Here is a 288358-nt window from a genome sequence, read left to right on the forward strand (position 1 = left end):
TAACAATATTTTTCTTCCAGTCAATGTGCATGGAATGTTTTTCCATTTCTTTGGAAAACTTCTTTTCATCTTCAATTTCTTTCATAAGTGTCCTATAGTTTTCAGAGTATAGGTCTTTTATCTGTTTGGTTAGGCTTATTCCTAGGCATCTTATTATTTTTGGCGCGGTTGTAAATGGGATTGTTGTCTTAATTTCTCCTGCTTCTTCCTTACTAATGTATAGAAATGCAACAGCCCTATCAAAATAACACCAGCATTCTTCACAGAGCTAGAACAAATAATCCTAAAATTTATATGGAACCAGAAAAGACCCCGAATAGCCAAAGCAATCTTGAAAAAGAAAACCAAAGCTGGAGGCATCACAATCCCAGACTTTAAGCTATACTACAAGGCTGTAATCATCAAGACGGTATGGTACTGGCACAAGAACAGACACTCAGATCAATGGAACAGAATAGAGAACCCAGAAATGGACCCACAAACCTATGGCCAACTAATCTTTGACAAAGCAGGAAAGAATATCCAATGGAATAAAGACAGTCTCTTCAGCAAGTGGTGCTGGGAAAACTGGACAACGACATGCAGAAGAATGAACCTGGACCACTTTCTTACACCATACACAAAAATAAACTCAAAATGGATGAAAGATCTCAATGTAAGACAGGAAGCCATCAAAATCCTTGAGGAAAAAACAGGCAAAAACCTCTTTGCTCTGGGCTGCAGCAACTTCTCTGGAGGCAAAGGAAACAAAAGCAAAAATGAACTATTGGGACCTCATCAAAATAAAAAGCTTCTGCACAGCAAAGGAAACAATCAGCAAAACTAAAAGGCAACCAAAAGAATGGGAGAAGATATTTGAAAATGACATATCAGATAAAGGGTTAGTATTCAAAATCTATGAAGAACTTATCAAACTCAACACCCAAAAAACAAATAATCCAGTGAAGAAATCGGCAAAAGACACGAATAGACACTTCTCCAAAGAAGACATCCAGATGGCCGACCGACACATGCAAAAATGCTCAACTTCACTCATCATCAGGGAAATACAAATCAAAACCACAATGAGATACCACCTTACACCTGTCAGAATGGCTAACATTAACAACTCAGGCAACAACAGATGTTGGCGAGGATGTGGAGAAAGACGATCTCTTTTGCACTGCTGGTGGGAATGCAAACTGGTGCAGCCACTCTGGAAAACAGTATGGAGGTTCCTCAAAAAGTTAAAAATAAAGCTACCCTATGACCCAGAAATTTTACTACTAGGTATTTATCCATGGGTTACAGTTGTGCTGTTTTGAAAGGACACATGCACCCCCATGTTTATAGCAGCACTATCAACAATAGCCAAAGTATGGAAAGAGCTCAAATGTCCATTGATGGATGAATGAATAAATAAGATGTGGTATATATATATATATATATATATATACAGAATGGAGTATTACTTGGCAATCAAAAAGAATGAAATCTTGCCATTTGCAACTACGTGGATGGAACTGGAGGGTATTATGCTAAGTAAAATTAGTCAGTCGGAGAAAGACAAATATCATATGACTTCACTTATATGAGGATTTTAAGAGACAAACAGATGAACATAAAGGAAGGGAAACAAAAATATTCTAAAAACAGGGAGGGGGACAAAACGGAAGAGACTCATAAATATGGAGAACAAACTGAGGGTTACTGGAGGGGTTGTGGGAGGGGGGATAGGCTAAATGGGTAAGGGGCACTAAGGAATCTACTCCTGAAATCATTGTTGCACTATATGCTGACCAATTTGGATTAAATTATTTAAAAAAATTTTTTTAAGTATAAAAGGATAAAAAGGTTTAAAAAGATAAACATTTTAAAAAAAGAAATGCAACAGATTTCTGCACATTGATTTTGTATCCTGCAATTTTACTGAATTCATTTACCAGTTCTAGTAGTTTTTTAGTGGAGTCTTTAGGGGTTTCTACACAGAGTATCATGTCATCTGCAAATAATGAAAATTTTACTTCTTCCTTGCCGATTTGAATGCCTTTCATTTCTTTTTGTTGTCTGATTGCTGTGGTGAAGACTTCCAGCACTATGTTAAATAATAAGTGGTGAGAATAGATGTCTTTGTCTTGTTCCTGACTTTAGGGAGAAAGCTCTCAGTTTTTTTCCCATTGAGTATGACGTTCACTGTGGGTTTTTCATATATGGCCTTTATTATGTTGAGGTATGTTCCCTCTAAACCTACTTTGTTGAAGGCTTTTATCATGAATGGATGTTTTGCTTTGTCAAATGCTTTATCTGCATCTACTAAAATTATCATATGATTTTTTTTATCCTTTTCCTCTTTTTTTTTAAAGTTTTTGTTTTTTTTTTTTAATGTTTATTTATTTTTGGGACAGAGAGAGACAAAGCATGAATGGGGGAGGGGCAGAGAGAGAGGGAGACACAGAATGGGAAGCAGGCTCCACGCTCTGAGCCATCAGCCCAGAGCCCGACGTGGGGCTCGAACTGACAGACTGCGAGACCGTGACCTGAGCTGAAGTCAGACGCCCAACCAACTGAGCCACCCAGGCGCCCCTATCCTTTTCCTCTTTTTTAAAAAAGGCTATTTATTCATTTTGAGAAAGATAGAGTGTGGAGGGGGAGGGGCAGAGAGAGAGGGAAAGAGAGAATCCCAAGCAGGCTCTGTGTGCTCAGAGCCTGACGAGGGGGCTTAATCTCATGAACTATGAGATCATGACCTGAGCCAAAATCAAGAGCCAGATGCTTAACTGACTGAACCACCCAGGTGCCCCTATCCTTTCTCTTATTGATGCAATGTATCACATTGATTAATTTATGAATACTGAACCACCCTTGCATGCAGGAAGTAAATCCTGCTTGATCATGGTGAGTGATTTGTTTAATCTACTCTTGGATTCTGTTTGCCAGTATTTTGTTGAGAATTTTTGCATCTATGTTTATCAAAAATACTAACCTGTAGTTCTCTTTTTTGGTGGTGTCTTTTTGGGTTTTGGTATCAGGGTAATATTGACCTCATAGAATGAATTTGGAAGTTTTCCTTCCTCTTCTATTTTTTGGAATAGTTTGAGAAGAATAGGTATTAACTGTTCTTTAAATGGTTGGTAGAATTTGCCTGTGAAGCCATCTGGTCCTGGAGTTTTGTTTGTTGGGAGTTTTTTGATTACTGATTCAGTCTCCTTTCTGGAAGACTCATCTTGAGTTGTTGGTAACTCTAGGGGCATGGCAACTCCATAAAAATAGAGTAGGGGGTTCTCCCTGGCCAGATAATCCTGTCTACATAAGATAAGATAGCCATGGGCTCCAGACTCTGTTTTCAACAGATTTTCAGATGTTTTAAGAAATGAAAGTAAGTAGGGGCACTTGGGTGGCTCAGTTGGTTAAGCGTCCGACTTCAGCTCAGGTCACGATCTCACAGTTCATGAGTTTGAGCCCCACATCGGGCTCTGTGCTGACAGCTCAGAGCCTGGAGCCTTCTTTGGATTCTGTGTCTCCCTCTCTCTCTGTCCCTCCCCTGCTCATACTCTGCCTCTCTCTCTCAAAAGTAAATAAAACATTTTTTAAAATTTTTTTCAAAAAAAGTGAAAGTGAGCACTTCTATCCCTCATCCCATGAATTTGCTCTGGTAGCTTGTCCAAGGCAACACTTTTAGTTTGTGGGAGAATGAAGATTAAAATCCAAGTTCGAACTCCCAATATCTGTGCACATAACCATGACTAAGTGAGACCTTTCAAAGTGTGTGCCCAGTAACTTCACACATGAGAAAATCCTGTGAAGAGCTTGTAGTCAGAAAAAAATAATGAGACTGACCCCCACTCTGACCTGCCACCAGTCCCCACCTTTCACTTCCACCTAAAATTTGGCAAAGCCTTTCACTCTCAGTATAGAGAACTGGTTCCTCACCATATATGCACGGTTTCATGCTTCACACCAAGCATAGCACAAATAGGTATATGGGTCCTATCTCAAGCTCAGGAATCTCTCAGATTCCTCCCATTAGTGGAAGGGGATCCAGCAGGATGGAGAAACCCATGAACCACTAAACTTTGGTTGAAGAGGCAATCTCCATTACTATAATGGAGATGGTTTTCCAGAACTGAGCACGTGGGCAAAGCTGCCGGGGGCAGTGAAAAGGCTGGGCTATCATCAAGCTATTGGAAGTAGCAAGGAAAGTTGTCCTATCATCATCACCTCTCTGGGACATTTGTTTAAGAGCTAAGAGTGGACTGTGTTTTGTATTCTCTTCCTTGGCTTGATGTGTTCATTCATTAGCAGAGAGCTCTGTGCCAGGCTTTCCAGCTCCTTTTAGAGGAATGAAAGAATGATAGTTACAGAAACTTGTTTATATATATAATAATAACATATAAAATAATAATTATCATATAAGTTTATAATCTCAAAAATGCTTATAATTTGACCCCTTTTTTTGTAAGAAAGAATGGAAATCATGCTGATAGTCCTGGAGAAGCCATATTTGGACAGGTACTAAAAACGACTCTTGGTGATACAGTGGACGAAGTGGTAATGAAATTTAAATAAATGAACTTGGATAGGCACGACAAGAGCTGTGGCGATGGAGCTAAAGTACAGAGAAAAAGAGAAAGACAGAACCCAGCTTGCACTGAGTGCCAGTTGCCTTTACGCTGAAAGCAGAGACAAAGATAGTGTTTCTTGTGGATTAGATGTGGGCTCAGCAGAAGACAGCCAACCTGGAGCCATTTCAAATTTCACTCAAGAGTCCTACTCAAAAAGATGAAGTGACCCCAACAAAGGGCTGGTTCACCTGATTCCCACTGCTGTGGGAGGAAATAGAAGTGACCAGCGGGAGGTAAATGTTTCACCCACAGTACAGGCAGTTCAATGTGGGAGCCTCCAAAGTACCCATGAAACCACCCACAAGAAGAATAGTCAGCTTTGAACATCCACCAGAAAAAGACAGCTTTAAACATTTGCCACAGCCAGAGGAAACCAATGCCAAAGTACCTTGGTGCCAGTCAGGTAAGACATTTCCTACCCTTCAGTTCTTATTCCTCTCTCTGTTTTAATATTGGAGGATCCAGAGGCAGCCTGGGGGCAAGTGGGGACGGAGGAGGGGAAGCATCAAGTAGGGGAACAGAGATGACGCTAAGACCTCTCTTTCACTGCAAGCACTTTGTCAAGGGGAGAAACTTTAACTTTAAATGGAATTTGAACTTCAAACTATTACATTTAAATTACGGAACATTTTGATTAACAAAATAGGACTATTCAGATGACTAGATATAATTGGGAGACTTTTTTTTTTAAGGTTTTTTTTTTTAAGTAACCTCTACACACAACATGGGGCTCGAACTTACAACCCCGAGATCAAGAGTCGCATGCTCTACAGATTGAGCCAGCCAGGTGCCCCCACGGAAGACTTTTATTATCTAGAAGAGTCCTGGTCTGGCCTTCTCTCAAGAGAAGGACTAGCTCCTCAGGATGGGCAGTGTGAAGAAAAGGGAAACTTGTTTTTGACTGTGTTGATTCAAAGTACCTGCCATAGTGTTTTGCCATACTTATTTTTCTGTTATATGAAACTGAAAATGTTCTAATACCATAGTGAGTATTTCATGCATAAATTAAATACCAAATATACACAAAAATGAATTTTCTTTTTTTTTTTTTTCAACGTTTATTTATTTTTGGGGCAGAGAGAGACAGAGCATGAACGGGCAAGGGGCAGAGAGAGAGGGAGACACAGAATCGGAAACAGGCTCCAGGCTCTGAGCCATCAGCCCAGAGCCCGACGCGGGGCTCGAACTCACGGACAGTGAGATCGTGACCTGGCTGAAGTCGGATGCTTAACCAACTGCGCCACCCAGGTGCCCCAAAAATGAATTTTCTAAAGTAATGTCTTGCTTCAAATTTTGTTTCTCTCCGCTTATTGGAAAGGACATTTAATAGTCAGAAGAGGGGCGCCTGGGTGGCTTGGTCAGTTAAGCGTCCGACTTCGGCTCAGGTCATGATCTCACGGTCCGTGGGTTCGAGCCCCGCATCAGGCTCTGTGCCGACGGCTCAGAGCCTGGAGCCTGTTTCAGATTCTATGTCTCCCTCTCTCTTTGCCCCTCCCCTGTTCATGCTCTGTCTCTCTCTGTCTCAAAAATAAATAAACAGGGCGCCTGGGTGGCGCAGTCGGTTAAGCGTCCGACTTCAGCCAGGTCACGATCTCGCGGTCCGGGAGTTCGAGCCCCGCGTCGGGCTCTGGGCTGATGGCTCAGAGCCTGGAGCCTGTTTCCAATTCTGTGTCTCCCTCTCTCTCTGCCCCTCCCCCGTTCATGCTCTGTCTCTCTCTGTCCCAAAAATAAATAAACGTTGAAAAAAAAAATTTTTTTTATAAATAAATAAATAAATAAATAAACGTTAAAAAAATTAATAAAAAAATAATCAGAAGAAATGTATTTTAGTGCTAGAAAGGGCTTGCAAAGGGTGCTCTTTTCGGGGGATTTTGCAGGGAATAAAACATGACATAGTATGCTGACTTTCTCAAGAGAAAGTTAAGCATCAGCCTCTTTCCTCCCCCTCATAGAGGAATCAAGCCACGAGCTGTATGTATCAGTCTTCACAAAGCTATGGAACTAAGCTTCTTTTTGCCTTTGGATTCCTGGGGCATTTTTGATGCTGTTTTCCAATTCATAATTTTATGGATCTATTTTTTCTGTTGCTACATCTATGCATTTTGAGCATATTTGTTTCTTGCACTTGTAACTAAATAGTCGACCAGCCTAAGTCCAATAGAAATGTAACTGAGGCCACATATTTGCTGCTTTTAGCATCCCTAATAATTTCCATCTTTCATTACTCAGCCATAAGTATTAGCATTTTTATTTTTCTGCCTTCCACTCACTTTTGTAAACTAGGTTCAAACAAAATATTCAAATCATTGCATACACCAACAATGCTTTACAGATAATAATACAGCCCAGACAAAATAGGATCAATTGCTAAAGATACCATTATGAAAACTTTACTAATCAGCAAATGTTTGAGAATCCCAATTTATGCATATAAAAAGTGGGTTATACGATGTCCAAAGACAGTGTCAGGGTCTCATTCATCTGAGGGTCACTAGTATCTAGAAACATGATGCTCAATAGATGTTTGCTCAGGGAATGAATTCCCTTCCTAGAAGGTGTGGAGTAGATTTGCAAGTTTGATAAATTCTACCTGATTTTTGTGATGTGTACTTAATCATGTTAATTCTACTTCTTTGACTATTATGTTCAGGCCATTTCAAATATCTAGATTCAAGCCTTTCCAGGTCCCCAACACAAAGATGGAAATATTGGGACAAACACAATTTTGGGCCACTCCTTGTCATGTCCTAGAGGTACACATGAGAGACTAAGATAGTTAGAAGTTGTTTTCCTTTAAATCACCTCTTTTGAAGTGTTTGTCAAGACATTTGGTGACAGATTTCAAATGTGACCATTTAAAAGTTTAAAAGAAATCCAAGATAAATAAATGCAAGACTACAGAACCAAACTTTATGAACACTACTAACGTATTCACCAGCTGGATGTTTCTAATTTGTGTGTGTCAAAAGCTTTCCTTATGAAAATAGAATTATAATAAGAAATGACTATATAAAAAGCATGGAAGCACTCAGTTTCTTCTTGAATTCTAATTCCACCACTTGTTGGGACACCTGGGTGGCTCAGTCCGTTGGGCATCCGACTTCAGCTCAGGTCATGATCTCACAGTCGGTGAGTTCAAGCCCTGTGTCAGGCTCTGTGCTGACAGCTCAGAGCCTGGAGCCTGCTTCAGATTCTGTGTCTCCCTCTCTCTCTGCCCCTCTCCTGTTCATGCTCTGTCTCAAAAATAAATAAAAACATTAAAAAGAAAAAAAAATTAATTCCACCACTTGTTAACTGTATGATCTTGGGAGAGTTGCTTGGCTTACCATATTTCAGTTTCTTCTTAGGTAAAAAGAGAATAATAGAACTTTTCCCCCCATGAGAGTTTAGGACTAATTGTGAGACAGAAAAGGAGAAAATAGATGGTGATCAAAGTATCACCTGCTCAACTGGTAAAGATTCAAATTGAAGATGTGGCCTAGATGTATGGTACCAATAGGCATCCTGATGTAGAAACACGGTCATACACTGAGTAGCACTAAAACTGCTCATCTCTCCAAGCAAGAGCCTGCCTCTGTAAAATGTACGGAGTGGAGAAGCAGGATAGAATGAATGCTCTTTGTGGATCCTGGGGTAAGATAAGATAAGATAAGATGAGCTGAGATAAGCATTTTAAAATGCTTCTTTGTAAATTTTTAAAAAATATTTATTTATTTTTGAGAGAAAGACAGAGCATGAGTGGGGGAGGACCAGAGAGAAAGGGAGACACAGAATCCAAACCAGGCTCCAGGCTCTGAGCTGTCAGCACAGAGCCCAACATGGGGCTCGAACCCATGAACCGTGAGATCATGACCTGAGCCAAAGTCGGATGCTTAACCGACCAAGCCACCCAGGCACCCGTTAAAATTCTTTTTTCTAACTCATTAAGATGAGAAGTCACTCCTCTTTCCCTGTGGGAGTATTGAGAGGGGTTGTCAGAGAGTTGACAGGAGTATTACATTAGTGAAGCTCCTTCTATAAACATTGGCATGGGGGAAAATTTCCTAGACTTTTGTTCTCTTAATCCATAGGGCTAGACCAGTTAGCCTGTATTCAACCAGGCTGTGTCTATCTCCTCATGGGGAAGAGATCAGCAGACTATCAGGATCATCCTGTTCTCACTTTCATAAGGCTGTTCCTCCAACACTAATCATGCTCCTGATATAGTGCAGGTGAATAATGTTGCTTCTGCATTCAGAATGCTCTGAAATAGGCCAGATGAGTACACTAACTAAATTAACTCAGAGGCAACATTGTGCCCAAGGCTGAAAATAAATTTCCTATTTTATTTCCCAGCCTATGTCCAGCCAAGTTGTCCAATTACGGTTGACCCTTGAACAATGCAGAGGTTCAGGATGCTGACCCCCTCCAACACACAATCAAAAATCCATGTATAACTTTCGACTCTTGAGAAACCCAGCTACTAATAGGCTACTGTTGACCTTGCAGATAACATAAACAGTCGGTTAACAGGTTTGTATATTATCTGTATTACTTACTGTATTCTTTTTTTTTTTAATTTTTTTTTCAACGTTTTTTATTTATTTTTGGGACAGAGAGAGACAGAGCATGAACGGGGGAGGGGTAGAGAGAGAGGGAGACACAGAATCTGAAACAGGCTCCAGGCTCCGAGCCATCAGCCCAGAGCCCGACGCGGGGCTCGAACTCAGGGACCACGAGATCGTGACCTGGCTGAAGTCGGACGCTTAACCGACTGCGCCACCCAGGCGCCCCTACTTACTGTATTCTTACAATAAAGTAAGGTAGAGAAAAGAAAAGATTAGGAAAATCATAAGGAAAAGAAAATACATTCACAGCACTGTTCTGTATTTATCAAAAAAAATATGACTTTAAGTGGACGCTCACAGTTCAAACCTGTGTTGTTCAAGGGTCAACTGCACACATTGGATTACATTGGTCCACTAAGAAGCAGAGTCCAAGAAAGGACCAAACATGTAAGAGATTTACTGGGAGAGGGGGTAGAAGGTGAGAAAAGCTCTCAAACCACAGTGCTGGTCTGACCCCTGTGCAAGAAGAGAAGGAAAGGATTTTTTCCTACACCTGGATAGGAAGACTCGTAGACTATAGTGTAGTTCCTAGAAAAGTTAAACCTGGTTTATGGGGAATCCTTGAGCCAAAGTTTCTTGTTGGGGGAGTTCTACCTCACTGAAATGGCTACGCCTCACTGAAATGGGCCTGCTTTGTTACCCCAGCCATCCTCAGTCATTGGCTAGGACCAGTGAGCAGACAGGCCTTCGTATGAACATGATGATGGATCAAAAGCCATTATGCTCCTGCAGCAGGGGATCTGAGTAGTGTGGGTTTTACTTAATGTGCTGGTCCTTCCCTTCCTAATGCACATAAAATCTCTTCATTTCACTTTTCCCACTGAGTCTCATGTTTCCAACATGCCATGCTGAAGAGTGGGACTTTGTCTACTTACATGGCCTCCATGAAGTCTGATGAACAGCATTTGAATCCTGAGCCACAGGGATTACTGCTTTTACTTCTTGCCACAGCTAAGACACCTACCTCCTGTGGATGACTCCCCTCTGCCACCCAAAGTTATCTCAACAGGATAATCCCTTTCAGTAGAGACCTGAATTAATGCTGCTTTTGAAATGTGTGCCCCTGTGGGCCTGGTGAGGTTCTATTCCATGTGCTACATACTACTTAAGACCTTGTCTTTCACTTTGAACGTCACAAGCTTTGAGTAGCATTTCTTTCAGCTACATCTTTTTCTACAGCAAGAGATTAGGCCTCTGGTGTTATATTTCCTTGCCCTGTTCCACTGCTATTTTTCAGCAAGAGTCATCTGAGTTTATAACATTTCAACTTGTTTTTTTAGCTTGATCCCCTTCTTTTTCTACTTATAGGAAAGCTAGTACCATTTGCTAGATTTGAACAGTCTTCCTTCTTTTGCTTTGTTACACAAACATTTTTTTTTGTCTCTCATTTTGTTTCCTGGCCCAGACATGCATTTTTCTTACACATACCCCTAGGTTTTTGCTTTGTGGGGTCTTCCTTCTTCTTCTTCTTCTTCTTCTTTTTAAATTTTTTTAAATGGCTATTTATTTTTGAGAGAGAGAGGGAGAGACACTGAGCATGAGTGGGGGAGGGGCAGAGAGAGAGAGGGAGACACAGAATCCGAAGCAGGCTCCAGGCTCCAAGCTGTCAGCAAAGAGCTGGACGCAGGGCTCGAACTCACGAACCATGAGATCACGACCTAGGCCGAAGTTGGATGCTTAACTGACTGAGTCACCCAGGCGCCCCTTTTTTGGGGTCTTTCATAGAGAGATATATGAAATCTATACATTTTGTATTTCCCAAAGGCAAAGAAATTCTCTTTTCCAAGCTGCATACTATGCCCAGGAGATAGTCTTTTAATAAGTCAATATCCAATCCAGGCCTGGACTTGACTTACCATGGTCTTTTCTCAGCCATGCAGAGGAAGGACCTTTACCACTCTGCTCCTGGCTCTTTCCAGAGCAGACAAGAACACGTGCTTTTTGCAGGCTGAACTCTCTGAAAGAGAATGGTGAAAGGGAAGTGAAAACTGGTTATATTTGATCTTTGTCATGTGCCCTCATCCCAAACTCATCAAAGTTTCTTCTCCTCTCCTGGGAAGTAGTAAGTGCCTAGACCAGGAAGATTACAGTAGTTCTTCCTCATCCATGGTTTTGCTGTCTGTGGTTTCAGTTACCTGAGACCAACTGCAATCTGGAAGCAGATGACCCTCCTTCTGACGTCTTGTCAGAAGGTCAGTGGTCATTGCACTTATGTCATTCACCTCAGTTCATCTTATCACGGAGGCATTTTAGCATCAGACATTACCACAAGAAGAAGGGGGAATACAGGAGAATAAGAGATTTTGAAAGAGAGAACACATTCATATAACTTTTATTACAGTATATTGCTATAATTGTTCTAGTTCACTGTGCCTAATTAATAAGTTAAACTTTTTCATGGATGTGTATGTACAGGAAAAAACACAGTTACATATAAGGCTCAGTACTTTCCACGGTTTCAGGTATCTGCTGGGGGTCTTGGAACATATCCTCTGCAGATCGCGGGGACTACCATATGCTCATGGAAAGAAATGTAGTCTGTATGGAAGGAAATATCAGGAGTGGGGTGTAAGTGTTTCCCCATAAAGTTATGTGAAATACTTAGCACAGTGACTGAAAAGAGATTAGTACTCAAATGTTGGCTATTATAAATCGAAAAGGAGTTGAAAAACTAAGATGAAAATTATTTCCAGTTTGTTATTTACAGGAGTAGGGCAATCAAGCAAATTCTATAATGTTGGATTTTTTTTTTTCTCAGATTTTTTTTAAGGGTAAAAGTCTATATTTGGAAGTGTCCTTTTAATGATCGTCTATGAATACAACCTACTTCAGACATGGAAACAGCCTCCAGACAAACAAACATGATGAGGTCAGTGGTGAATTTCTTTTCCTTGGATCTCAAGACCATAGAATTGGATTAATACTAATCTTTGGTTATGATACACTCTCCTCATTGGTTCTTCCCTCTCTCCCTCCTTCCCTTTCCTTCCTCCCACCCTCTTCTCTCCCTCCCTCCCCTTCCTCCCTGCCTTGTTGCCCCTTCTTCTTACTAACTTGTGCCCCCTCCTAGGGAATCTTACCACATCAACGCCTCTTTCTGAATGGAATAGGACTTTTGGACTCTTTTGCCCTTCTCCTCCTTTCCCTCCCAGGCAACTGTCTTTATTTGTTGGGCTGGGTTTCAAATTTGAATAAACACTGAAAGTGACAGACTTGTCACATCTGGAGGAAGCTGCTGTTTCTTTTGGTTTTTCACAGAATTCTAAGTGCATCCCTAAAGCTCAAAGAAAGGGTATGATTTTGACTCAAACTTTGCCCTGTTTGCCAACCTCAGGGAGTCTAGGTTGAGTTAGGGAGAATGTAACAAAACCTGACAGTAGACAAGTCTAATGTGGTTTGGAGTTTTATTATGAAACTTCTGCATAGTTCTGCTTTTCACCCAGTTGTGTCATAAGAAAACAGCCAAAACAGTCATCTCAGTTTTTGCTAACCATCTTTTAGAATAACACACACATTCAGTATTTAAATTTTCTGTATTGTAATTAACAAATTAATATAAGATGTTGAAATTGTATTATGTACTGATTCAAACAGACTTGAAGCTATTTTCTTGCTTTCTTTCAGTCATGACTATGTATATACATATATGTACAATATCAAGATCTATATAAAAATATTCACATTAAAAACAAACAAAATATTGGACTTTAAATTTTTTTAACAAGTAAGAACTTGGTATATTGTTCCCATGAGTCCTATTTATTTATTTATTTGTCTATTTACTTAGGAGCAGAGAGAGAATCCAAGCAGGCTGTCAGCAGGGAGCTCAATGTTGGACTTGATCCTGTGAACTGTGAGAACACGACCTGAGCCGAAATCAAGAGTTGGATGCCCAGCCAACTGAGCCAGCCTGGCACCCCTGGACTTTATTTTTATTATATACACAATTTTTTAAGATTTTTTAAAATGTTCATTTATTTTTGAGAGAGAGAGAGAGAGACAGAGTGTGAGTGGGGGAGGCGCAGAGAGAGAGGGAGACACAGAATCCAAAGGAGGCTCCAGGCTCCAAGCTCTCAGAACATAGCCCGACACTGGGCTTGAACTCACGAGCCATGAGATCATGACCTGAGCCGAAGTCAGACGCTCAACTGACTGAGCCACCCAGGTGCCCCTATGTACACAATTTTTATTCATTAAAGGAAACTTGGATAATACAAAAAATTAGAAAGAAGGAGAAATTATATATGGGACAATTTCTTAATTCACTCTACTGGCAACTGATAACTGTGTTATGTGCTGAGAAAAATACATCGATGACAAGGACATGGACTGTACCCTTTAGGAGAGAGACATAAATAAAATACATGTATTTTTAAGACAGTGAAAGGTTAAGTTTGTCAAGCATCTGCAGTATTTCAGAATTTTCCTGTTACCTTTAACTCACTCATCTGGAGGTAGGCTCTGTTTACCGAGAGATCACATGATCTCTGGGAGCCTGGGCTGTATCATGACTGAACTTGAGGTCCAGTCTTCTTTAGATTGCATGTATCTGCACTTCATTCTTTATTTTATTTTTTTTTTTAATTTTTTTTTCAACTTTTATTTATTTTTGGGACAGAGAGAGACAGAGCATGAACGGGGGAGGGGCAGAGAGAGAGGGAGACACAGAATCAGAAACAGGCTCCAGGCTCTGAGCCATCAGCCCAGAGCCCGACGCGGGGCTCGAACCCACGGACCGCAAGATCGTGACCTGGCTGAAGTCGGACGCTTAACCGACTGCGCCACCCAGGCGCCCCTGCACTTCATTCTTTAGAGGAGCAGCAGTTGGAAAGAAATCTTTCTCCTTGTTACATGGGATGGGAGGAAGAGTGATAAAAGGTACCCACTGAAGACAAAGAAACTACTTTAAGATAGAGGTAGAAAGGGGACATGGTTACCCAGTATATTAATGACTCATTTCACATTTCACAAGAAGGTCAACCACCAAAGCAGAATGTTTTTTTCTAAAGCTATTTTGAATAAAATTGTGAAAAAGAGCGTTTTAACAAAATAAAGTCTAGTCAAGAGTTTTACAATTTTCAATAGGTGTAGTAAGACACCTACTGATCCTGTATAAATGTGCAGTCTAAATCAATTGACTTTTTGTGCTATTAATGGCAGACTTCCATTGATTTCAGATAATTAGAACTGTGTCTAATATTTGTAAGTAATTATGCTGAGAACGATACAAAAGAAGTAAAGCTGTGAGATCCTGTATTTATGATCATTTAACATAGCCAAAAAAAAAATGGAAGAAAAGTATTTCGGTTCTTAAGATATTTGAGGCAACTGGGCATAAGGAAGAAACTGGAAGTTGTCTAATTCTGGCTTTCTTCCACTGATGCAGCAAAACCAGGCAGTTTCTAATTCTCCCTTGATCATATTTTTTATATACTTATATATGTATATCAAACTCCTAACAAAATCACCACTACTTTAATCTGTTGTTTTCATTTATCCATCTGTCTACCATCCATTCATCCAGTAAATATTTATTATGTACCTACTACCAGGGATAGCACTTTTTTGGACAGGGTATTACCAAATACCTCAGTTGAAGAATATTCGCATGTCACTGAGATATGAGTTTAAATAATAAAATGAAGCTGCTACGGGAAACTTGGAGTTTATTTACAAAATAAATGAGCTTCAATTTAAGGAGCAAGTAGCACTCAGTTTTTTCAAAACTTAGGGTGCTTGGTTGTTTGTTTTTAAAGAACACTCCTGGGGCATCTGGGTGGGTCAGTCGGTTAAGCATCTGACTTCGGCCCAGGTCATGATCTCATGGCTCCTGAGTTCGAGCCCTGCGTCAGGCTCTGTGCTGACGGCTGAGAGCCTGGAGCCTGCTTCGGATTCTGTGTCTCCCTCTCTCTCTACCCCTCCTTAGCTCATGCTCACTCTCTCTCTCTCTGTCAAAAATAAATAAACTTAAAAAAAAATTTAAGAACACTCCTAAACGACCATGCAGTTCTGAGTTACAAGTTTCTTTTACTAATGAACAAATGAAAAACCCTCCTCATGGCAAGGAGCATCAGCAATGGATTATTTGACTCTCATTGTGGTTTATTTCATTATACAATGAGTCACATTTTTTCCTTTGTTAGTTACAGAGGTTGAACAAAATCTGGTGGGTATATCTGACATAGGCTACAAAATATAAAATTGTTCCTTAAAGTGTATCTCTGGCTTCTAGTCTCTCTCCAGAGTCCTGGCCATCTATTATCCTTTGCCAACCAGACATTTCCCCATTAGTGCTCTACAGGCACTGTGGACTCAGTATATATAAAGCTGAACTCTATGTTGTCCAGTTTTCTTGAATTCTCTCTCATACTTAGTAGTACCACCATCTACCTGGTTTTTCAAACTAGAAATCTAGAGCCTGGGGTGGCTGGGTGGCTCAGTCAGTTAAGCGCCTAACTTCGGCTCAGGTGATGACCTCACAGTTCATGAGTTCAAGCCCCACGATGGACTCTGTGCAGACATCTGGGAGCCTGGATCCCGCTTCAGATTCTGTCTCCCTCTCTCTCTCTCTCTGCCCCTTCCCTGCTTATGCTCTCTGTCTCTCTCTCTCTCTCTTTCTGTCTCAAAAATAAAATAAACATTAAAAAAAATCTAGAGCCTGTCTTTGCTGGCACCCATCATAGTTCTCAGGTCATCAAGTTCTGTTCATTTTATCTTCAGAATAGGTCTAGAATTTTCACTTCATCATCAGTGCCACTGCTTTAGAGCCACTCACCTTTATCTTGCCTGGACTGTTAGAAAGACGACCAAAGGATCTTTCTGCTTCTGGTCTCTCCATACTCTAGTCTATCCTCTCTACTGCCATTAAAGTTATCTTTTTCTTTTTTTTTTTTTTAATTTTTTTTTTCAACGTTTATTTATTTTTGGGACAGAGAGAGACAGAGCATGAACGGGCAAGGGGCAGAGAGAGAGGGAGACACAGAATCGGAAACAGGCTCCAGGCTCTGAGCCATCAGCCCAGAGCCCGACGCGGGGCTCGAACTCACAAACTGTGAGATCGTGACCTGGCTGAAGTCGGACGCTTAACCGACTGCGCCACCCAGGCGCCCCTAAAGTTATCTTTTTCTAACTTAAATATGTTCATGACACTCTCTTTGAAAGTGTTCAGTGGATTCTCCTTGACTATAGGAATGAGTCGAATCATCTTAACACAGAATTAAGAACTTTTCTAGTCTGGTCCTAGATTTTCTTTTCAGGCCCATTTCTCCACAAGTATTGCGTACTTCTGCCAAATGGGACCACTTGGCTAAATATTCCATGCATGCTCTTTTTATACCTATGAGCTATTGAATATGCCCTTTGCCCAGAACGTCATTACTCATGTCTCCACTAGGTAAACCCCTACTTACCATTCAGAAGATAGCTCAAATATTACCTCTTTAAAAGGTCATCTTTGGGGCGCCTGGGTGGCGCAGTCGGTTAAGTGGCCGACTTCAGCCAGGTCACGATCTCGCGGTCCGTGAGTTCAAGCCCCCCGTCGGGCTCTGGGCTGACGGCTCGGAGCCTGGAGCCTGTTTCCGATTCTGTGTCTCCCTCTCTCTCTGCCCCTCCCCCGTTCATGCTCTGTCTCTCTCTGTCCCAAAAATAAATAAACGTTGAAAAAAAAATTTTTTTTAAATAAAAGGTCATCTTTGAAATCCCCTGGAAATATCAATACCTCTACTCTCCGTGCTGGGCTATTCTTTGTTTGCCCCTCTAGATTCCCTGTCCACCATTGTTTACCTGCCCTGTGCCATTGGAGGCTCACCTCTTTGGACAACATAACCTGATTTTCTTGCCCTCTGACTTTTTGGTGGATTTGAATAATGGGAGGCCCTGGAAGAAGTTCAGAGGGCAGAAGAGAGTGAGATTATAGTAATATTTCCCTAATTCCCTTCTTCTGGGCCTTGGACTGGCAGGAGCTACTGGAAGAGTTCCTGTTGGGTAGATCTTCTTGCAGCTCAAGCTTTCTTTCTGGGTTTTGGTAATAGCTCCATTCCTTGGCCTCTTCAGGCCTAGGTGTGGGGGCCTTTTCTCAATGCTAATACTTAATTGTCCCTAACTCAGTAAATAAAGTCCTTCATTAAACTTCCTTTATTCACTCCTTTTAGGTATGCCATCTGTTGCCTGTTCTGATTTGTGCACTCCTGTGGTACCATTTAGATAGCTCTATCACTGTTCCTAACACATTGCATTCTAATATTTTTGCCTATCTGTCCATTTCTCCCATTAAACTCCTTAGAAAAGGTCTGAATTCAGGGAAAGAGTCCGTGTGACTTGGTAGAAAGGAACCTTCATTTCTTACGAGGGCTTTGCAAAGACCAGGGTAGAACATGCAGAGGCCAGAGAAAGGAGGAATCCCCAGAATGTGCAGAAAACCTGGGGGACATGGGAGTTATCTTTGAGAATCAGGTAAGGAACTGCCTGCCTGCCTGAACCCAAGGAGTCAATCTCGTTGAAAAGGGAGATAATAATTAAAAGGAAAATCAGAAAGCAAGGACTAAACACTCTGGACCAACTGATTAGCTGTGTCAACCTCAATACCAACTTGAGCTAAAATCAGAGATCCTTGGTCTGACATTTGGGATTCACTTGTAGAGTCTTCTAGACCTCATCTAGTAAGAAGACCAAAAAGTATAAACAAAAGGGCAATGACTCTAAGAACTTTCATAGCTGTTAGAAGTGAGAGTTGGAGAACCCCTATATAGCATTTCTCCTTTCTGCCTAAGTTTTCAACAAATTGAGAAATAAAGATTAGGACAGATAGAGTAAAAAAATAATAATGATAATAGTAATGATAGCTCAAACTTCCAGAGCACTGATTTTGTCATAGGCACTGTTTTAAGTGCTTTGTATGTATGACCTCAGTCTTCAGGCCAAGTCTGTGAGTATGGTGGCTCCAACTCTATGAGGAGGGGCAGAGGGCTCTTAGTCCCAATTTGTGGGTGGAGAAATGGAAGCACAGGGAAGTTGAATAACTTTGCCCAAAGTCACATGGCTGTATTAAGTGGCTAATCTGGGGTATTAACCAGTTTGGCTCCAGTGTCTAACCACTATGCAATATTGCCTCTTAAGATAAACGTTTATTTTGGATAAAACTAATGTTGGAGAATGTGATTTGCATCCACGAACAGAAGGATTTCTAATAACGAGCGCCTGGTTGCAGACAGTGCCGGTCTTCTGCAGGCTTCCCCGCATGGGGCCTGTCTCTGGAAAACTCAGACAAGGAAGAGCAGGCTTCTTTGCAGGCAGCTTGCCTGTGAGGAGAAAGAGAGAGAAAGACAATAAATGGGGGACTTGCCTATGCAAGCCCACTTTTTTTTCATGCTCATCGATCCGGTAAATTCTTTCCTGGGAGAAAAGAGTTGAGGGGTGGAGGAAGGTTTGTGGTGTTATATTAGTGGATCCCCCTCCACCAGGAAGGAAACATCAGGAATTGGGAAGAGGTATTTTCCCTCAATGCAATGTCCCTATATTTATTACTTTTTATTACCTTTTTAGTTCTTAATATCCATGCACATTGTACCGTAATCATTTACGTGTCTGTCTCTACCAGCCACTTCCTTCCTTGCCTATGCACTTTTGTTTTAATGTTTATTTTTGAGAGGGAGAGAGGGAGAGGACGAGGGGCAGAGAGAGAGGGAGACAGAGAATCCAAAGTGGTCTCTGCACTGTCAGCACAGAGCCTGATGAGGGGTTCGGACCCATGAGCCATGAGACTGTGACCTGAGCTGAACTCAGAAACTTAACTGACTGAGCCACCCAAGTGTCCCTCACCTATGCACTGCTTAATGGCAGAAATCTTTTCTATTAATATCTGGATCTCCAGTGCTTAGCACATGGTACACCCTCATTAATAGCTCATTAAACAGAAGAATGAATAAAGAGATACTTTTCTCTAACCCCCAGAAAATACAGAAGTAAGAATTTAATACACCCTAGGATTAGTTGTTAGCTCAGAAATGGGATTAGCTTCTTTAGACTTCAGTGCCTTAGTTTGAGTTCACTCTCAACTTCTTTAATTCCTGGCTTTTTTTTTTTTAATGTTTATTTATTTTTAAGACAGAGAGAGACAGAGCATGAGCAGGGGAAGGCAGAGAGAGAGAGGAAGACAGAATCTGAAGCAGGCTCCAGGCTCTGAGCCCTCAACACAGAGCCCGACGTGGGGCTCGAACCCACAAACCATGAGATCATGATCTGAGCTAAAGTTGGACACTTAAACGACTGAGCACCCAGGCACCCCTCCCCCTTTTTTTAAATATAAAGTCTTAACAGGTGAGCCAGACAAGTTGAAAACTTCCTACTTACCAGTGCTGCTATTCATGACTTTTCTGAACCTGGAATCAGAAAAGATGGTAAGGAACAACAGAGTCGTGTCTTGACACATATCTTGGTTATCCCTGTCTAGCAGAAAGAAGATAAGGCCTTCGGTGTCATTCAACCTGGTTTTGAAAACCCACTTTACAACTTACCTGTGTGACCTTGGGCAGATTATTCTTGTAGCATAGGAGCTATGTTCTACATGTTTTTAGGCAATTCCCTTCTGTGAGGACATTATCTGCTTTTCAGAAAGATTCTCATTTGACCGCTTTTATGGAATTATGCCCTGGCCCATGGTCTCATTTTCCATTTTTAAAATCTGCCTGCTTTATCTTCCAGACATCAGATTCTGCTGTCTGATAGCATGTGACTATCGAGAAATGTGATTATTCCTCTTACTTCTTTAATTTATCCTGTTTTTCTGGTTTGTGATCGTATCTCAATTAACTATTTCCTTGGTTACTGATTGACTTAATGGAATCCAGCTTCATTGACACAATTGTGAACTTTGGCTACCACTAACATCTACTTGAACCATAGTAGCTTGTCAAATTGCCTTGATATTTTTATTGCATCTTCAAGAACCACTGAAGCTTACTACCAATGGTCACTTCAAAATGCGTCAGTTATTTTAGCATCTCAACAGAGTTATCCAAATGTAACATTTTCCTTGACCAATCAAGCCTGTGTATTTTGTACCTGGTAACACATATTTCTGGGAATGCTATGTGGAATTATCCAAGTCCTAAGCATGTAAAGAAATGGTCATTTATAAACCAAGTCACAGAAATGAATAATCGAGAAAGACTTCAACAAGACCCAGTTTTCCAAAAATGGACTCCCACTGCATTATGAGACAACTTCTTGTCAACTTGCTTCATTTACTAACCCCTCCATGGTCCTCCTATTCCAATGAGTGAAACTCATTGTTGTTTTCACAGACTGTTGATTCACAAATTCAGAAACTATTCCCTGAGGGCTGCTGAGTAATAAGTAACAGTGATATTTACACACATTCATGTAGGATTTCACAGTTTACAAAGGGTTTCACATCCATTCTCTTAAGTGGATTTGAGTTCTTGAACAGAGGGTCTTGCATGGTCCATGTTTATTTTTAAAAAAAAATTTTTTTTAACGTTTTTATTTATTTTTGAGACAGAGACAGAGCATGAACGGGGGAGGGGCAGAGAGAGAGGGAGACACAGAATCGGAAGCAGGCTCCAGGCTCTGAGCCATCAGCCCAGAGCCCGACGCGGGGCTCGAACTCACGGACCGTGAGATCGTGACCTAAGCCGAAGTCGGACGCTTAACCGACTGAGCCACCAGGCGCCCCAACATGGTCCATGTTTAAACTACCAGAATAATGATCCTCTGTTTTGGATTTTTGACATTCTGGGTGTTTTTCTGCGTCAAGGCCACTGATCATTCATTCATTAATTCATTCAACTAACATCCATTGAATCTTCTTCCTCTGTATTAAGTACTGTGCTAGAAATTCTGGAAAAAAGTGAAAATGACATGGTCCTTGCATTTAAGCCTGGAAGAGAGATTTAAAATTAATCAACAAAGGGACACCTGGGGGGGCTCAGTTGGTTGAGTGTCCACCTTTGGCTCAGGTCATGATCTCGAAGTTAGTGAGTTCAAGCCCCTCATCAGGCTCACTGCTGCCAGCGTGGAGCCTGCTGTGCATCCTCGGTCTGCCTCTCTCTCTGCCCCTCCTCCGTTCATGCTCTCTCTTTCTCAAAAACAAACATTAAAAAAATAATCAACAAAAATATGATGTTCAAATACTGTAGTATACATCTATATAAACAGCTAAAAGAATACAGCAAGAGAAGAGCTTCATTCCAGCCCAAGCTTTAGGGACTCTCAGTCTTCAAAGAGGAAATTATACATTAAGAAATCAACACCAGGGGTGCTTGGGTGGCTCATTTGGATAAGCATCTGACTCTTGATTTCAGCTCAGGTCATGATCTCACACGTTCATGAGTTCGTGCCCTGTGTCAGGCTCTGCACTGACTGCAGGGAGCCTGCTTGGAATTCTCCCTCTCTCTCTACCCCTAGCCTGCTCACACTTTCTCTGTCTCTCTCAAAAATAAATAAATAAACTATTAAAAAAAAGAAATAAACAACAAAATAAAACCCTGAAACAAAGTAAGATTAATTTAAATGTATCTAAGTGTTTTTTTAAAAAAATTCCATATAATAGATTCATATTTTTTTTCTTGAGGGTGTGGGAAACAGCAGAACAGGAAGGATAGTTGTGAAATCTCTCAAACAAGATAAGTTGTCACAACTTCAAAGAGGTTAGAAATCATTGTACTGGTACACAAGAAGTTTAAATGCTAGATTACTCAAATCTTGTTACATGTAATTTCTAGTATTTGAGCAATGAGCACTGGGAGCAAAATTTGTGCCAAATAAGCAGAACTAAAGGGTTTTAATAGGAATCACTTACTTATCTTTATCTTAATAATTATGATAAGGTTACTACAAGGCATCAGAACCCAGATGAGTATTTCCCTTTCATAAATAAGGACATTTTAAGTTTTATAAGTGAAGAATATTGGGAAAATACTTTTAATTCTCATGTACCTAATAGTAAAAACGACAATGATATCCTATTTGTTTACAAACATTCTTGGTTAGGGTGTGTGTGTGTGTGTGTGTGTGTGTGTGTTTTAAATGGTGTTTTTAGCATTATAACACAGCAAAAAGCTCTACTTGAGTTCTTTGATAAATGTAACTGTAACAGAAGAAAGAATAAAACCAGTAGGATTTCCTCTATAACTAATATTGACCCACGTCTGAACTCCTCTGTTTATTCATGAAACAGATCCAAGCTATTGGTCCATCAGGATTTACTTCCAACCTTCACCGTTCAGACTGTACAGCCAGTGTAACTCCTGGCCTCTCAGGTGACTCGACTTACAAGGGTAATAGAAAAGGCCACAGCAGTGCTGGGAGGTTGCGAAAGAAACCCATGTCCTGGCCCCTAGCCCAGTAGACTAGAGTCCCTCAGCAAAAGAGACTTTCCACTGGTTACACTTGGGAGTTACCCTTAGTCTAGCCTTTGTCTCAAACCATCTGGAGGCCAAAAGTGCTAACAAGCCACTGACTCACTGGCAGAATACATTCGGTCTGGTGATTCTGTTCTGGAAGGCTGTGTAACAACAGAGATACTGGCAATCAAAAAACAAAACAACTTCCTAAGTTTCAAGGTCATCCGAGCCTGGTTGTGGGATGGTATATTGATAACTGAGAGCAGGTACTGGAGACTTGTCATAGTGGCCAAGCTTTCTTTGTAGGAGAAAGAAGTCCTGTTCAGGTTTTGTCTGGTACCCTTTTCCTAGCTTTCTTAGAAGTAGCAAGTGTGGATCTCTTCTTAGAGAACCTGGAATTATGTCACAGCTCTCACTGTGACAATTGTTGGGAAAGTGTAATGAGACTTGGCAGTTTCCTGATAATCATTAAAATCATTTTAAATTTGACTTCTAAGCTAATGCCAGAGGGTAATAGTTTTAAGTTGTCTCAATCACAGTAATATGCAAGAAAAGTATTTCTCCTAATGAAGACTAGGTGTGTGCGTGTGTGTGTATGTGTGTGTGCGTGTGTGTGTTCTGGTATACTTTGACATTTTCTTGTACTGGCTCTTACACTAACCTATCAAAAAAAAAAAAATAGAGGCACCTTAGTGGCTCAGTTGGTTAAGCATCCAACTCTTGGTTTCGGCTCAGGTTCATGAGTTCTGAGGTCAAGCCATTTGTTGGGCTCTGTGGCTGCTGGTGTGGAGCCTGCTTGGGATTATCTCTCTCTCCCTCTCTCTCTCTCTGCCCCTCCCCTGCTCATGCATTTTTTCTCTCTCTGAAAATAAGTAAACTTAAAAAAATTTAAATAGACTCTACACCCAACGTGGGCCTTGAACGTGGGCTGAGATCAAGAGTCACATACTCTACTGCCTGAGCCAGGAGTTAGCCTAATGTCACATCTCTATCATCTGATAGTTCTCTATGATGTGTAAAATAAAATTAATAAGATATACTGGCTACTTTTTAGGTGCTAGGCACTGTCGTCAATGCCTTACATTTGGTGGGGAACCATTTAGTCCTCATGATAACCCTATGAATTAAGGTCAGTTTATCTAAGTCAATTTAAGTAGCCATATTCTTGAATTTCATCCCCAATGTATTAATTCATTTATAAATTACTTATAGAATGTCTGTTCTAGGTACTGTCCTAGTTGCTCTAGATAGAAACAAACGAACAAAAAAGGTTGGGTACCCACTCTGCCTTTTAGGAGTTCAGGGTCAAGCAATTAATAGCCCTAATTGCATCTGACTTGCTGGGCATTGTGTAATTGATAGAGCATATTAATAAGGCTTCAGGCTCATGGTATGTGCATCTATATGGCAAACACATTCTTTTCTATTCCAGTTATAAGAAAGATTCAGAGACTGTTCGTAATGCTGTAGGATAGGCGACAATATTCATTTAAGCTTTTGCCTTCGGGCTACATTAATTCTCCTACCCTCTGAAGAGATACTCTGAAGAAATCTGGACTTATGAAAAAAAAAAAAAAGAAATCTGGACTGCCTGGATATCCCACAGAATATCCCACTGAGGCATTACATTGATGGCATCATGTTAATTGTTTAGGATGAGCAAGAAGTGACTAGTATGCTAAAGGGATCGGTAAGACACAGTGTTCCAGAAGGTTGGAGATAATTTTATGGATATTCAGGGATCTGACACTTCAGTGAAGTTTTTAGGGTTCTGGTAGTCAGAAGCATGACAAGATACCATCTTCAAGTAAAAGAGAATTGTTGTATCTTGCATTTGCTACCAAAAAGAAGAAAAAATCATTCCTGGTAGGGCTTTTTGGGTTCTAGACACAACACATTCCAAATTTACAAATGATGCATATACCTAGTGACACGGAAAGCTGCAGGTCTGTGTGGGGAGGTCCATTCTACAGTACGAATAGCCCCATTACTTGGGCCATAAAATCCAGCAGATCTTAAGGTGTTAGAAGTGTCTGTGGTGGGAAAAGATACAGTGTCTTATGGCAAGCCTTTTGGGACCATAATAATGCAGGCTTCTGGGATTCCATTTGTAACATAAAATTATATGCCTTTTGGGAAATAGTGCTTGGTGAGTTATTGGGACTAGGAGAGGCAGAATGCTTCATGGGGCACCAAGTGACCATGGGTCCAGAGCTGCCCATTATGAACTAGGTTTTGTTAAATATGTCAAGTTATAAAGTCAGATAGATCCAGCAGCAGTCCGTGGTAATATGGAAATGATACTTGTGGGATTGAGCCCAAGCAGAACAGAGGACACAGGAAACTACTCAAGTGGTAAGTAGCTCAGACCTGCATGTGGCTCACAACAGCTGCAGCTCTACCCTTCCTCAGCTTGCTCCTATGGCCATATAAGGTTCCTGTAAGACCAACTGAAGGAGAAGGAAAAGCCAAAGCCTGATTTATACATAGGTGTGTTCAACATGTGAGCACAAGCTGAAAATGGGCCACGGCTGCATTATAGCTACATTGGTAGAAACAGCAGGGAGGGAAAATATTCCCAAAGGGTGGAGCTGTGAACATCTATGTTTTGTGTGGTGAAAACTGGCCCAGTATATACAGATGTGGGAAGTGGCCTGGAGAGAAAAAAATTAAAAAATTGGAGACAAGAAGATAGAGGCATGTCGATGAACATGAAGAGTTTGTATCACACATTATAGCCTAATAGAAAGCATCTACCTTGGAACAGTTACTGTAAATAGCCAAGTAAATATAATAACTAGATCAGTAGACCAGGCTTTGTCATTGGCCACCATGGAACAGCTATGATGGCACATGGACAAAGTTGCCAAGGTGGCAGAGACCTGCTATGCATGAATTCAATAGTGTGGACATCCCATTCCCAAAGCTGATCTAGCTTCTGCTGCTGCTGAATGTCCAGCCTATGAGCAACAGAGACCAATATAATTATTTCTTGATGAGACCAACTGGTTAACTGGTAGAAAGCCAACTACAAGAACTAGTAGTTTGTCTTTACGGGGATGGATACAAATGCTGGGTCCAGTCTTGTCTTTCCTAATTGCAGTGCATCAGTCAGCACCACAATCCCAGGGACTTGCAGAATGCCTGATCCACGGGTGTAGAATCCCACACAATAAAACATCTGAACAGGTGATCCACTTTGTTGTGAAGGAGATGTAGGATTGGATTCATGGGGATGCACTATCATATCATATCATATCATATCATATTATATCATCATATATTATATCATGTCATGCCATATCATATCCCGCATCATTTTGAAGCATCTATCAGGATGCTTCTAAAGGCACAGCTGCAACGCCAGCTCAGAAGCAGCACCCTGGAAGGATGAAGTGCCATCTTTCCTCAGGCTTTTCCTCCTTCCTCACTGGTTATATGAGAACCCTCTCCTCCTTGCCCATATAACTATCGGTATGAGCTAGAGGAGGGGTGTTGTTGCAACTGCAGTGGCTGAAATGGGATCTGGGCTACATCAGAGACCTCTGTGTGGTCCCCAGTAGGAAGAACACAATGGACACCAAGGGGGTAGAATCCATAATGGCACCACTTACCATCATTCCCAAAATTCACTGGGAGATTTTGTGCTTCCTGTACCTGCAATTCTGTCAGTTCTTGTGCCCAAAAGGGATGTGCTATTGTCAGGGGATAGAGTAAATATCTCATTGGACCATATGCTATGGATACACCCTGGGTACTTTGGACTCCTTGCGTCCAAGACCAACAGGTGAGAAGAGGACCTTCTTATCTTGGCAGGGGTAATCAACTCTGATCATCAGGAGAAGATAGTGCTGCTTTTACACAACGGGGATAAGAAAATGTTTGGAACGCAGGTGACCTACTTAGAAGCCTCCTGGTACTCCCTTGATCCACTGTAGCTATGAATGGACATGGGCAGCAACACTGACTTGAACAGGGTACAATTGCCTAGAGCTGAGTTTCATCAGAAATGAAGGTTTGGAGGCATCTGAGTGGCTTAGTCGGTTGAGCATCTGACTTTAGCTCAGGTCACCATCTCGTGGTTCGTGAGTTTGAGCCCCACGTCAGGCTCGCTGCTGCCAGCCTGTCAATGCAGAGCCCACTTACAATCCTTTGTTCCCTCTCTCTGCCCCTGCCCTGCTTGCACTCTCCCAAAAATAAATAAATATTTAAAAAAAAAAGCAATAGGGATGCCTGGGTGGCTCAGCTGGTTGAGCATCTGACTCTTAATTTTGGCTCGGGTCATGATCTCATGGTTCATGAGCTCAAGCCCCACATTGGGCTCTGCACTGACACTGCAGAGCTTGCTTGAGATTCTCTCTCTCCCTCTCTGTTCCTCCTCTGCTCACTGTCTCTCTCAAAAAAATAAACTTAAAAATAAATTAATTAATTAAAAAAAGAGAAATGAAGGCGTGGGTCACCCCGTGAAGTAAGCTACCTAGGCTTGCCTAAGTGGTAGCTGAGGGTGATGGAATTGAGAATCCCGTGGAGGTGGAGGATGAGTACCAGTTGTAGCCCCAAGAACAACTGCAGCAACGGGGGCTCCGATTCCTTTCACCAACTTCCTTTTTCTAAGTTTTCTCTCAGGAAGAAAGACTCATGGGAATCATGGAGTATCTGTTCCCTAACTCTGCATAGAGAAGTGGATTTGTCCATAGCTTGGGGTGGACTGTAGCAACCACAAAAATGTGCCACTCAAAGTGTCGTGGGAAGCAAACTGGACTGTTGAACCTAATCCCGCCCTCTGGATCCACCCTTGTTTTTGCACTGAGCTAACACTTCCCTCGGGCTTCTTTTAGCCAATGATAGTGTGGCAGGGGTGCTCATGGAAGCCCATCTCTGGGAGAAATGGGCTCCTCTAACAGGTGACTTTGGCTCAAGGCCTCCATATTGGCCTGGTTGAAACTCAGAACTGTGCCGTAGTGTAAAGGTCTTTCTACCTAATCCTCTTTCCTTCCTGCTCTCTTTCACTGATGTCAGACTTGCGTCATGCTCTGAAGGCTCTCTGGCTTTTTCTCCTGTATCCTTCACAGGCATGTTCTCCTCAAAATCCCTTGCATGTCTAATTCCATTTTGGCATCTGCTTCTCAGAGGATACAAACTAACATAGCGCAGCTGGGGAACCGAGACCTTATCTAACAGGCAAATGTAGGGCATGAAGAAGACAGACTTAGAATCTACCTTCCTATACTGGATCTCTAGAAGTTGCTCATACAGTGTTGATATTGTTGTCTGCAAATACCAATCTGCAATTTCTTTATTATTTTGCTAACTGAAAAAAAGGAAGTGCTAGCAAAAGGAAAGAAAATGAAAGTAAAGGAATCACTTCCTCTATCTTTAACTGCTCTTTCATACCACCGCCCCCCCCCCCTCCTTTACAGTTTCCCTTATTACTCAAGCTATAGCCCATTGTATAGTCTAGCATTCTGCAGACTTAGTCACTTGGGATCTGGAGCAAAACTATTCCTAAAGGACCAAAGGCATAATCTTAGTTCATATAAATGGGAGAACTACTCCCATTGACTATGGCCTAGTCAATTGTTTAAGAAGAGAACTAGTCAGGGGCACCTGGGTAGCTCAGTCAGTTAAGCCCCTGACTTTGGCTCAGGTCATGATCTCACGATTTGTGGGTTCCAACCCCACATTGGGCTCTAACCCCACATTGGGCTCTGCACTGACAGCTCAGACCCTGGAGCCTGCTTTAGATTCTGTGTCTCCCTCTCTCTCTGCCCCTTCCCAGCTTGCACTCTGTCTCTCTCTCTCTCAAAAATAAATAAACATTAAAAAAATTAAAAAATAAAAGAAGAGAACTAGTCACGGGGCGCCTGGATGGCTCAGTCAGTTAAGTGTCTGATTTCATTCAGCTCATGTTTCAGGTCATGATCTCAGGGTTTGAATTCGAGCCCTGTACTGGGGCTCTGTGCTAACAGTGCAGAACCTGCTTCGAATTCTCTGTCTTCCTCTGTCTCTGCTCTCCCCAGCTCATGCTCTCTTTCTCTCTCAAAACAAATAAATAAACCTAAAAAAAAGAAGAGAACTAGTCACTAGGAATCTGTACAGTATTTTGAGCTCATCTTTGCTACTAATGTTTGCTACTAATGTTCTCTTGAATTCTTGAAACCATAGCTTACTTAACTAGAAAATAAGGGTAAAGCTACTTACTTCCTAGAGCTAAGGAAAGATATTTGTGCACGTGGGTCTTTTACATAATAACCATACTTTATGATGCACACGTGTGTGTGTGTGTGTGTGTGTGTGTGTGTGCATGTGTGTGTGTGTGTGGTATAGCAAAAACAGCTTAAGATTTGGGTTTTGAGACCTGAACTCAGCCTTACATCTCATAAGAAACCCCAGGTAAGTGCTGTTTGCCTTATTGAGTCTTGCCTACCTCAGAGCTCGTTGCAAAGTTCAAGTGTAACAGAGCATGTGAAAAGGCTTTGTAAATCATAAAATGCCATATAGAAGTGAGCTTTTATGAGAGTGATGATAATTAAAGATCTTCTTTGGCACAGTGTCTGATATGTGACAGATACACGTAGTTTAAGAGAAACAGGAAGTTAATTTAACTCATTGTACTGGTCTACTAGGGCTACAGTAACAAAATACTACACACCCGGTGGCTTAAACAACAGAAATTTATGCTTTCACAGTTCTGGAGACTGGAAGTCCAAGATCAAGGTACTGGCAGGGTTTGTTTCTCTTGAGGCCCCTTTCCTTGGGTTGCAAATGGCTATCTTCTTGCTGTGTCCCTACATGGCCTTTTCTCTATGCAGGCACACCCCAGGTGTCTCTTCCTTCTTACTAGGACACTAGTCCGGAAGGATCAGGGCCCCACCCTTATGACCTTGCTTAACCTTAACTTTTTAAAGGCCCCATCTCCAAATACAGTTGCATTGGGAGTTAGGGCCTCATCATGTGAATTTTTTTGGCAGGGGGAGGGCACGGTTCAGTCCATAACACTAATCATTTAAATATGTTCAAGGCCATTCTAGGTCCTGCTCAATACTGCTGTGGTATACCTCAGGATAGTGTGGCTCCTGGACCTCTGCCCCAGGATCATTTGAGGTGTTTGGTAGAAATGCAGATTCCTCAGTTCCATCTTGGATTTACTAAATCAGAACTGTTGAGGTTCAACAATCTGCATTTTTACCAACTGGGTAAAAGTTGTTTAGGTGATTTTTGGGTACCAAAGTGTAATAATTACCCATACAATGGGAAGCACATAGAAGTTTGGAGTCACACTGCCTGGATTTGAATCCTTGTTCTATCAATTACTAGATGTGGAATCTTTGTCAAAATACTTCATTTCCCCATGCCTCAATTTACCTATATGTAAAATGAATATTATTACTACCTTCATATTGTTGTGAGGAATAGAGATAGAGGATTAGAGGATGCTTCATAATTTAGACATTTTTACCATTCTTCAACTTTATGTTCTGATACATAGTGGTCCATGGAAACTTTTTTCACTTTTTTCTTCCTTGCAATGCCTCTTTTTTCTTTTACCTTTCCTTTCATCTTTTATTGTCTCCTCTCTCATCTCTAATCCTACACAACCTTTAAGGTGGACTTTTCTTTTTTAAGTTTATTTATTTATTTATTTATTTTGAGAGGCGGGGAAGAGACAGAGAGAAAATTCCAATCAGTCTCCACATTGTCTGGGCTGAGCCTGACATGGGGCTCAAACTCACAAACTGTGAGATTACGGCCTGAGCCAAAGTCAATAGTTGGATGTTTAACTGACTGGGACACCCAGGCCCCTTAAGGCGGGCTTTAAATCCCACCTATCTCATGTCATGTTTCTTGATCCCCATTACAATCTGGCTATCTCTTTGGGTATTCCATTTTGCATTATAATTATTTGCATATGTTGTGTTCCCCACTGGCTGTTGACAACCATGAGAAACAAGCCCACCGACCCAATCAAAGGAGGGATGTGGAGACTCAGAGCACAAGTGAGGCTTTAACCAATGTTCTTGCAAGAGCAGGTGTCTGATGGACAGGCACACTCAGGGCAGTTACAGCAGACAATTTATTTCCTAGCATGCAAGTCCCTCCCCTTGTTCCTCATTGGCTGAGTACTACAGAGGTCACAGCCTTACCCGGACATCGCCTATGCCCATGTAAGGCAAAAAGTAGTCTGATTGGAACAAATGTACATTCCCTCAGGAGGAACTTTCAGTTCCTCCTCCCTTTGTTCTTGGCGCATGCTTGTTGCAAAAAATAAGCCCTCAAAACGGAGAGGGGAAGAACAACCAGTAGGTTAAGTGTGTAAAGGTTTGGGACTCCGTTGTTGAGGAGGGGGGTTCGTACATATTTCCTATAGGTTGTAAACCTACTGTTAACTAGACAATACAGCTTTTATTTGGTATTTCTGAAAATGAATCATCTCCTTTACTTCTCACACAACTGATTCCATCCCAAACACATACACATGTGCAACATACATACACGCATACAACGTGTATTCCTTTGAGGGAATTGAAATAGGGTTTAAATTAATAAATATTTGGAATCAGTGGTGATCTACTTTTTTCAGCAGATCTGGTTTAATTGTTTGCAAAATTCACTGTATGCCCGCCATATACTGGAAGAAGTAGCTCATGATTTAGGGTCTGGTAGTGTATAGAAAAACTGGAAACAGAATTTTGACAAATGCAAATGTATTCAAGGAACAAAGCTCACATTTTTCTCAATTCTTATATCCCAGTAATCGAATAGAAGTGAATCCTAAATGGGAGTAGTTTTTGCCATCCCAAAATACTCTTTGGCATAGGGTTGTTTGGAGCTAAAGACAATCAAAACCCAGGAGATTTCAGGAAAAACTCTTTACCTTTGCCTCAACTGCCAAAATTTACATTGGAAAAGGAAGAGAGGTACTACCAGAGACACCTTTTTACCTGATACATTTATCTGCATAACAAGGCAACCTTTGTTTTCTAAACATCTCCTCTGCCTTCCTGTGAACTGCCTTCTTCTCCTTTGGTTTCCTTAGTTTAAGATGTTGTATAAGCTTCAGTTACCTGGCAGTCTTTTGCATCTCATATTTTTATGGGGCTGTTTTATGTACAAGATTTAGTTTTCTCTTGTTAATCTGTCTTATATCAACTTACTTATTGGGCAGCCAAAGAACCTAGAAGGGAAGAAGGGAAGTTTTTCCTGCCTCTACCACCGCTTGGTTCTTATGAATATGTGGCCAGAGTAAAGAGCTTGAGAACGAGGTTGATGAAGGATGAAGGAATTTTGATTGTTAGAGAAACTTGGAGCCTACAGTTTATTTTGAAACTATTTTTAGTAATGATTTAGTCAGGTTCATTCCTATGAAGGCTTGGAAATGTCTGGTCTATTTTATAGCACAATAAAACCTCATGGTTTCCTGGTTGGTTGGTATTTGTTTAAAGAGAGTGGGTTGCTGGTCCAGACAACATTTGAAAGGTCATAATGAGAGGAAATCTGATGTAAACCTTTTCACCTGTAAAAAGGAGAGGCTACCAAGGAATAATATCAGCCATACCCATGGGGCTTATTGGTTAAAAAAAAACCCATCGTTTTGGTTTATTTAAAGTCTTGTCCATATTAGAGTGGACGAGTGTTAGTCATCCTCCCAAATATGATTACACACCCCATCCCCATAGACAGCATTAAAATCTTGAATTTATACGAGGGTTCTTGTTAGTTTTCACAGTTTGCACTTACATTTAATATAGTTACTAAAGCACCAAACCATGCTTGAGAGTTGTCACTGGGAACAGTCCAAACAAAATTGGAGTGAAGACTGATGGTAGGTCAACTGGAACACTGCACTGAGTCCTGGTTGTTTAGCAGGAAATGGATGTTAAATATGCTTGCTTTTGTCTGAATTATCTGACCACATGTTTTTTAAAAAAATTTCTAACTGTACAAACCTACCTTTTGTTTTTCATTAGATCTAGTGGCTTGTTTATTTGCAGAGCTGCTGAAAATATTGTGATTTTAAGTTAAGAATGTTGAACAAGGGCATTTAAATGATCTTACCAAATGTGTCTTCTAAAAAAAATGATTTCTCACCAACTTCAAAGAGATGCAAAGAAAAAAAGAATCAGACTAATATTGCAGTATTCATCTAAGCTAAATAATAACTACTTAGTTAAAAAAAACTCTCATAGGTATGTTAAACATTTATTAGCTTCTGTATTACATAAAATCCATGATCTCACTTATTTTTTATTCATTTATTTGTAGGGCACCACTATGACCACAAAATAAATGCTAGTTTATAATACCTATTTATAAAGATATAGGGAAGGGGGCACTTGGCTGGCTCAGTCAGTAGAATGTGAGACTCTTGATCACAGGGTTGTAAGTTCAAGCCTCATGTTGGGTGTAAAGATTACTTTAAAAAAAAAAAGATGTAGGGAAGACTGTAGATACACCATTAAGGGAAGTGCTATTATTTTTATACAGTAGAGAAGTGTGTGTGTGTGTGTGTGTGTGTGTGTGTGGTCTTTATATTGTATCAGGTAAGCTATTTAAATTATGCTTTTTGGGGGGCACCTGGGTGGCTCAGCCAGTTAAGTGTCCAACTTTGGCTCAGGTCATGATCTTATGGTACATGAGTTCAAGCCCTGCGTCAAGCTCTGCACTGACAGCTCAGAGCCTGGAGCCTGTTTCAGATTTTGTGTCTCCCTCTCTCTCTGCCCCTCTCCTCCTTGCACTCTGTCTCTCTCTCTCTCTCTCTCTCTCTCTCTCTCTCTCTCAAAAATAAATAAACATTAAACAAATGACAAAAAATTAAATTATGATTTTTAGCTCAAACTAACAAAAATAATGATGAAACTAAAGGCAAAGCTTTTTCCTGGTTAAACTTTCTAGAATGAAACTTTTCCTAATGTTAACATAAATATTAATTCATTTTTCAATCCACTGCAATCTGCCTTCTGCCCCTACCTTGGCAACTATTCCACATAAGGTTGGCAATGACTTCCTATGGATATTTTCCTGTCTTTGTCTTTTTCAAATGTGGCATTCAACATCTTTTGTCCTTCTTCTTCAAAAAATTGTTTTAATGTTTATATATTTTTTAAAGAGAGAGAGATAGAGCATAAGCAGGGGAAGAGCAGAGAGAGAGGGAGACACAGAAATCCAAGCAGGCTCCAGGCTCTGAGCTGTCAGTACAGAGCCCGACGTGGAGCTCAAACTCATGTACTACGAGATCACGACCTGAGCAGAAGTCAGACGCTCAACTGACTGAGCTACCCTGGCTCCCCAGTCCCTCTGCTTTAAATGTCCTATCCTTATTTTAATTAATTAATTAATGAAAATAAGAGAGAGGGAGAGAGGGAGAGAGTGAGCATGGGAGGGGGCAGAGGGTGAGAGGGAGAGAGAGAATCTCAAGCAGGTTCCATGCTCAGCACGGAGGCTGATGTAGGGCTCCATCCCACGACCCTGGGATTATGACCTGAGCCAAAATCAAGAGTCAGGCACTCAACTGACTGAGCCACCCAGGTGCTCCCCATCCTTATTTTAGTAAGTAACACCATTCTGCTTGATTATCTTTCTAACTTTGCCAGTTCCTTTTTAGTCATCCTTTTGAGAAATTCTTTTGCTCTCATGTCCCTTATAAGTTGGTATTCCTCACAGTTCAGACACAGAATCTCTTCTCTTCTCACACTGTATACTTCACACTGTGTATTCTCCTGGGGGATAGCCCATTTTCCTCCGGGGCTTCTGCTTCTGCCTATATACCACAGGCTTCCAAACTATTTCTTTTGTCCAGACTGCTCTCTGAGCTTCAGACTCATACATCTAACTGCCAAGGAGGGTCTCCACTTGGATTCAACCTCTTCAGAATGAAATCCATCATCTTTATTTTAATTATTCCTCTAGGACTTCTTATCCTGGTTAATGGCTTCAAGATACTGTAGTCACCTAGCTTAGACCTAGGGAAACCTCTCTGCATTCCCCTTTTCTGCCTGTGGAATTGATCAGAAAGTTCTGTGGTTGCTATTTATTCATTCAGTCCTTCCTTTCCAAATTTACTGCCATTGCCTTCCAGAACTTTAATTTAGCCTGTTATAATGGTTTCCTAAATTATTTTCTAGATTTGGTCTCACATTCTTCCAAACTATTCTTCATGAGGTTCCAGCACTGAGATTTGAAATGCACAATTAAAATAGGTCTGCAAAAGAAAAAAAAATAATATGTCTGTTCCTTGCTTTAAAACCTTTAATGTTTGCTTCTCACTCACAGAATAAATCCCAGCTCTTTAGGATGGCCTATAGGGCTTCCCAGGATTTGGGAGCCCTTCTACCCATCTATCTGGTATCATTTCTCTATGGCCATCCTCCAACCAACCCAAATCGTACCAACCTGGTTATCGAAATGTTCATGCTGCTTCGTGCTTTCGTGTCTTTGGACATACTGCTCTCTGTCTGGCATGCTCAGTTTTCTCCTTGTCTATGGAGGGACCCCTATTCAATACAGGAGCTAGCATGTCTTTATCTATGAATTCCTCTCTGTCCCACCACTGTAATTGGTAAGAGCTATATTAGGACATTTCATACTGTGCTGCACTTGTTTACATATTTTCTCCTCTACCAAACTGAGGCCAAGCACTATATCTTATTCATATTTGTATTTTTAGTATCTAGGGCAAGGCCCGGCACATGCTGAATGAATGAATAAACTTTTACAAACATAAATATTTTCTTGTCTTCACTAAGTTTAGTGCTATTGCGGATGGAATCGGTTGTTGGTGTTTGATTTTTTTTTTTTCTGTTTCTCCCTGTTTACCACATATGGGCCTTGAATCAAAATCTTTCAGCAGAATGAAATCTAAGATAAAAGGCCCACAAAATTATGATGATAATATGCAGTCATTGCTTTAAACATTAATGTATTAAAATTTTTTTTCAAAATTTTTAATGTTTATTTTTTAAAAGAGAGAGAGAGAGAGAGCAAGCAGGGGAGGAGCAGAAAGAGAGGGAGACAGAAAACTCGAAGCAGGCTCCAGGTTCTGAGCTGTCAGCACAGAGCCCGATGTGGGGCTCAAACTCACGGACCATGAGATCATGACCTGAGCCGAAGTTGGTTGCTCAATCAACTGAGCCACCCAAGCGCCCCAACGTTTTATGTTTTTTACATTTATAGTACATAATTAGAATGGAACATTAAACCCGGTGTAGCATCTCTTCTGATGAAAGAGAGTTGCTAATTTATCTATTTGATTGCATAGTTAGAAAGACAAAGACTTTAGACTTTAGTTGAACAAGATAGCCCCGAGAGAAAGCCTTGAAAATGAGTTGAACAGATGATATATGCAATCTGTGGATATCCTTGGAACAACCCAGAACCGATGGAATCTCGAAAAGACCTGAGAGGATGGCTAAAAGGTAAAGAACACGGTAGGATGTAAGAAACATAAATTTACTGAGCATCTAGTAATTGTTAGTTATTTTACATATTAATTTAATTTAGTCCATAACAGCGACCCGATGGCAGAGACCCTGTTATCCCCATTTTGTAGGTGAAGTTGGCAATGTGAGACGTTAAGTAACCTCCAATGTCATGCAGCTACAAAGTGGTAACTAGATCTGACGGGCCAGTTTCCTTCCCTCACAGCATGTTGCCCGGACTGTCAAATAAAGTTTCCAGAGCGGCCTGCTGCTGCGTGCAGCTTAGTAACACACACAAAGACACATTATTTGCTCTTAATTGCAATGATCATATGTAGGCGGCTCACTTAGTAGTTAAGAGTAATAGGATTACAGTTTTATTTCCCATCTCGATGCCCATTTAAGAAAATTTACTAATGAATAGTCTCACATTTATTGGTGATGCTAATGATTTGGATGAATGGTTTTGAGCTGCAAAACAACAAAAGGACACTTTCAGTAGGTTTAGTGCAGAAAGCATACTTCTGCATTTTTCTTCGGTGTGCCCACTGCCGGCTCCATTTGGAGTCCAGAAACGACTGCTGTCTGGGGTAAAAGGCGGTTTGCTCCTGCTGCTCCTGTATATTGCTTGGCCTGGCAGTTTGTCACAGTCCTGGGCAAAAATCCAGCTTGTGGTAGTGAGGTGGTTTTGTGGCAGAACTCCACAATTAACCACAAGTTCAGTGTCAACGGTAGGCTGCCACCGTAGTGGCTGTGATCCTTCAGATCTGCTGGGATAGCCGGAGCTGAAGAAACTACCGCTTGTCTAAGGAGGGAACAGGAAAACTTGGAAGGGGTTTGCATTGCTGTTTATTGTTCAAGGTTCAGGTTTTAGGCTTAACACACAAAATCCAGGAAATTTCAGATTAATACCTATATAATTAATACCTTTATCAGTTTTTTTTTTTTTTTTTGTAGAAGTATGGTGGGTTTGTGTCAGAGATACAACTGTTGCTCTGAAAACTAGAAATAGAGAAAGGGAAGTTCTTGAAGTAGTAGAATGTATTCTTTCATAGCAAAAGGCATCCAGGTATCATCACTTGAATTAAAAACAAAAATTCACCCGCGCCATCTTAAACACTTATTTTATTGGAAATTAAACCAAATATAAACATATGTATAATGCTTTCTATAAACCTAGGATAGAAAATGTTCTTTTACTGAGTTGGTAAAAAATGGAGGTTAAGAAAAACATTTTTCAATAACAATATGGAACATTTTTTGTATTAAATCATATATTAAGAGTTTCGATTTAAATTCATCGACCAATAAAAAACATTCAAGGGCATACAACTAAAAAATCTGATTTATTAATTTTTTAAAAATACAAACATACTTCAAAACATTTTGAGTATTGGGACACCTGGCTGGTCAGTCAGTGGAGCAAGCGACTCTTGGTCTCCAGGACGTGAGTTCAAGCCTGTACAGGTTACTTAAGAAAAATTGTTTTTGAGTTTTAACGAAGAACTCTGCTACTCATGGCATGGAGATTGAGATAAGATTGAAAAGGACAGAATTCTTGTGTTTGAAGAGTGTATTGAAGAGGTAGCCACGTAAATAAACACATATGATAACAGACATTGAAACTTTTATATAACAAATAGAAACAAGCAAGTCCAACTCCCTATGAGAAACACACCATCTCTCTGGCCTCCTCATTTTTGTTCTTTGTCCCTGCATACCTTACACTCCAGCCACAGGATACTTGAGATTTCCCAAATGCACTACGGTTGTGTTCCTCCAGTTTTGCACTTTCTTGCTTCCTTTGCCCAGATTATATTTCTTCCTACTTTATGTAGGTTACTGCTACTCAACTTTCGATACCAAGCCTAGAAATGTCTTTCTCTGACTGCCCAACAGCATTATTCCCTACCCAATATTCCCACTCCAGTCTGGGTTAGGCGTCTCTCTGAACTCCCATAGTACACTGAGCTTACTTACTTCTACATCACAGTGCCTATTACGCTGAACTCTAGTAGTTTTTTACTTTTCTTAGCTTGCACTCTGAACCCTTAAAGGGAGGAACTATACCTGTCATCACTGGGTCCTTGTCAGCTAGCACAATGCCCAGCACAATGCCAGGCACTTAATAAATGTTGCATGAACGAATGCATTCAATAAGGGAGAGGGATTAAATGTACATGGGAGAACCGAGGAAGTAAAAGTAGTGAGGGAATTAAATATAAAGATGAAAGAGACAAGGCAGGGGGAAGGGAGTGAGATAGGAAGATAGCTAGGCAGATAGAGTCTGGGGAGACCACTGGAACTGGTAGAGGAGAAACAGGTCGTGAAAAGAAGAGGAGACAACCATACAGTGGGGAGACTCTGGAAAAGAACGATTCTCTTCTTCTTTAATAGTTCTGAATCACTGTTCTCGACCGTTTCTATCACATATTCTCTTGTGCTCCTTCACAGTATGTGCATAGACATAAAGCTACAGCTTGAGGAAACTTCTAAAGAATCTTATAGTTTTTATCTAGCAGAGTGCTCTGCATAGAGTGGTCTTGTCAAGATGAACTAAAACTAAAGAGTGAGTCAAAGGGAGGTCCAGACCTGGGAATGAGTGAGAGCTGGAAGGAAAATGGGTTTTGGGAACACACGTAGACAATAGAGTCGCCATTGCACATTGAACACAGGGATCCTTTCTATACCAGAGAAAAGCCAGTCTGTTTGATTTTCAAATGTATATTTGTAAATGCTAATTCTTTCATTCTTTCAAAATCTTTTAAGGTTTTCAGGTATCTTAAGGAATGGCTCTAGCTTTAGGAATTTGAAATCTCAAACTGGTTAATTTGCTGGCTATTCTTGCAAGTTTCTTTGATATTTAAAATTAGTCAGACTGCTTTATATCATGATCTCTGAGAAAGTTGTGCTGTTTTTATTACTGATTTCAGAAAAAATGCATTTTAGAAAGAGCACTCAGTTCTAAGCATTTTCCCAAATCAAATTCAAATCCATTTTTCTAAAGTTGATCCATTTATTTTGAGAGAGAGAGAAAGGGAAGGAGAGAATCTGGTGCAGGCTCCACACTGTTAACATTGGAGCCTGAACTGTAGGATCATGACCTGAGCCAAAATCAAGAGTCAGACACCCAACTGACTAAACCACTTAAGCGTCCCCAAATCCGTTTTTTATGGTCTATTTTTTAGAGGTTGGAAATCTTTCTGGGGTGCCTGGGTGGCTCAGTCAGTTGAGTGCCCAACTCCTGATTTTGGCTCTGGTCATGATCTTGCAGTTCTCAAGTTTGAGCCCTGCGTTGGGCTCCCTGCAATATCAGTGTGAGCCTGCTTAGGATTCTCTCTCCCTCCCTCTCTGCCCCTCCCACATGCTCTGTCTCTCTCAAAATAAATATACTTTAAAAAAAAAAAAAAGAAAATTTCTCCCTTCCTCCTTTTCCTTCCTTTCTCCCGCCCTCCCGTCTTTACTTTCTCACTTCCTTCCTTCCCTTCCTCCCTTCCTTTTTTTGCCCAAGGGTTCTAAAGAGGGGTTTCAGGTCAGAAAATAGGTGTCAGAACTGCTTGGTTGGTGTTGACAGGTTCCAGGGATACCTCCACTACAGTAAGAGCATTCTGCTTTTATTTGCATACTATTTCTTTTTTTTTAAGTTTTGTTTAAATTCCAGTTAATTAACATACAGTGTAATATTACTTTCAGGTGTACAATGTAGTGATTCATTACTTCCATACAACAGCCGGTGCTCATCACAATAAGTGCATTCCTTCATACCCATCATCTATTTAGCCCATCTCCCCCTGCCAACTCCCCCCCAACCCCGCCACAGCTCCCCGCTGGTAACCGTCAGTTTGTTTGCACAATATTTTTCTTTTTAATGTATTTTTTAATGTTTATATTTATTTTTTTGAGAGACAGAGGGAGAGAGGGAGCAGGGAAGGGGCAGAGAGAGAAAGGGAGAGAGAATCCCACTCAGGATCCACGTTGTCAGTATAGAGCCCAATGCGGGGCTCAATCTCACCAACTGTGAAATCATGATCTGAGCTGAAACCAAGAGTTGGACGCTTAACCGACTGAGCCACCTAGACACCCCATAATATTTCTTTTGAAAACATTTTAAAACCCCTGGTTGAGAGGCAACAATGCAGAATGGGAACAGTACTAAAAAGCTCTTAAAGAACTGGCAACCTATCATTTCCTGCCTTTCAACTGCTATTAGCAAATCTTTAAAGGCTGCTCCATAATCATTGTGAGGAGTCACTGACAATGGGACAGTGATAATGACTGGACCCAGTCTTATTCCTCATCCGTCCTCTTTACTACCCCTTCCTACTTACATTCCGTGAGAATTATTATAAGAGTCACTAATAGATGTATCTACTAAGATCCATTAAAAAATATTTAATTTTAGAAGGGAATTTCTGGAAATACTGCCCTAGAAATGGATTTTCTTTACATCTGGATTTTAGAGTTAGAAAATAATCCTACCTTCTTAAAAAAGGTTGAAAGCACAAGTTATAAGGCCAGGTAGTTGCACTTTATCAGAAGATAGGACAGATGGGGAGGAGGAGCTGAGACCTAACAGGAGGCTCAATTGTTATTTTGCTTCTCTGAAGATGAAGGTTAAGGAGAGAACAAGGTAATTCATAGAGAAGGCAATTTCCAGTGCAGCAATGGTGAGCACCAGGGGTCCCAGATGAAGAGGTAGGTGTTCTAATCGCTGGGCTGAGCCCAGTGATGGGACATACATTCAATATGGGAGAGAGATTAAATGGTATACGGGAGAATTGAGGAAGTAAAAGTCGTGCTGCCTATAAGGTTAGACAAGTGGGTAAGCAGCAGCATCTAGAAGGTCTGTCAAGGGGGATACTTAGCTACTAGAATAGTGGACTAGTGTTTAGGAACCGAGTTTTTGGCTCTGAGATTGGAAAGACCTAAACAGGGTTTTAGCTTTCCCATAGTTAATTGGAGGCACTATCAACTTACTGGTGTCGGTACCTAAAATGGAGAATGAAATTCTCATCCTACAAACTGGGGAACCTGGGAAAACTGGGTGTCTGGAACTTGAGAGCAAGGACCCCATTTAGAATAGAGGAATACATATGGGGTTGCATTGCACCAGGACAGCTGGGGAGCTGGGTGGTAAGCACTAGGATCCCATGTCATAGGATCATCAAACTGGGAGAATGATTCTGGTGGAGATCATGGGGTCTAGATGTGAGCACAGGCAAAGTTAGGTAAAATAAGGGTGGGGTAGAGTACTGAGAAAAGTCAAAGGTATGTTGTGACTTTGACTTTAGGTCTTTTTTTTTTTTTTTTTTTTTCACAACAGATAACGGTCATACATTCCTGAACCTAAAGACAAGAGCTAAGTAATTCTATTGGTTGTTTATATCTGGCAAAAGAATAATTAAATAATCTGAACTCTAAGAAATGTGCCTTACTAATAATCTTTGACATGGACTGTAAACAGAGAAGGGAGTTGCTATAAACATAGCAAGCTCATTCTTTTTGTGCATAATTTTAGTTAAGTAAACTGATGGTCTTTGGTTACGTCCTTACATTTTATTTTAGAATCCTGTCAGGTGCTGGGTTGGTGTTTAGAGGTATGCAGGCCAAATATGGGTTATTGAAAGACTTGGGCTGTCAGCCTTATAAAGACTTGGGTAGACAGCTGAAAAAAGGTGAAAGAACTGGAAAGTATGAAGAGTATTTTGAATTTTATTTGCCAGATAATAGTTCTTTGATACAAAGCCTTTTATTTTGATTTGTCAACACTGAGAGTTTGCTTTAGTTTGATGGTACAAATAATTTAAAGGTTGCTCTTGGCAATCTGAAACATGGATCCTAAGGATGCCTATATATTTTTGTCATACGGATATTAAACTTTTTGAGACTGGAAGGGACTTTTTTGTTTGTTTGTTTATTTTAAAGAGTGGGGGAGGGGCAGAAAGAGGGAGACACAGAATCTGAAGCAGGCTCCAGGCTCCGAGCTGTCAGCCCAGAGACCAACGACGCAGGGCTAGAATCCACAAACCGTGAGATCATGACCTGAGCTGAAGTCTGGGGCTCAACTGACTGAGCCACCCAGGCGCCCCAAGACCGGAAGGAACTTGAAAGGTCTTCAAAATGAACTTTTGGCAATTTTACAATTGAGAAGAATGAGGACTGGACTGAAAATGTTATGTGACTTGCTTACCGCCAGGGCATGAATGGCTGGGCCAGGATTACAAACTATGAAAAGGATTTCTAGGCCATTAATATTTCCACGCCTATCCCACCTCAGATTACTACCCAAGGCTTTAAAACAACAACTTTAATCTGAATTTGTTCTAATTTTCAAATCGGTTTATTATTTCTTACGAGAATTTATAATGGGCATTTCAGGGATGCCATTGGTAGCTTTGCCATGCTCTTCTGTAAAAGCTCAAATGCATCCCACTCAGTTTCCTACTTTGGTAGTGATGAGCTCTGTGCATATCATTTAAAAAAGGTATTTGTTGAGCTGTGTTGTGAGGATACTTAAAAACAAAAATTTCCATTGTGATGGTGGAAAAAAGAGACACCATGGATTTTGGTCTTTTAAGGAAAGCATTTGAGTCATCGATTTGAAAACTCTATTAAATATTTCTTCTTTTGTTCAAGAGACAGAAACGGAAAGGGAAATTCTGGTCTTTTTTTCCTCTGGGTCAAATGCTTGTGCTAATTTCTCAGGATTTTTGCTATGTATGTGAACTATGGCCATATACGAAAATGGTGTGTTTTAGGTCATGGCTGTGGGCAGAGATTAATTGGTGAAAAATGGGCCTGTTTGTGGGATTTACCACACAGTAAGGTTTCTCATCTCCCTGGAAAAATGTGGAATTAGCTCTTTGAGAAATGCAGGCCTGTCATGAGGTTGAAGGGAGAGTTTCGTTGGAGGGAAACACAGTTCACTCTCTAAGGCAGTTATGATTGGTTAGATTCCAGAGCAGTCCCTTTGGTACAGCAACGTTCTTGTCACTTTCAAGTCAGTGTTTCCATGTTGCTAGTTTCACCAGTAATTCACAGATAGCATCTTATTTGGCTTCTTTTGTGGCCAACCGATCCAAACTGGGCACTGGTCTTGGAGAGGACTCCGAATCCTCCCATCCCTCCTCTCTAGAACACGCCGTTACAGTGAAAAAGGCTCTAATGTGGAAAAAGCTGTGTGACAGCAGATTTTCTACGCTTGTTTAGGGAGATTCAGATATGAACTAATGAGTATGTATGGCAAGGGTAGGAAGCGGAGGATGGGACGTTAGTTCCTTGCCCGTGAAGACCGTTCTTGAGGAAGACAAGCTCAATAGTATCTACTCAGATGGATGCTCTGGGGGAGCACTCCAAGTGCACGCTCCTTCCTAAGACCACCGTGAATATTCCGGGCCTACTGAGTGGTTCAAGATTCCACGTTGCTGTTGAGGGCAGACCCAGCCACACAGTCAGGGATCCTTCACCACGCCCCTGGCGGTGGCTGGACCTTACCAGGTTGCACAGTTCGGGCAGTCCAAGGGGCCCACCCTGAACCTGGATGAGGTGAGAGGCGGGTCCGGCTCCCCCCACCCCCCACAACTCGGTTTCCCAAGTAGGCACTGCCCTTGGGGACCGCAAACGCCCTCTTTCCCCCAAACCCCAGTGGTGACCTGTCGGAGCCTGGGTGCGTGTCTGTGACTTAGCCCCAAAGGGAACCCGCGCGCCTGGGGTCCCAAGATAGCGGGCTTGCCCCCTCCCACCCGGAGAAGACCCTGCCCGCCTCTGCCAGCCCGGGTCGGTCTCCGGGTGGCCCCGGCCGCGCTCTCCCGGGTCCCGGCGCGCTCAGTCCGCGAGATCCCCGGCTCGCGTCCGCGACAGCGACTGGACGGGGCGCGGGCGCGCGCGAGCGGCGGGCGGGGCGCGCGCCGGCCCGGGGCAGGCACGGGGGAGGAGCGCCAGCCCGCCCGCCGCCGCTCGCGCGCCCAACGGACCAGGCTGGGGCCGGGAGGTAACTGTTGCAGCCCGCGGGAGCTGGGAGGCGACGCCGAGTCTCCAGTCCCGAGCGGTGCCCGAGGGACGCGGAGGGGGCGGCCGCAGCGGTCCCGGGAGCAGCCCCTTCCGCCCCTCTCCTCCGCCAGCATGTCGCGGACCCCGCCGCTCCAACGCCCGCGCGGCGAGGACCCCGGGCCGCGGCGGCGGGCGCAACCCTGACGCGCTGCCGAGCCGGGGCGGGGGGCGCCCGGAGCGCGGGGCCGGGGGTGCTGAGGGAGCGCGAGCGGCCGCCGCGGTCCGAGAGGGGCGTGCCGAGCCCCGCGGCCAGCCCGGGTCCCGGCCATGAGGAGGGACGAGCGAGACGCCAAAGCCATGCGGTGCCCGCAGGCGCCGGACGGGGCCGGCCAGCCCCCCGAGAGTCTGAGGAACGGCTACGTGAAGAGCTGCGTGAGCCCCCTGCGGCAGGACCCTCCGCGTGGCTTCTTCTTCCACCTCTGCCGCTTCTGCAACGTGGAGCTGCTGCTGCCGCCGCCGGCCTCCCCCCAGCAGCCGCGCCGCGGCTCCCCCTCCGCCCGGGCGCGCCTCTCGCTGGGCGCCCTGGCCGCCTTTGTCCTCGCCCTGCTGCTCGGCTCGGGGCCCGGGAGCTGGGCTGCCGGGGCCGCCCGGCTGCGGACCGTGCTGAGCGTATGCTCGCACAGCCTCAGCCCCCTGTTCAGCATCGCCTGTGCCTTCTTCTTCCTCACCTGCTTCCTGACCCGGAGCAAGCGGGGTCCCGGGCCGGGCCGGAGCGGCGGCGGCGGCGGCGCCTGGTGGCTGCTGGCGCTGCCAGCCTGCTGTTACCTGGGGGACTTCTTGGCGTGGCAGGCGTGGACTTGGGCTTGGGGGCCCCCCGCCGCGGCCCAGCACACGCCCCCCGCGGTGGCGGGCAGGTTGTTCTCGGCGCTGAGCTGTGTGGGCTTGCTGACGCTCGCGCACCCGGCCAGGCTCCGGCACGGCATCCTGGTGCTGCTCTTCTCCAGCTTCGTCTGGTGGGTCTCCTTCACCGGGCTCGGGTCGCTGCCCGCCGCCCTCAGGCCGCTGCTCGCCTGCCTGGTCGGGGACGCCGGCTGCCTGCTGGCCCTGGGCTTGGATCACTTCTTCCAGATCAGGGAAGCCCCTCATCACCCTCGCTTGGCCAGTACCGCCGAGGACAAAGTGCCTGTGATCAGACCCCGCAGGAGGTCCAGCTGCGTGTCGTTCGGAGAAACTTCGGCCGGTTACTCCGGCAGTTCCAAGATGTTCAGGAGACCTTCGTTGCCTTGCATTTCCCGCGAACAGGTATGGTACCAGAAAGCACGGCTTGGGAAGGAAGCGAGTGCGGTTTTATCGCTTCGATTCCCTACTTGAATTAGCGTTCTCGAAAGCACGTTAGTTAGCTTCCAGGGTTTGCGGGGTGGGGGGGGGGGGGCAGGTTTGTTCTGGAAAGAAATGCTAAATTACAGGAAGCTTTGTAAACGTGCAGAAGTACCTTTTATCTTGGAATAGAAATGAAATCGCAGACTGATCGTATTGCAACTTTTAAAGACTTTGTTCTCAGAGGAATGAGGTGAGTTATTTGCGGTTTAATAGATCGACGACTCGCCACTTGGGCACACACTGAGTTATGTCTTTTTGGTGCTGTTTGTCTGTTGCTGGTATAATGATGGTATCTCTCCAATGATCACATATAGCAATTAGATTGAATACACGTGTGTGTGTGGGGGTGTGTGTGTATATATTTTAATCAGTGCGGTTTCATTCTTGATAATCGAGAGGACGAATTCGAGATCCTATAATGAACAGGGATGAGCTGTGGAACTGAGGCTTGTTAGTGTAGATGAAAAGATTGTTGGGAATACTTTTTAAGGGATTCTTCCCCCACCTCTCCCAGTTTCAATAGTATAGGCCATCATAATCTTTTACAGGCTAACTCCTGTCCATGGGTATTTGTTGCATAATTAGGAGAGTGTTGTAACAATTTAACCTTTAAACTTAGCAATGTCTGGAAAGATGCCAGAAGTATTTCCATTTCCCCCCCCTCTAGGTTTACATGGGTTTTGTTTGTTTGTTTGTTTTGTTTTTTTAAAGGAATTGAAATCACCCTCAGGGAAAAGTTGCCCTTTATGTAGTTTGGAGAAATCTTGTCCTATGTCACCAAGAAATCAGCAAATATAGTTGCTATTCATTGAACATTTGCTAGATGCAAAATATTACATATATTTTCTCAAACCCTCACAAAAGCTCTGTATGGTGGATGACAACCTCAATTTAGAGATGAGTAAATTGAGGCTTATAGAAGTTACCCAACTACTTCCCACATCCAGTAAGTGGCGGTGCTGGGACTTGAACCTACACGTTTCAGTTTTCAATGCTGTTTTCTAAGCAGCTAGAAAGAGGAGTGTAGAGGTTTTAAGTAGGAGAGTAGGAGTCTACACCATTGGTTTTCAGGCTTTTTGACCAGTGCTATGTTTTACACTGGGACCCAGTGTATTTGAAACAGAAGTTTCTTGTTCTTACTACGTCCGATGCTCTCTTTTTAATAGTCTTCAAGCTACCACATTGATTTTATGTTTAACACTGATCTGAAAGGTTCCAATGAGACCACACTTTGCTTTCTTGAAAAGCGTTCTCTCAGAGGCCGCTTTTGTGGTCTGTACTTACTGGGCCACATGCTAGAAAGAATTGTTCAAAAAGTGTTATGCCTTTTGTTTTCTAAGTTTACAGCCAGCGATGCTGTCTAGACAATGCTTAGAAAGATGTGTGTCAGGAGAAACACTGTTGGGAGAAAAGCTGCAGAGCAAAGTCATTTCGGCTCTTTTCACAGGCTGGAATGGCAGTTGGCTTGACTATATGTGAATAGGTTGCATTTTTTCATACCAGAAAAGTGTTTTAGCAGTCTCATCACGTTTGTAAACAATTTTCCTGTACTTAACAGTATTGCACTGTAATGTATTTTAATTGTAATCTGTTGGTGTAGCCAGTTATGGCTGTTTTCTTGTAAATTGAAGACCTCTGGTCGTCTTAATCCTAGTCTGGTCCTCTTTTACCAACAGTAACCTTTTTCAGCCTTCAGCTAGGTGCAGTGGTGTTGTTATTGCTAGGTTGCTTCCTTTACTATTTGTATTAGAGGAAAACACAATTTCACTTTTAAAAAGGGCATATTTTCTTATTTCAGAAAACCCGTATTCACATGAGTAGAAACCATTTTTGGGGTCTTCAATATATGATGTTAGCTCAAGGGTTTATACGTGGCTATTTAACATTCAGTGTCATAAAGTAGTACTATTTTGGCATTACTACAAATTACTAGATATTTTTAACTTTGCAAAGATTATAATTAACATTCATTTTTACTTATGCTAAATTCCTGAAGTCTAACAGTGGGTCTGTGGCTTTTGTTTGCATGTTTATTAGGTTAAAGAAGTTAAGGAGAAATTAGGACTTTCACAGAAGTACAAGACCAAGAGATTTTTCTGATTTTCAAAGTGGTGAACTTTGTATGTGACAATTGTGAAGTCGCCTTTTTGTTTCAGAAAGTGAAGGAAGGCAAAGATTTTGGGTAGAACTTGATACAGGGGGAAATGTCCTGAATTCATAGGCAGAGAGTCAAGGGTTAAGTCGTGGCTCTACTGTGTGATCTTGGACAAGTAAGTGAGTGAGTCTCACTATCCTGTCAAGTTAGGGGATCCCAGTAGATTAATTCTATAGTACCGTTCAGTTCTAGAATCCATTTCTTTTAGTAAGGTATAAAATAAAAGTATAACTAAAACGTCACAAATTAGTAGTTCTTGAAGTTTTACTTAAGTGTTGAATGTTGATACTAATAAGCTATGTTTTCTAATTGGAAAAGATGAACAGATATTCTACTTTTTGAATAGAGCACTTTAAAAAAGTGTATGTGGATTCATTTTTGGATTGATAACAAAATTATACTTTGATTTCTTCAAGAACTTAAATGTTTTTATGAACATCTTTGAAAAACAATTGAAAACTCATATAAATGCTTTTAATTGTGTCAGAGTGTATTTAAAATAATCTTTAACTTTTGGGATATTAGGTACGATGTTGAAAATTAATGGCATATGTTTGCAAGACACTTGATTTTCGTAATTAGACTGGTAGTACTTGATGTAAATGCTGTGTATGTGTCATTTCTTAGCTAAGGGTTTTTGTTGTTTTTAGCAAAGCATTTAGAGATTTAAAGTTTAAATCTAGTTACTGCTGACTGTGTCCTCTCTTGGGTTAATGGAAAGAAACACTCGGTTTGTGGCGCATTTGCCAGCAGTCAGCTGAAACTAATAGAAAGCTAAAAGAAAAAAAAAATCAGTTGTCTACATAGAGGCATTGACCAGAGTATAACAAACTACATATCTATGCCATTTTAATTGTTTATTCTACAATGTAGTTTTCAGCTTCTCAACCAGATGATTTGGTGTGTGATAGACTAGCTAAATAGGAGGTTTTGAAAGGTGTAAGTTACTGTGTGAGATATTTTTCTATACCTAAAATGCTAAGTGCTTTCTAAATGGTTAGGTAAATATTTAAAAATTCTGTGGCCTTAAAGCCCATAAATATTATTTAAAGTGTTAATTTTATATGAAAGAGATATACACATGTAGTAGGTAGGCCTTTAAAAAAGACTTTAAAGTTTAAGTGATTATTTACCCCCTTAAGGAATTTGCAAGGCAAACCCCACTATGAATTTCTTTACTCATACTGTAGTATTTGTGAAATTTACTTTATGGTTTTAATGAGTGAGCGTTTTATTCTCATTTCATGTTAATATTTTTGTAGTAAAATATCAACCTATGTAATGATTTTATGCTCTATTTTGTAAATATGTCCTCTGCCATCTGAATTATCTTTCAGAAATCACAGATTTAATCAAATCACTCACTCTTAAAAATCTCTTAGACTTTTTTATTGTTCACAGGATAGAGTTCATGCTCTTGACTCTTGCCTACAAAGTCCTTTACAATCTGCCTTTAGCCTTTTGTTTGTTTTGTTTTTTAAAAAGCCACGTGGGACTTACTGAACGAACACCCCTTCCTCACATCCATCCTTGGCTCTAGCTGTTTGAGGACTGCTTATTGTTATTGACTTGTGGACTTTTTTCTTCTGCTTCTATCATTCACACTGGTTAAAATTTCCTTTAAGGAACAGATAGGATTAAGAATCTTTAGAAAGTACAGTGATACTCAAATTAATGTATAAGCAGAGGACAGAGCTCCATTATAGCAGAGATGGCCATGTATAAAAATAAATCATGCGAAGCAGTCATGACCTGAGATAGAATATTTTCATTATATCGTATGAAATAATAACATCTCCATAGTTTATGTTTTTCCACACTGAGTGAAAGGTAAATAGGGTCAACCATGAGTAAACCCGTATGAAGTTTGTTTTCATTGTCCTCTGACTTTTTATCCTCCTCAGGCAGGCCCTTCTTATTCTCCTTCCTTATTCCCAATTACTGTGTCAGCCCATTTCCCTAGCACATTTTACTTCTTTCCTATACCCCTAGCCAAAACAAGAACAGACTATACTTGCTGAACAAGTTTATTTGAACATGAGTATATTTGTATAGCTATAGAAGATAGAAGAGATTTAGAATTTATCTAATTGAAATATCATTTTTTTCAAGTTTATTTTGAGAGTATGAGCCGGCACAAGAGTGGGGGAGGGGCAGAGAGAGAGGGAGAGTGAGAATCCCAAGCAGGCTTCGTGCTGTCAGTGCTGAGCCTGATTCCAGGCAAAATCTCACCAACCGTGAGCCCAAATCAAGAGTCAGACACTTAACTGACTGAGCCACCCACGTAACCCTGAAATATCATTTTATAGAAAGGAAAGAAATTCAACTCCAGGGAGATAATATCGTCTCCAGGTTATGCTGTGAAATATTGGGACACAAGGACTTGAGTCTAGGTCTGGACTGCTAGTCCCTCTATATTTTCCATAAAGAGTGCCTGAATGCATAGTTTTGCCAGCTGTCTCCAATTATGTGATAAAAGACGTCCTTGGTTAAAAGAGGTGGGTGGGGTGGGGAGTGGCGGGAGAGAGATAGGAGTGAGAGATAGCAAAGCCTCTGTGTTGACCTTGAAGACACACTTGATACCTGATGTGGTTGTTTCAGGGTGACTTGTAGGATGCAGCTGGTCTCAAACTCAGGTGCCTTCAGAGGCCAGCCACATAATGCATTTATGTTACATGTTGAGAAAGGAGGGGTGGGTGAGAAGAATGGAAGTGAACTGACTATTGCCTACTTTGCCTGAGGGCTCTCAGTTTAAACAAAACAAACTGAACTCCTATGTTAGCCAAGCAAAACTTTAAGAGAGCTGAGTTCTGTCTGAGTCTTTCTGACAGTTTGTAACATTGTTCACCTTATTATATACAAGTTGATCTGTGTTTGTTTAAGTGATTGTTGGAAGCTTGTTCCTAAAACTTGGGCACAGGAGTGTATTTCCTGCTGTCTTTTTCTTTTGCAACCTAGAATTTTCCCTCCAATATTGATACCTAGCAGGTATCTTTATCTTTATAAGATAAAGATCTTTATCCCTCCTCCATCCCTTAGAGGACATTGACTACTTGTTCCCTAGATTTCAGACAACTTGCATCCAGGGTTTCTTACATTTATTTACTTAGCACTTAAAATTGTAAATGAGAAATGCCATACGTGAAAGACTATATATATGATATTTTGGTATGGTTTAAAGAAGAAAATAAAACAAACAAAAGTCAGGTACTCACCACTTATTTTCTTCGAAGTTCCCCGTGTAACCTATTTTGTATCTCCTTTTCCCTGCCTCAGAGGCAACACATCTATTCTCATATATGAGAATGTACACACACACACACACACACACACACACACACACACAGTATTAATTCCCTTACTTAGCTTTACTATTATAATCCCCATGAATGTATTCCTAAGTAAATAATATGTTGTATTGCCTACATCTGAACTTTAAGTAAATAGAATCATGCTGTATGAATTCTTCTATAACTTTTTTTTCTGATGATTTCTGAGATGCATCCATGTTGATTTGGATAGTTGTAGTTAATTTTTGAGTGCTTTATAGTATTTTAATATCATATGGGCATAGTAAAATTTACTTATCCATTCCACTGTTTGTGGACCCTTGGGTAGTTTTCAGTTTTTGCTATTATATACAATGCTGCTATGAAAATTCTTATAAACGTCTTCTGGTGCATATGTGCATCTAGAGGAAGAACTGCTAAGTTGCAAGATAGGCTCCTATTCAATTTTACTAGGCAGAATAATGGCACCCTGAACATGTGCCTGTTCTAACTCCTGGAATTTGTGAATTTGTTACTTTATGTGGCAAAGGGGACTTTGCAGGTGAGATTAAGTTAAGGGCCTTGAAATGGGAAGATCAACCAGGATTGTCTGAGCGGTTCCAGGGAATTGCAAGGGTCCTTAAAAAAGTGGAAGAGGGAGGCAGAAGAGATCACAGTGACCGAAGAGATGTGACAGTGGCTGTACGGTTGGAGTAATACAGGGTGAGGAAGACTCACTTAATCCACCTTTGACTTTGAAATAGGAGAAGGTCAGCAGTCAAGGAGAGCAGGCAGCCTCTCAAAGCTGGAAAAGACAAGGAAATGGACTTTTCCTTAGAGTTCCCTGAATGAAACGAAGCCCTGCCAACACCTTGATTTTAGCTCAGTCAGACCAGCCTGACCCATAGAGCTGTGAGATAATAAATTTGTGTTGTTTTATACCATTGAGGTTTTAGTTGTTACAGGAATGTATTACTTTGCAACAGTTTGTATAGGTTGCTGAAACAAAGTACTGCAAACTGGGTGGCTTGAGCCACAAATCCATTGTTTCATTTCTGGAGCCTAGAAATCCAAGATCAAGGTTGGTTCCTTTGCAAGAGCTCAGAGGGAGAGCCTGCCTCGCAGCTTCTGGTGGCTTGCTGGCATTGTTAGGCAGTTTTGGGATTGTAGATGCATCCCCCCTATCTTGACCTTCATCTTTCACATGGCACTTTCTCTGTGTTGCTTCATTTTCTCTCTGTGCCTGTCTTTGTGTCCCAATTTCCCCTTTTTGTAAGGAACCCAGTCATACATGATTAGGGCCCAACCCTAAGGACCTCTGTGCAGACCTTATTTCCAAATAAAGTCACCTTATGAGATACTGAGGGTTAGGATGTCAACTTTTTTGGGAGAACACAGTTCAACCCATACAGGTGGCAGTAGAAAACTAAGACTATGGCAAGTTGAATTGTTTTTCAAAATGGCTATACCCTTTATACTTTTGCTAGAATTCCCTGAAACCAATGACTCCTATTTATTGACTTTATTTTTGTTAGTTTAGAGGGTGTGAAGTGGTATTTCTGTGTGATTTTAATTTGTATTTTCCTAATTACTAATAAGGCCGGGTACTTTTTATATTTATGGACTACATTTTTAAAAATTATTTTTGTTTTTTGTTTTTTAATGTTTATTTATTTTTGAGAAAGAGAGAGAGACAGAGCACGAGTGGGGGAAGGGGCAGAGAGAGAGGGAGACACAGAACCTGAAGTAGGCTCCAGGCTCTGAACTGCCAGCACAGAGCCCAACATAGGGCTCGAACCCATGAACTGTGAGATCATGACCTCAGCCGAAGTCAGATGCTTAATTAACCCAGAGCCACCCAGGCACCCGTGGACTACATTTCTTATTCGGGGCTTACCTGTTTATATCTTTTGCTCTTTTATTTTGCTGGTTTATTTTTTCTCAATAAATCATGAGTTCTTTATGTATTCTGGACATAGGACATTAATCCTTTATTAATTGTTTGACTTGCAAATATCTTCTTTCAGTTTTTATGGTGTCTTTTGATAACTGGAGTTCTTTTTTTTTAATTAATTTCTTTATTTTTATTTTATTTTATTTTATTTTAATTTCTTTATTTTGAGAGAGAGAGAGAGAGCAGGGGAGGGGCAGAGAGAGAGGGAGAGAGAGAATCCCAAGCAAGCTCTGTGCTGTCAGTGCAGAGCCTGATTTGTGGCTCAAACTCACAAACTGTGAGATCATGACCGAGCCAAAATCAAGAATTGGATGCTTAAATGACTGAGCCACCCAGGCGCCTGATAATGCTCTAATGCTAAGACTCTTTGTGTCTTGTTTATGAAACCCTTCCCTATTGGAAGTTATAATATAGATTTCTATATTTCTTTTTAACATTTTAAAGTTTTGCCTTTCAAAACTTTTTACCCATAAAGAATTGCTTCATATGATCCAATCTCATTTTTTATCCAGTGGATATTATCTCAACACAATTTATTGAACAATTTATTCTCCATTTATCAACATTGCTACCTCTGCCATATATCAAGATATATGTCTGAAGATTCAGTATCTGTATGAATCTGTATGTGGGCTCTTTATTTTTTTATTTTTATTTATTTTAAATTTATTTTTAATGTTTATTTTTGAGAGAGAGACAGAGCATGAATGGGGGAGGGGCAGAGAGAGAGGGAGACACAGAATCTGAAGCAGGCTCCAGGCTCTGAGCTGTCAGCACAGAGTCCGATGCAGGGCTGGAACTCACGGACAGCGAGATCATGAGCTGAGCCAAATTTGGACACATAACCAATTGAACCACCCAGGCTCTTTATTAAGTTTCATTGGTTAGTTTATGCACTCTGTGTTTATACCACACTGTCTTAATTGTAATAGCTTTATAATAAGATAATATGTGGTAAATCTCTTTAAAAAGTTTTTAAAGAGTATGTTGGGGTTTTTTGGACTTTGCTTTTGAATATAAATTTCAGAATAAGTTTGTCAGTTTCACAAAAATCCTGTTGGGATCAGCATTGCAATAAATCTTTTGAACAGTTTAGAGAAGAATTTGCTTTTGATTGAAATTTTTAAGTGATGTTTTTCTATGAATTTATTTAATGTTACTTTTCAAATTTATTTTCTTGGTTCCTAATATATTTTTATTATCTGGTTAGTCTGTTCAGCATCTGCATTAATGTCCTCTTTTTCTTTTCTTTTTTTTTTTTTTTTTTTCAACGTTTATTTATTTTTGGGACAGAGAGAGACAGAGCATGAACGGGGGAGGGGCAGAGAGAGAGGGAGACACAGAATCGGAAACAGGCTCCAGGCTCTGAGCCATCAGCCCAGAGCCCGACGCGGGGCTCGAACTCACGGACCGCGAGATCGTGACCTGGCTGAAGTCGGACGCTCAACCGACTGCGCCACCCAGGCGCCCCTTTTTCTTTTTTTTTTTAATGTTTATTTATTTTTGAGAGAGAAAGAGTGCATGCATGCATATAAGCAGGGGAGGGCCAGTGAGAGGCCGGATAGAAGATCTGAAGCGGGCCCTGTGCTGACAGCAGAAAGCTCACTATGGGGCTTGAACCCACAAACCAGGAGATCATGACTTGAGCCAAATGAGACTTAAACGACTGAGCCACCCAGGCTCCCTCTCTTTCATTTCTAAGATCATTTGTATCTCTTTTCTTTGTTTCTTAATTGGCCTTGCTAGAAGTTCATTTGCTTTTTTTTTTTTAAGTTTATTTTTTTTGAGAGAGAGAGCGCACTCATGCACATGTGCACAAGTGGATGAGAAGCAGAGTGGGAGGGAGAGAGAGAATCCCAAGCAAGCTGTGCTTTGTCAGTGCAGAGCCCAATGTGGGGCTTGAACCTACCATCTGTGAGATCATGACCTGAGCCAAAATCAACAGGGGAACCCTTAACCAACTGAGTCACACAGGTGCCTCTATTTCCTTTTTTTTTATTAAAAGATTTTTTCTTTAATGTTCATTTATTTTTGAAGGAGAGAGTGAGAGACAGAGTGTGAGCCATGAGAGGGGCAGAGAGAGAGGGAGACACAGAATCTGAAGCAGACTCCAGGCTCTGAGCTGTCAGAACAGAGCCTGACGTGGGACTTGAACTCACAAACCGTGAGATCATGACCTGAGCTGAAGTTGGATGCATAACGAGCTGAGCCACCAGATAACCTGCCTCTATTTGCTTTTTAATCTTTTTAAAAAGCCAACTCTTTGGATTAGTACTTATTTTCTATTTTATTTATACCAGCTCTTTTATTGTTATTTTTTTCTTTCTTTGAGTTTCTTTTCTTAAAATTTTTTTTTAATGTTTATTTTTGAGAGAGAGAGAGAGAGAGAGACAGAGACAGAGAGACAGAGCGCAGGCAGGGGAGGGGCAGAGAGAGAGGGGAAGACACAGAATCCGAAGGAAGACAGCTCAGAGCCTGACTCAGGGCTGGAACCCATAGACTGCAAGATCATGACCTGAGCTAAAGTCAGATGCTTAACTGACTGAGTCACCTAGGCACCCCTCTTTGAGCTTATTTTCTTGTTCTTTTTCTAACTTTGTAATTGAGATGTTAAGCCCATTAATTTTGAGACTTTTTAGTGTATTCATTTCAGATTATACATTTCTCTAAATATTGCTTTAGTTGACTCTCACAAGGTTTGGTGTGTAGCAGTGTTATTGTTCAGCCCTAAGCATTTTCTCATTTTCATTTTGATTTCCCTTTTGACTAACAAGTTGCTTTGAAATAATAAAAATTTCTAATCATGCAGGTTTTCTAGTTATTTTATGGTTGTTTTCTGATTTAATTGCCTTGTGGGCAAAAGATGTGGCCTAACATATGATCAGTTTTCATTACTGTTCCGTGTGCTTGAAAATAATATATATATTTCAATTTTTAGGTACAATGTTGGCTGTCTGGTAGGTAAATGTTGTAAAATGTTCTTGTCATGTTTTCTGTGTCCTTATTGACTTTTTAAAACAATCTTCTTGACCCATTAGTAACTGGAGAGAATATGAAAAATCTCACTTTACTGGGACATCTGGGTGCTTCAGTCGGCTGAGCTTCCTACTGTTGATTTCGCCTCAGTTCCTGATCTCACAGTTCATGAGATCCAACCCCGGTGCCACCCCTCCCCCAGACCCTCACCTCTGTGGGCTCTGTGCTGACAGCACGGAGCCTTCTTAGGATTCTCTCTCCTCTCTATTCCTTCTCTGTGCTCTGTCTCTTTCAAAAAAAAAAAAATAAATAAATAAATGCATAAACTTAAGAAACAAAAGCTTGAGGTGCCTAGATGGCTCAGTCAGTTGAGCCTCCGACTTTGGCTCAGGTCATGATATCCCCATCAATGAGTTCCAGCCCTGCGTCGGGCTCTGTGCTGACAGCTCAGAGCCTGGAGCCTGCTTCAAATTCTGTGTCTCCCTCTCTCTCTGCCCCTCCCCCACTCATGCTCTGTCTGTGTCTCTGTCTCTCTCTGTCAAAAACAAACATTAAAAAATAATAGTAAAAAAGTAAAATAAAACATTAAAAAATAAAAAAATCTCACTTTGCTGGTAGATTTGTCAGTTTCCGCCTCATAGTTTGCAGTTTGCGTTTTGCATTTCATATTCATGAGAACATAGGTGGAGAATAGAACTTTTCAAATTAGATAGAATTACTTACCAAAGGAATAACAAAAGGTATACATGAGAGAAAGGATATTTCAAATGTCTAAAGAGTTAATGTAGGAAAGTAGTGGAAAACTAATTTGATCAGAGTTAGTATATATTTGCAAATTGCCTTTTATATATGCTAGGCTCCAGAGATACTAAGCACAGGGTCTGTATTCCAAGGAGCTCAAACTCTAATGCAGAGAGAAAATGTGAGTAAATAATTACAATTCAGTGTGGAAAGTGACATAGCAGAGGTATAAACAAGGTACTATGGGAACAGTATGGAAGGAACAACTAACTCTCTCCTAGTATTGGAAAGCCTTCAAGAAGTAATTAACAATTGACCTTTAATTTTCAAAGAACGTTTCTTCTTGATATAAAATAAGTCAAAAATGAATTTAAAAAAATTTCACTCCTATGAAAAAATTTCCCTCCTATGACTTTAACTAATTTTTTAAAATTTATTTTATTTTAGTTTTTTTTTTTTTTCAACGTTTATTCATTTTTGGGACAGAGAGAGACAGAGCATGAACGGGCAAGGGGCAGAGAGAGAGGGAGACACAGAATCGGAAACAGGCTCCAGGCTCTGAGCCATCAGCCCAGAGCCCGACGCGGGGCTCGAACTCACGGACCGCGAGATCGTGACCTGGCTGAAGTCGGACGCTTAACCGACTGCGCCACCCAGGCACCCCTATTTTAGTTTTTTAATATAATTTGTTGTCAAGTTGGCTAACATACAGTGTATACAGTGAGCTCTTGGTTTTGGGGGTAGATTCCCGTGATTCATCGCTTACGTACAACACCCAGTGCTCATTCCAACAAGTGCCCTTCTCAATGCCCATCACCCACTTTCCCCTCTCCCCCTGCCATCAACCTTCAGTTTGTTCTCTGTGTTAAAGTTACTCCGTGTAGGGGCACCTGGGTGAATCCGTTGGTTAAGCAGCCAACCCTTGGTTTCAGCTCAGGTCATGATCTCATGGTTTGTGGGTTCAAACTCCATGTCAGGCTCTGCACTGGCTGTAGGGAGCCTGCTTGGGATTCTCTCTGTCCCTCTCTGTCTCTCATGTACTCTGTCTCTCTCATGTGCTCTGTCTCTCTCTCTCAAAATGAATAAACTTAAAAAAAGTTATTCTGGTGTGATTTCTACCTTACTCTAAGTGTGTATGGAGATAAATAACTTCTTTTCAACTAAGAGATTGAAAAGTCACACAAAACATAGTCAAATCAGGCAAACTGTTCACTTTGAGTGACCAATCAATGCTAATAACTAAAAAAGAGGTTTAAGTCCTTTATCAGAAATGTCAATATCAGTGGTAAAAAATAATATAGGCAATAAAGTAATGTAACCCAGGATCAGAAAAGAGGGATTATCATAAGATGTAGTAATTACCAAGTATTTACTATGTGTTAGTCTTAACAACCCTGTGAAATAATTATTGAGATCCTGTTTTGCAGCTAGACACTAAAGCAGAAAGGCAAATTAACTAGCTCTAAATCACTTAGCTAGTACAGAGAAAATACCATAATATGCTGAGTGCCATTTACCAGTGTAAACAAACCCCTAAGAACTCTCCCAGCTGAAACAACTAAACTACAGGTTTAAACATTTTATGGAATACTTTTTGAAAGGAATCACTGAGTAAGAAAATCTCAGATCCCAAAAAAGAACTGAAGGTAGTGTAGGGTAGAAAACATTTCCCTTCTAGGTTCTTTGCCTGGTCTAATAATTAAATTGACATAAAACAGATTACCGGTAGAAAAACAAATTTGACTGCATATGCGGGAGTCTCATACAAATATGAAACTCAAAGAAGTGACCAAAGAAGGAATCTTTTATACCTTTTAGACAAAGAAACAATACATGTGTGAGGAATTGACAAGACAAAGAGGTTTGGGCTTGGGGTAGTAAATTGGTGAAGAAGTAACAAGTTTTTGTTTATACAGCCTTCTTGGCTCTAATTTCCCATCTCTGGTGATAAGGATGCTTTCTACTCTCCTGGCACTGGGAGAGGTACCTTTCTCACTGGAGATTTATCTCCTGCTTTGAGGGTGGGGGAGACAAAGGAGGGTTAGACTGTCCATCTTGCACTAGCTGTTTCTCAAGTACCTTTATTTTTATTTATTTTTAAATTTCTATTTTTTATTGAGTGTAGTTGACATACAGTATTAGTTTCAGGTAAACAGCATAGTGGTTTGACAGTAATATACCTGATGAAATACTATGATGAGTGTGGTTATCTGTCACCACACAAAGTTATTACAGTATTGTTGACTGTATTTTCTATGCTAATTCAAAGTACTCAGTATGCCGAAGTGGCATATTTGGGGATGGCATATTCTGCTGTCCTTCAGTAGGAATTCTGAGAGGGAAGCAGACAGTAAAACCAGCTTTCACTGGAAGAGTTTCTCACCATCCTTGGAGACTTTGAACATTTGCTTCTGTTAGATATGGCCAGGCTCAAGAGATAAAATCTATAGTCTGTCCAAACTCAGGAATCTAGGTGAGACCCAAAGTGTTACTCCCCCAGTGAAAGGGTAAATGAGAAATAAATATGGCTGAAGATATGGGATGCCTATGTTGACTTTGGCTCAAGGGAATTGAGGAGGAATAAAATATAGTAACATATAACAAGAGGGCCCTTGTACTTTTTTTTTTTTTTTTTTTTTTTAATGTAAGCTCTATGCCCAGTGTGGGGCTTGAACTCACGGCCATGAGATCAAGAGTTGCATGATCAGGGGCGCCTGGGTGGCGCAGTCGGTTAAGCGTCTGACTTCAGCCAGGTCACGATCTCGTGGTCCGTGAGTTCGAGCCCCGCGTCGGGCTCTGGGCTGATGGCTCGGAGCCTGGAGCCTGTTTCCGATTCTGTGTCTCCCTCTCTCTCTGCCCCTCCCCCGTTCATGCTCTGTCTCTCTCTGTCCCCAAAATAAAAACGTTGAAAAAAAAATTAAAAAAAGAGTTGCATGATCTATCAACTGAACCTGACAGGTACCCTCCCTCCCCTCCCCCCTCCCCCAGTTTTTTTTTTTTTTTTCAATTGAAGAATAGTTGACATGCAGTGTTACATTAGTTTCAGGTGTACAAACAACGTAGTGATTGGGTAACTGTATGTTATGCAGTGCTCACCAGAAGCACAGGCACCATCTGTCACTGTATAACACTGTTACAATACCATTGACTATATTTCCTATCCTGTACCTTTCATCCCTATGATTTATTCATTCCGTAACTGGAAGCATGTACCTTCCATTCCTCTTTACCTATTTTACCTATCCTGTTTCCCCCTCCCCTCTGGCAGCTAGCAGTTCTCTGTATTTATGGGTCTGTTTCTTCCCTTTTTATTTGTTCATTTGTTTTGTTCTTTAGATTACACATGTAAGTGAAATTATATATGTCTTTTTCCAACTTATTTCGCTTAGCATAATACCTTCTAGGCCAACCATGTTGTCATCCTTTTTTATGTCTGAGTCATATTCCATTGTATACATGTACCACATTTTCATTATCCCTTCATCTATTCATGGACACCTAGGTTGCTTCCATATCTTGGCTATTGTAAATAATGCTGCACTAAACATAGGGGTGCATAAATCTTTAAAAAAAATATATCTTTTTGAATTAGTGTTTTCATTTTCTTTGGGTAAATACCCAGTAGTGGAATTACTGAATCTTAAGGTATTTCTATTTTCAATTTTTTGAGGAGCCTCCATACTGTTTTCCACAGTGGCTGTACCAGCTTATATTTCTAGCAGCAGTGTGTAAGGGTTCCTTTTTCTCCACATTTTCCCAACAGTTGTTATTTCTTGTCTTTTTGATACTAGCCATTCCAGTAGGTATAAGGTGGTTTCTCCTTATGGTTTTGATTTTCATTTACGTGATGATTAGAGATGCTGAGCATCTTTTCGTGTGTTTGTTAGCCATCTGTATGTCTTCCTTGGAATGTCTATTCAGGTCCTCTGCCCATTTTTAAATCAGATTATGTGTGTTTTTGATGTTGAGTTTTAAAAATTCTTTATATATTTTGGATATTAACCCCTTATCAGATATATCATTTGCAGATATCTTCTCCCATTTGTAGGTTGCCTTTTTGTTTCCTTTTAAAAATTTTTTTCTTTTTTTTAATGTTTATTTTTTGAGAGACAGAGACAGAGCGTGAGCAGGGGAGGGGCAAAGAGAGAGGGAGTCACAGAATCCGAAGCAGGCTCCAGGCTCTGAGCTGCTAGCACAGAGCTCAACGTGGGGCTTGAACTCACAAACCTCGAGATCATGACCTGAGCTGAAGTCGAATGCTTAACCGACTGAGCTACCCAGGTGCCCACCTTTCTGTTTTCTTGATTGCTTCCTTTGCTCTGCAAAAGCTTTTTATTTTGGTGTAGTCTCAATTGTTTATTTTTACTTTTGTTTCCCTTGCCTGAGGGGACATGTGTAGAAAAATGTTGCTAAGGCTGATGTCAAAGAGATGACTGGCTATATTTTCTTATAGGAGTTTTATATTTCAGGTCTCACATTTAGGTCTTTAATCCATTTTGAGTTTAGTTTTGTATGTGGTGTAAGAAAGTGGTCCAGTTTCATTCTTCTGCATGTAGCTGTCTAGTTTTCCCAGCACCATTTAGTGAAGGGACTGTCTGGCCTCCTCTGTTATGGATTAGGTGACATGTGGATTTATTTCTGGGTTCTCTGTACTGTTCTATTGATCTAGGTGTCTCTTTTTGTGCCAGTACCGTACTGTTTTGATCATTGTATCTTTGTAGGATATCTTGAAATTTGGGATTGTGACACCTACAACTTTGTTTTTCTTTCTCAAGATTGCTTTGGCTATTTGGGGTCTTTTGTGGTTCCATATAAATTCTAGAATTGTTTGTTCTAGTTCTGTGAAACATGCTATTGATATTTTGATAGGAATTGCATTGGTTCTATAGATTGCTTTGGGCAGTATGGACATTTTAGCAGTATTCAGTCTTCCAGTCCATGAACATGGAATATCTTTCCATTTGTTTGGTCTTTACTTTCTCTCATCAGTGTTTTATAGTTTTCAGAGTACTGATCTTTCAGTTTTTTGATTAAGTTTATTCCTAGGTATTGTATTCTTTTTGGTGCTATTGTAAGTGGAATTGTTTTGTTAGTATCTTTTTCTGCTACTTCATTATTGTATGGAAACATTACAGATTTCTGTAGGTTATTTTGTATACTACAACTTTATTGAAGTCATTTATTCTGATAGTTTTCTGGTGGAGTCTTTAGGGTTTTCTGTGTCTACTATTATGTCTTCTGCAAATAGTGAGTTTTACTTTTTCCTTATACATTTGGATGCCTTTTAGTTATTTCTTGTCTGACTGTGTGGCTAGGCCTTCCCATACTATGTTGAATAAAAAGTGATGAGAATGGGCATTCTTGTCTTAAAGGAAAAGCTGTTTTTCACCATTGAGTATAATATTAGCTGTGGGTTTTTCATATATGTATGACTTTTTTTTTAATGTGTGTATTCCTTCTGAACCGACTTTATTGAGCATTTTATCATGAATGGATGTTGAATTTTGTGAAGTGTTTTTTTGTATCTATTGAGATGGTCATGTGATTTTTATCCTTCATTTTGTTAATGTGTATCATGTTCATTTGTGGGTATTGAGCCATCTTTGTTTTGCTGGAATAAATCCCGCTTGATCATGGCGAATGATCCTTTTAATGTATTGTTGAATGCAGTTTGCTGTATTTTGCTGAGGATTTTAGTATCTATGTTCATCTGAGATACTGGCCTGTGGTTTTTGTTGTTGTTATTTTGTTTTGTTGTTATTGTTTTCTTTTGTTTTTGTTTTTGTAGTGTCTGGTTTTGGTGTCAGGGTAATGCTGGCCTTGCACAATGTATTTGGAAGCTTCCCTTTTCCTTCTATTTTTCAGAATAGTTTGCGGAAAATAAGTATTAACTGTCCTTTCAATATTTGGTGGAATTCACCTGTGAATCCATCTGGTCCTGGATTTTGTTTCTTGGGAGTCTTTTGATTACTGATTCAGTTTCGTTACTAATAATCAACCTGTTCAGATTTTCTGTTTCTTCCTGATTCAGTGTTGGAGGATTGTATGTTTCTTTTCTTTTTTTCTTTCTTTTTCTTTTCTTTTCTTTTTTCTTTTTTTGTGGTGAAATACACATAACATAAAAATTATCATTGTAACCATTTTTAAGTGTACATTTTAGTGGCATTAAGTACATTCTCACTGTTGTGCAACCATAGCTGCCATCCATCTCTAAAACGTTTCTTACCTACCTAAACAAAATATATAACCATTAAATAACTCTGTATTCTGCCTCCTCCTGGCCCCTGATAACTGCCATTCTACTTTCTGTCTCTATGAGTTTGACTACTTTAGATACCTCATAGAGGTGGAATCCTACAGTATTTACCCTCTTGTGACTAATTTATTTCACTTAGCATAATCATTGTTGGAATTTTCATAGGCTTTGCTTTGAATTCACAGATTGCTTTGAATAGTGTTATGTTAACCATATTACATCTTACCATCCATTAACATGGGATATCTTTGTATTTATTAGTTTTTCTATTTATTTGTGTTTTAATTTCTTTGAGCAGCGTTTTATAGTTTTCAGTGTATGAGACTTTTTCCTCTTTGGTTAAGTTTTTTCCTAAGTATCTATTTTGCTGCTATTGTAAGTGGACTTGTTTCTTAATTTTATTTTTGAATTGTTCATTGTCAGTGTGTAGAGTATAGCTGATTTATATGTGTTGATTTTGTGTTCTGCAGCTTTCCTGAATTTGTTTATTCTAACAGTTTGTGTTTGTGTGTGTGTAATCTTTATGGTTCTCATTTAATTAAAAAATTTTAAAACTAAGGCTTAATTAAGTTGTCATTATTATTTTTAAGACCTGAGGTTTTTTTTTTAGAGGAGTTTAAAGTTCACTGGAAAATTGAGGGGAACGTACAGAAATTTCCCATATACACTTTGCCCTCAACCTGGTATAGTCTGTTCCATTATTAACATCTCCCACAAGATTTGGTACAACTGAGGGCCTACCTACATTGACACATCGTAATCACTCCAAGTCCATACTTTCCACTAGGTTTCACTCTTGGTGTTGTACATACAATCTATGGGTTTAGACAAATGTATAATGACAAGTACGCATCATTACAGAAAATAAAAAGTACTTTCACTGCCCTAAATATCCTCTGCCCACGTATTTATTCCTTCCCCACTCCCCACCCCTGGCAGTCACTAATCTTTTTACTGTGTTCCATACTTTTGCCCTTTCCAGAATTATAATTGGAAAAATAAAGTACTTACTTAGTTTTTTTATTGAAATTAATGCTATATATGCAGACTGAGAAAACACAAGTGAAAAATGTAAAGTGGTCCCAGGTGATTGTTAGGAGTAAATTCAAATTCCTCAAATTAATTCCCACAGATAAAAATTGAGCACTGCATTCATCAAAGATCCATAGGGGCGCCTGCGTGGGTCAGTCAGTTAAGTGTCCGACTTCAGCTTAGGTCATGATGTCACGGTTCATGAGTTCGAGCCCCGTGTCGGGTTCTGTGCTGAAGGCTCAGAGCCTGGAGCCTGCTTTCGAATCTGTGTCTCCCTCTCTCTCTGCCCCTCCCCTACCTGTGCTCTGTCTCTCTTTGTCTTAAAAATAAACGTTAAAAAAAAGTTAAAAAAAATATCCATAAAACATGCAAGGAAACAAGGCACAATGAGTACGAACATGCAGAAAAAAGTATACAGCAAAAAAAAAAAAAAAAAAAAAAATCACATCCCGAAAGTCTTCAGAGGTCAGAAATGTCATCTACTAGGTATAGGAAATGTTAATATGTTTAAAGAAATAAAATAGGAAGTTGGGAAAATGATGGGTTAACAGAGGGTCGACAGACTTGAAAAATAGAACTTCTAAAGATGAAAGAAATAACCACAAATTGAAAACCTGATGTATATATTAATTAGCAGTTGAGGGCAGAATTTGTGAACCCGAAGGTAGATCTGTAGAAACTATCCATAACATTCTGCAGAGAAAAAAAGAGATGGAAGTTAAGAGAAATAGAGCAACTTGGAGAATGAGGACAAAAAATTTAACATGGATTTAATTGAAGTTCTGAAAGGCTATAAGAAAATGGAAAACAGGCAATATTTGAGGAGATAATGGGTGTAAAGTTGAATTCTATAGCTCTGATGAAAAATACGACTGATAGCCAGAAAGCCCTCTGAATCTTAAGCAAAATAAAAAGAAATCCACCCCAGATGTATCATTGCAACATTCAGAACACACAAAAAAGAGAAGTACTAAAAGGAGTCAGAGAGAAAAGAGACATTAACTACAAAAAGAGATGAGTGACAATTATACTGAAAGGTGACTTATTAGTAGCCGCAGTGGTTCCAGAAAGCAGTAGAGTGTCATCCTTCGTGTGCTGAGGGAAAACATCTGTCAAACTAGAAATCAATGTCCAGCAAAACTTTCTGGGAAGAGAACAAATTAAAATCGTTTGAGACCAGCAAAAATTGGGAATTTGTCTCACCAAAAATACATATGGTTCAGGCACAAAGAACTGAAATCAAGAAGAAATGCTAATAACAGATACATAGGTAAAACTAAGCAACCGTGATGTTATAAAACGTTACCAGCAGTGCCTAATTTGCGACGGGAGAATGAATGAGCTAGGACTGAATCAGTAGAAAATAATAGCATTTACCCTGGAAGGAAAAATTCGGAAAGTGAGACTCTCAGTATGAAGGCATTTCAGGTCTGGGTGTGTGAAAGGTTAGTAGTATCATTAGTATCAGTAGCTACCATAGAGAATGGAAAGTTGCTGACTTGGGAGAAGTGATGAAAAGCTTGGCTTTCTCGGGTAACAGCTTGTTGTTTTCTTATGTATGCGCGTGCTCCCTAGGATGTAAGCTCCCTGAGAACAAGGCTCCAACATTTCTATTTTGTGTTTCTCATTAGTACATTTGTGAGTTCACAGTGGTTATCTATGACTGTATTTACTCTTACATCTATCTATGACTGTATTTACTGTCATTTTTCATCATAGTTCCATGTTACCCTTGAGTAAAGGAAGAACTGTAGGTGGAGATGATTTCCAATCTTTGGTATTCTCATTAATAGGAAGTTGTGTTGCACAATGTCAAAGCCAGACTGCTTGAGTTTAAATGGCATTTCTGCCACTTAAGGATGTTGGACATGTTATTTAATAAACTTTGTAAAACTAGGGGTAATAATAACATCTGTCTCACTGATGTGAGGTGTTGTTAGAGAATTAAATGAATTAATAGCCTGGAAAATTCCTGGAGCAGTGTCTGGTACCTGGCAAACTCTCAATAGGTTAATTGTTGGTGTTGTTTTGTTACTAATAGTTAAAATTTTCATCTTCAAATTGCTTCGCAGTTTATGCCAAATTACTCTAAAATCAATGGTAAGGCTAATAAATTTAGATCTTTCAAACAATACCTTTTTATTACACCCGCAGTTCTCTTGCAACCTGTATTAAGTAGAAAAGTCTTGTATAAGGGACTATATGGGGGAAATTCTGTTAGCAATTGCCAGTATTAGGACAACAAAGAAAAGATACTAACAATGATTTAAAAATGGATTGAAAGGGTTTATTGGGGGTTTCTTATGTTTTGAAGTTTCGGACGTCAAGGTTAAGAACCCTTGGTCTGCAAGGTAAAGAATTTGTCCGTTATTGCAACCCTAACTTCCTATCCCCTATAATTTTTTGTTCCAGTTTGTCATTTTGGAGTTTGAGGTATATTGGAACTTCACCCATAACTGTTGCTTCATAGTTCACTACTAACCATGTTGACAGCTATGCAGCCCCACCCCAGGGATGGTAAGAGGGAGACAAGATAAGAGAACAGAAGGAAGAGAAATGGTGTATGTAGAGCAGCTCCCCTAACCCCGTTTCTCACTCCAGTCAGCCTTAGGCACTGTGCTGTACTGCGTTTAGATGAAGTTCTGTGAAGATCTTCCACTGTGTAAATGGTAATGGTTTAAAGTGGACAAAAATATGTATGGGTGTGAATTTTTACAAGTATACAGGGAAATAATTTTCTTAAGAGCAGAAGTGCCTACATACACATTAGTAAATGCCAATATGTATCATTATATGTCATTTATTGTTTTCTTCTCTTGTAAAAATAAGCACCATATAGAATTAGCTTTAATATCTGAAAATTCGTTCCTTCAGCAGACACTGCTAAGGCATTCTGCCAGGAGCTATGAGGGCTATGAAGAAGAATCATGTAAGGATACAACACCCAGAAGTTTACCGTAAGATAAAAGTGAAGATTTTATTAAAAAAATTTTTTTTTCAACGTTTATTTATTTTTGGGACAGAGAGAGACAGAGCATGAACGGGGGAGGGGCAGAGAGACAGGGAGACACAGAATCGGAAACAGGCTCCAGTCTCTGAGGCATCAGCCCAGAGCCTGACGCGGGGCTCGAACTCACGGACCGCGAGATCGTGACCTGGCTGAAGTCGGACGCTTAACCGACTGCGCCACCCAGGCGCCCCTGAAGATTTTATTTTAAATTAGACAGAAGGACGTTGTAATATTATAATGTCTGAGGGGGGCTCAATAAATAGCACCCATATTCCCTGCCCAAATTCTGAACAAATTAAGAAAAGAATGACAGATAAGTTATCAGAATACCACCTTTATTTCTGATAAAGCTTATACTGGAGGACTTGCCTTACTTTTCAGGCAAGTTTTTTTTTTTTTTTTTTTTAATACTGAACCCTAGAGTTAAATAGATGTACCTGGTCACAGGCAGGACGGGGCCAGGAATGTCCTTCCTATTTGTAGAGAAGCCTAACCATGGAGGAGCACTGGAGTACTCTTTCCAGGTAGCAGGTAGGCTCCCAACAGTACATACATGGATATAGTTATGCTTACATAACTCTTTAGTCTAAATTTCCCAATCATGTAAGTCCCTATTCCCCTTCTAGGAAAAAAAAAAAAAAAAACAAAAAAAAACAAAAAACGGTGAGGGAATAGAGAGAGGCCAGAGTTATTAGGGAAGATTGCTCCTCATAGAAACCTAGGATTGAGGAAAAGACATTGCCTTTCATCATGAAAATAGAAAAAGTCATTTCTAATCTCAACTTCTTTTACATAACAATATTTTAAGTCTTACATTCCCTTGTTTTTGCAACTGTAATTTTTACAGAGTTGCATGGAGGGTACATTATTTTAAAACTGCGGCTACATTAGACCTTCTTCATTGCTTTCTGTCTTGACAAAATTGAGTCACTTCCCTCTTACTGTGCATCTGTTATTGCTCTTAACACTCAATTTTATTTGTGCTTACAGGTCTTTCTTACCTGTTTATTTTGTGTTACTTTATTTTTTTTAAAGTTTGTTTATTTATTTTGAGAGAGAGCACGAGCAGGAGAGAGGCAGAGAGAGGTAGAGAGAGAATCCCAAGCAGGCTCTGCACTGTCAGCACAGAGCCTGATGTGGGGCTTGATCCCACACATTGTGATGATCATGACCTGAGCTGAAATCAAGAGTCAGATGCTTAACTAACTGAGCCACCCAGGCACCCCAGTACTTTTTTTATATTCTAAGAAACTTTTGTCTGTCTACTTGAATATCTCAAAGATAACTCTTTTATGTTTTCTTCTGAGAGCTTTATGGCCTGTGTTCTAACTTGCATTAATTTTTTTGTGTATGGATTGAAGGTCAAGATTTCTTTTTTCCATGTAGATAACTAGTTGTTCCAGCACTGTTACAAAGACTTTTCCTTCGCCCATTGAATTGTCTCTGCACCCTTGTCTAAAACCCATTGGTAATATATTTGTGGGTTTACATAATAGGATTCTAGTCTTATTTTTCTTTTTTTCTGATATAAACCCTAATAAAATGAAAACCAGAAGTAGAACCTAGGATAAGAAAGGTGGTACTTAAATTCGATTGTATATTATAGTTTTTTGGTCTTATCATTTGAGAATACACTCTGAGTTCGTCTGAAAAAGGGAAGAAGCTTATCTCTTCTTATCTTAAGTCTCTTCTAAAGCCAAATCACTCTGAAGATTGGGGAAGTAATCCAGGCTTTGTTATGAGGCCCATGGTACAGGATGAGGTAGCCCATGATCTTTACCTTTTCAGGTTAGGACTTAATAGAAATAACTTATATGATGAGCATTTCCTATGTGTTTGACATTATGCAAAGTGCTTTATTACAAACAGTCTCATTTACTCCTTCCCCCAGACCTTAGGTGCTTACCTTTTATATTTTTTAATTAAAAATTGTAAATTACCATAGTAAAATGGACTTTTTAGGCATGTAGTTCTATATGGTAATGGTTTATATACTATAGACATGAATACAGATTTGCAGATCCATCATAATGATCAGAATGCCAAATAGTTCCTTTACCCCCCAAAATTCTCTTGTACTGTGTCTTTGTAGTCATATCTTCTCTCCTCTCCTAACCCTTGCCAACCACTAACCCTCTTTCGTTGTAGTTTTACCTTTTTGAGAATGTCAGAATCAAACAGCATGGAACCTTTTGAGATTGGCTTCTTTCACTTAGCGTGATGCCTTTGAGAGTCTTCTAAGATGTATGTAACATACTCCTTTTTATTGCTGAGTAGTAGTCCATTGGCTGTATGTACCTCAGGTTGTTTATCCATTCATTTGTTGAAGGATATTTGAGTTGTTTCCAAATATGTTGATTATGACTAGAACTGCTATCAACATTCATATAAAGATTTTTGTGTGAACATGAGTTTTTATTTCTCTAGGATAAATACCTAAGAGTAGGGTTGCTAGGTCATGTGATAAGTATATGTTTAACTTTGTAAGAAATTGCCAGTTGTTTTCCAGAGTGGTTGTGCCATTTTTCAGTCTCACCGGTAATGTATGAAGGTTCCAGTGGCTCCACACCCTCACCAGCACTTGGTATTGTTATCATTTTTCATTTTCATTACTTGAATATGTGTAATGGTATCTCATCAGAGTTTTAATTTGCATTTCTCTAATGGCTGCTAATGATTTTGAATATTTTTTTTTCTTTTTCCCATTATATATCATCTTTGGAGAGGTGGGTTTAAGGGTTCAGGTCTTTTGTTGGATATGTAATTTGTCAATATTTCTCCCCTCTGTAGCTTGACTTCTCATTCAATGAACTGTTTTTCAGAGAGCAAAGATTTAAGTTTTGATGAAGTTCAGTTTATCAGTTTTTCCTTTTTCATGGGTCATGTTTTAGGTGTCATGTTTAGGAACTCTTTCCCTGACTCCAGGTCATGAAGATTTTCTCTTATGTTTTCTTCTAAAAGATTTATAGTTTTACATTTTACTTTTAGATCTATGATCTATTTTGAATTGATTTTTGTATAAAGAGTTAAGTTTGGGTTCATGTTTTTCTACATACAGATGTCCATTGAATGGCCTTGGTGCCTTTGTCAAAAATCAATTTAACTATATATATATATATATATATATATATATATACACACACACATATATATGTGTGTACATATACATATGTGTACATATATATGTATATATGTATATATATTTGTGAAGACTATTTTTTATTTTATTTTTTAATTTAATTTATTTTTTTAAATTTACATTCAAGTTAGTTATCATATAGTGCAACAATGATTTCAGGAGTAGATTCCTTAGTGCCCCTTACCCATTTAGCCCATCCCCCCTCCCACAACCCCTCCAGTAACCCTCTGTTTGTTCTCCATATTTAAGAGTCTCTTATGTTTTGTCCCCTTCCCTGTTTTTATATTATTTTTATTTCCCTTATGTTCATCTGTTTTGTCTCTTAAAGTCCTCATATCAGTGAATTCATATGATATTTGTTTTTCTCTGACTAATTTCGCTTAGCATAATACCCTCTAGTTCCATCCACATAGTTGCAAATGGCAAGATTTCATTATTTTTGATTGCCGAGTAATACTCCATTGTATATATATACCACATCTTCTTTATCCATTCATCCATCGATGGACATTTGGGCTCTTTCCATACTTTGGCTATTGTTGATAGTGCTGCTATAAACATGGGGGTGCATGTGTTCCTTTGAAACAGCATACCTGTGTCCCTTGGATAAATACCTAGTGGTGCAATTGCTGGGTCCTAGAGTAGTTCTATTTTTAATTTTTTGAAGACCCTCCATACTGTTTTCCAGAGTGGCTGCACCAGTTTGCATTCCCACCAGCAGTGCAGAAGAGATCCTCTTTCTCTGCATCCTTGCCAACATCTGTTGTTGCCTGTGTTGTTCATTTTAGCCATTCTGACAGGTGTGAGGTGCTATCTCATTGTGGTTTTGATTTGTATTTCCCTGATGATGAGTGAAGTTGAGCATTTTTGCATGTGTCGGTTGGCCATCTGGATGTTTTCTTTGGAGAAGTGTCTATTCATGTCTTTTGCCCATTTCTTCACTGGATAATGTGTTTTTTGGGTGTTGATTTTGATTTATAGATTTTTGGATACTAACCCTTTATCTGATATGTCGTTTGCCAATATCTTCTATCATTCCGTCGGTTGCCTTTTAGTTTCGCTGATTGTTTCCTTCACTGTGCAGAAGCTTTTTATTTTCATGAGGTGTCAATAGTTCATTTTTGTTTTTGTTTCCCTTGCCTCCAGAGATGTGTTGAGTAAGAAGTTGCTGTGGCCAAGGTCAAAGAGGTTTTTGCCTGTTTTCTCCTCGAGGATTTCTCCTCGAGGATTTCTCCTCGAGGATTTCTCCTCGATGGCTTCCTGTCTTACATTTTGCGTTTATTTTTGTGTATGGTGTAAGAAAGTGGTCCAGGTTCATTCTTCTGCATGTCACTGTCCAGTTTTCCCAGCACAACTTGCTGAAGAGACTGTCTTTATTCCATTGGATATTCTTTCCTGCTTTGTCAAAGATTAGTTGGCCATAGGTTTGTGGGTCCATTTCTGGGTTTTCTATTCTGTTCCATTGATCTGAGTGTCCTTTTTTGTGCCATAAAGACTTTTAAAAAAATGTTTATTTATTTTTGAGAGAGAGAGAGGGAGAGAGAGAGAGAGAGAGAGAGAGAGAGCGAGCGAGCAGGGGAGGGGCAGAGAGAGAGGGAGACAGAGTCCCAAGCAGGCTCCATGCTGTCAGTGCAGAGCCCAATGCTGGGGTTCCAATCCACAAACTGTGAGATCAAGACCTGAGCCGAAACCAAGTGTCGGCTGCTTAACTGACTGAGCCACCCAGGTGCCCCAATTTAGCTATTTTATGTGGGTCTATTTCTGGGTTCTCTATTCTATCCCATTAGTCAATGTATCTTTCCCTTTGATAATACTGCACTGCCTTCTTCTTCAAAATTGTTTTGTTCCTTTGCCTTCTCATATAAATTTTAGACTTAGCTTGTTTGTATTGACAAAAAAATTTGGGATTTTGATTATACTTTCATTAAACCTATAGAATCAGTTTTGGTGGAATTGACATTTTCACTATGTCAAGTCTTCTATTCCATGAATATGCATTATCTCTCTGTTTATTTAGGTCTTCTTTGACTTTATTCATCAGTGTTTTGTAATTCTCAACATGGAAATCCTGTACACCTTTTGATAGATTTACATCTACATAGTTCATTTTTGGGAGTTATTATAAATGGTGTTTTTTTGTATTTTTGTTTCTAATTGTTGATTGCTAGTATGTAGAAATATGATTGTTGGGGTGCCTGGTTGGCTTACTCAGAAGAGCATGTGACTCTTGATCTCAGGATCATGAGTTTGATTCCTATGTTGGGTGTAGAGATTATTAAAAAAAAGAAAAAAAAGAGATATGATTGTTTTGTGTGCTGAATTTGTATCCTGTGACCTTGTTAAATTCACTTATTAGTTATAGGAGTAGTTTTTATAAATTCCTTGAGATTTTCCTATGTAAACAATATTAATATCCTTTCTAATCTGTGTGCCTTTTATTTCTTTTTCTTGCCTTTTTGAACTGGTTAGGATTTCTAGTACTATGCTAAAGAAGAGTCAACATCTTTCTTTTCCTTGTTCTAAATCTAGGGGGAAGGCATTCAATCTTTCACCATTAAATATGGTATCGACTCTACCTTATAGATGTTATTAGATTGCTTGCTGAGAGTTAGATGTTGTGAAATGCTTTTTTTGCATCATGTGATATGGTCATATTTTTTTCTTTAGACTCTTAATATGGTGGATTACATTCATTCTTTTTTTAATTTTTTGATGTTTTATTATTTATTTTTGAGAGAGAGAGGGAGACACAGAGTGTGAGTAGGGGAGGGGCAGAGAAAGAGGGAGACAAAGAATTTGAAGCTGGCTCCAGGCTCTGAGCTGTCGGCACAGAGCCTGATATGGGGCTCAGTCTCACAAGCTGTGATATCATGACCTGAGCTGCAGTCCAACGCTTAACCGACTGAGTCACCCAAGTGCCCCACACTCATTGGTTTTTGAATATTGAACCAGCTTTGCATTGCTGGGGTAAGTCCCATTTGGTTGTAGTGTATTATTACTCATATATTGCTGGATTTGATTTGGTAATATTTTGTTAAGTTTTACATCTGTGTTCATGAGGGATATAGGTCTGTAGTTTTCTTTGTGTACTGTTTTTGTCTGGTTTTCATAATCAGGGTAGTGAGTTGGAGAGTGCTGTCTCTTCTATTTTCTGAAGGGAGTATGTAGAATTGTTTTTTTGTTTTTCTTTTTGAAATGTTTGGAAAAATTTGCCAGAGATGCCATCTGGGACTAGAAATTTCGTTTTCTGTTTGAAAAGTTTTAAACTATGCATTAAGTTTAATAATTATAGGATCGTTCAGGGTATCTATTTTGTTATTGGTGAGTTTTGATAGTTTGCAGTTTTCAAGGAGTTGGTCCATTTCATCTGCATTGCCTATAGGAAAGTGTTGTTTGTAGTAGTCTTTTGTTACCCTTTTAAATTCTGTGGGGTCCGTAGTGATATCCCTCTTTCATTCCTGCTGTGGATAAGTTGTGTCTTTTCTCTCATTTTGCTCTGTCAGTCTTCTTATAGGTTTATCTTTTTTTTTTTTTTTTTTTTTTTTTGAGTAGGCTTCATGTCCAGCACAGTGGGGGAAGGCAGATGTGTAGATGAAGATCTGAGCTGTGCTCCAGTTGGACATTTAACCAACTGAGCCACCCAGGCACCCCCCCCCCCCCCGCTTTTTAAATCACATTTATTAACATTGTCACCATTTATTCATTCATTCATTCATTCATTCATTCATTCATTTAAAATTTTAAAAAGTAGGCTCTATGCCCAGTTTGGGACTTGAACTTTCAACCCCAAGATCAAGATTCACATGCTCTACTGACTAGGCCAACCAGGAGCCTAAGGTTTATCTTTCTCAAAAAATCTTTTTATTTTTTTAAATATTTTTTTTTCAACGTTTATTTATTTTTGGGACAGAGAGAGACAGAGCACAAACGGGGGAGGGGCAGAGAGAGAGGGAGACACAGAATCGGAAACAGGCTCCAGGCTCTGAGCCATCAGCCCAGAGCCCAACGCGGGGCTCGAACTCACGGACCGCGAGATCGTGACCTGGCTGAAGTCGGACGCTTAACCGACTGCGCCACCCAGGCGCCCCTCTCCTTTTCTAATATAAGCATTTAATGTTTTACCTTTTCCTCTAAGCAAAATCCTATCTGCATGCCATAAATTTTGATATGTCGTATTTAATTTTTACTCAATTGAAACTATTTTGTAGTTTCCCTTGGAACTTCCTCTTTGAACCATAGCTTATTGAGAAGTTGTTTAGTTTCTAAGTGTCTGGAGTATTTCTGTTATCTTTTTGTTACTGATTTCTAGTCTAATTTTATTATGGTTAGAAAGCATACTTTCATTTGGTTTCAGTTTCTGTTGTATTTACCCTGAATGGACTTGCTAGGTTATATATCTAGGTTGTAGGTTTTATCTGTCTTCAGTTTTGCTAGGTAATGTAAAACAGTTTTTCAAAGTTTGAAAAGAGTTGTACTAATCTGTTACCACTCCCTAACATCTCCCTCTGTACCTGCCCTAGAACTGGATATGGATATACTATATCCTCCTCAGACCTACTATGTGTTTGATCTACTCATTATGTCCTCATTTAACTTTAAACCTTTCTCATCTTAAAGAACAACTAACTGCTATGGAAATATTTTTCTCATCTTTCATGAATTGAGGTTATACATTCCCCTAAATTTAGGGTTATCATATTAAGCATACTGAAGTTGAAATTTCAAGTAGGTTTTGGTCACCATCCTCAATAACTTGAAGTTTCTCACTGATCATGGATTTTTCTCTGTGAAACAAGACCTAGGGCTGCATGTAGACAGAGTGATTCTACCTGTGTGCTACAGGTGGGCATCGTAAGCCCTGTTATCGTTGCTGATGTAAGTCCACACCCTGGGATGATGTTAGCCTTTCATCCATATTTGTTTCAAGGCTGCATGATTTAAGTGATTGAATATTTTAGTTGGATGTAGGTAGAGAAATTCTTCACGCATATGAAATTTATAGCTAACTTCTTCCACCAATCTTTTCACTGATTGATTGAGTTGTGTTTTTGTTTGTTTGTTTAAGACATTCTTCTTATCTGACAGTGACACATGTCTTCTGTTTGAATTATACAGATCATTCATATTCTCCACACTTAGGTGCTAATGATAAATATTTAATCCTGTCCTTATAGAAGAGCTGGTTGTGGGAATCTACTGTATTTTATAACCTCCCCAATACAGGTTATATAACTTTTAGTGCTGCATCTATACTTTAAAGAAAATAATATCAGTGATTAGAAGTTGCTTAGCTCCTGGAATTAATTTCAGATTATTGAAACAGTGGTCAGTTTCTAAGATATAGAAGGAACGCTTTGTTTCTTGGGAATAATTTACTTCAAATTGAGACCATATTTTCAACTAAAAAAATTTTTTTTAATGTTTTTATTTATTTTTTGAAGACAGAACATGAGCGGGGGAGGGGAAGAGAGAGAGGGACACAGAATCCAAAGCAGGCTCCAAGCTCTGAGCCATCAGCACAGAGCCCAATGTGAGGCTCGAACTCACGAACCACAAGATCATGACCTGAGCCAAAGTCGGACACTTAACTGACTGAGCCACCCAGGTGCCCCAACCATATTTTCAATTTTATTTATTTATTTAATTTAATTTTTTATTTTTTAAAATTTACATCCAAATTAGTTAGCATATAGTGCAACAATGATTTCAGGAGTAGATTCCTTAGTGCCCCTTCCCATTAAGCCCATCCCCCCTCCCACAACCCCTCCAGCAACCCTCAGTTTGTTCTCCATACTTATGAGTCTCTTATGCTTTGTCCCCCTCCCTGTTTCTATATTATTTTTGTTTCCCTTCCCTTATGTTCATCTGTTTTGTCTCTTAAAGTCCTCACATGAGTGAATTCGTATGATTTTTGTCTTTCTCTGACTGACCAATTTCACTTAGCATAATACCTTCCAGTTCCATCCACATAGTTGCAAATGGCAAGATTTCATTATTTTTGATTGCCGAGTAATACTCCATTGTATATATATACCACATTTTCTTTATCCATTCATCCATCGATGGACATTTGGGCTCTTTCCATACTTTGGCTATTGTTGATAGTGCTGATATAAACATGGGGGTGCTTGTGTCCCTTTGAAACAGCACACCTGTATCCCTTGGATAAATGCCTAGTAGTGCAATTGCTGGGTCCTAGGATAGTTCTATTTTTAATTTTTTGAAGACCCTCCATACTGTTTTCCAGAGTGGCTGCACCAGCTTGCATTCTCACGGTATTTTCAATTTTAAATGACAGGAAAACATCTAGTCTTTTTAATGATTAAAACTTGATGGGGCACCTGGGTGGTTCAATTGGTTGGGTGTGACTCTTGACTTTGGCTCAGGTCATGATCTCAAGGTTTGTGGGTTTGAGTCTGGCATTGGGCTGTGTGCTGACAGTGCAGAGCCTGCTTGGGATTCTGTCTCCCCCTCTCTGCTCCTCCCTTGTCTCTTAAAATAAATAAAAATATAAACTTAAAAAAACAAATGATTCTTCTCTTCCCTTAAAAAACAAAAAACATTTTGAGTAATAAATAATAAAATGCCTTAATATCTGTTTAACTTAAAAATATGCCAGTGCGTTAGAGTTTACTTAAAAAAAAAAGAAAACTTGAATCTTAGAGTTTACTTAAAAAAAAAAAGCCAATATTTGTATTTGTTTTTAATTTTTTTTCTTAACATTTATTTATCTTTGAGAGATAGAGAGAGATAGAGCATGAGTGGGAAAGGGGCAGAGAGAGAAGGAGACACAGAATCGGAAGCAGGCTCCAGGCTCTGAGCTGTCAGCACAGAGCCCGATGCGGGGCTCGAACCCATGGACCGCAAGATCATGGCCTGAGCTGAAGTTGAATGCTAAACCGACTAAGCCACCCAGGTGCCCCTGTATTTTGTTTTTTAAATATTTATTTATTTATTTTGAGAGAGAGAGAGAGAGAGAGAGAGAGAGAGAGAGAGAGAGAGTACATGCAAGTGGGGAGGGGCAGAGAAAGAGAGAGGGAATCCCAAGCTGTTAGCGTGGAGCCCCACTCAGAGCTTGAACTCATGAATTATGAGATCATGACATGAGCCAAAATCAAGAGTTGATGCTTAACTGACTGAGCCACCCAAGTGCCCCCCAATGTTATTTGTTAACTGAAAGTTTCATTCTTTTATTAAAATAATTTTTAAGGGGTGTCTGGGTGGCTCAGTCGGTTAAGCGGCCGACTTTGGCTCAGGTCATGATCTCTCGGTCCGTGAGTTCGAGCCGCACGTCGGGCTCTGGGCTGATCGCTCAGAGTCTGGAGCCTGTTTCAGATTCTGTGTCTCCCTCTCTCTGACCCTCCCCTGTTCATGCTCTGTCTCTCCCTGTCTCAAAAATAAATAAAATGTTAAAAAAAATAATTTTTAAAATAAAACCCCCCAGGATGCAAGGTTATTATTTTAAGTAAATATTACTTATATTTGTTCCTTTTGATAATGATGCTTTTGTAAAATTTGACTGAAGTATCTCCCAAATAGCCTTGCTTTACTTACAGATGTGAGAATGAAAAAGCAGACACTTGGAACAAAAATTAAGATAATTGCCAGTTAGGGTGCTTTTTTACTAAAATGAAACTCTGATTTGTGAAGAATACTTTTTTTTTTGATTTGTAAAGAATATTAATTGTTTGGTAATAAAGATCTAAAATTTTGTATAGGCAGAAAAATTACTAAGTTGTGACTTCCTAAATGTTACTTGAATAAATAATTTATAATAAACTTATAATAAGTTATGTTTAATTGATTTGAAACATTTGAATCTTGAAATACAGTGTGGAAGTTGAATCCGAAAGTATATAAAAGTTAAAAAATATTTAAATGAAAACCAGTGGGAAATGTGAAGCAACATTGTTCAATGCTGTTAGGAAAACAATGAAGCTGTGTTGTTTCTTATTAAATGTTGAACTTCTAAAGGTTTTCTTGGAAATTTGATTGGTTTTCCTCTCAACCAAAGGTATTTCAAGCCCATATGATGCATCATACCTGCGCTGTACCAAGAGCAGATAGAAGTCCCTGGGGGAACTTTCTCACTGACCCATAATTTGAGATCGAATGATAGTTATGGAGCTATTATAAAACACAGTCCTGAGGTTGCCACTATTTCTGTTTTATTTGCCTAACAAACACATGTAATTCAGCTTATTTATTAGCATCTAATGGATGAACATATCTTAGCATCATAATTCTGAAGGTGAAATGGATGCTAATTGGAACAGCTTTGGGAGCTTATTACTCAGATCACTACATAATTTCCTTTTTTTTTTTTTTGAATATTGCAAAATGCCCTTTATGATTACAGAGATTCAGAAAGTTTCTGAATAGATAGGAGATTATTTTAAAGTGGCTCTCAGAATTTTATTGTGACAGTAACTTGCAAGTATGCAGTTTGCCTTTTTAGTTCATTTTATTGAAATCGCGTTTTGCTGTTGTTTTTGGTAAAGAAACTAAAATTTTCAGTTATATTTGTTTTTTGCAGTAGGGAAAACATGAGTGTTTTCGAGAAATTGGAGATTAGAATTTGAAATGTTTTATATATATCAAGCATTCTGTTGATTTTATAACATCAAAGAGTTGCATGTTTTAAAGCTTGGAGAAAAATGGATACACTGAATCCTAGCAACTGAAGGCAAATAGATACGTCAGTTACGTCAGTGCTACACTTATGTCAGCAGTTTGTTCTGTTTGCTTGGGAACTCTTTTGTTTTAGTAGTGTGTTTACAATGAGGTCTTTCAGTGGAGCAGGACTACATGACTAAATATGTACTCTGTATTGTCTGAGTACACTCTGTATATAAACTTTAAGACTTATGTATACAGGCATATTGTTATTTAGCTATTGATATTTAGTCTTACTGTATTTATTTTCTTTCTCCAAAGTATTTTATTTGTTCATATCTGATAACTAGCAGTAGGCTTTGCATTTCTACTTATGGTGTCTTTGTATGGAACACTGAGTATATTTCCACCTAAGTTATTAAAATTAGATCTATATGACTGACCCACTTGACTTGTTTTTAAGAGACAAATTTAAGCTATTAGAAGTAAAATAATCTAGATTTTTCTTGACCAAGGCCTATAATTTCATTGTGTAAAATATACGGAGCCAGAAGCTAGTCTGGGGAAAATACTTTTGAAAGCTTGTAAATGGAAGAAATGACTATAGGATTTCCCAATGTAGACAACAGTACCAAAATTTTATAGGATACGGACCGGTAACAGTTTGTGAGCCTAAGAGACTATCTTCTAAAATGTAAATAACAATTTAGTCTTTAGGAAGCTTTTAAAGTCTCCTTATAGAAAATCATTGTCATGTGAAGAGGTGATCATAAAACATATGCAGTAAAAATGTGGAAGAAGTATTCTAGAATTGTGTCAGGGAATTTATTACTAGAATTATTTTTTCCGAATTTTTTGATGTTTGTGATATGATTTCCCCCCTCGTTCTGGATAAGTATTCACCTTTGCACCTTATTTTATATTTGAATTTTTTAATGTTTATTCATTTTTAATTTTAATTTTTTAAATGTTTATTTATTTTTGAGAGAGAGAAAGAGAGAGAGCGTGAGCAGGGGAGGGGCAGAGAGAAAGGGAGACACAGAATCTGAAGCAGGCTCCAGGGTCTGAGCTGTCAGCACAGAGCCTGACGCGGGGCTTGAACTAACGAACCTGTGATACCATGACCCGAGCCAAAGTCAGACGCTTAACGGACTGAACCACAGGCGCCACCAACATTTATTTGTTTTTGAGGGAGAGAGTAAGAGTGAGAGCATGAGTGGGCTAGGGGCAGAGAGAGGGAGACAGAGGATCCAAAGTAGGCTCCACGCTGTGAGAGCAAAGCCCGATGTGAGGCTTGAGCTCATTAATCATGACGTGAGCCGAAATCAAGAGTTGGCCTCTTAACCGACTGAGCCACCCAGGAACCCCCCTAATTTTGTATTTGTAAGCCTAATTTTTTCCCTTAAAGAGGGCCTTCCAAATTCTTTGGAAGTTCATACCCAACAAAAATTGGGAGGCATGAAATCATGAATGTCAAGAGGAGACAATTTGAAGATGGAGGTGTTCTGTTTTAAATGATACATTGAGGTAGCTAAGGAAGACAGTTTGATTTGGTGATGGATATCATTATTGATGATTTTCAGGATGGAATATGAATTTGGGAGTGGGAAGGAGAGGTTATGTAATTTTTGAAGAAAGTGGCAGTGGAGTCAAAGAACAGCATTTTGGAGGGGAAAACAAGGAACAGGAAAGTTGTGTGTGTGTATGTGTGCAGGTGTGTGTGTGTGCACCTAAGAATAGGTGTACATTTAAGTATGTTAAAGAGAGGGGAAAAGATGCATATAGCACAGAAGAAAAAGTTAAAGACAATAGCAAGAGAGGTTAATGCAGAGAAGAGATAGAAGCTAGGGCAGGGTGGTCAAAGGAAAGGGATCAAGGGATAAGATTGCCCTAAGCAGTAGGATTCAGTGAAGGGCATAAGTCCATCCCTACATATTTTAATGGTTGTTTAGTCATCACTGTACCAGCCCTGCATTAATGCTGAGTATAGTAATTGGTTTTCATAATGCTGGTCCCAAGCATTTCTCCGCAAAACCACACCACACACTGTGCTTAGTTGGCTCCAAAATCATACAGTTCTAAAAGATTTACATTTGCATGGTTATGTCGCTCATGACATAAGTGGAAGATCATTATCTGCCTTAGTTTAACATGTTAAACTCAGTTTTCCAGATTCGTTTTTTAAACTTTTCTTTTCTTTTCTTCCTTTTTTTTCTTCCTTTTTTTCTTTCTTTTCTTTTCTTTCTTTCTTTCTTTCTTTCTTTCTTTCTTTCTTTCTTTCTTTCTTTCTCTATGTATTTATTTAGAGAGAGCATGTGCAGGAGGGGCAGAGAGAGAGAGAGAGAGAGAGAGAGAGAGAAAATCCAAAGCAGGCTCTGCACCAGTAATTCAGAGCCGGATATGGGGCTCAAACTCACAAACCATGACATCATGACCTGAGCTGAAACCAAGAGTTGGATGCTTAACCGACTGAGCCACCCAGGCGACCCCAGATTCTTTTTGACTATATGAAGTAGTTGTCCAAAATCAGTTTAAAGATTTATATCAAGGTTATGTAGATTGATATTTGTAAAACAGGTTGTTTTCTCTTAGTTTTATAAATGTTACAGAAAAGGGTACAGGATTGAGAACAGGATATTTGTTATTTCATCCACCAGTATATATTAGGTGTTCATTATATGCCAGGCCTGGGTATAGGTGCTAGGGATAGAGCAGTGAATAACATGGACAGTCTCTGCCTTCATGGAACTTATGTACTATTTGGGGGGGATAGCAGATAAGCGTGTAAGCACATAAATATATGTTATCAGATGGTAATGTGTGTAATGAAGTAAAATAAGGGAGAGTAAGACAACAGAATGGTGGAGTGTGGTATTTAGATAGTGTGTAGGAAAGCCAGGTAGGATATTGACATAACACTTTTTGTTCGTATATTTAGAGAATTATTTTACGCAAGCCAAATGTTTGCCAAGATCAGATCATTTAAAATTTAATAAGAGCAACATCTATTCATTATAGTTTTCTCATCTCTAAAACTATTAATTAAGAATTGTACCTAAAAAAAAAAATAGTGCCTACCTAGTAGGTTTGTTGCAGGGCAACAAATAATATCTAGATTATGTATGTGTGTCTGTGTAGGTATAGTTTGGGTATACTCCCAATAAATATTGACTCTTTTTTTTGTTGTTAAGTTTATTTTGAGAGAGAGAAAGAGAACAGGGGAGGGGCAGAGAGAGAGAATCCCAAGCTGGCTCCACTGTCAGTGTGGAGCCTGATGCAAGGGCTCAAACCCACTGACTGTGAGATCATGACCTGAGCTGAAATGAGGAGTCAGAAGCTTAACCGACTGAGCCATCCAGGTACCCCTCACATCTTCTTTATCCCTCCATCAATGGATAGACACTTTGGTTGCTTCCATATCTTGGCTGTTGTAAATAATGCTGCAATAAATATAGGGGTGCATATATCTTTTTGAATTAGTGTTTTCATTTTCTTTGGATAAATACCCAGTAGTGGAATTATATCTCAGACAACCTTACTAAATTTACTGATTTACTGTAGTTTCTTGTTTGTAGATTTCTGTGCATCTTCTATGTATGTAATCATGTTAGCTGTGAGTAAAGGCAATTTTACTTCTTTCTGATCTTTATATTTTATACCTACCCTTTTATTGCCTTATAGTGGCTAGAACCTCCAATATAATGGTGAAGAGAAATGATGATAGTAGACAGTCTCATTTTTTCTCCAACCTCAGGGAAAGTATTCAATATTTTAACATTCTGATTGATATTAACTGTAGCTGGTGTGTGTGTGTATGTGTTTCTTTTTGTCATCGATACCTTTTTATCATATTAAGGAATTTACCTTCTATTCTCAGATTGCTGAGAGGTTTTTTTAAATGACAAATGAGTGTTAAATGTTATCAAATATTTTTTCTGCATACATTGAGATGATCCTGGGATTTCTCTTTTTTATTTTGTTTATGTAGTGATTTACTTTGGTTTATTTCTGAATGTTGAACCAACACTGTACTCTTAGAATAAACCCTACTTGGTCATATATATTATCCTGTATATATGTTGCGGGATTTACCTTGCAAAATTATTATTACTGTTTTTAGAATTTTCATCTATGTTCATGAGAGGTGTTGGTCTGTAATTCTCTTTTCTTATAATGTCCATGTCAGGTGTGGGTATTAGGATTATGGTGGGTTCATACAAAGACTTAGTAAGTGTTTCTTTTTTCACTATTTGCTGAAAAAATTGTGTAAGATGGGTTTCGCTACTTTTTAATCTGTATGATCATTTCTTTTTCCTCTCTTAAAAAGCTTATGAAGTAGTTGTCAAAGTAGGGTTATGGTTATCTTCTTCTGTAGTTGAAGAAACAAGCCTAGAGAAGGTAGGCAGGATTAGGCAGCTGGGATTTATTGAACTAGTATGAAAAATCAGTTCTACCTTACTTCAAAGTCCATGCAGCATGATGCACCTGGAGGAAAATGACTGACCCAAGTGTTTATGGGTAGGTCTTTTTTTTTTTTAATGTTTATTTTTGAGAGAGCGAGAGAGAGAGTGGGGAAGGGACAGAGAGAGAGAGTGGGGGACAGAGGATCCAAAGCGGGCTCTGCGCTGACAGTCGTGAGCCCGATGCGGGACTCAAACTCACGAACCGTGAGATCATGACCTGAGCTGAAATCAGACACTAAACTGACTGAGCCACCCAGGCGCCCCCATAGGTAGATCTTAAGAAATACTAGAACTTATATTTTGAAAATGTTCTTTCTGCTAGTCTGAGAATCACACTAATGATGACTGCTGCTTAGCTGTTTGTGAGGGTTGTGGCTTAAAGTAGCTAAGCTTTATAATTCTCTGTTGGTTCTGTCAAATGAAAAGTCCATTCCAAAACTGAACAAATCAGTTTTATTTCTCTGTGGGAACAAATGGTTACTTGGAATTTACTGGAATTCCTCTTTTTCCAAATCCACATAGTCCTGGCAAAAATTCTTTGGCTTTGTAGAAGTTAAGATGTTTCCAGCCTTGACTTTTCCAGCATATGATAGGTTAAGACAGTCAGCTCACCCTGTACTGACATGTCCAAGGATATGGGGCAAAGCTTTATACAGGAGAAATATAAGGTGATTTTTAAGACTTATCTAGTACTTTATATGTCCCCAAGTTCAATCATTCTCACTAGAGAGCCTTTCTTATACAAAGAAATTTTAACTTTAACTTGGAAGCATCTTTTCCTTCTGCTAAATGATATAAAATACATGAAAAGGTATGCCTTTTTGTTGATTACGAAAGACTTTAGATTTTCAAACAATTTTTTACTAATGACTTCTCATTTTGTAACTACGTTTTATTTTTAGGATTAAATTGGAAATGTTTGACTCTTTTATAAGTTTTCAACAAGCTACAATGTTTAGTCACTAAAATTTATACTGTGCAGATCACGTTGTTTTATTTCTTCATATGAAAGACTCAATATGTTTGTCTCATATCCAGTTAACTTAGTTAGAAAGTCTGGCTGCCTTTGAAACAGCTCTGTTTTTAAAGCATGAAGCGTTCTTTAGTGAAACCTACAAAAGAATAATATTAGAGAAGGTAGTTCTTTTTAGGAGAAAAATGTTCCATGTTAATAAAAATCTCAGTATTTTAGAGCTGGGAACTTTTTCAAGAGATCATTTAATCCTTCTAGTACTTGTGATATTGCTGCCTCAATGAGGTTATTTTCTTGAGAAATATAGTATGTATTGCTTTCTAAAATTCTTTAATTTTGGGTGCCTCCAACAACAGAGATACAAATTTAATTTAAAGGAATAGCTTTTATTTTTGGCCTTCTCACCTTAAAAAACAGAAACAAAAACAAACCTTGTCACCTCAACTAAAAGTACTGGCCTGCTGATTCTTTACTTCTCTTATTCTTTTGGTATTCTACAGGTCTGTTTGGTAATACGTGGACTCTGATACTTAGTAAGGTTATTTATTAATGTGAGAAGAATTTCATTTTGGTTTTTGTGTAAAGCTAGATATGAATCAACTTGATAGGTGATTATTTGTGCTGGATAATAAAGTTTAAGTTTTCGGAAGTTCAATATTTTAATAGAATTGGAAACACTTGCTCTAGGAGTTGTATTAAAATTCTGAGATAGAAAGAGGAAATTGATTTTATTACCATAATGCTGTGAAATGAAAAATAAAAAAAATTATCAAGGTAAGCTGCCAAAACCAAGTATTTAATAAGGAATATTAATGTTGACTTACTTATGAACTGACAACTCTAATTCTTTGCCTAAGATTAATATCGTAGTACAGTGCTTTCAAAACTATCCTAGAAAAGGCTTGCCAGTTTTTCTCATTTTGGGGGTATTATTTCTTAAAATATTTGGTGAATTAAAAAAAAAAATTACTGAAATTCCAGATGGAGTTTTCCCTCCAAATGAAGTTTTTCCTTTCTGTGGTCTCGCTTCGAATGTTCAAGTGATACTGTTGCCTAGTAAGAACTCCTAATAAGAGTGGATTTATTCTCCTATTGTAGACATTCTGATGTCATTATTTCCTTTTCTGTATTTTATTGTGGTTTAGTTATTTTATGGGAACTTGACACAGTGAAAGGGCAGAAGGTTAAATGGGAGAGCTAGAAGAGATGAGACTGAAAGTAAAAGTGGTTAAATACACACTAGTCAGCTATCAGTTACTCCTGGCATATTATCCATGGTCAGTTTTAAGTTGGCATTGGCCTTTCCTTGTTTTTCAACAGCGCTGCTTGGAGAATCTCCTTCGGTCATTTAGTTAACACATCTGAGTGCCTATTATGTACATAATATTTCTCTGAACACCCAGCTCATTGATTGTCCTCAAGCGGTAGGAATCAATTTTAATATTATGTTGTAAAGCATATAGAACTTAATCTTATTCCCCACTAATTTTATTTTGTGTATTTAAATGACAAAAATAAATGAATTTATTAATATTCTAGTTCTCTTCCAGCAGCATGACTGAATAGGTTTAGCTATATTTCCTGTTAGCATTTTCTTACATTTTACTAAATGAGATGGCTAAAATGAGTCATAGATACTACCTACATTGCAGTTACCTTTGGGTTCCAATTACTTACACCCTTATTTACAGCTAATAATCAGAAATCATTTCCAAAGCTCAAAAAGTTTTCATATAAAATTTCTGTTCAGTTTTTGTCATGATTTTTTAATTTCTTTCAAAGTAACACATGCACACAGTTAGAAATCAAATAGTATTAAAAAACTTAAAATGAAAACTTCTGGCTCCCTTTTCTTCCCTACAGTCTGTCCTTGCTCTGCAGATATAATCACTCCTAATTCTTTTCACTGTTCATTATGGTGTCTATCTACATAATTTAAAATAATCTGCCTCTCTCTCACTATGTTGGTTTCAGCAGTTCTTGTGATTCAGAGTTTAGGTCCCTTAGAATCTCATCCTTCCCCTCTTCCATTTTCTTACTATTGCCACGTCACAATTTAAAAACCTATTTTGGGGGCGCCTGGGTGGCTCAGTCAGTTGAGTGTCTGCCTTCAGCTTAGGTCATGATCTCTCGGTTTGGTTTCTGAGTTCTAGTTTCTGAGTTCGAGCTCTGCATCGGGTTCTATGCTGACATCTCAGAGCCTGGAACCTGCTTGGGATGCTGTCTCTCTGTCTCTGCCCCTCCCCCATTCAAGTGCGCGTGAATGTGAGTGCACTCTCTTTTTCTCTCTCTCTCTCCTCTCTCAAAAATAAATAGTAAAAAAAAATTAAAAACCTATTTTTGGTGTTTACAATCTCTGATTATAGAAATACTGTTTACTATTGAGCTAAGTAGTCTTCCTTTCTTTCTTTCTTTCTTCTTTATGTTTATTTATTTATTTTTTGAGAGGGAGAGAGAGAGCAAGCCTGGGAGGGGCAGAGAGAGAGGGAGAGAGAAATCCCAAGCAGGCTCCATGCTTTAGTGCTGATGTGGAGCCCAAACCCAAGAGTGCCTGGTTTTGAACTTTAAACCAATGATAGTTGTCATACTATATTTTTGGTTGAATATATATTCACAGGGTATTTACTATTTATGATTGAAAGTGTGTTTATAATGGAGAAAGTATATATTGTATTGGCTCTTTTATTTTTTTAATTTATTTTTATTTTAGAGGGGCGGGGGGTGGGTGGCAGAGAGAGAGAGAGAATTTTAAGCAGGCTCTACACTCTGCTTGGAGCCTGACATGGGCTTCAATCCCATGACCCTGGGAATTATGACCTGAGCCAAAATCAAGAGTTGGATGCTCGACTGACTGAGCTACCCAGGTACTCCATCTTGGCTCTTCTAAAATAAAATAGTCTTTAGTTGAATGTTGATATAGCATGAATGTTAAGTATATGTTACAATTACACCTGTTGCATATTGAGATATCTTTTATTATTTATATAGTAATGTGAAAAAACTATGCAAGTTTTAAAAATGTGGGTAATACATATTTCCAGATCTTTAATGTGAGCTTATTAATGACAATAAAAGTTTAACCACTGTTTTGTATGTGTTGAATTAACCTCTGAACAAAATAGGATTCAGTGACTTTGTTGTTAGACTGTTGGAGTGATTGTACACAGATGAGGAAGTGTGGAGTCAGGCACTGTAGGACTTTGGCGACTGTCCTGGAAACCATTTGCATCACACTTGCTAACAATAACCTCCCTCCCTTCTCTACCTTCCTCCGTGCCTTCCTCCCTTTTTACCTTCCTCTCCTCTTCTCCCTGCTTTCTTTTTGATGATGGCAGGACAAGTTAAATTCGTGTACTGATCTAGGCTCGTGCCTGTGTAAACAAGTTATTTTTAATGTTTATTTATTTTGAGAAAGAGGGTGGGAGGGGCAGAGAGAGAGCAAGAGCAAGAATCCTGAGCGGTCTCTCCCCTGTCATCACAGAGCCTGACAGAGCCCAACACAGGGCCCCATCCCACGAACCAAACCGAACTGAACCGTGAGAGCATGACCTGAGCTGAAGTCACGAGTAGGATGCTCAACTGACTGAGCCACCCAGGCACCCCTGTGTAAATAAATATTTTAAAAATTGAGTTGGTTGAAGAAGGAAAATTGGAACTACGGTTTTAATTAGACTTTAGCATACAGTACCTGAAACTAACAGGTTAAATAAACTGATTAATTTTCTAAAGTATTACATTTTCATGGTATTTATAATTCAGTTAAGAAGGTAAATTGAGGGGCGCCTGGGTGGCTCAGTCGGATGAGCGGCCGACTTCGGCTCAGGTCCTGGTCTCGTGGTCCGTGAGTTCGAGCCCCGCGTCGGGCTCTGTGCTGACAGCTCAGAGCCTGGAGCCTGTTTCCAATTCTGTGTCTCCCTCTCTCTGACCCTCCCCCGTTCATGCTCTGTCTCTCTCTGTCTCAAAAATAAATAAACGTTAAAAAAAAAATTAAAAAAAAAAGAAGGTAAATTGAAATTTGCAGTTTTACTGAGGGACCTTGGGTAATATTACTTAAGTTTTCTCTTTCTCAGTTTTCTCCTTTGTAAAATGGCAGTGATAACAATACCATGGCTCCTAGTGGTGTTGTAAGGATTAGATAAGTAAAATTTCTTTCACATGTGACTATGACTATTTTAATAAATGTGAGCAATGCAACGTAGTTTACAATTAAAAAAATTAAAAAAAAATTTTTTTTTTTAACGTTTATTTTTGAGACAGAGAGAGACAGAGCATGAACGGGGGAGGGTCAGAGAGAGGGAGACACAGAATCTGAAACAGGCTCCAGGCTCTGAGCTGTCAGCACAGAGCCCGACGCGGGGCTCAAACTCACGGACCGTGAGATCATGACCTGAGCCGAAGTTGGCCGCTTAACCGACTGAGCCACCCAGGCGCCCCTAAAAAAATTTTTTTTAATGTTTCTTTTTGAGAGACAGAGAGAGACAGAGTGTGAGTGGGGGAGGGGCAGAGAGAGAGAGAGAAAGACACAGAATCTGAAGCGGCTCCAGGCTCTGAGCTGTCAGCACAAAGCCCGACGCAGGGCTCAAACCCACAAACCGTGAGATCATGACCTGAACCAAAGTCGGACGCTTAACCGACTGAGCCACTGAGGCGCCCCAGCAATGTAATATAGTTTAAAGAAAAATACTAATGATATACCATTTTCAAAGAAAACAAAAAATGTGTGTTGTAAATTTTAGATTATTATGTGATTGAATTTTAGAAATTGTGTAAGTTGCCAATGTATTAGGTTTATGTAATAATCTTATAGATAAGAGCAATAGTCATTCATTTTTAGAGTTTTTGGCCACTTTCATAGATTTCAAAGTAGCTGTGAAGACACCATTGCAGGGGTGCCTGGGTGGCTCAGTTGGTTGAGCGTCTGACTTTGGCTCAGGCCATGATCTCATAGCTCGTGGGTTTGAGCCCAACATCGGGCTCTGTGCTGACAGCTCAGCACAGTCTGGAGTCTGTATCGGATTCTGTGTCTCCCCTCTCTGTCTGCCACTCCCCACCTCATGCGCTCTCTCTCTCTCTCTCTCTCTCTCTCAAAAATAAATAAACATTAAAAAAGAAATTAAAAAAAAGACACCATTGCAGTTTTCATATATACATACATACATTAGTATCTTTGTGCATGCCATATTAGAATATATCTCAGACATCTGACAGCATGTAATGACAAGATTGATTTCTCCCTTATTGAATCATCTAGCAAATATTGAGTCCCTACTGCACATCAGATGCTGGGGATACCACAGTGAATACGACCGTGAAGATCCCTGCTGTCATGGAGTTCCATGACAATTTCATTGTTGAAGGAGACACCAGGAAAGAGTGATTGGACAAGACAACACACAAGGGCAGGGTAGCTTAAGAGAGTGATAAGTCCTGAGAAGAAAATAAAACAGGATGATAGGATAGAGCATGCCTCAAAGGACTACTCTAGTTTATATAGCTATAGAAGGCCTTTGTAAGAAGATGACATTTGATCTGAGATTTGAATAATGAGGAGACCATCTCACGAAGACCTGGGGATGGATTTTCCAGTCAATGGGAATAAGAGTGCAGTTGCATTGTAGGCCTGACAAGCCTGGTATATTTGATCACTTAAAAAGATGAGTATTCCTGGGGCGCCGGGGTAGTGCAGTTGGTTGGGCATCTCTAACTCTTGATTTCGGCTCAGGTCATGACCTCACAGTTTGTGGGATCAAACCCCACATTGAGCTCTGCGCTGACAGTGTAGAGCCTGCTCGAGGTTCTCTCTCTCCCTCTCTCTCTCTGCCCTTCCCCTGCTCACTCTCTCTCAAAGTAAATAAGTAAACATAAAAAAGTGAGAGATTAATATTGCTTAAGGGTAGTGATTGAGTGGAAGAGTAATTAAGGAGATGGGTGTAAAGACAGTCAGGGACTTATGTGTCACAGGTAGCCCTGGGAATAATTTCTTACTGACTCTGCGAACCTTGATGCTACCAGCAAAGAGTCATATGGAAAAGTATGTGGTTGGTATTTCATAATGAAATACCACATAAGAAAAGAAATGATTATTAATTTTGTAGACTCTAGAATTAAACTGGGCCTGATTCCTGACTTCTCTTTAGGGAAATATCAAGTGTAAAACAGTGTTTTGAAAACATCAGAGGAGGTAATGGGCATACCACCCTTTCCTTCCCTCCTATTATATATCTATTTGTTATATAATTATAAATATATGCATATATACATGAATAAAGATGTACATATATGTGTACGTGTGTGTTATGTACATCTTTATACACGTATGTATGTGTTTATGGAGATTGATAGATATAGACACTATGAAATTAGTAATTTTTGGTTCATGTTGCAGAGTATGAAATGATCATTTATGTAGAATGTGCAAACTATGCGGTTTGGTAATAATTTTCTATTTTGGATTAATGTACTTTGAGGAATGGTATTAATATTATAGTGGCTGGAATATGTATTCTTTGTTTCACTCGGTAATTTCCTTGAATATGGATTTTATGATGGAATAGACTGATTTAAATTTTTCATTATGAGTTTAACTTCTGGTCATGTTGGTGGGTGATTTTTCTCTTTCTGTTTCCTGGCCACAGGCCGTAAGTCAACCATCTGGAAATGTGCCACAGATAATTAAGAGAAAGATAATATATGCAAAAAATATTAGGTAAATACCTACTATGTACCTGTGCATAACAATTGCTAGTTTCCCTTTCTGGATTGGAGAATAGAATTGGAATATGAAAAAATCTAGTTTAGTGCTATTCTTAGCAGATGACAATTTTTATTTCACTTTCAGTTGTGATAGCCAGTTTTACCACTGGTATTTAGAAAATTGTCACAGATTTTAAAAATTATAAACAATTCATGCTTGTGGTTAGCAACTTAAATGGTAGAATGAGATGTAACATGGAAAGTAAAAGTTCCTGACCCCCATAGCCTTATTTCCCAGAGATAAACATTGTTAACTGTTTCCTGTGTTTCCTTCTAGAAATTTTGTGTTTATGTAAACTTATGTAAGGGTGTATGTGTATAAATTTACATGTATAGTATATCCTCCCCTCCTTTGTCTGTTTGCACCTACAGGTTCAATACTATTCTGCAACATTTTTCTCAATACATACTATGTGTAGCTTTCATAGATCTTATTCTTTATAATGGCTGCATAGCAGTCCATTTTTTGAATGAAATGTAATTTATTGATTTTGTTTGTATTGATAAACATGTATGTTGTTTCTGGTTTCCTTGTAATTGTACACTTAGAACTTGTATAAGTTTACCCATAGGAATATGCCTTTGAGAGGTTTTTTTTTTTTTTTTTTTTAACGTTTATTTATTTTTGAGACAGAGAGAGACAGAGCATGAACGGGGGAGGGGCAGAGAGAGAGAGGGAGACACAGAATCGGAAGCAGGCTCCAGGCTCTGGGCCATCAGCCCAGAGCCCGACGCGGGGCTCAAACTCACGGACTGTGAGATCGTGACCTGAGCCGAAGTCGGATGTTTAACCGACTGAGCCACCCAGGCGCCCCGAGAGTTTTAAAGCAGTTGCCAAATTGTCTTTCCAAATAGTAGCAGCAGTTCACATGCCTTACCACTGTGCTCCAGTGCTTTCCCCTTTATATTCTGGCTAATGCATGAAAACAAAAACAGTTGACAGTAGATTGGTGAATTTTAATGATGAACAGGAAATATTTTTGGATATGATTAAAGTGTCAGCCATTTTCATTATTTTCTCTTAGGATCTTCTAACATCTCTGTGTAAGTACTTACATGGCAAAAGTTGGATTGTACGTTGTATCCCAAAGATGGCAGCACAGTGCTCAGCGTCGTTGTTAGAAAACAACTCACACGGGACATGAGTGAGCTGAAGTGATTGGAATTAACATTTATTTTCATATGTAGTTATTAGATGCAAGTTAAAGTTCATGTAATTCACATAACAATATACACATTTTTAGACTTCTCAGGACAGATTTTATCTGTCATTAAATAATGGTTAGTGTGGGGCGCCTGGGTGGCTCGGTCAGTTAAGCGTCCGACTTCGGTTCAGGTCACGATCTCACGGTCTGTGAGTTCCAGCCCCGCATCGGGCTCTGTGCTGACCGCTCAGAGCCTGGAGCCTGTTTCAGATTCTGTGTCTCCCTCTCTCTCTGCCCCTCCCCTGTTCACGCTCTGTCTCTCTCTGTCTCAAAAATAAATAAACGTTAAAAAAAATTAAAAATAAAATTAAAAATAAATAATGGTTAGTGTGAATTAAAAATGAATGATTAAAATGGGTTTAAATTTTGTAGCCATCATAATACTGAATGGATCAGGCAAGAAGCATCAACAGGTGCTAAACCCATGGGGAACTTTTAACAAAGGACAGGATATTCACATGATTTTAAAGTGTTCCCTCATATGGGGCGTCTGGCTGGCGCAGTCGGTTAAGCGTCCGACTTCAGCCAGGTCACCATCTCGCGGTCTGTGAGTTCGAGCCCCGCGTCAGGCTCTGGGCTGATGGCTCAGAGCCTGGAGACTGTTTCCGATTCTGTGTCTCCCTCTCTCTCTGCCCCTCCCCCGTTCATGCTCTGTCTCTCTCTGTCCCAAAAATAAATAAACGTTGAAAAAAAAAATAAATAAGGTGTTCCCTCATAGAGTGCAAAGGAAAAAATAGTAACTATGCAGAGGAGAAATCAGGCAGCATCTTGATCACGTCATGATGATTAATATCAACAGTAAAGGGTAGGGGCTCCTGGGTGGCTCGGTGAGGTTAAGCATCTGATTCTTGATTGTGGCCCAGGTCATGATCTTACGGTTCGTAAGACTGAGCTCCATGTCGGGCTCTGTGCTGACAGTGTGGAGTCTGCTTGGGATTCTCTCTCTCCTTCTCTCTCTCTGCCCCTCCCCCACTCATGCTGCTCTTTCTTTCTTCATCAAAATAAATAAACTTTAAAAACCCTAAAGAACAATAAGGGGTAGATGGACACTATGTGTTTCCTGATGTGATTCTCTAAGCAGTATTAGTATTTCAACCAGGAATGAATAACCTGAATCTAATTATGAGAAAACATCAGATAAACCCTAAAGGAGAAATCTATACCATTATTTTTATTAAATATAATATGTAATATAATAAAAATATACTTATTTTTATTAAAAATAAAAAAGTTATATTCTTCAAGAAGTCTGTGTCATGAAAGGCAAAAGGAAGATTTAGAAAGGTATCAGATTAGAGGGGACTAAGGAGACATAACTAAATGTAATACCTGACTGTAGATTGGATCTTATAAAAAACTAAAGGGCATTATTGGACCAGTTGACAAAATTGAAAACAGAACAGTAGATTTGTACAAGTATTTAGCAATGTTGGTATTTCTGAAGTTGATAACTATAATGTAGTCACTTGAGAGAATATTGTTATTCTAAGAAATTAATACTGAAGAGGGCATCTAGGTGGCTCAGTCAGTTGAGTGTCCAAAATTAGTTGATTTTGCTCAGGTCATGATCCCAGGGCTGTGGGATTGAGCACTGCATCAGTCTCCACACTGAGTGTGGAACCTGCTTAATATTCTTAGTATTCTCTCTCTCTCCCCCCCCGACCCCAGCCCCTCTCCCCTGCTTGTGCTCTTTTCCTCTATAAAATAAGAGAAAAAAGAAATTTACACTGAAGAATTTAAGGATAGGAGTGCCTGGGTGGCTTTCGTCAGTGTCTGACTCTTGGTTTTGGCTCAGGTCATGATCTCACAGTTCATGGGTTTGAGTTCCATTGAGCTAGCTCTGTGCTGACAGTGTGGAGCCTGCTTGGGATTCTCTCTCTCCCTGTCTCTCTGCCCCTCCCTGTCTCTCTCTCTCCCTCTGTCTCTCAAAATAAATAAACTAAAAAAAAAAAAAAAAAGAATTTAAGGATAAAAGGCATGATATAAGCAGTATTGTCTCAAAAATTTCCAGGGGAGGAGTGTCTGGGTGGCTCAGTCGGTTAAGCATCCGACTTTGGCTCAGGTCATGATCTCTCAGTTTGTGAGTTCAAGCCCCGCGTTGGGCTCTGTACTGACAGCTTGGAACCTGGAGCCTGCTTTGGATTTTGTGTCTCCCCCTCTCTCTGCCCCTCGCATGCTCATGCTCTGTCTCTCTGTCTCTCAATAATAAAATAAAATATTTTAAAAAATTAAAAAAAATCCAGGGGAAAAATATGTATGTAGAGAGAAAGAATGTGCACACAGGAGTGCATAAATGATAAGGCAAATAGGACAAAATGTTAACAGTGAGCTCTGACATGTAGGGCTTCTATGCACTAATTTTATGTTTGCACAACTGTTTTCTAAGTTTGGAATTACGTTCAAGTAAAATGTTAACAAAAGAAGTTAAAGATTTTTGTTTGTAAAGATGACTTTTAAGAGCTCTTTATAAAAACAAAGGTTTTTGATCAGTGGTATTTTATTATGTATTAAACAGGGAGGAATAATTCCAAAATGTAGCTAAATCTCATTCAGAAATGATACTAATTCTCTGTTGAGGAACTGCTCATGCAGAACAACAATAGGTACTATAATTGGCAGGTGTTAACTATTGGGTTACAAAGTAAATACTTTTAGAACCTTGGGCTGTGAACGCTGAGTGTGGGCTGGATGTTAGGACCATGAAGAAAGTGCAGAGGTTAGGGTGGTGGTGGTGGTGGTGGTGGTGGTGGTGGTGAGGTGAGCTAGAGAGAAATTGAAGTGAAATGTCTAGAGGAGAATTCAGGATTGGAGGAGGTGAGTTTGGAAGTTATCCATGTAAAGGCTGCCACTGTAGAGCAGTGGTTTCCAATCTTTCCCTTCCAGAGAACACTTAATCATATCTCACTGATTTTGTAACGTGCATTTTTTTCTTTTCACATTTTAAAACCATGGAAATCTGGATGTGCCTTACAATCAATGGCATCTGACAGTCAGTGTCAGTGTGTGTAGGAGTGCTGACCACACTGGCTCGTTGACTCTTTTTCCTCCTCACCCCCCCACCCCTTCCTGCAATGGCCTCCCTTATGACTACATGTCCCAGGCCTCTTGGAGGTTTATGTGTGCCCTGACCAGAATGTGAGAAGGCTTGTTCGATCGTCTCTAAGTGGACACAGGAGATGCCACTTTAGGTAACTAGTGGAGAGCCTCTGGTGCACAGATGGCGTCACTTTAGGCAACAACCTTGTGACCTCACCCAACCCCATGCCCCTCGCTCTATAAAAGCTGGGGATGAAGGTCTACATTTGGTGGGGGGAATGGGGTTGGAGGATGGCTGCAGAGTATTCTGGGTCGTTGGCCTGCCAGATTCCATCCTGTCAGTAAGTCACCTTGGATAAAACTGTAAATGGTGTGGAGAGGCTTGTGACATTTTTCGGTCTCAAAGTGCCTTCCCAGTCTGGAGGATACTTTACTGATCATCTTACACCTTCTAACTGTGGATTGAAGTCAATTATTCCATAAAAGATGTGTGTTTGGGTCACATGGGTGGCTCAGTTGGTTGAGAGTCTGACCCATTGTGGCTCAGGTCATGATCTTAGGGTCGTGGGATCGAGCCCTGCCTTGGGCTCGTCGTTGAGTATGGAGCCTATGTGGGATATTCATTCTCTCTCTCTCTCTCTCTCTCTCTCTCTCTCTCTCCCCCTCCCTCCCTCCCTCCCTCCCTCCCTCTCCCTCTGTCCCTCTCCCCTGCTCAAGGGGTCTCTTTCTCTCTCTCTCAAATTAAAAAAAAAAGAATAAAAGAAAAACAAAACTTATGTTAATGCTTCTGCCATTAACTTGGGGCTGTAGTAACCTGAGGCCATTTTAAATTAAATTTTGTGGGAGTGCCTAGGTGGCTCAGTCAGTTGAGCATCAAACTTTAAAAAAAATTTAAAAAAATGTTTATTTATTTTAGAGAGAGAGAGACAGACAGAGGTGAGCAGGGAGGGGCAGAAAGAAAGGGAGACACAGAATCTGAAGCAGGCCCCAGGCTCCAAGCTGTCCGCACAGAGCCTGATACGGGGCTTGAACTCACAAACTGTGGGATCTCGACTTAAGCAGAAGTTGGATGCTTAACCGACTGAGCCACCCAGGCACCCTAATGATTGATTTTTTTGGTTGACTGTGAAGGTTGAGGTTTTTGGTTTCCCAGGATATCACCTCCTACCACCCACCCCCCCACAGCCTTTTAGAAATCTTGTTTACCTGTTCCACATTGCCACCCAAAGGGTGGGCACATTACTCATTGTGGCCAATCTAGGTTAATCCCCAAGCTACAATGGTGGTGGGTTTAAGTCTGAGTGGGTGTGTGACTCGGGTCCATCAGGGCCTCATCCAGTCAGAGATTGAGATACGGGCATCAGAAGAAGTAAGACTTTACATTGGGGAAATGCAGGTGAGATTTAGAGCCTGAAGCTTTTGGCAAACATCTTCCAAATCCATAAGGAGAGGTTCTGCTTAAGAAATAAAGCTAAGGAGAAACTATCAGGGATGAGAGATGGATGAGAGCCAGAGGTGTGGGGAATGAGAGAAGGCTGGGAGAGCATCACTTCCATTCTTTGAGGTCCTTCTTCCTATAGCCCTTCTTTTAGGATGATGCCAATTTCCTGCCCAGCTTCATGAACCAGTAATGCCTCTCCCTCCTCCCTCCTCCCCTCCCCTCCCTTCCCCTCCCCTCCCCTTCTCCTCTCTCCCCCCTCCTCGACCCTCCTTCACTCCCCCTTCCCCCTCCCTCTGCTCTCCTCCCTCCTCCTCCTCCTCCTCCTCTTCCCCGTTTTTTTTTTTTCCCCTAGTGTGGTTTGAGTTGGCTTTCTACCCTTAAAATGCAGAGTTCTGACAAATATAATGACATTTGCTCAAAGAATTGCCATTATCTCTTTCATGCTAAATAGGAAAAAAAAAAAAAAAAGTAGTGTATTCTAGGCCTCCATTAAAAATGGAGGATAAATGTCCGGAAAAAGAAATAAAAATTACAATTTTGGGAGAGGATCCCTGAGGTATTTTCCATGTCCTAGGATTCTTTTTAGTGATGCTACAGAGAATACTGTATTGAGAGTAAACTCCTATTTAGATATGCAAAGAAGAATAGCAGTATAATTTTCATTAAAAACATCAGCCATATTTAGCTCTGAATAAATATATAAAAGGTACAGAGGATAAAATTACATTTGCAGTTATTTGTGGATTGAATCTTTACTGTCTCTGCTTTTTTAAAATTTTTTTAAAATTTACTTGTTTTGAGAGAGCAAGCACAAGCAGGGAAGGGATAGAGGGAGAGAGGGAATCCCGGGCACTGTTTACACCATCATTGCAGAGCCTAACACGGGGCTTGAACTCCCAAACCATGAGATCATGGCCCGAGCTGAGATCAAGAGTCAGGCGCTTAACTCACTGAACCACCCAGGTGCCCCTAACGTCTCTACTTCTTAAGAATCTCAGAGTGAGTAAGGCCTAACTGGCCTGAAGCTTCAGGGCTGACCCAGGATGCGAGCTGGAGGACCAGGAGTGTACTGAGTCAGTGTCAGCATTCCGAGCTGGTAAAAATGGTGTTTGTGTGCTCCATTGGGATGGTGAGTTGGGATAGGGGCTGGAGAGCTCAGTATGGCCACGTTCATATACAAGTTTACAATTTGATTAGGATTTGAAAACATGTTAAGGAAGGAAAAATTCCCCTTAAAATCATCCTGGTCACTGAATAGTGTGGTAGATAGAAATGATCTCTTATAAGCTGAGAAGCCCAGAAAAAAAATGTAGTCATTGTTCCAAGTCCCAGGACAGCTTTATCTAGAGAATAGTGCACACACTCCTACCATTTGTATTTGTTTTCTTCTTTTGGTGTGCATTAGTTTTTAAATTTTACCCGAGACTGGAAAAGTTGTTTATGTGGGTGTGTAAGAGTTGTGTTTTTATTTTTTATTTTTTATTTAAAAAAAAAATTTTTTTTTTCAACGTTTATTTATTTTTGGGACAGAGAGAGACAGAGCATGAACGGGGGAGGGGCAGAGAGAGAGGGAGACACAGAATCGGAAACAGGCTCCAGGCTCTGAGCCATCAGCCCAGAGCCCGACGCGGGGCTCGAACTCACGGACCGTGAGATCGTGACTTGAGCTGAAGTCGGAGGCTTAACCGACTGCGCCACCCAGGCGCCCCTAGAGTTGTGTTTTTAAAATAGGTGAGAATCCTGTGGATTGACTTAACTAATTTTCTTTGCAAGTGGTTGCATAGGAGAATTGAATGCAAGTCCTTCTACTTATGTCAGATTTAAATAATGCCTTAATATAATATAATGTCTTAAGTATTGAATTGTCTTTTTATACTACAGTTTGTCCCATGATTCCTTTAACATAGCTCATAAAGTTGTACACAAGAGTGAGATTGAGATTCTTTACTCTCAGGCACTTTCTTCATTTAGCATTTATTTAAAAAATTTGAATACCATCCCTGTGTAAGACACTATGGTAAATACAAAGGGTACAAGAAATAGTTTATGCCTTAAACCAGTTATATTCTCAGAGATTTAAAATATTTACACAAGTATGTTACTCAGAGCATTATATATTAAGTGTATTTGTTGAGTATAAGCTAAGTGATTTAAGGTCTGAGAGTATCATTGAAGTCCATTTGGGGTGTTGATTTTATGTGTCAACTTGATTGGGCCATGGAGTGCCCAGATACTTGATCAAACATTATTCTGGGTGTTTCTATGACTGTGTTTTTGGATAAGATTAGCATTTAAATACATAGACTGAGTAAAGCAAATTGCCTCTCTAGCATGGGTGGGCCTCATCCAATCAGTTGAAGGCCTGAATAGAACAAAAGGATGACCCTCAACCCAGTAAAAGAGAATCATTTCCTGCCTGCCTTCAGACTGGGACATCAGCATTTTTCCTGCAGATTCAAACGGAAAGATCAGCTCTTCCTGGGTCTCAAGCTTGCTGGTCTACAGACAGGAACTACACCATCAACTCTCCTGGTTCTCAGGCCTTCCGACTCAGACTGGAACTAAACCATCAGCTCTCTTGGGTCTCTAGTTTGCTGACTCACCCTGCAGATCTTGGGACTTGCCAGCCTCCTTAATTTTTCAACCAGTTCCTTATAATAAATGCCTTTATTTATTTCCTCTTAATTTTGTTTCTCTGGGGAACTCTGACTAATCTAGAGCAACTCAGAAAGGTATCATGGAGGAGGTGGAATTAAACCACAGGTTAAACTATTGCATAAGCAAGATTTCACGAGGCGAAGATGTTAAAGGAAAACTATAGGTAGAGGAAATTGCATGTGTTGGGAGCAATCTCAAGTAGTATTAATTTGACTTGGATTTTAGACTGTTTCTACTGCTGTTTTGCATTTCAAAAGCATTGTGGGAGAGTGCTAGTTTGACCACAATCTACTGGATGGTGTGTATGTACCTTTTTTTTTTTTTGACTGTAGCAGGTGGGTTGATTATTGGGTAAAGAGGAGGACTGCTTTCTCAGCAGCCTGGTTAATCTTCCTTGTGATCATTTTTCATTACTTTGCCATGCTCTTAGCTACTTAGTGCCGGGGGGGAGGGGATGGTTAGATTTTTAGAATGGCGGACTGTATAAAGTTTGTAAGTGTGTGTGTGTGTGTGTGTGTGTGTGTGTGTGTGCGCACGCGTGTGTGCATGTTGCTATTTGTAGTGGTCTTGGCAGGTTTGCAAAGTCGACATGATTGTATTCTTCCTTTGGTCCTATTTTTTTTTCTATTTTTTTTTTAACGTTTATTCATTTTTCAGAGAAAGAGAGTGCAAGCAGGGGTGGGGTAGAGAGAGAGAGACACAGACTCCAAAGCAGGCTCCAGGCTCTGAGCTGTCAGCACAGAGCCCAATGTGGGGGGCTCAAACTCACAAACCATGCGATCATGACCTGAGCTGAAGTCAGATGCTTAACCAACTGAGCCACCCAGGTGCCCCACGTTGGTCCGATTTTAAATTTGCTTTTCTGTTTGTGGATGTAAGTTACAGAAAGGCAAGGTTTATATAGCTTTGAAATTCATGTTTATTACTGAGCTCTTGAAATATGGCTAGTGTGAATAGAATTTTTTAGTTTTATTTTAGTTTAAATTGCCACAAATGGCTAGTGGCCACTCTAGGGGATGGTACAATTCTAGAGTTTAAGTAGTTTTGTTTTTTTTTTTTAATTAAATTTTTTTTTTCAACGTTTATTTATTTTTGGGACAGAGAGAGACAGAGCATGAACGGGGGAGGGGCAGAGAGAGAGGGAGACACAGAATCGGAAACAGGCTCCAGGCTCCGAGCCATCAGCCCAGAGCCTGACGCGGGGCTCGAACTCACGGACCGCGAGATCGTGACCTGGCTGAAGTCGGACGCTTAACCGACTGCGCCACCCAGGCGCCCCTAGAGTTTAAGTAGTTTTGATGTCTTTCTAGAACACTCTGTGGAGGTTAGAAAGGCTGTAATATTTTCATTCACATATAGTAAAATACATATTAAGAATAGAATATTTTAGGGGCGCCTGGGTGGCGCAGTCGGTTAAGCGTCCGACTTCAGCCAGGCCACGATCTCACGGTCCGTGAGTTCGAGCCCCGTGTCGGGCTCTGGGCTGACAGCTCAGAGCCTGGAGCCTGTTTCCGATCCTGTGTCTCCCTCTCTCTCTGCCCCTCCCGCGTTCATGCTCTGTCTCTCTCTGTCCCAAAAAAAAAAAAAAAAAAAAAAAAAAATTAAAAAAAAAATTAAAAAAAAAAAAGAATAGAATATTTTAAATTTATAGATGTGTTATTGGTGGTTGCATGGTAAATGAATTTTGATTCTGGCAGTTATCTAGTAAAATTAGGTGTTAGTTGATTGGCCTATACTTTGAGTAATACCAAATATTAGTATGTGAATGTTAGAAAGCAATATATTTATTAATAATAGGATTAGTAAAATGATAAAAGGAAAAGGCGATGTGATAAAAGGTGAAAGAATAAGGACAGGAGAGGGAGAAAAATCTAGGAAAGTCTAGGTGGAGATAGTTTGGCGAAAAAAAAATCTGTACCAACTGTTAGAGTAAAAGGAGACCTCCAATAAAAAGCACTTTTGTAGCTCTTTCTGCCCACAGGTCCTGTCCCTGTGCGTTATTAAAAAAACCTTTTTGCACCAAAAAAAAAAAAAAAAAAAAAAACCCAAAAATCCAAAACACTTTTGTATAGTAAAAAGAGACATGCTATTTTTGTCAAGAGAGAAACTTTCACCAAAGGTGAAACACAAGGACAAATTTATTACAATTTTTTGTAAGGGATATTGAATAGTATAAGGATGATATTGTTTTCTAGAACTAATAATGGAGATATTTTCATCTTATGCCCTCATTAAACCTTGTTAGAAATTTGTGAAGAGCAAAAGTCTGCCAACAACCATGTGAGAGAACTTACAAGGGGATCCTTCAGCCCTAGCTGAGTCTTGAGATGGCTGAAGCCTGGCTGACAGCTTGATGATATAACCTCCTTAGAGAACTTGAGCCAGAGCACCCAACTAAGCCACTTTCACATTATTTACCCACAACTGTGAGACAAACAATGTTTGTTGTTTTAAGCTGCTATACTTTGGGGTGAGTTTTTGACACAGAAGGAGGTAATGATATAATACTGGATGTTTATTTTATGCTGTAGTTTTTGGGGGATGAAGACACTTGATGTTAAACTTCGAACAGATACAGTTTCCAAAATGTTAAAAATTATTTATGGAAATATATTTACTGCTTTATACAGCTGAAGGTATAATTATGAAAAGGGGTGAAAATAAATTACTTTTTACTAGCCATCCTAAATGGCACCTGGCCACTTGAATGCATGAAAATAGCTAATAATAGCAGCTAACACATAGTGAGCTCTTTCTATTTGTCAGAAACTATGTAAGCATACTGTGCGCATTATCTCATTTAAGCCTCACAAAATCCTATGAGGTACTTCAGATTTTAAGAGGCTAAGTAACTTTTCTAAAGTTACATGGGCAAATGCATTGTAACCACTGTACCATACTGCCATAAGAAAACTTCTCAGAAATCCAAGTAGCAAACATCTGAAGAATTCCTAGATTTTGATACTCTGGAGATATAGTGGTGAAAAAAGTTAGACACATTCTCTGCTCTCATGACACTTAGAATCTTCTGAAGGAAATAGACATTAGTGAAATAAGAATATATTTACCAAAAGAATATATTTGTTGCGAACATGAATTTTGTGAGATCCTTTAATAAAAGCAAGTCATGTTGCAGGTGAGTAATAGCATGTTTAGGAACTGAGAAACAAAAAGGAAGAGTGGTGTGAGATTAGGCTGAAAAGATATGCATGGGCTAGATTAGCAAGGCCCCTGGGGGGTGAGGTTTTGTTCTTCTCCCTGAGCACTGTGAGAAGCTATTGAAAAGTCTTTCTGTAGTAGATGTAGAGGTTTTCTTTTTGAAAAGACTCTTGTAGGGGAAACATGAACAGCTGCTTGCTGGCTGTGGGGGTGGGTGTGGGTGTGGTACCAGAGTGGCTTTGGAGTGAGACTATTAGGAAGCTCTTGCAATAATTCCAACTAAAAGATGAACTTGGGTGATGGCAAAAGTCTTTTCAGAAACAAAATTAGGTATTTGAAAGATGGTTAGAAGATAAAATCATCTGGACTTGGTGATAGATTGATTACCAGGGGTGGAGGGTGGGGAGGAGATACCAAGAATGATGGGAATATTTCCAGCTTGCCTATCTGGATAGATGGGGGACAAGTTTGGTGGCAAAGCTCATTATTAGCTCTTGTTGAATTTGAGATACCTTTGAGATTATCCATGCTAAAATCTTGAAATCGGTTGGATCTCAGAGAACTCGGGGCTGGAGATAAAAATGTCCAACACATGGGCAAATAGGTGGAAATTGAAGTGGTGGGTAAGAATGCCTTGTGAAAGTTCCCAAGAAGAGAAAAGGTTCTAGAAATTGAGGAGTTCTAATATTCTAATTGTTAGGGTCAGGCGTAAGGCAGGGTAAAGATAGGAGTCAGAGGCTAAAAAATTTTAGCAGTCAAAGGCTTTATTTGGGAACTAAGGTCTCCGGGTGAGGTTCCGTGACTTAGGGAGAGAGAGGATTCAGGGAAGTCACACCCAGGTGTGGTGGGGTGGGGTTTAGGTCCGGGTGGGCCTTTTTTCGCGTCAGGTCCTGCTGTCGCTCAGTGACTGGTTGACCTCCAATTCGTTCTGGCAGCTACTAGGGGCTTTTCGTTGGGTTGCGCTGGCAAGATGGCCGTCCCCTCTACTGTGGTTCCAAGGACATCCTAACACTAATATCAGCTGGCCAAAATGAAGAGAGTAACTTACAAAGGAGATGGCAGAGGGATTCTTTCACTCACGTACATATGCATTCAACAAATATTTGAGTGCCTACTATGTGCCAGGCAATATTATAGGATCCAGAGATAGAGCAGTGGACAAGAGAGTCAATGTCTTTGCTCTCTTAGAACCTACAATGTAGCAAATGTAAGTAATTTAGGGGCGCCTGGGTGGCTCAGTCGGTTAACCATCCGACTTCGGTTCAGGTCAAGTCCCGTGTAGGGCTCTGTGCAGACAGCTCAGAGCCTGGAGCCTGCTTTGGATTCTGTGTCTCCCTCTCCTGCTTGCACCCTGTCTCTGTCTCTGTCTCTCTCTTTTAAAAATAAACATTAAAAAAAGATAATTTGGATAGAGACAAGTGCTAGAAGGAAATAGAAGAGGATTATGTGATAGCAACTGAGATGGGGAAGACTAGAAGAGAAATAAGGTTTTTGATGAAAACCAAGAACGTCCCTTTAGCTATGCTACTTTTGAAGTGTGTGAGAGCCAAGTGATGACCACTGCATTCTAGGAAATAACACTCCTTCTATTTGGCAGGCCAGAAACCCAGCAGTCATTCTTTATTCCTTTCTCTCTTATCTCCTGTTCAGACCATTAACAACTCCTAACAACTCTATTTTTAAGATTTGTGCCCAGGGGCACTTGGGTGGCTCAGTTGGTTGAGTGTCTGACTTTTGGCTCAATTTATGATCCCAGGGTCATGGGATCAAGCCCCAAGTTGGGCTCCACGCTGAGTATGGAGCCTGCTTGGGATTCTGTTTCTCCCTCTGCCCCTTTCCCCTGCTGGTGGATGCTCTCGCTAAATAGGTAGGTAGGTAGGTAGATAGACAGAAAAAAAAACATGTGCCCAGTCTGATTACATTGATTACTGGTACTGTTGCTTTAAGCCAAGTCACTATTTCCTCTTGCCTAGACTGTCATTGCAGTGACTTTTTCTTTGGTCTTCCAACTTCCAATCATGTCCTCGTGTAATCTGTTCCTTACATTGCAGCCAGAGTGATCTTTTATTTTATTTTTTTAATTTTTTTAATGTTTATTTATATTGGAAAGATAGAGACAGAGTGTGAACAGGGGAAGGACAGAGAGAGAGAGGGAGACAGAATGTGAAGCAAGGCTCCAGGCTCTGAACTGTCAGCACAGAGCCCTTCGTGGGGCTTGAACCCACAAACCGCAAGATCATGACCTGAGCTGAGATCAGATGCTTAACTGACTGAGCCACCCAGGTGCCCCCAGAGTGATCTTTCAAAAACTAAAATCTTACATGTCACCTCCTGGATCAGATGCTCTCATTTCCCCCCATAACAACTAAGTGCTTTACAGCGGCTATAATGCTCTATAAGATCTGGTCACTTTCAGCTTTTCTGACTTCATATTCAAATGTTTTTTTACTCTGCTTCAGGACCCTTTGCTTCCTTCAAGGTATTGGAATTATTCCCGAGTTTAGGGTGTTCGCTATTTCTTCTGCTTAGAATGCTCTTCCTCCGTATTTTCACATAGCCTTCTCCCTTACTTCATACCAATTTCTGTTCAGGTATGACCACTTACCATCAAATATATGTAAATATATACATATATATTAGGTAATTTTGTACACACACATATATATGTGTGTATGTGTATATTGACCAAAACCCCGGCAGTCATTCCTTGTTATTTATGTATATTATATCTATATAATAAGTTTATCATGTATATGCTTGCAGTATTTGCTTATTATATATATATGTGTCTGCTCATTATCTTTCTTTTTCTAGAATACAAAGACATTTATCTCTGTATCCCAGTAGCCTAGAATAATGCCTCATGCATAATATATGTGTTTAATATTTTATGAATGAATGAATGAATATATAAGTCCAGAGCTCAGGGGAAAGTTCAGTGCTGAAATGTAAATTTAGGAGTCAGTAGTTTATAAATGGTGTTTAAAACCATAGGATTGAATGAGTGTATCAAGGGACAGTGGGTAGCCATAGCAGAAAAGGGGACCCAGAATTTAGCTTTGGGCTATTTTTCCCTCTATAAATCAGCCTAGGAGGACCCAGCAAATTATGAGGAATGGCAAAAGAGATAAATCATTGAAACAAAGAAAGGAAATGTTGTAAGGACACACCTGTGTTGAATGATACTGAGAGGTTGACCAAGATGCGGCTTGTGAACCAGCCACTGGATTTGGCAAGATAGAGGTTGTTCTGTAGCCTGCAGGAGTTATGTCAGTGGAGCGGTTGGGATAGAAACCAGATAGAAAAGTAAAAGATAGGTCAAAAGGTAGAAAGAACAAAGAAGAGAACTCCTTTGAGAAGTTTTGCTGTGAACAGAGAATTGCGTAATTATTGAAGGAAAGAAATGAAGTATTTCTCGGAATTTTCTGAATTTGGGATCCACCCATCTTGGTTATCCCTCTTTTGTTTTTTTAAAGTTTACTTATTTATTTGAGAGAGAGACAGCATGAATGGGGGAGGGGCAGAGAGAGAGAGAGAGAGAGAGAATGAATGAATGAGTGAATGAATGAATCCCAAGTAAGCTCCATGCTGCCAGCTCAGAGCCCAACACAGGTTCGAACTCACAAAACCATAAGATCATGACCTGAGCCCAAACCAAGAGTCAGAGGCTTAACCGACTGAGCCACCTAGGTTGCCCCTCTTTTTTTTTTTTTAAATGTCCACTTATTTTGAGAGAGAGTGTGTGCACATGCCCATGCATATGCATAGGGGAGGGGCAGAGAGAGAGAGAGAGAGAGGAAGGAAGAGAGAATCCCAAAAAGGCTTCCTTGCTGTCAGCGCAGAGCCCAATGATGGGCTCAATCCCACAAACTATGAGATCGTGAACTGAACCAAAATCAAGAGTTGGATGCTAAACTGACTGAGCCACCCAGGTGCCCCAGTTATCTCCTCTTATAATGAGGTCTAGCTGTCATTGATTAACTGGAAGATTGATTCATAATGTCTTTTTGTGAGGTGGCAAAGCCTAGCTCCCTGTCCAAACCTTCTGTCTACCAAGGTGCTCTTTCTTCCTCCATTTCTTAGACTCTGGTAAATGCTTCCTGTTTCCTTATTGTCAATTCTTTAGTAAATTAAGATTTTCAACTGATTGCTTTTCTCGATGATTTCACTGCATTGTATAACCGTTGTAGTGTCTAGCATCAATAATATTGATAGTAACTGTAATAAGATGCTAATGTATATTGACATTTACTATGTAAATGGGACCATTTTAAGAGATTTGTATGTATCTGTTGTATTCAAAACAGTCCTGGGTGACCAGTACTGTTATTCTCAACAGAGGATCCAAGGATATGAGGTATGGAAAATTTTAACTTGATTTCCTCAGTATTATACAGTGAGTTAAGTGGCTGTCAGTGTGGTTGTAGCACTTTTGCTCTTAACCATTAAGCTATTGTTTTTATATTTAAAAAAAGTCTCATTTTCAAAAGAAAATGTCTCATTTCCCAGTTACGTTAAATAAATATGCCTTTGGTGAATTACTTTGATAAAGTCAAGAATTCTCCACTTTTATATCTATTATGTGAATATATGTTTTGGTCTGGGTTGCTGGTAATGCCATTATTTTTTTAGTAATCAGGGTTTAGAGCTAGATGGGACATTTAATTAAATAATGCCTGGAATAAAATTTACTAATCAGACCTGTTTTCTAAATTGCACCCCCCCCCCCCACCCCATATCTTTTTTGGCTTGCCTCTGTTGACTGTGAACTTTAGTTTTAAATTTATTTGTGCTGACAACAATAAACATTATTTATTTCATGTGTAATTTTACTAACCTTACAAGGCTCACCATTTCCAGACTGTCAGAGTAGCCATTATCAAGTTTACACTTCTTAAATATACTCTTTTGGATTCATGAAATTCCATTTTGACAGTGATAAAGAGCATGTTCAGAGGCATCATTGAAAAGGAATGTGAGGGCTGTTTATGGTAGCTCTACAAGTCTCTTTCATTTATCTAACATAAAAAGTTCTGTCGACATCCTTATGGTAGAGTATATAATACATAGGTATGTTTTTAATAAGGTTAGTTATTGATGTGCTTCAGTGGAAAATAAGATAATAAACAAAAAAAATGTTTAGGAATTTAAATTTTGGAGTTATTTCAGGACTATAATTTAAATTTTTTAAATTACAAATTTAAATAAGTGGTTTCATTTCATGTGATTGGCCAAACCAACTATGGCTGATAAAAGTTACAAAGTTCTAATACTGAAAGCTAAAAGCTAAAAGCTTATTTAAGTAAGTTTCTATGCTTTTGTGAACATCACACTTAGAATTAAATGAAAATATTGTTACTTGCTGCAGCTCTGAAGACCTTGTAAGAACAGAGGCTTAGTCAGTACTGTTCGTGCTAATGTTATAAAGAATGCCAGAGGCTATGGAGAGGAACTAAGAGAATTTGAGAAAAGGAAGAGAAAGTAACATGTTTTTGAAATACCTATTGTATTCTAGGCAACTCAGTGATAGGACTGTTACTTATATATCTTATTTAATTCTCACAGAAGTATTGCAAGGTATTAATCTTCCCCTTTTACAGATGAGAAAACTGATGTTGCAAAGGTTATCTTGATGAAGATCATGTAGACAGAATTCAAATCTAGGTCTGTTGGATATTTAAGCCCAGTCTGTGCTCTTGCTTCATGGAGTTGTTCTTGGTCCTTTTCCTTTTTCTTTTCTTTCTCTTTTCTTTTCTTTTCTTTTCTTTTCTTTTCTTTTCTTTTCTTTTCTTTTCTTTTCTTTTCTTAAGTTGGGTCTTGTTGTTGTTGGTATTTTTTAATGTTCATTTTTGAGAGGGAAAACATGAGCAGGGGCAGGGCAGAGAGAGAGGGGGACAGAGGATCCAAAGCAGGCTCTTTGCTGACAGCTCAGAGCCTGATTGTAAGGCTCAAACCCATGAACTGTGAGATCATAACTTGAGCTGAAGTCAGACGCTCAACCGACGGAGCCACCCAGGTGCCTGGTCCTTTTTAAAAAGAAAATTCTTCTGTGTCCTAGCAGAATTCCCGTGATACTTACATTTTTATTCTGTTGACTATCATAAACATCAAGATATTGACCCTCCTATATAAGCCTGCAGGTCTTTGAGGTACAAGTACTGAGTTACACAGCTGCCTCATCTATCAAGATGTTATAGAATAACGAAAAGTAATGAAAGTAAAACTGTCAGATGTACGTATCATTGATGTTTTGTCAGAGCTCAGGCAGCTTTTATAGAAGAGGTGTGCTTTCAGACCGTATTCACTGCCATATTGAGGATACCCATAAACAACCTCCTCTACCTCAACCCAGTCCATTTATCTTCTGTAGTCCATTTATCCCTGAGTTAGAGAATTTTCCCTATTACCTCTGATATAGTTTCAGATAAGGGCACGATGAGACATTCTTTTGTTTTTCTTTTTAAAGTTAGCTCTACACCCAATATGGGGCTTGAACTCAATGACCCCAAGATCAGAATCGCATGCTCCAAGTGATTGAGCCAGCCACGTGCCCCAAGACCAGACATTTATTTCTTGGACATAATTTTCCTTAGCATTTCTTTTAGAATGCCAACAGTGAATGCATTATTGACCAATGTGGATATATAAGAAAGCATCTCAGTCCTTTTATTGATCAGGTTCATAGTGCAGTTGTTTTAGGAATTTCAAATAAAATTACAACAATGCATTAATCTGATGACTCAAATGAATTTAAATATGCTGACTTTTAGTTTATTGGTGTTTTGTTTGTTTTTTTGCATTTTATAACATTTCAAAGATCACATTGTGCTTATTTTTCCATTGACCTCTGACCAAAAGCAATAAAGTTCTGTCCTGGGTAGAACTTGGCTAGCTGTAGTTTCTCAAGTTTCTATATAATGAGGGATTTTGCTTTAGCATTGCCACTTTTGTTCACTTCTCTATTTTATTCCATCTTGGTTGTAGAAATATGTACTACATAATAAAATACTGAGACTTGATGAGTTTTCTTATTTTAACTTGCAAACAAGAGGTTTTACAGAAACATTTGTAAGACCAAACTACTGTGAGATAAATGATTTATATTCAGTAGTCGGTTGATGTGACTTTCAGTACCATACCCATATGTAAGTGCAAAACAAATTTTGAGTAAAGAATCATAGCCGTAAATTTTGTTTTGCATCAATGCTTTGTAACATAATTCATGACTAAAATGATTGAATAAATTATCAAACGGGTATATGTAGACTGAAGTTCTTATTTGCAAATAATGGAAGTCAACTCTGGATGTTTTGAGAACTGAAAAAATACTGAGAAACGCACAGAATTACTGGGAAGGCTGGAAAACTAGGCTCAAACAAAGGGAAAAAAGGGAGGAAACAAAATTAATAGCAGACAAGACCACAGCCTAAATCACAGCACAACAGTCTGGTGAATGCATGCGAGGCTGCCACCAAACTATGAACATTCACTTGATTCTTAATTGCTCCAGCCCATGAATGCCAGCCACTACCTCTGATGTCTTGATATTGCTGCCGTCAGTTTCCACTTGTCCCGGAATGGATTCTTCCAACCTCTAGCCCTGGATCAGTGTTTGAGTAGCTAATCTAAGTTCCCATTTAATGCTGAACTACAAACATGGTCATGAAGTGAATATCTGGTGTTTTCAGGTTGTGTAGTGGAAAGTGAGCTCTGCAGGCCATCCACACTCATCAGGTAGGGGATTTCTTAAAAAAAATTTTTTTTAAATGTTTTATTTAGTTTTTGAGAGCAAGAGAGACATAGTATGAGTGGGGGAGGGGCAGAGAGAGAGAGAGAGAGAGACCCAGAATCCGAAGCAGGCTCCAGGCTCTGAGCTGTCAGCACAGAGCCTGATGCTGGGGCTCAGACTAGTGAACTGCGAGATCATGACCTGAGCAAAGTTGGACACTTAACCAACTGAGCCACCCAGGCGTCCTGGGGATTTCTCAAATGTAGGAAAGGAGTTCAGATGTTGGGTGGCCCCAAATGGACAGATATCCGCTACATTCTCATTATTTTTGCAGCTGATTTCTTTTCTTTCTTTTAACCAATGATTGCGTAAGAGAAAAAGGAATAAAATGATTTAAAAATTTTAGATTGAGAGACATGGTTGGAGAAATAATAATACTCTAGATGTTCTTTGATGTTTCAGGCTCTTTTCCAACTTTACTTTTAGTTATTGCTTTAGTATGTTCTGTGAAGGCATGGTGGTATTGATAACACTATCAAACATTGTAATAACAAACATTATCACTTAATCATAGCCTTCTACTTCTTCTGAAAGATGTGATTTTCCTCACGTTTTTCACTGGCTTGGATAATATGTTCTGAAAGTATAATGGAAAGGACAGAAACCTTAGAGCCATATTTGGAGTCAGATGTGACCCCTGTCACTCTATTATTATCATTTGGCATCTAATTATTGTTAGCCCTATTTTAGTAATGAGAAAACTGAGCCATAGAGAGGTTAAGTAGCTCAAGAATTTTTGATGAAACAAGAATGATTAAGCATGAAAAAGCCACAAAAATTAAATAACTTTGTCCTTTTTTCTCCTTGTAGAAGAAGTACTTTTAGACTGTCTCAAGTATGCAGTGGGTATAGATGCCCATATTAAAGTTGTTGATGTCTAATTTTGATTTATTAAATTTTAATTCTAGTATAATTAATATACACTATTGTATTAGTTTTAGGTGTACACTATAGTGATTCAACATTCTGTACATTACTCAGTGCTCATCATAAGTGTACTCTTAATCCCCTTCCCCTTTTCACCCCCCCCACCGTAACATCTGTTTGTTCTTTTATTTCTTAAATTCCACATATGTCTAATTAAAAAAAAATTTTTTTTAATGTTTATTTATTTTTGAGAGAGAGACAGAGCATGAATGGGGGAGGGTCAGAGAGAGAGGGAGACACAGAATCTGAAACAGGCTCCAGGCTCTGAGCGGTCAGCACAGAGCCCAACACAGGGCTCGAACCCACAGACTGCGAGATCATGACCTGAGCCGAAGTCGGATGCTCAACCGACTGAGCCACCCAGGCGCTCCTAATTTTAAATTTATATACAATAACAGATAATCAGGTTAGATAATTGAGTCTCAGTTCTCTGTGTTTTATGTTTAGAACTTTGTTCACATTCTAAATAACTCTTGGGTTTACCCTACTACCATTGTTTTACATTTGTATAATATTTTAACGTTTTAGAATATTTTACTTTGACTTTATCCTTGCAACACCCCTGTATAATATAAAGTCAATTTTATTGATTTGGAAACTGAGGAGCAGAGAGGAAGAATGTCTTAAGATCTGTGAAACGGTGATCATGTACTTTATTTGAGGTGTTTAGGTACATAACTAAGTCAGAGCATGTTTTATTACTTTAAATGTACTTTTGTTTAAATGTTACTTTTTTTTAGTAGAAAGACATTAATATTTGGAGCTGTTTAGCTATCAGGCTATAATTTAGTTTTCAAAGAGAAACTTCCCTCATGGAGCTTGTATGTTATTGGAAGGAGACAGAAAATGAATGTGAAAAATAATGGTCAGCTGTTGATAAGTAAGTGCTATGGAGAAAATTAAACAAGGAAGGGTAAAAGGGAGTTTGTTCTAGGAATGGGACAGGGGAATTGAAGTTTAAACAGAGTCTTTGAGTAAGACCTTACTAGGAAGGTGACATTTGGGCAAAAAAAGACCTAATGGAAACATAGGACAGAGGCATTCAGTACCTTGGAGAAGAAGGTCACGTGCCGAGAGAACAGGCTCAAAGGCCCTCTGAGATTGGAGGGTGTCTGATGTGTTCAAGTTGAGGCAAGGGAGACAGTATGTCAAAAGCTGGAGAAGCAGAGGGAAGAGTAAGAGAAAAATACTGAAAAAGCTTACGAAAGTTAATTGCGACTTTTTTTTTTCCTTATATCTAGATTGCATACTGGTACCTAACTTTACTGAATGTTTCAGCTGTTAATAGGAATCATTAATGCCCAATCAGCACATCAGGGGATGGGGTTTGAGCAACTATGTTTTTACCTGGGGTGGCAAGGTTGAGAACCATGACTCTGGACTAGTTCAATGTGAAGAACAGATCAAATTAAATATACTTTGAGGAACTGCCTTTTTAATACACAATTTTAGAGGTCTTTTTTTAGTGTTCTTTTCTTCATGGTTAGGTAACATTGAAAGGAAAATAATGACCTTATAAAATACCACTCTTGAAGATAACTTACCAGGATGGATCATCTGTGTTTGCCTAGTCCATCAGAACAACTTAAAATATAGCTTAACATTCTAGACCACAGTTTTGCCATGTATAAAATACCAATCTTTAGCTTAATGACATGATTTCTGTTTTGAGCAGTTTCATAAAGACATAATGCAATTATTTTAACTCTCATTGTTGAGATGCACTTATTAATATTTTTTTAAATGCACATTATGAAAAATTCATTTTGGGAATTTGATATATATTAAGCTTATTTCGGGATGGTAGTATCTACATTTCTTTACAAAATGACAATATAAAAAATGGCATTCGGATTCCTCTGATGTCATGAACATCTTTTTTACTTATTAGGTTATAAGTTTCACTAATATTTGTCAAGAAAGAGTTACAACAAGAAATTTATGAGGATTCTATAGTGTCAGATGAGTTGAAATTTTAGGAGTAAATGTTTTATCTTTTACGAAAAGGTATCTTTACGATGGTCTGAAAGAAGAGACAATAAAATTCCAGTTGTGCAATTTAAAAAATGTCTTATCTGCGTCTTGTCTTTTCCTCTATTTTTTCTAGTTTACTTCTAATCCCTCCAGTTTATTCCTCTTAATCCATCAAATTTGGAAGTTGACCAATGGTTTTGGTATCTTCTGAGGTCTTTGTGAATTCTCAAATTCAACACGTGTAACTTGTAATGGTAATTGTTAAGGCATGATTGATTTTTAAAGTTTATTTATTTTGAGAGAGAGAGTGGGAGTGGCAGGGAGAGACGGAATGCCAAAGAGGCTGTGTACTGCCAGCACAGAGCCCAATGCAGGGCTCAAACTCACGAACTGTGAGATAATGACCTGAGCCGAAACTAAGAGTCAGATGCTATGCTCAGCCAACTGAGCCCCCCAGGTGCCCCAAGGCAGGACTTTTAATACATGTTCTCCAAGCTGGGCTGTATGCATCTCCCAGCAGGCGAACCTGATTGGTGTTCTACTTCAGCATTTTCTGGTATTTGTTCGGTTACAATAACTTTGATGAAGTGATGAAGGTTTTTGCATAAGGTCACTCTGTGGGAAATGGTCCTGAAAAGGGAGCCATTGGTAGTGATAAAAGTAGAAAATGAAAAAGAAAAAGGCTAATAAGAAAGATATGACTTGTAGCCAGAAAATATAAGTTTAAGACATATTCCAGAGTGGGATGTCATTTCTTTTTTTGCAGGAGCTTGGGATCAGCCATGGATGGGGCCATCACCATTACTCTATATACAAGGAAAAAGAAAAGAGATTCTGACTGTTTTAGAAAGTTTTCTTGTATTAAAAACCATTTGAGTGGGAGCACACTTTACTGAAAACTGAAAATTATTTGTTAGCATTCAGTGTGAGGATATGCATAGGAATCCCCTTACTCAAAATTTTAAGTATAGTTTTGACTCAAAGCTTATATCATTTCCTCTCACATTGAAATTAAATGCAGTTTATTTTATATATTGATGACAATCTTGTTGAACTTGCTGGTTCTTATAACTAACTTCTAGATTGTTTTTCTTGGAGTTTGCAAGTAAACAGTTTGATCATCTGTAACAGTGATCGTTTTTCTTTCTAATCTCAGATTTTACCTTTTTTTCTAATTGCACAAAGTTAGCACTTCCAAGACAGTACTTTTTAGCATCTATTGAACAGTTACGTGCCTTTTCTTTGTCGTGGATTAATAAGGTGAAGAATATAAATTGGTGCTCAATAGTGAATTATTCTTGAATTTTTGGAAATACGGGAATCTGTTCTTTTTCTATCAGTTTTTTATTCAACACAGAGAAGAAGAAATAGTTTAATGAAAATCTGTATATGCTCTGCCTGAATTCAGTAATTGTTCACATTTTGCGGTATTTGCTCAATTTTCCTAATCTATTTGAAGCCATTAGAAATTGTGATACTTTACGCTATATACTTTAGATAGCATGCATTTCTCAGAGTAAGGACTCCAACATAACTATAAAACTCCTCTATTACATCTAAGAATATTAATAATGATTCTATACTAATATCTATTCTTTATTTTCCCAAATGTCCTGAGAACCTCTTTTACAGCTCTCATTTTTTCCCCAAACTAGGCAAGGTGTATACATTGCACGTGGTGTCTATTTCATTTTATTTCATCTGGAACTGCATCCTCGCCATCACCTTTTTCTCCCAATGAAGTGACTCTATGAAGAATTCAAGACAGTTGTCTTGATAGATACTGTCCCTGTTCTCATGTACTCTTGTACTGATGCAAGAGACAAACATCAAATATACAATATCATATGTAATTTATAAATATGTAGAATCATATAGATGAGAAACTGAGGAGTAGAGAGATTTAAGTTCTGTCTTAACCAATCTGACACTGTGGATAAGTGGCTAACACTGTATTTGAACTGAGTCTGGTTCAAAACTCACTCTATTTCAACCGTTATCAAGATGAGTCATCTGATTTAAAAATGTTAAAGAAAAAATGGAGCCTGCAAAATTCAGGTGAGATTCTTACTTTTCACTGATAAACTTTTCTCTTTTTTAAATTGTAGACCAATAATGTTTCTATATAAGAGAATGTGTCTTTTAAGATTTTACTTTGTAAGAATTGCCCGGCTATAGGGGTGCCTGGGTGGCTCCATTAGTTAAGCGTCTGACTCGACTTGGGCTCAGGTCATGATCTCACAGTTGGTTCGTGGTTTTGAGCCCTGCGTTGGACTCTGCTGACAGCGTGGAGCCTACTTGAGATTCTTTCTGTCTCCCTCTCTCTCTCTGCCCCTTCCCCTGCTCTCTGTCTCTCTTCTCTCTATCTAAATCCCGCCCCCCCCCCCCCCCCCAAAAAAAGAATGTCAGGCTGTGGGCTTCTAAATAACCTGCAGGTTAACTTGCAGGCCTACTTTGGCTCAGAGATATTGTCATGTATTGTTTAATGAAGTAACTTCATTGTCGAGCTTTGTTTTAGAATCTCCTTTGGTTCAGTTTTTAATCCACTCTTCTAATTAAAAAATTTTTGCTTACACATAATCTGTTATTTTGTGGGACCCATTGGCAGTTAAATTCTCTCAAATAAACACCCACAGATCACATATGTTGGTGATCTGAGAGGAAACCCATATGTTAGTGATTCTTTTAGTTTGGAATTGTGGAGAGCTTATAGGTGATTTCAGCGAAGTATGGGGACTAGGAAATTCTTTAACTCTTTTCAACTCTGGTCTGGAGAGTTTAGTTACAAGTTTTAATTAACGTTTCCTTTGGACATCAGGGCACAAGTTAGTCTTGTTATTGTGACTGCCATAGGCAAAAAGCCAGAAATATTAAATGGCTGGATATTACCATAGAGGTGTTTAATATAATTGATTTAATTTGTCTATAATATCTGCTGGATATTTAGGTACTACTGAGTGAAATACTTTTTTAAATATGTTCAGCGTTAGTCTTTTTTTATTGTTGTTGTTAGTAGTGCCAGAACGTTAAGCTTTGTGGAGGGTGGAGGGGGAGATATGTGTGAGAAGTTTAAAACGTACTGGCAGAGTATTAATAGTATTAACATTTACTGCACACTTCTTACTCCACCACAAGCGTCGTGGTAAGTGATTTCCACCTGTTACTTTCCTTAATTCTTATACTACTAGCCCTTTGAGGCAGATACCACATTAGCTCCATTTTTACAGATAGTAGGCAAAGCTAAAACTTTGCCAGGGTCACATGGCTATTACGTAGCAGGGTCTAGATTTGACCTCACCTCTGGGAAAGACATACTCTTACTGCACTCCTGTTACTACCTGTTCAGCTCTCTTCTACAGGTGAAGAAACTAAATGACAAAGAGGCTGTTATTTTCTTTCAAAGGAAAATAACTTTCAAAGGCCCATCTTATCATTCTTTGATATTATTTCTCTTCAAAAAATACAAAGACTGTGCTGCTTTTCATGATTCTAAACATTAATGGAATTTGATTCGTGTGATACATTCATATGTAAAAGTAACAAACATGTACAAAAGCATGAAAACTTAAACCATCTAGAAAGCCTCAAGAAAATCAGTATTGTTTTAAAACTGCAATTTTTACTCAGATGCTAATTTTGGTCCTTTTTAACAAAATGGAATATAAGGTCACAGGAATAACTAAGAGATGGTCCCTATTCACGCTGTTCCCTTTTCTGAAATGAACTAACCTTCCATACTGCTGCACTACCCCCTGCCCAACGAGTGCTTTCTTCCTCTTTTCTGTTTCAGGGTAATCAAATCTGTCTTTCTTACCTTCTTCCTCTGCTTCCTTAGAAACAAACTTTTCTTTTGAACTTCCATGCTGTTTTTCTCTTGCTTCGTATACTTTTGTTTTGCTAAAGTATATTCTCAAGCAGCCTGTGAAGAAAGAGTGTGTGGACCTTATGCCTTCTGAATTCTTGCATACTTGAATATGACTTTATTTGCTTCCATATTTAATTATATAGTATATGTATAATTTCCAAGTTGTTTAGCATTGTTTTCAGAAATAGGAAGGTTCTGTTACCTTCGATCTGGTATTGCTGAAAGTTGAATTGTTGTCTGGTTCTTGGTAGGTGGGATGTTTTTTTATTTCCTCTTTAAAAGCAGAGGGAATAGGTAGTACCACAATTCCCATCTTCGTTGACAAGATAGTTTCTGAATTGACTTTGATATTCTTTGGTCCCTCATAATAGAGGTAGCATAGAACAGTAGTTGAGAGCCTAGATTCTGGAACCAAATTGCCCAGATTTGAATCTCAGTTTCATCATTTACTTGCTCTTTGATATTGGACAAAAGACTTAATCCTTCTGTACTCCATTTATCTCAGCTTTAAAATGGAGATGATGGTGGAGCCACCTGAGTGGCTCAATTGGTTGAGTGTCCAGCTCTTGATTTTGGCTTGGGTCGTGGTCCCAGGCTTGTGGGATCCAGCCCCACCCAGCCTTCTTGGAATATTCTCTCTCTCTCTCTCTCTCTCTCCTTCTCTCTCTCTCTCCTTCTCTCTCTCTCTCCTTCTCTCTCTCCTTCTCTCTCTCTCTCTCCTTCTCTCTCTCTCTCTCTCCTCTCTCTCTCTCTCTCTCTCTCTCTCCTCTCTCTCTACCTCCTCCTCCCTCTCCTCTCCTCTCCTCTCCTCTCCTCTCCTCTCCTCTCCTCTCCTCTCCTCTCCTTCTCTCTCTCCTTCTCTCTCTCCTTCTCTCTCTCTGCCCCTCCCCCACTCGTATGCTCGCCTTCTCTCAAATAAAAATTTTAAAAATTTAAAAGTAAAATTTAAGTTGGAGATATTTAATAATAGCACCCACCTCATGGGATTGCTGGAATGATTTAATATTCATACATTCTTAGGATTATACCAGGTGCATAGTAATGAGCTAATAAGCTACAACTTGTGGGCCAAATCCAGCATATGTGAACTAAAACTGGTTTTTACATTTTTAAAGGATTGTTAAAAAAACGAAAAAGGAGAATATGCATGGCACAAAGCCCAAATATTACTGTCTTGCCCTTTATGGGAAAACTTTGCTGACCCCTTAACATATGTGTTTATTAAAAGAATGTAAAAATCTAGTTGCTGGAGAATGAGGAAGATAGGAAGAATGTACTTAAAGTTGAGAAAATCTTTTGTTTTCATCCCCAAATTGTTTTATCCTAGCTAATTTTTATTAACATTTTGGATTTTATAAATGTAATAAAATGATGCATCAATTACAGTGAGGACTTTTGTTTGAAGAAATGTATTTTAAATGTTATAGAATTATGTTTACATATTAATTTGCCTTTTAGTTTTCTAAGAACTGGAGTTTTTCTTTGGTACTTCCTTTGTCTTCAGGGTAAGGTCTGAATGAATTGTTTGATGAATAACCCAATTTCTCTTTCTCTTTTGTCTCTTTCCTTTCATTATAATTAAAGTTAACCTCCTGGTAATCATGGCAAGAAAAATTTAAAGGGTAATTATGAGAAATTGCTATTACAGAGAAGAAATTAAATATGTGTTTAGCTTTAAGTTTACTGGTTAAATACACCAGTCCCAAAGATGTCACTGGGGGGGGGGGGGTTCTGTGGAATATGCTGTAGTACTACAAACCAAGGGAATATAATAAAGCAAACTGAGAAAGAAACATGGAAAGGAAGAAAACAGAAGTAAAAAAAGATTCGGCAATGTTAGTGCATCACCAAGAAACTGTCTCTCATGCTGTTTGGTTATATTCTTTTTTTTTTTTTTTTTTTTAATCTTTATTTATTTTTGAGAGAGAGGATGGGAGGGAGATAGGGAATGTGAACGGGGGAAGGGCAGAGATAGGGAGAGAGAGAATCCCAGTCAGGCCTTGTGCTGTTAGCACAGAGCCTGATGTGGAGTTTGAACTCAGAAACCATGAGTTCATGACCTGAGCTGAAATCAAGTCAGATGCTTAACCAACTGAGCCTCCCAGGCGCTCCTGGTTATATTCTTGGTTAACAAATTATAAAAAACTTGCCAACCAAGTCAGATTTTGTTCTAGCCTCCTCCTTTGAAAAACCAAGTAACAAGTATGCCTCAACTCCACTGTTTTCTGAAATACGGTGTTCATGCTTGAGATGTGCCATTATATAGTAAAGTTCATTTCTGACGTAATATATCTGACCTTTCTCAGCTTGTGGTATTTCTGTTTTCTCAAAACACGTGTTTGTCATTACTCTGTCTTTTAGAATGTCTGTAGGCATTCATCCAGGAAAAGAAACTAACAGCAACCAAATGAATATGTATTATTGCCTAGGATAGAAAACATTGATTTTTGTAACTGTACTTTTGGATATCTTTTTTCCTCCTTAATTACATTTTGCATTAGGAAATTTTAAGGTAGAATATAGACAATGGATTTTATCATTGTAAGATCCTTGTTTTTTCTAAAATTACAGTTTTGTCTGTAAGCAATTTGGATATTAGCATTTATACTTCAGACAATCAGAGTCAATGATAGACTCAGTAGTAGTTCTAGTGTTTCTTGCTGGGATCAGAATTTTTATTCTTCATTTGTTCAGCTTTCTTTTTAGATTACTTTTGTATCCACTGTTACTCCACCTAACTGGAGTCTTATAATTTATAGGCTTCTTAAACTTGAAACAGCAAATTGATTTTAATCTTACAGTTAAATAAATTAGTCTGTGTCACATGGCTCATAGGTTGTAGTTGTTTTTTTTTTTTTTTAATGTTTATTTATTTTGAAAGGGGGGCGAGGGACAGAGAGGGAGAGAGAACCCAAGCAGGGTCACAGTGTCAGCATGGAGCCCGATGAGGGGCTCAATCTCATGAATCATGAGATTATGACCTGAGTCAAGATCAACAGTCAGTGCTTAACTGACTGAGCCACCCAGGCACTCCATAGGTTGTAGTTCATTAAATTTTTAGAAACATACAGAATAACTAAACCCTGCAAGCTTGTTTTAACATACGTCTGTTGAAAAATCTTTAACGTTTGTTGTATAAATACCTTAGCTTTGTAACACAAATATACTCTATGATATTTAATTTTTCTTGGTAATAAAGAGCCTTGAATTGGTACAGTATTCTCATTTTAGCTCAATAGCATCCTACAGATGAGGAAGATAATGTATACAGAGGTTATGTGACTTGCCCAAGGTCCCATGGTTAGTAAATAGTAGAGTGAAGTCTTTGGGCCTTTGTGAAGTGCCTTTATCCATTATACTATGATTGCTATGCATACAGCATTTATGAGCTAGTAGATTAATTTCTTCTAATCTAGACTAGCTGTTCTGAGTACATTTCTGGTACCATCTTATTTTTCTTTAGTTGGTGTCACTGCCATAAAAGCAGAATAAAGGACAAGTACACAAACTATAGAATTTAGAACTAGAAGGGAACCTGAGCTTTTTAGTGCATAGCTTTTTAGTCCCCGTAACTGGCTATACCTCAGAATAGCATGCAACAGTACTATTTCCCTGTACCTACTCCCAGTGATTCTGATTTAAAGCTCAGTGTGGAGTCTAGGGATTTGTACTTATTAAAAGATTTCCTAAGTGATTCTCACAAAGTTTGGAAACTTCTGATAGCCCGTTCCTTTGTTTTATAGATAAGAAAACTGAAAGCCAGGAAGGTCAAGATAGTGCTAGTAAGTGGTAAAACTTGGACTCACTGATGCTCTCTTAAATCTTAGCCCAGTGCCTTCCCCTGTGTCAATTGCTTATTTCAGTGGTATTTACCCTCTGTGTTAGTTTGCCCTCCTTGATTAACATTATATTACAATTAAGTTTGTATTAATATCAGCATAATTTCAATAGTATACACAAACTGCTCCTTTACAGCTGTTTCCTCTTCCTTATATGATTCTTGTCCCAAATTACATCTTGGTACTTTATGTTCCCCTATTAACATAGTTCTATAATTGTTTTATGCATTTACCTTTTAAATCATACACAGATAAAAGAAGTTACCAAAATACAGTACTACTGTTTTTCATATTTACTTACTGTAGCTACCTTTACCATTCTTTACATCCTTATATGACTTTGAATTACTGTTTAGTGTCTTTTCATTTCAGCCAGGAGGACTTCCATTAGCATTTCTTGTAGGATAGATCTAGTAGTAACTAACTCCTTCTGTTCTGAAAAGCGTTCAGAATGCCTCCTAGAATTTCTGTCCGAAGGATGGACGACTGGGACATTTATGACTCTGTCTTATCCTTCATTGGTTGAGGGTTGGGGAAGTTAATTTGCCCACATTTCCAGGCTGTGCTTGCTCACAGGCTGAGTGGGCCATTGTAGTGCCATTGAAAGGGGAAAAATGAGCAAAGCTATGTTTGAGGTGGCATTCTGTTAATCTGAGGTGAATCTTCCCAGGACAGTCCACCAAAGCTGTGACTAAAAGTGGGCTGAGGAGCTGTGACGTGGCACCTGCTACCCTCATCTTTTGTATTTTATGCAATCCACCTTTTTCTTCTCTTTTAAAAACCAATTACATTTGTTTCTTGGATTCTTCAGTGGTTACCAATAACCTCATGCGCTAGTGTTCTTAGTATCCTATAACTAATTCATCTTGACCAGGGGCATTGGACTCACCTGTCTCGGGCTTTAGTTCTAGAATTACAGTGTGTGTTCAACCTTTCCAATCCCTGACAGAGAAGAACTGGGACAATGTAGGAGTTAAAGAGTTTTGTTTTCTCTTTATTGGGATTATCCTGTCTTCTGAGATAAGCCTACTTTTTTCTTTTGTTCTTTAAGATAGCCAAAAAAAAAAAAAACCCCAAACAAACCAAAAAATGAATTCCTTTTGTTGTCTCTTGGGTTTTGTAAGCAATAGATAATTTGGGGGTTTGGCCTTTTTGGATCCACTGGTCAATTTAAATTGCTTTTCCTACCTGTCTTAAAGTTCCTACTTCCGTTGAGTTTGATGCTGGGGAATCGTGGCTAATATTTTCTGTGAAATTTTTGAAATGTTTTCTTAAATGTGAGGGGACACATGACTATATTCAGACTTTCTCTTTTTTTTTTTTTATGTTTATTTTTGAGAGAGAGGGAGGGAGGGGCAGAGAGGGAGGGAGACACAGAATGTGAAGCAGGCTCTAGGCTCTGAGCTGTCAGCACAGAGCCCAATGTGGGGCTTGAACCCACGAACCACGAGATCATGACCTGAGACAAAGTCAGATGCTTAACTGACTGAGCCGCCCAGGTGCACCCCCAGACTTTTTCTTTGTGACCATCATAAACACCTAGCTGACATGGTCACTATTTGCATTTTCTCCTTAGTTCTGGCTAGCACTGGACCCTTCAGTAAGTATTTCTGTCTTTATGCAATTCAGAGGCTTTTGTCATTTCTGCTTTCCTACCCTTTTCTTTCTTTGCTTGCCTCCTCCTTTCTTTCTTTAAATACTATTTAGTATTCTAGTGTGGTCTGTTGACTTTCACATTCTAAACTTTCCCCATTGCTCTCATTATCCCATGGCCTTGGGACCCTTTTTCAGTGACTACAGCTAATCTGATAAACTGTTTGTAGCTCAGATAATTGGAATGATGGTGTTTGTAAGTGGTAATATAACAAACATTTGTGTTTTTGTCAGTAACCTAGTATCCCCCCTCTTTTTTGTTTTCTTATCCATGAGGCACTGGATCACAGGAAATATCAACTGGCTAATAACATAAGGGAAAGTAATTTAGTTCTTTGGAGGGAGAAATAGAAAAGTTTCTACTAGGTGATTTTAAAATGAAGAACATGTTTATATAGTTCAATATATATTTTGAAATCATCTTATGACTAAAGGAGAAGTTGAAGGAAGAAGAAAGGAAAGCATGGAGTAGCACAGAAGAAAATATTTAAGGAAAAGAGAAGACAGGGGAAATCTGTGTCTTGTGGGGTCATATTAAGTATGACAAAGTGAGGGGTGCCTGGGTGGCTGAGTTGGTTGGGTATCCAGCTCTTAATTTTGGTTCAGGTCATGATCCCAGGGTTGTGGGATTGAGCCCTGCGTTGGGCTCCATGCTAAGTGTGGATCCTGCTTGAGATTCTCTCTCTCTGCGTCTCTTTGCTGCTCTCCCTCTCTCTGCCCCTCTCCCAGCCCCCCCCCCCCAAATAAATAAACTTAAAAAGTATGATAAAGTGAGTTCTGCATTCCTTTTATTTTAAATTTTTTTTTTAACGTTTATTTATTTTTGAGAGAGACAGAGACAGAATGCGAGTGGGTTAGGGACAGAGAGAGAGGGAGACACAGAAGCAGAAGCAGGCTGCAGGCCCTGAGCTGTCAGCACACAGCCCGATGCGGGGCTCAAACTCACGAGCTGTGAGATCGTGACCTGAGCTGGAGTCGGAGGCTCAACCAACTGAGCCACCCAGGCACCCCGAGTTCTGCATTTCTTTTTTTTTTTTTTTTTTTTTGAGTTCTGCATTTCTTAAGGAAAACTGGAATAAAGGAGTGGGGGAGAGAGGCCAGCCCAGGTACCAGCTCTAATCACTGTTATGTGAGGGCCAAAGACATGATTGATTTGGGGATTTCAAGCAAGCCACTATGAGAGGGAGGGAATGGGAAGGTTTGTGTCCATGTGTCTGTCCTGGTCATAGGAAATCTCACATAACAGTTTTCAATAAATGCTTGCTTATTATGGTAAAATGGTGTAGATGTAATGATTGTTGTGTAGATGTAATGAAATTTGTATATATCCCGAGTGTGAATGGTTACCAACACCAGCAGAGCAGTGAAACTTGCTTTCTTTCTCTTGGAAAAAAGCTATCATAGTAATTCATTTGTTGTTCATTTGCCTTTCCCTCATACATGTGGAATGAAATAAGTGCTGCATGACTTTCTGAGTATTGTAAAAGCTTTATTTTAGAAATCCAAGTGCTGAAATAGATGCCAAACCAGCCTAATCTCAGAATATTCAGTGATCTGTGTTAGAGTATTTGGAAGAAACTTTTCCAAAGTCTGCAAACATTTCATGTTAAGAAGAAGGTGACATTCGTATAAACATTCAGCCTATCCTAGTTTTCTTAGGCTCACTTTGATAGCTGACTTTTGTTTTGTCATTTATCTCTTCAGTATGCATTTGAGTGCCTTCCATGAACAATGTACTTTGTTAGTCACTGAGGATAAGTAAGGCAGGAACGTTGCCATCAAAGAAAGGGTCTAGGAGGTAAGATGGAAATGTAAACAACTATTGAATTTTATTTTATTTTTAACAAATATTGAATTTTAATGTCAAAATACAATTAAAATCTCTCAGTGATGGATTTTTTAAAAATCTCTTTTGTAATATTTGATATTCTGATAATCCTTGGGTCATAAATTGAACTATTGGGTGCCTAAAGTTGACCTATCATTCTCAGACGCCAATTCTAATTTCCTTAGGCTGAAAATTATATTTGTCTAAGAACCCAATAGCTTTGATTTCCTTAAGTAAATGTTAGGCTAAGCACCCCTCCCTATAACATCAGCATTTTCTACCAGACAGAATTGTTACTTTCATGCCTCTATACTTAAGTGATTGAGATAAGATCATTTAATTGAAAAAAGAATAAAAAACTTAGAAGTATCCATTTTAGGGTATCATAGGGGAGCAGTAACTCCCCATCTGATCACAGCTACCAAATTGTTTTTAAACTTTTGTTGCATAATAAAAAAGTCCATAAATATGAAATGGTCTATCAAATTTAAAGTCTCCCTCATATTCATTTTTGTTTTCCTTAGAAAGGTAATGAATAACATTTTCTGCAGTGTTCCTTCAACTCAGGTGTTAAAATATTTTAGTAAGTAAAATGTACATAAAGCCTTAAAATTTTTACTTTTCTGGGAAGACTTAAGCAGGCGCTAGAGATTTTTAAATCTTCACTTGATGTTAGATGACTACATGGTGTCTTGCTTTTGGAAGTCAGAAAACAAGAATTGTTATAAAAGTAGTTTATAACACACCAACAAAATCTTACTGCTTTATTTTTATTTTTGAAGAAAATAGAGTGATTGTAGAAGCCTGTGTTTTAGGAACTTCCTGTTTAGATTGTATTAAATAACATACAAGTTTTGTTTTTTGTTTTTTGTTTTTCCCTTCATAGCAGCTCTTATAAACAAAGACCTAGACAGAGTAATATGGGCTGTGAGAATGGACTTAGCTCAATAGATAGGCAAAAACTTCAAAAAAGCATTTTTGGCATAGGATAGTTCACTTTTCATGAGTTAGTTGTTTTTTCTGACTTGCATGGATGTTTATGGAAATTCAGTTTTATAATTGGATAATTTAATTTGATAATGTGTAGCTTTACTGGCTAGTTTCTTTAACACTTTGGTCTTAATGTTCATTATTGAACTCCTTATTGACATCAAATAATACTAGTAAGTAGTGTTAACATTTATTGAGGTCTCAGTCTTTATGGTCATAAATAAGGCCTTCATGTGTATTATCTCACTTAATCTGAATAACCTAGTTATTATTATTTTATAGATGACATTACTTAAAAGAACTCTGCAGTTAGTCCTTTGGAAAAATGAACGGTATTTTGGAAAGTGAGCAGCCACACCTTCAGTTTGTCTACTTTATGTATAAGGATTTTGGTATATAATAACATCCTTGTTAAACTTGCTATTCTAAACTCCTCATCCTTAATTGCTATTTTTATTAATGTCATAGTTTTTGTGTCTCTTTAGATTTGAATTCTCTAGGCACTTTTGACTATGTACCCCTGGTCTCCCTCCCCTTTACTCTCTCACAAACCAGGATGTAGCTCAGTCTTGGAAAGATAATCACTATAATATATCCACCATTGTCTATTGTATATTTTGAGCTCAGGGTTAAGATTGAAATTTTTCTAAGTGAGGGAACCACCCTTAACCATTGTTAAACACTGAATGACTTTGGAAATTAGCTTATGCTGCAGGCTTGATAATATTTCTTAATAAATCCAACCTGAAATTACAAGGAATAACAATGTTTAAGTGCCAAATTTACGCTACAGTAAATTAAAAGTAATTTTGATGGGAATGAATGTTGTTTGAATCAAAATAATGTCAAGCTGTTTTGTATACTTTGCATGTCAGCAGTTAAAACAAGGGCACCTGGGTGGCTCAGTCTCCTACTGGCTCAGGTTGTGATCTCGCAGTTCTGAGATCGAGCCCTGAGTCAGGCTGCGTGCTGAGTGTGGAGCCTGCTTGGGATTCTCGCTCTCCCTCTCTCTCTCTGTGCCTCCCTCCGCCTCACTAAACATTAAAAAAAAAAAAGTTAAAACAAGAAATGGAATCTACATTTTCACACACACTTGTAGCAGTCTATTTCCAAGATCAAAATACAGTTCTAGCAGTGGTTTTTGGAACTCAGTCCAAATAAAGGATGTTTTATATTTCAGAATTCATTTAACTGCCCAATGAAAGAACTTTCAAGTAACCTTCAATGGGAACAATGTATGACAAGCTGAAATGCACATATCAGAAGAAGAATCTAATATAATTCTATGAATACCTTTCAAATAATGCATATATTCAGTTAGAATCCTTTGCTTGTGGACTGGTGTCCATTTATCAGTATTTATCTGAATGGAAAGACCTTTTCTAAAATGAAATATGTAAAATCACATTACAGGTGAGGTTTAACAGATGAACATTGATTCTGATGATAGGGAATACCAACTTTGAGTCCCATTTGAATGAAATGCTCTCCTCTCAAAATAATTCCATTCTCCTCATTGGCAGACTGGCACCACAAAAATTTATACTATTATATTTTGCATTTTGTCAATAAAAACGATACATTTTTCTCTCATTATAGAAGTACTTATATAGTACTGATTTTGTTTCCTGGCTAAAAAGCCAAAAATATTTACTCTCTATAAGAAGTTTGCCAACCTGGAGCTAAACAATTATTCCTTTGTTTCTAACTGATACTTAGAAACTTATCCAAACACAAGAAGAAATCTCTATTGCCGGGGTTTCAACTGTTAGCAGAGAAAAAAAGAATAATTCTACATCATTCCTGGAACAGACTTTACATGACCATTTAATCCAACGTAATCCAGTTTCCTTATTTTGCAGTTAAGAATCCAAGGTTTAGTGGGAACTAGTTAGTCATTTGTAGAATTGAAGGTAGAACTAAAATTTTTTCTTTCTTTTCTTTTCTTTTCTTTTCTTTTCTTTTCTTTTCTTTTCTTTTCTTTTCTTTTCTTTTCTTTTCTTTTCTTTTCTTTTCTTTTCTTTTCTTTTCTTTTCTTTTCTTTTCTTTTCTTTTCTTTTCTTTTCTTTTCGAGAGAGTGCACACAAGCAGGGGAGGTGGGCCAGGGAGAGAGGGAGGGAGGACGGGAGGGAGGGAGGGAGGGAGAGAGAGAATCCTAAGCAGGCTCCACACTCAGGCCCAACGTGGGGCTCGATCCCACTACCCTGGGATCATGACCTGAGCCGAAATCAAGAGTCACTCAATCGACTGAGCCACCCAGGAGCCCCACAATATTATTTTCTGTCTAATGTCTTTTTAGTTTACTTACATGCAGGTATTTATGCCTGGTACTAAGAATGATAAAAAAGAAATAGGAGTCACTGTGTCTTAAATCATCAAGGGACATTTTAATCTAGCTGGGTAGTGTATCAGTCAGGTTCCCAGCAAGAAACAAATGGCACACTAAAATGGAATGAGGATTATTTAACAAAGGACTATTTGTAAAAGTGTGAAGAGAGTTAAGGGAAACAACCCTTATCACCACCCAAGGCTTAAAGTGACAAGACAAAGCTGTAGGAGTTCTAGGAGGGAGTCCCCAACAGAAGCGGTAACTTTTAGTGGGAGAATCCAGCCACTGCCAGCCTGTGCCATGTAGGAAGGAGCACCTCCTTTTCCTCCTGCCCTTTCACTTCCACTGGTGTCTCCTGTAGTCTTCTATGAAAAGCCGGATGACAAACAGCCTTTTGATGCAGTCCAAGAAGGTCGGCCTCCCAGGGAAAATTGCCATTTGGAGAGAGGATCTGAAGGGTCAGATGGTGAATTATCCAGCCCAAGGAGCAATATTGTTTATACAATAATACATGCTAACCTATACTAAGTGTGAGCAATCCAGACAGCGTGTATTTTAGACAAAAGCATATCAACACATAAAACATTTTGTGAACATTAGGTGATGCTTTACCTTTTTTTTTTTTTAATGTTTTTAAGAGAGAGAGCATGTGTGTGCACACACAAATGGGGGAGGGGCAGAGAGAGAGAGAGAGACAGACAGACAGACAGACAGAATCTGAAACAGGCTCCAGGCTCTGAGCTGTCAGCACAGAGCCTAATGTGGGGCTTGAACTCACAAACTGTGAGATCATGACCTGAGCCGAAGTCGGATGCTTAACTGACTGAGCCACCCAGGCGCCCCTGTCATGCTTTACATTTTATAAAGTTCATTCTTATTTTATCTTCACAATAAATTTAAAGTAGTGCATTCTTTTCTATACTGACATCTGGAACAAAAGTAGTTCAGTCTTGGGTGCCCAGGTGGCTCGGTTAAGCCCCGATTTCGGCTCACGTCACCATCTCATGGTTCATAAGACGGAGCTCCGTGCTGACGGCGCAGAGCCTGTTTGGGATTTTCTCTCTCTCTGCTCCTTCCCTGCTTGTGCACACAAACTCTCTCTCAAATAAACTTAAAAAAGCCCAGTCCTTGGTATTCTAAATTGTAGGCCACTCTTTCACTACATTTATAAAGTTGTCCTACTCTCTAATAGAAACAGATGTTGTTTTAAGTGGTTAAGAACTCACCTTTAGCAGGAGACCAAGTACTAAAAGCCAGGAAGGTAAATGATGTATTACAAGTATTTATCACTTGAAAGTTCATCATTTTCATATTTTTGTAAACTGGTCTTTTCTATAGGGCGAAAGAGACTCTTATGAGCAGAGATTCTCAGCATAATGATGAAATGCGAACATTCCAGTATAATATTGTCATTAAAATTCAGGATTTTGTAGTTAGAAAGGCCACGGTTTGAATTCTGGCTCTGTCACTAACTTGCCATGTAAACTTGGGCAACTTACTTAATGTCTCTCAGCCATAGTTAACTGTAAAAACAACAGGTCTTAAGTGTGGTAACAGCATATAATGTTCTATAAATGTTAGCTATTAGTAGTAGTATCGATAGATTTCATAGCCAAAATTTCGGACTTATAAAATGTAACAAGTGACATTTGTAGGTTAATTCATTCTGTAAGTTATTTATTAAGCAACTGATAATATGCGCTAGGTACTCACTTTGCTAGATGTTGGGATCATAGTTAGGAACAAATCAGACCTTGTTCTCCTAGGGACTGAAGGTGCATAATTTGTGTCTGATTTGTATTCATAATTGGTGAATTAGTAAACAGTGCCTATGCTGACATACATGTTGCCAGCCTAATGGTTTATTTAGCTATCCTCATTAACCATCAGCATACCAAAAAAGCTAGGTTGGTTTATTTTTTAATGGCTTTGTTGTCAAGAATTAGCACAGTTTGTCACTGTGATAGCCTCGCTAATCTCAGCCAAACACTAGGTTGGTGTGCTTTTGTCCCCTAATGAATGAGCCGCTGTTGATTTAGGGGGAAAAAAGGCTATCAAGTTAAAAACAGAAACATTTTTAAAATTTGTATTGATCATTGGCAGATCTCAATATAACTATCTGGTTTCCTTTTTTTATGCCAGTTGCAGCTACTAATGGTAACTCTGTGTGCAGCACTATCAGAAAGTTTGATGTTTGGGAAGATACATTTATTCTACACTGAACAGTTGGCAGTTGCTCTCAGTTTATATAGGATCTCTAGGAGTTAATTGAGGCTTGCTTTTGATCTGCCAGTTTCTTTAGCTGATCCTTGTAACATTCTAATAAAAATTCATGTTAAATAATTCTCCGATGTTTAGTATTTTATACATGGAAAATTAGTGTTTAGTGGTCTCCAACATGCTGAAGTTTTTCTTAAAATGTAGTGTTAACATTTATCTCTAGTTAAAAGTTATTTAAAAAGTCATCTTGCGGGGGCTCCTGGGTGGCTCAGTTGGCTGAGCCTCCGACTTCGGCTCAGGTCATGATCTCACGGTTTATGAGTCTGAGCCCCATGTCGGGCTCTGTGCTGACAGCTCAGAGCCTGGAGCTTGCTTCAGATTCTGTGTGTGTGCCTCTCTCTCTGCCCCTAACCCACTTGCATTCTGTCTCTGTTGCTCTCAAAAATAAATAAACATTAAAAAAAAATTTAAAAAAAAGTCCTTTTGCTTATGCAAGTACATTTTGTTGTGCAAATTTAGGATTTACTACGATGATCCTTGGAGATATGTTTTTTTTTATATATAGACTAGAAATTCTATTTTCATTTTCATATCAAGTTGCTATGGGGCTAGTATCTTTGCTTAATTTTAAGCTCGGTTACCATGACAAAACTTATTTACTCAACTAATGTCCAGTAGTGTCAAACAGATATTGCTGGCAACTTGAATAATTTCTATCCCAATAATAAAAATCCCAAATAAAAATAGTAAATTTTCTTTTTAAATGCAAAAAGAATAATTTTGTTACTGTACATTGATTTTCAAATTTCTGTTTTGGTTAATTACAATTTTCTTTAATATCTTTATCTCCTACATTTACCATTCAGTTATAAAATAAAGGCAGATATGGCCTAGTAAGTATTATCTCTGTTAAAAATTATTAATAATAACAATTACTATTTAAAATTTTATGCCTGTAAAGTTGTTTGACTTCACCCAAGTAACAAGAAAATATTCTTTCTAAAAATTTTTTTTAAATGTTCATTTATTTTTGAGAGAGAGAGCGCACACGTGCATGAGCAGGGAAGGGGTAGAGAGAGAGAGGAGGACAGAGGATCCAAAGCTGGCTCAGTGCTGGCAGAAGAGAACCTGATACAGAGCTCGAACTCATGAACTGTGAGATCATGACCTGAGTTGAAGTCGGATGCTTAACCAACTGAGCCACCAAGGTGCCCTGAAAGAAATATTCTTAAATATATCTGTGCTACTTTCCAATATAGTCATTTTTGTATGAAATGTCTTTATACTTTGGAGATGTAGCCATTGGCAGACTCAGAGTTCTCTGTTTCTGATCTTGAATCTTTACCATACTGGCAATGTGCTTGTTCGTATTGAATAATCTATTTTGGATTATTAATTTTTTAAATTAGCTTGCAATTGTTGCTTCCAAGAAGCTTTATTGTTTAAAGAATACTTTTACCGTGGCCTTTAAGTGTTTCTTCTGTTTCAGAGGTCAGATACATTGACTGAGATTAAGAAATAGGAAGTAGAAAATAAAACCAAGAAAAATAAGGTTTAAGTCAGATGTAGAAAGTGGTAAGCAGATTTTTGTTTCTAGATCTACTCTCCTCCACGTTGGTTTGGGGAGATAATCAGATGTGAGTATAGTTGGAAAGATGAGTTGGTAGAGTTATAAAAGGTAATCAGAGAGAGAGAGAGAGGTGTTTGTATTTTCTTTGCAGATGGCTTGTCTCACTTAAAACTAAATAGTTCCTTTTTTTTTTTTTTAACTCAAAGGTCTGCCTACAGGTGGATTTTTGTTGTTGTTGAATGAAGTTAGGCACAGAGGTAAGAAAGATAAGGAAAATAACTTAGTTACTCTGATATTTGTTTTCTTTATCTGTAGAATGAAAAGATTGGAATTGTTGAGTTCTAAATTCCCTTTAGCTGAAATATACTCTCAATATTTATAATAGGACAGTAATATGGTACAAATGGCTTTGAAGATTGATTTTATTGTATAATGTGGATGTAATTGTAAGAGAGGAAAATTGATTGGAGGCTGTTAAAAGTCATCCAGGTTTGATATAATAAAAATGTAAAAATATAGTGATGACAGAAAGTCACAAATATCTAGATTGAATTAGATTGATAAGGGGAAGAAGAGAGAGGAATTTTTTAAACGAGTCACTTATTCATCCAACAAGTTATTTAATCTAAGTTTTATTACACATTAAAAAATACTGCTCACCGAATAAATATGAAGGTTGAATGTAATAATGTATATAAAGCTCCCAACAGCGTGCCTAACATAGTGAACATACACGTTTTCATTTTCTTTTGTTGCATACAGTTTGCCAGACCATATGGTTTGCATATGGTGCCTCTCGTCTTTTAAGTAGGTTTTACTTAAGTAGGTTTTATTTTAGTGCAATGACAAATCTGAAGACACTAAAAGACCGATCATTTGTTCTCTTTCAAATGCATGACCCAAACAATATTTAGATATTACCTACATGAATTTCCCACCCTCTGTCCAACTTCAGCCAGAATGGTGGCCCATAGCTGGCATTGATAGTTTTAGTGATCAAAGACAGGGTAGGGTGGGTAGACTGCAGAGCGATAGCAAAGCCTGAAGTTGAGCCTTTGAAGGGGAATTTCTAGTTTTTTCCTAAAAGATTATTCCAGTCCTCTTCAAGTACTCCTTTTGAGGCAGAGATTACAAATTGATGATGAAATATAATCTCTGCCCATGGTAAGATACCATTAGGATTCTCCGTTGTATTATTTGGGAATACAAAGGTTATGTGTCTCTGTAAACACATACATGAGACATAGATACAAAAGGGCCAAAGAGCAGAATTCCCAAGCAAAGGGTCTTCCAGCAGAGATTTTGCATCTCTGCTGTGTTATTTTTAATTTTTTCCTCAATACATATATGTAACTATTTCACCAGTACTGCTTGTGTCTTTGGTTGGCTCATCATTCTTAAGTTTAAACTATAATTTATCTGTCCCTAGGTAAACTTCAAAGGGCAATCAGAAGAGAAATATATGTTGTATTTTCTTTGTTAGAGGGTATGCCTATCTAGGACCAGCTAGTTTCTTTCTTTTACTTGAATGTCTGCAGTTTGTGGATCTTTTAGTTGTGTGAGCTGTCTAGAGTTGATTGAGAGGAAAAAAAGCAACCCAGACTCTTCTGCTTGAGTCATAAGTAGGTGGGAAGAAGTATAGTATAGTGTCTGAGAGCCTGGGCTCTGGCATCTTCATACTTATTGTATGTAGAGATGAGGGTGTCCTTAGATTTGGTTGTAAGACCACCATCTTAGGTTGATATCACCGGAGACCTTCTGATCTCCTGATTTTCTTTCCAGACCCAGAATCAAGTTTGTAGCATATTTTTGTTATTGAGGTGAGGAAACCATTTTTCCCCTTTTGATCTTGTTCATAAGCCATGCTTATAATTCTAGAATATTTATTAGGATATCCTTTATGCAATCCTGAATTCAAGTGTTTTAGTAAGGTTTTTTAAGAGTTTTTTATTTCTTTATTTTGAGAGAGAGAGAGAGAGAGAGAGAGAGAGAGAGAATGTGCATGCAAGTGGGGGGGAAGGGCACAGAGACAGAGGGAGAGAGAGAATCCCAAGCAGGCTCTGTGCTGTTAGTGCAGAGCCCAATGCAGGGCTTGATTCCACAACTCTGGGATCGCGACCTGAGCCAAAATCGAGAGTTGGATGCTCAACTGACTGAGCCAGCCAGGTATCCCTGTTTTAGTAAGGTTTTAAAAAATATTAGCTATTATTAGTTTAATCCCCTTATGTGCTTAAATTATACTAAAAATTATATTGTAACTTAAAAGGAAAACATTTTATTTATTCATGGTAGGGGGAAAATAGAAATTATTTTCTTTAAATGTTTACAGTTCCTATTTTTTCAGTTATTTTTACTATATTATCCCCAGAATATATATTCTTTGGTGGGAATGTAGAATCTGTGTCAGGGAGGGAGATAAAATTTTATTCAATCATAGGCCAGAGAAAGCAGCTGAGGCATACACCAAAATATGTATCCAGAAAGGCATAGGAGGTCTGGAAGAGGAGTAGGTAGGTAAAACTTTGAAAACATCTAGAGAGAATAAGAGATTAAGAATACTGGTGGAATAGAAGCTATTACATATTATACTTAGAAAATGGTTCTCTGGGGATGCCTAGGTGGCTCAGTTAAGTGTCTGACTCTTGATTTCAGCTCAGGTCATGATCTCATGGTTTGTGAGTTTGAGCCCCATGTCAGGACCTCTCAGGAGCCTGTTTTGGATTCTCTATCTCATTCTCTCTCTGTCCCTCCCCCAATTGCTCTCTCTCAAAAATAAATAAATATTTTTTAAAAATGGTACTCTGTGCTTGAATTTCTTTACCACAGTAATTAGACCATGGTCTGAGGAACGGTTATGTAACTTAAATTTAAAAAAGTTGTCATAGTGCATTTCAGAACATCAAATGATAAAAGCAAAATGGTCTCTCTCCTAAGAGCTAGTGGACAAAAATTTTAAATGTTTATTAGTTTGTCAATAGGACATAGAGATTTAAGTAATCGGTACTTTCACCGATTAAAGCTCTATGTATTTCAAACAGTGCATGACTTCAGTACTTTCGTATTTTGCTTGCTCAACCTATGTTTATCCCGTCCCTTAAAATATCTTTGTTTCAGAGTTTATATTCCTGACAGGGAGAAAAAAGAAAGAAACTTGTATTTTAGGTGCTACTTTATAAAATCTGAATTATCAGTTCAGCTTCAGAAAATCACACCTTATAATACAGTATTATGTAATTTATTTACTTTTGAATTTATTAAGAAAAAGGAAAGGGGAATGAATTTTATTGGGACTCACTTGGCATGTTCATGGACCAGTAAATAAACCGGTATAGCTAGATCAGTGTTCTCAAGAGAGAATTATAGGAGAGGAATTGGAAACAACGGGTAAGCCTCACTCTTTTGAGGGATTTTGCTATTAAGGAGAGCAGAGAAATGAGGCATTGGCTGGCTGTAAGTGATCCTGAGAGAAGGTATTTGTATGTGAGAAATTGCAGCATGTTTGTAGTCTAATCAGAATGATTTTGTAGAGGGAGGAGATGATGTTGTAGGAGAGAGGGAAAGAGTTGCTGGCGAAATATCTTCAAGTGGGCACCTGGTATTGGATCGAGTATGTTTATGGAAAAACTGGCCATTGGGTAGAGCTCAAGAGAGTGCATCTGTAGTAACTGTATGAAGCATAGGGAAGATGGGATCAGATATTAGGGTAATTTGATCAAGAAAAACAAGGTGTAGGTAGATACTCTTCATTTTTGGAAAGGTTTAATAAAAGCACGAATAATTATCCTTTTAGCATAGTGGAAAGGGAATGAAATTGGAGGGAGATAAAATTTGAGTACAGATTCTAGCTCTGTGATTTACTAGCCGACGTGAACTTAGTTACAACATCCCTGTATATTCAGGGGTGCGGAAATAGAATTCATGCCAGGGTGGTTCAAATAAAAAGATGTTAATGAAGAATCTACTTTGAGAGAATGAGCAGGGTTAAAAGAATGGACAAGGGATGGTTCATCAGCTAGAGACTAGCAACTATGGAAAGCTGTTACCTGGGGCCGGAGGAACAGGGTGGAAATGGGGTTTTCAGAAGGGAAGACCATCTGGTAAGAGCTGTAGTCATGGGGGGGACACAGTGGTGTGTAGGCAGCAGAAAAGAAATGACTTTGATTTCTCTTTCCTCTAAGACCCCAGTTCCCTGCTGGTGGCTCCCAGCCAAAGCAGAAACCAGCTGCATGGGAGTTCAGCCTCCCCAGGGTTGAGGGAAGGGCAAAGAAGGAATCTGGGAGGCAAATGCCGAAGTATTAGTATGATCACCAAGCCTCAACTTTTCCATATAGAAAATGGGGTTACTTGCAAAAAATTGTTGTGATTTCACATGGCTGCCAAGTGCCTGCCACATTGTTAGGACATAATAGCATTTAGTAAATGATGATAATTCTAAGATGATGTGGCATCGTGGTTAAAAATCCTTGAACCTTTGGAGTTAGAGTTGAATCTAGTTTCTGTCTCTGCCACTTACTAGTCATGTGACTTTGGGCAGGTTACTTAACCTTTCTTAGTCTCTGATGTATCATCTGTAAAATGGGGAAAAAAGGCTTACCACAGAGAATTCTAGTAGAGATTAAAGGAGACAATATGTATTAAGTGCCTAACATAGTGCTGGGATATAGCATATAGTCTAAGTTACCCTGAACATAATCATATTATTTGATTGCTTAGTAGGGGTAGTGAATGAGATTAGTTTCTAATACTAGGCCTCTCACCACCTGCCCTACACACACACACACACACACACACACACACACACACACACACCCCTTTTCCTGCTTCTCAGGTTTTCTGACTGGGGCCCTTCTTTGTCATACAGGGGTCAAGGATACTGTCTTTGCACGTTGGACTTAGTACAGTTTTAGTTAGTTTAACGCTTTGGCTATCCATGTATGTTTTTGGCTTATGTTCAGTAAACTCAATCATCACAGAGTTAAATGGGTTCTTTATTGGGTCTGAGTTGGAAAGCATAGATACAGAAAAACTTGGGAATACTGAAATTCAGCCAATTTCATTAGGATAGATTTATACACAAAGCTCAAGTAAAATGTCACTAAGAAATAAAAGAATAAAAGGTATTGTAACAGTTAATTCACAGCTGTACCATAATACTTTTTAAATTTCACATAAGTACAACAGTAATGTAAGTTTGACTTAAGGCACATATATGTTTTTCTTTTTGGCTGCATAGGGAACAATGAAATAAAACCTCATTGACGTAATTGACCCTGATAACATCTCCTGGTTGTACTGCTGATGTTTCACTGTGGTGTTGGTGGTTTTGCAGAGCTCTGTAAAGCATGTTGGACTTACAAACATATTCAAACAGAAACTTTTATCAGGATTCAGTTTTTTAACCACAAAGTTGAATTTATATGAAGGCATAGTCTTGGGTTCCTTTTATCAAATCAACTAAAAACATTCTTTAGTAGTATACACCTCATATGTTACTTAAATGCTGTTTTTAAAATTAGTTTTGAACAGATTACTGTAGTATGTGAAAATATATAACAATTTCTGATACTATATTATATTCGAGCTTAGAAGGAAACAGATGAATATAATATTGGAAGCTCCTAAAACAGCACTTAAAATTTCATGCTTTCATTATTAAACAATGTCTTATAGTAGAACCATATTTTGAAAACCTACCATACCCACTATAACTTCTTTTTTTTTTTTTAATTTTTTTTTCAACGTTTATTTATTTTTGGGACAGAGAGAGACAGAGCATGAACGGGGGAGGGGCAGAGAGAGAGGGAGACACAGAATCGGAAACAGGCTCCAGGCTCTGAGCCATCAGCCCAGAGCCTGACGCGGGGCTCGAACTCACGGACCGCGAGATCGTGACCTGGCTGAAGTCGGACGCTTAACCGACTGCGCCACCCAGGCGCCCCTATAACTTCTTTTTTTACTGTGCTTCAAAATTTAGCTAATTTAAATTACTTATTTTTATATTTAAATTATTTACATGATCTACTTTGGTATTGGTACTAAAGCTTAGTGCCTACAATTTTGCTGACTTGGGAACAACATATATACAGGACATATACTGATACACTGTTTACTTGGGAGTAAGATTTTAAAAGAGCTATATATTACACAGGAGGAATGAATGTTTCTACCAATTCTTCTTAAATTTTAATATCTGTATACTATCCACTGTGTATTCATTATGCATGGTAGGCACCTACTAATTTTAGATAAATGTATAAAATGATTCATATAATTTTTAAAAACTAAAAAATTCCAGTATTTTTATATCCGTGAACATTGTTTACAGTATTGAGGGTATCTCTGTTGCAGCTCACTGATGAGTAAATAGGTTGTGTGTTGTAGATTCATCCTATCTCCAACCAAATTCTTTCTTTTCTCTATTTCTCTTAAATTAGAAAAATCCAAGCAAACCCATAATTGGTGATGGAAGGCAGCAAGTGTTTGTGGCTGTTGGTTTTGAATATTCAACATGGACCCTGCCAATTGTGAAGAGATTTCTCACTGCAGATTATTTTCAGGGTTGTGTCAGTTGCTAAGTTAATGGGCATTATCATACGTAAAAGCTTGAGAAATAGAAGTTCTATGTGACTCATCGAGAAAAACACTTCTATTATATTTACTATTTGTGTTTATATTTTGTTTTTTAATATTTTTATATTTGCCTCATTTTCTTTCTTTTTTTTTTTTTGCCTCATTTTCCATAGCACACTGAAAAGATGTATACTCTGTGCCCAAAAATTGAGTGCATTTACATTTATGCTATTTCTTTAACATTGAATTATGACCAGCATATGTGTTTTAATCACCAGCTGTTTTCTGTGAATAAAGTAGCATATAAACTTGCAGTTAGGAGTTATTGTCATTGTTTAGCAAGACTTTTCCTTGCTGTACAGATAACTAATTCTTTTAGAACTTATTCCAACACACATTTTTCAGTTTCTGACAGAGTTCACAAAATAATCATTACATAGGGGAAAATATCATCTTTTGTAGCATGGATTTTCAGTGATAAACACATAAAAATTTGTCTGCGACCCTTCCTCATGTGTATTGCATATACACCAAGAGCTGATTCAGACTTAGCACATGAATGCATTTATCCAGCAATAAAGTAAAATATCTACTGTATGCAAATGTGACAGTAGTTACTTAAAAAATTTTTTTTTCTTAATGTTTGTTTATTTTTGAGAGAGAGACACAGCGTGCAAGTGGAGGAGGGGCAGAGAGAGGGGGAGACAGAATCCAAAGCAGGTTCCAGGCTCTGAGCTGTAATCACAGAGCCCAATGCAGGGCTCAAACCCACGAACTGTCCATGAGATCATGATTTGAGTTGATGTTGGACACTTAACTGACTGAGCCACACAGAGCCCCAGTAGTTACTTTTTTACATTATATGCCTTTTCAATTCTGTGATGTCCCAAGGTGTCACATGGCAAGTATATGTTGGAAATTAATTAATCTGTTCACTCTTCCAGCATAATGTTTATCATCTATGTGGCTGGCTTTACAAATCTCTTGGCAATAGTTTATCTTTTTTTTAATATGCTTTTGCAGTGAGGAGCACAGAATCTGAATGGTGCCTCTATAGTTTTTGTCTCTTCTGTTTTAGGAACAAAAATCTTCAGTTTCATGTAAGAAAGCATTACGTGCTTCTTCTAGAAAAATTCTGTTGGTCTACCGAAAACATTTTTATGTTTTGTTTGTATAGGCCATGAAAGTTTCCACGGCTTCCTATCATCATTATTTGATAAAGTTTCAAAGTGAAAACCATGCAGAAGAATATAGAGTGAAAGAATTACAAGTCTAAAAAATATAAGCTTTGGGGTGCCTAGGTATCTCAGTCGGTTAAGCATCTGACTTGGACTTAGATCATGATCTTATGGTTTGTGAGTTTGAGCCCTGCATCGGGCTCTCTGCTGTTGGCACAGAGCCTGCTTCAGATGCTGTCTCTCCTTCTCTCTCTGCCCCTCCCCTGCTCACATGTGCTCCCTCTCCCTCCCTCTCTCTCAAAATAAATAACCATTAAAAAAATAATTTAAAAAAAATAGCTTTTATTTTTTTAAAGGTTATTTATTTTGAGAGAGAGAGAGAGCACGTGTGCATGCACATGTGTGCTCAGGTGAGAGGCAGAGAGAGAGAGAGAGAGAGAGAGAGAGAGAGAGAGAATTCCTTGGCAAGCTCCATGCTGTCAGCTAGGCTCCATCCCAGGAACTGTGAGATCATGACCTGAGCCGAAATCAAGGGTTAGATGCTCAACCGACTGAGCCCCCAAAATTAGCTTTTCGATACTCACTATTGTATGCCCTAGTAATATTTTTGTTTTTATGGGTTTGTGTGGTATTCTCACACCCAGAGATTTGTATTGCATTTGCATTGGAGTCTTGTTCTTGATCTAGGCTTAGCATTTATTGAGTTATTTATGTTTGTTTTTATCAACACCTTAATTAAGCTTTAGGAAATCAACTTAGAACCATTTAGTTTTTTGATTGGAGATATAATGCAACAACAATGAAAAGAATGCAGATTTAACAGATGTAAAGAATATTTGAATGACCTAAAAATACTTTAGATAAGATGACTTGTAAAGAATAACACAGACCTAGGGCACCTGCCCAGCTTTGAAAAATATAATGGTTATTAAGATGAAAATGATGAGGGGCACCTGGGTGGTTCAGTTGGTTAAGCCTCTGACTTTGGCTCAGGTCGTGATCTCGTGGCTCGTGAGTTTGAGCCTCATGTTGGGCTCTGTGCTGAGAGCACAGAGCCTGGAGCCTGCTTCTCATGCTCTGTCTTCCTCTCTCTCTGTCCCTCCCCCACTTGCGCTGTGTCTCTGTCTCTTTCTTTCAAAAATAAATAACCTTAAAAAAAGATGATATTTGTGTGGAAATCAGAATTAATCTTATATTTCACAATTCTGAAGTATTTATAAGCTAAATTGATTCCTTTTGCCCTCTAAATATTCCAGACCACTGACAAATGACTAGTGATTCACAAATCATAATCTGATAAATAATAGTGAATACTCCATTACTATTTCCTAGTATTTCCTAAATTTTATCTAAGTCCTAATATTATAGAGACATTGAGTAATGTTTTCATTAAGGGTATTATTACTTTGAATCTGTCTCAATTTATCCTGTATTATTAGTGCTCCTACTGTCCTGGATCATTCCTGTCAAGTATAGACAAGTTCTAGAGCCTACCAGGTTAACAACAACAACAAAATATTATCCCCACATTCTTCTCCAACTGTTGTTCCATTTCATTCTTGCCATTTCCAGCGTGATTTCTCAAGAGTTTTTGCTAGTCACCGTCTTCACTTCTTTACCTATCTAAATTCTTAATTCTTTAATTGAAGCTTAACAAAAACTTGTAAAATTTGCATAAAGTATAGATGAAGAATAACAAACACCATCAATTCTCCTTTACCATTAATTTTGAACATTACCATTAAGTTTGAAGTGCCTTGTACACCACTCCCAGATCTAATTTCCTTCTCTTTTCCCTTAGATACAATCACCATACTGATTTTTTTTTAATGTTTGTCTATTTTTGAGAGAGAGTGCAAGTGGGGAAGAAGACAGAGAGGGAGACAGAGGATCTGAAGCGGGTTCTGTGCTGACAGCAGAGGGTCTGATGCGGGGCTGGAACTCAGGAACCACTAAGCCCAAGTCAGACATTTAACTAACTGAGCCACCCAGGCTCCCCCATACTGCATTTCTTTATAGTTTCTCATGTATTTATATTCTTAAAAAGCATATTTCAGTATATTTTACATGTGTGAAATTACTACTGTATGTATCCTTCTGTGACTTGTTTTTCTCATTCAATCGTATGTTTCTGGGATTTATTTGTATAGTATGGAGCTGTACTTCATTTATTGTCACCATTGTATTGCATTGTATGAATATACACAAATTTCTCCCGTTTGTTATGGACAGACATTTGGGTTGTATCTAGTTTTTTTGCTACTCCAAACAGTGCAGCTATGTGCATTTATATTAAACCATATAGCAAAGTTCAAGCTTTGGAAAGGTTTTTCTCTGAATTTGTTGTGGATTGATGCTTTGGTAAAATACACTAAAAATGTTTTGGCAATGTTTAATTGCTATAAAAAATTATTAAACATGTATCCTAATTTCTTTATTTTACTGTGGACCACACTTGGAACAAGACTGCTCTAATATATACCTAAGGAACTTCTGGATCATACATCTACTACTCATGCAAAAATTTTGTTGTTTTTTTTTCCAAAATCACTAATATGCTAGTTCAAATTAAATGGAAGACTATCTACCAGAAGTTTGTGACTTTCATGGTATCTGTTTTCAGTTCTTAACATGCAGGTTTTCAGACAAAAACCTACAAGAGCCGTTAGAATAGAGTAATGTTAGCACCGGCTTCTGAGTAGGCAGCCTGGAACGGTCTCTCAGATTGTAAGCAAGAAGCTAGACTACTTTATTTCAGTATTTCGCAACCTTATTTTCATTATCACTCCCCTAAGGAGCTGTTTTAAACACTGTTTTTCCTCCAGTCATCCCTTCCCCTCTGTGAAATTTCAGTACAGTAGATTGACGGCCTGTTTATATACTGTGGCGTTTGGAGGGCTATACGCCCATTTTATTAGTTTTAAGATGTTTTTTGTTTCCCGGGAACAAATTTTCACCAGCTTGGGAGGGACAGGACAACCAGTAAGAATGCGTGACATGAATACAAATACGGTTCTGGCATTAGAGTACGAACATTGAAAAAGATAGTATTTATTTAATTATACAGGTGCATGAAGTGAGGCGCAAGGAAGACTCACTTAAGAAGCTCTCTTCCTGCAAATGTGCTTGATTTAGCAAGAGATCAGCTTCTACCTAGACTGATGAATTGGGAATATGAGGAATTGGCATGTGGAATAGGCACTGTTGGATGGCATGCTTGTAGAAGAAATGTATAAGTATGGATTGGATGACAGTACACTTGGGCAAGTTTGTGGATTTAGAATGCAAATTAGTGAATTGATGCGTATCTCCTGGGTTATTTTGGATGACCCATCCTGTGGCTCTGGCCTCACACCTATATCCATTCTGTACTTTTATTGGTGTACTTAAGAAAACATCAGATTTACAAACAATGAGCGGAATGGTGAATAGGCTAGTTGACATCCTCAATCTCAAAAGAAAACGTTGACAGGCTAAATTAAGGACGGAAGTAAAGTATTGCAGGTTTTTATTGTATAAGAATAGCATGGACAAAATGGAGCCTAGCAGTACCAAGTATAAAAGAAACTCGGGGATTTAAGTTATGCTATTCTTAATGTGAGTGTTTTAGAAAGTTATTAACATCTTAAACTGCATTAATTAAATGTCTGTAGAACCTGGAATGTATCCTGGTCAAATCACAACCTGAAATAATTATATCAGGATTACACTTAGAGCCATATAAAGTACTGCATAAATTTAGTGAACCTACTAATATTCATGATGTGTTTTGCATAGGGTTCTACAATAGCCATTTTGTGGTACTGGCCCATGAATTTTATAAGTGGTCATAGTATGTATGCATTTTCTTTGGGAAGGAACAGGTTTCTTTTCACTGGCAAAGAGATGACCTTCTGCAAGGATGTTGACGAGGACATGGAGATAATGACAGCTGACAATGTTTTGAGTGATTAAGGAGGGGAGAATATTATATACAATAAGGTTCAGCAAGCTGTAGCCCATCTATGAAATCGGACAGCCAGGGAGCCTGTTTTTGTGTGGCTCTTGAGCTAAGAATGTTTTTGCATTTTTAAAGGGTTGTAAAACAAAAAAAGATTATGTCATAGTGACCTTAGGTGGCTTGCAAAGCCTAAAATATTTACTATCTATCCCTTTACAGAAGAAAATCTGCCAACTCCTGATAAAATATTGGACCAATGATAGAGTGGATAATACTTTTAAGATCTTTTGCAACCTGGAGACAGAAGACCTAATGACAAAAAACAATACAAATAGTTCAGTATAGGGGCATCTGGCGGGCTCAGTTGGTAGAGTGTGTAACTCTTGATCTCTGGGTTGTGAGTTGGAGCCCCCCTACTGGGGGCTTGAAAAAAAATAGTTCAGTATATGGAAATCAGGTGATTGTATTACAAGTTAGGTTTAAATTCAAGACTAGGTTCAAAACTGTGTAGAAAATTGCAATTATAATCTATTTAGGCAAAAGGAGGAGACCTATTTGTTAACTAAATAATCTTAAAAGAAATTTAGGATTAACTATAGGTAGCAGTTATAGCTTGCTAAATGAAAGCTAATTTTTTTTCTCCTGGAGTATAGGGACTATTGGAAGGGGAAGCAGCCAGAAAAGTCTGCTGGGAATTAAAAGGACAGGAAAAGATTAGTCTGGGACTAAGAAGTTATCATTGACAGCCTTTAAAGAGACAGGAAAACCATCATAATTATCTGCATATCAAAAGGGTTGAGTGTTGCTTTTTATAATAAAGTGTGATTGGTACTTAATCTAACACCAAGGATAAGCTTTTAAAATGGATTTTGACAGGTGCCTTATTAGTAAGGAAATAGCACCACCCATTGACACTGGTTTAGGATGGTGAGTGATGATCCTTTGAAGACGGTGGGGACAGGGAGAGTTTCTGATGATTTGTCATTTTTCTTGTATTTTTTAGTAAATAGGTGTTATTTTTATTTGTATTTTCCTTTTTATGGTAATAGATATTTTGCTATTTAATATGGCTTATTATAGTGACTTTATTCTGACTATTCTTTTGATTTCTCAATCACAGAGTACATAATTTATGGAATATTCTGTCTAGAGATCATTTTTACTATTACCTTCCCAATTCCCCTCCCAAGCTGTAAGCTATTTTAGGTATCTGTAATTAAAGATGTTCCATTTTATCTTTACATATGTTTGTTTGTTGGATTCTGGTTTGTAACTAAATTTTTTTTTTTTTCCAGATGATTCTTTGGGACTGGGACTTAAAGCAATGGTATAAACCTCATTATCAGGTAAATTTAAATAATATCACTAATAACTAATATCTGTAATGAACTTTTTAAATAATGTTTATTTATTTTTGAGAAGAGAGAGATACAGAGCATGAGCAGGGGAGGGACAGAGAGAGAGAGGGAGACACAGAATCTGAAGCAGGCTCCAGACTCTAAGCTGCCAGCACAGAGCCTGATGTGGGGCTCAAACTCAGGAACAGCGAGATCATGACCTAAGCCAAAGTCGGACTCTCAACCAACTGAGCCACCCAGGTGCCCCAGAAACTTTTTTTAGTTGGAAGTATAGTTGACACGTAATGTTAAAGTTTTAGGTGTACTTTAACGAAACTTTTTATTTTTATTTATTTTTATTTTTGAAGGAGAGAGAGACAGAGCGTGAGCAGGGCAGGGGCAGAGAGAGAGGGAGACACAGAATCTGAAGCAGGCTCTGGGCTCTGAGCTGTCAGCATAGAGCATGACATGGGGCTTGAACTCATGAACTGTGAAATCATGACCGGAACCGAAGTGGGATGCTTAACTGACTGAGTCACCCAGGCACCCCTGTAATGGAACTTTTGACATTTAAAAAATTTTTTTCATAAGATTTTCTTTAACTGAACTAAAATGAATGGAACTTTCATTTAGGTATTAGTTGTTTGTTTGGTTTTTTAATACATTTTAATTGTAAGGAAGAAGAAGAAACCATACTTATATAAGTTTTTAAAATTTTTAATGTTTGTTTATTTTTGAGAGAGAGAGCATGAGCAGGGGAGGGCAGAGAGAGAAAGAAACACAGAATTCGAAGCAGACTCCAGGCTCTGAGCTGTCAGCACAGAGCCTGACGTGGGACTCAAACTTGTGAACCGTGAGATCATGACCTGAGCCAAAGTCAGACACTCCACTGACTGAGCCACCCAGGTGCCCCAAGAGTTATTTTTTAAATGTTACTCATATAACCTGGGCTCAGAATAAACTACTAATTCCATATTAAGGATGAGATTTTCTTTTCTTACTGTGGGCAACTGATTGACAGCAGGGAAAAAAAAAAGATTTAAGGCCATATATGAGAAAAAGCAAAAACAAGTGGCATTTTGTTAGGGAAATGAAAACACTCTACTTAGAGTTTTTGATAAACTTCTAATTGAATTATACATACAGAAAAGTACACAGCCTGGGGTACCTAGGTGTCCTGGTCAGTCAAGCATCCTACTCTTCATCTTAGCTCAGGTGTTGATCTAGGGTTGTGCCGTGAGTTCAAGCCCCGAGCTGGACTCTGTGCTGGGCATGAAGTGTACTTAAAAAATATATATGTATATGTAAAAGAAAAGTGCATAGCTTGATGAAGTTTGACAAAGTAAACATCCCATGTGACTAGGACAAACATCCAGAAGTAGAACTTTACCAGCATTCCAGAAGCCTTACTTATACACCGTTAGGGGTTATTTCCTGTATCCCCAAAGATAATGTCTATCTTGACTTTGAGTAGTTAGTTTTGCTTATTGATGAACTTCATATATACAAATAAAATCCTGTAATATATACTTTTTTTCTTAAAAAAATTTTTTTTTAATGTTTATTTATTTTTGAGAGAGAATGTGAGAGCGAGGGAGGGAGGTAGAGGATCTTAAGTAGGCTCCATGCTGACAGAGAGCCTGATGCGGGGCTCGAATTCACAAACTGCGAGATTGTGACCTGAGCTGACGTCAGACACAACTGACTGAGTCACCCAGGTGCCCCAATATGTACTTTTAAACTTTTTTGGTCACTTAAGTAATATATATTCATATCAGAATTGAAAATACAAATATAAGAGAAAGAAGAAAAACCATTTCTAAACATCAAACAATAACTATGTTAATTATGTTAACTTTTGATGTATATCTTTACAGATCTTTTCCCATTTTTCCATTGTATTAAAATCTATGTATTCTATTCTACAAAAATTATAATATTATGGTTAATGTACTGTTTTGAAACCTGATGGTTTTCACGCTAATCGATAAATATCAGTAAATATCAAATCTCTGTTCTTTGTATTTACAGAAACATTACCCATTTATTAGAGTTATTTAGTTAGTTGTCTCTATACCAATTTTTAAAAAATGAATATTCCTTTGAATGAGCTTTATTTTTAAAATGTGAATGGAATATCCATAACAGCCATAAGAATAAAATATTTTCTGGATTTTGGTGAATAAAAATGTAATTATTGCAGTCAAATGAAATCAAGAAGGCCACTTATGACCTAAAAAGGGCTGGTTCTTTGACCTACAGAAGGGCTTTCTCATCAGTCATATCCACAAAGATCCTCAGTTTTCAAGTAATAGAGTATTTAAATTATTAGTAAAATCTAAAGATAAATAAGCAGTCCTGGTTAAAAGCATGGGCTTGTAGTCATACAGACTGGTATGTGATATCAGATACCTGTCTCCCTCTTTCCTCCCTCTCTTCCTTTTCCTCTAAAAAAAATTTTAGTGTAACATTCATATATAAAAATGTGTAAGTCATAAGTGTACAACTTGATGAATTCTCTCAAAGTGATTATATACATGTGATTGTCTTTCAGATGAAGAATTCAGCTCCCCCAAAGTCCCCCCTTGTGTTCCCCTCCTGGTCATCAACTTCTCCCAAGCACTATATCAATGTTGATTTTTGTCATCACAACTTAGTTTTTCTGTCTTTGAATTTTATATGAGTGGAATTAATGATATGTATTTTTTGCTTCTTTCTTTCAAAATTATATTTAGGAGATTAATATTATTGCACATAGCAGTAATTCATTCATTTTCATTCTATTTAGTAGTCCATTGAGTGAATATACTCCAATTTTTTCATCCTATAGTAGATGGACTTTTTCTTTTTAATTTTCATTTTTGGCTGTCAGGAAGCAAGAATTCCTCTTGGTCATTCTAGCTGGGCTAAGAATCAAACTGGCATAAGACAGATGAACAGGAGAAAATCAAATTTAATAGGCATCTGTATAGGGAGTCCACATAGACATGGAAATTCCCAAAATAATCAGGCAAAATAAGGTATATATGTCATTCTCAACTAAGGAGAAAGAGGGCATGGTTCTAGAACTTCAGAGGAAAGGAATATAATTCACAGTAAGTAGAGCATATGTTTGGTAATTAGATGTTTGCCCTGCTGTACAGATGGTTCACCCAGATAAAATTGATCTCTGCTGGGGGCTTCTGGCTGGCTTAGTCAGGTAGAGCATGTAACTCTTGATCTTGGGGTATAGGTTTGAGCCCACATTGGGTATAAAGATTACCTAAAAATAAAATCTTAAAAAAGATGATCTCTGCTAATAACCCTTATTCTGGGAAAGACCCCCCCCCCACTTCCCCCCCGCCAATATAGATTCTTCTATTAGTTAAGGGAGGTGCAAAAGTTTCTCATGGGGCCACAGGATCTCAAGGGCCTTCAGCTTAAAAAATAATCCACATGCCAAAGTGGCACATTCTGGGAGGGCCTGTCCTGAACCCCTTCGTGGCTATTGCAAGTAATGCTGCTGGAACACTATTGATGTCTTTTGTTGGGTATATATCTTAGAGTAGATTGCTAGCTCATCGAGTATGCATGCATATGCTGAGTTTCAGTAGATAGTACTCAGTAATTTTCCAAAGAGATTGTATCAGATTTTACCCAGCCATCAGCCTCTGATAGTTCCAGTTATTCCACATCATTGTCAACACTTGGTAGTGTCTGTTTTAAATCATTATGGTAGCTGTGAAGCAGTATTATCATTGTGCTTTTAATAATTGCATTTCACTGATGACTCATCAGGTTGAGGATCTTATGTTAATTGGCTACCCAGATATTCTCTGGTCAGGTTTTTTCCTATTTTAATACTGATTATTTACCTTTTACTTGGTGACCAGTAGGATTTTTTGTGTATTTCAGACATTAATACACACACACACACACACACACACACACACGTATATATGTGTGTGTATATATACATATACATATATATATGTATATATACATATACATATATATATGTATATATACATATATACACACACATATATGTATAAGTATATATAGTATGTATGTTAAAGTGTATGTATTTAAAAATGTCTTTTCCCAGTCTGGTTTATCATGATGTCTTTTGATGAAAATATCACTAATGTTTTCTGTGGATGCCCTATATCAGATTAAGGAAGTTCCATTCTAATCCTAATTTACTAAGGACATTTTTTCTCTTTTTAGTCATGAATGGGTGTAGAATTTTTATCAGATGGTTTTTCTGCATCTATTGAGATGATTCCTGGATTTCTTTCCATTTATTCTTTTAATGTGGTGAATCATATTGTTTAATTCTATATCTGTGTTGAACCATCTCCATATTCCCAGAATAAAGCAAATTTGATAAAGATATTTAAAAAAATGTATAAATGTATATAAAATGTATATATGTATCACTGGATACTATTAATATTTTATTTTAGAATTTTGTATCCACGTTTATGAGAGAGAATTGGCCCCACAATTCTTGTTTTCCATAATGTTCTTGTCATGTTTTTGGTATAAAGGTTACAGTAGCCTTATAAAGTGGTATATTCAGTCTCTGTTATCTAGAAAAGTTTGGTAAGATTGGTATTCTTTCTTTCTTTAATGTTTAAAAGAATGTTCTGGTGAAGCCATCTCAGTTTGGAGTTTTTTTTATGAGCAAATTTTAAACTATGGATTCAGTTTCTTTAATAGTTTTAGGTCTATTCAGGTTTTGTATCTTTTTTTTTAAATTTTCTTTACATTTATTTATTTTTGAGATACAGAGTGAGACAAAGTGTGAGCGGGGGAGGGGCAGAGAGAGAAGGAGACACAGAATCTGAAGCAGCCTCCAGGCTCTGAGCAAGCGGTCAGCACAGAGCCTGATGTGGGGCTCGAACCCACAAACTGTGAGATCATGACCTGAGCTGAAGTCGGACGCTCAACTGGCTGAGCCACCCAGGTGCCCCTATCTTTTCTTATAACAGCTTAGTTACTGATGTGTTTTCTAGTAACTCCTTCTGTTGTTCCCTCCAGCATTGAGACTGCTGAAAGCTCTATTTTACTTTTTTTTTTTAATTAAAATTTTGTTAATGTTTATTTATTTTTGAGGAGGGGAAAGCAAATGTGAGTGGGAGAGGGCAAAGAGAGAGAGAGAGAGAGGGAGAGACGGAGACACAGCATCCAAAGCAGGCTCCAGGCTCTGAGCTGTCAGCACAGTGCCCATTGTGAGGCTTGAACTCCGGGACTGTGAGATCATGACCTGAGCTGAAGTCAGACGCTCAACTGACTGAGCCACCCAGGCGCCCCTCTGTTTTACTTTCAAAATAGAAATCTTTTTGAGAAATTTTGCTTGGTTTCTCCATCTCTTGGCCACTGTTTGCAAATTGGCAAATACCTTTCGGGGCAAAGCTGCTCTGAATTCAAGTTTGGTTTTGTTTCTTCTCTCAGAGTGCTTGCTTAGTCTTTAAAGCTCTGCCTGTCTTGATAACCCTGAACTCCAGTTTTGGTCTGCTAGCCTCCTGAGATGACAGAAAGCTCTACTTTATTTCCTAGTGTTTTAACTGCTCTGCTGCTTCTCCTCTCTGCCCTGGCCAGTTATGAATCTGCAGCGGTTTCCTTGAGGGGAAAAAGTAGCACAGAATAGTGGGGTTCATTTTAATTTTTTAACTCTGAGGTCTTATTCTTTCAAGCCCTGGCTGCTTGGCTGTGCTCTGAGGCTTTGAAATGGACTAGTTTAGTCCATTTTCTTTTCTAGACTAGTTATTCTAGGCAGAAGAGTTGGGTTGATACAGCCTTCTTTTGAAAAATAAGGCAAGCCTCTTAAGTCACTCTGAACCTATTTTCTCATCTATAAATTGGGAATAATACCACTTCTTTCAGAGGGCTGATGATGATGATGATGATGATGATGATGATAATAAAGTGCCTGGGAGATAGTAGCATTGAATAAAAATGTGAGCTAATCTTATATTAATTTCAGTAATAATGAATACTAAGTATCTCTGAAATTATAAGACAGGACTTAGCAAAATGTTTTCTATAAAGGACCAGGGAGTAAATATTTTAGCATTTGCAGGTGAAACAAAGCCACCAAGTCTGCCTACCTCCCCCTCCTCCTCTTCAATAACCCTTTAGGATGCATAATCTATTCTTAGCTCTCTGGGGAAAAACAAGAGTTTGCCACATATAAGCCAATGGGAAATAGGAATTTAAGTTCAGCTTTAAAAATTTGTCACTCTTGGGGTGCCTGGGTGGCTCAGTTGGTTGAATGACCGACTTCAGCTCAGGTCATGATCTCACAGTTTGTGAGTTCCGAGCCCCGCGTCGGGTTCTGTGCTGACAGCTGGGAGCCTGGAGCCTGCTTTGGATTCTGTGTCTCCCTCTCCCTCTGCCCCTCCCCTGCTCATGCTCTGTCTGTCTGTCTGTCTCTCTCAATAATAAATAAATGTTAAAAAAAAAAAGCTGTCACTCTTGCTTACTATACTCTTCTTACCCAGAAAAAAGTTCAAGTCCTTGTCATGGACTTAAATGACCTTGCATAACATGATCCCTTATTTTACTCCCTTTTACTTCTCTGCCCTCATGTTGTACTAATTTCTCCTTTATTCACTCTGCACCAGTTACTCTGGCCTTCTTGTTATTCTTCAAAGAAGCTAGGCAGCCTGTGCTTTCGGGTCTTCACACTTGCTGGTCTCCTGGCCTGGGATGCTGTTTTCCCATATTTCTGTCAGTTGTTAACTGTCTTTTCATCCTCTCTAATATTCCAGGGCCCTCTGTTACTTCCTTTTCTCTTTCCCCACTTTGTTCTTCCTCTTTAACCTGCTCAAAATCCATGATTCTCTGCTACTCAGATCTGTGAGCCTGGAATCTGGTGTTCTCAAAAATTTGGTCCCCACAGGCCTCCAACCTTATGTTCTAGTGCTCTTAAAAAAAAAAAAAAAATGAAGCCTGTACTTAAATTTCATGTTCCTTGTACTTTGCCATTTTACCACTTTTGTACCTTTATTTGTGCTCTTTCTTGAAGAATGAACTCCCCCAAATACATTTTTAGTTTTGTCGTAAAATATTTTCCCCTAATCTTTATAAATAAAATCCTACCAAATTAACATCTCAGCTCAAATGCTACCCCTTCCATAAAGTTACTGTTAACCATTCAGATTAAAAATTTTATGTATCTTCTTTGAACTCTGATGCCACTCTATTTGTATTTTTATCTCCTCGCTTTTCCATATTAATAGTAATATTTATTGTACTTTACCTGTATGGACTGCACATCACTCTATGTGCTCTGTGTGTATCTTCAGGGTTAATTCTCCCCTCTCCTCTCCACTAAGTATAACTATAAACTCCAGAAATACATTTTTTTTAACGTTTATTTATTTTTTGAGACAGAGACAGAGCATGAACAGGGGAGGAGCAGAGAGAGAGGGAGACACAGAATCCGAAGCAGGCTCCAGGCTCTGAGCTGTCAGCACAGAGCCCGACGCGGGGCTCGAACTCACGGACCGCGAGATCATGACCTGAGCCGAAGTCGGCTGCTCAACCGACTGAGCCACCCAGGCGCCCCTATAAACTTCAGAAATAACAAGGGGCAACCAAAGGAGAACTCTGAAAAATGGAAAGAGGAGGGTAGACTAGTTAGGGACCCTATTAATGGAGGAAAACAATAGTGATCGAGTTTCCTAAAACCCCTGCCTAACAGCAAAAGGTGACGCAGGTCCTGACTCCCCAGCCCAGCAACAGAATGTGATGCAGGTAGGCTCGTTCCTTCCCTAAGATTAAATGAGAGCCCTCGAACTATACCAAGTGAGTCTGGTTGCTCTAGCAAGGGAAAAGTGACCAAGAACTCCACTGACAGTAAGAGGTCCAGGGAAGTACTCTCATTCCCTACTGGGCATGAGATTCTCCTTACCCAGTGAGAGACTGAGTGGCCAGGGGGTCTGGCAAAAGAGGGGGGGGGTACTGTCACAGGGTGTGCCTAGTCTGGAAAGTGCTCTTTGTTTCTGTGGCCTAGAGACTCTCCTCCCCCACCTGGAAATACCAGGTGGCTCAATCTGAGGAAATTCCTCCTTCCCTCCTCCCATATCCTCACCAACAGAGGTACCAGCAGGGTCCCTTGGAAACCCTCGTGGCACCGGAAAAAAAGTCATGCAGTGTGAAATAGTACTTACTATGAGTGCCCTGAAAACTAATTGTCATTAGAACCACAGCCTGAAGAAGTAGACCAGGACCTGTGTGCTTTATCAAAGCAAAGAGCCTGCCTCTTTATACAAAAGATTTAAATAGGACTCAGTCTTCTAGGATAATAGCCAAAATGTTGATGATAAAATAAAAAAATCACTTGTTACACCAAGAACCAGGAAAATCACAACTTGAGTGAGAAAAGACAATCAACCCTTCACACCAAATTGAATCAGATTTGGAATTATCTGACAAATTTTAAAGCAGCCATCATACAAATGTTCTAACAAGCAATTACAAATACAAAATAGAAAAGCTCAACAACAACAACAAAAGTACAGACACATCTCCTTTTATTGTGTTTTACTTTATTGCACCTCGCAGATACTGTGTTTTTTACAAACTGAAGGTTTGTAGCAATCCTGCATCGGCAAGTTTATTTTTGCCGTTTTAACAACAGCATTTGTTCACTTCATGTTTTTTGAACACATTTTGGTAATTGTGAAAATATTTCAAACTTTTTCATCATTATACTTTTTATGGTAATCTGTGATCAGTGATCTTTGGTGTTACTATTGTAATTGTTCTGGGGTGCCATGAATCATGCTCATGCAAGGTGGTGAGCTTAATTGATAAATGTGTGTGTCATGACTGCTCCACCGACTGTCCATTCCTCCATCTCTCTCCTCCTGGGCCTCCTTATTCCCTGAGATGCAACAATACTGAAATTAGGTCAGTTAATAACCGTGCAGTGCCCTCTAAGTGTTCAAGTGAAAGTGCCACACATCTCTCACTTTAAGTCAAAAGCTAGAAGTGATTAAGCTTAGCGAGGAAAGCATATCGAAAGCTGAGATGGGCCAAAAGCTAGGCCTCTTGCATCATCCATTCAAGCTGTGAATGCAAAGGAAAAGTTCTTGAAGGAAATTCAAAGTGCTACTTCAGTGAATACGTGAATGATAAGAAAGTGAAACAGCCTTACTGCTGTGATACGGAGGAAGTGTTCGTGGTATAGATAGAAGATCAAACCAGCCGCAATAGTCCCATCAGCCAAAGCCTAATCCAGAGCAGGGCCCTAACTCTCCTTAATTCTGTGAAGGCTGAGAGAGGTGAGGAAGCTGTGGAAGAAAAGTCTGAAAGTAGTAGAGGTTGGTTCCTGAGGTTTAAGGAAGGAAGCCATCTCTATAACATAAAAGTTCAAGGGAGTGCTGATGTAGAAGCTTCAGCTGGTTTTCCAGAAGATCTAGCTAAGATAATTATTGAAGGTGCTTACAGTAAACAACAGATTTTCAATGTAGGTGAAACAGTCTTCTTTTGGAAGAAGATGACACGTAGGATTTCCACAGCCAGAGAGGAGAAGTCAGTGCCTAGCTTCAAAGCTTCAAAGGACAAGTCCTTTGAAGGACTCTTTCGTTGGGACTAATGCAGACGGTGACTTGATGTTGAAGCCAGTGGTCATTTACTATTCTGAAAATCTTAGGGTCCTTAAAAATTATGTTAAACCGACACTGCTGTGTAAATGGAACAGCAAAGCACATATATGTACAGCATGGTTTATCGAACATCGTAAGCCCAGTTTTGAGACAGACTGCTCAGGAAAAAAAAAAAAAGATTCAGAGATTGCTGCTCATTGACAATGCACCTGATCACCCAAGAGCTCTGATGCAGATGTGCAACAAGATTGATGTTTTCTTGTCTGCTAACACAACATCCATTCTGTAGCCCATGGAGCAAGGAGTACTTTTGAGTTTTCAAGTCTCATTATTTAAGAACTACATTTTGTAAGGCTACAGCTGCCATGGATAGTGATTTTTCTGTTGGATTTGGGCAAAGAAAATTGAAAACCTTCTGGAAAGGATTCACCATTCTCGATGCCCTTAAGAGCATTTATGACTCATAGGAAGAGGTCAAAATACCAACATTAACCAGAATTTGGAAGAAGTTGATTCCGACCCACATAGATGACTCCGAGGGATTCAATATTTCAGTGGAGGGAGCCTGGGTGGCTCAGTCTGTTAAGCGTCCAACTTCGGCTCAGGTCATGATCTCCTGGTTCATGAGTTTGAGTTCTGCATCAGGCTGTCTGCTGATGGCTCAAAGCCTGGGGCCTGCTTCAGATTCTGCGTCTCCCTCTCTCTCTGCCCCTACCCTGCTTGTGTTCTGTCTCTCTCTTAAAAATAAATATTTTTTAAAAATTAAAAAAAGACTTCAGTGGAGAAAGTAACTACACGTGGTAGAAATAGCAAGAGAAATAAAATTAGAAGTGGAGCCTGAAGATATGACTCAATTGCTGTGATCTCATGATAAAACTTCAACAGATGAGGAGTTGCTTCCTAGGACTGAGCAAAGAAAGTGGTTCCTTGAGGTGGAATCTACTCCTGGTGAGGATATTGTGAAGACTGTTGAAATGACAATAAAGGATTTAGAACATTACATAAACTTGATAAAGCAACAGTAGATTTTGAGAGGGTTGACTCCAAGTTTGAAAGGAGTTCTGTGGGTAAAATGCTATCACACAGGGGTGCCTGGGTGGCTCAATTGGTTAAGTGTCCAATTCTTGATTTCTGCTCAGGTCATGATTTCACGGTTTGTGAGTCTGAGCCCCCACATCAGGCTCTGTGCTGAAAGCATGGAGCCTGCTTATTTCTCCCTCTCTCTCTGTCCCCCCAAATAAATAAACATTAAACATTTTTTAAAATGCTGTCACACAGCATCACATGCTACAGAGAAATCATTTGTGAAAAGAAGAGTCAGTTGAATGCAGCAAACTTCATTTATTTTAAGAAATTGCCACAACTACCCCAACCTTTAGCAGCTACCACCCTGATCAATCTGCAGCCATCAATATCAAAGCCAAGACCCCCACCAGCAAAAAGATTGTGACTTGATGAAAACTCAGATAATGGTTAGCATTTTTTTAGCAATAAAGTATTTTTAAAGTTTATTTATTTAGAGAAAGAGCACGAGTGGGGAATGGACAAAGAGAGAGGGAGAGAGACAATCTCAAGCAGGCTCCGTCCTGTCATCACAGAGCCCAATGTGGGGCTCGAACTCATGACTTGTGAAATCATGACCTGAGCTGAAATCAAGAGTCAGACGCTTAACCAGCTGGGCCACCCAAGTGCTTCTAGCAATAAAGTTTTTTAAGGTATGTACATTTTCTTAGACATAATACCTTTGCACACACAATAGACTACAGTACATTGTAAACATTTATATGCACTAGGAAACTGGAAAATTCATTTGACTCACTTTATTGTGATATTAGCTCTGTTGCAATCTGGAGCCAAACCTGCAGCATCTCCAAGGTAGGCCTGTAGAAGTTATAAAAAAGAAAGAAATGGAAATTATGGAACTGAAAAAACTGTTAATGGAAATTCAAAACTTGCTGAATGGGCTCAGTAACAGAGTGGAGATGGCGGAGGAGAGAATCTGTGAACTGGAGGATAGAACAATAGAATTTATCCAGTTTGAACAACATAGAGAAAATAGATGCAAACAAAATGAATAGAGCCTTCGTGACCTAAGGGATAATAAAAGATCCGAAATTCATGTCTGAGTGTGAGGAGGGAGGGAGGAAGAAGGGGAGAGAGGGAGAGAGGGAGAGAGAAAGAGAAGGGAGGGAGGGAGAGAGGGAATTTAAATTTGAAAAAAATAATGGCTGAAAACTTCCCCAAATTTTGCAAAAAAAACGTAATCCTACAAGTTGGAGGAGCTGAGTGACTCCCAAATGTGAACCCCCCCCCCCAGTAATTTTATTGCAAGCCGTGTCATAATGAAATGTTTGAAAACTAAAGACAAAGGAACTTGAAAGCAACTGGAGAGAAATGACACATGATCTGTACCAGGAACATCCAACTCCGATATCATCAGATTTCTCATTTGGGTGTGGGAAAATAGATGCGGTTATATACAATTTGTGGAAGTATAGATTTAGCCAACATATGTGAGGGCAGTTTTATGGTAATGACCAAATTTTAACATGTTCATTTACTTTGGTTCAGCAATTCAAATTTATGGGAAGCTATTTGTCAAAAGTATGTTTAATTATCTGTTTTGACATGTATAGGGAAATATTTATTTATAAATACTAGAAATAGCTGGACTGTACCCTAATAATAGAAATGTTTTCAAATAAAAATGAAGACAAAATATACTTCACAGGGAAAAAAAATTCCACAAAGAGCAAAGATCTTACTTAATTATTGTTCTAACTTTCATAACATTTCTTAGTTCCAAAATGTATTGAGGATGCCTAATAAACCATTTCTTGGTGAACTCATTTAATGCGTTCAATAATTATGAATTGCAGACACACTCAAATGTAAGTTCAAGATATAACAAGGACACCAAAAGTAACATTAATTCACTGTTCTATCAGTGCACTCATTTCTATGGGTAATTGAGTTGAACACCATATATATGTATTTTCAAAAAGTAAAAATCATACCATATGTATACATCAATGAAATATTTGTTCTAAATTTTAAAAATATCATCCCTATCTATTTTTTAAGGCCAAGTCTGATGTTACCTCCTCCATGAAGTTTTTGATAACCATTTAGTTCAAAATCATCACTATCTTCTTTGAACCCTGACACTGTTTTTCCTGTCTTTTTGTCTTCTTATTTTCTGTAACATTAGTGGTTATACTGTTACTTATTGCACTTTATTTATTTATTCTTTAGGGGGAGAATAAGAAAAGTCTAATATTTATTGGGAGACCAGCACTTACTGAATAGCTTACATGTAACAGTTGCATTACAAATTAGTTCTTAATTCATAATGTCACCCAATAAAGAATAAGATAATCTTAAAATAAAAAATCCAAAAATGAAAAACCTATCAACTTGCCTCAAGGATAAGAGTCTAACTGTATACAGTACAAAGCCCTTGCTCCATTATTTATACTGTGGTTTTTTTGTTGTTGTTTTTAATTTTATTTTTTATTTTTTAAAATTTACATCCAAATTAGTTAGCATATAGTGCAACAATGATTTCAGGAGTAGATTCCTTAGTGCCCCTTCCCATTAGCCTATCCCCTCTCTCACAACCCCTCCAGTAACCCTCAGTTTGTTCTCCATATTTATGAGTCTCTTCTGTTTTGTCCCCCTCCCTGTTCTTATATTATTTTTATTTCCCTTCCCTTATGTTCTTCTGTTTTGTCTCTTAAAGTCCTCACATGAGTGAATTCATATGATTTTTGTCTTCTTCTGACTAATTTCACTTAGCATAATACCCTCCAGTTCCATCCACGTAGTTGCAAATGGCAGGATTTCATTCTTTTTGATTGCCAAGTACTACTCCATTGTGTATATATACCACATCTTCTTTATCCATTCATCCATCGAGGGACATTTTGGCTCTTTCTGTACTTTGACTATTGTTGATAGTGCTGCTATAAACATGGGGGTGCATGTGTCCCTTTGGAACAGCACACCTGTGTCCCTTGGATAAATGCCTAGTAGTGTAATTGCTGGGTCATAGGGCAGTTCTATTTTTAATTTTTTGAGGAACCTCCATACTGTTTTCCAGAGTGGCTGCACCAGCTTGCATTCCCATATTGTACTTTAAATATATGCCCTGTACTCTGCCTTATGTGCTTTGCATGTATTATCAGTCTTAACTCTCACGTTCGCCTTAGGTAGATGTTACTATCTCCATTTTATGGTAAAGAAACTAAAAAATTCAGATGTTGAATAACTTGCCTAAAATCATACAAGTAGGATTAAAGTGTAGATTTCAAACTCCAGTGTCTTTGCAACAAGGCCTAGTCACTATGCTGGACTGTCTCCTGAGGGAGTAAGGTAAGCGGAAGAACTGCTGTATATCGTATGTGTATATTGACTTAAAACAGAGTTTTTCTTAAACGTTAAGGTTTTTCTGTAACAAATATATAATTTTACCTTTTTTTTTTTTCTTTTCTAGAATTCTGGAGGTGGAAGTGGAGTTGATCTTTCAGTGCTAAATGAGGCTCGCAATATGGTGTCAGACCTTCTGATTGATCCAACCCTTCCCCCACAAGTCATTTCTTCCCTGCGGAGTATCAGTTCCTTGATGGGTGCTTTCTCAGGTTCCTGTAGGCCAAGGATTAATCCCCTCACACCATTTCCTGGATTTTACCCCTGCTCGGAAGTAGAGGACCCAGCTGAGAAAGGAGATCGAAAACTTCACAAGGTCAAGATACAGTAATCAGCCAGCCCTATACTTACCACATTTAATGATGTTTTCAAATTAAAACTGCTCCTTTGTAGCATAGATAAAACACAATTTCTTTTTCAAGGATCAGCTTTTTTGTACAGTATATTGAGCTGTTTGGGACTTTAGAGGTAGTTATAAATCTCAAATATTTCTAAATGAATATTCAGCTTTTATTCTAAATTATTCTAATCAGCAGTTATGACTTTTTTGGTTACAACTATTTATCATTGTCATTATTGTTTCTTAAAAAGCAGAAAAAAAAAAACCCACACAAATTTAATTCCAGGCTTATATAACAAACTAGTAGTCAAATCATGTCATTAATTTATTGTATTATTTAGGATCCTGAAATTGTTCTTGTTGAACCCCAAAGAATTGATCATTATAATATTCATTTCTCTGAATTACATAACATTATTTTAAATTGACTTTCACATTTTTTGGGGTCTGTTTTTCCACCCCTTTACCCACTAGAGATTGCTATAACCCAACAGACATTGATTTTTCCAGAATTAGATATTGGATGAATTTTTCTTTAAATATCAATGCTTCAAAATACAATTTTCTTTAAGAAATAATAAGTACTGGGCGCCTGGGTGGCACAGTCGGTTAAGGGTCCGACTTCAGCCAGGTCACGATCTCGCGGTCCGTGAGTTTGAGCCCCGCATCAGGCTCTGGGCTGATGGCTCAGAGCCTGGAGCCTGTTTCCAATTCTGTGTCTCCCGCTCTCTCTGCCCCTACCCCGTTCATGCTCTGTCTCTCTCTGTCCCAAAAATAAATAAACGTTGAAAAAAAAAATTAAAAAAAAAAAAAAAAAAGAAATAATAAGTACTATTCTAAGGTATACGTTATGCTTGTTTAGAATGCTTTCAATGTCTTTGTTGATAGCTAACATCATAAACTTTAGAAATAAAAACATTTTAGAGATTGTTCTAGATTAAATACTTTATTCTACAGGTAAACTAATGAAGACAAGATAAAATTCAAAGCAGTTAAATTTTCATTGTAATAGTGTATATGGAGCTTAGAAAAAGTTAAATATGGTTTTGGAAGGATTTTGATAATTAATTTCACTGTGTTCCCAGCATTAGGGTGTAGAAGTGTTGAAAAATTAAGCAAGCCCAATTAGGGCAAAAGTTTGATAATTACTGATTGCAAATCCAGATCAGAGGTGGCTATGTGATGCTTTTATTTTGTTTTGCTTATGTGATGCTTTTATTTTTAAAAAATACCTGCCTTCGTCAGAATCCAATTAACAATGGTACATAGTTACATGACATTCTTTTTAGCACTCTACTTATGAGGAACAGGTTAATGACAAGCATCAAAAAGTGATAATAATAAATTCAATAAAATAACTATGTATTCTTGAGTTAGTCTTCACTTGATATGTTGCTATTCCTTTATATTTTCCATTGACATTTGATGTTTAGAATAGTAACTTTTTTCTTTTTTTATTGAAGTATAGTTAACAGAGAGCAATTTTTAAAAATAGTGATTCTTAAAAATCTTAATCAGAAAAATCTTATTGATATCAATATTATGTTTGTTACTGTGCTTACTGTGTGAAAAAAAAAGTGTACTAGTACATTTTAGAAACATTTGAAACAATAATATTAATTAAACAGGATGCCTAAATGCCTCATTTCCTGAACATTTTAGTTAATCAGGTTTATTTTTGGTACTGGAATCTACTGATAGGAGTAAGTCCTGTAAGAACCAGGAAGTAAACCATATTTCTTTGTGTTCTTTAAACTTCTTAGTTGAATTTCATATCTAATTGGTCTCTGCGTTTGAAAAAGAATAGAAAAACCTGATACTCCAGAAAAGAACAACAGCATTTATAAAAAAGTAATTAGTAAGGAAAAAGGAATTATAAAAGATAATTTAATATAAATGTCTTATATATGTGTGTTAAGAACTAAGAAAGACTATATGGACCTAAGTTATAGCCAGAAAGGATTGTAACACAAAGAACTTTTTCACTATGAGTCTAAGTAACTATGAACCTTTACAAAATCAACATCCTTGGGAAAACTTAAATATAAGAGATATTTAGCTCTCTGAGATGGTTTCAGTATCTGCTGATGGGGGAAATTCAGAAGAAGCAATAAAACACCTCTATACAGTGGTAAAAAATAGAATACTTTGGCTAATTGAACATTTAGATCAATTTAGAATATTTTCAAAAACTAAGGTAAACTAGTAATGCTAATGGTGTTCTGAATTTAATTGCTAATTGAAAAGGTAGTTCTGAATCTTTCAGTTTCTCCAGGTTAACCCTATATACTTCAGCATTGTATTGAAAATAGAAAGGGTTTAGGATCTAGGGCTTATGGTGCCTGATCCTAAGCTTGTCCTCTGAAATTGTTTTTCAGGGTAAATCTTTCATACTTCCTTTTTAAATTGTCAAGTATTTATTTCTCATGAAACTAGGAGTAAAATGTACAAAAGAATAAAGATCTAGTAAAATTGTAGGGAGTTCAGAAACCATTGTTTAATGGGAGGAACACTAAATAGAACAATAGTATAGAATGTAAAATTTGGAGTAAATCTGACATATCTTCAAGATAAAATGTCCTGTGTCTCCTGTACATACTAAAAATCTACTGTATTGTATACAATCTGTGTATTGGTATTTTTACATGTCATCTTTAAAAATACATACACAGCATATCTAAGGGTGACAGTTTTAATCATCGTTAAATTATTCCACAGGGACTACACAGTAGGAATAGCTTACCAACTCCCCAGCTGAGGAGGAGCCCTGGAACTTCCGGTCTGCCACCTATTGAACAGTCGTCGTCCCGGTGGGAACGCAGTAATGGCAAAAGGCCACACCAAGAGTTTGGCATTTCAAGGTACAATCCCCAGTCTTTTAAAGAAATTTGAGTCAAATACACCACTTTGTTTCTGTTGAATGAAGTTTGAAATAACTAAAGCAGAAAGGAACAGTTGAAGTATTTTAGATGTAGGACAGCATGGGTAGTAATAAGGCATAATAGCGAAACTGATTCGTAAAAAGAAGCTAATGTGTCTTCTCTGAAAAGTTAAGTACGTTGGGTACAAGGCATGCTGGGGCCTTAAGAACATGAATCAGGGAGGCAGTTTAAGGAAACCAGGGTCAGTTTAGGACGGGAAGCGGGAAAGGTTTTAAATCGGTATCTGTGACCGTTGTAGGGGCAATCACACAGGTCCAGTGCATGGTATCCAAAGGAAGGTCAACAGAGCTACTGACTTGTTAACGGAAGAGCACATTTCCAGGGCTCATCACCGATGTTAGATACAAGGTAGCCAAACTCTTGTTCCTGCTGGAGAACTAAGACTACTAATATATTCTGTACTCGCTTGAGGATTTACTTGGAACTAAACGGTGCTAATCCTACACATGAAGGGCATCAGTAACGGTAGCTCAAGGAAGGTGGGAAAATGCAGGAGCTGAAATTTTCTGAATGTAAACATACCCATCTACCCTCATAACAAAGGAGTCAATACTTTGTCTTTTAAAAGCCAGGAGACATAGTGATCTCATGTGTGAGTTATGAAGTTCTATGTAGTCAGTGATCTCACTGTGTTAACAAAATTGGAATTAGGGGCACCTGGGTGGCTGTCAGTTACGCGGCCGACTTCGGCTCAGGTCATGATCTCACGGTTCATGAGTTCGAGCCCCGCATCGGGCTCTGTGCTGACAGCTCAGAACCTGGAGCTGTTTTGATTCTGTGTCTCCTTCTCTCTCTGCCGCTCTGTCTCTGTCTCTCTCTCTCTCTCAAAAATAAATAAACGTTAAAAAAAATTTTTTTTTTTAAAAATTGGAATTAGGGTAAAGTTTCTGCTAAACCATTGTTAGTATTGAGCACTTTGTTTAGCTTGAGCTGTAGAGTTACACATTTGAAACAGTAGATGGCAGGATTGGATCATACTGATTTATCAGTTAAAAGTGGTGTTAACGTTTATATAGGAAATGTGATCAGATAATTGTAATTTTCCAGATTCTTGCAGGATTTATTAATTTGAATTTTCTATAATATATTCAAGTAAATGAGCTCCTTTTTTTATAAAGGAAAAATTGAATGAAATGATACATGAAACAGGAATGGGTTGAATTACAGAGTATGGTAAAGGAAAATGAGCTTTGGTTCAACACTTGCCCAGAACCTAAACATAATGGTCTTATTTTTGTTGTTGTTGTTGTCGTTGTTGTTTTTTAATGGAAGCAGGATATGGGGAAGTCAGTGATATTGGGAACTGAAAATACAACATATTTCTTAACCACAGGGAACATCATCTTGAGAATATTGTTTGGCTTGAAACAGAATGATGAAAATGATTGCTTTTTAATCCTTCAAAATCACACTGATGTAATAGCAGTACATTTGCAATTAAATGTGATACAGTGAGTTAAGGTCACTTTTAGCCTGCTGACTTAAGATGATTGATATTAAAATAGAAACATGGTCCAAAGAAAATTAACTCTGAGAAATGTTCATAAAAGAGGTAAACGTACGCAGATTCAATGTAATTACTTAACTCTCATTAAAACAAAGCCATGTGCCTCACGAAAGATTTAGAAACTTGGAGAATAAAGTAATTGGTGGTAATATGTATGGCAATCATATTAGATAGATAGCATAGCTATCAGTCTTTCATGTATGGTAATTTCTTGTTCAGGAACCTTTAGGCTTTAGTAGCTCAAACCGAATAGACATGTGAATCCAGAATCACAAGGCATTCATTTTGACTTTGCTGGAATACTCTAGAACTGAGGTCACATATCCTACATTTTTTTTCTAAATTTAAAGATTTTTTTAAAAGTTTATTTATTTATTTTGAGAGAGAGAGAGAGCAAGTCGGGAAGGTGCAGAGAGGGAGGGAGAGAATCTTAAGCAGGCTCTGTGCTGTCAGCACAGAGCCCAGTGCAGGGCCCCATCTCACAAACTGTGAGATCATGACTTGAACCGAAATCAAGAGTCAGACGCTTAACCTACTGAGCCACCCAGGCGCACCCCACATGTCCTACATTTTTGAATCTTGATTTGAACACAGCTTTGGATTTTGATGCTAGCTTCTCTGACTGTGATTTTAAATGACTCTGACTATGCTTTCAACATGATTCCAGTATTGAACCTCTCATTCCCTAAAGCTGTGACCAAAACCAAATTTCTCATCTCATCTCTCCAGTAACGTTTTCATGTTACTGTTTTTCTGCCCTCATTTCCTGACACAATGCTGCTACCCTCTCACTTAGTGGTTGCTTTAGAAAATGGATTTAGCTAGAAAACTTGGTGTTTGCATCCTCTTACCTTGTCCTGTAGATACCTGTTGTCAGGTCTGTCTCTGTGTCTCTTTTCCTTTCTGTTCCCTCTTCTCCTTTATCACTTTATACTGTTTCATGCTTTGTATCTCTTTACATGGGCTATTGAATTATCCTCTCTTGTTTTGTAAACATTTATTTATCATTGAGAGACAGACACAGTGTGAGCAGGGGAGGGGTAGAGAGGGAGACACAGAATCCGAAGCAGGCTCCAGGCTCTGAGCTGTCAGCACAGAGCCCGACGCGGGGCTCGAACTCACAAACTGCAGGATCATGACCTGAGCTGAAGTCGGTGGCTTAACCAACTGAGCCCTCCAGGCGCTCCTGAATTTTCCTCTTAATTGACCTTTCCATTTCTAATATCCTTCACTGCCTGTTCCATCTCCTACCCTTCCACGACAATTCTTCCTTAAATGAAACCTTGATTATACAGTTTTTCTGATCATTAAGTTTTTTGACCCTTAACGGATGCCTGTAGAATAGTGCCCAACTTCCTAGCCTGGGATCTGAAACCCTGTTATTCCCTCATGACAAAGCTGCACCCTTACTTGCAAAAATGAAACAATGTGAAAGATAGGAGCAGTCTTGCAAAAAACGTGACCAGAAGAGTGACTTGGAAAGCTCTCTAGGTGAAAACAACAGGCATGTGACTCCTGTTAGACTCTTCCTTGAACTTTCCTGATAATTTCGTTTTTTGTCTAACACATTTGAAAATTGAGTTGGATTACAGTTTGCAGCCCCACCTTGTTTGAGTGCAGAGTAATATAGGATTTAATTTTGCTTTTCTTCATGCTTTGTCTGGAGAAAAAAGTGAAGTGTTATAAACTGTACAGTAGCTGTGATAAACAGAATCCAAGGGAAGAAAACCACCAGGAAGAAGGGCTAGTCACGTTTGAGCAGCCACTGCATTACCTGCCCTCAAGACTTCACCTCTTAAAGTTCACCTGTTAAAGGACTTCAGATTTTAATTAAGAGGGCCATTGTTTTACAAAACCAAAATATGTCCATCTTCCTCTATTTATCTGAAATTCCAGTCAAGCTTAACTATTTGCTATTCTCTCTGTTCCTCCGCTTCTATGCTCCCCACAACACTCCTGCAGTTGTTCTCTCTACCTTGAACAGGTCTTCTCGGCCTCATGCTTCTACAGCGTTCAAGATTGGGCTCAGATGTGACCTCTTAAGAATAACACCCTGATACCCTCCTCCCTCAGTTTCCAAGGAGAAGCAATCTGTTTCACCTCTGAATCTCCTTAACACCTTTTCTTTGCCTTTCATGGCACTTTCACTTTCAACCATGTGTTAGTCATTACTGCTCTTCTGAGGCCTGCTTGATTACTGTGATGAGTTTGGGATTGCAGTAAAATGGATCTTGAAGATAAACAGCTGCCTAACAAGCATCTTGCAGGAGTAAGGTGTTCGTATTATATTGTGATGGTTGATGGTGACTTCTGCTTAAGTTTCAGACCTAGGATGAAGGTTCGCTGGTCAGGAAGTTCCAGGAAATGTGGGTTAGCTGACAATTGGATTATGCATCTCTGAGTTCCAGTATTAGTAGCTATGGTTAAAAAATGGCTAAACTTGTATCTTTGGACTGACTGCTAGGACCCAGCCCTCCCTGTGGACAAACAGAACACATATTCAGACCTCACAGCTCCCTTCCTTTTAAAAAAAATTTTTTTTTAAGTTTATTTCTATTTGAGCACGTATGAACAGAGGAGGGGCAGACAGAGAGGGAGAGAGAAGACCCCAAGCAGGCTCCACAATGTCAGTGCAGAGCCCAACGTGGGACTCGATCTCACAAACTGTGAGATCATGACCTGAGCCAAAATCAAGAGTCAAACGCTTAACAGACTGAGCCACCCAGGTGCCCCCACAGCTCACTTTCTTTCAACAGACTTTCCCTGGGGAAAAATAGGCAAGTCATGTCCCAAAACTGCATGGACTATCAACTATAGTTACTCTACACTAAAGAGATTTGCCTTTAACCTAGTCCCCTATTCATCATTTGTCTCCATAACTTCTCTGTAATTAAATCTAATAACTTGTTAGGAACTATATTTCCTAAATAATGTACTAGGGAACCAGCTTCTCAATTCTGTGTCTCATAATTTATTAGGGATTTATACCAGTGCCTGGACCCTATTTGAACTACAGAGATTCAAGAGGGCGAATGGTCTCCCCTCACTCAGTTTCTTAATAGCTCCAAATATAGACATCATACAGCCAACAAGTTTATATAGTTGCTGCTTCTCTCTCTCTCTCTCTCTCTCTGTCTCTCTGTTTCTCTCTCTCTCTCTCTCTCACACACACACACACACACACACACACACACACACATTGATATAAATCTTACCAAGGTAATTGGCATGGGTTATCTGAAAATCAATTCTTAACATATCACTTAACTCTGTGACCATAACTTTTGGCATTCTTTTGTAATGATTCCTAAGTCTGACTTTAATCATCCTCCTACCAACTATTGATAATCTTTGGGACTCCTATCCTTCTTGTCCCCTGTTTTCTTCAGGATTGTTTTATGTAATCTCATTGGAGTGTATATTTATCTGGTTTGAGGCTAGGAATTAATGAGACAATTCTGGAAGTAGGTGAAAACTTGTAATTTGACCTGTACCTCTCAATTCTGAACAGCTAACTGAACGTATGGTATACTTCAATTATTAGAAGGCCCTGGATCAAGGTAGAAAGCTATGGAACAGTGCAGTGGGTCTGTTTTTAAAAGGAAAAAGTCCTATCTTTGTTTTGAATATTAACCAGAAAGTAAATTTCAGTAGAGCACACAAATTTTTGGTTGAATATTGCCCTGAGCGGTACTGTTACTGCCCTTTCTCAATCTCCCCAACTCCACGCATAAGCAAGGAGTACTCAAATACAAAGAATGATTGAGCATTAGCAGGGACATGAGTTTATTGGGTGGTATTATTTGAATATTGTCTCTTTTTGTGACATCATCAACAAATCATCATTACTACTGGCTTGAGAATAAAATATGATAGACTCCAACAGCTGGATGTTAATTTAAAACTCCTTACTTCTAAAACTCTAATTTTACAGATGGAGAAACACACCAAGATAGAATGAGAATTATTTTGTGGAAGGTGTGGGAAGACCTTTTAATTAAAAAACTTTTTTTAACATATATTTATTTTTGAGAGACAGAGCATGAGCGGGGGAGGGGCAGAGAGGGAGAAGGACACACAGAATCCGAAGCAGGCTCTAGGCTCTGAGCTGTCAGCACAGAGCCCAATGTGGGGCTCAAACTCATGAACCATGAGATCATGACCTGAGCCAAAGTCGGATGCTCAACCGACTGAGCCACCCAGGCGCCCCTGGGAAGACCTTTTAAAAATACAGGTAGAGGGGCACCTGATGGCTCAGTCAGTTGAGTGTCAGACTCTTGGTTCCAGCTCCGGTCATGATCTCATGGTTCGTGAGTTCAAGCCTCATGCTGGGCTCTGCACTAAGGATATGGAGCCTTCTTCAGATTCTTCGTCTCCCTCTCTCTCTGCCTCTCCCTTGCTCGCACGTGTGCTTTCTCTTTTTCTCTCAAAATAAACGTTTTTTAAAAATAGGTAGAGAGTAAATGCTTTCTCCATTTAGAGTCAAAGAAATTGGAGATTGAATTTTAGTTCTGCCACTGTGAATTTTAGCTGTATGAATTGGGGGACATTACTTAGCCTCTTCAAGCCTCAGTTTCCTTGTCTGTCATATAGGAGACTAGAAAAGATAAAGTATGTAAATGACATAAAACAATGAATGGTACATAATAAATACTCAAAATAGTGCTTTTGTTATAATTTTTGTTAATGTCAACAAGGAAGTTTTAGTGAAATGGTTCTAACTAATTTTACATGCCTTATGTTTCTATAGTACAGATTTTTTTTTCTCCCTTGGGGATATAGAAGAAACTAGATTTTAGAAAAAGGTCCAAGGAGAGGCTCAAGGCAGGAGTTGGTAAAAGAAAAAGAGTCCATCCACTCAGAGTTGGGGAGCAAAAGTGACCTGTTCTCTAAAAAATTGAGACTAGGAACCTAAAGAAAAGAGCATTCACTTATTCTGCAAATAACTGTTGAACACGTTTATCAGGCACTGTGCTATCTCCACTGTCAATGCAGAGATACGTCTTTATAGCCCCTAAAAAGAATCACAAATTAATGAGGGAAAAGAATCTGTAAGCAGTGAAATTATAATACATTGTGGATGAATTTGTAATGGAGACATGAACCAAAACCTTTAAGTCACAGAAGAAATGGGCCTTCCTGCAGTAATGGGTAGGGAGGTGCAGGAAAGATGAAGCAGTTGGGGAAGAGCTTATTGAGAACTTGGGCTGTACTAAAAAGTACCGAGTGAGAAGGAGAGAATCTAGATCTGCCCTGGAGCCTGTGTCCACGTGCCCTCACCAGGAGTTTACTGACAAAAGAAAACGGTGAATATTGAAGAAAAAGAAGGTAAAATTTATGGTGTCCTTGCTACACGCTTGGCACTGGGAAGCTTTCAAATATATTTTATTTTAAGTTGCATTTTATACATCGCATGGCTGTACTGTGTGATTGCCAACCTACATTTAATTTCTTTATAAGAGCCCTAAAACCTATAGTAAATATTTCAGTTATAGGAAATGACTGAGTTAGGGGGTAATCGATATCTGTGAAGAGAGGGAACAGAAGAGAGTGAAAACTGTATATGTTAGCCAGTGATTCTCAGTGAGGTCCCTGGACCCAGCAATGTCAGCATCATCTGTGAACTTATTAGAAATGCAGATTACTGGCCCTACGCCAGACCTACTGAATCAGAAACCCTGGAGGTAGAACTAGCAGTCTGTGTTCTAAGAAGTCCTCCAGATGATATTGATAACCTGCTTTATACCAGGGTTCAGCAAACTACAGCCTGTGGACCTAATGTGGTCCATAGCTGTTTTTGCAAATTAAATTATATTGAAACACAGTTGTATTTATTATTATCTGTGGCTGCTTTTATGCTGCAATGGCAGAGTTAAGTAGTTGCAGTGGAGACCTTGTGGCCTGCGAAGCTAAAAGTATTTATTTACTACTTGGTCCTTTATAGAAAACATTTGCTGGCTCCTGCTTTAGGCCTTTAAGCAACTAGATAGATGTCTAAATTCTGTATAAGCAGGTATTTCCTAGTTGAACTGAAGACCATGAATAAAAAAAAGAGGAAATTTCCCATGGCTTTAACATTCTTACTTTGTTATCTTTCCCTTTTAGTCAAGGATCCTATCTAAATGGACCTTTAAGTTCAAATCTACTGACAATGCCGAAGCAAAGGTCATCTTCCGTATCCCTAACTCACCATATAGGTCTAAGAAGAGCTGGTAAGAAATCATTCTTTATGATTTAAATGTGGGAGGTCTCAAAGTACATGGTACTACAGAATTTTCTCATTATACATTTAGAGCTGGTTTTGAATGCCATTTATATGTTGTAAATTAACATGACTAAGCAATTTGGATTGAGCATTAATTGACTCTTTGCTCATTCATTCATAAACACTTTTTAAACAGCCACTATATACCAGGTACTTTGTTAGGCACTAGGAATTCAGGGATAAAATATAGAACTACCTAAACTAACCTGAATAGTTGCAGATCCAGATTCACACTGAAAGACTGAGACCTGATCACAGGACTATAGAACACTTCCTCCCCTCACACCTCAGCACCATTATTAAAGACCTATTTACGGTAGCTTCTTTTACCAGGTATGTCCTGGCACTTCTTAAAATGGTAAGGCATACCAAAAGGTGAAAGACACAATTTGGATAGACAGAAATTTATCAGAATCAGATAGGGATGTTGGAATTACCAGATTAGGAATTTAAAACAACTATGATTAGTATGCCAAGGGCTCTAATTGATTAAGTAGACAACATGCAAGAATGGATGGGCAGTGTAAGCAGAGAGGTGGAAGTCCTAAAATAACAAAACAAAAATAAACGCTCTTGATAAAAAGCATTGTAACAGAAATGAAGAGTGCCTTTAACAGGCTCATCAGTAGGCTGGATGCAACTGAGGAAAGACTGTCTTAGCTTGAGCATGAGAAATCTTCAAAACTGAAAAACAAAGAGAACAAAGATTGAAAAAGCAGAATCAAATACCCAAGGACTGTGGGGCAAATACAAAAGGAATACCAGAAAGAGAAGAAAGTGAGAAGGAAGTCATACAGAGAAAGATCATATGTTTTCACTCTTATGTGGATCCTGAGAAACTTAACAGAAGACTGTGGGGGAGGGGAAGGAAAAAAAAGTTAGAGAGGGAGGGAGCCAAACCATAAGAGACTCTTAAAAACTGAGAATAAACTGAGGGTTGGTGGGGGGTGGGAGGGAGAGGGGGGTGGGTGATGGGCATTGAGGAGGGCACCTGTTGGGATGAGCACTGGGTGTTGTATGGAAACAAATTTGACAATAAATTTCATATCAAAAATTTTTTAATTAAAAAAAAAAGAGAGAAGGAATAGAAGAAATATTTGAAACAATAATGACCGAGAATCGTCTCAAATTAGTATCAGACACCAAACCATAGATCCAGGAAGCTCACAGAACACCAAACAGGATAAATACCAAAAGAACAATACCTAGGCATATTGTTTTCAAATTACAGAAATTTAAAGATGAAAAAAAAATCATTAAAGAAGCCAGAAGGAAAAAAAAAAACATCTTACATATAAAAGAACAAAATAATAATGACATGAAACTTCTCCTCAGAAACCATGTGAGTAGAATGAAACATTTAAAGTATTGTGAGGAAAAAAAAACAAAAGAACATCAACCTAGAATTCTGTACCCTTTGAAATTATCCTCCAAAAGTGAAGGAAAGTAAAGACTTTTTCAGACAAAAGTTGAGGGAACTTGTTGCCAGCAGACCTGATGTACAAGAAATGTTAAAAGAAGTTCTCTAAAGAGAAGAATAGTAGTGTAGGTCAGAAACTCAGATCTACATAAAGAAAGGAAGAGCACTGAAGAAGGCGTAAGTGAAGGTAAAATTAAAAGCTTTTATTTTTCTTTTTATTTGATCTAACAGATAGTAGTTTAGAATAATGATAGCAACAATGTATTCAATTATATGTGCATATGTGTATTTTATGTATGTGTATATATGCATATATATAAATGAATGACAGCAATGATACAAGGGACAGAGGAATTGGGGTTATTTTACTATCATAAGGTACTCATAATTATAAGGTATCTGTGAAGTGGTGTAATGTTATTTGGAAGTGAACTTGGGTTAGATGTAAAATGTATATTGCAAACTCTAGGGCAACCATTAAAAATTGAAAAAGAAGTATAACTGATATTCTGAGAAAAGAGAGAAAGTCGAATGATAAAAATTCTCAAAACCACAAAAACAGAAGAAGAGTAGAAAACAAAAATAGGAACAAAGAACAAGGACAACAAATAGAAAACAGTAATAGATATGATAGATGTTAATCCAACTGTATCAGTAATCATTCTGAACACCAGTGGTCTAAATGTACTAATTAAAACACCTATATTGTTGGGGGCGCCTGCATGGCTCAGTCGGTTAAGAGTCTGACTTCAGCTCAGGTCATGATCTCATGGTTGATGGGTTGGAGCCCCGCACTGGGGGCTGTCAGCACAGAGCCCGCTTTGGATCCTCTGCCTCCCTCTTTCTTTCTGTGCACCTCCCCCACTCACTCTCTCTCTCTCTCTCAAAAATAAATACATATAAAAAAAGATGTCTATTGTTAAAGTAGATCAAAAAACATGACCTAAATATATATTATCTATAAGAAACCCACTTTAAATGTAAAGACACATAAAAATTCAAAGTAAATGGATGGAGAAAAATACACCACATTAACACTAATCAAAAGAAAGCAGGTATAAGATATATAAATTTCGGCCAGAGCAGATTTCTAAGCAAAGAAACTTATCAGAGATAAAGAAAGGTATTACATAACAGAAGACATAAGAGCCTTTAACGTTTATGAGCCTAAGTAACAGAACAACATTTAAGAGTCATTTAAGGCACAATTAATGGTTCTGTGTAAATGAAGACTCAAAAGGGGAGGAGAGAAACAATAGGGCAGAATAATTTTCCAAAATAGTAAGGGAATTAGCAAATCCCTGAAACTTGGTGAACCCCAAGAAGATAGATAAAATCATAGGGATTTCAGGCAAACCCCCTGAATTATACAACAAGAAAAATTTCAAAAGCAACCAAGTAAAAGAGGTTATTTTTCAGGGAACAACAGTAATATTCAGTGATTCTATAATACCAAGTATGAACTCAAAGACATAGAATGGCATATTAAAAGTATTGAAAAAAAAACCAGAAAAATGCCAACCTGGAATTCTTTATCAATGAAAATATCTTTAAAAATTTTTTTAATGTTTATTTATTTTTGAGAGAGAGAGAGAGAGGGACAGAGTATGAGCTGGGGAAGGGCAGAGAGAGACACACACACACACACACACACACACAGAATCTGAAGCAGGCTCCAGGGTCCGAGTTGTTAGCACAGAGCCCAGCAAGGGGCTCAAATTCATGAACCGCAAGATCATGACCTAAACTCAAGTTGGACCCTTAACCAACTGAGCCACCCATGCGCCCCAATGAAAATACATTTTAAAAATTAAATTGAAATAATATTTTTTCATACAAACAAAAGCTGATAGAATTTATTGCTAATAGGCCTGCACTACTAAGATCCAGCAAAGATAGTAGTTTAGGTAGGAGGAAAATGATCCAGATTGAAGCACAGAATGATAGGAATGAATAAAAAGCTCTAATAAGCCTAAATTGAGTGAATATAAGTGAACGTTGGTTAAAAACAATAATAATGGACCCAGCAATTACACTACTAGGTGTATATCCAAAGGATACAGTTGTGCTGTTTTGAGGGGCACATGCACCCCAATGTTTATAGCAGCACTGTCAACAATAGTCAAAGTGTGGAAAGGGCCCAGATGTTCATTGACAGATGAATGCATAAAAAATATGTGGTGTATATACATATACATATACATATACATATACATATACATAACATGCATACATACACAATGGAATATTACTCGACAATCAAAAAGAATGAAATCTTGCCATTTGCAATACCACGAAGTAGAGGGTATTATGCTAAGTGAAACAAGTCAGTCAGAGAAAGACAAATATCAGATGATTTCACTTATATGAAGAATTTAAGATACAAAACAGATGAATATAAGGGAAAGGAAGCAAAAGAATATAAAAACGGAGACAAAACATAAGAGACTCTTAAATACAGAAAACAAACTGTGAGTGGGGGATGGGCTAAATGGGTAAGGGGCATTAAGGAGGGAACTTGTTGGGATGAGTGCTGGGTGTTATACATAAGGGATGAATCACTGGAATCTACTGAAAATATTGTTGCACTATATGCTAACTAACTTGGATGTAACTTAGAAATAACAACGACAATAATCACTTCCTTGTTGCATGCGTAATATATGAAGGAGTCAAATGTATCATAACAATGGCATATAAAGGGTGGGAGAAGGGTAAATGAATTTGTAATGTACTAGCAATGATTGAAAAGTAGTAAAAAGTTTTAAGTTTGAGAGAAACTAATACTTCAAAGACGCACATTGTAATATACAGAGTGACAATTAAAAGAATTTTTAAAAAAAGGTATAAGTAAAAAACAATCATAGGAGGTAACAGTGGCATGATTTTTTAAAAAACTTGAATAACCCAGAAGAATCCAAGAAAAGAGAAAATAAAAGAGAAAAAGAAGGAACAACTGAAAAATAAATAGCAAGATAGTGGATTAAACAGACTACATTACATTGAATATACATTTTGTCGGCAGGGGAGGAGGGATCTGCTAAAGTTGTTAAGTATATTTTAAAAATATTCAGTTTTCAACAAAAAGTGAAAATACACTCCAGTTAAAAGACAAAGATTGTCAGACAGTTAACAACACAAGACTCAAGCATATGTTCTTTACAAGACACCCAGTCTTTATATAAGGACACAGTTACTTCTGATCTCATAGCAATAATATACATGAACCAAAAAATGACAGAACTAAAGGGGGGAAATAGACAAATTTATATTAATATTTGGAGATTTTAACTCACTATTCTCATTAACTAGTAGAATAAGCAGACCAAAACGTTAGTATAGATATAAGAAAGATTAGAACACTATGAATTAACTGACCTGACTGTAAAACACTACATTCAGCCAGGATGAATATTTTTTCAAAGAATACACACAATGGGGCGCCTGGGTGGCTCAGTTGGTTGGGTGTCTGACTTCAGCTCAGGTCATGATCTCACGGTTCGTGAGTTCAAGCCCCGCATCAGGCTCTGTGCTGACAGCTCAGAGCCTGGAGCCTGTTTCAGATTCTGTTTCTCCCTCTCTCTCTGACCCTCCCCCGTTTGTGCTCTCTGTCTCAAAAATAAATAAATTTTTAAAAAAAATTACTTCAAAGAATACACACAAGATTGATAACAGTAGACCATTTGTCAGACTATGAAACAAGTCTCAATGAGTTTCAAAGTATTAATATCACATATAGAGACTCATTCAGGAATGGCAGAGAGAATATTTCTGTAAACTCACTCTCCTGCTAAAATAACAAAAATAGGGGCAAAAAAAGTGAAATTCAGGGGTACCTGGGAGGCTTAGTCATTCAAACATCCAGCTTCGGCTCAGGTCATGATCTCACGGTTCGTGAGTTTGAGCTCTGCATTGGGCTCTGTGCTGTTGGTGCAGAGCCCACTTTGGATCCTCTGTCCCCTCTTGCTCTGCACCTCCCTTGCTCGTACTCTCTGTCTCTCAAAAATGAATAAACATTAAAAAAAAAATGAAACTGAGCCATTTCAGAACTCTGGAAACTAACACAAGCCTGAGAAAAAACTAGAAGTCCTCTGTACAAGACAGACTATTGAACCCTGGTAAGACGATGGGTTCTGTGGCATTTTATTTGGGAACTATCCGTTCCCAGCTTTCTCCCTCAGTGGCATTATTGCTAAAAGCCAATAGCATTGCAGCCATCAGAGAGATCTGACCTCTTTTGAAACTCCCCCAAGAGGACAGTAAATACTTTGCCCAAACTTAATATAAACTTAAAGCTCCTTGGAAAATCTCTGTTCCTGAAGTGTTGTGGGTATTTGATTTGACTCGGAGCTCAGCTTTCTAAAAAACAAACCCTATGCCAGCCAACATTGTGACCGCCTAAGGCTGTTATTTCACTTGTGGTAAACAAGAGCTGCCTGAGAATTTAAAAGGAAATCCTGGATACTACTAGATGACCATAGGGAATTTGAAAGTGTCTGACAGATTCCTGAAGATCTCAGGATCCTGTACCAGGATGTGCGTGTGCATAGGAAAGATCTGGGAAAGGAGAACGCCCTAGTCACTTATCTGTAGCTGACCTAGAGGCTCTCACAAGTGAGATGTGAAATCTAAGGCCGTTTCATAAACTGAAGTTTGAAGGTGTATCTTTTCAAACATTCCCTCCTACAGATGACGTGTAGGCAAAACATTTAAAGAAATGTTCTGACACACCATTCGCTGACCACAAAATTATACTGACCCATGGGTGACTTGCAGGAAGTCAAGCTTAAAATATAAATCAAGAACTTAAAGGAAAAAAAAAAAAAAACCAGCAAAGAACTCAGTGGCTACACACCTCAGAGAAAACGGAATCTACATAATTAGTCCAGGAAAGTCATTCAACAATCAGAAACAAGAAAACAAACATAAATCAGCAACATAACAAACCTTGGAAGTGGGAGGGATCTGATGCCAGAACTGTTAAAATATAATGTTCAGTTTTCAACAACAAAAAAAATGAAATACACAAGCAAATTTTTGCCATGCATACAAAGCAAAACAGCCAACAGAAAATTTGCCCGACGGGGCTTGGAGTTTGGACTTAGCACACAATGACTTTAAATCTCCTATTATAAATATGTTTAAAGTTGTAGCAGAAACCATTTCAAGAGTATTTGAGTATGACAATAGTATCTCATCAGAGAAAATAGAACTAGAAATTATAAAATGAAAATATAAAATGATTTTAATAATTAAAATTGCTACTTCTACTCAATATTGGATTGGAGGTTCTAGCCATAGCAATTAGCTAAGAAGGAATAAAAGGAAGAGGTAAAAGTATATTTGCATATAACGTCATATATTTATGAAATCTGAAGAAATTCATTAAAATCTATTACAGCCAATAAAGAAGTTTATCAGTGTGTCAGGATACAAGATCTCTAGGCAGAAATCAGTTGTATTTCTGTATACTAGCAATGAACAATGCAAAGTGAAATTAAAATAATTCTATATACAGTTAGCATTAAAAAGAGTAAAATACTTTGCAACAAATTTAACAAGAGTGTAAGACCTGTACACTGAAAACTGTAAAACAATGTTAAAAGAAATTAAAAATTTTTTTTCAACGTTTATTTATTTTTGGGACAGAGAGAGACAGAGCATGAACGGGAGAGGGGCAGAGAGAGAGGGAGACACAGAATCGGAAACAGGCTCCAGGCTCCGAGCCATCAGCCCAGAGCCTGACGCGGGGCTCGAACTCACGGACCGCGAGATCGTGACCTGGCTGAAGTCGGACGCTTAACCGACTGCGCCACCCAGGCGCCCCTGTTAAAAGAAATTAAAGAAGTCTAAATAAATAAAAAAATACCCTGTGTTCATGGATCAGAAAATGTAATATTGTTATGATGGCATTTCTTTCCAAATTGTTCTAGATTTCTTGCCATCTTTGTCAAGATCTGAGCTAGCTTCTTTGCAGAAATTGACAAGCTGATCATAAAATTCATATGGAAATTCAAGGGACCCAGCATAGCTAAAACAGTTTTAATAAAAAAGAAGAAATTGGAGGACTCACACTGGCAAATTTTAAAACTTACTACCAAGCTGTAGTAATCAAGACTGGTATTGGCATAAGGATATTCCAGCTCAGTGTGATAGAATTGAGAGTCCAGAAATAAATCCTTACGTGGTCAACTGATTTTCAACAAGGGTGCCAAGATGATTCAATGGGGGAGAAATTGTGTTTTTAGCAAATCCTGGAAATAGGAGCAAGAATGAATTTGGAATTCTACCTTTTGTCATACTCAAAAATTAACCAAAATGCATCATAGACTCAACGGTAGGAGTGAAAGCCTAAAACTAGTAAGAAAACAAAAAAAAAAAGTTTGTGACTTTGGGTTTCTAAGCATTCTAAGATATGACATTCTATGCTTAGAATGCTTGGGTTTCTAAGCATTCTAAGATATGACACCGAAAGCACAGTTCATGAGTGAAAAAACCTGATAATTGGAATTCATTAAAATTGAAAACATTTGTATTTCTACAGAGACCTAAAGAAAGTGATAAGACACAGGATGGGAGGAAATATTTGCAAATCATGTATTTGATAGTGGCCTTTTATCCAGAATATACAAAGATGTCTGTAATTCAATAATAAAAAGACAAATTACCTTCTTAAAAAATGGGCAAAAATCTGAATAGATGTTTCTCCAGAGAAGATGTACAAATGGCCCATACCACATGAAAAGATATTCAGTATTAATCATTACGGAAAATGTAAATCAAAACCACAGTGACCTGTGACTTCATACCATTGTGATGTCTGTAATTACAAAGACAGATAAAAACAAGTGGTAAAAACGTTCAGAAGTGGAAACTCTGATACACTGATGGGAAAGTGAAATGCTACAGCCACTTTGGAAGACAATTTGGCCATTCAGTACTTGAATAGAGAAATAAAATTGTGCTATATTCATGCATACAGTTTGATATGGCATTGAAAATCAACCACAATAACAAGTAACTGCCTGGAAATATTATTTTAAAATATAAGCAAGGCATAGAAGCATTTATATTTATTGTCTAATTCAGTTTACAAAGTTCACAAAAGGGGCAAAAGTAATCCACATTGTCAAAAAATGCGTACATACATGGTATAAATATAAAGAAAGGCAAGAAAAACAATACCATAAAAGTCAAAATAATGATTTCCTTTAAAGAGAGGCAGGGGAGTTAGAAGGCAGGGTGGTTGATCTCTGGCCGTATTTTATGTCTTAGCTTGAGTGATGAGTAGCCCCATTGTAACTTTTCTATGTGTGTGTTATATTTCACAATAAAGAGGGTTTAAAATAAAAATGGTGGATCTATATTATAGAAAGCATTTTTTAAGGATTTCTAGGTTTGTCTGTATATCCAGTGTCTACACTAAGATTTTATACCCTTTATTCTTCTTAGCCCACTTGTCAGGATTTTGGATACTCACTAGTATAATTAGAGAAAAGAAGGCTAAAAATTGGAACCTTTGTTTCCAGTTAGTAACCAGTGATTATAATGAGCAAGACACATCTTGTCCTCAGTTTCCTCTTCTGAGACATTAAGTTGACCAGATTAAAAAAAAAAAAAAATCCCATTCAGCCCTAACATTGTATGAAATTATAGGAACCTCTAAAGAAATGAGTCTGATAGAGTAGCAGTGGCAGCCCTGGGAAAAGAGTCTGATCTCACAGTGTTAACTGTTAACACAGTTTTTTGACTTTTTTAACTGTTAAATCAAGTTTTTTAACTTTTTGGAGTCCCCTCTCCTCTCCTCCGACATATGAAGATGAAAATACTACTTAACTCACAAAGTTATTAAGATTAAATAAAACAACACATCGTATTAGGGTTCTCCAGAGAAACAGAACTAATAGGATGTGTGTGTGTATTTACATAGAGAGAGAGAGAGAGAGATGGAGAGATAGGTTTATTTTAAGGAATTGGCTTGCAAGACTGTGAGGGTTGGCAGGCTTGAGATTTACAGGGCAGGCTGTCCAGCTAGAAATTCTCGCACGAGTCGATACTGCAGTCCTGAATCTGAAGGCAGTCTTGAGGCAAACCTCTTTCCTCTTTGGAGGACCTCAGTCTTCTCTTTTAAGGCCTTCAACCAATTGGCTGAAGCCCATACACATTAGGGAGGGTGATCTGCTTTACTCAGTTTACTGATTAAAGTGTTAGTCACCTCTGAAGAATACTTTCACAGCGACAGCTAGCCTGGTGCTTGACCACACAGCTGAACACCATAGCCAAGCCAAGTTGACACATAAAATTAACCATCACACACATCTGTAAGTGTTTATACCGCTATGGTGAAACTGTCGTAGGTCCTGAATAACCATTATGTGCTGTGCTCTCTGATTCACACTTTACTTGAATCTTTATTTCCAAATGAAGTTTTAAGTCTGCCTACCTCTCTCCAGATATACCCATTTCACCTTAGTTCAAGGCACTCAGTGAAGATTTTTGGAGCAGATCAGTAGCATTAGATATGGATTTCTGAAGTACTCTGGGTTTTTTTTTTCCCCCTTATTTTAGCACTTAGCACTTGTTTGTACTCACCACTAGTCTCTAGGTTTGTAGAGTAGCAGGGATGGTAACTTCTTCTCCATTGTGAAATCCAACACATCTTCCACCATATAGTAGGCTCTCAAATATTTGTCGAATGAATGAGCTGGAAAGTTTTGGGCATATTTTTAAAAGAGATCTGCAGTTGTGTTAACATATAATTTTGTCTTCGCTCAACTTGCTTAATGCTGTTAAGAACTTTGGTTCTTCAGTAAAATCTGGTAACCATGCTTTCTTCATGTGGATGATCAAGCTGGGGGATTCAACATGTGAAAGATAAACACCAATGTGAATTAGGAAAATCTGCGCCACGCTTTGTGTACATCTTAGTTACACTCTCAATATCTGTGCCATCCTGCCACAAGGTGTTTATTTCACACTCATTCATGATGACAAACATGGTCTATATTCTGCTTAAATGCCTGGAATGTCTTGAAGATAGCTCCACGTGGAAATCTGGTTTATCATTTAATTGCAAATACTTTTCTTTAAAAAAGGGAAAATGCAGGGGCGCCTGGGTGGTTCAGTCGGTTGAGCATCTGACTTCAGCTCAGGTCATGATCTCATAGTCTGTGGGTTCGAGCCCCGCGTCAGGCTCTGTGCTGACAGCTCAGAGCCTGGAGCCTGTTTCCAATCCTGTGTCTCCCTCTCTCTCTGCCCCTCCCCCAGTCTCACTTTGTCTCACTTTGTCTCACTCTGTCTCTCAAAAATAAATAAATATTTAAAAAAAATTTTTTTAAATAAAAAAGGAAAATGTTCTTTATAAATACACATAGACAATAAACACAAACACACGCCTACATATTTATTGATCTCTTTCTTCTCTTTTGAATTTTTCAGGTGCTTTCCCCAGCCTGAGTCCTGTGAATTCTCCCAGCCATGGACCAGTCTCCGCTGGCTCTCTAATGAATCGATCACCTGTAGAATTTCCTGCCACTGCCAGTTCTCTTACTAAGCCAAGTGTTATTTTACACCGATCTCTGGGCAGTGCACCCAATTCACCAGATTTTTATCAGCATGTTAGAAATTCTGATAGCAGTTTATGTAACAGGTAAGTTTCCTAAATGTTGATTATTTCTGTCTCAAAATATAGGTTATTTTAATAAAGTATTCCTAGTTTTCTAGTTTTATGTTGTAACTAGTTGATGGATTAAGACTGTATCTTCCCTATTCATCAAGTAGTTTTTTCTTTTTAAGAAACTTTTCCTCATTTTAGTGCAATTGTTCATTTTCCAATTAAGTGATCTCTATCAAAAGTGATATATAGTAGTGTTCTATCTATCTCAAGATACCAGTAAGTTACGAGAATTCTTTTAGTATACACTACCTTAGTACCCAGTTCATACGGTGTTTGTTTTCATTTCTGCTCAGTTTTTTATCCGTGATAAGTGTTTACCTCAGACCTCAGTGGTGACTTTCAAAATATGTTAGTTTCTTCGGGGACACAAGATACCTTCCAGGATAAAGCCTATTAAGTTTATAGAGAGATTGGACTTGTATGATATTTTGCAATGGGGTTCCTGGTTAAAAGTTAAACAGATTTCAAAATTGTATTTAGGTAAAAAGTTTTGTCTCATTTATGAATGTATATTTATTTTATTCTTTAAGCTGTGGACATCAAATATTGAAATATGTTTCAACATCTGAATCCGAATCTGGTATAGACTGCCACGGTGGAAAGTCAGGTGAGATTGCAAAGGTCCTGTGTGTCTGAATTTCAGAACAGTTTCTTAGGTTGTTTTAGAAATGAATAAATGTGTGAGTTTAACTTCAGTTTATCCATCTTTAACGTTTTTTTTTTTTTTTTAATTTATTTTTGGGACAGAGAGAGACAGAGCATGAGCGGGGGAGGGGCAGAGAGAGAGGGAGACACAGAATCGGAAGCAGGCTCCAGGCTCCAAGCCATCAGCCCAGAGCCTGACGCGGGGCTCGAACTCACGGACCGCGAGATCGTGACCTGGCTGAAGTCGGACGCTTAACCGACTGCGCCACCCAGGTGCCCCAAGTTTATCCATCTTTAAAATGAAGATTATAACATTTTTATATACTTACAAGATAAGTAGAGAAGTTACTAGGAACAAGTTATAAATAACAGAGGGTAAAAGTGTTTTGAAGACTAAAATGTGCTGGGGACGTGCCTGGCTGGCTCAGTCGGAAGAGCATGCGACTCTTGATCTCAGGGTTGTGAGTTTGAGCCCCACGTTGGGTGTAGAGATTACTTAAAAATAAAATCTTAAAAAAAAAAAAAAGACTAAAGTGTGCTATACAAATGAATGCAGTCTTTTCAGTTTATGGGTAGGGTTCATAAATAGAGTAATTAATTATGATAATGTTGAACTCTAAGCCCAAAAGAGTTTTTATGACATAGAGAGGAGTTGTTTTAAAATATAGTTTATTATATCATTCTGAAACATTTTATATCCTCAAACAAGAAATACTGTTGGTGATAAAGTTATGGTGGTTTTATAATTTAAAATGTTGATGACTCAAGCATACAGTAACAGTTAACTAGGTAACTCAGACCGTCATTCCCCCTGAAAGTAGCTAGAAAAGCTGGACAAATTATTAACAACAAAAATGTGCTTAAAGCCATTGAAAACTAACAAGCTCCTCACAATTACCAGTACAAGATCTGGAGGAGGATAGAAATTCATGAAATAAGCCTAGAGTATGGGGCTATGAAAAAGGTATTTGCTCCTTCCAGAGGGTCCAGTGACTAATAGAATGAGCAGTCCTTTTGGTACCTCCATGGGACTAGAGAGCTAGATACTGGAGGTGGAGGCCTACCATGGTAGGGATAACTTGGAAAACTCTGCAGCACTGCACCCTAAGAATAAAAGTAAATCAGCAATAGATAGGCCCCCTTAGGGATTATAGGCTCATATTGATCCCCTTATGTACTATAAACTTCACCCTTTTAAAGTGTACAATTCAAGGGCGCCTGGGTGGCTCAGTCGGTTAAGCATCTGACTTTGGCTCAGGTCATGCTCTCGCAGTTTGTGGATTCGAGCCCCATGTTGGGCTCTGTGCTAACAGCTCAGAACCTGGAGCCTGCTTTAGATTCTGTGTCTCTTCTCTCTCTGCCCCTCCCTGCTTGCGTGTGATATAAGTAAGCATTAAAAAAATCAAAGTGTACAGTTCAGTAATTTTTGGTTCTGAGATTGTTTAAAACACACACACCCACCCCCCCACACACACACGCGCGCGTGCGCGCACACACACACAGAGAAGAGCAATCCTTTACAAACTCTTCCAAAAAGTAGGAGGGGAAAACTTCCCAACTCATTCTGAAGGACTAGTGATATCCTGATGTCATAACCAGACACAGGTGTCACAAACCAAAAACAAAAAAAACTACAGACCAATATCTCTTATGTGTATAAACACAAAAACCCTTAACAAAATAATGGCAAACAGAATCCAGCAACATATGAAATGGTCACACTATGACTAAGTGGTATTTATCCCAGGAATGTGAGGGTAGTTTAACAGTTGAAAATCAATCAATGTAAAATACCACATTAATAGAATAAAAGGGGAGAAAAATGCATGATAATCCAAATATGAGCAGAAAAAACATTTGATAAAATCTAACACTCTTTTCTTGATAAAAACACTCAAACTAGTTATAGCAGGGAAGTTCTTCAACTTGATAAAGGGCATCTTTGAAAAACATGCACCTTAATGGAAAAGGACTGATGTTTTCTCCTTAAGATCAAGAATAAGATAAGATTTTTTGCTTTCAGCATTTCAACATGGTACTGATGGTTCTAGCCAAAAAAATGGAAAGAAAAATAAAGGAATCCTGAATGGAAATAAATAAATAAAACTGTCTCATATTCGTAGAGCATATAATCCTTTATATAGAAAATCCCAAAGAATACACACACACACACACACACACACACACACACACACACACATACACACACACACACAAGAACCAATAAATCAGTTTAGCAGAGATAAGATACAATATCAGTGTTGTACAAAATTGTATTTCTGTGTACTAGCAATGAGCCATCATAGATTGAAATTAAGAAAACATTTTCACTTGTAATAGTATCAAAAAGAATGAAGTAATTAGAATAAATTTAACAAGAGATTTATAAACTGAAAAACATAAAACATTGTTGATAATAGAGAAATCTATGGGGTGCCTGAGTGGTTCAGCCAGTTAGGTGTCCAACTCTTGATTTAGACTCAGGTCATGATCTCACAGTGGTGAGATCAAACCCCATGTCAGGCTCTGCACTGGGCATGAAGCCTGCTGAGTATTCTCTCTCTCCCTCTGCCCTTCCCCTGCTGGTGCATGTGTGCTCTCTCTCAAAAAAAAAAAAAAATTAAAATTAAAAAAGAGAAAATCTAAATACATTGAGAGGCATTTCTTATTTAAAGACTGGAAAACCCAGTATTGTCAATAGGGCTATTCTCCCAAATTCATCTAGAAATTCAGTGTAATACTTAACAAATTCTAGCAGGCTTTTTTTTTTTGTAGAAATCGACAAGTTGGTCATAAATTTTACATGGAAAGACAATGACCAACAATAGCCAAAACAATTTGGAAATAGAACAAATTTGGAGGACTGATGCTCCCTGATTTCATAATTTATTATAGAGCCACTGTAATTAAGATAGTGAAGTATCAAAAGATGAGCCTGTAGTTCAGTGGAACAGAACTGTAAGTCCAAAAGTAGATTCTTGCATTTATGGTCGGTTGATTTTGATACAGAAGTCAAGACCATTCAAAAGAGAAAGCATAGTTTTTTCACCAAATGGGGCCAAGACAATTGGATATTCATTTGTCAAAGAAAGAATTTGGGCCCTTACCTTATTATATACACAGAAAGTAACTCAAAATAGATCATAGACCTAAGTGTAAGAGTTAAAACCTTGCAAATTGCAGAAGAAAAAATTGGACATAATCTTTGTGACCTTTAGTTGAGTAAAACATTCTTGGATACAATGCCAAAAGCACAATCCATGAAAGAAAAAAGATGACAAGTTAGGCTTCAGCAAAATTAAAAACTTTTGCACTTCAAAAGACAACAATAAGAAAATGAAAAGACAAACCATAGATTGAGAGAAAATATTTGGAAATTATATATCTGATAAAGGTCTTACATCCATAATACACAAAGAACATTTATAATTCAATATTAAGTCAACTCAAAAAATGGGCAAGAGATGTCAGATATTTTGGTCTGAGTCATTTGGTGAAGGATATAAATAAATGGGTAATGAACACATGAAAAGATGATGAACATCAATAGTCACTAAGGAAATGCAAAATAGTCACTAAGGAAATGCAAATTAATACTACAATAAGATACCACTACACTCAAACTAGAATAGGTATAATTAAAAAGACAAGACTTTGGTTGGTTGGTTAAGCACCCGACTTCGGCTCAGGTCATGATCAGGTCATGATCTCATGGCCTATGGGTTCGAGGCCCACGTCGGGCTCTGTGCTGACAGCTCAGAGCCTGGAGCCTGCCTGGGATTCTGTGTCTCCCTCTATCTCTCTGCCCCTCCCCTGCTCACACTCTGTCTCTCTCTGTCTCCCAATAATAAATAAACGTTTAAAAAAATTACAACAACAACAACAAAAAGACAATAGCAATTGTTAGCAAGGATGCAGAGAAATTGGAACCTTTGTGCATTGCTGATGGGAATATAAAATGGTATACCACTCTGGAAAACATTTTGACAGTTTCTTTAAAAGTTACACATAAATTTACCATGTCACCCAGAATTTATCCATGAGTAAACATATGAGCACTCAAAGACAAGACTGGGAGTGTCATGATATCATTGATGATGCTGCAAATGTTGAAATGACCCAGACATCCATCAAGTTACGAATGGATACATATCATGTGGTATATCCATTCAATGTAATCTTACTTAGCAATTAAAGGAACAAACTTCTGATAACATGCCACTACACGTATAAAATCAAAACACTTTAAGTGAGAGAAGCCAGGCTCAAAGGATTACATATTGTATGATTCTATTTACATAAAATTCTAGAAAAGGTGAATTTATAGAGACAATAATCAGAGGAGTGATTGCCTAGAATAAAAATAAGGATCAACTATAAATAAGCAGGAGGGTACTTTCTGGGGGTGATGATAATGTTCTAAAACCAGATTGTCATAAAGGTTGCACAACTCTGTAAATTTACTAAAATTGTTGAATTACACACTTATGATGGGTGGATTTTATAGTATGTTATTATACTATATATACACAGTTGTTTGGATTGACTGGTCTCAGCTGGGACATTCTCACTTGAGGACTCTCATGTGATTGCAGTCAGATATTGGTAAGGGTGACAGTCATCTGAGGGAATGATTGGGCTGAATTTCCAAGATGGGATTGGATTACTCACATGTCTGTTGACTATTGACTAGTCCATCTAAATATAACCCCTCTATGGGCTTCTTCCAACATGTTTGCTGAATTCGAAGAGAGGAGGAGCTGCCAATCAAGTTAATGGCTCAACCCAAAACACACCTAAAGTGTTACTTAATGCCATTTTCTGTTCATCAGAGCAGTCATGCGGCCTGTCCAGATTCCAGGGGATTAGGAAATAAATGCTCTCTCTTGATGGAAGAGCTATAGGAATACGTTTGAGAAGAGTGCAAGGGGTATAAGAGAGAGTGTTGTAGACATCTTTGGAAAAGAACTTATTACATTTATTTCAACTGTTTTTATTACTGTTCTGTGTAAGATATAGTTACTAGGAATTTGGGTCATTAAAATGTAAGTAGGTAATGTACCTTAGATGTCAACAATTTTTAGATGGACGGTAATTTTAGAATATTATTATAGTAGTACTGCCTTGACCTACCAAGAATAGTTGAATATTCTAAATTTTATTTCTTAAATGTTTTTCATGGGGAAAAAGTAATATTTTCCAAAGAATAATATTTCCTGGTCACCATTAGTTAATGATTTTTTAGTATATTCAGTATATTAAGTTCAGAGTATCACTAACGTTTATTGACCATTTATTATATGTAACTTCCAGTAAGATATTGTTATCCATATTTTATAGGGGAAAAAGCTTGCCTTTATCAAGTTCTAGTTCTTCTGAAACTCAGTTCCAATAAGTACTCTTAAAAACCCTTTTACTTAGGAAAAAACCCTACATATTGAAAAGTAATCACATCATAACTTTATAACTGAATTAATATTCATACACTTAACATATACCTGTATTATCACCCCGATTAATAAACCAATGAGGGGCGCCTGGGTGGCGCAGTCGGTTAAGCGTCCGACTTCAGCCAGGTCACGATCTCTCAGGTCCGTGAGTTCGAGCCCCGCGTCGGGCTCTGGGCTGATGGCTCGGAGCCTGGAGCCTGTTTCCGATTCTGTGTCTCCCTCTCTCTCTGCCCCTCGCCCGTTCATGCTCTGTCTCTCTCTGTCCCAAAAATAAATAAACGTTGAAAAAAAAAATAAAATAAAAAATAAAATAAATAAACCAATGAACGAAATAGTACCAGCACCTCAGAATTTCCCCTCAGGCCCCTCCCAGGTATACCCTCTAAAGATAACATTTTTCTTGTCTTTCATATGTTTTTGAGCTTTTTATAAACAGAATCACAGAGTATGTACCTTGTGTCTGGCTTCCTTCATTCCACACATTTTTAAGAATCATCCATATTGTTGCATATGGCTGTGGTTCATTCTCTTCGCTACCTATTGTTCAGTTGTGTGAATATACTACCATTTATTTCTTCTATTGTTGATGGGTTTGGGGGAAGTTTCCTGTTTCTAAGATTACAAATAGAATGAATATGATTTTTTTTACATGTGAATGAATACTATTTACCTACCAGTGCTGCTTCTCTTTTCCATGAGACTTGGGGAAAAAAATATTATTAATCACATTGGTAGAAATAATTCACAATAAATGATACTATGTTTTCCTTTTTAGATATGCCTTGATTTCATTCATTTATAATTATGAATTTAGGGTTTTCATAGCTAAAATTCAAACAATTTCACATGTTGGAAATTGCATACGTCAAATTGCTAAAAACAGAATTTTCCTGTTTCTCACTTTGATAAAGAATATCCCCACCCCCACCCCCATTTCTTTCATCCATGAATAGATATATCAGGTGAAATGTCTGTGTTGTCAGACCACAAGGTACCTGGGCCAAATAATCCAGCAAGATACAACTTAATGGTGCCATTAATTTAAACAGTATGGTTCACTTTATGTGAAGATTTTTTATAAATAATTTTCCTTATAAAACTATGCATATAGTGCAAGTTTTATTCTTCTTATTACTATGTGTATTTCTTGAAAGGTGATGAAGACAACACCGTTTCCTCAAAACAATCATTCAGCCTCACAGAAGTGCAACATGAAGTGGAAACAGAGAACACAGACTGCAGAAAATTATTTTTGGAAGGTGATACTCACCTAACAGAAGAGGCACAGAATGAACAGCAACCAAATGTAAAAGATAAACTTTCCATATGATTATGTTAAGGTGAAATATAATATTGGTTTAGTACTAGTGTCATTATTTTTGCTCAGAACAAGATTTTTAATAGTATTTTTATTTATTTATTTTTTTTTGCTGAAAAGTCATACCATATTAAAGAATACTTTGGGTTAAAAATAATAGTTACAGTTGACCCTCGAATAGTGCTGGTATTAGGAGTGCTAACCCTCCCACACACAGTCAAAAATTCACATATAACTTTTGACTCCTCCAGAACTTAACTACTAATAACCTGCAGTTGATCAGAAGTCTCACTGATCGCATAAACACATATATGTCAGTTTACGCGTATTTTGTATGTTGCATGTATTGTATCCTGTATTCTTACAGTAAAGCTAGAGTAAAGGAAATGGTATTAAAAATCATAAGAGGAAATGCTGTATTTACTGTACCAACAGTACCGTGAGTACAGACTATTTATAGCGCTGTCCTGTGAAAACTCCATGTGCAGTGGACCTGCGTCGTTCAAACTCGTGTTGTTTAAGGGTCAGCTGTGCTTCTGAACTCATCATCTGAGAACAACAAAGTGCGTTCATTTTAAAATGAACACATTTTACTTAGTGATACAGTAGATATATTACTTTCTATACTGATATTTTCTTAAATTGTGTATGTTAAAGTGTGGGGAACTTGTGCATAAAGCATTAAAAAACAAAATCTGCTTATAATAGCAGTTTTTTGTTTTTGTTTTAAGTTCAAAATTTAAGATTTTTAGGGGGAAAAAACCATCCATTACTAGTTAAACTAGTAATAAATGCCAGTATAAGGATAGGAGTCTCTATTATTCTTTGATATGTATAACTTCTAAAAAAAATAATGGACTTTAGATTTGTATAGTGTTTTGGGAATACAGTATTTTTATTTGTAAAAGTACTGTGAAGATTAATAAGTCTTCTTATGCCTAGAAGACATTTTTACATTTTTCTGATAGCATTTTACAAAGAGAAGAACTAGGAAGTACAGATTATGTTTGAGAATAACTTCTGTAGAAAATAATATTGGCCATTTTTTAATGTTCAATTTTAAGTGTTCTCATTTGGATGTGGATTTAACAATATTTTTTAAAAGGTGAGGTTGAGTTGGTTTGTGTTTTTCCCCCCTATATGTACAGATTGAACAGGAAGCATCACTGGACCTGATTTTAATAGAAGATTATGATTCCTTAATAGAGAAGATGAGCAACTGGAATTTTCAAATATTTGAAGTTGTTGAAAACATGGGAGAGAAATCAGGAAGGATCCTTAGTCAGGTTTGTTTAAAATCTCTACTTTTTTATCATAAATTAATTTTTCCTTGGATCTTTATAAAACACGAACTCTAAAAATGTATAATGTTGGTTTAGGCACAACTTCAACATTGTTCACTTAATTATTTTTCTCACAAATGAAGTTTTCAGTAAAAAATTTGAGAAGATATATATACATATGTGTGTGTGTGTATAAACCCATATATAAAAATAATTATATATAATGTATAATTTTATTTGAATAAATGAAAATATTAAATTTAAATATAAATTTAAAATATTAAAATAAATTTTAATTGAATAAATGAAAAGTAGTTTTTGGCCTGTATTAATGGGGTTTAATTTTACTACAGAATACAGATTTACTTTATACTGAAGCCTGAGGTTGAAGAGGACATAAAATGTGAGCTAGTTCTAACCACTGAAACTTAGGCTTCATTTCTGTCACCTGCCTCCCCGTACTTTACCGAAGGCCAAATGGTTCGTTTCATGCTAGAGCCATGGAAAAATAGTTCCTTGTTACCACCCAGACTCAAGGTTCTCCCTGAGGGGTTCATACAACAGCATCAGATTAACCTTCTCAAAATATCACTCTCATTATCTTCCAGGTATCATATTTATGAAATGTACAAACATAAGGATAATTTATGTGGCGGGCATACAGTTTCACCTCATTGAAGTCTTTAGGGACAAAAATGTAATAAATATATTGTTTGGACTTCTGTTAACGACTAGAGTAGAATAGAATTCATGTGCCCTTTAATAAATTGTAAATAAAAAAACTAAAGGGAAGAATAGAAAAATTTTAAAGCTGAGACATGTGATAGTTTTCTTTGGTTTTCAAGGACTTCAGGGTTATGTCTTCCTTTTTAATGTTTTGAGAAGAATTTATTGTAGGAAAGTTTTTAATAAATTATTAACTTAAAGACATATACATGGTAACATCCCCAAATGCAAATCACAAAAACATATTCTACTCAACTGCAAATAGAAATCCTGATTTTTAAAGTGAATTTTATTTTAATTGACATTTAGGTTATGTATACCTTATTTCAAGACACTGGTTTATTGGAAATATTTAAAATTCCCACTCTACAGTTCATGAACTATTTTCGTGCATTAGAAAATGGCTACCGAGACATTCCTTGTAAGTATTAACATATCTCATTATTTAAATTCAAATAATGCTGGTTTTGAAACTATTATTTTTCCCTTCAGATACTCTCTTAAACACTTTTTAAATTACATATTTGAAAATATTTTTTTTAATTTTTTTCAACGTTTTTTATTTATTTTTGGGACAGAGAGACGCAGAGCATGAACAGGGGAGGGGCAGAGAGAGAGGGAGACACAGAATCGGAAACAGGCTCCAGGCTCCGAGCCATCAGCCCAGAGCCCGACACGGGGCTCGAACTCACGGACCACGAGATCGTGACCTGGCTGAAGTCGGACGCTCAACCGACTGCGCCACCCAGGCGCCCCAATATTTGAAAATATTTTAAATAGGGATTTAAAAAGTAATCTGTATGCTACTACCTAGAGTTAACTACTGTTATTTTGGTATATATTCTTCAAGACTTTTTTCTTATTTTTCATAAAGTTAATCATAATACAGACATATTTATAATGGGTTTTTCCCTTAATTATTACCTGGTGTACAACTTTCTGTGTTAATAATTATTCATCTGGGTTCCTTGTCTTTTAAAATATTTGGTAATTAAGTAAGTCAAGAGTTTCAGAAAAATCTTGACTTTAAAATATTTAAAATTTATCCATAAAATTTCTATTTTTAACTGTCTCCTGACTTATGGAATAATTTCTAATGGCTCTTTGATTTATGGTAAAATATAATTTGAATTTTATATTAGGAAAAGATACAGTTTATATGTTGATACATTCTACAATTTTCCTTCATATGGACACATTTTGGGAAATCACTACTATAAACAGCAGATTTTTCTTAAGTTGGCATAACGCATTAATTGGGATGATAATGTGGCTTCTATGTACCATAATTTCCACTTACAAAATATGCATTTCAAAAAGTGAATTTTATAAATAGAATAAAGTGATACTTTAAAATGAACTTCACAGGAAGGGGAATGGAAAGAAAGAGGCAGTAGAGTCTTCACTATCAGCTCCCATTAGGATACATTAGTTAAGAAAAGAGTCTCTGGGGCACTGGGTGGCTCAGTCAGCTGAGTGTCCAGCTTCAGCTCAGGTCATGACCTCATGGTTTATTAGTGCAGGCCCCACATCAGGCTAGCTATCAGTGCACAACCTGCTTCTGATCCTCCGTTCTCGTCTCTCTGTTCCTCCCCCACTTGCGTGGTCTCTCTCTCTCTCTCTCTCTCTCAAAAATAAAGAAACATTAAAAAAAAAAAAAGTGTCTCTGGATCTAACTTTTCTAAACTTTAGTTCCCAAATTTGTAAATGGAAATAACAATAGTTCCTACCCCATAGTTAATGATAAGATAAGCCATGTAAAGCATGTTTCAGAATTCCTGGCACATAGTAAATGGTCAATAAAAGGTGTTGGCTGTATTAATAATTAAGCTCCTTGCAGACTGACATCATGTCCTAGCAGTAGGCTGAATGTTAGTAGTATCACCTGCTGATTCTACATGGTACTCATTAAATATTTGTTGAAATGTTGAACTTTTATTGAATATCCATTATTCAATGACTTATGAATTTTTCATGAAGATTATATCATTTAGTCTTTGCTGGAAAGTTTGTATTCTCTACCTTCACAGGTGAGAAGTAAAAACTCAGAAGAATCATTCCCAAGATCATAAAACTAGAAATTGGAAAGCTGGCTTTCAGTTGCAGGCCTTGCCCTTTCAGATAGTGATATTTCAGTGAACCAATGTTTTCTCGATTATGTATTATGTCTCAGACACTGTTCTGGATGTTTTCATATATACCATTTAACACTTAATCCTTATAGTAGGCCTGAGAGGTATAGTTATATATAGCTCATCTTTTTTTTTTTTTTTTTTTTGATGTACATGTGTTGGAGGAGTGGGGGGTGAGGAGTTCAAGTATCCAGAATTTGTAACTGTTATCTGTGTGCCAAAACTTTTGTGTGCAAACATGGGTGTCCATAATCCAGACACTATTTACATAAGATTTTTAAAGCTACAAAATACCAACTGTAAGTAAATTTTCCAATGCCTTTCAATTGGCTCTTGTTACTTGCCTTCTCTTTGACTTACTATGTTTTCATAGTATATGTGAAAGTTTTTAAAAGAGAACTTTTTAACACATCAAGAGACTTGAAACAATAGGATGAAAACAAGGGTGCCTGGCTGGCTCAGTCAGTAGAGCATGCAACTTTTTTTTTTTTTTTTACATTTATTTATTTTTGAGAGACAGAGTGCGACAGTGCACGAGTGAGGGAGAGGCAGAGAGAGAAGGAGCAGAATCCAAAGCAGGGTCCAGGCTCTGAGCTGTCAGCACAGAGACTGACACGGGGCTCAAACCCATGAACCGTGAGATCATGACCTGAGCTGAAGTCGGACACTCAACCGACTGACTGAGCCACCCAGGCGTCCTGAGCATGCAACTTTTCATCTCAGGGTCGTGAGTTCAAGCCCCCTGTTGGAGAGTGAGCCTACTTAAAAAAAAAAAAAAAAAAAAAAAAAAAAAAAAAAAAAAAAAAAGAAAGAAAGAAAGAAAGAAAAATATAATTGTGGGAAATTATTCTAAGCCATACATTTTACTTATGAGGATATAGTAAAATAGAAAATTATTGTATTTTTTAAAATGTCCTATGTTAAACTCAACAGAATGATCATTTTTATAAAATATTTTGGTGACTTTAGATCACAATCGTATACATGCCACAGACGTCCTACATGCAGTTTGGTATCTGACAACCCGGCCAATTCCTGGTTTACAGCAGATCCACAATGATCATGCAACAGGAAACGAAACAGGTACTTCCTTCTAGAAATCTTCCTTTTAATTATTTGTCTAGAAATAATAAATCAAGCAATCTCATTTCATTACCTCTGTTCTTTTAAAATTTTCATTAAGTAACCTTTGGTACATAAAAAGGACTATGTAAATTTTGATGCATAATACATGCAAATTGGGAAACATGTGACTCACCTTAAGAGCTAGGTTAAGGTCCAATACTGTTGGATCTACCATGTTTCTTTCCTGCGACCCATCCTGGTGCTTGCTATCCCCAAAATTATGATAATCCATTTCTTTGCACTTTTCTTTCAATTCTTTTGTTTGTTTTAGGTATATCATGTAAGTTTAAAATGTATAACATTCACAATGAAAGCAGACATACTTAAAAGCTTCATATAAACATTTAAATGATGATATTAAAAACCTTTCATAACATTTAAGTTTTGCCCTCCAAAAAAGCTAATTCTCCTCATCATAAATATAATTAATTATACAAATGTAATGAATTATAACATGGTTCTCTTACTCTAGCTTGTAAAAGAGGGGAGAGTTACTCCAGTGAGATACACACACACACATACATACATACATACATACATACATACATACCAGGACAGAATTTGCTTAGGTACAAATGCTTGAGAACTATTTCCATACTAATCAGTGTAAATGTCATAGATTTGGCCATTGCTTTATAGTCTTTGGTAGTTGAGTCCAAAGTACTGCCATTATTTTTCTGCCATTCCATATTTACTCTTTTTTAGTGCTCTTTGTTCTTTCCAATAGTCCTTTTCTTTAGCTTTTGTGTTTGTGGATGTATTGATTTTCTTAGAAGAATATTTGCATATCTTAGCACATTTGAAGATACCATTCCATCCATTTCTGATTTCTATAGTTTCTATTGACGAATTGGCCTTCAGTCTTATCTCTCCTGAAAATTAATATGTTCGTTTTCTCTTTGCTGTTGGTTTTTAGCAGTTTTGACTATTATGTACTCAGGTGATTTTCTTTGTAGTCATTCTGCTTGGAGTTCAGTGAGCTTCTTGAATATGTTGATTAATAGCTTTTATTGGTTTCAAAATGTGCTCAAAATTCTTCCAGCCTCTCTCCATCGTCCAATTCCAAAGCTACTTTCACATTTTTAGGTTTTTGTTACAACAATATACCACTTCCAGGCACAAAAGTCTGTATTAGTTTCCTATTGCTGCTGTAATGCCACAGACTTAGTGGCTTAAAACAGCACAGATTTACTATGTTACAGTTCTGGAGGTCAGAAGTCCAAAATAGATCCAGCTGGGCCAACCCAGAGTGTCAGCAAGATTGTGTTCTTCCTAGAGTCTCTTTCCTTGCTTCCTCCAGTGTCTAGAAGCCACTTGCCATTCCATGGCTCATGTCTCTGAAGAAGGGACAGCACTATAGCCTCTTCACGTCTCTCTCTGAGGAAGGGACTCAAAGGCTTACAGTAACAGGATGTTGAAAGGGGTTGATCATGTGATCATCTTCCCCACACCTAACTGAGTGTCGGAAGTTGTCCCCTTTTGCCAAGGTAATGAGAACATTGCAGCACTAATTCCTGGAGTAATAAAATGTCACACTGGTCCACCAATCACCATAGGGGCTTATGGAATTTAGGGGTTAAAAGGACTTTTGGCCTGGGCCCACCTCATAAGTATCAGTTCTCTGAACCCACCCATCTGAATGCATAGTTCAAATAAACATACTGAGCAACTGGGCAGAACCCCTCCATTAATTCCTCAGTCTTTGCAGAGAGCACCATCATGGTAAAAAGGGTCAAATGGAATCCCCTGAAATTGCCTCATTCTAACAAAGTAGTGAACCAAAGCAACACCGTATTACTGGATGGATTGCATCCAGAAATTAGTGCCATTACGAAATACTTGATAGGTGCAGAATTTGTGATTTCCATCACGTTGCCATTCATCTTGGTATTTTGACTTTTACACAAGATGAATGGATCTTGGGAAATGATGGTAGATTATTCTAAATTTCATCAGGTGGTGATTCCAGTTGCCACAGTTATTCCAGATATGATCATCTTTTGAATAAGTCAACCTAACTTATAAAGATTCTGTACCAGGTTGGGTGATTGATTTTGTCGGGTCCTTATTATCAAGAGGAGATAAGGTTCCTACTGTATGTGAGAGGATGTATATCAGTAACCTAGGGGATTTTTTTGGCCTTTTTGGTACTCCTATGTCCAATGACAAAAGATAATGAAAAACTACTAATCCAGTATCATAGGATCACAATAGTGCAGAGCCTTGAAAATATAGGTCATTCCACTAGGCAAAGAACCATGATCAGTAGAGATGCTAGCTGAGGACAAAGGGAAAATGGAATGGGTAGTGGAATAAGAAAATGATAACTCTGAACTATAGCTATGTGACCAGTCACAGAAGTGAAGTCTATAATAGCCACATGTATTTTTCCTCATTGCCATGTATTTATTTTACATAAGAAAAAAGTTTTTTCTTTCTCTTTCTCATTCTCCTACCACCCAATGTTGATGGACATTTGGGTTCTTTCTGCTTTGGGGCTGTTATGAATACTGCTATGAGTATTCATGTACTAGTTTTTGTGTGGATATATGTTTTCATTTCTCTTGGGCATACACCTAGCTGTGGAATTGCTGGGTCATAAGGTGATTCTGTGGTTAACAGTTTGAGCATCCACCAAACTGTTTTCTAAGGGGGCTACACTATTTATATTCTCATCAACAATGTATGAAGATTCCTTTTTTTTGTCACTTGTTATTTTTTTAAAAAAAATTTTTATGTTTATTTATTTAAAAAAAATTTTTTAACCTTTATTGATTTTTGAGACAGAGAGAGCATGAATGGGGGAGGTTCAGAGAGAGATGGAGACACAGAATCTGAAACAGGCTCCAGGCTCTGAGCTGTCAGCACAGAGCCCGACGTGGGGCTCGAACTCACGGACTGTGAGATCATGACCTGAGCCGAAGTCGGACGCTCAACCGACTGAGCCACCCAGGCGCCCCTGTTTATTTATTTTTGAGAGAGAGAGAGAGAGCACAAGGAGGGGAGGAGCAGAGAGAAAGGGAGACACAGAATCCAAAACAGGCTCCAGGCTCCAAGCTATCAGCACAGAGCCTGATGTGGGGCTCGAACTCACAAACCGTGAGATCATGACCTGAGCCGAAACAGGATGCTCAACCGACTGAGCCACCCAGGCGCCCCAGTTATTATCTTTTTGATAGCTGTTCTAGTGACTCTGAAGTGGTATTTCATTGTGGTTTTCATTGCATTTACTTAATGGCTACTAATGTTGAATGCCTTACTATGTGTATATCTTCTGTGAAGAAATGTCTATTCATGTCATCCATTTTTAAATTTGGTCATTTGCCTTTTTATTACTGAGCTGTAAGAGTTCTTTGTATATTTTGAATATAAGTCCCTTATCAGATTGATTTGCCCCTACTTTCTGCCATTCTGTGAGCTGTCTTTTTACTTTCTTGATAGTGTCTGTTAAAGTACAAAAAGTTTTAATTTTGATGTTTAATTTATCTAATTTTTCTTTAGTTGCTCATGCTTCTGGTATCATGTCTAAGAAGGGTTTTGCCTCACCTAAGATCATGAAGATTTACCCTACGTTTTCTTCTAAGAGTTTCTTAGTTACAGCCATTAAGTTTAGGTCTATGACCCATTGGAACTAATTTGGGGGGATGGATAAAGGAAGAGATCTAACATTCTTCTGCACATGGATATCCAGTTGTCCCAGAACCATTTGTTGAAAAGAGTTCTTTATATGTTCTCCACATAGTCGGCCCTTAAATGTTATTAAATGAGTTTCTACCTTAAAAAATTATGAGCATTAAATGAAATGACATGTATGAAAGAATTTAGCATCATACATGGCACATAGACAACTCTCAACAAGGTCTTGACACCCTTCTACAAAATCAGTTGGCCGTAAATATGAGGGTTTATTTCTGGATTCTCAGTTTTATTTTATTGATTTGTATGTCTGTCCTTATGCCGGTACTACGTTATCTTCATTACTAGAGCTTTGTTAGTAAGCTTTGAAATTGTAAGTTTAAGTACTCCAACTTTGTTCTTCTTGTTCAAGATTGTTTTGGCTATTCTGGATCTCTTGTATTTCCATATGAATTTAAATTCAGCTTGTGAATTTCTATAAATAATAGCTAGGATTTTGATAGGAATCGTGTGGAATCTGTAGATCCTTTTGGGGGAGTATTGCCACTTTAACAATACTAAGTCTTCTGGTCCATGAGCATGGGTATTTTTTCCACTTATTTAAGTCTTCTGTAATTTCTTTTAACAGTATTTTTTAGTTTCCAGAATACTAGTTTTGTACTTTTGTTAAGTTTATTCCTAAGTATTTTATTCTTTTTGATGCTAGTGTAAATAGAACGGTTTTCTTGGGCTTAGTTTTTGATTATTCATTGCTATCATATGTAAATACAGTTGATCTTTTTGCATAAAATGATTTTTTAGATCTTGCAACCTTGATCATCTTTACTAATTCTAATAGCTTTTTAGTGGATTTCTTAGGATTTTTCTATATATAACTTCATGTCACTTATAAGTAGAGATAGTTTTACCTCTTTGTTGTGTGTTGGTCTCAGCCTGTCAATAACCAGTGCTGTGGCTGGACCAGCCTTTGTGGTTATTATGACTGCAAGATGCCCTTTAGCAATAACCACCACGCAACTTTGAAAAAATAAAGGTTTATTATAAGAATTAAAAATTACACAGCATAGCTGGGACCACATAGCAAGGTCACAGGGGGAGAGAGCATGTGCACAAGCATGCATGCAAGTGGATACACCTGGGGTTCTGCTTTTTATTGGGGTCAAGGTTGGCAGTTTCACTGGCTCACTCTTTATTGGTGAATTTAAAACATAAAAGCAGGAACTTAAAGCATGGGTAGAGAGAAAACCAGCAGCCCAGATGATCAGTTATTGAAATCAAGATTTCTAGAAGTGGCCTGGCTTTTTATCTAGACAGGTGGCTGACAGGGTATTTCTTTGAGATAGGCATTTTTATAGTAGATGCCTCTTTGAAATGGATGCTTTGGAGATCAAAGCTTAATCCAGGCACTTATGTTACAAAAAGGGGGGAAAAAAACTGTCAGTTTTTTCCAGTCTGGTTGTCTTTTGCTGAGGCCTCCTTTTAGATTAATCAGCAAATTAAAAGAATCACCATTTTCTGAAAGAAAGTAAACAAGTGGAATCTGTAATAGTTACGTTTAATTGTCCTTGCCAGCCATTTTATTTTTCACACCATTACTTTCACGTTTAACCAAACAACAAAGAAACATCAATATATTAAGATCCTAATGTATCAATTCTAAGTAATTACTGAGTTTAAAAGGATGTCTTTTGCTATTTTTGCTATTTTATATGTATACATTTATAATTCTATAGGAAACCCAGAATGCATATAATGTACATAAACTAATTCAAATTATTGGCTGATATTTATAACTAAAATCTTATTAGAAATTTGAATGTTTAGGGGCACCCAGATGGCTCAGTCGGTCACATGTCCACCTTTGGCTCAGGTCGTGATCTTGCAGTTTGTGAGTTCAAGCCCTGTGTTGGGCTCTGTGCTGACAGCTCAGAGACTGGAGCCTACTTTGGATTCTGTCTTCCTCTCTCTCTCTCTGCCCACCCCCCCCCCCCCCCCCCCCCGCCTCTACTCACACTCTGTCTCTCTCTCAAAAATAAAAATAAACATTAAAAGTGTTTTTAATTAAAAAGAAATTTGAGTATTTAAATATATCTTTATCCATACATTTAACTGTCTTTTTAAAAGTTCTAGTGGGGGTGATTCTAAACCTCAATTTAATTAAATATATAAACAGCATAAAAATGAGGTATCTTTATAATTATCGCTAGTGTGTATTAAAGTTATTATGTTAAATTCATGTGATGGCAAATATTTTGAGTGAGATAAATTATGATCAAGATCGTTTTAGGGGCGCCTGGGTGGCTCAGTCGGTTAAAGCGACTGACTCTTGGTTTCGGCTCAGGTCATGATCTCGCAGTTTGTGAGTTTGAGCCCCACGTTGGGTGGGCTCTGTATTGACAGTATGGAGTCTGCTTGGGATTCTCTGTCTCCTCTCTGCCCCTCCCCAGCTCGCTCACTCACTCTTTCTCTCTCAAATAAATGAACTTAAGGAAAAAAAAAAAAAGAGCATTTTGGACTTTGACAGGCCAGGACATTATTCCTAGTTTCCACTGATGAAGACAATGAATGAAATTTTGTATCTCTTTAATATCTTTGTGGTTTTATTTGCTGTCTAGTCTAAATATGGCTTATTTTTTCTTTTTTGTACTTTAAGATTATTTTAGCAAAAGTAGAGAATGACCATTTAAATAAAGGCACTAAAATACAAAAACAGTTTAAGAAATCAATGGTGTAAGATATTAAGACACTGAAAGCATAGCACTGATAGTGAAAATATTGGTTCTAACTGGAGGATAAAAAGAGAATTATGTTAAATGAGACATTCCTCAGTTTTTGATGTCTTTTCATTTTCCATAATTTTTCTTGCCATCATCTTATAAGGGGCTTCATGGAAGGAAAAAGAGAAGGGGAAGAGTTGTAGTCTGGGCTACAAATGAAATGTAATCTTTCTGGATAAGATTTGAAATGCATCTATATTGAGAAGCTTAGTTTGTTAATATATTAAATTCCTAAATCTCCATACTGTTTTCATGAAATTTTATTCTCCAGATTGCTTTTTTCCTGTTACTTCCTATGCCCTGGCCATTATCTCTAGCCCTTAAATAACAAATGTTTAGAAACCAGAGGTTTTTAAAAATTTTTATTAGCCTAAGTAAGAGAGCATCATAAAGATCTCAATGTCCCATAAAGCAAGTGACTTCAGCATCATGTTTAACATTGTTTGTCTCTAGTAGCATGTATGTTGGAAATAAAAGACTGTTGTAAGTCCTTGTTTATAAATAGAGTTTCTTTCTTTGATTAGTCAATAAGTAAGCTAAATAATCTTATTTCCAATGGGGAATCCTGTCCTTAGTCTCATTGTAAGTGAGTCTCATTGTAAGTGTAATGCTGGTGTATTTTGCTTGTTCCTCAGATTCAGATGGTAGAATGAACCCTGGGCAAATTGCCTACATTTCTTCGAGGAGCTGCTCTATTCCAGATGAGAGCTATGGGTGCCTTTCTGCAAACATTCCTGCACTGGAATTGATGGCTCTCTACGTGGCAGCTGCCATGCATGATTACGATCACCCAGGGCGGACAAATGCATTTCTAGTGGCTACAAATGCCCCTCAGGTAGGAAATATTTTCTTAGAAAGTTAAAAAGCAGTTCTCAAATGTTACAACCATGTTGTAGATCCTTTTGTTAAACCATCCTTCACTCCAGAGAGCCATTCCATGTACATTGTAATTAATCGTATCTTAACACATGACATTGACATGATTGACATGATGTCTGCTCAAGAATTAAGAAGCCATTACCGTCTTCCACTGGAAAATAAAATGTTCAGGAAAGAGTGACTGTTTTATGAAATTCTGGAATTCTTGTCAATATTTTTCCCTTTGGTCAAATTGATGAGGCTGACTAGATGGAAAACTTACTCTTCCTTCTTCCCTTCTATGGCTAAAAACCTAATGATGAAGAACTATCATTTTTGTTGTTTTCCTCTTTTGCCCTTAATACTCAGACTCTAAATCTCTTTTCTAGTACCACATTGTTTTTGTATCCAATACAGCTGATGAGGTGCAAGATTCCTTTACGGTCAAAATTTTCACAGAACGTAGGAGTTGCCAACAAATGGATACTGTAATGGCAGTAGCTTTACCCATTAGGACTTGGGACTAAATCCTTGGTTTTAAGTGGTCGTGGGTGTTTGTTTAGGCTGGCGATTCCTGAAATGTCATCTTCGTGCTTGTAACTGCGTGCCTTACAAAGAACAAATCGTCAGTTGGCTGAATTTCTTACGTCTTCACTTCACTGCTCTATGTATAAACCTCACTTCTGATTTCTTTCGTCTTCAGTAGTCATCCTCTTTGTCACTTCTCTTTCACACACTCTCACTCTTTAAAATATAGGAGATAGATTCTCTAAACAGAACAAGAATAGGACTCAGACAAGAGAGAGAGGGTTAAAAATGTTACGAAACTCACTTCTCCAATGGGACTTTATTAATAGCTCATGTTTTCCACAGATAACTTTTTTTTTTTTAATTTTTTTTTTCAACGTTTTTTATTTATTTTTGGGACAGAGAGAGACAGAGCATGAACGGGGGAGGGGCAGAGAGAGAGGGAGACACAGAATTGGAAACAGGCTCCAGGCTCCGAGCCATCAGCCCAGAGCCTGACGTGGGGCTCGAACTCACGGACCGCGAGATCGTGACCTGGCTGAAGTCGGACGCTTAACCGACTGCGCCACCCAGGCGCCCCCACAGATAACTTTTTAAAGAATTTTCATCGAGGGGCACCTGGGTGGCTCAGTCGGTTAAGTGGCCGACTTCAGCTCAGGTCATGATCTCGTGGTCCGTGAGTTGGAGCCCCGTGTCGGGCTCTGTGCTGACAGCTCAGAGCCTGCAGCCTGCTTCTGTGTCTCCCCCTCTCTCTGCCCCTCCCCCATCCGCGCTCTGTCTCTCTCTGCCTTTCAAAAATGAATAAATGTTTAAAAAAATAAAAAAAAAAAGAATTTCCATCGAGATATAATTATTTGCACTCTAAGAATTATGAACTAAGGAGCACATATTTCCTCATTTGCTGTACCAGTCCCACAGGAAGCCTGTGCATTGTCTCTTGCCTCACGCCTCATCATCTTTGACAACCCTGGTCCCGTTGTGAGTCAAAGAGCTGGGCACAGGTGGCACAATGCAGAAAGCACTGGTCTTGAGATCAAGAGACCTGAGTTTGACTTCTTATTACCAAGTTACTAGCTGTGTGACCTTAGATAAGTCACCCTTGTGTCCCTGAACCTCAAAATATGTACCGAATCTGATTAAAGGCAAAGAGATCACATACGAGAAGTTTTCTACTATTTCATATGTTTGAGAGGCTCCCGAATCAGATATCATGTAGACGGAAATTACTTGCTGTTCACTCTTGGCTTGATGTCTTTCATTAGCTTTGAGTATAGGTGAGTCAGACTTACTTATTACCTCTCCTCCAAAGGATATGGCAAGTGAGAGAATCTCAGTGTTATTTCTCTCCCGTGCAGATAAACCAGTAATGCATGAATATAATTTATACAAGTTGTATGCTCAAAATGGTTGTCCTAATCAAAATAAAAATATGAAGTCTGGATATAGTATGAGTAACACACGTTATTTCTAACTTCTCATCGCTAAGGATGGCCAAATGATGAAGTGATGGGAGGCGTCAGAATAGAAAGGAAGTTGATAGGGAATTCAGTTACTGGAAAAGGATAGCCTTCCAACCAGTCTCCTTGCTTATGTCTGACTCTCTTTCAGTCTGTTCTCAACTCCTAGGAGCCAGAGTAACACTGTTTAAATGTGAGTTACATCACTTTCTGTTCCAAAACCTCCAGGGGCTTTCACTCCACTCCTAGTAAAAGTCATTGTAATGGCTCAGAAGGTCATATGTGATTTAGCTCCTACTAATTTTTCCATCTTTATTCACCCAGGTCCAGCCTCCTTGGCCTCCTTGGTATTTTCTCCTGTATCCTAGGCACACTGCACACTCCATTCTGAGAGCCTTTGCACTTTCTGCCCTCCCTGCCGGGAGTGTCTTGCCCCACACATCTGTACAGCTCACTCTGTCACCTCCTTCCATTGCAAATTTCAAAAGCCCCTTTCTGACACTCATGAGGTTCCTTCCCTGCTTTATTTCTCTCAGCAGCGGTGTTCATTCAGCATGCTGTGTATTTGGTTTATTGCCTGTCTCTCCTCAGTGGAATATGTCTTCATGAGACCAGGGATTTCCATCTTTTAGTCCCTAATACCTAGAATAGTACCTAACACATAAAAGTCGTTTAGTAAATATTTGTTGAATGTTGAAGGATGCCTGATTTCTTTGCTCTGCAGGACCGCTAGCTTGTCTGAAATATATTCTGTTCTTCCTAAAGTAACGAGATGCACGAGACCTTGTTCAGCTAGCACATGTGAGATAAGGACTCTTCTGTGAAAGCGTGCGGCGTGTTTATTAGGTAATAAAGTAGGTTCTTTCGTCTTGGGAAGCTCAGTGGGTCTAATTAGGCCATGATTAGTGAAAAATGTTGTAGCTCCAGTGGCAGTGTGCAATACCATCAACTGGATCAAACCTTCTTCGTTCTCATGGTAAGGAAAGTATGCTGGGAAGACACAGGAGGATTATTTTAAGTCCTTGCCATGAAAGAAGGTGAAACATTTAGCCAGGGTTATCCTGAGGAGATGCCAGTATTAAAATTCTAAGAGATTTCTGAGCTGTTTCCAGATGAACAGCTGGCTGAAAGATGGAAATTAGCGCTTGAGATTAGAGTTTCAGAATATCTTGATGATATTTGGGGTAAAAGGAAACAATTTCTTAAATAATTTTTAATGTTTTTATTTTTGAGAGAGACTGTGAGCAGGAGAGGGGCAGAGAGGAGGGGGACAGAGGATCTGAAGCGGGCTCTGCGCTGACAGCAGAGAGCCTGATGTGGGGATCGAGCTCCCTAACCATGAGATCATGACCTGAGCTTGGATGCCTAACTGACTGAATCACCCAGGCACTCTGGAAACAAAATTTTAAGTTGAGATTTGTAAATCCAAGACAGTCATAAATGTTTTGTCCCCTCAAAGTATGGATCAAGATACTGACTAAACACACATGCATTTGACTCCTCATTACAACAGAGAAAAGAATAGGTGGGGAAGGGTATTATCAGAAGATGAAAGAATTTTCCAGAAGTTTTCATTTCTGGGAAATGAAAAACAGATAAATATTGAGAGATAAAAGTATACTAGAGGGAGCTACAGCCTAAGTGGAACCCTACAGAGACTTCTGATGCCATTTGCCCCAGCTTGCTCTGCACACACACACACACACACACACACACACACACACACACATGAACGTGTGCCTGTGGGCCCCCAACCCCTATACACGTACACTATACATCTTTAAGTAAAGCTACTGCAATCCTGCATTTACCTCCAGGCAGAAAACTCCTTTCTCAGAGATTGAAGGAAACTTCCAGGAGAGAATAAGAATTACTAGTGTAAGTATTAGTACTCCACATTCTCATGCTGGAAACCTAACAGCTGGCACCTGGTCTCATAGCTCTAAGGCAAAACCTGCTGAGTAACAGACCCCGTCCACATTCACAGACTTCTTACTCATCCTTCCCAATTAAAGAGGCGACTCGACAACAAAACATACACAAGCAAACCTAGAATTCTTGTTTTTTAAATATCAACAGATAACTAAGGATTAGTAGACATGAACCATTAACCAGTAGCTTGGAAAGAAAAGGCTAAAATGGACAGAGTAACCAAATACAGGGGAAAAAGTCCAGGGAATAGAAAAACCCTTAAGTTTTTTAAAAGGTATTCTCAGAATTTGAGAAATACTGCATCCCTAAGAACAAGAAGCTATGAGAAAGGAAGCATCAGAGAACAAGTTAGATCTCTTAGAAACTAAAAATATTACTGCAAAAATTTTAAAAATGCAACACAAGCCCTGGAAGTAAATTCCAGGTAATGTCTCCCAGAATGCAGGCTGAAAAGATAAAGAGGTGGAAAATGTAGGGATGGGGGAAAAATGGGGCACAGTGGACCAGGTCAAGAACTGACCATGGGGAGTTGCAGAAAGAAGACAGGTCATTGGATTGAAGGGGTTCTCCATGTGTCAGGGAGGCTGATTGGGGGGAAAGAACACGAAAAACCTCTACACGGGGTCCCATGGTAAAATTTCAGAGTAACAAAGGTTTTCTTGACAAAAGGAATTCCTGAGAGAATGATAACAGCACACTTATAAAAGAACAAAAATCCAACTGGCATTGTATTTCAGCAACAGTGGATGCTCAAGAGTACTGGAATAAAGTTTTCAAAATTCTAAGGGAATTCATTTATTTGTACAACAAACATCAGGTGCCCACTGTGAGAGAGGTGCTATTCTAGGCATTACTATTGAACAAAGCAGGCAAAAAAAAAAAAGTTCTGCCTCTGTACAACTTACATTCTGGTAAAGCAAGAAAAACAAGATAATAGAGCGTGTCTGGGTGGTAGAGAGATGATGAGGTTGTAAGTGCTGGGAAAGAACTAACACAGCGGAGGAAATGGGCAGTGCTGCTGTAAAGATGATTTTCAAGTTTTCTAGTTTCTGATTATTTTCGAGATTTCTGTATCAAGCTAAGCTACAGCTGAGCATTAAGAGCAAAATAAAGAGAATCTCCGACATACGAAGATTTTTTAAACAAGATTAAATAAGGCATGTCCCTGTTCATCCTTGGAAAGTTACTTAAAAAAGTGTCTTAGCAAAACAAAGGTGACAGGGAAGGCAAAGGATCTCAAAAGATACAGGATTGCCAGAAATTTTAGAACAACCCCAGATCTTTGGGGTAAAGGGATCCCAAAATGACAGCTATTTATCATGACTATTTCTTTAGAGAGAAGTACCTTTTCTTTTCTTTTTTTAAAACTAGCTCCTTTGTTTTCTGCCACACCTGATTTACTACCTCTACTGGATTTTTTTTTTAAGAACTTTTTTTAAGTGGAAACAATTTTTCTTAATCCAAGATTTTTCACCTTTCAAAAGTACCCTCTTTAATCTCATGACTATGACCTAGACATTTTTAAAAGTTTCCTCCTGTTTGTGTTTCAAAAGAGGACACTTGCTAGGGCCATACCACCCTGAACGCACCCGATCTCGTCAAAAGGGGACATTGGTTCACATTTGTCAGCCTCTTCCTCTGTTTGATCGAAATCTTTCACATGTCTGATGGGTTTTCTCTCTTTGTTCACTTATTGAAAGGTGTTTACTGTTAAGATGAATTCTATCAGTTTGTACTAAACCCTGTTGCAAATCTTTCCAGCTCAGAAAGAAGGTGACAAAGGAAGTTTACGATCAGCGGATTTGCTCTGCCAAATTAGAGATGTCATCGCCTGTGGGGTGAAGGAAGGGGATCCATAGCCAGAGACAGCAGGGATCAGGATGCTTTAGCATAAAGTCACAGGATGTCATTTACTGCAGCTCCAAGTTAGCCGGGGCCTGGTCTGCTTTCTCTGGTTGTCGTAGAGCCCTCGGTAAAAGCCGGCTGAGGCTTCACTATCTGTTCTTCCTGGAGTGTTTTTCTCATTAAGTTTAAGCTCGGCTTATTGTTGTACGTTCTCACCCAGTATTCTTCCTCAAGTGGAATGGACATTTGCCTCCTACTTACGGCTCCATGATGGTTTCTTGCCTCTGCTCATCTGTGAGGTAGTAGGTTTCTTGGGGTCCAGCAGAGGACTCCTTCCGCTTGCTCTCTAGGTGGGTTTTTCCTTCTCATGTGATAACTTACTTGGCCTCTTCGCAATCCATTCCCACTTTCATCAGGTCTTTGAGGTTTCCAGTATGGTGATAACATCGAGATTTTAATACTGATTCAGATTTTTTACCCCTCTTTTATACTTCTTTGGTAATTTCAAAGGGTAATTTGAATGGTGAAGGAATTCTGAACTTCATTATTTCTTTTACTTATCTTGCGAGCCAAGAGTTTATTAAGTCAGCTAGCTCTCCAGGGCACTTGTTACATGTTGTGCTTTATTGAGCTGGAAGTCGTATTACTTTTTCCTGAACAAAGCTGTTCTAATAGTTTATCCATCCTGATCAGATTTGAATATGAATTGGTTAAATCACTATGAAATACAAATTGACCCCTTAGGGAATCTTTGAAGCTTATTATTTCTCTTTGGGATTAATGATGTTTAGAAGTTGTAATAAGGTTACTATAAGATGCCTTTTTATTGACATAATTGATATGTAACATTGTGAAAGTTTAAGGTATACATTGTGTTCATTTGATACACATGTTGTAATGTGATTACTATCATGTCACCTAATATCACATCTTTTTTGTGGTAAGTACCAACTTTTAAGTATATAATACCAGTACTAATAACTTTAATCACAATGCTGTACATTAGAGCCCCAGAACTTTGTGCTGTAACCAGACGTTTGTACCCTTTGACCAACATCTTTCTACTTCCCCCACCCCCTGGCAACTACCCTTCTTGCGTTTCCATGAGTTCAGCTTTTTTAGATTCCATATACGAGAGATATCAAACAGTATTTGTCTTTTTTGACTTACCTCACTTAGCATAGTGCTCTCAAGGTCCATCCATGTTGTCTCAAATGTCACGATTTTCTTCTTTCTCATGGCTGGATAAATATTCCATTACACACACACACACACACACACACACACACACACACACACACGTATCGACACACATATACATATAGACACACACCACATTTTTGTTCATCCATCAGTGGACATTTAGATTGTTTACAGACTTTATATTACAAAGTTTAAATCATCACTGCTTTCATAAAATGCTGTAAAAAAACAATCAAATGGTGTTAAGTATCTATGCTTACGTTTAGACTATAGCTAATTTTCACAAATAACATGTAAACCTATTTAAGCTCCCAGAATATATATCTTAATGTAGATTGCATTCTATTTTTATCTGTCCTTCTTTCTCATTAACAAGAAGCTTTATGAAAACCAGGAGACAGGTTTTTATGTTTATCCCTAGCCTTTAGCACTGGCTGTGAAAGTTTTTAAAATAATTACTGTGCTTATTTAATAACCTTTTTAATTGCTCAATTTTTAGAGGTAGAAGAGGCTCTGACAAATCTATAAGCCAGCGTTTTTTAAAATCTGTATTCTAAAGTTCTAGAGTACTGAGGGACTTCCACTGAAATGAGGTGGATGAACAGTGAAGGGTCCCATTCCACTTGAACCAGAGGATTTGTGCTTTTACCTGTGTCCTGCTTCTCGCTTACTCCCAGGGACAGTGTCAGGATGGGAGTACAGGCTGTGTCCTTCCCAGGCATGCGGGACTGCGACTCACCCGGGACACTGCTCCTGCCTCTTCTTTGGTCCTCACCACAATGACTCCGTGCTAGCTGAAGAAGAGAAATGTGTCCTTAAATCTGCGTGTCTCTCTAATGACTTTCCTAACAGAAGCTTTACTGATTTAATGAAGTGGACCTCAGATATCAACTTTATGTCTCTTGAGGGCAGCATGGTGTCTGCAAAGATGAACTTTGGAGACAAATTACCCTTTCACCTACTAGATGTGCATGCTGGAAAGGGGTATCTTCCCCTTTCTGTACTTCAGTAAACTCATTTAGAAAATTATCACAACCCTTCTTCACAGATATTAAAATGCTTGGCATATAGTAGTTACTCATTGTTTATACTCTTCCAACCTAACTCTGTTTATTATTAAAGATTACTATCTCTGAGATGTCTGACTCATTTTCCTTATTACTTTTCAGGCAGTTTTGTACAACGACAGATCTGTTCTAGAAAATCATCATGCCGCATCAGCTTGGAATCTATATCTTTCTCGCCCAGAGTACAACTTCCTTCTTAATCTTGATCACGTGGAATTCAAGCGCTTTCGTTTTTTAGTCATTGAAGCAATCCTTGCCACAGATCTTAAAAAGCATTTTGATTTCCTTGCTGAATTCAATGCCAAGGTTTGTGTACATATTAATGTCTGGCTTCAAAGATGGAAATCTTTATTGTCAGTATTACTGATACGTGTTTTTTAATGCTAAGTTAGAGTTAATACTACTCATAAAGTCATAGTGAGACCATATGCAAGACAATATATGCCAATATTTTTTAAATAACATTTATTATAACATGTCCTAAAAAGACTGTCACTTGCTACATTTCTTTTCTGACACATAGACTTATAACTTTCCTTCACATGGTGATAAGCCAATTAATGATGCAAAAAGCTTTTAGGGGCAGAGTGGAGAAAGTTGTGCACAGTGCCAACTAAGGTATTTTACGAAATTGAAGATGGGCTTCTCAGCCAGTTATACTTACCTCACTGCACCTGTTCATCCCCTCTTCACATTAGTGTTTAGCTGGCTGGTGTAGGAGAGGACTGTCCACTCTTCCACTGGAGTATAATGCGCTCATTGAAGAACGGCTGGGGTTGCCCACTGTGCGCGGTCGTCCAGCACAGAGTAAGGAAGGAACGGGTGAAAGTCCCTGCCGTTAAGAATTCGCATTCAATAGGGAATTGAGAATCACTGCCCTCATGTGATAGTGCTAGTCACTGGCATGTGTTCTACCCCTGAGACGTCAGGGATGGAAAATGCTTTACAGACTCAGAGATTTACACAGCTTTACAGATTCTTGAGGGAAGGATGCTCTCTCTTTGGCTGGCAGGAAGCTGTTATTCCCTTGATGACATTTGTGACCTAAAGGAAAGGTGCACCTTCAGGGTAGAGGAACTGGTAACAAAGGAATACTAGATTTAACCCGCCGGGTGGAGACCCTGTATGTGGCTGTCATGATATTAATAAAATACTTAGAAAAATAAAAAGATTTATATGCCTTCAAAATTATTTTATCATTGTATAGCTCTGTTAACTTTTATTTAATAATAAAAATCCATTTAAGTGCTCAAGTCAGAGTAACAGATGTTTGTTTTTATAGGTCCAAGATCAGCTAGCCCAGTGCTTTTGAATCTGTGTTCCTCAGAGGTTTCTATTCTGTAGTCTCTCAGGAAAATGTCACATGAGTGGGGCTCTAGATCTCCTACACGGGTTCAATCAAAACAGCTCTCCTTTTTAGTGTTTTCTATAGTGACTTTGACAAAAGGGTTTGGTGCCTAAGACACTGCTAACGTTCAATAACCACTGATCTGGGCCATGTACTTTATTTTTTACAAGAGAAAATTTGAGTTTTTGGAAGGCATAGTAAGTTGCCTACTTAGTGATGATAATTACCATTTATTTAAATAACAGTGTTAGCATATACTGTGATCTAGGCATTTTTCATTTATTAATCCTCATGGCAATATGGCTAGATTGGTACTACTTTTCCTATTTTATAGATGAAGAAATTTAGATTCAGGGAGATGAAGTCATTTTTCCAGTATCACACAATGAATAAATCGAGTCAGGATTTGAAACCATTGAGATCAACTTTTAAAACTTGTCTTCTTTCAACTGTGCCATATTTTCCTTTCACAGCTAAAGCCAACTTCTCTTTAGACTTAAGTGTTCTGTAAAATTATAGTGTATATTATATATTAAATTATATATTAATTACATATGTAATATATACACAAGTTATAATTTTGTGGTAATCACACATATTGAAACCACAGTTTCTGTTTTTATGATGTTCTGCTTCCTTAGAAACAAAATTAGAACAACACTTCAAAGTGTCATTCTACCATTAACCCATATTCCTTCCTATAATTTAGACAGGAAATAGTTTTAAGATACTTTTGGGGGCAAAAACCCAACTCCCGTGCCCTCAAAAGCTAAAATGTTTTTCCAACACAGGCCAATGATGTAAACAGTAACGGTATAGAATGGAGCAATGAAAATGATCGCCTCTTGGTATGCCAGGTGTGTATCAAACTGGCAGATATAAACGGCCCAGCGAAAGTTCGGGACTTGCATTTGAAATGGACAGAAGGCATCGTCAATGAATTTTATGAGCAGGTAGGTTGAAACGTGAGATTGGAGGGATTTTTGAGAGCCGCCATCTGAAGATGCTAGTCTTTGGGATTTGGGTAAGCTACATCGAGTGTTTGACGTCTGTTTGCCGTGACCAAAAATGGTTAGAAGTTGTTGAATTTGCTCTGGTCTTAGTGTTTTCTCAGCTCTGTTTTGCTCTTGCTGCTAAAACTTAAAACAAAAAATATCTTATTGCCTATCTGACATGGGTCGAATGTCCCTTGAGTCAAGAGGTAAGGCTACATTATGATCCCAAGATTGCTTTCAAAACCCTGAGTGCCTGCAACCTAGGATCATTTATTTCCAGATGCAAATGTTTTTAATTGATTCAGGGTATACTTAGATGATATATTAAAGAATATCAATCCATTTCCAATTCTGCTGCAGAAAGACTGCCTTAGAAACATCAACTGGATAAAAGTCCTGGCAGAGGGTAAGACATTTGAGGGCTAGAAATGGAGATAAAGGAGTTATTTCGTGGTTTTAAGGATTCAAAGATATGAACATGCTCTTGTAGGTTTTAAAATCTTGCCTTTAAAATAATACTGTACCCGAATGCACTTGTATGCCCAACATGCAGCAAAGCCAATCACTGAGATATTGAGTGAGCAGCAAGGAAAGGGTTGGAGAAGTAGCCACACTAGGAGATTGGAGCTCAGGCCTCAAATTTGCCTTCTCAGAGTGGAAGAGTGTGGAATATTTAAAGGCAAACAGAAAGGATCTGAGCAAAAGGGAGCAGAGCTATGTATTTCAAAATCAGATGAAGGAAGTTAATAAGTAGAGAAGGTTGAAGTTCATTTAGACCCAATTTATAATATACCTTTTTTTGAAGTTTTTTTTTTTTTTATTTTGAGAGAGCAAGCAGGGGAAGGTCAAAGAGAGAGAGAGAGGTAGAGAGAGAATCCCAAGCAGGCCCCACACCACCAGCATGGAGTCTGACACAGGGCCCGAACTCACCAACTACAGGATCATGACCCGAGCCAAAATCAAGAGCCAGATGCTCAACTGACTGAACCACCTAGCTGCCCCTATAATGTGATTATTTTTAAAGTATACAGAATTCTCATTACACAAAGTTAGAATCCATGCTGGGAGGTTGAATCCCAGGTTCTTTTTTTTTTTTTTTTTTAACCAGCAATGTGATCTAGGATAAATTACTTAACCTCTCTGCGCCTTAGTTTCTCCATTGATAAAATAGGAATATTTGATGGGATCACCTCATAAGATTGCTGTGAGTATTAGATGAATTAATAAAGTTCTTAGAACAGTTCCTGACACCCAAATGATCAATAAATGTCAGCTTTTGTAATTCCAGGTTTATTACTAAACATATTATTTCAGACAATTTTATTTAAGTTTCATTATTCGTCTTTAGAACAAAAGGTCATCTGACACCCTACCACATGGAGTTATCATGAAGGTTAAATGTGCTAATCTATAATGAAAGTCCTAGTCAACCTGCATCAACACTATTAAATTTCTTTCTCCATCTGGTTATGCTGTTAAACATCTTTTGGGTACAGATGCAAAATTCTAACCTTGACCAACTTTTAATTTTTTTGTTATCTTAGTTATCCTGTCTTTATACTCCTATATCCATTTAAGTGCCATGGGCTTAGAAAAACCAAACTCATTTAAAAAAAAAAAAAAGCAAAATTTAGGAAATTGTAGAATCCTGTGGGTAAACCCACCTAAGCTTTCTTTTTGGCAAACAATGGTTTTCTTCCTCACAGAAGATAAAATCATAGATTTCTAATCATGGGGCAATCACTAGGACAGTTTCTGGTTGTTTCCCTAGGACAATGCTGGCTCATCACATGGACACTCCTTGCCTACACAGTTTATACATTCTAGAGATTATTCATTCCCCACCAGTTCAAATCCTAGGAATGAAAATGTTCATCGTATCCTTTGGGGAATGCTCAGTACTGTGCTAAATACTTGACATAATATTGCTTTTCATCCTCAGAGCAACCTTTAAAGTAGATTATTCAGATTTTACACATGAAATGGGCATAGAGCTTGCTCAACACCACACAGGTTGTTGGTGGCAAAAGCAGGCTTTGAAACCACATCTGTCTGAGCTCCAATTGTGCTCTCTGAAGCCCTGGAGGGCACAGTGGGAGGGTATCAGAGGGCAGGCACGGGAGTGCTCCTTCTCTCCTCTCTCTTTCTGTCTGTTTTACATGCTAGGTTTTCTGATTCAGATTCATTAAAAGGATCTGCTATTAGAAAAGAGCAGGGTGTTGAAAGGCACTTACAAAATTCAACCCTACACATTGGATGTACAGAGTTTCCATGATACCATCTCCCCTTAGGAGAAGGGGAATCTATACGCGACATAGAATTTTGCAGGTTGTTAGATTCATTGATTTTTTTTTTATGTATATTTTTCCTGTAAACTGGTGAAGTGTGAAAATAGTCTCAGAATTTCTCAAATATTGGAGGAATTCTTATAGTTAAAATGACAGTAATTAGACACTTCCTTGTAAAAATTATTTTGATGTGGACTATGCATATTTAGAAACCTTAAGACAGGGGTGCCTAGGTGGCTTAGTTGGTTAAGTGTCCGACTCTTGATTTCGGCTCCCGTGCATGATCCCACGAACAGGGAGATGGAGCCCCACGTTGGGCTCTGCACGGACAGTGTGGAGCCTGCCTGAGATCCCCTCTCTGGCCCTCCCTTATTCACACATGCACTCTCTCAAAATAAATGAATAAAAACTAAAAAGCAAGATAATTTTAACAGCAAAGCTCAGTGGTTATTCTTTCAGTAGTTACAAATGTACTTTTCTTTTTTAAATGATCAGGGAGATGAAGAAGCTAATCTTGGTTTGCCCATCAGTCCCTTCATGGATCGTTCTTCACCTCAACTAGCAAAACTCCAAGAATCTTTCATCACCCACATAGTGGGGCCTCTGTGTAACTCCTACGATGCTGCCGGCTTGCTGCCGGGTGAGTGGATAGAAGCAGAAGAGGATGAAGATGCCGAAAGTTGTTATGATGAAGAAGAGGGCGAAGAATTAGACACAGATGATGAAGAAATAGAAGACAACTTAAATCCTAGTAAGAATGGAGGGATATTATAAATTCTCAAATGGATATTTGCAGTTAATAACCCTAAATTTGGATCTTTAAGATACAGATTCTGTAGTTCTGTCTGGAGTAACTAGTAGCTCAATGTTCAGATTGAATAGTCTCTTGAGTAACTCCTGGGTGCCGTGCTGATGCCACGACACACGGTCTTGGTTGAAGTAGCAGCTCTCTGGGCATTGTCCTCCAGCCAGTTCGCTTCAGGAGGTTCTACCTGTGCAGCACAGTAGGGCTGTCACCGTATCTGACTGTGTGAGGTGAGTGGGCTCGAGGGGCCAGTCCTTGGACACCTGCTGCCTTTCTGGCTATAAATGAAATCCATTATTTGCTCTTTAAAGTTGAATTTAAATGAAATTATATCCGGCACTCCAAGCATGCTATAGCTGAGAACAGAGAGCATAATTACGAAGAACTAGCCCCCCACATCCCCAGTTGTCTTCAGGATCAGTATAGTGAAGAGTGGTTTTCTGCCACCACCATGTGAGCATCATCTCGGGCAAATGACTGGCTTCCAAAAATTATTTCTACTCATTGAAGCCGTAATAAGTGTGTTTAATTCAGTACCTAAGTCCTAAAAAAACATTGTTTAAGTGCATTTTTTTATCACTTGAAATTTTAGTACTGCCCTCCCCTCTCACCCCACCCAGTCTTCCCTAATCCCTTTCTCTGCTTCATTTTCATCTGTTCATATTTAACCCCATCTTGTGTTTTGCTTCTTCATTTGCTTTTCTAGATCTTTCCATTAGAATATGAGCTCCATGGTGCAGAGATTATCTTACTGCATATTACTACAACCCCAGCGCCCTAGAGAAATGCCTGGAAAGTAATAGGCACTCAGGTATTTAGTGAATGAATGAATTGTATTACTAGGATTAAAATCTGTCTGTTTTAAACTTCACAGAACCACGAAGGAGGAAAGGCAGACGGCAAATATTTTGTCAGCTAATGCACCACCTCACCGAAAACCACAAGATATGGAAGGAAATCATCGAGGAAGAAGAGAAATGTAAAGCTGATGGGAATAAACTGCAGGTGGAGAATTCTTCCTTACCTCAAACAGATGACATTCAGGTCATTGAAGAAGCAGATGAAGAGGAGGAGAGACTGTTTGAATAAAAGACATCTTCAAGAAGTCCCGAGGGCCATGCCCAGGGTCAGAAGTCCTCGCCTGGCACTGACCATGCGGACTCGCAGCCGACCGCTCCCAGGTGGACGGGCCTGAGGACCGCGAGAGGACCCTCGCTGCGCTGGCAGCTCCCCGGTCCTGTGCACTTGCGGCACACGGACACGGACCGGACGAGTGTTCGTAGAGCGGGGCTTCCGTCGGTCGTGTTGCGAAGCTCTTCCTCGATGCCTCCACTGGTATCTACTTTGTCGTAATAACGCTTTGCCAGGTAGTAAGCTCTTACTTCCAGGAGGGGTAGCTAGAACTAAAAATTCACGGGACCTCAGTTTCCAAGATGGCCAGAACTTTGCTTTCATGAAAACATTTTCCACATGTGTCTTTTAGGTCTTTGAATGTGTGTGTCGGGGGCGGGGTGGGGGGGGGTAGAATCTGTGCCTGCCTAAAAAAGAACCCCGTGTTTGCCTTTCTGAGGGATCCGTTCAATGCAGTACACTGGCCAATGCCGTTCTCCCAGCTACGTTTATCCGTGAAAGACTGAAGGACGTTTGTCAAACACGACAAAATCCAGGCGCATCAGTTTGATGCTTTTCACCGTCGTGAGTTACCTTCTACGTGTGTTCTATTTCTGCTCCGAGTATTCAGGTTTGCCGTGGACAGAAGTCTTAATTCCAGTCTCACTGACTTCATTCCGTGGTTGAATTTTTAAAGCTGTTCAGGTTTAAAAATGAAGGAATTGTTTAGTCAAAACTGTTCTTAGTACTCTTGCTCAGGATTAGTATTTTTCAATATTTAGTTAATATAAACAGACTTGTCAGAAGAAAAGAATGGTCCTAAAGATGTTAACTTTTTGTGAAGTGAGCATTTTCTCTCAGATCTCATAATTTGAGACTAATTGAAGTGGAGGAAAAGGAGAGGTCTTTTGCCTTACTGCAAAAATCAGACGAAGCTAATCCTATCGAAGATAAAGAACAAAAGCACTGGTAGGAGTTCTAAAAGGCACAGTGAATAATCAGAATATGTGCTTATCTCTAGGTCCAGATCTTAGGTGTCATGTTTAGTCACCGTAAAACTGATGCTAATCTTTGTTCATTTCCTCCTGCCTCGAGACTACATGACAGAAGTGACCTATGACTACTTAGTACTTCGAGAGCCCAACTGCAAGTCTAATTTTTAAGAAAGTAAATGGTGGGAAGACTTAATTGCAAAGAAAATGGTTATTTACAATATTCATGAACTCCTAGGGTACAGATAGCAAGATGGTAGACTACTTTGTTTTTTTATTCTTGGAGACCATATTTTGGATCCATGTAGCTTTTGTAGACGGTAAAAACATTAATTTCCCAAGATGATTTATTTACCTATGATGTCAGGCAGTTTCTTACCTACCTGGAATATTTGGCGTATCTCAAAGATATTAAAGATCTATAGAAGTGTTGGAAGTTTTGATCTTGTATAATATTTAATGAATCACCAAGCTTTATTTATTAGACATGTTGAGTGCTCAGTTCCTTCCTGCCACTTTTGCTACCACTGCCACATGATTTGTAACCTGGTCGCACATTACTAAGTAATAAAATTTTAACTAATTTATTGAGTTTGCACTTACAATGTATATATCCTGTGCTTTTATTTCTCTAGTGCACCTTTTGCATCCTAGGTATACTTCTGCTATTGCAAAGCCCATGTGTATAAAATCACATGTGCTTACATGCTTAATGAAACTCAGATTTCCTTTCTATTTTATTAAAATTTTGTATTGGGGTTAATGTATATATTTTCTCAAAAGGAATGTCTTATTAAAAATACTATTACTGAGAACTCCTTTTTAAATAACTTTTAAATTATTTACTCTTTGCTAAATAATTGACATGTTAAAATAGCCCAAAGAAACCTAAAACAAATTCATAAATTGTAAGAAATGAATGTGACTATATTAAGTACAGTGCTATGCTATTAAATGAAATCTTACTTGAAAAATTGCCACAAGCCATATTACATATCCTATTTTGGTTACTACTGAATCAGACTTTTATTTTAACTTTCATCATGAGTTTACTATTGTTTTAAACTCACTGGTCTTAGAAATCTTGTAGTGCTGTAATATATTTATGTGCTTAGTGATACATTCTTTCTCCATAAAAAAAAAATTTTAAAGTTATTTCCTGATTTGAAGGCTGTTTCCTGCTATTCTTACTTTGTTGGTGCTGTTGACTTTTTCTGTTCTTATAAGAATCCTGTAAACTCTAGCACTGCTGAACTCAAAAATTTCTTCTCTCTAGATTGCATCTCATAGGAACAAACTTCACAAAAGAGATGAATAAAGCCAACTCTGGTTTCCTTATTATAGTTGCCAGACTAATCTGAACAGCTCTAGAGGGTGGGTGGGGATGGCGATTGGCCTGTGGAGCGGGGATGAACAGCTTCCCAGAGGAAAAAGTGATTTACCTTGGAGATAATTGCTTGTGGAAAGGAAACAACACTATGTGTAGAGGCCAAGACAAGAACTATCCTCACACTGGAGGGGGCCAAAGGAGGTTTAGAGTGACTGGAAGGGAATAGTAGAGAGAGAGTGACTAATGAAGGGTGTGGCAAAGCATGACATGCCATTTAAGTATTTTTCCTTGAGGAACAACTAGAAAAGTTTTAATCTTGAAGAGGGACATGATTAGATTTACATTTTTTAAAAATAAAATTTATTTATTTTGAGAGATCGAGCAGGGGAAGGGCAGAGAGAAAGAGAGAGAAGCCTAAGCAGAATGTCCATACTGTCAGTGCCGAGCCCAATGCAAAGCTTGAAGTCACGCACCATGAGATCATGACCTGAGCTGAAGTCAAGCATCAGACGCTTGAGCCCCTCAGGTGCCCCAAGATTTACATTTTTATGAAGATCAAATAACATACTATGTCAAATGGAAGAATAAGATTAGACATGGAGAGATCTCCCCAATCTGGACATGAAGAGATTACAGAACAGAGAGGTAAGTAGACTGGAGATTCAAGATGTAGAATCAGTTTGCTCGAGATTAATTGGATAGGATGGTAAGCAGACGACAGTGACTTTCATATTTCTGCTTTGGGCAGCGGTCCGTGTCATTCACTGGCACACACACACACCCTATTGGTTCTCTTTCTCTGGAGAACTTTGATACAAGTCACCAAACACAAGGAAATGACCATGAGTGAGAATAGCAGAAATGAATAGATTTAGACTACCCAATGACGGCAGATGCTGCATTGCGTGATCAAAACAATATACGGGCTCCTGCGTGGCTCAGTCGGTTAAGTGTCTGACTTCGGCTTAGGTTATGACCTCCCGGTTCCCAAGTTCAAGCCCTGCTTCAGGCTCTGTGCTGACAGCTCAGAACCTGGAGCCTGTTTCAGATTCTGTGTCTCCCTCTTTGCCCCTCTCCCTCATGCTCTTTCTCAAAAATATACATTAAAAAAAAAAAAAAAACTTTAAAAATATATGAAATAACCATGCATGAACTGTTGGTTGAATTACAGAGAAAAATTGGTATTTCTCCAACCTTGATGGGAGATTTAACACCGTAAGTTAAACAGACCAAAAGTTAATAAAAATATAGAACAGCACAATGGGCAGTATTAGACATATACAGAACATAAAACCCAACAGATAAGACAATTTTTCTTAACATCCAAAGAACATTTATACAAGTTGACCACATACTTGTCTATAAAGCAAGTCCCAATAAGTTTCAAAGCATATGTACCCTACAGCCATGTTCTCTGACCAAAAGACAATTAGTCTTCAATTATTTTATTTATTTTGTAGAGAGAACATGAGCAGGGGAGGCGGGGAAAGAGGGAGAGAGAGAATCCCAAGCAGGCTCCACACTACCAATGCAGAGCCCGAGGCAGGGCTTGAACCTGTGAAACACAAGATCATGACCTGAGCTGAAATCAAGAGTTGGATGCTTAACTGACAACCCAGGTGCCCCTTTATTAAAAAAAAAAAAAATTATATATAATATATATATGTATATATATTATAGAGAGAGAGACAAAAAGAGCAAGAGAGGGGCAGAGGGAGAAGGAGAATACCAATTACACTGATCTTGGAGGCTTCGTGGGGCTCAATCCCACTAGTGTGAAATCATGCCCTGAGTCAAAAATCAGAGTGGATGCCACCCAGGCGCCACTATTTCTATGTATGCCTGATAGATTAAAGAAATTGCTCCAAGTAACTCTAGGAAGAACTAAAGAAATGATAATGGCCAGTTAAATGTAAGTAGAAATGAATTAAGTATCTGTACTACTTTCCAAAAATGAAGATGTAGTGAAAATGGCACTTGAAGAGAAACTTAGGACATTAGATGTTTACATTAGAAAAAAAGACTGGGGGCGCCTGGGTGGCGCAGTCGGTTAAGCGTCCGACTTCAGCCAGGTCACGATCTCGCGGTCCGGGAGTTCGAGCCCCGCGTCAGGCTCTGGGCTGATGGCTCGGAGCCTGGAGCCTGTTTCCGATTCTGTGTCTCCCTCTCTCTCTGCCCCTCCCCTGTTCATGCTCTGTCTCTCTCTGTCCCAAAAATAAATAAACGTTGAAAAAAAAAATTAAAAAAAAAAAAAAAGAAAAGAAAAAAAGACTGATAAGTTGAGCTAAGGATCTAGCTTAACTTAGAAAAAGGACAGAATATAGATATACCACATTAACAAAAGGATAAAAATCGCGATCCATAGAGCAGAACAAGCATTTGACAAAGTTCACCATCTGTTTATAAAATCTCTCAACAAAGCGGGTAGTGGAAGAAACATAATAAAGACCATATATGACAAGCCCACAGTTAACATTCTAAAATAAAAAGACACAGCTGCCTACCCTCACCATTTTTATTCAACTTAGTATTGGAAATCCTAGCCAGAGCACTCAAAGAAATAAATCTTCCAGTTTGAAAGGAAGAAGTAAAACGGTCTCTACTTGCGGATGACATGATACTGTATACATATAGAAAACCCTAAAGACTTCACCCAAAAAACTTAGAATAAACAAGTTCAGTAAAGCTGATGGGTACAAAATGAAAAAACTCTTGCATTTCTATAAATGAATGAAATATCAGAAAAAAAACATTTACAATTTCAAGGAGAAAATACATAAGAATAAATTCAGCTAAGAAGGTGAACGTACACACTAAAAAAGTAACACATGGATGAAGAAAATGGAAGGCATAAAAATTGAGTGCTCATGGTTGAAAGAATATTGTTAAAATTGACTCAGTGCAATCTCTATCCAAATCCCAGTGGCATTTTTAAGACTGAATAGAATTGACATGAAATTTGTATAGAAGCACAAGACACCCTGAATAGCCAAAGAAATCATAAGAAAAAAAAAAAAAGCTGAAGACATGCTTCCTGATTTCAACCTTTATTGTAAAGTTATAGTTATCAAAACACAATAGTAATAAGCTAAAAACAGACATGTAGACCTAAAGAACAGAAGAGAACCCAGAAATAAATCCACACATGTATGGTCAATTTATGAGAAAGAAGCCAAGAATGTAAGTGCAGAAAAGATAGTCTTTTTGGTAGTGTTGGGAAAACTGGACAGCTACCAGCAAAAGAATGAAACTGCACCAGTTTGCCACACCAAATATAAACTAAACTCAAAATGGATTCAAGACCTATATGTGAGACCTGAAACCATAAAACCCAGAGAAGAAAACATAGGCAGTTACCTCGACATGGATTGGCACTCTTTTTTTTTTTATAGGTCACCACTAATTTTTTAGTAGGTCACCACAAGCAAAAAAACAAAAAAACAGACAAATCAAACTACGTCAAACTAAAAAGCTTCTGCACAGTGAAGAAAGCCATCAACAAAAGTCAAGCAACTGAATGGGAGAAGATATCTGTAGAAGGACATACCTGATAAGAGGTTAGTTAATATCTGAAATACATTAAGTACTCATACGCCTCAACAGCAAAAAACAAACACGACAAAAACAAAACCCAATCTGATTTTAAAAATGGGCAAAGGATCTGAGTAGACATTTTTCCAGGACATAAAGATGGGCAAGAGGTACATGAAAGAGTGCTCAAAGTCACTAGTCAAGGAAATGCAAATCAAAACCGCACGAGTGATCACCTCATGCCTGTTACTCCTGTCTTTTGTATTTGTAAGCGTTCTAACAAGTGTTGGCAAGAGGGAGGAGAAAAGGGAACTCATGTGTGCGTTTGGTGGGAAACTAAATTGGCATAGCCACTGTGACTGACAGTAGGAAAGCTACCCCCTGAATAAAATAGAACTACCACATAATCCAGCAATTCCACTTCTAGGTATTTATCCCAAGGAAACAAAAAACACAAACTCAAAAAGGTATATACACCCTCATGTTCACTGCAGCAGTATCTGCTATAGTCAAGTCATGGAAGCAACCTAAGTGTCCATTGATAGATGAATGAATAAAGAAAACGTGGCATCTATGTCCAACACAATAGTATTCAACCATGAAAAAGAAAGAAATCTTGCCATTTGTGACAACACAGATGGACCTTGAGGATCTTAAGCTAAGTGAAGTAAGTCAGAGAAAGAAAAACACCATACAATCTCCCTTATACATGGAATTTAAAAACAAAAACAAATGAACAAAAATAAAAAAGATTCATAAATACACATAATAAACTGGTGGTTGCCAGAGGAGAGGGTTGGAGGGAGGCTGAAAGAGGTGAAGGGGATCACTAGGTACAAACTTGCAGTTATGAAATACATAATGCACATAGACATGAAGTATAGCACAGGGAATACTGTGGTTAATAATGTAATATAGCATTGTGTGGTACAGATGGTCAACACTATGATAAGCACTCCCAATATACTGCAATGTTGAATCACAATGTGGTACGCTTGAAGCAAATATAATATTGTACGTCAACTAGATTTCATTAAAAAAAATAGCGTAATGAAACACATTAGCCAATTTAAAAAAGAAAAAAGATAGTATCAATAGAGCAAATAATTCATCTTTTTTTCATTTAAGGGAGAAGAAAAGAATGAACGAAGGAAGAAAGGATGGAAGAAAGGAATAAGGAGGGAGGAATAAGACAAACCTAGAATAGAAACAAACTTCAGTTCTAGGGTCATGAAGAAAAGAAACTACAACAAATGTCACATAAATGATGAAATGTTAAGGTCATTCCTTTAAACAGACAAGAATGATAACTATCCCCACTTTTCATCAATATTGTACTAGAGCTTCTAACCTTAGGAAGAAATAAAAACCATGCTAATTTGGAAAGACACAAAACTGTCATTATTTACAAGCGATGTAATTGAGAAAATCCCAAAGAACTGAGAAACAGGATTAAAATTTTTCAAATTGCATGTTTAGCATTATTGTCATATGCTATCAGTGTACAAATTTCTACTGCATTTTTATAGAACAGCTTCAAATTCTGCTATTACCATTTCAGTTTGGAAGTGGTCCCCAAGTTTAGGATCTTAGACTCACTTTAATCTCTTGAAAAGGCTTCACGTAGTCAAAATTCTCATATGGGGGGAGGGGGTTGCCGATTTTTAATGAGAATATTCAGTTAATTTCATCAAGAAGAAGAAATTAAGTGGGGATCTGTTTGCTGAAGCTTTCTTTGCCTTGATTTTCCCTTAATAGCTGTTTCACTATTATCTGCCTGAATGAAGACACAGAAGATCAATAAAGATAAGAAAATCAACCATGAAGATGATGAAATTCAAGAAGAATAAACAGGATTCCTTGCATTTAAGTTCAAATAACTCCTTTTAGAAAGGATAATTGAAGGGCTGGTTTAATAAGACCTCTACTACTAAAAGCACTGAGAGCTGTTGTTAATTACCTCTAAGTATGTTTTTCTGGTTTAAGAATAGGCAAAAGGAGGTCTCAAATTGCATTCCTAAAAAAAAAAAAAAAAATTTAAAAAAAGTGCATCCACCCCATTCTGAAATAGCCAGATGATATGCTTTAAAGTAAACATTGGTACATTGAAGAGGTCCAGAGAGAATAAGGACCAAATTATGTAAAGAACCTAGAATATTTAGTCTTTAGAAGCAAAGATTCACAGTAGAACACAAATGAGAGCTTTCTTCAAATGTTTTAAGTGGGGCCACATATTTAAATACCTACAAGACTGGATAGAAACTGTAAATTAATAATTTGGGCTTGGTGCAATATATATGTATACTCATTTAGAAAGCCACAACTAAGCTCTAGTTTTTTACCACTCAAGATGCCAGCCCAGCATTGACAGATCTTCATTTTTCAAGAAAAGGCTAAAAATACAGATTTTTATAAGAAATCTCAGTTTTTTAAGTGCTATTTTACTTTTAAAAATTTCTTTAATGTTTTATTTATTTTTGAGACAGTGAGTGGAGGAGGAGCAGAGAGAGAAGGAGACACAGAATCCAAAGCAGGCTCCAGGCTCCGAGCTATCAGCACAGAACCCAACACTGGGCTTGAACTCAACGAGCCACGAGATCATGACCTGAGCTGAAGTCGGACGCTTAACCGACTGAGCCACCCAGGCGGCCCTAAGTGCTGTTTTATTTTGAAATTAAACTTAATTGTTCTAGAATTCCAATGGGGGAATGTGGTTTCCCCACACCACTACGAAGTAATTCTGCAACACAAGCTGCGTGTCCTACAATTCAACTCAATTCTGACACAATTTACCCAGAAATAGTATCACATTCCACAAGTGAAGGACTCAGTCCCACGAGACTGCCCTCTGCTTCAGACACCCATCGCTGACCGACACACTGACTACGGATTGGAGGGTCCCACAACCCCCTCTTTGGGTTCCATTAATTTGCTAGAGTTGTTCACAGAACTTAAAAAAAAACCCATTTACTCACAAATTACCAGTTTATTACAGAGACTATTAAAGGATACAAACCAACAGCCGATGAAGAGATACAAAGGGCAAGTTCCTCAACACTGGACCTTCTGTCATTATGGAGCTTCGGACCTAGCACAATGGTACATGGAAACATTCTGGTTCACCAACCTGGAAGTTCTCCAAACCACTTCCTTTTGGGTTTTTATGGAGGCCTTATAACACAGGCATGATGAATTAAATCATTTACTTTTGGTGATTGATTCAACCTCCAACTCCTTTCCCCTCCCCGGAAATCAGGGGGTGGGACTGAAACTTCCAACCTTTTGATCCTGATTGGTTCCCCTGACAACAAGTCCTCACACTTAGACACCTCCCCAAAGTCACCTCATTAACATAAACCCAGCTGTGGTGGAAGAGGGCTTGTTATGAATAACAAGACACCCATTTCACCTTTATGGCTCTGAAGCATTTATTTAGATATTGACGGCAAGGGACCAAACATTATAACAAAAGATGCTCTCATTGCTCTTATCACTTAGGAAATTCCAAGGGTTTTGGAAGCTGTAGACCAGATATATATGAGAAATATATTTTGGTTGTAGATATGGCCAAAGATATATTTCTTATAAATCACAACATTGCAAACCTCTCATTAATCATTACTACATAACACATTTGAGAAATATCCAGCATTGTTCATTCAGTATACAGGCTCATCTGCTTTAGAAGGTATTTATAAGTGAAATATTTTTACATTAAAAATGAGTACAATGGGTAAAATTTTTAATGTTTTCGTGAAGTATACATAGACGTATACAGCAATATTCGCAGCAAAATAAAATACTATGAACACCATTATGCAGCAAACATTGCTGTCCCCTCAGAAGCTCTCTCATGCCTCTTCCCCATCTCAATCCCCTCATCTTCCTGCTGAAGACAATCATTCACCTGCCTTCTCTTTGCCTGAAATGTCTTTCACCTTTTGGAGTGAGGGTTATCAAGGCTGAGTGTAATATTCTAGATGAAGTATTTTCTTGCAGCATAAAAGGTATCATGCTTTGTCTTCTGCATTGGCACTGTTTCTTTTATAAAGTTAGCGATCAGTTTTATTGTTGTTGCTTTGAAGTGATTTTCTTTCTATTTTCACTGTATGGTATTCTTAGGGCTTCTTGAACCTCTGGCTTGAAATCTTTTAAGTTTTGGAAAATTAGATCTTCAAATACTCTGTCCCATTCTTTCTTTTTCCCCTCTGGGTTTTCAGGTACCCAAATGTTAGATGTTATTATATTCCCCGTGTCTCTTACACATTTAAAATTTTCCACCCCTTTATCTCTCCATGCTTAATTCTAGGCCACTTCTTCACTACATTTTGGTCTGCTACAAAATCTATCTCGTTCTTATAATTTAGCTAATTTTTTTTGTTCAGTTTTAGAATTTCCATTTTATGGTTTTAATTCTCTAATGAATTTTTCCATTTTAAACATTTTGTTAGGTTTCCAAGAAGCAGAGCCTTCAGCTAGGGACTCTTGTGTAACTTATTTATTGAGGAAATGCTCTCAGCTGAAATTTATGAGGGGCAGAGGCTAGGATGGGGAAAAAGCCAAAGACACTGATGTGGCTGAAGTCCTTGGCCTGATCCCACAGGATGGTGCCCTGAAGCACCAATAGCATCACACAGTTGTCCTCTTTGAGGCAAGTGGTGTGTGTATATAACGTATGGGGATGGGGGGTTTAGGCTAACCTCCTAGGGAATTCCAGGATAGATGACCCCATCAATTGAGGACAGTTCTGGGAGAGTAAGAGCAGCTAATGCTGGGGGTAGGGGTGGGGGCATAGTTGAAGTGAATCCACCTAGAAAATACAATTATGGTAGAGCACTAAGAGTGTCCACTACAGGCATATTAAGCATGTTTACTGTTAAGTTTGCAGTTGGTAATTCTATTACCTGGATCTGTTAAAGGTCTCTTTTTGTTGTCTGTTGTTTCTTTTGGTTTCAGTCAATATTTTGTCTCCTTACATGCTAGTTATCATTTAGTGCCAACAATGTAAATGAAAAAGTTGAAGAAATATTTGAGGCCTAGAATTTTTATTTTCCTTCGGGGAGGATTTGTTTGCCTCTGGCAGGATGCTGGGACATTAGTACTAGTAATCTTGAATCACCTTAATCCAATCAGGGACTAAGCTGGGCAATTCAAAGCCGGGCTTCAACTTCAGTGAAGCCCATTTTTTCACTTACACTGAAAACACAGCTTTTTAGGGGCCCTTGTTAGGCATATTCTCCCAAGTTTTGGGACTCTAGCTCTGTGAATCCACCAAAAACCGTGCTTACCTTCTCAGCCTGTGAGTGGTCTCCCCCAGATTGGTTCACAACTCTAGGAGAAAATAAGCAGGACACAGTCTAAGCTCACTTCTCCGGGTTTCCTCTTTTGTTTGGATCTTGGCCCCACAATTCTTCACTATCTTGTTGTTAAAAGCTTAATTGTATATGTATACCCCCAAATCCGTATGTTGAAGCCTTAACCCCCAATATCTCAGAATGTGACTGTAATTGGAGACAAGGCCTATAAAGTGGCAATTAAGTTAAATGAGATAATTATGGAGACCCTAATCAAATCTGACTGGTGTCCTTGTAAGAACATTGGTCATGTGTGAAATATCTATATATCTATATATATGTATATCTATATATCTATATATCTATATATATCTTTGCATCTATGTTCACATGTGAGATTGCCTTATCATTTTTCTTTCTTTAAATAGACATGCGTTTGGTATCAGAATTATCCTAGCATGAAAAAAAAATCAGTTGGGTAGCGTGTCCTCTTTTCCTATTCTCTAGAAGTATTTGTATAAGATTGTCTTTAGAATTCATTGGTAAATTCATGTAGACCTAGAATTTTCTTTGTAGACATTGAAAAAAATATGAATTCAAGTTCTTTATTAGTTATAGCACTATTTAAATTTTCCATTACTGCTCCTGTCAGTTTTGGAAAGTTGAAAAAGAGCTCCTCTTAGGACAGTGTTTCTATATATACAAGTTGTACATTAAAATCACTCGGGACCTTTAAAAATACCCATGCCTAGTTTTTGTCCTTGGAGCTTCCACTTTATCTGGGTATTAGCACTTTATTTATTTATTTTTAATTTTTTTTTCCCCAACGTTTATTTATTTTTGGGACAGAGAGAGACAGAGCATGAACGGGCGAGGGGCAGAGAGAGAGGGAGACACAGAATCGGAAACAGGCCCCAGGCTCTGAGCCATCAGCCCAGAGCCCGACGAGGGGCTCGAACTCACGGACTGCGAGATTGTGACCTGGCTGAAGTCGGACGCTTAACCGACTGCGCCACCCAGGCGCCCCTGGGTATTAGCACTTTATAAAAAAAAGATCAATTTTAATTTTCAAAAATATCTTTGGGGGCACCTGGGTGGTTCAGTCTGTTAAGCATCTGACTCTTGGTTTCAGCTGAGGTCATGATCTCACAGTTTATGAGTTTGAGCCCCAAGTTAGGCTCTGTGCTGACAGATCAGAGTCTGCTTGGGATTCACTCTTTCTTTCTTTCCACCCCTTCCCTGCTTATATGCACAGACGCGTTCTCTCTCAAAATAAACTTTTATTTTTTGTTTATCTTTTTAATGCTTGTTTGTTTTTGAGAGAGAGAGAGAGAGAGACAGAGAGAGAGAGAGAGAAGTGCAAGAGAGAGAGGGAAGGGAGAGAGGGTGACACAGAATCTGAAGCAGGCTCCAGCACAGAGCCTGACAAAGTGCTCAAACTCCTGAACCATGAAATCATGACCTGAGCCAAAGTCAGACACTTAAACAACAGAGTCATCCAGGTGCTCCTCAAAATAAATAAACTTTAAAAAATATCTTTGCTTTTTGTGGTTTCAATTATATCTATCTATATATATTAGGTATATATGTTTTTTATATTATATATAATAAATACAATTACTGATACATAATCAAAAATTTAATAAAAGATGAACATACTTCTACCCCATCCACATCTATCCTTTTCTCTGAGTTTCCTAGAAATGACCATTTTCATTAGTTTTGTATTAACCTATCTAATGCTTTTTAGTCAAATACAAGTGCATACACACACACACACACACACACACACAAATTCCCCACCTCATACAAAAAGGGAACATATTTTATACATTGTTCTTTGTATTCATTAGCTAATGCTCTCTAAGAAATCACCCCAAAATATACTGGTAATAATCATCGTCATTTTTGTGAGCAGACAATTTAGAAATGGATGGCTGAGCAGTTCTTGGTCAGGATCTCTCATAAGATCACAATCAGACGACAGTTGGGTCTGTAGTCATCTGAAAGTTTGAGAAGGATCTATTTCCAAGGTGGCTCACTCACATGGTGGACAAGTTGATCCTGGCAATTGGTGAGAGACCTCAGTTTCTCTGAGTGTGGACCTCTCCACAGGACTGCTGGAGTGTCATCAAAATATGGTGGCCAGATTCTCCCAGAATGAGAGCTTAGAGACCCAGGTGAAAAAGTTGCAGTGCCTTTAGACAAGCCTTAGAGGTCACACATTATGACTTCCATATTCTATTGGTCACACACACCAGACTGGATTCGCAAAATTGAATATACTAGATGGGGATCATCAGGGGTAATTTTGGAGGTTAGCTACCACATTGCGTATACTGGTTTTTCATTTTTTGTTGTTTTAACATGATTTGTCCTAAAGACCTCTCCATATTACTACACAGAAGACATCCTCATTTTTAATGCAGCTGTAGTATATTCTATTGTAGTATATACTGTAGTTTATTCCAACATTCCTTCATTGATAGAAATGTATGGTTGCAGTGGCTTGTTTTGTTTTGCTGTCATAAATAACGCATGAGTGAATAACCTGGCACTTACATCCCTTTGTATGTGTTCAAGTGGATCTGCAGGAGAGATTCTTTACTTATCCTTTACTAAAAGGAGTTATTTGAACTTAAATGCAAGAAATCATGTTTATTCTTCTTGAATTTTGTCATCTTAATGGTTGATTATCTTATCTTTATTGATCTTTTGTGTCTTTATTCAGACAATAATGAACAGCTATTAAGGAAAAAAACGACAAGGTTCCAGCAAACAGATCCCCACTTAATTGTCTTCCTGATGAAATTAACTGTGAATATTCTCATTAAAATCTTTCCCTAAATGGGGAACCTGGGTGGCTCAGTTGGCTAGGCGTCCGACTTTGGCTCAGGTCAGGATCTCGCGGTTTGTGGGTTCGTGCCCCACATCAGGCTCTGTGCTGACAGCTCAGAGCCTAGAGCCTGCTTTGGATTCTGTGTCTCCTCCCTCTCTCTGCCCCTCCCACGCTCATGCTCTGTCTCTGTCTTTCAATAATAAGTAAACACTTAAAAAATTAAAAAAAAAATCTTTCCCTAAAAGTTGGAATTGTTTGGTCAAAAGGTGAACACATCTATTATTTGATAGATGCTGCCACATTCCTTTCCACAAGAAGTGTCTTCATATGCTTTGGGTAAATACTAAGTAGTGGAATTACTGTATCATATGGTAATTATATCTTTAATGTTTTGAGTAACCTTCATACTGTTTTCCAGAGTGGTTGCACCAATTTGCATTCCCACCAACCGTGCACAACTGTTCCTTTTTCTCGACAATCTTGCTAACATTTGTTGTTTCTTGTGTTTTGGTTTTAGCCATTCTGACAAGTGTGAGGTAGTATCTCAGTGTGGTTTTGATTTGTATTTCTCTGGTGATTAGTGATGTTCGGCATTTTTTCACGTATCTGCTGGCCGTGTGTGTCTTCTTTGGAGAAATGTCTTTTCATGTCTTCTGCCCATTTTTAAATTGGATTCTTTGCATTCTTTTGGTGTTGAGTTGTATAAATTCTTTATATATTGGGGTAATAGCTCCTTATCGGATAGATCACTTGCAAATATCGTTTCCCATTTGGCAGGTTGTGTTTTTGTTTTGCTGTTTGCTGTGCGGAAGTTTTTATTTTGATGTAGTCCCAGGAGTTTATTTTTTGCCTGTTTCCCTTGCCTGAGGAAGTGTATCTAAAAAAAATGTTTCTATGGCCAATGTCAGAGACATTACTGTCTGTGCTGTCTTCTAGGATTTTTATAGTTTCGCATCTCACATTTAGGTCTTTAATCCATTTTGAGTTTTTGTATGTGGTGTGAGGAAGTAGTCCAGTTTCATTCTTTTGCATGCAGTCTTCCCAACACCATTTATTGAAGAGACTGTCTTTTTCCCATTGCATACTCTTGCCTCCTTTGTTGTAGATTAATACACCATAAAAGGGTGGGTTTATTTCTGGGCTCTGTTTTGTTCCATTGATCCATGTGTCTATTTTTGTGCCAGTACCATACTGTTTTGATTACATGTGGTAATCTCTAGTATATCTTGAAATCTGGGATAGTGATGCCTCCAGCTTTGTTTTTGTTTTCCAAGATTGCTTTGGCTATTCAGGGTCTTTGGAGGTTTCACACAAATTTGAGGATTATTTGGTCTAGTTCTGTTAAAAATGCTGTTGGTATTTTGATAGGGGTCGCATTGAATCTGTAGATTGCTTTGGGTAATATGGGCATTTTAACATTATTTGTTCTTCCAATCCATGAGCATGGAATATCTTTCCATGTGTTTGTGTTTTCAATTTCTTTCATCAATGTCCTATAGTTTTCAGAGTCTTTCACCTCCTTGGTTAAGTTTATCACTAGGTATTTTATTATTTTTGGTGCAATTGTAAATGGGATTGTTTTCCTAATTTCCTTTTCTTCTACTTCATTATTAGTGTATCAGCTCAAATAGTTTCTCTGAGGGCTACGCTTTTGGCAACTTTTTCTTTGATGAAAACTGATCTGTTGAACCTGTTTCTTTTAGGGTGAATGTCAGTAAATTCTACTTTCACAGTTTATCGATTTCATTCACTCTTCAAACTCCTTTGCATTGTTATGTAAATCAATTTCTTATGATTATTAAAATTGTTTCTGTGATTACTCTCCCTTGTCATTTCATATTTTGAGTACTTATGCTATGTCCCCCTTTCCCTGGATTAATCAAGTTAGCTAGTGCTTAGTTTGCTTGTCTAATTCCAGAGTCAGCAAACTTTTTCATATAGTGGTGTATAGTAAGTATTTTCCACTTTGCAGGCCGAGAACATTAGGTAGATATTTGTAAAACAGGAGTGAAAATTTTTACAAAATTTTTATTGACGACATTCAAAATATAATAAGTACTTAAAAAAAATACTGATCCACTAATGAGAAAAAGGGAATTCTTTTCCAGGAGATAAAATTTTGCTTAACTGGGGTTCAAACTTCATGTTTCCTATCATCAAAACATTACAAATGTTCATCTGTTAATGCTGATCTGTAATGAGATTTACATATTTCATATTTGACAGTGCCTTTTCACAAAGATGGATACTGCCAATACTGATATCAATCCCTGAGCACCTAATTTTATTTTTTTATTTTTTATTTTTTTCAATATATGAAGTTTTTGGTCAAATTGGTTTCCATACAACACCCAGTGCTCATCCCAACAGGTGCCCTCCTCAATACCCATCACCTACCCTACCCTCCCTCCCATCCCCATCAACCCTCAGATTGTTCTCAGTTTTTAAGAGTCTCTTATGCTTTGGCTCTCTCCCACTCTAACCTTTTCTTTTTTTCCTTCCCCTCCCCCATGGGTTTCTGTTAAGTTTCTCAGGATCCACATACGAGTGAAACCATATGGTATCTGTCTTTCTCTGTATGGCTTATTTCACTTAGCATCACACTCTCTAGTTCCATCCATGTTGCTACAAAGGGCCAGATTTCATTCTTTCTCATTGCCACGTAGTACTCCATTGTGTATATAAACCTCAATTTCTTTATCCATTCATCAGTTGATGGACATTTAGGCTCTTTCCATCATTTGGCTATTGTTGAGAGTGCTGCTATAAACATTGGGGTACAAGTGCCCCTATGCATCAGTACTCCTGTATCCCTTGGGTAAATTCCTAGCAGTGCTATTGCTGGGTCATAGGGTAGGTCTGTTTTTAATTTTTTGAGGAACCTCCACACTGTTTTCTAGAGTGGCTGCACCAGTTTGCATTCCCACCAACAGTGCAAGAGGGTTCCCGTTTCTCCACATCCTCTCCAGCATCTATAGTCTCCTGATTTGTTCATTTTGGCCACTCTGACTGGCGTGAGCCTGAGCACCTAATTTTAATTGAGTATATTAATTACTGGGAAGACATTTATAGAATTCTATTAAATTCTTCAATATTTGCCTTTTTAGCATGTCATTACTTTACAGACTAATCACTTGCAATTGAAGGTTAGATGGAAGCTCTTTGGTCACACAGTTAAATAAATTTTGAAATATGGAAATTCCCTTTGCACTGGCATTCAGATCTGAAAAAGTGCTGCTGAAACCTTAGTGTGAGCTCACAAAACATGTGCTGGAAAGATGTGTGGGAACGGAGGGCTTACTTTTCATTTGAACTTTTGACGGCACAGCCAGTATATAAAGTGGCTTAATATTACAATTGCCTCTTGAACAACACAGATTTGAACTGTGCAGGTCCACTTATATGCAGATTTTTTATAGTACAGTACTGTGAATGTATTTTCTCTTATGTTTTTTAAAAATTTAAATTCTAGTCAACTTCGCCTCAGTATGCTTCCCACATAAGCACTGTTTGGCCTTTCAATTTTAGGTTAAACTCATTAAGAATGATCTGCTGTAAAAGTTAATGTCCAGGGGCACCTGGGTGGCTCCATCGGTTAAGGGTCCCACTTCGGCTCAGGTCATGATCTCACAGTTCATGGGTTCGAGCTCCACGTCGGATTCTGTGCTGACAGCTCAGAGCCTGGAGCCTGCTTCGGATTCTCTGTCCCCCTCTCTCTCTCTGCCCTTCCCCCACTCACATTCTGTCTCTTTGCTCTTTCTCTCTCAAAAATAAACATTAAAAAAAAAAAAAAAGCTAACGTCCAAAGCCATTCAGTATGTAATAACAATAGTTAAGGATGGTTGCTTTCATTCAGAAAAAATTGAATTTTGGTCCCAAGCTAAAAAAATTTGCAATAAAACGTTATCACTAAGTCATTGAACCGTGGCTTGGGAGAGCAAGTCAGGATATTCCGCCTCTATTTCTGACAAAAATTCTCAAAACTAATGATGGTTAAGTCCATGAGAATAAGTGAAGTTCAGTGCTGACCTCACCAGTTCTGTAACACATGAGAGATTCAAGTATTTTGTGCAAAGTACCTGCTGAATCATAACTTGTCCACGCCTTGTTCTGTCCCACATCTACCTTTACTGTCAGTGATAACACATCTTAGCTGATTCCATCTCAAGTTGTACTGAAATAGTGTTTTCTCATCTTCTTTGAAAATATCCTCTTCTGTAGTTGTTTAATGGAGACTGTTCACAGAGGCTAAATTTTCAGTCAAACTTGGTGCTGACTTCTTGAATAAACAGCAACTCAACAGTATGGGTAACATCTGTTTACTCATCAAGAACCAAGGAAAATCACTCAAAATCATCTGCATTGTTTTTAATTGACTATCAACATTGCTCCAATGTCCTTAACTCTGAGCAACTGTTCTCAATGAAAGACTGTTAGTCTTAAGCAAGTTTATTTTCTGGACACATTTTTTTGGCTGCTTCAATTAAACACAACTAATTCACAAGTAGCAAATGACTTTTCCTGCCTGGATAACAAACGAGCCACTCAGAAACTTTGGTTGCAGCTTCATTTTCATTTCATTCAATTGTGAGAATGATAGATATCATTAAAAAATACCTAATTTTCCTGACCACTGCTTTCCTGTGTGAAGGATACTGTGACAAGTGCTCAGTCTGATAATGCCAGAACATTCTGCATTATTTTGGCAGAGCTACAGTGTTAGTCTATAATAATTTATTATGTTTTGCCACCTAATTTGGTTAAAATAATCCACACTCCACTATGCCCTAAAAGCATGACATTCAAAATTCACTTTTCTCTCTCTTCTTGTTTTTGTTTGATGAGTATACACTGGTAAAAAAATAAATTTTTTCAACCATTTAAAAATGAAAAAAAACCATTCTTAGCTTGTAGGCCATACAAAACAGATGATGGGCCACATTTTGACTGTAGGGTGTAATTTGCTGACTCTTGATCCAATGTATTGATTTAAAACAAATACATCTTATTAGTTCTATTTCTCTATTGTCTAACTCATTAATTCCTGGCTGTCAGGAATTTATAATTCTTTTCTTATGCTTTCCTTTGGTTATTTTTCTAATTTAAAAAAACCTATATTTAATTCATTTTCAACATTTCATTTTTCGTTGAAGTATTTAGGGCTATGACTTTTCTTCTGAGGACTACTCTAGCTATATTCCATAGATGTAAATATTCAGAGTTTTTATTGTTTTCTAGAATTCTGCAATTTTGGTTTGTAGTTCCCCTTTGCCCAAAGATTATTTTTGATTTTTTAAAAAATTCCACAACATAAGGACAATTTCATTTTCTGGTTTCATTATTTTGTTATGAATACCCAATCTTATTGTATTTTTAGAGAATGAAATCTGTATTATTTATACTTCTGGAATTTATCAAAGTTCACTTTTCATCCACTGATATGGTCAATTTTCATGAATACTAGAAAGATGGCATATTCTATTATCAGGTATAGAATTTGATGTATATTTGTCAGATCTACCTGACTGATCATGTAGTATGGGTCTTTGTTATCTTCATTTGTTTTGTGTTTTGTTGTTGTTTGGTTTTTTGGCCCACTCAATTTGTCTTAGGCCGACGGAAGTGAATTCATTCGTCTCCTAGTATTAAGGTACTTCTACATATTTCTCCATGTATCTCTTGTCATTTTTGCTTTATGAAAGATGCCGTTATTAGGTGCAATATTTATTCATAACTATCATAACTTCCTTGAGAATTAGTCTTCAGGATTATAAAATGAATTTCTTTGTCTTGCTTATGCTTTCTGCCTTGAGTTCTACCTTGTTTCGCTAAGATCATGAATTCTGCTTTCTTTTTATTTCCATTTGCCTGGTATGTGTTGCCCAACCTTTTATTTTTGACCTTAATCTGTTTTAGATGTCTCTTGTGTATAGCATATACCTAATATAGCATTAGGTTTTGTCCAGGATCCAATCTGAACACCTTTTTATTTTAATAAGTGAGATAAAAGCCTCTTTACATTTCCTTAGTGTGACTGTATGTAGAGACTTAGTTTAGTTCTCTCATATTATTTGCTCTTTATTAAAAAATTAATTTTAGTTCTGACACTTTTTGTGTTTTTGATTTAGTGGTTTTCTTTATACTTCTACCTTTATGTAGCATTTTTGCACCTTATTTCTTTGGACAGTATCTGCTTCTCCTTTATGTATAGCATTAGCTTGTATCTCTTCTTCCTCCATATCTCCCACGACCCAATTTTAGGCAATATTACTATCCTTTACTTTTGGCCTTTTAGGTATACTTAAAATTCTACTTGATTTGTCAGTTTTAAATTATGTCCTTTGATTCTTATTATATAGGGAGCTTTTTCTACATTCTACCTTCTCTCCTTTTACTTATTTTTGTTAGATACATTGTTTCTACACAGTCAGAGTATAAAATGTTTAGGTATTATTCTGTCACACTTACTCCACCTTTGTAATGCTAGCCCTTTTGCTGACATTTCCCCCTAATTACTTGGTTGACTGAAACTTGCCCTCACACCTGATTAATAGTTTTAGTTGATGCAGAACTTTAGGTTCAAAATCAGACCAAACTAGGGGGCTGCCAATCTAGGGCACCAATCGCTATGTAGGAACACCATCATCTCCCAGGCACAGTACTCAATTTGTTTAGACGACTCTTTCAGCACTGGGAACAAGTTCTACAGCTTCACAAACAGGAAGAGAAAGTGGGGTGAGAACAGGGCATAAGCTTGATTTCTTCCCACTCTTGTCCTCATGAGCTCCTCTCCTTATCTGATTTTCTCCTTAGCTGTCCTTTGAAGGATGAGCTCCCACCTCTACCTCAGCCTTTGACTATGCGTGGTCTTGTCTGTAGTGCTTTCAGTATTGTTCCACTTGCCTTCGATCTTTTAGAACTTCAAAGTATATAATTCACTAATATGGTCCTCCATCCCCATTCTCAATGCCTTTATCCCTTTTTCTATCCTTAGAGTTATTTCAATGGTATTTGAGGAGAAGAATGCTCAGTTGCCATTTTGAATTGGAAGTTAGATTTCCAACATTCTAGGTAGGAGCTCACCACTGATTGATCAGAGAAGGCATTTCCACTGCAGAAGATCCATAGTCTATTACTACATGGTTTCCCAAAATAAATATTTTCCATTATGGACTACTAATTCATGTTAATTTATAGTTTTCAAAAATGGCAGCATTTTATTTTTTACCACAGTTAATTGGCTCCAAATAGTCAAGAGTTGACAGTATATTGAAAAACAACCTTATAAACTGTAAAGCACAGTATAAATCATTAGGAGTAAAAAGCATAGGGATGAAGGACATGTGTCTGCTACGAACTACAGGAATCATTTTCCCTCTGAACTCCTATTTCTTTGGCTATAAAATGAGCACAATGAGATGAAAGCTCTTTTACATTTAATAAGCTATGAATCTACATTTTTAAATGATTTTGTCAAGTTCGCACTGACCTCAGTAAGAAAAAATGTAACGTAAGAAATGGGTACAAAGTAAAGAAATAAATAGTATGTTCTTCATTCTCTGTAGGTTTATGAAGGTCATCCTAAAAGAAATAGTGGTAGCATTCAGGAGCAAAAGAAGCCTCCTTAATTTTGATTACAATCCATTCCAGTTCAGTAAATTTCTTTGCTAAGACCACCAACCCTCCAGAATCTCCAGTCTCAGAAGTTCACCTCAGGCATTCAGAGGAGATATGACAGTAAGCAGGAGGCCCAGGGATGAGAGATTTGCTCATCAAAGGAAGAGAAAGATCAAAAAGCAACTTGAATGAACACATTTGTCTAGAGGCAGGGAGGCAGGTAGGATAGCTGCTGGGCCTAGCAAGTGGTCAGGGGGCAGTGAAGTGGACATTGTAATTGGTCTGCTAGTCAGGAGTTCCTCTTCTCTTCATAACTCTCCTTATTTCTGTTTAGGTAACTATACTTCCCCAGGGTAGCACATGTACTTTGGGAGAAGCCAACTCCATCACGGGCTCTAGAAGTCAGGCCTAAGTGAACCATAATCCCACTCAAAAGACAGAGTTTTAAAAGATGGGCATGTAACTTAGTTAGGACCAATGGGACACAAAGAACAGTTCTGGGGGAATATCTGAAAAGCTCCCATGTCTCTACAAGGAGGAGAACAAAGCACATGTACTTCCACGAGTCTGCCTTAAGATAAAGCTGATGCCATCTGGGAAGCCAAATCGAGGGATGTGAGCAAGCAGATCTTTGTAGTATGGAGCACGTAGGACATACTCACCCTAAAACTGCCATACTACCTTCAAATGTCCCATTGAAGTGTATCTACCCAGGACTTTTTCCCTCCTGCAACCAGAAACATCTTAATAAGCCAGAAAGGCAAAGACTCCTGATTCATCACACTTGGAAATATTCAACAGATGAAGTTACTAAGGTTAAATTCATATTCTCTTTTTTTTCTCTTTTTTTTTTTTTTAATTTTTTTCAACGTTTTATTTTATTTTTGGGACAGAGAGAGACAGAGCATGAACGGGGGAGGGGCAGAGAGAGAGGGAGACACAGAATCGGAAACAGGCTCCAGGCTCCGAGCCATCAGCCCAGAGCCCGACGCGGGGCTCGAACTCACGGACCGCGAGATCGTGACCTGGCTGAAGTCGGACGCTTAACCGACTGCGCCACCCAGGCGCCCCTCTTTTTTTTCTTTTAAGTAGGCTCCATGCCCAGCACAGAGCAATGTAGGGCTCAGTCTCACGACCCTGAGATCAATACCTGAGCTGAGATCCGGAGTCAGACGCTTAACCAACTGAGCCACTGAGGCACCCCTAAATTCATATTCTTAACAGAAGTCATTGTTGTATATATACATACAAGGCAGCAAGTACTCATGAGCCAAGTTATACGAGCAGAAACCCTTGATGTATAATCTTGGAAGAAATCTTGTTAAAAAACTATATATGGGTAGATACACAGAGCAGTTTGATCAGGACAGTCACAGTTCACACATTTTCCTGGCATCACTATTAACAGAAGCCCATCACTCTGAAGTGTCCCAATGTATACATTTACCCTGACTCTAAAGTATGTTTTTTTTTGGATTTATATAGTATTATCTTCAGGAAAATACAGTAATCCAAGGAAATGACTAAAATCCAAGGAAATTTACCTCTACAAGTAAAATGATTCAATCTTTAGGACCTGTGCCTGGTTTAGGAAAAGAGTGGTACTAGGAAAAATGTCTGTGCCTGTGAAGAATTAATAATCACTTTGTGGGGGTCATTTTTATTGTAATTACATTATTGCAATTTCCTTCTACGGAACTGATGCTATGAGGATGAATACTCAGGGGTCACAGGGACCCTCATTTATAAGGAGATGACACAATTCTTATGAAGGTATAGTAGGGAGCCAGACTTGAAAGCATTGGCAGGTTCTAAAATATGTAGATATTTCTTCTATTATCTGCCACCATGTCTAAAATACCTCTGTACTCCAAACTCCTTTATTTGGGTTCTAATTTCTCCTTCAGTCCTCTATTAAACTGGACGCATACCACACTACCCATTAATGATGATACCTGATCAGAAGGGGGCTGGCACTGGCATTTGGAAACAGGGACCCCAGGACCAGAGCAAGATGGAATTAAGAAAGGATGAGAAGTACGTGGTGTTCAAGAAGAGGCTGAAAAGTCAGGCTCTGCTTAGGGCATCCACGGCCCTTCTTACTTAAGCAACACCTGTCATTTGCACCTTTGTTTTCCTCCACAGATAATTCTGCCCTAGAAGTCATAAAAGCTTTTAAAAAAAACATAGCTAATGCTTATTATTGCTTTAGTACTGTTTTCAAAGACACACCTGTGTTCATTTGGCTTTATGATGCTGTGATTTTTGTCCAAACGCGCACACTGATTAGATAAACAAGGTTCAGAGGTAAAAGGCAACCAGATAGCCTTTTCCCAGAAAACATCCACACACTTTCAGCGCCTTTCTGCACAGATGAGGTAGGGCTGGGGTTGCAATGTCATGCCTAATCTGGGCTTCAGATCTGGAACCAGTTCATGTGGAAAATGCAGGTGAAACCTCTGAAGCAATGTTGTAAAAAACAGGAACATTTCCATCCGAGCCAGCTGTTCTCCAAGACAGTGTCTTCTCCCTAAAAACAAAACAAAACAAAGCAAAACAAAACAACAAAACATATTTTTTTTAAAAACTCCACAATATTGGGGTGCCTGGGTGGTTCAGTTGGTTAAGTGTCCCACTTCAGCTCAGTGAGTTCGAGCCCCTCGCCGGGCTCTGTGCTGACAGCTCGGAGCCTGGAGCCTGCTTCAGATTCTGTGTCTCCGTCTCTCTCTGCCCCTCCTCTGCTCATGTTCTGTCTCTCTCTCTCTCGCTCTCTCTCAAAAATAAATAAACATTAAAAAAAATCCACAATATTTACCAAAATTTGTATCTAATATGTGGGTACCGTTAAGGAAATCTGGAATTTAAAGAAAGTTATGTTTATTAAAAAGAATAAAAACTGGCACTTCAGTTCTCAGAGCCCATTTCTTTACCTTCTTTTGTCAGATCATGGACTTCTGTAAGCTTACGAATCCCCTTCCACACTTCCCTTTCATGTTGCAACACAGCCCAAGATACACCATGAAAGACTGAATTTGAGGTATGACATTTTGTTCTCTAGATCCAGGAGAAACTCATTTCATTTCAAATGACTGAATGCTAACCCTTCCCCAATTAAAGGAAGAGTTTTCAGTCCATTTTCCATGGATCTTGTGATCTGTGTATTTTTTCACAGCAGAAGCTGTATTTTTGGAGATGAGGTATAATAAACTAGGAGCCAAGAGAGCTCTGTTTTCATTTTACTTCAAATTATGGTGTCATTTCTTCCCCTGGGTCTCAGTTTCTCAAGCTACCTGTTACAGACTTCTAGCTCTGTAAGTTTTGCTTACAAGCCAAAATCCACAAGCAAAAAAGTTTCAGAAGAAGCCAGAGCTTCTCAACAGTTTCTTTCTAGTTACAAGATTAAGCATTGAATAGAAACAGGTGTAAATGACTTCTAATTAAACCATTCTCTCCTGTAAGAATCAATGTTGTGTTTCTGGTGTTGGAATCTTTAATTCTACAATGGAATATTTCAGATTAAGATGTTATACATGAGCAACCGTCATTACACTCTGTCCTGAAGTTATGCCCCAGTGAAAGTTCTCTTACCCAAGGAAAAAGGAACCAAAGCTTCTTTCTTGGCAAAATAGCCACTGCTGTCCAGAAAACGCTCAGGATAGAATATTTCTGGGTTTCTCCAGTACTTTTCATCAAAGTGTACAGAATAAAGATTGGTAATTACTGTCGTGCCTTTAGGAATGGAATAACCGCGTACGACTGCATCTTCAGAGGTTGCGTGGAAAATCCCTAATGGCACTATATTACAGAATCTTAAAACTTCATGCAAAACTGCCTCGGTATAAGGCATTTTGCATTTGTCATCCCAAGAAGGCTTCCCAGTGGGTCCCATAATTAAATCGATCTCTTTCTGAACTTGTCCTGTCAGAGGAAAAGTGTTCAAGTTATTATGCAATTCTTAGAATTATAGCCAAAGTAATTTCTCTTTGGGACAAAACAAAGGATAACTATAATAAGTCAACAGGGTATGGGGACAACCAGGTTCAGATTTTTCATCATCTGGGAGTTCTATTTGACTATATGCCATATATTGTGTGCTACCAGAAACCAATGCTCTGAGTAACTTTGTTGTGAAAAACACACTGAAAGTAATAAAAAATTAACAATCGAAAGTAAGACAAATAAAAATTAAACAACCCTACAATTGGAATAACATCACTCTCAGCCAGGGAAATAGTGAAACATAAAATTTGACTTGAAGAAACTGGCGTTCAGGTCCCAGCTCTGCCACTTCTAGTGGCTGAACTTGGGCAAGGCAGCCATTTAGACTTTTCCCTCATTTACAAAATAGGTGTAATAAGACCTATCTGAGGTTTTTACATGACTTGGGAGAACAGATGCGTGAAACTCTTTACAACTATTAAATATTTTTCTTCTCGGCTAGTACAGGAGAAATTCCCAAATAAAATGCTTTGTACACAGCCAAAGACTGTAAGACATGTGTGAGTCCTAAATGTAAGGACAGCCCTATATGGTCAACAGAATCCTCACCTTGAATGTTAGGATAAAGGGCCATGAAAAGAATTGCCCACCGTAGCACATTGGTTGTAGTTTCGGTTCCAGCAATGATGAGTTCACCCACGGAAAAAATAAGATTTTCTCTGGAGAAAGTAGATGATGGGTCATTTTTACCTTGCTCCATCTCATCCAAATAAGCATCAACGAAATGCTGAGGTAACTGAGGCTTTCTGTTGATGGAAGCTTTTTCAATAAGCCTGGAGAGAAAATCATAGACCACAGCTGCATTTCTAAATAGCTGTTGATGTTTTCCAAAAGGTAAGACGCCAATCCATGGAAAGGCATTATACAGGAAGACGGAGGCACTGGCAGCCAGTTCCACATTTTCACTGAATAACTCAATCATGTGCTGAAAATCAGTGTCTTCATAAGTGAATCGTTCTCCAAAAATGATCAGATTGGTTATGTTTGAAACAGCATTTGTTATTAATTGTTTCAAGTCAAAAGGTCTACCTTTGTATGTTTCAATAGCATCAATAAAAAATTTGGTTTCTTCTAAGATTTTAGATTCAAAAGACTTTTGACCATATCCAAAATAGCGAAAGCTATTTACAGCTAATCTTCTGTGATCAATCCATCCTCGACCATATCTGGAATTAAGTAAGCCTGAAAAAACAAAAGTATTAAAAAATGTGATCATCCCAACATTCCTGTATCTAACACCTGAAAACGCTATGGAGTAAAAAAGGGTGGTCAGTCATTCTTCTCCAATTCTCTTTCTATAAACCTAGTGGTTTTAAGCCCTGTTCTCTGCTACTCATTAGCCACAGAATACTGTCAACAGATAAAGCTTGTCTACTTTTTATCTGGGGACAGGCAGAAAAGACCTGTAATTCTCCCACCACATGAAACTGGACAGTCTTATGTAATTCATCCTGGGTGAACTAGACCTGTATTCTCTAACTATTACTACACCCCTCATCTATAAACGACAAATGACTGCATGTTCCATGGGAAAAATTTTATCTTGGACTAAACAAACAGCTGAAAATCATCCTTCAAGGATTAGGAATCTTCTGCATTAAGAGTCTAGGTTTTAGAATACAGACATCCTCCAGTTAAAAGCATATGTTACACAAGGTAACTCTTGAAGAGGCCAAGGAAAGCTGAATGAGGCGTCAATGTGGTGGAAATACTCAACCCTAAAGGAGGATACTGAGAACTGAATGTTTGTGTCCCACAAAATCCATATGTTGAAGCCTAACCCCCAGTGTGATGGTATTAGGAGGTTGGGCCTTTGGGGAGGTGATGAGGTCATGAGGGTGGAGCCTCATGAACTGGATTAGTGCCCTTACAAGAAACACAAGAAGAGATGATTGTTCTCAGCTATGCGAGAATATAGGGAGAAGGCATCTGTCTACAAGTCAGGAAGCAGGCTCTTCCCAGACACCAGATCTCCTGGCACCTTGATCTTGGATTTCCCAGCCTCCAGACCTGTGAGAATAAATGTTTGTTGTTTATGATACTAGGTCTATATGGTGTTTTTATTAAAGCAGCCCAAATGAAGACAGAGGGACAGAGGGCAAACATGAAACTCAAACTTCCAATGTTGATATTGCTTGCCTTAAAATTTCAGTCTTCACAGTATACTCTGCTCTTCTCATGTCGCTACTAGGGAATATATTCCCTTTAACTTAACTATCAAGATGCACCCCTACATTTACTGTAGTATTTACAATAGCCAAGATATGGAAGTAACCCACGTGTCCACTGATGGATGAATGGATAAAGAAGATGTGGTATATATACAAGGGAATATAATCAGCCATAAAAAAAAAATGAATGAAATCTTGCCATTTGCAACATGGATGGATCTAGAGGGTATTATGAAAGTAAAATAAGTCAGTCTGAGAAAGACAAATGCCATATGATTTCACTCATATGTAGAATTTAAGAAACAAAACAAAGAAAAAAGAGACAAACAATAAAACAGACTCTAAAATATGGAGAACAAACTGGTGGATGCCAGAGGGGAGGAGGTGGGTGGGAGGGATGGGTGAAATAGGTGAAGGGGATTAAGAGTACACTTATGATGATGAGCACTGAGTAATGTACAGAATTGTTGAATCACTATATTGTACACCTGAAACTAATATAACACTGTAGTTATAAAATAACTGTAGTTAATTATACTTGAATTTAAAAGGTGATTTGCAAAAAATTAAAAAAAAAATAAGTTGCCTATCAAGAGGAAAACATCTTTAGCATATACATTTATGTAACATGTGCTTTATTTAAAATTTCATTCATAACTGGTACATACATGTACCTAATACAAAAAATGTCACATTCTCCTGTACATGAGGTACCTATGAAATTTACATTTCAGCAACAGTTTTTGAATTTGGAGCTTATAATAACATTAACCGTACATAAGGGGTCTGAAGTGCTATGTAATAATCTTACGTTCCCATAGTTGTCTTTTCTATATTTCCAGATGACTATTCATTCAACAAATACTCATTCAACATGTATTTATAGAGACCTACTGTGTTCCAGGCAGTGTGCTAGATGACAGACCTAGCAGTAAATGGAAGAGGCAGAGATCCCTACTCCTCTGGACCTTACATACTAGTGAGGCGAGGCAAACAAACAAATTATACAGCAAAGATGGAGACACAGGGTGGTCAGGGAAAGCCTCACTGAGAAAGTGACATAAGTAAAGATATAGGACACAAGAGAGTGAGCCAAGCAGATATCCAGGGAAAGATCACTGCTCTAGAGGGAACAGCTAGTGCAAAGGCACTGGGATGAGAGCAAGCCTTAGCGAGATGTATGCATATGGGACAGATGTACAAGAAGGTTCAGAGGAGCCTTGTTATAACTCTACACTGGCCAAGCATAGGCTGAGCCCACCTACCGGGCAACTTTCACTCAAAGAGTGGGCTAATGGTGGCTCTCATTTCCCAGTTTCAAATTCAGTGCATATGTATCTTAAAATAACACATAATTTTCTACTTCTGTTTGTCTTCCTGTTTTTTGGAAACATCAAGTTGAAGGCTTATTTTAATTTTCTTTATAATAAAAACAGTCCAAACTATAAATCTATAGCTTTGAAAAATATATAGTATTATACTTCATCCCAAATACTGCTCTGCTAACATCATCTTTCATTTTCACAATTTCCTTAAAGGTCTCCTATTATAATTGTGGTATAATTTCTTCTTTGGCCTAATTATTATTGAGAAGAGTATTTAAGAGGCTGGAAATTTGTGTTTTATTTATTTTATTGCTTTCAAATATCATTATACTCTGGCCTGAGAATTTGTCCTTTACAACTGGTATTTTCTTTGCATTAGTTTTTTTGTTTTGTGATGTAATATATGGTTAATTTTTATTTTCTTTTCAATGTCTTTATTTTTAGTCTATGTAAGCAAAATATTGTTACATTTTTCTTTGAAATTAAGTGTGAAGCTCTCATTAAACTAGAGAATATTGGACACCATTGTTGTATAACTCTTAGACTATTAAGTATTAAAACCACTGTATGTGACTTCAACATTCTAGTTTAGGCTTTCTGCTCACCAATCTATTAACTTTCAGCCTTTCTCTCTTGTTGAATATGGAATCACCCAACACATCAACACTAAATCAAACAGAAGCTAGTCCTTTACACAAATCCCACAATTCTTCATTTACGTGTCATTAACTACATATGTAGTTAAGAAAGGCTGCTTCATATTCTACAAGCAAAATGACAGTAAAAATGTCATCAAGTATTCAAGACAGGCTTTAAAAAATACTTTTGATTCAAGTGTGCATGCACATAGGTGTATTCCTAACATGTTTCACAAAACTTGAAGCTATCATTAAATGTTAATTCTTTAAAACATTATTTATAATATTACAGACTGGATTACTACAATAGAATTAGCATGAATTGGTCTAAAATATGGCTGTCAGACCTGAAAGGTCTTCAAATACGAGGTTCTATAACCTAAATTAATTGATTATTTCCTGTTTTTCAGTACAACAGAATCCAAACTCTATGTACTAAATTTACATAGAATAAGGAATGTAATTTAAAATAGTAAATCACTAAACAAGTGAAAATACACATACCTCCCATTTTTGTCATCTTCATGAATAAAGGAAGGCATGGTCTGTCTGCAAAAATCTCACTTTGATGAACAAGGCATTCTTTTACTACATCATAGCCATTTAAAACCACAGTTGATATTCCTCCAAGATCTAAACTGAAGATCTTTAAGAAGAAGAGAACAATAACATGTAAATGGCAAAATGCATGACCAATATAACCATGGAAATCCACATGTGCTAAGTCCAGCTCTCCCAGCATTTGTTACTTCCCTGAAAACGGAAGGATCTTTTACTCAACTGACAATGGTTTGAATGCCTTCTCTCTACAAGGCGTATCAAACACTATGATTTCATTACCGAGTCAGTGCCTGGAGACATAATCTTATAAATGGTGTAATGAAAAGAGTACTGGGCTCCTGAAGCCTGGGTTCTAGTTTAAGCTTTGTCATTAAACAAATGTAGGACCCTGGGCAGAACGCTTAACCTTTTTGGGCTTCAGGGTTGCCCGAGAAAACATGATACTTGATTTAGATGCTCTTTTAAGATTCATTCCAACTTAATACATTCAATGATATCTAGGGATCTCTTTTTATTTCCAAGATAAATGAGGAAGCAACACCATCTACATATTATTTATTACTCCAAGCTTAGGTAGGGGACGGGGTTACTTGAGAGATAACTTTGAAATATGAACATATTATAACTGGGCTCATTTGTATTTGGGTCCCTGAATTCCATGAAGTCAACAAGGAGGGCCTCTCAGGGAATGTGACCTTGGAGAAAAGGCCTTTACCACATAGGCACAGGTGGATGCCACTCAGCTAAGGGGAAGGCAAGACAGAATATCCATCCTTTCCTTGCTGGAGTTCCTCAGGTGCTTCACCTCAGGTTCATGTACAATGAAACACCTCTGTAGTCTAGCTAGTCCACAATAAGAGACTAGTCCAGCGAGGGAGCAATGCTACTTTATCAGTGGGGTGCAAAGATTGCTTATCTTCATCCTCTCAGGGCTTGGCTGAGAGCATTTTAGAACCAAAATACTTAGTCAAGCCTCATCTCTGTGCAAATAAGTACAGCAGATTTAACCATGGTTCACACGACTTCGTAAAAAACAAAACAAACAAACAAACAAACAAAAAACCCCAGGATGTTTAGCAGAGAACATAAGTTCAGTGGAAGTAATTACTGGGAAAAAAAAAAGTGTTGAAACCTCCAAATAATCTCCAAATTGTAACAGAAGCAACCAACTGAGCAACAGAGTCTTTGGCACAGGATAGGTTCTGCCAACTGAGCAGCAGGAACACCAGAACCCTGGGGAAGTAGCATGGACTGTGTGTGACAAGCAGTGGTATCAGTCAAAAGTGGCAGTGTGAGAGTTTCAGCGCAAAGGGAACGGCTACCAGCTGAGCAAAAGGTGGGACTCTTTTGGCTCCCAAAGCAGTAATGGAATGATCTTGAAGTCATTTCCCAGCAGTGTAATTTTAACAGCTATAAAGGAAAAAAACACCTCCTGTGTGCCTCCTCTATTCCCAATACTCTCCTATAACACTGTGACAACCAGACGTGAGGGTTTTCCACACCTCAGCAATTCTGGGACACCAGCCGAGTGTCCTAAAATTTAACCCAATTCTGACACTATCCACCTGGAGACAGTGACAGATCCCACAAGTTAAGGGCTCAGTCCCACAGACTGCTGCCCGTCTCCACTTCGGGTGCCCATCCCAAGTCCTGTGCTTCTGACCAAAAGGCTATTAGGTCAGAGGCTCCCACGACCTCCTCCTTGGGTTTGATTAATATGCTAGCGTGGCTCACAGAACTCAGGAAAATATTTTACTTACTAGATGAATGGTTTATTATAGAAAGACATAACTTGGCCTATTATAGAAGGACATAACAGCCACGTGGAAGAGACACATAGGGCAAGGTATGGGGTAAGGGGAGTGGAGCTTCCATGCTCTCCCCAGGCATGCTATCCATCTTCTGCTCACCTCCACCTGTTCACCAACATGGAAGCTCTCTGAACCCTGTAATTCAGGCATTTTTATGGAGGCCTTATTACCTAGACGCGATTAACATGGGCTATTGGTGATGGAATCAACTTCTAGGCCCTCTGCCTTCCCCAGAGGTAGTGGAGGCGTGACTGAAAGTTCCAACCCTCTAATCAGGCTTGTTTCTCCTGGTAATAAACTCCCAATTTAGGGTTCTTTCCAAAAAATTACTTCATTAGCAAAAACTCCCATGTGGTTGAAAGGGGCTTGTTAAGAATAACAAAAGACACCTTAATCACTTAGGAAATTCCAAGGACTTTAGGAAGTATATTCCAGGAAAGGGACAAAGACCAAATATATATTTCTTATTATAAATCACAGTATCACAGCATGAAAGAATGGCATTAGAAAATAGGAAAAAAAAGCAGACTGGTGATTTCACAGGATGGTAGAACACCCTGGGATTCAAAAGTGTCTTAATAGGGAGGGAGAACAAACATGAGGGTCATAGTGCAGGGTACAGCTATCTATCAGGTGTGGACACTATGGATTATAAAAACCAAGGAGGAGCCATGGCTTGAGAAGACTGTTACACAATCCACTTTTCCTCAAAAATGTGGTCCCCTATTTGAGGGTAAAACTGGGGAATTTGTTATTTGAACTGTTATTTGAACTATTCTGTTATATGCTGTTTTCAAGGATTTTTGATAAAGGTTTGTGAAACACTTTCCTTCTCATCTAGAAGTTAGTCTATGAACTTTAAGTTTCTTCCCTTCCCTACAAACCAGCTCTGCCCACAATTTTTCACTGTCTCAGTTAATGACCACTCCATCCACCCTTCCAGCTCTTCAGGACCCAAATTGCCCGTGAGCTGCCCAGGTAGACTCTTATTTTTCTTTCCAGCCCCACATCACTTCTTAGTAGCCATGTTGTTTTTTATTTTCAGAATGTAAACAGTGTATGATAATTTCTTACCCTTCCATCACTAACACTCTAAGCCATCTTCATTTTCTCCCTATGTTATCATAACAGCCTCTCAACTTGTCTCGTAATAGGTGATTCTTGACATGGCATACTCCCACTTCATGGCCTCTGTAGGTGTTCTCTTGGCCTGGAATGTTCTTTCCCTGGTTATTCTTATAGTTTAAGCTTTTGCTCAAAGGCCTTCTTTTTTGCAGTGAGGCCTGCTCTAACCCAGTTAAAATTTCATCCCTTAGCATTCTTCCTCTCTCTTGCCTTAATTTAGTTTATTTCATACTCTGTACTCCAGCATATTATTTACTTCACTTATTGTATTTATATTGCCCATCTCCCCCCCTCCGCTCAGCCCCCAGGAGAATGTAAGCTACACTAGGGCAGGGATTTTTAACAGTTGTGTTTGCACTCTCAACAAAAGCCAAATTATGGAAAGAGCCTAAATGTCCATCAACTGATGAATGGATAAAGAAATTGTGGTTTATATACACAATGGAGTACTACGTGGCAACGAGAAAGAACGAAATATGGCCCTTTGTAGCAACGTGGATGGAACTGGAGAGTGTTATGCTAAGTGAAATAAGCCATACAGAGAAAGACAGATACCATATGTTTTCACTCATATGTGGATCCTGAGAAACTTAACAGAAGACCGGGGGGAGGGGAAGGGGGGGGAAAGTTACAGAGAGGGAAGGAGGCAAAACATAAGGGACTCTAAAATACTGAGAACAACCTGAGGGTTGATGGAGGACTGGGGGAGAGGGGAAAGTGGGTGATGGGCATTGAGGAGGGCACCTGTTGGGATGAGCACTGGGTGTTGTATGGAAACCAATTTGACAATAAATTTCATATATTGAAAAAAAATTAAAAAAAAAGAAATTTCATAACCACCCTATGGATGACACAATTAAGTTGCACATCATTTTCATTTCAAAGTATAAATTTTCAAATAAATATTTAAAACTAAAAAAAATTTTCTAAATTAAAATTAAAAAAAAAAAAACAGTTGTGTTTGCTACTATTATCTTCACCCCAGGACAGTACAGAGCAGATGCTGACAATTGTTAAATATATGTTGAATTAATGACTGGCGGTAGAGACATACATTTACGCACACTTATACAATATCATGGGTGAAGGACTAGGAGGAGAGGTATGTGAAAGTGTCATGATGAAACATGATTGCCACATACTTTTCCACATCTGCTTGGGTTGTCTTCTCATTTGAGATGCCTCCCATCACTGCCATACTGTTCAAACCATACCAAGTCGTTAGGGAACACCCCCACTGAAGCCTTTCTTGGTGCACTCTCCCTCTCTCTCTCCTCTGAACCACCACAGCACAAGCTGAGATACCTCCGTGGCACTTACTTAATACTACCTTGAACCAGAAACCTGGAATGTTCTTGTCTCCTGATTGCCTCCTAAATTATAAACTCCACAGAATCAGGGATTCTATCTTTCATCTTCTGAACCTTCCAAAGAATCTCACACAGTGCCTTGCATGAAAGTCTCAATAAATGCTTTCTGTGTAAATATGTCAATAAGCTGCCACATCTACTTGTCTTAAAGTAAGGGATTGTTTTATGGTCCTTACATTCATTACTTGAAAATAATCTGTAAAAAATACTTTTACTACCTTTGCTAGCTAAGAAATGCTTCTCAAAATTTGGATTAAGAGTAAAGTCACTGCAGAAGCTTACACATTCAGAGTGAATCTCCAAGGAAATGATACTTCTTGATGTGGTATATTTCCATTTAACATTACCTTTAAAATGAATGTATGAGACCCCAGTACTGGTTATTTTCCCTTCAAGATTTGTAAAAAAAGAACTGAATTCACAGATTACATAAAAGTAAGTGTCACTTGAGGTGACTGTCATTTCTCACACGCAGAAATGACAGCTCCAGGCTTTTTCTGTGAGCACACATCCCCAAATTAAGAAGAGAGTGGAAAAATAAGATTCTATTTACAAATAAGCCCTATAAACAACTGGCACAGCCTCTCAGAAGTGTAAGAGATAATAGTCTCCTCCTACTTTCAAAAAAGGTACAGTATTTAACAACTTGTACTAATGGTAAGACTTCATCAGAATTGCAAAATACCAGTAATGCAATGAGAGACCTTTAGGGTGTTTCACAACTAAGATCAAATGTTGCCAGGGAGGGTCCAAGACAAAGATATAGGAAGACCTGGAACTCCCCTCCTCCAAAACCACAGCAAATCTACATCTATTTATAAAGCAATTCCTCCTGAAGAACTGAGTAGCTTTTTCTTTTTTTTAATTTTAGTGAGAATGAGAGAGAGAGAGAGAGAGAGAGCGCACATGGGAGAGAGGGGCAGAAGGAGAGAGAAAGAGAAAGTCTCAAGCAGGCTCCATGCTCAGTGCAGAGATCGATATAGGGCTCAATCCCATGACCCTAGGATCATGACCTGAGCTGAAATCAAGAGCTGGATGCCCAACCAACTGAGCTACCCAGGCGCCACCCCCACCCCCCATCCCGAAACAGCTTCTATACAACAAAAGACGACCACATAAAGAATGACAAGAGAGATGGAGACACAATAACAAAGGGAATCCCCACCCCCAGTGCTGTGAATTTTGGTGGGGAGGGACAGTACTAAGGGGCTGAGAGCAGACTTGCCTGTCTGGGGCGCAGACAAAAAAAAACCCCAACAACCCATGGTTTAAAAGGGCAACTAGAATATAAATAAACTAGCCCTATAACCCTGCCAAATGACAGGGGAGCTGCTGGAAATCTGCCCAATCAGGAATGGCAAGTGCCATGGTTTACATTTCTTCTCCACCTTGACAGCATAGAAAGGAGCAGGGGCTGGGCACCATAGCCAGCCTGCAGCCTCAGTGAGCACTGGGCCCCTAGCCCACACCAGCCCAAGCCATCACAACAAGGAGGCCCCAGCACAGCACACACCAAGATACCCCTAGTCAGCTGTCTCACCAACGTGACAGGTGCAAAGCACCCTGGAATACTCCAGGCCCACACCACTTCAGCTCCAGATGACTTGCCAGGGTACCCCTGATGCAGAGGGCCCAAGGACCTCCTTGTGCATGTCTGCCTTGGCTCTAGCCACCCTGCCAGGGCACCCCCTGCTCACAGGGTCCTGGGATCCCCCTGGGACACCCATCCATCCCTGCTTTCACCTACTTCACCTTCAGCTGTCCTGCCAGGGTGCTCTCTGTGTGGAGAGCCCCAGGAGCCCATCGGCTTACAACCTCTTCAGTTCCAGCTGTCCTGCCAGGGAGCCCTCTGTGTGAAGACCCCCTGGACTATTCAGGCCCATGCCCACTGCAGCTCCAGTCATTCCAGCAGAGTGCCCAGGACCTCCAGCCCACACCAGCCACAGCTCCAGCCATCCAGCCAAAATCACCAGGCACGACCACTCCACCCATGTTTAGGAGCAGTATCTATTCATTTAATTCATAAAAACAAACGCAGAAAGTCAAGCAAAATGAAAAGACAGGAGAGTATGATCCAAATGAAAGAATAAGACAAAATGTGAGAAAAAGAACTAAATGAAATGGAGATAACCAATCTATCTGTTCAAAGTAGGTTTGACTTCTGAGGAAGATGGTGGAATAGGAGGATCCTAAACACAAATACATGGGGGTTAAATAACATGCTACCAAACAATAAATGGGTCAACCAAGAAATCAAAGAGGAAATAAAAAAAATACATAGAGAACAATGAAAATGAAAACACAATGGGCCAAAATCTTTGGAATGCAGTAAAAGCTGTTCTAAGAGTGAAGATTATAGTAGTATAGGCCTACTCAAGAAGCAAGACAAATCTCAAATAAAAAACCTAATCTTACACCAAAATGAGCTGGAAAAATAAGTAATAAAAACCAAAACCAGTAGAAGGAAGTAAATAATAAAGATCAGAGCAGAAATAAGTGAAACAGAAACTTAAAAAAAACAACAGATCAATGAACAAGAGCTGGTTCTTTGAGAAGATCAATAAAACTGATAAGCCTTTAGCCAGACACATGAAGAAAAAAAGATGACCCAAATAAACAAAATCAGTAATGAAAGAGGAAAGTAACAACTTCAAAGAAACACAAAGGATTACGAGACTACTATGAAAAATTATATGTCAAATTGGACGACCTAGAGGAAATAGATTTCTAGAAGCATATAATCTTCCAAAACAAAAAGAAAATCTGAATAGACTGATTTTGACTAATAATAGACTAATAATGACACTGAATGACTAATCAAAAAACTCCCAACAAACAAGTTAGGACCTGATGGCATCACAAGTGAATTCTACCAAATACTTAAATAAGAGTTAACACTTATTCTCCTCAAACTGTTCCAAAAAGAAGAGGAGAGAAAACTTCCAAATACATTCTACAAGGTCAACATTACCCTGATAGTAACAGCAAAGACACTACAAACACACACACACACACACACACACTCACACAAAACCCCAAACTACAGGCGAATAACCTCGATGAACACAGAACCAAATATCTTCAACAAAATATTAGTAAACCAAATTTAAAAATTAATTAAAATGATCAAGTGGAATTTATTCCAGGGATGTGAGGCTGTTTCAATACTCGAAACTCAATCAATGTGATGCACCACATTAACAAAATAAAGGATAAAAATGAGATGATCATCTCAACAGATGCAGAAAAAGCATCTGAAAAAACTCAACATCTGTTCATAATGAAAACTCTCAACTAGAGGGAACATATCTCAATATAATAGAGTCCATATATAACAAACCCACAGCTAACATCATACACAATGGTGAAAAATTAAGAGTTTTTTCCCTAAGATCAGGAACAAGACAAGGATGTCCACTGTCACCACTTTTATTCAACATAGTACTGGGGTCCTATCCAGAATAATCAAACAAGAAAAATAATAAAAGTTACCAAAATTGGCAGGAAGAAGTAAAACTATTTGTTGATGACATGATACTATACATAGAAAATCTAAAGACCCCTCCAAAACACTATTAGAAGTAATAGATGCATAAGTAAAGCTGTAGGATACAAAATCAATATACAGAAATCTGTTGCATTGCTATACACAATAATGAAGTAACAGGAAAAGAAATTAATAAAATAATTCCATTTATAATAGCACCCAAAATAATAAAATACCTAGGAGGTGAAAAACTTGTACTCTGAAATCTATAAAACACTTATAAAAAAACTGAAGATGACACAAACAAACGGAAAGATATTCCATGCTAATGGACTAGAAGAACCAATACTGTTTAAATGTCCATACCATCCAAAGCAATCTAAAGATTTAATGCAATCCCTATCAAAATACCAACAGCATTTTTCACAGAACTAGACATACTAGAACAAATAATCCTAAAATCTGTAAGGAACTATAGAAGACCCCAAATAGGCAAAGCAATTTTGAAAAACAAAAACAAAGTTGGAGGTATCACAATCCCAGATTTCAAGATATACTACAAAGATATAATAATCAAAATACTATGATCCTGGCAAAAAAACCCAGACACACAGATTAATGGAACAGTAAAGAGAGCCTAGAAATAAACCCATTAATATAAAATTAATCTACAACAAATGAGGCAAGCACATTCAATGGGAAAAAAGACAAACGGTGTTGGGAAAACCAGACCAATACATGCAAAGAATGAAACTGGACCACTTTCTCACACCACATACAAAAATAAACTCAAACTAGATTAAAGGCCTGAATGTGAGTCCTACAATCATAAAAATCCTAGAAGAGAACATAGGGAGTATTCACTTGGTTATTTCCCTTAGCAATTTATTTATAGATATGTTCCTCAGGCAAGGGAAACAAAAGCAAAAATAAACTATTGGGATTACATCAAAAAATAAAAACTTGTAAATAGCAAAGGAAACCATTTAAAAAAAAAGAAAACTGAAAAGGCAACCTACTGAATGGGAGAAGGTATCTGCAAATTGTATATCCCATAAGGGTTTGCTATCCAAAACAGATAAAGAAATTATACAACTCAACACCAGTAAAACAAATAATCCAATTAAAAATGGGCAGAGGACTCAAATAGGCATTTTTCCACATAAGACACACACGTCATAAGACACATGAAAAGATGCTCAACATCACTAATCATCAGGAAGATGGCATATCAAAACCACAATGAGATATCACCTTATACCTGCCAGAATGGCTAGTATCAAGTATCAAAAAGACAAGAAATAACAAATATTGGTAAGGATGTGGAGAAAAAGGAACCCCTGTACACTGTTAGTAGGAATGTAAATTGGTGCAGCTACTGTGGAAAACAGTATGAAGGTTCCTCAAAAAATCGGAATTAGAAATAGCATGCAATTCAGTAATTCCACTATTGGGTATTTGTCCAAAGAAATTGAAAACACTGTTTCAAAAAGATACATGCACTGCTATGTTCATGACAGCAGTATTTACGATGGCCAAGATACGGAAGCAACCTAAATGTCCATCAATATATGAAAGTATGAATACGTGATATAATGTACACATTATTATTACTCAACCATAAGAAAGATGAGATCTTGCCATCTGGGACAACATGAATGGACACAGAGGCTATTATGCTAAGAAAGACATATGTGATTTTGCTTATATGTAGAATCTAAAAACAAAGACAAAAGCAGAAACAGACCCATAAATACATAGAACTGGTGGTTGCCAGAGGGGAGGGGATGAGGGGATGGACAAAATGCGTGAAGGTGAGTGGGAGGTACAAGCTGCCAGTTATGGAATGAGTAAGTCATGAGAATAAAAGGTACAGCATAGGGAATATGGTACTAGAATAGCAATGCATGGTAACAGATGGTAGTCACATTGTGGTGAGACTAGCAGAGGGCACAGAATTGCTAAATCACTACACTTCATGCCTAAAATTTAACATTGTGTGTCAACTACAATTAAAAAAAAAAAGGATCAGGGCACCTGGGTGGCTCAGTCAGTTAAGGGTCTGACTCTTGGTTTCAGCTCAGGTCATGATCTCACAGTTCTGTGAGGTGGAGCCGAGTCAGGCTCTGTGCTGACAGTGCGGAGCCTGCTTGGGATTCTCTGTCCCCCACTCGCACTGTCTCTCTCTCAAAACAAATAAATAAACTTAAAAAAAAAAAGGATCAAATGTTGTTATAGCTGAAAGAATTAGTATGTTAGGTGTGGTTTTCAATATGTTAGGTAGTTTTCAACTTAAGTGTAAGGGCAGAGTCAGGCAAACAGTTATCTACTCTTCAATGCATACATCCTTTTCATTTTTTCTCCTCTCTTCCTCTGTTCTTCCTGTACTTAATAGCACTACTTGATTTTACCACCTCCAGTAAATTGCCCTCTTTGTAAAGAACCATGGTCACCTCAAACAGTCGTAACAGCAATAAAACGAATTACTCATGCCAAATTCTTAAATCCATTGAACCAGATCTACTTATCCCAAAATGAAGTCTTGTATAATTTGTAATCTATTTTGATAGGGAACTCAGGTTACCCCCTTCTGGACAAGAATGTTCATTGTAAATACAATGATCCTATCAGTTCAAATATTTATATATGAAAAACAACTTCTTATTCTGCAAGACGGTGTTTCACATAATTAGCTTAAATATACTTTTTATGTTGTAGACCTAATAAATTGTTCTGCAATTTATAACCAAGAACATTTGAGAAGCAGTTAACTGTTTCTAGTCATTATTCTCATTACATAAGAGGAAAAATTAAAATTCAGAGAGGAAAAAGTCCAGTTTTATCTGACAAAAGAGGACTCAACTGCTAGGCTCATGCCTCCTTTCACATCTTATGATTTCTCTAGAACAGGGGTGCCTGGTTGGCTCAGTTGGTTGAGTGTCTGACTCTTGGTTTTGGTTCAGATCATGATCTCAATGGGCTCTGCACTGACAGTGTGGACTGTGCTTGGGATTCTTTCCTTCTCTCTAAATAAATAAATAGTTAAAAAAAAAAAAGAATTCATGATGCTTTGTACCCACATACCAGAGCTCATATACACTCATTGGAAATCACAGAAATACACTCAACTCCTGGAGAACCAGAAGGCTGACAAAAAAATGTAAGAACTACATATATCTGCTTTACCTAAGTCCACTTACCCTTTACCAACGTTAACGGTTACCGAGGTACCAAAATCCAGGGTAATTCTTGTAAACACTGGTTCAGATAAGGTTTTAAGCCCCAACCTGAAATCACAATTGCCAAACAGCAATGCTCTACTTTTCCTTCTAAGCATTCACAATTTGTGGTCGATATCTAGATTTGCTCTCTCAGTGGGCTCGAACTCCCTGAAATCGGGCCGTGTCTGCCTTCCTCACCACATCTCCAGCACCTGGCACACAGCCTAGCTTCCTGCTGCATAGGAATGGATGGATTCGAAACATAACAGGTGAGCTCGGCCAGGGCCAATGCTCTGGAAACTTCTGTCTCCTTCTGGGGTCAGGACACCTTTCCAATCACAAGCTTGATTCCCGGCCTTGTCCCCTGCATGGAGGGGCCTAGCTGCTGTCTGCAAGTCACTCAGCATTTCTGTGCCAAACTTTCCTTCTCTAGACAGTGGGAGACACTGTAAGTGGTTAGTGGGAGAGGCCGGAAGTTGGCCCTGCGGTTGGTCGTGAGTTTACCAGAGGGCACCTGGCTCAGTGTTTTCTAAGATGCTCCTGGCTGGTCAGGGCGACACAGCTCTGCGCTGTAGGCCTCCGCATCGATTTTTAGTCATAAATTCATTCGCTTTCACAATGAATTTTCGAGAGCGCATCTTGGCCAAGGGCCTTCACCTGCGCTTTCTTACACCCCCCCTCCCCCCCCAGCAGACGCCTAGACCAGGGACGCCTAGACCAGGCATCCTCAGATGCAAACATTCAGGAACTTCCTATTAAAAACATTAACCAGGGCCTACGCTTCGAAAGCCTCATTTTCGCAAGAATACGTGGGTAGAACCGAATACACGCCTAACTCCCGCGAGAGGACAAAAGAAAAAGAAAAAGAAAAAGAAAAAGAAAAAGAAAAAGAAAAAGAAAAAGAAAAAGAAAAAGAAAAGAAAAAGAAGCCGGAGCTCCACCGCGCAGGCGTGGGAGCACGACCTCCGCGCCCTTGCTGGGGGCCTGGCCCAGCTGGATCCCGCGGGGCTTTGGAAGGGTGGGGACTCTGGCTGGGCGGGGTTTCCCTTCAAGTCACTTGCACATAGGGTTGGGGACGACAGCTCGGGCCCGGGAGCCGCTGTCAGGTCCACCCCGGAGGTAGACCCGGGCCCTCCCTGCCCGTAGCCCATCGGGCTGTACCTCGCCGTACACCTGGCTCTGCTTTCTCATGTAGACGTGGGGCAGCTCGCCTGAGGCGGCCAGCGAGTAGATGTTGCCGATAAGTGGCAGCCCCGACGGCCCGGGAGGGAAGCCAGTGGGCCGCCTCTGCTTCAGCAGCTGGCGGATCCCAAACGCGAAGAACAGCAAAAAGAGCACGCCTCCGAGCGCCGCCACGCACGCCTCGGCACCCGGAGGGCCCCACATTGCCCGGGCCGGGGGCTGGGGCTACGAACCCCCACCGCCGTGGAGTGGGGTCGCCCTTCTGCCCCGCCGTGCTCCTATTGGCCGGACATCCCGAGGTCCCGCCCCCGTTCCCATGCCATTGGCTGGCTGAGCGTAGAGTCCTCTGGCCGCTCCCGACATTTACTCCCAGCTCTGTACCGCTCAGAGTCTACAGTGCAGAGGCGGGTGCGAGCCTTTGGATCTGGGCGTGGCTCTTAGGCGATCTCCTGAAGGCCTTTTCCAGGGTGTTGACCCCAGGGCAGGGCGAAGGAGACAGCTTTCCCCACTGGGCTGCTGCCAGCCCTTTCTGAGGGAGTCTTTTTAGGAATTATTAAATAAGGAACTTTTAAACAAACTATTTAAGAGTGACAAAATTTCAAAGATTATCCGAATTCAGTTTTGAGCTAAACCTGATAATCAAAAATTTCCACTTGAGAAATGCCTCATCAACATACAAAGAAAATAATCTGCCCTGTTTTACTCATTTGTCCCTTGGTCATTATGAGGCATTTTTGTGTATGTGATCTAAGGATTGTGATTACGGAATATGTAGGTAACCTGAATTAATCATGTATTTTTTCACCCCTTTCTGGTCTTCCCAAACTGGTTACTTCTTGGCAGAGGACTCATTAGGCTGCAGTTGCCCACGGATGGTACTTAGTCTTCAAGCTTTCTAAATTAGCTAAAATTAAGCAACTGATTGCTTATTTGTTAATTCCCATTTGGTATGTTTCTACTCCTGCTTTCTATTGAGCAGTTTCTTGCAACAGAGGACCTACCCAGGCATGGGACTCTTCTAACAGGTGTCTTCTAGTTGTGATTCAGCAGTGGCAAGAGTGTTACGGTCGTTAGCTTAAAGCGCATTCATGCAACAAATATTTATTGGATGTCTATCATGTAGTGGTATCGTAAGCAATGGAGATACATAGGTGAAAAGAGCAAGAAAGTCCTCACCCTCCTAGAATTTACATTCTTGTGAAAAGGAAGAGGAATAAACAGAAAATAATTTTAGATAATTATAATCAGAGGTGCCTGGGTGGCTCAGTCATTAAGGGCCCACTTAGGCTCAGGTCATAATAATCTCACAGTTGTGAGTTCGAGCCCCGCAATCGAGCTCTGTGCTGACAGCTCAGAGCCTGGATCCTGCTTCGGATTCTGTGTCTCCCTCTCTCTGCCCCTCTCCTGCTGGTGCTCTGTCTCTGTCTCCCTCTCAAAAAAAAAAAAAAGTCTCTAGATGATTATAATCAAATGAAAATAAGTGTGTAGTGAGATACTTTAGCAGGTGTGAGATATTAAGAAATGTCTCTTTAAGAAGATGACATTTGAACTTAGATGAAATGATAAGGAGATGTATTAGTTTTCTATTGCTGCTGTAAAAACTACCACAAACAGTGGCTTAAAACACACACACACACACACACACACACACACACACACACACACAGAGAAACTTATTATCATACAGTTTTTGAGCTCAGAAGTCCAAAAAAGGTCTTCCTAGGCTAAATGCTAGGTGTTGCTATGGCTGCATTCCTTCTACAGGTTCTAAGAGAGAATCAGTTTTTTTGCCTTTTCCAGCTGTCCACATTCCTTGATTTGTGTCCCCATTCCTCCATCTTCAAAGCTGGCAACATCAGACTGTCCTTCTCACACTGGACCTATCTTTTCTGCTTTCCTCTTCTACTTATAAAGACCTTTGTTGATTACATTGGGCCTATGTAGATAATACAGGTAATCTCTCCATCACAGAATCACCTGTTTAGCAACCTTAATTCCACCTGCAACCTTATTTCTCCTTGCCATGAAATCTAACATATTCACAGATTGTAGGCATTAAGAAGTGGACATATGGGGTGGAGGGATAATTATTCTGCTTACCACAGGAGGCAAGGCTGAGAGAAATCTGGGGAAAAATATTCCAATGAGAGAATATCAAGAGGACAGGTCCCCATATATGAAGCAAGCTGTATCATCTGAGAATATTTTCAGTTTCTCATTTCTGTATTTCTAATGCAAATACAGTGGAGATGAAGCCAGCCAGTTAGGTAACCTTAGAGTTTGGCTGTTCAACTGTTTTAAGCTCACCATTTGGTATGTGGATATCCCCAGATTTGGAAGATGTATTGCACAGGATCTCCAGGTATGGAATATCTACCTATTAAAACAAGGTGCTTCATAGGATCTCCAGCCACAGAATATCTACCAAATGTCTATTACAAATGCCTGATATATTATTATCTTTAGAGATTCCTTACAATTATTTTGTAATGTTTATTTATTTATTTTGAGAGCAATCATGAGCAGGGTAAGGGTGGATAGAGAGGTAAAGAGAGAATCCCAAGCAGGCTCTGCGTTGTCAGCTTGGAGCATGACAAGGGGCTTGATCTCATGCCCACTAGATCATGACCTGAGCCAATATCAAGAATCAGACACTCAACCTGAGTGTCTAGGTGCCCCATGATTCCTTAAAATTCTTATTAATTAAGAATCTTCTGGGGCACCTGGGTGGCTCAGTCAGTTAAGCGTCCTATTTTGGCTCAGGTCATGATCTCACAATTCATAGGTTTGAGCCACATATCAGGATCTGTGCTGACAGCTCAGAGCCTGGATCCTGGAGCCTGCTTCAGATTCTGTGTCTCCCTCTCTTTCTGCCCTTTCCCCATTCATGCTCTGTCTCTCTCTCTCAAAAATAAACATTAAAAAAAAAAAAGAATCTTCTAGTAAAATGGATAAAATAAGAGATCATCACTAAACTTAGTCCTCAATGTCTTACCAAAGGCCAATGAAGATGACTAAATATGGATGTTGGGACTGCAGATGGGGTACAGGGATGCCAAGGCACCAGGAGCAGTGGCATATCACCTGCAGGATCATTGGACGTCAGCCCTGCCTGCTATCCCCAACATCATCAGGTTTGCAGGGTCTGGGCTGGCCACGACTATTAGGCAGTATTGGTATTCAGTTAAAGAATGGTCCCTTCCCATCATTTTTTACAATAAAGTATTGATCTTCATTTCAAAAATACCTTCCCATTCGTTTAAAGTTAAGAACTGTCCCTTCTTTGGCATTCTCCCCCCCACCCCCCCATAGTCACTGCAGTCCTGACAGCAGTCTGACAGACTAACAGCACTAATGAGCTGCCTCCTCCTTCACCCACACCACCCCTTGGGGGATAGTGGTGGTAGAGGGGGTGGTCCTCACGAATCATTAAATGTCCCTCAGAACACAGATCTTTTCTTGTCACCACTTATCATGTTTTCTCACTGCTCAGCTAAGAAAAATAGCTCACTTTGTTCCCTCTCCCCGCATTTGCTCCTAGAGTGATAGAAAATGATCAGTAAAGTTTGTCTGTGGATTTTATTATGACAGGGATGTTTGGCGGGACAGGAAGTAAAGGATTGTACTGCTTCATGGCCAGGATCCCGTCTACAGTCTGCAGAGTGGAATGGATACCTGGGGAAATGTGAAAACCCTGTATATGGCTCTGACATTTGTGTGTACAGAACAGCAACAGTCTCAAGAGAGGACAGTATTGCTGTGCTGGTACAAGAGCCTCTTTCTTGGCCTTTGGGAACAGTCCCTCCAAGGGCTCATTCTGAGGGGCAGGGGCAGATGAGTGGTTTCCTGCTAGTTCTTGGATGGCTGTAACTCTGGCCTGAGCCCTGGGTGCTCACCTGACATTCCCCCCAGTGGACAGTGTTGCAGCCAACACAAATGTATTTCTCTTGCACATTCCATTATGTGCACTCACACCTGTGTTTCATCAGAATGAGAGGAAATGAGAATCAGATGAAGTGTTGAGGTGAGCCATATTGGAACCTGAGGCAAAAGAAAAACACAATACTGATCGTGACTTTTAAAATCTTGATATCTTTTTTTTAAAGTTTATTTATTTTGAGAGAGAGAGAGAGAGAAAGAGCGTGGGGGAGGGGCAGAGAAAGAGGGAGAGAGAGAATCCCAAGCAGTCTCTACATCATCAGTACAGAGCCCTATGTGGGGCTCAGTCCCACAAACTGTGAGATCATGACCTGAGCCAAGATCAAGACTCCAACACTTAACCAACTGAGCCACCAAGGCACCCCTGATATCTTTAAAAAAATTTTTTTTAATGTTTATTTATTTTTGAGAGAGAGAGAGACAGAAAGACAGTGTAAACATAGAGAGAGGAAGACACAGAATCAGAAGCAGGCTCCAGGCTCTGAACTGTCAGCACAGAGCCCGACATGGGGTCTTTTTTTCTTTTTTTAATGTAAGTTCTATGCCAATGTTGGGCTGAAACTCATGAACCTGAGATCAAGAGTCACATGCTCTACTGACTGAACCAGCAGGTGCCCCCAAATTTTGATATCTTGTTCATCATGGATTTTTGCACTAATTTAGATTTTGAAGTGTTACATTAAAATATTTTCTTGATTACTGAGCTTTGTGTTGCTTCCTTAAATTTTGCTTCCAAAGTAAATGCTTCTGTTGTCTCACCCTAGTCCTGACCATGGGAAATAGAGCACCCAAACGATGATTTTGATGACAAAGTGGGAGGTAGGAACAGGAATGAGAAACTTCTTCCCTTCATAATTTTCCCAAAGGCCAGATGGCCACAGAGAGATCACATTTCTCCAAAGAGTCATTTCTGCCATGTTCTAGGGATACTCACCTGGCCACCCCTGTCACTGCCTCTCCTCCAGCTCCATACTGGATTATCCTCTAATCTTGACATCTTCTATCCTTTCTTGTATTTAAAAAGATTAGAAGTCTAGAGTGGATGAACCCTTTATGACCATTTGTTAAAGACCCTCTTCCAAATGTGGTATCTGAGACTCAGAGGATGTATAATGCTCTATCCAAGATCACACAAGGCAGCACCAACACAACCAGAAATCGGGGCTCTGGACTTGCCACATGTTCCTTCTGTCATTCATCACAAAATTATTCAGCACTTACTAGATTAGTTTCTAGGGATGTAATGGTGAACAAAACCAGTCATGGGCCCCACCTTCCTGGGATTTACAGTCTTTTAGAAGATGCAAACATTAGTCAAATAATCACAAATAGACACACCATTACAAACAGTTTTCTGAAGTAAAGAACAGTTCTGTAAGCATATATATCACAGGAAATGTGATCAGTCTTGGGGGGGGGGGGCAGAAATTGAAGTCTGGGGCATAGAACTAGCTTATTCCCAGGGACTTAACTTCCCTAGAATAATGACCAAAAGCAAGTTTTACTGAAATTCTTCTCAAGCTACTGGTCTTCTGTGGGACACTGAGTTGCAGGTAGAAAGGAAAAGGAAAACAGATGTAACAAAAATCCATTCTTTAAAGTTTATGACTATCACTCAGAGCCACTTCAGCCCCAATTTGAAGCCTTCTTACTTTTGCTTTGCAAATGCTTTGATACAGATTCTTATATTGTGTTTCTAAAAACAGTAACTTCTTTTTTTTTTAAATTTTTGTTTTACATTTATTTATTTTTTGAGAGACATAGAGAGACAGAGCACAAGCAGGGGAGGGGCAGAGAAAGAGGGGATGACAGAATTGGAAGCAGGCTCTAGGCTCCAAGCTGTCAGTACAGAGCCCGATGCAGGGCTCAAACTCACAAACCGTGAGATCTTGACCTGAGATGAAGTCGGACGCTTAACTGACTGAGCCACCGAGGTGCCCCTAAAAACAGTAACTTCTAAGAAACAAAGTAAACAGCAGATGAAATTGAAGATGCTCATCAAAGAAGATTTGTCATTTTAAGAACATTCTTAAAAGTGCAGAGGAAATGTGTAACATATTATTGGAAGATTTGGCTAAGTTTCTACAACACAAAGAAAAAACTGCTGGAATCTGAAGGATTAACTTCAGTTATCTAGAAAACATACTTTGGGAGCCCTAATTCTTTGACAATGACAGTAAAGATAAGAAACCTTACAGCACTGGCCTGCTTCTGCAGTGGGTTTGCCTGGCCCCTCTCTTCCAGATTTTATAAATCTGTGCTCCCAGTGGACACAAGAGGAGAGTCATAAGGCTTTTGCCTTTGAGCCAAAACTAATTTTAATCATTATAGAACATAACCTAATTCTTCCATGTCATGTGTGGAACATGTCTACGTCTCAGTGACCAACCTGGTCCATCACACTGCATCTTGGGCCATCCTATTCAGCTCATTTTCTTCCAGAAAAACCTTCTGTTTTTCAGAAGAGACATTTGTAGGTGGCTGGTGGGACAGAAGGTTTATTTGTCTGGGGTTTGAAGACCAGCATTTCGAGTATGACAGAGGGAATGGGCAATTTTCTGGGCCTACCGGAGATGGAGGGCCAGTAAGACTTCACATAGGAATACTTGGCTTCTTACTTTCTGCCTATCCCAAATCATCCCACCCCAGGCCTACTCCAGACTACCTTCACTGAGGAGTCTTGAAATGCTCTGGACCATAGTGACCTACACATCTGAGCTACTCTAGCCTTTATACTCCTTATCATTCTGATCAGCTTTCACCTCTCAGTACCTTCTCTTTTTCATTAATCCTTTGATTTTTGGAAGGTAGGATTCCTGTTTTATTCTCCTGAATCCCAATATCCTTATACATGGTTAGGGCACCATGGGCCCTAAATCCATGATAGATGATTGGCAGTTGGGAAAGTCTCCTCTGTCAAGACTCCTCCCTAGAGGGCCCTCTGGGTAGAGTGATGCAAGCCATTTTTCAGGCTCCAACAGAAGACATGTTTTGTCTCTAGGTTGGTTCATCAGGCAAACACTTGGGAAGCATTTACCTACAGCAAGGCATCGTACCATCTGCACTGAACTTGTTCTCAGAGAAGCAGAGGCCCAGACACAAAGGCAGGTCTGTTTCAGAGAAGCAGGAATAAGCCCTACTGACACTGGTCTGAAGAGCATAGTGCTCCTTCCTCCTTTACGGCCTCGTTTGAGTGTCTCTCATTCATCCTATCCGGGTGATAGAGCAGGAAGTTTCTTAATTATGCCTCACGCCACAGTGACGTATCCTTGCATCCCTTGGCAACATTTTGGGAAGGCAGAGAGTGACCTGCTATCGGAAAGTAGTATAGGGTCTACATGGCACAAAGCTTACAGCAACTCTAGAAAATTTCAGAATTGGAAGGAGCATTAAGAAGCATTCAATCCAATTCAAGCTACATTTTACACATGTAGAAGCTGAGGCCCTGAGTGGACAGATTCACTCAAGGTCACGTATGCTGTTGGTGACAGGAACATGAAAGCAGTGTGTTGGTTCCTGTCCTCTGTCCATTTGCTCAGGCTGCCTCAACTGAGTGACAGTGAGTTTAACTCAGGGCTGATAATATGAGGCTCTCCAATCCGAAGTCATTTCACAGATTTTTGAGTTCCAATTTAAGCAAAATGTATTTATTTGGTTAAGCAGATTTATAAACACAGAATAAACTGAGTGGAGACATTTTCTGCTGGTGCAAAATGTCTCTTTTAATCTACTTAATTATTTAGGAAATTTTATGATTTACTTTGAAATAAGTGAGTAAACACATAATTTTCTGCTGCAAAACTGAAAGTCTCCCCCACATATCCCACATGTATCTTTGGGCAATTTATCTTCTGACATTTTGTCTTTCATTACAATCAGTCTGGTTCTGAAAGACCTATGTTTTCTTTGGAACACATCTGTTGTCCTAGGGAACCAGATGTGTTAGCAAATATGGCAGAAAATAGAGAAGACTATTTGCTAATATATTTTAATAAGAAGTTTATGGTGAAACTGCAAAAATGTTAATTTTTAAGTCGAGACAAATTGGGAATGTCTGAATTTAACAATTCACAGAACATAAGGTCTAAAGTTTTAGTTTGGGGACATTGTATTTATGTGTTGATATCTTTATTTTTATTTATTTATTCATTCATTCATTTTAAAGTTTATTTACTAATTTTATTTAAATATTTATTTATTCTGTGAGAGAGAGAGAGAAAGTGTGAGCAGGGAAGGGACAGAGAAAGAGAGAGGGAGAGAGAATTCCAAGCAGGCTCCACACTGTTGAGCGTGAAGCCCGATGCAGGGCTCAATCTCACAAACTGTGAGATCGTGACCTCAGTGGAAATCAAGATTTGGATGCTTAGCCAACTGAGCCACCCAGGTGCCCCTATTTATTTTTGAGAGGGAGAGAGAGCACAAGCAGAGGAGGGGCAGAGAGAGAGAGACAGAGGGAGGGAGACAGAATCCCAGGCAGGCTCTATACTGTCAGTGTGGAGGCAGAGGTGGGGCTCGAACCCACAAACCATGAGACCAAGACCTGAGCTGAAACCTAGAGTCAGAGGCTTAACCTTCTGAGCCACCCAGGTGCCTCTGTGTTGACATCTTTATAACACAATCATACTATTAAGTTTACAATCAAACTTCCCAAATTTCCCTGTGGTAAAGCTATACAGATAGTATAATGAACATCTTCCTTCACACTGGTTCTCTATGTTTGAGATAATTATCTTAGTGTAGGTTTCCAAACGTTGAATTAGTAAACTCATTAGTCAGGGTTCTCCAGGGAAACAGGACCTGTAGGATTTCGATTTAGAGATAGAGGTAAAAATGTACAGATAATTATAAGAGCAGATGTATTATAGGAATTGACTTACATGATGATGGAGGCTGAGAAGACTCATGATCTGCTCTCTGCAAACTAGAGAACCAGGAAAGCTGGTGGTATAATTTAGTCCAGGTCTGAAGTCCTGAGGAACTGGGGAGCCGATGTGTAAGTCTGAGTCCACAGGCCCAAGAACCAGGAGTGCCGATGCCTGAGAGCATGAAAAGATGGTGCAGCAATAGCAGTCAGAGTCACCAGCTGGTCAAGCTTATCACAATCCACTGTCAGTCTCCAAGATCCATCTTTCTTCTGAACAGTTCAAATAGGAAAATTAAATAGGGATCTGTGACAATCACCAATCTTGTATCTTTCAAGTCCTTGACGGTGGCACTAATCTCTATGATTCCTCCAAAGATGCAGTATTGCATTCAATTCACTATTTTCCTAGGTAGAGGCTGTTCTGATGACTTTCAGTTGGCCTCTTCCATCACAGAAGCCCTTACTCCACAGTTCGGGAAACAAATGTGAGGATTTTGCAAGTTCTCAGTAGGTCTATTCCAATGATAAATTCTGGAAATGGGGAAATAATCACAGAATGGGTTCGGAGACCCACTGGACCCACAGTGAAATGGACCTGAGCTAAAACTCCATTGATCGAAAAGGAAAAAACAAAACAAAACAAAAACAAAAACAAACAAACAAAAAAAAAAACAACTCCATTGATCACCTGACCTACACAAGCATATATTCTGACTTCATGGCCACAGTGATGTTCCAGGTCCCCTGGAGTTAGTGTCAGTTTGGAGTCAGCATCCAGTAGTCTCTAAAAGATCAGATTATTTCCTTTTCTTCAATGTACAGTTATGCTGGTAAAAACCTGTAGGTCTCTTTGAGGACCTCTGGGAAAAAGATTAGCGGTATAAATTTTTGATGGTATACTATGGTCCCTTCTCAAGGACCTTCATTCAAAGGAGTTTCTTGGTCTCTAAACTGTCTCAACTCTGAGAACTGATTGTGGGTCCATGACTCTCTGTTTTCTTTATTTAAGTTAGATTTGTGTTAACTTGATCTAAAACTTCTCTGATTATACAGATCAAGTAAGAGTTTAGTAGGCTTCCTAACTATCTCACTTTTAGGAATCCTTTGATAAACTAGGCAATGCCGTAGGTCTGCGTAAGTCAGAATACTTTGATTGCTGCTTTGACCCTGTTGTCTGTTATGGTAACCACATGCACCTTGCTTTTGGTTGTGAGTGCCATCACTTGGCTCCTGCCACCCTGGGATCCAATTACTCCTGCTGTATTTCGGTTTCCCAATTGAGTGGCTGCCGTTCCCACTGTAAACATCTGGCCTACAGAAAAGAGTGACCACAAAGCTCTTCAAGGATGCTAGGGCTCCCCTCATGAATTAATTTCTCACAGTGTTGGTGAAAGTTACATCATCTGGACCCTCCCACTGTGAGTGGGTAGGTCTTAAATGACCAATTCCCTCAAACATTCCAATCTCCTTATACTTCTGGAATCCCTTACTCTACCATTAAAGCAAGGGAGGTCAAATATTTCCAGCTCACTCATGATAGACCATCTTTTGGTTTTCGTTTCAGCCAACTAAACAAATTATTAGAGCCTTAAAAAAAAAAAAACTACCTGAACTGCAACGTTTAGTGCAGAATTTCTGCTTAGTGAGCCCGTATCAATAAATTTAGCCTGCTCCAATTTTATGCTCCTTCTACCCTTACCTCGTACTCTTAATACCCATTCCCACACACATTCCCCAGATTTCTGCTTGTATAAATTAGAAAACTCAGATAGTTCTTTTGGAGTTTAGTGACCTCCTCATGGGTCACACTTTTTACCTCACCCTTAGAGTCCTGCTGGGACCTGTGTCTAGTTAGAGGTCTGCAAGCAAAGAGGGGATGTGGAATTGGGTTCTGAGGAGAATCAGCATTGTCTAGCATGACAACTGCCTCAGGGGAGGCCATTGTTGTTTCCTTGCCCTACGCCCTACACATATCTTTTCATCTGGCTGTTCATCTGCACCCTTTACCATCTTTTTTAATAAACTGGTAAATATGTTTCCCTGAATTCTGTCAGCCACACTAGCAAATTGAACCTGAGGAGAGGATCAAGAGGAGACTCTGATTTGTGGCCAAGTCAGAGAGAAATTGTGGGTAACTGGGGGATCTGTTGCTTGTGATGGGCATCTGAAGTGAAGACGGGAGCAGTCTTGTGAGCCTGGGCCCTTAACCTATGGGATCTGACATGATCTTCAGGTAAATAGTGTCAGAATTGGTTTAATTGTAGAACACCCAGCTGGTGTTGCAGACGACAGTTTGGGGCGGTGGTGGGGGGGGACTCTTACACATGTGGTATCAGAAGTGTTGTGAGTGTGGTGTAGTGTGAGAGTAAAGGAGACATACAAGGAAAACTGGATTTTTCCCTAATACACTGCTGGATTCCTAAGCATTCCCAAGTGGGTACCCTGCTACCTGGATTCTGGATTTGATGGCTCCCCAAGGACAAGTACCACAGTTCTCTCTGATAATATCTTAATATACAGCAGACTAGCAACGATGTCATTTTCTTTCTGCTTTCTTTCTGAATAGGCCCTTTGATAGAAGGCTCTTGGCTCTACACTTCCAAAACTATAATCTCTGTGTGGTTTGGAACACTCCAGTTAATTAGAGATCTTCAAATCCTGCCAAGATAAGAGGAAGGGCCAGGCTTATAAAAATACTGTCTTGCTCACACATAGGTTGATCCAAAAGCAGTATTTTAACCTAGGCTCTGAAATATAATTTTTCAGTAACTATTATCTTAGGGAAAATGAAACTTTGAAAAAATGTATTTTGCCTACTTGATATTTTACTCAATTTCAGAACTTTGCAATAATCTCTCAGCTATGAATCTGCTGATTGCCTAGAATTTATTTAAAATCAAAGTTAAACAAGTTATTTTGTTTTTGTCAGGTTGTGTGTGTGTGTGTGTGTGTGTGTGTGTGTTTCAGTGGTAATGGTATTAAATTTCCAAAGAGTACAAAATTTGTTTAAAATATATATAGTTGGGGCGCCTGGGTGGCTCAGTCAGTTAAGCGTCCGACTTTGGCTCAGGTCACGATCTTGCGGTTCGTGGGTTCAAGCCCTGTGTCAGGCTCTGTGCCAACAGCTTGGAGCCTGGAGCCTGCTTCAGATTCTGTGTCTCTCTCTCTGCCCTTCCCCTTCTCGTGCTCTCTCTCTCTCTCTCTCTCAAAAATAAACATTAAAAAAAGTTAAAAATATCTATACAGTTAATCCCGTCAGGTTATTTTAGAATAAATTATAAAATAATTTATAGAATCTCCTTTTGTAAGTAACTTTTAGGATTGGCCATGACTGCCAAAATAAAGGCTCCAGACTAGCCCATTAACAACACAGGGACAAAAACCCTCCCACCACAGGCAAACTGGGCCTTGCAGCAAGCTGGACTGAAGGTGAATGAGGCTCAGATACAACAGAAGGGCATATGTAACACACATAGGAAACATCCCTGAAGTACCTGGTTTTGATGAGCAGGGGCATTGCACTCTAGGACCTCTTCTTCATAAGGCCACCACTTTCAAAGTCAGGAGACATACTGGCTTTCCTAATACATAGAAAAAAACAATGAGTTAGACAAAATGAGGAGACAGAGGAATACATCCCAAATGAAAGAACAGAACTAAACCACAGCAAAATAGCTAAATGAGCGAGCATTGGTGGTATAGTGGTGAGCATAGCTGCCTTCCAAAATAGCTAAATGAAATGGAGATAAGCAATATACTTGATAAAGAATTCAAAGTAATGGTTATAAAGATACTCACTGGACTTGAGAAAAGAGTGGAAGATCTCAGTGAGACATTCAACAAAGAGAAATTATAAAAAGGAACCAATCCAAGATGAAAAAATCAATAACTGAAGTTAAAAAAATACTAGCGGTAATCAATAGTAAATGAGAGGAGGCAGAAGAACAAATCAGTGGAAGGTAGACTATGGGAAAGCAGCCACAATGGACAAAAAAAGAAAAAAAGAAAAATTTAAAAAAAGAGAATGGTTTAAGGTAACTCAATGACATCATCAAGCATAATAACATTCACATTATAGGGATCCCAGAAGGAGAAGAGAGAGGAAAAGGGTCAGAAAATTTATCTGAAGGAATAATGCTGAAAACTTCCCTAATCTGTGGAAGGAAACAGATATCCAGATCCAGAAGGCACAGAAGGCCCTCAACAAAATCAACTCAAGGAAGTCCACACCAAGGGACATAATCATTGAAATGACAAAAAGTGGTGATAAAGAAAGAATTTTAAAAGCAACAAGAGAAAAGAAAATAGTTACATACAAGGGAAAACCCATAAGGCTGTCAGTTCATTTACACTTGCACCAAAAAGAATAAAATACCTAGGAATATACTTAATTAAGGAGGTTAAAGGTCTGTACTCTGAAAGCTATAAAACATTTGATGACAGGAAATGAAGATGAAACAAACGGAAAGATATTCCATGCTAATGGACTGGGGGAACCAATATTGTTAAAATGTCCATACTACCCAAAGCAATCTAAAGATTTAATGCAAGCCCACTCAAAATATCAACAGTATTTTTCACAGAATAATCCTAAAATTTGTATAGAACCACAGAAGACCCCAAAAAGCCAAAGCAATCTTGAAAAAGAAAAACAAAGCTGGAGGTAACACAATCCCAGGTTTCAAGATATACTACAAAGTTGTAGTAATCAAAACAGTATGGCACTGGCACAAAAATAGACACATGGGGGGTGCCTGAGCCTCCAACTCTTGATTTCAGCTCAGGTCATGATCTTAACAGGTTTGTCAGATAGAGCCCAACATCAGGGTCTATGCTAACAGTGATAAGCCTGCTTAGGATTCTCTGTCTCCCTCTCTGTCTGCCCCTCCCCAACTCTTGTGTATGTGCATGTGCACACACATACTCGAAGTAAATAAATAAACTTAAAAAAATAGACACATGGATCAACAGAATAGAGAGCCCAGAAATAAACCCATACTCTGATAGTCAATTAATCTGTGACAAAGGAGGCAAGAATATGCAGTGGGAAAAAAGACAATCTCTTCAACAAATGGTGCTGGGAAAACTAGCTACATGCAAAAGAATGAAATGGGACCACTTTTTTTTCATCATACACAAAATAAACTAAAAATGGATTGAAGACCTACATGTGAAACCTGAAACCATGAAATTCCTAGAACATATACGTAGTAATTTCTTTTTTTTGATGAAAGAATTAACAAAATTGATAAGCCCCTAGCCAGTGTGATCAAAAAGAAAAAGGAAAGGACCCAAATAAGTAAAATCAAGAATGAAAGAGATCAGTGAAAGAAATCAAGAATGAACACTGCAGAAATACAAACAATAATAAGAGAATATTATGAGCAATTATATGCCAATAAATTGGGCAATCGGGAAGAAATGGACAAATTCCTAGAAATATATAAACTACCAAAACTGAAACAAGAAGAAATAGAAAATTTGAACAGACCCATAACCAATAAAGAAATTGAAATAGTAATCAAAATCTCCCAAAAAACAAGAGTCCAGGGCCGATGGCTTTCCAGGGGAATTTTATCAAATATTTAAGAAGAGTTAGCACCTATTCTTTTGAAGCTGTTCTAAAAAAAAAAAACATATGGAAAACATCCAAACTCATTCTATGAGGCCAGCATTACCTTGATTCCAAAACCAGACAAAGACCCCACTAAAAAGGAGAATTATAGATCAATTTCCCTGATGAACAGGGATGCAAAAATCCTCAACAAGATACCAGTGAACCAGATCCAACAATACATTAAAGAATTATTCACCATGGCAAGTGAGATTTATACCTGGGATGCAGGGCTGGTTCAATATATGCAAATCAATCAATGTGATACACCACATTAATTAAAGAAAGGACAAGAACCACATGATCCTCTCAATAGATGCAGAGAAAGCATTTGGCAAAATACAGCATCCTTTCTTGATAAAAAGAAAGGATGGGATAGAAGGGGGATAGAAAGTAGGGATAGAAGAATCATACCTCAAGATCATAAAAGCCATATATGAAAGACCCACCACTAATATCATCCTCAATGGGGAAAAACTGAGAGCTTTCTCCCCAAGGTCAGAAACACATCAGGGATGTCCACTCTTGCCACTGTTATCCAACATGACAGTGGAAGTCCCAACATCATCAATCAGACAACACAAAGAAATAAAAGGCATCCAAATTGGCAAGGAGGAAGTCAAACTTTCACTCTTCACAGACAACATGATACTCTACATGGAAAACCCAAAAGATTCCACCAAAAACCTGCTAAAACTGATCCAGGAATTCAGCAAAGTCGTAGGATATAAAATCAATGCACAGAAATCGGTTGCATTTCTATACACCAATAACAAAGCAACAGAAAGAGAAATCAAGGAATTGATCCCATTTACAACTGCACCAAAAACCATAAAATACCTAGGAATAAACCTAACCAAAGAGGTGAAAAATCTATACATTGAAAACTATAGAAAGTGTATGAAAGAAATCAAAGAAGACACAAAAAATGGAAAAATATTCCATGCTCATGGATTGGAAGAACAAATATTGTTAAAATGTTGATACTAAGCAAAGCAATCTACAGATTCAATACAATCTCTATCAAAATAACACCAGCATTCTTCACAGAGCTAGAACAAACAATCCTAAAATTTGTATGGAGCCAGAAAAGATCCCGAATAACCAAAGCAATCCTGAAAAAGAAAACCAAAGCTGGAGGCATCACAATTCCAGACTTCAAGCTGTATTACAAAGCTGTAATCATCAAGACAGTATGGTACTGACACAAAAGCAGACACTTAGATCAATGGAACAGAATAGAGAACTCAGAAATTGACCCACAAACATATGGCCAACTAATCTTTGGCAAAGCAGGAAAGAATATCCAATGGAATGAAGACAGTCTCTTTAGCAAGTGGTGCTGGGAAAACTGGACAGAAACATGCACAAGAATGAACCTGGATCACCTTCTTACACCATATACAAAAGTCAACTCAAAATGGATGAAAGACTGAAATGTAAGACAGGAAGCCATAGAAATCTTAGAGGAGAAAGCAGGCAAAAACCTCTTTGACCTCGGCTGCCGCAACTTCTTACTCAACATGTCTCTGGAGGCAAGGGAAACGCAAAAATGAACTATTGGGACCTCACTGAGATAAAAAAAACTTCTACACAGTGAAGGAAACAATCAGCAAAACTAAAAGGCAACCTACAGAATGTGAGAAGATATTTGCAAATGACATATCAGATAAAGGGTTAGTATCCAAAATCTATAAAGAACTTACCAAAGTCAACACCCAAAAAACAAATAGTCCAGTGAAGAAATGGGAAAAAGACATGAATAGACATTTTCCAAAGAAGACACTCAGATGGCTAATGGACACATGAAAAAACGCTCCACATCACTCATCATCAGGGAAATACAAATCAAAACCACAGTGAGATACCACCTCACACCTGTCAGAATGGCTAAAATTAACAACTCAAGCAATGACAGATGTTGGTGAGGATGCGGAGAAAGAGGAACTCTCTTGCACTGCTAGTGGGAATGCAAACTGGTGCAGCCACTCCGGTAAACAGTATGGAGGTTCCTCAAAAAATTAAAAATAGAAATACCCTTCGACCCAACAATTGTACTACTAGGTATCTATCCAAAGGATGTGGGTGTACTGTTTTGAAGGGGCACATGCACCCTAATGTTTATAGCAGTGCTATTGACAATAGCCAAAGTATGGAAAGAGCCTAAATGTCTACCAACAGATGAATGGATAAAGAAGATGTGGTATATATATATATATATATATACATATATATATATATATACACACACACACACACAATGGAGTATTACTCAGCAATCAAGAAGAATGAAATCTTGCCATTTGCAATAATGTGGATGGAACTAGAGTGTATTATGCTCAGCAAAATTAATCAGAGAAAGACAAATATCATATGACTTCACTCATTTGTGGAATTTAAGATACAAAACAGATGAACATAAGGGAAGGGAAGCAAAAATAATATAAAAACAGGAAGGGAGGACAAAACATAAGAGACTCTTACATACAGAAAACAAACTGAGGGTCGTTGGAGGCGTTGTGGGTTGGTGGATGGGCTAAATGGGCAAGGGGCATTAAGGAGGACACTTGTTGGGATGAGCACTGGGTGTTATGTGTAGGGGATGAATCACTGGATTCTACTCCTGAAATCATTATTATACTATATGCTAACTAACTTGAATGTAAATTAAAAAAGAATAAATAATAAAAAAATTTCCTTTCTAAAAAAAATGTTTATTTTTGAGAGAGAGAGAGAGAGAGTGAGAGAGAGTGCATGTGTGAGTTGGGGAGGGGCAAAGAGAGAGGGAGACAGAGAATCTCAAGCTCTGTCAGCACAGAGCCCGATGCGGGCCTCGAACTCACAAACTGGGAGATCATGACCTGAGCTGAAACCAAGAGTCAGATGCTTAATCTACTGAGCCACCCAGGTGCCGCAGTAGTAATTTCTTTGATACTGGCCATGGAAACATTTTTCTAGATATGTCTCTCTGCAAGGGAAACACAAGCAAAATTAAACTATTGGGACTACATCAAAATAAAAAGCTTTTGCACAGTAAAGGAAACCATCAAGAAAACAAAATGACAACCCAAAGGGAGAAGATGTTTACAAACGATATATCTGACAAGGTGGTAATATCAAACATATAAAAAGAACTTCTACCACTCAACACCAAAACCACAAATAATCCAATTAAAATTGGGCAGAGGACATAAACAGAAAATTTTCCAAAGACATCCAGATGGCCAACAGACACATGAAAAAGATGCTCAACATCACTGATCATTGGGAAATGCAAATTGAAACCATAATGAGATACCACTTTACACCTGTCAGAATGGCTAAAATAAAAAACACAAGAAATAACAGGGAGAAAAAGAAACTTTCCCACTATTGGGGGGGAATGCAAAATGATGTAGCCATTGTGGAAAACTGTATGGAAGTTTCTAAAAAAATTAAAAATAGAAATACCATATAATCCAGTAATTCCACTACTGGGTGTTTACCCAAAGGATATGAAAACACTAATTCGAAAAGATACATGCAGCTCTGTATTTACTGAAGCATTATTTACAATAGCCAAGATAGGGAAGCAACCCAAGTGTCCACCGATAGATGAATGGATAAAGAAGATGAGGTATATATACACAGTGGATTATTATTCAGCCATAAAAACCATGAAATTTTGCCATTTGCAACAACATGGATAGATTTGGAGGGTATAATCCTAAGTGAAATAAGTCAGTCTGAGTAAGACAAATGTCACAGGATTTCGCTCACGTGTGGAATTTAAGAAACAAAACAAACGAACAAAGAAAGAAAGAAAGAAACACACAAACAACAGCAACATAAAAAAAAACCAGACTCTTAAATAAATATAGAGAACAAACTAGGGGCTATCAGAGGGGGAGGGAGTTGGGGGGGTTGTTGAAATAGATAAAAGGGATTAAAGAGTACATTTATCTTCATGAGCACTGAGAAATGTATAGAATTGTTGAATCATATTGCATAACTGAAACTAATATAACACTATATGTTAGTTATACTTGAATAATAACTTGAAAAACAATATACTTGCTGTAATGCTGCAAGACAGCTTCAGAACAAGAAGCCTGTCCTCCCTCTGAACAAGATTGCTCCCCAAGTCTCTCACATATAGACTCTAAACTGCCACTTGATTACCAGTTTGGGGAAACATCAAGTTATATTCAAAATGTATATTTAAAAATTACAAATGTATTAAATAACTTAATGGTCATATGTTTTACAAAGTAACATTGAAAGTTTTTTTATATGTTCATTTAGATATAGTGTCTAAACGTGAATTTTCGAAAGAACTCATAAAGGGAAAGGTCAATACATAACTTTTGTACAAGAACCAATTAATCACAGTGAAATTAAAAACGGCAGGAAAAATATTTGTGTTGAGTGTTAGGGAAAGGGATTATTATGTATAAAATATAAAAGTTTATTCTAACATATATAAGTATCATAAATGCCCCCTTAATGGCAAATGACCTGAACAGAATGAAATGCTGATAGTGAGCAAGTGGGAAAATATTCAGGCCATAACAAAACTCAAACAAGAAGACATATTTTTCCATCTATTAACTTGGCAAAGAAGATGTAACAGTAATACTGGCAGAGTGTGCAATAAATTGATGTGCTCATCCCTTTCTGACAGCTGATATATAACAGGAACTTGAGGGTATATATTAAGAACCATAAAACTGTTCACACCCTTTGACCCAGTAATTTTCATTCATTGTAATTTAGGTGAAGGAGCTGATTGATGAGGAGGGCAATCCCTAGATGTGAGGCTCTTCATTGTGGCATTTTCTATAATAGCAGAGATGCATTCACCTAAATGTCCAACAACAGAAAAAGTACAAACAGGTAAGTCATAGTACATTAACTGGATGGAATATTCTGCAGTTAACAGAAAAAAATAACTATGAAGAATATCAGATAGGTAAGGAGCTGTTCAAAATAGCATTTTGAAAAAACAAAATATCCAATTATGTAGATGATTTGATTATAGCACTATTAAATATGCCAGTATGTAGATAAGGACGATGAGGGAGAAAAGAAAAACAGATTGTGTTTGTTCCTTCTCTTTCTCTTCAAATCACGAAACTGGTAATTTTTCTTTTGGCATCGACACGCTCCTCTACCTGCATCATTCCCTCTTTTATTCCTTGCTCTGTCTTACCCACTTTTTGAACGAGCATGCGTTTCCCGGGTATCCACGTCACCTAGAAAGAAAATCAACAGATAAATTTATACATTAATTATGGAGCCTTTATTTTGTATTCAGCAATGGGATACAATAATGGTTAAGATCTATTTCCCTCTGCTCATTGAGCTCACCGTTTACACATACATGGATAAAGAGATATTTGCTATATAGTACAGAAGTTCAAAAACTGATAGAAAAAAAGAGGAAGCTAACTAGGAACCAGAATTCTTAGGAGTCAAATGTTTTATCTCTTCAATGGGATTTTTCATTTCAAAGGGCTCAAGGGATTTGCATTTTTAATTACTCCACTTTTCTCTGACAGCACACTTTCTTGCTCCTCCCCCAGAGACATAAAAATGCTCCTCTCTGGGGTACCTGGGTGGCTCTGTGGGTTGAGCATCCAATTTAGGCTCAGATGATGATCTTGCAGTTTCTGAGTTCAAGCCCCACATCAGGCTTGCTGCTGTCAGCACAGAAACCACTTGGATACTCTGTCCCCCTCTCTCTGCCTTCCCCTGCTTATGCTCTTGCTCAAAAACAAAAACAAAAACAAAACAACAAAAAAACCCCACAAATATTCATCTCTCCTCCAAGGCAAAAATCGAGTTTTTACTTCCACATTCTTTCTCATTATTATTCCTATAACTCTCCTTCCTTTTAGTCATGATTCCATATGTGTTTCTAATTCCATGCACTCATCCATCCAGTAATGATTATTGACCATTAACCAGAGATGTACCTACCAGCTCTGGACTAGGTGGCCTCTGGGGCAGAGGTAAAAGCAGTAGAAGATTCCTGACCACTGGTTCCTTAGGGAACAAATGAGGCAGGATTTGACCCCATCTAGGGAGAGGTAGCCAGACCCGGGACCTCATGACACTCTGACCAAACTGCACAGTAGACCCTTGGGCAAGAAAATAGAGCATGGAGGATTTTTGAAAATCTGTTTTTTATTAACTTCTACCCTACCACTGTCATTTAGACAACCTCCTCTCAGGTCCCAAACCTTAAGACACATCTCTGCTATTTCTTTACCCTCCTCCCCTAGACTTACAACATCTTCATGAACTCTGATCTTCATGGTGATAACAGGAAATAAGGAGAAAAGGTGAGAACACCCATTTTACAGGTGAGGAAAATGAGACTTGCCTAAGGCCACATGACTATAAGTGGAAGAAGGATGGTAAATGAGAAAATCAATTGGTCTGGAAACTTGTGAGATAAAAGTTATGGTCCTCTATTTGTAATAATCTTAATCCAGGCAGGTGACCTTTCCTTCTTGGCCCATTGCTTCACCCGAGAAGCTGTGCCCTGTAGACGTCCTTCCAGCTCTCCACTATGAAATGATAAAATCTTTCCATTCTCTTTCAGCCTCCTCCTGGAGGAAGAGAAAGCTTCCTAACCCTAAAACCCAGGCCACAAGCCAGACCAATTTAATCAGAGTCTGGTGGAGGTGATGGAGCCTGAGTATCAGGATTTTGTAAAGTCCCAGGAGATTCCAATGAGGTTCAAGGTTGAGAGTCAGCCTATTAGAAGCTCCTGAGGGGCAGGCATGTGGGCCACCCAGATCTGCATTGCCTTGCCCCTCCCTCCTTATCTTCTATCACTGTCCCCCAGGTGACTCCTCCCTGTCCTAGGGCTGATGCGGAAGATGAAGTCAAGCCACATCCCTTAACTGCTTTCCACAATATTTACTGTCCCCTCCCTATTGACAGCCCTAATGGATTGTACAGATTAAATAATCCCTGTGATTTTGGGCTGCCCTGGGGCTGGTCTGTCAGACAATGGCAGAAGCTGCCATTGCTTGGTTCTAAGTGAATCATTTGCTGTAAATAGCCTCTTATCCAGAGTCAGGCTCTAATGGGACTCAGGAGCAGAAATGAGCTGCCCATATGGCAGCTGCCCATATGAACTTGTGGTTGCAGCAGCCATAGCAACCATTGACTTCAGAGACACAGGCTTCAAGTCTTTCTTGTAACTAACCATTCTTGGTCAGGGAAGCACAGCCAAGAACCCTGCAGAAAATGTTGCAGGCTCCAGGGTGGAATTTTCAGTTAGGAAGGGCCCCAGGACAGGTGATGGAGAGGTTCCCTCTTCCCTGTCTTCCTACAAACTTCTTCCTTCCCTCTTCTCACTCCCTCTCCCAGACACTTGCTCTGTCCTAGTCTCTCAAAGTATTCCATATAGTCTTGCTCCCATTCAGTTTAAGAGAGAAGTTCTTACTCTTTTTTTTAATGTGTTATTTATTTTTGAGAGAGAGAGAGAGAGAGAGAGAGAGAGAGAGAGAAAGGGAAAGAGAGAGAGAGACACAGAGAGACAGAGAGAAAGTGGGGGAGGGGCAGAGAGAGAGGGAGACACAGAATCTGAAGCAGGCTCCAGGCTCTGAGCCGTTAGCACAGAGTCCCATGCAGGGCTCAAACCCACAAACTATGAGGTTATGACATGACTGAAGGCCAGCGCTTAACTGAATGAGCCACCCAGGTGCCCCATTACTTTTTCAAAGTCTAGCTCTGAGATCAGGTATTCCTCAGCCAGGGTAAGGGAGAACCTAAGATCAAGGTGCCTGATAGCAGCTTTCACGGGTGCCTTCCTGGGATCCAGAACCCTTGACTGAAGAGAATCATCTACCAGGGAACTTTTTCATGTTACTTAACATTTCTATCTAGAAGGATGTTCACAGGGTTATCTTATTTATTTATCCATCCTTAAATTTATTTATTCAATTGAGATTTATTTTCACCATAAACAAAGTGAATCCCATGTTTCTTTTCCAAGTTGTATATAGCCCAGCAGCGGAGATAAATATGTGCACGTGGCCACTCACAGTATCTGCAGCTCAGATACCACAGCAATATCACTCTTCCCTTACCCAGTGTGTTTGAGTTCATGTTCATGAGACCGTATCAGCTGGAGTACACAAGGAAGATACTTCTGGGAGAAAAGAGTATTGGACTGTAGCCACTCCTCTGATGGAACCCCAAAAAACAGGATGGACTGGGCTGTCCTGGTCAAGGCCAAAGGACAGAAAAAACCAGGATGGTGTGTGAGCACCCAGGGGTGGACTGGGCCCCACGCACTAGGCCAGCAAAAGAAACGTTTCTGGGCACAGTGTACTACTGGAAACAGTAAAATCCTAAATTAGCAGCCTATGTGCACACTGGGGGAATCCAAGAGGAGGGTATGTGAATAGAACTCAGAGGTGTTTTAGGAGCACCCTAAGATTGAATCTCAGAGCAGAAAAGCTCCCCTAAAATTGGGAACAAGACATCACTGGCTTCCCATTTCCTGGAACTGTGAGTTACAACTAAGGCAGGCCCACTCTGTTTTTATTTCTGTGCCATTTCACATATGGAAACTTTCCCCAAAATTTCCTTCTTCATCTTCTCTCTTAGATTTTAAGGCTCAGATTGAATGAGCCTTCAACTCTTTCCACTTCTCCCTCCAAAAGAAGGAATCCCTCTCTCTTCTGTATCTTAAAGCACTTGTTCATATCTCAAATAAAACACTATCCACACTTGTATCAGATTAAATCTGTATGATGTGCTATTTCCACATTGGACTATGTGTGATCCTGGTGGTTGTATTGTCACTGGCACCTAGCTTGCGCCTGGCATGTACCGGTAGATATTCAGTACATGTTGGATGAAATAAAATTATGTACCCAAGTCAAATCATTATGATGTACATCTGAAACTAATATAACATTGTATGTTAATTTTACTTCAATAAAAAAATAAAGAAAAATTATGTAACCTGATACTTTGTTAGAGGATATTATATATTAAATAGAAAAGTGGGTTTTCCTACTTAGGGCGATTACCAAGAGAAGGGGAAATGGATATCAAGGAGTCACCCTCTGGTCTTTTCACTATAGAGCTTATTGTCTTCAAGAGGCAAGTGGGATTTGCTGCCTTTAAGCAATGAGTGCTCTGTAATACAATCCCCGAGAAGAGTGCATCAGTTTTTGCTAGGAGTCCCCATAGGTATGAGGGTTCAAGAGCCCGGCAGGGCTGAGAGATAATTCCTCTGTACCTACCATTTGGGCTTGCAAACAGCTAAGGGCCTCCTTTCTCCTGAATCCTCCTGCAAACATGCTGACAAATTCATAGTGTTTTGGTATTCATTTTCTGGACTTGGCTACCAGTTCTGTCAGATTCTTTCCGTGGTGTGTTAATTAATGATGTCAGAGTCTTCTTCCAGATCAGTTTCCATCAGAGTCCACACCTTGGTCCCTACAGATGCTGAATCCCAAGCATTAAATGTGAGATTACTCATTTTATCTTAAAATTCTGGGAGAAGCTCATTTCAGTCCCCTACATAGTAAGAACCTTCCTTGTCTATCCTTCCTCTTGATGGAGAAGGTTAGATGAGTTTAAGGATCTGAAATCCTTTCACAAAATCGAAAATTCCACGCATAAGACATTAGCATTATATATGCACTGCTAGAAAGCCAAGATTTCATGAACCCCAAATCAGGCAAGCCTCTTTGCTCCTCCCACTAGACTCCCCCTAAATGGGCACTGCTGCCAAGTCTGGATTTTTGTTTTTTAACTTTTTATCTTGAAATAAATTTAGTTTTACAAGAGTTACAGAGATAGTACACAGAGTTCCTATCTACCCTATCCCAGCTTGTTCTGACATTAACATGCTTCAAAACCACTATCCATTTATTAAAGTTAAGAAATAGGGGTGCCTGGGTGGCTCAGTTGGTTATGAAGAGGAGTCTGACTTCGGCTCATGTCATGATCTCGCAGTTCACGAGTTCAAGTCCCACAGTGGGCTCTGTGCTGACAGCTCAGAGTCTGGAGCCTGCTTCTGATTCTATGTCTCCCTCTCTCTCTGCCCTCTCCTGCTTGTGCTCTCTCTCTCTCAAAAATAAATAAAAACATTAAAATATTTTTAAATTAAATTAATAAAATATTGATATAATAAAATTAAACTATAGCATTTACCCAAACTTTACTAGTTTTTCCACTAATATCCTTTTTTTCTGTTCTGGGATACCAGGTTGCATTCATCCATTTATTCATTCATTTACTTAAAAATTGAGATATAAATGACACATAATACAGTATAAGTTTAAGGTGTACAGCCCATTGGTTTGATCCATTTATGTTGCAATATGATTGCCATTGCACTGTTAGCTAACACTTCTATCCTATTATATTATTATCATTCTTTCTAGTGGTGAGAACAATTAAGATTTAGTCTCTTGGTAAGTTTAATGTTGATAATACTATTTTGTTGTTTGTAACCTCTGTGCTGTGTATTAGGTCTCCAGGACTTATTTATCTACTAGTCTCAAGCATGTACCCTTAATCAATGTCTCTCCCATTCCTCTATTCCCCAGCCTTTGGCAACCACCATTCTACTTTTTTATTTTATTTTATTTTATTTTATTTTATTTTATTTTATTTTATTTTATTTTATTTTATTTTATTTTATTTTATATTCCACATGAAAAGGATATCATACAGGATTTGTCTTTCTCTGTGTGACTTATCTCTCTTAGCACAACATCTTCAAGATCATTCCATGTTATCAAAAACTGCAGAATTTCCTTTTTTCTCACAGGTGCATAGTATTCTGCAGTATATATATACTGCAGTTTCTTTATCCATTCATCTCATTGATAGGAACCTAGGTTGTGTCCATATCTTGGCTATTGTAAACAGCACCACAATAAACATGGAAATGCATATATCTCTTTGATAACAGGTTTTCATTTCTTTTGGCTGTATACCCAGAATGCTAGATTATATGGTAATGCTATTTTTAACTTTTTGAAGGACCTTCAGGCTGTATTCCACAGTGGCTGGACCAGTTTACATTTCCACTGACAGTACACAAGGGCTCCCTTTTCTCCACATCTTCACCAACACGTGTTACCTCTTGTCTTCTTTATGATAACTATTCTTACAGGTGTGTGGTGAAAGATGATTGTGGTCTTAATGCATTTATTTCCCTTATGATTAGTGATGTCGAGCACCTTCTCATATACACGTTGGCCATGTGAATGTCTTTTTTTTGAAAAGTGTCTATTTAATTCTCTGTCCATTTTTTAATTGCATTTTTTGTTGTTATTGCATTGTCTGAGTTCTTTGTGCATTTATTTTATTTTTTTAATTTATTTTTTTGAGAGAGTGCAAGCAGGGGAAGGACAGAAAGAGGGGGACAGAGGATGCAGAGCAGGCTCTGTGGTGACAGTAGTGAGCCCAATGTGGGGCTTGAACTCACAAACTGCAAGATTATGACCTGAGCTGAAGTCGGACGCTCACCCAAATGAGCCACCCTGGCACCCTGGTACATTAACCCCTTATCTGATACATGACTTGTAAACATTGTCTCTCATTCTGTAGGGCCTTTTTGTTGTTGTTAATTGTTTTTTTACAGTATAGAAGGTTTTTAATTTGATGCAATCCTATTTGTTGATTTTTGTTTTTGTTGTTTGTGCTTTGGTGACATACCTTGCCAAGACTAACGTGGAGGAGCTTCTTCCCTGTTTTTTCCTAGGAGTTTTATGACCAGGTCTTATGTTTAAGTCTTTTTTCCATTTGGAGTTAATGTTTGTTAGTAGTGTAAGAGAGGGGTCCAATATCATTTTTCTGCATGTGGTTACCCAGTTTTCTCAACACCTTCTGTTCAAGAGACTATCTTTTCCCCATTGGATGTTCTTGGCTCCCTTATCAAATATTAGCTGACCATATATGCAGGGGTTTAATTATGAGCCCTGTATTCTGCTGCTGTTAGATGGAATGTTCTATAGATGTCTGTTAGGTCCATTTGGTCTAATGTTTGTTCAAGTCTATCTCTTCCTTGTTGATGATCTGCTTGGATGATCTATCCACTGTTGAAGCTGGGGTATTGAAGTCCTCTACTATTGTTGTATTGTCTATTTCTCCTTTCATATCTATTAGTATTTGCTTAGTATATTTATATGCTCTGATTTTAGGTGTATATATTTTTATGATTGTTTTATCTTCTTAATGGACTGATCTGTTTATCATTATATAATGACCTTCCTTGTTGCTTGTTACCATTTTTGACTTAAGGTCTATTTTGTGTGATATCAGTATAGCTAACACTTCTTCCTTTTGGTTTTCATTTGCATGGAATACCTTTTTCCATCCCTTGACTTTGATTCTATATGTGTCCTTAAGGTCCAAGCAAGTCTCTTGTAGGCAGCCAATAGTTGTTGTTTTTTTAATCCATCATCTACTCTGTGCCTTTGGTTGCTGAATTTAATCCATATACATTTAGAGTAATTATTGATATTAAGGACTACCATATAATTAATTAGTTTCTGGGTTTTTTTTTTAATTTCCATTGTTGCTTTTTCTCTCTGTTTCTGCCCACCTTTGTAAAGTGGTTATTTTCCATGTTGGTATGGTCTGTTTCCCCCTTCTTTGTCTTTTGTGAATCTGCTCTAGGTTTTTGCTTTGTGTTTACCATGGGGCTTATGTAACACACCTTATATAGATAACACAGTTCATTTTAGGCTGATGGCAACTATTCTTTGGTCACCTATAAAGGGCCCAACCTTTACTTTTTCCCTTTTATATTACTGATGCCACAATTTACCTCTTTTTATGTTGTTTATTCATTAAAAATTTATAGCACTATAGTTATTTTTACTACTGTTTTCCTTTAAACTTTATACTACAGTTGAGTGGTTAAAATACATTTTTATCTATATTAGTGTGCTGTGTACTTTCCTGTGTTTTCATGTTGATTACTATCTTCTCATTTCAGCTTTGAGAACTCCTTTCAGCATTTCTTGCAATGCACTGGTGATGAACTCCCTCAGCTTTTGTTTGTCTTGGAAAGCCTTTATTTCTCCTTCATATCTGAAGAATAACTTTGTCAGATAATATATTCTTGACTGGCAAATTTTATCCTTCTACACTTTGAATATGTCATTCCACTCTCTCTGCCTATAGAGTTTCTGCTGAGAAATCCACTGATTGCCTAATGGGGGTTTCTTTGTAAGTTACATTGTTCCCTGCCCACCCTCCCCCTTCCTCCAGCCCCCAGCTGCATTTAGGATTCTTTCTTTGATTTTTGACAGTTTCAGTATAATGTGTCTTGGAGGAGGTATTTTTTCATTATGATAATAGGGTGATTTATTAGCTTTCTGGACTCAAGCCTTTCCCCACATTTGGGAAACTGTCTGTTCTTTCTTTCAATAAATTCTCTTCCCCCATCTATCTCCCTCTGGAACCTCGGTTATTCTGATATTTGTCTTTTGATGGATTCCCATAGTTCTACATATAGGTTTTCCTTCCCTTTTAAAATCTCTGTTATTTCATTTTTTTTCACTGTGTTATTTCAAAATTCCTATCCTCCAAGGCACATATTTGTTCTACCATCTGGTCTGCCCTGCTACAGAGGCTCTCTATTGCATTCTTCATCTCATTCATTGACTTCTTCAGCTCCAGAATTTCTGTTTGGTGCTTTTCTATGATTTCAATCTTTTTGGAAAATAACTCATTTTGTTCATTTTATTCCTGATGTTATTGACTTGCCTTTCTCAGTTTTCCTACAACTCACTGAATCTTCACAACTGCTATTTAGGTTCCTTATCAATTATATCACAATATCCCATGCCTTTGAGCTCAGTTGCCAGAGACTTGTCATTTTCTTTTTGTGTTGACATATTTCCTTGATTTTTTCATATTCCTTATTTGAAGTAAAGGAGATCTGCTTAATTCTGTGCTCAATGCCTTCAGCAGATGGGGTATTACATTCTATGGCATTGGTATTATCTGGGTTTTTCCTCTGTGCTTGTGAAGCTGAACCTGCTGCACTCTTTTTGCTCTGTTCTACAGCAGAATTTTTAAAATGTTTATTTGTTTATTTTTAAAATTTTATTTAAATCCAAGTTAGTTAACATACAGTGTAATAATGATTTCAGGAGTAGAATTTAGTAATTCATCACTTACATATAACACCCAGCACCCATCCCAACAGGTACTTTCCTTAACGTCCATCACCCATTTAGCCCATCTCTCCACCCAACACCCCTCCAGCAACCCTCAGTTTACTCTCTGTATTTAAGAGTCTCTTATGGTTTGCCTCCCTCTCTGTTATTATTTTTCCTTCCCTTCCCCTATGTTCCTGTGTTGTGTTTCTTAAATTCTACATATGAGTGAAGTCATATGGTATTTGCCTTTCTTTGACTGACTTACTCTGCTCGGCATAATACATTCTAGTTCCATCCACATTGCAAAAGGCAAGATTTCATTCTTTCTGATTGCTGAGTAATATTCCATTGTAAATCCATTGTATAGACATATTGCTGGGTTACAGGGTAGCTCTATTTTTAATTTTTTGAGGAACCTCCATACTGTTCTCCAGAGTAGCAGCACCAGTTTGCATTCCCACCAGTAGTCTGGCAGAATTTTTAAGCTTCTTATGTTTTCTCTGGTTCTTAAAATTCACCAGGCTGGTTACTGGAAACTTCTTTTGTTGTCCAGAAGGTGGTGCTATTGCTCAAGTTTGTGTTTCTTCCCTGCCTGCCAACCACTATTTTCTGAGGGTGCTTTTTGTCTCTAGAGAGCTGTGGCAAGCACACCTGAAAGCATTAACAGGGCGCCTGCATCAGAGTGCCCAGAGGTGTGAATTTAGCGGTAGTGCATTGAGGGGTGCCTAGTAGCCTATCGGGGAGATCCTTGGTGGTGGTACTCCCAGAGGCTAGTGGATGGACTTCTTGTTGAGCACAATCCCTTCGAGGTGGTTTGAACTTCGTATCTGCCTCTTTCCCAATAACTCTCCTCCCTAAGTCTTAGAGCTCTCATTTTAGTACTCCCAGTGCTGACGGAGACAAAATGGGTTTTTCCAGCCACATTCTGCCCAGCTGGGGCAGCCAGGGACTCACTTGGCACTTTCCTTTTCCCTGTGGGCAGGTCACCATTGCCAGATAAATCAACTTTGTTCAGTGTTTCCTTAGGGAAGAGGAAAAGTGACAGGAAATTGTCTCTTACTGCCTCCATTGCAACCAAATTCATATTTTTTCTTTTCTTCTTTTTCCAACGGTATGCTTGAGTCTCCTGCACATAGTCTGGATTTCTATAAGTTGTCACTCAGGTGTGAGTGACTGTCCTGTCAGCACTTACCTGGTTTTTGACTGAGGGCAGCTAAGGGGGTCTAGGCACTTTCGCTGGCTCTACCTGTTCTGCAGCCTGTTATGGAGGCTTGTCTGTCTCTTACCAAGTGCACTGGTGGGTGAGATTCCTCCCAGGCCCCTTGGAGTAAGGTTCTCAGACCCAAAAGACCAATCAAGGCAAATCTGTTCATATATGGATGACTAATTCATTGATTAAAAAGGAGGATAAAGAGGAAAAATGGCTTAGGCCACCATATTGTTGACATTACTCCCATATTGCTTTTAGTTATTGCATCACCATGGTCTCCTCTGATTCTTTTAATGGATTCTTAGTCTTTCCTTGCTTTTTCATGACTTTGACATTTTTGAATGCCGTGATCATATATTTCTTAAACTGCCCCCGATTTAGGTTATCTGATGCTTTCTCAAGGTTACAGGTTATGGATCTTGGGAAAGAATATCCCAGATGAGAGGTGCCTATCTCATTGATCCAGTCAGGGAGTTCATGATGTCAAGATGTATTACTAGCAATGTTAATCTTGATTGATGAAGGCAGTGTCTGTCAGGTTTCTCCTGTTACTAAAGTTTTTATTTTTCCCTTTCTCTACTCTGTTTGTTAGGTGATGGTCACTATGTCCACCCCACAGTTTGGATACTTGAGTGCTTCCTTACTTTCTGGCACTACAATAAATATGTTCCAGACCCATCTTGTATTTTTCCTTCACCTGCCCTGGAATCAGCTAATTTCCCAAGGATTCTTGCTTTGTTTTATTGGGAATGTTATATAAACATTTACAGAGTGTGCTGGTTACAATGCTATGTGCTGGGGATGGAGAAGAAACCAAGAAAGGGATCAGGTTTTGCTCTCAAGGTGCTTCAGTCAGGTGTGACAAGCATTATAGAAAGGACGTGCATGGAGCTACAGGGCAGATAATAAGAGGATTTAAGCACCTTTGGGGTTAAAAAGCTTCCTAGAGAAAGTGGCACTAATGCTGAGGCTTTAAGGAAGAGCAAGAAATGAGGAAGAGACGAAATCAAGATCTGGGTTTGTGCTACATCTTGTGATTGGCTTAAACCTCAAACAACTCATCTATTATCATTGTTTTGTGATTAATTCCCTAATCCCTTCCCTACTCCTAATCTTTTCCCTGAGCAAGATACTACACTCTAATATCACTTCATTCATTCATCCATTCAACATTTTTTTTGAGAATAGAGG

General features: G+C 38.6%; 2 protein-coding genes across 2 annotated transcripts; one reads left to right on the forward strand and one right to left on the reverse strand.

Annotated features, from left to right (window-relative positions):
- Positions 1-44284: 44284 nt before the first annotated feature.
- On the forward strand, positions 44285-217236 carry PDE3B (phosphodiesterase 3B). The gene is made up of 16 exons (XM_043580732.1): positions 44285-45275; positions 144157-144207; positions 158296-158544; positions 161287-161429; positions 169123-169229; positions 180141-180351; positions 180909-180985; positions 187628-187779; positions 188940-189077; positions 190110-190221; positions 192902-193015; positions 200106-200305; positions 208463-208666; positions 210500-210661; positions 213487-213742; positions 214671-217236. Exons 1-16 carry the CDS (start codon positions 44301-44303, stop codon positions 214883-214885), a joined length of 3366 nt encoding a protein of 1121 aa, XP_043436667.1. The 5' UTR covers positions 44285-44300; the 3' UTR covers positions 214886-217236.
- A 21126-nt stretch (positions 217237-238362) lies between these two features.
- On the reverse strand, positions 238363-257679 carry LOC122483590 (vitamin D 25-hydroxylase). Its single transcript, XM_043580733.1, has 5 exons — positions 257379-257679; positions 245147-245288; positions 241058-241690; positions 240098-240427; positions 238363-239039 (listed from the first exon to the last, which is right to left on the reverse strand). Exons 1-5 carry the CDS (start codon positions 257601-257603, stop codon positions 238864-238866), a joined length of 1506 nt encoding a protein of 501 aa, XP_043436668.1. The 5' UTR covers positions 257604-257679; the 3' UTR covers positions 238363-238863.
- Between the last annotated feature and the right edge of the window lie 30679 nt (positions 257680-288358).

The sequence above is a fragment of the Prionailurus bengalensis genome, chromosome D1 (assembly GCF_016509475.1).
Source record: "Prionailurus bengalensis isolate Pbe53 chromosome D1, Fcat_Pben_1.1_paternal_pri, whole genome shotgun sequence".
NCBI classification, from domain to species: Eukaryota; Metazoa; Chordata; class Mammalia; order Carnivora; family Felidae; genus Prionailurus; species Prionailurus bengalensis.

What these genes read in the sequence shown, in the direction of transcription:
- PDE3B (XM_043580732.1), top strand. Translation starts at nt 44,301, where the DNA reads ATGAGGAGGGACGAGCGAGACGCCAAAGCCATGCGGTGCCCGCAGGCG. An exon ending in TATAGGTCTAAGAAGAGCTG is followed by an intron (nt 169,230 to 180,140) that starts GTAAGAAATCAT and finishes TGAATTTTTCAG; the next exon opens with GTGCTTTCCCCAGCCTGAGT. An exon ending in CTGCCACGGTGGAAAGTCAG is followed by an intron (nt 180,986 to 187,627) that starts GTGAGATTGCAA and finishes ATTTCTTGAAAG; the next exon opens with GTGATGAAGACAACACCGTT.
- LOC122483590 (XM_043580733.1), bottom strand. Translation starts at nt 257,603, where the DNA reads ATGTGGGGCCCTCCGGGTGCCGAGGCGTGCGTGGCGGCGCTCGGAGGC. An exon ending in AGAGCCAGGTGTACGGCGAG is followed by an intron (nt 245,289 to 257,378) that starts GTACAGCCCGAT and finishes TTCTTCTTAAAG; the next exon opens with ATCTTCAGTTTAGATCTTGG. An exon ending in TTTGGTTCCTTTTTCCTTGG is followed by an intron (nt 239,040 to 240,097) that starts GTAAGAGAACTT and finishes TTTTGTTTTTAG; the next exon opens with GGAGAAGACACTGTCTTGGA.